General features: G+C 51.1%; 91 protein-coding genes across 91 annotated transcripts; 52 read left to right on the forward strand and 39 right to left on the reverse strand.

Moving 5' to 3' along the window:
• Positions 1-4,427: 4,427 nt before the first annotated feature.
• Positions 4,428-4,652, forward strand: A1O5_02191 (uncharacterized protein; the record flags this gene model as incomplete). The annotated part of the gene is made up of 1 exon (XM_007742807.1): positions 4,428-4,652. The coding sequence occupies one exon, from the start codon at positions 4,428-4,430 to the stop codon at positions 4,650-4,652; it is 225 nt and encodes a 74-aa protein (XP_007740997.1).
• A 441-nt stretch (positions 4,653-5,093) lies between these two features.
• On the reverse strand, positions 5,094-5,435 carry A1O5_02192 (uncharacterized protein; the record flags this gene model as incomplete). Its single annotated transcript, XM_007742808.1, has 1 exon — positions 5,094-5,435. A coding segment is annotated over one exon (342 nt), but the record flags the coding sequence as incomplete, so codon positions are not given.
• Positions 5,436-7,366: 1,931 nt separating this feature from the next.
• On the reverse strand, positions 7,367-7,600 carry A1O5_02193 (homogentisate 1,2-dioxygenase; the record flags this gene model as incomplete). The annotated part of the gene is made up of 1 exon (XM_007742809.1): positions 7,367-7,600. A coding segment is annotated over one exon (234 nt), but the record flags the coding sequence as incomplete, so codon positions are not given.
• Positions 7,601-7,648: 48 nt separating this feature from the next.
• On the reverse strand, positions 7,649-8,048 carry A1O5_02194 (homogentisate 1,2-dioxygenase; the record flags this gene model as incomplete). The annotated part of the gene is made up of 2 exons (XM_007742810.1): positions 7,649-7,927; positions 7,979-8,048. Coding segments are annotated over 2 exons (347 nt in total), but the record flags the coding sequence as incomplete, so codon positions are not given.
• A 409-nt stretch (positions 8,049-8,457) lies between these two features.
• A1O5_02195 (fumarylacetoacetase) lies at positions 8,458-9,831 on the forward strand (the record flags this gene model as incomplete). The annotated part of the gene is made up of 2 exons (XM_007742811.1): positions 8,458-9,409; positions 9,473-9,831. 2 exons carry the CDS (start codon positions 8,458-8,460, stop codon positions 9,829-9,831), a joined length of 1,311 nt encoding a protein of 436 aa, XP_007741001.1.
• Positions 9,832-10,202: 371 nt separating this feature from the next.
• Positions 10,203-12,022, reverse strand: A1O5_02196 (phenylacetate 2-hydroxylase; the record flags this gene model as incomplete). Its single annotated transcript, XM_007742812.1, has 4 exons — positions 10,203-10,586; positions 10,651-10,973; positions 11,035-11,674; positions 11,744-12,022. 4 exons carry the CDS (start codon positions 12,020-12,022, stop codon positions 10,203-10,205), a joined length of 1,626 nt encoding a protein of 541 aa, XP_007741002.1.
• Positions 12,023-12,617: 595 nt separating this feature from the next.
• On the forward strand, positions 12,618-13,482 carry A1O5_02197 (uncharacterized protein; the record flags this gene model as incomplete). The annotated part of the gene is made up of 2 exons (XM_007742813.1): positions 12,618-13,052; positions 13,111-13,482. The coding sequence occupies 2 exons, from the start codon at positions 12,618-12,620 to the stop codon at positions 13,480-13,482; spliced, it is 807 nt and encodes a 268-aa protein (XP_007741003.1).
• Positions 13,483-15,945: 2,463 nt separating this feature from the next.
• Positions 15,946-17,616, reverse strand: A1O5_02198 (uncharacterized protein; the record flags this gene model as incomplete). Its single annotated transcript, XM_007742814.1, has 1 exon — positions 15,946-17,616. The coding sequence occupies one exon, from the start codon at positions 17,614-17,616 to the stop codon at positions 15,946-15,948; it is 1,671 nt and encodes a 556-aa protein (XP_007741004.1).
• An 896-nt stretch (positions 17,617-18,512) lies between these two features.
• Positions 18,513-20,489, forward strand: A1O5_02199 (uncharacterized protein; the record flags this gene model as incomplete). The annotated part of the gene is made up of 1 exon (XM_007742815.1): positions 18,513-20,489. One exon carries the CDS (start codon positions 18,513-18,515, stop codon positions 20,487-20,489), a length of 1,977 nt encoding a protein of 658 aa, XP_007741005.1.
• Positions 20,490-21,806: 1,317 nt separating this feature from the next.
• Positions 21,807-23,545, forward strand: A1O5_02200 (uncharacterized protein; the record flags this gene model as incomplete). Its single annotated transcript, XM_007742816.1, has 4 exons — positions 21,807-22,006; positions 22,081-22,605; positions 22,686-23,242; positions 23,310-23,545. The coding sequence occupies 4 exons, from the start codon at positions 21,807-21,809 to the stop codon at positions 23,543-23,545; spliced, it is 1,518 nt and encodes a 505-aa protein (XP_007741006.1).
• A 330-nt stretch (positions 23,546-23,875) lies between these two features.
• On the reverse strand, positions 23,876-25,256 carry A1O5_02201 (uncharacterized protein; the record flags this gene model as incomplete). Its single annotated transcript, XM_007742817.1, has 3 exons — positions 23,876-24,270; positions 24,326-24,626; positions 24,684-25,256. 3 exons carry the CDS (start codon positions 25,254-25,256, stop codon positions 23,876-23,878), a joined length of 1,269 nt encoding a protein of 422 aa, XP_007741007.1.
• A 457-nt stretch (positions 25,257-25,713) lies between these two features.
• Positions 25,714-26,556, reverse strand: A1O5_02202 (uncharacterized protein; the record flags this gene model as incomplete). Its single annotated transcript, XM_007742818.1, has 1 exon — positions 25,714-26,556. The coding sequence occupies one exon, from the start codon at positions 26,554-26,556 to the stop codon at positions 25,714-25,716; it is 843 nt and encodes a 280-aa protein (XP_007741008.1).
• Positions 26,557-27,811: 1,255 nt separating this feature from the next.
• A1O5_02203 (uncharacterized protein) lies at positions 27,812-29,599 on the reverse strand (the record flags this gene model as incomplete). The annotated part of the gene is made up of 3 exons (XM_007742819.1): positions 27,812-28,226; positions 28,301-29,409; positions 29,465-29,599. The coding sequence occupies 3 exons, from the start codon at positions 29,597-29,599 to the stop codon at positions 27,812-27,814; spliced, it is 1,659 nt and encodes a 552-aa protein (XP_007741009.1).
• A 342-nt stretch (positions 29,600-29,941) lies between these two features.
• On the forward strand, positions 29,942-30,996 carry A1O5_02204 (uncharacterized protein; the record flags this gene model as incomplete). Its single annotated transcript, XM_007742820.1, has 4 exons — positions 29,942-30,053; positions 30,104-30,182; positions 30,239-30,669; positions 30,737-30,996. 4 exons carry the CDS (start codon positions 29,942-29,944, stop codon positions 30,994-30,996), a joined length of 882 nt encoding a protein of 293 aa, XP_007741010.1.
• Positions 30,997-31,199: 203 nt separating this feature from the next.
• Positions 31,200-32,379, reverse strand: A1O5_02205 (uncharacterized protein; the record flags this gene model as incomplete). Its single annotated transcript, XM_007742821.1, has 3 exons — positions 31,200-31,276; positions 31,439-31,642; positions 31,707-32,379. The coding sequence occupies 3 exons, from the start codon at positions 32,377-32,379 to the stop codon at positions 31,200-31,202; spliced, it is 954 nt and encodes a 317-aa protein (XP_007741011.1).
• A 140-nt stretch (positions 32,380-32,519) lies between these two features.
• Positions 32,520-34,180, reverse strand: A1O5_02206 (uncharacterized protein; the record flags this gene model as incomplete). Its single annotated transcript, XM_007742822.1, has 2 exons — positions 32,520-33,968; positions 33,992-34,180. The coding sequence occupies 2 exons, from the start codon at positions 34,178-34,180 to the stop codon at positions 32,520-32,522; spliced, it is 1,638 nt and encodes a 545-aa protein (XP_007741012.1).
• Positions 34,181-34,854: 674 nt separating this feature from the next.
• On the forward strand, positions 34,855-36,234 carry A1O5_02207 (uncharacterized protein; the record flags this gene model as incomplete). Its single annotated transcript, XM_007742823.1, has 9 exons — positions 34,855-34,921; positions 34,978-35,022; positions 35,109-35,181; positions 35,249-35,469; positions 35,524-35,602; positions 35,652-35,700; positions 35,756-35,837; positions 35,900-36,010; positions 36,065-36,234. 9 exons carry the CDS (start codon positions 34,855-34,857, stop codon positions 36,232-36,234), a joined length of 897 nt encoding a protein of 298 aa, XP_007741013.1.
• An 894-nt stretch (positions 36,235-37,128) lies between these two features.
• On the forward strand, positions 37,129-38,989 carry A1O5_02208 (uncharacterized protein; the record flags this gene model as incomplete). Its single annotated transcript, XM_007742824.1, has 4 exons — positions 37,129-37,199; positions 37,246-37,422; positions 37,475-38,454; positions 38,523-38,989. The coding sequence occupies 4 exons, from the start codon at positions 37,129-37,131 to the stop codon at positions 38,987-38,989; spliced, it is 1,695 nt and encodes a 564-aa protein (XP_007741014.1).
• Positions 38,990-39,900: 911 nt separating this feature from the next.
• A1O5_02209 (uncharacterized protein) lies at positions 39,901-41,805 on the forward strand (the record flags this gene model as incomplete). Its single annotated transcript, XM_007742825.1, has 6 exons — positions 39,901-39,996; positions 40,064-40,291; positions 40,346-40,439; positions 40,490-40,609; positions 40,687-40,992; positions 41,123-41,805. The coding sequence occupies 6 exons, from the start codon at positions 39,901-39,903 to the stop codon at positions 41,803-41,805; spliced, it is 1,527 nt and encodes a 508-aa protein (XP_007741015.1).
• Positions 41,806-42,822: 1,017 nt separating this feature from the next.
• On the forward strand, positions 42,823-43,778 carry A1O5_02210 (uncharacterized protein; the record flags this gene model as incomplete). The annotated part of the gene is made up of 2 exons (XM_007742826.1): positions 42,823-42,877; positions 42,913-43,778. 2 exons carry the CDS (start codon positions 42,823-42,825, stop codon positions 43,776-43,778), a joined length of 921 nt encoding a protein of 306 aa, XP_007741016.1.
• A 415-nt stretch (positions 43,779-44,193) lies between these two features.
• Positions 44,194-46,183, reverse strand: A1O5_02211 (uncharacterized protein; the record flags this gene model as incomplete). Its single annotated transcript, XM_007742827.1, has 3 exons — positions 44,194-44,627; positions 44,689-45,723; positions 45,781-46,183. 3 exons carry the CDS (start codon positions 46,181-46,183, stop codon positions 44,194-44,196), a joined length of 1,872 nt encoding a protein of 623 aa, XP_007741017.1.
• Positions 46,184-46,942: 759 nt separating this feature from the next.
• Positions 46,943-48,491, reverse strand: A1O5_02212 (uncharacterized protein; the record flags this gene model as incomplete). Its single annotated transcript, XM_007742828.1, has 2 exons — positions 46,943-47,877; positions 47,999-48,491. 2 exons carry the CDS (start codon positions 48,489-48,491, stop codon positions 46,943-46,945), a joined length of 1,428 nt encoding a protein of 475 aa, XP_007741018.1.
• A 1,166-nt stretch (positions 48,492-49,657) lies between these two features.
• Positions 49,658-51,211, reverse strand: A1O5_02213 (uncharacterized protein; the record flags this gene model as incomplete). The annotated part of the gene is made up of 3 exons (XM_007742829.1): positions 49,658-50,659; positions 50,709-51,096; positions 51,147-51,211. 3 exons carry the CDS (start codon positions 51,209-51,211, stop codon positions 49,658-49,660), a joined length of 1,455 nt encoding a protein of 484 aa, XP_007741019.1.
• A 1,737-nt stretch (positions 51,212-52,948) lies between these two features.
• On the forward strand, positions 52,949-54,369 carry A1O5_02214 (uncharacterized protein; the record flags this gene model as incomplete). Its single annotated transcript, XM_007742830.1, has 3 exons — positions 52,949-53,380; positions 53,431-53,784; positions 53,839-54,369. The coding sequence occupies 3 exons, from the start codon at positions 52,949-52,951 to the stop codon at positions 54,367-54,369; spliced, it is 1,317 nt and encodes a 438-aa protein (XP_007741020.1).
• A 2,673-nt stretch (positions 54,370-57,042) lies between these two features.
• Positions 57,043-58,681, forward strand: A1O5_02215 (carboxypeptidase D; the record flags this gene model as incomplete). The annotated part of the gene is made up of 2 exons (XM_007742831.1): positions 57,043-57,171; positions 57,227-58,681. The coding sequence occupies 2 exons, from the start codon at positions 57,043-57,045 to the stop codon at positions 58,679-58,681; spliced, it is 1,584 nt and encodes a 527-aa protein (XP_007741021.1).
• Positions 58,682-61,450: 2,769 nt separating this feature from the next.
• Positions 61,451-63,151, reverse strand: A1O5_02216 (uncharacterized protein; the record flags this gene model as incomplete). The annotated part of the gene is made up of 4 exons (XM_007742832.1): positions 61,451-62,439; positions 62,483-62,548; positions 62,595-62,700; positions 62,744-63,151. The coding sequence occupies 4 exons, from the start codon at positions 63,149-63,151 to the stop codon at positions 61,451-61,453; spliced, it is 1,569 nt and encodes a 522-aa protein (XP_007741022.1).
• A 792-nt stretch (positions 63,152-63,943) lies between these two features.
• On the forward strand, positions 63,944-64,841 carry A1O5_02217 (uncharacterized protein; the record flags this gene model as incomplete). The annotated part of the gene is made up of 2 exons (XM_007742833.1): positions 63,944-64,388; positions 64,441-64,841. The coding sequence occupies 2 exons, from the start codon at positions 63,944-63,946 to the stop codon at positions 64,839-64,841; spliced, it is 846 nt and encodes a 281-aa protein (XP_007741023.1).
• A 505-nt stretch (positions 64,842-65,346) lies between these two features.
• A1O5_02218 (uncharacterized protein) lies at positions 65,347-66,333 on the forward strand (the record flags this gene model as incomplete). The annotated part of the gene is made up of 1 exon (XM_007742834.1): positions 65,347-66,333. The coding sequence occupies one exon, from the start codon at positions 65,347-65,349 to the stop codon at positions 66,331-66,333; it is 987 nt and encodes a 328-aa protein (XP_007741024.1).
• A 724-nt stretch (positions 66,334-67,057) lies between these two features.
• A1O5_02219 (uncharacterized protein) lies at positions 67,058-69,335 on the reverse strand (the record flags this gene model as incomplete). Its single annotated transcript, XM_007742835.1, has 2 exons — positions 67,058-68,776; positions 68,835-69,335. The coding sequence occupies 2 exons, from the start codon at positions 69,333-69,335 to the stop codon at positions 67,058-67,060; spliced, it is 2,220 nt and encodes a 739-aa protein (XP_007741025.1).
• A 788-nt stretch (positions 69,336-70,123) lies between these two features.
• On the reverse strand, positions 70,124-70,813 carry A1O5_02220 (ubiquitin C; the record flags this gene model as incomplete). Its single annotated transcript, XM_007742836.1, has 1 exon — positions 70,124-70,813. One exon carries the CDS (start codon positions 70,811-70,813, stop codon positions 70,124-70,126), a length of 690 nt encoding a protein of 229 aa, XP_007741026.1.
• A 1,699-nt stretch (positions 70,814-72,512) lies between these two features.
• On the forward strand, positions 72,513-74,348 carry A1O5_02221 (uncharacterized protein; the record flags this gene model as incomplete). The annotated part of the gene is made up of 1 exon (XM_007742837.1): positions 72,513-74,348. One exon carries the CDS (start codon positions 72,513-72,515, stop codon positions 74,346-74,348), a length of 1,836 nt encoding a protein of 611 aa, XP_007741027.1.
• Positions 74,349-75,315: 967 nt separating this feature from the next.
• A1O5_02222 (uncharacterized protein) lies at positions 75,316-76,848 on the forward strand (the record flags this gene model as incomplete). The annotated part of the gene is made up of 3 exons (XM_007742838.1): positions 75,316-75,423; positions 75,485-76,121; positions 76,178-76,848. 3 exons carry the CDS (start codon positions 75,316-75,318, stop codon positions 76,846-76,848), a joined length of 1,416 nt encoding a protein of 471 aa, XP_007741028.1.
• Positions 76,849-78,606: 1,758 nt separating this feature from the next.
• On the forward strand, positions 78,607-79,992 carry A1O5_02223 (uncharacterized protein; the record flags this gene model as incomplete). The annotated part of the gene is made up of 4 exons (XM_007742839.1): positions 78,607-79,033; positions 79,172-79,267; positions 79,361-79,732; positions 79,817-79,992. 4 exons carry the CDS (start codon positions 78,607-78,609, stop codon positions 79,990-79,992), a joined length of 1,071 nt encoding a protein of 356 aa, XP_007741029.1.
• A 59-nt stretch (positions 79,993-80,051) lies between these two features.
• A1O5_02224 (uncharacterized protein) lies at positions 80,052-82,298 on the reverse strand (the record flags this gene model as incomplete). The annotated part of the gene is made up of 2 exons (XM_007742840.1): positions 80,052-80,736; positions 80,794-82,298. 2 exons carry the CDS (start codon positions 82,296-82,298, stop codon positions 80,052-80,054), a joined length of 2,190 nt encoding a protein of 729 aa, XP_007741030.1.
• Positions 82,299-83,411: 1,113 nt separating this feature from the next.
• A1O5_02225 (uncharacterized protein) lies at positions 83,412-85,612 on the forward strand (the record flags this gene model as incomplete). The annotated part of the gene is made up of 7 exons (XM_007742841.1): positions 83,412-83,817; positions 83,892-84,095; positions 84,155-84,412; positions 84,485-84,628; positions 84,724-84,891; positions 85,170-85,357; positions 85,418-85,612. 7 exons carry the CDS (start codon positions 83,412-83,414, stop codon positions 85,610-85,612), a joined length of 1,563 nt encoding a protein of 520 aa, XP_007741031.1.
• A 1,721-nt stretch (positions 85,613-87,333) lies between these two features.
• On the forward strand, positions 87,334-88,359 carry A1O5_02226 (uncharacterized protein; the record flags this gene model as incomplete). The annotated part of the gene is made up of 1 exon (XM_007742842.1): positions 87,334-88,359. The coding sequence occupies one exon, from the start codon at positions 87,334-87,336 to the stop codon at positions 88,357-88,359; it is 1,026 nt and encodes a 341-aa protein (XP_007741032.1).
• Positions 88,360-89,836: 1,477 nt separating this feature from the next.
• A1O5_02227 (uncharacterized protein) lies at positions 89,837-90,670 on the reverse strand (the record flags this gene model as incomplete). Its single annotated transcript, XM_007742843.1, has 1 exon — positions 89,837-90,670. The coding sequence occupies one exon, from the start codon at positions 90,668-90,670 to the stop codon at positions 89,837-89,839; it is 834 nt and encodes a 277-aa protein (XP_007741033.1).
• A 1,173-nt stretch (positions 90,671-91,843) lies between these two features.
• A1O5_02228 (dipeptidyl aminopeptidase) lies at positions 91,844-94,089 on the forward strand (the record flags this gene model as incomplete). The annotated part of the gene is made up of 5 exons (XM_007742844.1): positions 91,844-91,891; positions 91,941-92,179; positions 92,226-93,693; positions 93,740-93,945; positions 93,999-94,089. 5 exons carry the CDS (start codon positions 91,844-91,846, stop codon positions 94,087-94,089), a joined length of 2,052 nt encoding a protein of 683 aa, XP_007741034.1.
• A 1,350-nt stretch (positions 94,090-95,439) lies between these two features.
• On the forward strand, positions 95,440-97,010 carry A1O5_02229 (uncharacterized protein; the record flags this gene model as incomplete). Its single annotated transcript, XM_007742845.1, has 3 exons — positions 95,440-96,271; positions 96,361-96,442; positions 96,527-97,010. 3 exons carry the CDS (start codon positions 95,440-95,442, stop codon positions 97,008-97,010), a joined length of 1,398 nt encoding a protein of 465 aa, XP_007741035.1.
• Positions 97,011-97,401: 391 nt separating this feature from the next.
• A1O5_02230 (uncharacterized protein) lies at positions 97,402-98,056 on the forward strand (the record flags this gene model as incomplete). The annotated part of the gene is made up of 2 exons (XM_007742846.1): positions 97,402-97,794; positions 97,853-98,056. 2 exons carry the CDS (start codon positions 97,402-97,404, stop codon positions 98,054-98,056), a joined length of 597 nt encoding a protein of 198 aa, XP_007741036.1.
• An 81-nt stretch (positions 98,057-98,137) lies between these two features.
• On the forward strand, positions 98,138-99,292 carry A1O5_02231 (uncharacterized protein; the record flags this gene model as incomplete). The annotated part of the gene is made up of 1 exon (XM_007742847.1): positions 98,138-99,292. The coding sequence occupies one exon, from the start codon at positions 98,138-98,140 to the stop codon at positions 99,290-99,292; it is 1,155 nt and encodes a 384-aa protein (XP_007741037.1).
• A 1,861-nt stretch (positions 99,293-101,153) lies between these two features.
• A1O5_02232 (uncharacterized protein) lies at positions 101,154-101,465 on the forward strand (the record flags this gene model as incomplete). The annotated part of the gene is made up of 1 exon (XM_007742848.1): positions 101,154-101,465. A coding segment is annotated over one exon (312 nt), but the record flags the coding sequence as incomplete, so codon positions are not given.
• Positions 101,466-102,783: 1,318 nt separating this feature from the next.
• A1O5_02233 (uncharacterized protein) lies at positions 102,784-104,343 on the reverse strand (the record flags this gene model as incomplete). The annotated part of the gene is made up of 1 exon (XM_007742849.1): positions 102,784-104,343. The coding sequence occupies one exon, from the start codon at positions 104,341-104,343 to the stop codon at positions 102,784-102,786; it is 1,560 nt and encodes a 519-aa protein (XP_007741039.1).
• Positions 104,344-107,676: 3,333 nt separating this feature from the next.
• A1O5_02234 (uncharacterized protein) lies at positions 107,677-109,554 on the reverse strand (the record flags this gene model as incomplete). The annotated part of the gene is made up of 1 exon (XM_007742850.1): positions 107,677-109,554. One exon carries the CDS (start codon positions 109,552-109,554, stop codon positions 107,677-107,679), a length of 1,878 nt encoding a protein of 625 aa, XP_007741040.1.
• Positions 109,555-110,844: 1,290 nt separating this feature from the next.
• Positions 110,845-111,810, forward strand: A1O5_02235 (uncharacterized protein; the record flags this gene model as incomplete). The annotated part of the gene is made up of 1 exon (XM_007742851.1): positions 110,845-111,810. The coding sequence occupies one exon, from the start codon at positions 110,845-110,847 to the stop codon at positions 111,808-111,810; it is 966 nt and encodes a 321-aa protein (XP_007741041.1).
• Positions 111,811-113,646: 1,836 nt separating this feature from the next.
• Positions 113,647-114,525, reverse strand: A1O5_02236 (uncharacterized protein; the record flags this gene model as incomplete). Its single annotated transcript, XM_007742852.1, has 3 exons — positions 113,647-113,902; positions 113,956-114,207; positions 114,296-114,525. 3 exons carry the CDS (start codon positions 114,523-114,525, stop codon positions 113,647-113,649), a joined length of 738 nt encoding a protein of 245 aa, XP_007741042.1.
• Positions 114,526-116,831: 2,306 nt separating this feature from the next.
• On the forward strand, positions 116,832-117,339 carry A1O5_02237 (uncharacterized protein; the record flags this gene model as incomplete). Its single annotated transcript, XM_007742853.1, has 2 exons — positions 116,832-116,855; positions 116,905-117,339. The coding sequence occupies 2 exons, from the start codon at positions 116,832-116,834 to the stop codon at positions 117,337-117,339; spliced, it is 459 nt and encodes a 152-aa protein (XP_007741043.1).
• A 3,169-nt stretch (positions 117,340-120,508) lies between these two features.
• On the forward strand, positions 120,509-121,017 carry A1O5_02238 (uncharacterized protein; the record flags this gene model as incomplete). Its single annotated transcript, XM_007742854.1, has 2 exons — positions 120,509-120,708; positions 120,774-121,017. The coding sequence occupies 2 exons, from the start codon at positions 120,509-120,511 to the stop codon at positions 121,015-121,017; spliced, it is 444 nt and encodes a 147-aa protein (XP_007741044.1).
• A 130-nt stretch (positions 121,018-121,147) lies between these two features.
• A1O5_02239 (uncharacterized protein) lies at positions 121,148-123,431 on the reverse strand (the record flags this gene model as incomplete). Its single annotated transcript, XM_007742855.1, has 3 exons — positions 121,148-121,956; positions 122,013-122,296; positions 122,353-123,431. The coding sequence occupies 3 exons, from the start codon at positions 123,429-123,431 to the stop codon at positions 121,148-121,150; spliced, it is 2,172 nt and encodes a 723-aa protein (XP_007741045.1).
• A 1,179-nt stretch (positions 123,432-124,610) lies between these two features.
• Positions 124,611-126,199, reverse strand: A1O5_02240 (serine/threonine-protein kinase PRP4; the record flags this gene model as incomplete). Its single annotated transcript, XM_007742856.1, has 2 exons — positions 124,611-126,097; positions 126,151-126,199. 2 exons carry the CDS (start codon positions 126,197-126,199, stop codon positions 124,611-124,613), a joined length of 1,536 nt encoding a protein of 511 aa, XP_007741046.1.
• Positions 126,200-127,462: 1,263 nt separating this feature from the next.
• On the forward strand, positions 127,463-129,031 carry A1O5_02241 (acetyl-CoA acyltransferase; the record flags this gene model as incomplete). Its single annotated transcript, XM_007742857.1, has 6 exons — positions 127,463-127,651; positions 127,702-127,975; positions 128,053-128,334; positions 128,405-128,687; positions 128,768-128,775; positions 128,889-129,031. The coding sequence occupies 6 exons, from the start codon at positions 127,463-127,465 to the stop codon at positions 129,029-129,031; spliced, it is 1,179 nt and encodes a 392-aa protein (XP_007741047.1).
• A 311-nt stretch (positions 129,032-129,342) lies between these two features.
• Positions 129,343-131,284, reverse strand: A1O5_02242 (uncharacterized protein; the record flags this gene model as incomplete). The annotated part of the gene is made up of 7 exons (XM_007742858.1): positions 129,343-129,590; positions 129,648-130,065; positions 130,127-130,402; positions 130,461-130,580; positions 130,639-130,962; positions 131,017-131,121; positions 131,177-131,284. The coding sequence occupies 7 exons, from the start codon at positions 131,282-131,284 to the stop codon at positions 129,343-129,345; spliced, it is 1,599 nt and encodes a 532-aa protein (XP_007741048.1).
• A 791-nt stretch (positions 131,285-132,075) lies between these two features.
• Positions 132,076-134,028, forward strand: A1O5_02243 (uncharacterized protein; the record flags this gene model as incomplete). Its single annotated transcript, XM_007742859.1, has 4 exons — positions 132,076-132,486; positions 132,542-132,733; positions 132,787-133,463; positions 133,524-134,028. 4 exons carry the CDS (start codon positions 132,076-132,078, stop codon positions 134,026-134,028), a joined length of 1,785 nt encoding a protein of 594 aa, XP_007741049.1.
• An 802-nt stretch (positions 134,029-134,830) lies between these two features.
• On the forward strand, positions 134,831-136,799 carry A1O5_02244 (uncharacterized protein; the record flags this gene model as incomplete). The annotated part of the gene is made up of 6 exons (XM_007742860.1): positions 134,831-134,932; positions 134,993-135,296; positions 135,358-135,875; positions 135,935-136,352; positions 136,411-136,509; positions 136,582-136,799. The coding sequence occupies 6 exons, from the start codon at positions 134,831-134,833 to the stop codon at positions 136,797-136,799; spliced, it is 1,659 nt and encodes a 552-aa protein (XP_007741050.1).
• A 925-nt stretch (positions 136,800-137,724) lies between these two features.
• On the forward strand, positions 137,725-139,633 carry A1O5_02245 (uncharacterized protein; the record flags this gene model as incomplete). Its single annotated transcript, XM_007742861.1, has 4 exons — positions 137,725-137,893; positions 137,952-138,457; positions 138,514-138,768; positions 138,824-139,633. The coding sequence occupies 4 exons, from the start codon at positions 137,725-137,727 to the stop codon at positions 139,631-139,633; spliced, it is 1,740 nt and encodes a 579-aa protein (XP_007741051.1).
• Positions 139,634-140,544: 911 nt separating this feature from the next.
• Positions 140,545-142,275, reverse strand: A1O5_02246 (uncharacterized protein; the record flags this gene model as incomplete). Its single annotated transcript, XM_007742862.1, has 2 exons — positions 140,545-141,299; positions 141,351-142,275. 2 exons carry the CDS (start codon positions 142,273-142,275, stop codon positions 140,545-140,547), a joined length of 1,680 nt encoding a protein of 559 aa, XP_007741052.1.
• Positions 142,276-144,012: 1,737 nt separating this feature from the next.
• Positions 144,013-145,846, forward strand: A1O5_02247 (uncharacterized protein; the record flags this gene model as incomplete). The annotated part of the gene is made up of 3 exons (XM_007742863.1): positions 144,013-144,306; positions 144,376-144,719; positions 144,775-145,846. 3 exons carry the CDS (start codon positions 144,013-144,015, stop codon positions 145,844-145,846), a joined length of 1,710 nt encoding a protein of 569 aa, XP_007741053.1.
• A 1,178-nt stretch (positions 145,847-147,024) lies between these two features.
• A1O5_02248 (uncharacterized protein) lies at positions 147,025-149,462 on the forward strand (the record flags this gene model as incomplete). Its single annotated transcript, XM_007742864.1, has 3 exons — positions 147,025-147,362; positions 147,424-147,589; positions 147,645-149,462. 3 exons carry the CDS (start codon positions 147,025-147,027, stop codon positions 149,460-149,462), a joined length of 2,322 nt encoding a protein of 773 aa, XP_007741054.1.
• Positions 149,463-149,691: 229 nt separating this feature from the next.
• On the reverse strand, positions 149,692-152,934 carry A1O5_02249 (uncharacterized protein; the record flags this gene model as incomplete). The annotated part of the gene is made up of 4 exons (XM_007742865.1): positions 149,692-150,246; positions 150,307-150,510; positions 150,591-152,579; positions 152,632-152,934. 4 exons carry the CDS (start codon positions 152,932-152,934, stop codon positions 149,692-149,694), a joined length of 3,051 nt encoding a protein of 1,016 aa, XP_007741055.1.
• A 794-nt stretch (positions 152,935-153,728) lies between these two features.
• A1O5_02250 (uncharacterized protein) lies at positions 153,729-155,700 on the forward strand (the record flags this gene model as incomplete). The annotated part of the gene is made up of 4 exons (XM_007742866.1): positions 153,729-153,870; positions 153,931-154,052; positions 154,151-155,227; positions 155,362-155,700. 4 exons carry the CDS (start codon positions 153,729-153,731, stop codon positions 155,698-155,700), a joined length of 1,680 nt encoding a protein of 559 aa, XP_007741056.1.
• A 977-nt stretch (positions 155,701-156,677) lies between these two features.
• Positions 156,678-159,265, forward strand: A1O5_02251 (uncharacterized protein; the record flags this gene model as incomplete). Its single annotated transcript, XM_007742867.1, has 2 exons — positions 156,678-157,090; positions 157,141-159,265. 2 exons carry the CDS (start codon positions 156,678-156,680, stop codon positions 159,263-159,265), a joined length of 2,538 nt encoding a protein of 845 aa, XP_007741057.1.
• A 678-nt stretch (positions 159,266-159,943) lies between these two features.
• A1O5_02252 (uncharacterized protein) lies at positions 159,944-160,649 on the forward strand (the record flags this gene model as incomplete). Its single annotated transcript, XM_007742868.1, has 2 exons — positions 159,944-160,076; positions 160,138-160,649. 2 exons carry the CDS (start codon positions 159,944-159,946, stop codon positions 160,647-160,649), a joined length of 645 nt encoding a protein of 214 aa, XP_007741058.1.
• A 1,397-nt stretch (positions 160,650-162,046) lies between these two features.
• A1O5_02253 (uncharacterized protein) lies at positions 162,047-162,631 on the forward strand (the record flags this gene model as incomplete). The annotated part of the gene is made up of 1 exon (XM_007742869.1): positions 162,047-162,631. One exon carries the CDS (start codon positions 162,047-162,049, stop codon positions 162,629-162,631), a length of 585 nt encoding a protein of 194 aa, XP_007741059.1.
• A 460-nt stretch (positions 162,632-163,091) lies between these two features.
• On the reverse strand, positions 163,092-166,008 carry A1O5_02254 (uncharacterized protein; the record flags this gene model as incomplete). The annotated part of the gene is made up of 3 exons (XM_007742870.1): positions 163,092-165,130; positions 165,178-165,557; positions 165,605-166,008. 3 exons carry the CDS (start codon positions 166,006-166,008, stop codon positions 163,092-163,094), a joined length of 2,823 nt encoding a protein of 940 aa, XP_007741060.1.
• A 373-nt stretch (positions 166,009-166,381) lies between these two features.
• A1O5_02255 (uncharacterized protein) lies at positions 166,382-167,785 on the forward strand (the record flags this gene model as incomplete). Its single annotated transcript, XM_007742871.1, has 3 exons — positions 166,382-166,722; positions 166,770-166,941; positions 166,991-167,785. The coding sequence occupies 3 exons, from the start codon at positions 166,382-166,384 to the stop codon at positions 167,783-167,785; spliced, it is 1,308 nt and encodes a 435-aa protein (XP_007741061.1).
• An 842-nt stretch (positions 167,786-168,627) lies between these two features.
• A1O5_02256 (uncharacterized protein) lies at positions 168,628-169,587 on the forward strand (the record flags this gene model as incomplete). Its single annotated transcript, XM_007742872.1, has 1 exon — positions 168,628-169,587. One exon carries the CDS (start codon positions 168,628-168,630, stop codon positions 169,585-169,587), a length of 960 nt encoding a protein of 319 aa, XP_007741062.1.
• A 1,320-nt stretch (positions 169,588-170,907) lies between these two features.
• Positions 170,908-173,552, forward strand: A1O5_02257 (uncharacterized protein; the record flags this gene model as incomplete). Its single annotated transcript, XM_007742873.1, has 4 exons — positions 170,908-171,438; positions 171,496-171,643; positions 171,716-172,067; positions 172,130-173,552. 4 exons carry the CDS (start codon positions 170,908-170,910, stop codon positions 173,550-173,552), a joined length of 2,454 nt encoding a protein of 817 aa, XP_007741063.1.
• An 873-nt stretch (positions 173,553-174,425) lies between these two features.
• A1O5_02258 (uncharacterized protein) lies at positions 174,426-175,982 on the reverse strand (the record flags this gene model as incomplete). Its single annotated transcript, XM_007742874.1, has 5 exons — positions 174,426-174,946; positions 175,072-175,140; positions 175,217-175,500; positions 175,563-175,632; positions 175,811-175,982. 5 exons carry the CDS (start codon positions 175,980-175,982, stop codon positions 174,426-174,428), a joined length of 1,116 nt encoding a protein of 371 aa, XP_007741064.1.
• A 375-nt stretch (positions 175,983-176,357) lies between these two features.
• On the reverse strand, positions 176,358-179,549 carry A1O5_02259 (PLK protein kinase; the record flags this gene model as incomplete). The annotated part of the gene is made up of 1 exon (XM_007742875.1): positions 176,358-179,549. One exon carries the CDS (start codon positions 179,547-179,549, stop codon positions 176,358-176,360), a length of 3,192 nt encoding a protein of 1,063 aa, XP_007741065.1.
• Positions 179,550-180,056: 507 nt separating this feature from the next.
• On the forward strand, positions 180,057-180,990 carry A1O5_02260 (uncharacterized protein; the record flags this gene model as incomplete). Its single annotated transcript, XM_007742876.1, has 2 exons — positions 180,057-180,116; positions 180,169-180,990. The coding sequence occupies 2 exons, from the start codon at positions 180,057-180,059 to the stop codon at positions 180,988-180,990; spliced, it is 882 nt and encodes a 293-aa protein (XP_007741066.1).
• A 152-nt stretch (positions 180,991-181,142) lies between these two features.
• Positions 181,143-181,946, forward strand: A1O5_02261 (uncharacterized protein; the record flags this gene model as incomplete). The annotated part of the gene is made up of 3 exons (XM_007742877.1): positions 181,143-181,239; positions 181,288-181,519; positions 181,583-181,946. 3 exons carry the CDS (start codon positions 181,143-181,145, stop codon positions 181,944-181,946), a joined length of 693 nt encoding a protein of 230 aa, XP_007741067.1.
• A 726-nt stretch (positions 181,947-182,672) lies between these two features.
• Positions 182,673-182,954, forward strand: A1O5_02262 (uncharacterized protein; the record flags this gene model as incomplete). Its single annotated transcript, XM_007742878.1, has 1 exon — positions 182,673-182,954. One exon carries the CDS (start codon positions 182,673-182,675, stop codon positions 182,952-182,954), a length of 282 nt encoding a protein of 93 aa, XP_007741068.1.
• A 1,153-nt stretch (positions 182,955-184,107) lies between these two features.
• A1O5_02263 (myosin-1) lies at positions 184,108-188,013 on the forward strand (the record flags this gene model as incomplete). The annotated part of the gene is made up of 3 exons (XM_007742879.1): positions 184,108-184,116; positions 184,172-187,511; positions 187,571-188,013. 3 exons carry the CDS (start codon positions 184,108-184,110, stop codon positions 188,011-188,013), a joined length of 3,792 nt encoding a protein of 1,263 aa, XP_007741069.1.
• An 876-nt stretch (positions 188,014-188,889) lies between these two features.
• Positions 188,890-190,410, forward strand: A1O5_02264 (uncharacterized protein; the record flags this gene model as incomplete). Its single annotated transcript, XM_007742880.1, has 4 exons — positions 188,890-189,271; positions 189,483-189,616; positions 189,731-189,762; positions 189,909-190,410. The coding sequence occupies 4 exons, from the start codon at positions 188,890-188,892 to the stop codon at positions 190,408-190,410; spliced, it is 1,050 nt and encodes a 349-aa protein (XP_007741070.1).
• Positions 190,411-191,124: 714 nt separating this feature from the next.
• A1O5_02265 (uncharacterized protein) lies at positions 191,125-193,450 on the reverse strand (the record flags this gene model as incomplete). Its single annotated transcript, XM_007742881.1, has 2 exons — positions 191,125-193,367; positions 193,432-193,450. The coding sequence occupies 2 exons, from the start codon at positions 193,448-193,450 to the stop codon at positions 191,125-191,127; spliced, it is 2,262 nt and encodes a 753-aa protein (XP_007741071.1).
• A 1,110-nt stretch (positions 193,451-194,560) lies between these two features.
• Positions 194,561-195,557, forward strand: A1O5_02266 (uncharacterized protein; the record flags this gene model as incomplete). The annotated part of the gene is made up of 2 exons (XM_007742882.1): positions 194,561-195,272; positions 195,385-195,557. 2 exons carry the CDS (start codon positions 194,561-194,563, stop codon positions 195,555-195,557), a joined length of 885 nt encoding a protein of 294 aa, XP_007741072.1.
• A 799-nt stretch (positions 195,558-196,356) lies between these two features.
• On the reverse strand, positions 196,357-199,323 carry A1O5_02267 (uncharacterized protein; the record flags this gene model as incomplete). Its single annotated transcript, XM_007742883.1, has 1 exon — positions 196,357-199,323. One exon carries the CDS (start codon positions 199,321-199,323, stop codon positions 196,357-196,359), a length of 2,967 nt encoding a protein of 988 aa, XP_007741073.1.
• Positions 199,324-201,551: 2,228 nt separating this feature from the next.
• On the forward strand, positions 201,552-203,225 carry A1O5_02268 (tubulin alpha-2 chain; the record flags this gene model as incomplete). The annotated part of the gene is made up of 5 exons (XM_007742884.1): positions 201,552-201,563; positions 201,712-201,770; positions 201,833-202,140; positions 202,199-202,897; positions 202,951-203,225. The coding sequence occupies 5 exons, from the start codon at positions 201,552-201,554 to the stop codon at positions 203,223-203,225; spliced, it is 1,353 nt and encodes a 450-aa protein (XP_007741074.1).
• A 625-nt stretch (positions 203,226-203,850) lies between these two features.
• A1O5_02269 (uncharacterized protein) lies at positions 203,851-205,533 on the forward strand (the record flags this gene model as incomplete). The annotated part of the gene is made up of 1 exon (XM_007742885.1): positions 203,851-205,533. The coding sequence occupies one exon, from the start codon at positions 203,851-203,853 to the stop codon at positions 205,531-205,533; it is 1,683 nt and encodes a 560-aa protein (XP_007741075.1).
• Positions 205,534-206,832: 1,299 nt separating this feature from the next.
• On the reverse strand, positions 206,833-208,140 carry A1O5_02270 (cystathionine gamma-lyase; the record flags this gene model as incomplete). Its single annotated transcript, XM_007742886.1, has 1 exon — positions 206,833-208,140. One exon carries the CDS (start codon positions 208,138-208,140, stop codon positions 206,833-206,835), a length of 1,308 nt encoding a protein of 435 aa, XP_007741076.1.
• Positions 208,141-208,966: 826 nt separating this feature from the next.
• On the reverse strand, positions 208,967-209,879 carry A1O5_02271 (DNA-directed RNA polymerase III subunit RPC8; the record flags this gene model as incomplete). The annotated part of the gene is made up of 7 exons (XM_007742887.1): positions 208,967-209,011; positions 209,060-209,252; positions 209,306-209,369; positions 209,421-209,507; positions 209,560-209,656; positions 209,706-209,810; positions 209,868-209,879. The coding sequence occupies 7 exons, from the start codon at positions 209,877-209,879 to the stop codon at positions 208,967-208,969; spliced, it is 603 nt and encodes a 200-aa protein (XP_007741077.1).
• A 304-nt stretch (positions 209,880-210,183) lies between these two features.
• Positions 210,184-210,666, reverse strand: A1O5_02272 (uncharacterized protein; the record flags this gene model as incomplete). Its single annotated transcript, XM_007742888.1, has 1 exon — positions 210,184-210,666. The coding sequence occupies one exon, from the start codon at positions 210,664-210,666 to the stop codon at positions 210,184-210,186; it is 483 nt and encodes a 160-aa protein (XP_007741078.1).
• A 2,244-nt stretch (positions 210,667-212,910) lies between these two features.
• Positions 212,911-214,434, forward strand: A1O5_02273 (uncharacterized protein; the record flags this gene model as incomplete). Its single annotated transcript, XM_007742889.1, has 1 exon — positions 212,911-214,434. The coding sequence occupies one exon, from the start codon at positions 212,911-212,913 to the stop codon at positions 214,432-214,434; it is 1,524 nt and encodes a 507-aa protein (XP_007741079.1).
• Positions 214,435-214,496: 62 nt separating this feature from the next.
• A1O5_02274 (uncharacterized protein) lies at positions 214,497-215,984 on the reverse strand (the record flags this gene model as incomplete). Its single annotated transcript, XM_007742890.1, has 1 exon — positions 214,497-215,984. One exon carries the CDS (start codon positions 215,982-215,984, stop codon positions 214,497-214,499), a length of 1,488 nt encoding a protein of 495 aa, XP_007741080.1.
• A 1,733-nt stretch (positions 215,985-217,717) lies between these two features.
• On the reverse strand, positions 217,718-218,311 carry A1O5_02275 (uncharacterized protein; the record flags this gene model as incomplete). Its single annotated transcript, XM_007742891.1, has 1 exon — positions 217,718-218,311. A coding segment is annotated over one exon (594 nt), but the record flags the coding sequence as incomplete, so codon positions are not given.
• Positions 218,312-220,064: 1,753 nt separating this feature from the next.
• On the forward strand, positions 220,065-220,838 carry A1O5_02276 (uncharacterized protein; the record flags this gene model as incomplete). The annotated part of the gene is made up of 1 exon (XM_007742892.1): positions 220,065-220,838. The coding sequence occupies one exon, from the start codon at positions 220,065-220,067 to the stop codon at positions 220,836-220,838; it is 774 nt and encodes a 257-aa protein (XP_007741082.1).
• Positions 220,839-222,307: 1,469 nt separating this feature from the next.
• On the forward strand, positions 222,308-222,484 carry A1O5_02277 (uncharacterized protein; the record flags this gene model as incomplete). Its single annotated transcript, XM_007742893.1, has 1 exon — positions 222,308-222,484. The coding sequence occupies one exon, from the start codon at positions 222,308-222,310 to the stop codon at positions 222,482-222,484; it is 177 nt and encodes a 58-aa protein (XP_007741083.1).
• Positions 222,485-224,510: 2,026 nt separating this feature from the next.
• On the reverse strand, positions 224,511-229,046 carry A1O5_02278 (uncharacterized protein; the record flags this gene model as incomplete). Its single annotated transcript, XM_007742894.1, has 1 exon — positions 224,511-229,046. The coding sequence occupies one exon, from the start codon at positions 229,044-229,046 to the stop codon at positions 224,511-224,513; it is 4,536 nt and encodes a 1,511-aa protein (XP_007741084.1).
• A 689-nt stretch (positions 229,047-229,735) lies between these two features.
• A1O5_02279 (uncharacterized protein) lies at positions 229,736-231,239 on the reverse strand (the record flags this gene model as incomplete). Its single annotated transcript, XM_007742895.1, has 2 exons — positions 229,736-231,127; positions 231,207-231,239. 2 exons carry the CDS (start codon positions 231,237-231,239, stop codon positions 229,736-229,738), a joined length of 1,425 nt encoding a protein of 474 aa, XP_007741085.1.
• A 4,038-nt stretch (positions 231,240-235,277) lies between these two features.
• A1O5_02280 (uncharacterized protein) lies at positions 235,278-236,053 on the forward strand (the record flags this gene model as incomplete). Its single annotated transcript, XM_007742896.1, has 2 exons — positions 235,278-235,491; positions 235,551-236,053. 2 exons carry the CDS (start codon positions 235,278-235,280, stop codon positions 236,051-236,053), a joined length of 717 nt encoding a protein of 238 aa, XP_007741086.1.
• Positions 236,054-241,172: 5,119 nt separating this feature from the next.
• A1O5_02281 (uncharacterized protein) lies at positions 241,173-242,591 on the reverse strand (the record flags this gene model as incomplete). Its single annotated transcript, XM_007742897.1, has 1 exon — positions 241,173-242,591. One exon carries the CDS (start codon positions 242,589-242,591, stop codon positions 241,173-241,175), a length of 1,419 nt encoding a protein of 472 aa, XP_007741087.1.
• Between the last annotated feature and the right edge of the window lie 1,202 nt (positions 242,592-243,793).

A 243,793-nucleotide genomic window follows, 5' to 3' on the forward strand; every position in this document is an offset into this window, starting at 1 on the left:
GCGATTTCTTACGGAGCTTCGACTATTATTTCGTTCTTAAGTCGGCGTACTAAGACGTACGTCTACGCGAATATATAGTTCGACTAGACGAGCGATTCTTTTCGCTCCGTTATATATAGTTACGTACTTAGTACTCTACGGATTCATACTCGAAGTAAATATCGTTATCTTTATACTATACTCGTTATTCCTCGATATTTTTCATAAAATAAGTACTTAAGAAGAACTCTTATCGCGTATCTCTACGAGAGTTTCCGAATACGATATAAGCGTAGTGAGTAAATTCGAATCTTATTATATTACTACGTTTAATACGTTTCGCGATCTCGATTTAATAGTATCGATTAGTCTAAGCTACGTATACTTCTAAGAATAATACGTTATATTATAAGTTCTTAATTATTTTTAGTCGTAATTCTATATTAAGATTTATACGAAACTACTTCTTAATATTCTTATTAAACTTAAACGAAATAATTCGTAAGCTAATATAAACGAGTTTAGTAACGTATTAATGAACGTTCTAATTATTCTAAATTATTACGTTCTATTTATCTCTTAGACGTAATTATTTATTAGCGCTCTTAAAGATTCGTCGAAGTTAGTCGTAATAGATATTAAAGATAGTTAAGAAGTATCGATAAATTTTAAAGAGACGATATATCTTTTTCGTAAGATAAGAGAATAACTATACGATCTTTTCTCGTTTATCGGCTTATTATCTACGAACGTTATAAAAGTTAACTTAGTTTACGAGATTACGTAAGTAATCGTTAAGCTTACCGTTCGAGAGGTCTTCGTCGTACGATTTCGGCTTCTTTAGTTTAGATTCGTCGCCGCGGTGTACGCGTTAACCGACGTTATTCTATATTATTACGAAGTTTTCTAAAGCTATAGCTAAATAATTTATTTACGATTAACTATTAATCTAAGTCTAAGCTAAAGTTTATAGGATAGTAGTTTAGTTAGATTAAGTAGATTAAATATTATTACTTATAATTATAAATAGTTATAATCGTTCGTAACTATTCGAAGTATTTAATGATAAATAATTCTTTATATAAATATCTATTTCTTAATATTTTTCTTTTCTTATCTTAAATCTCGATCTTCGAACGCTAAGTATCGTAACGTTTCGTAAGTTTTCGTAAAAATTTTAGTTATCGTAACTATATATAGTTATCTTATTTCTCGGTCTATAGCGTTATCGTTTCTAATTAATCGACGATGTATCGGGTAATTCGTAACTAGATTCGATAGATATAAGCTTTTTTCTTTTTAGTTAGTCTCCGTTCTAATATATAGTTTCTTAATAATTAAAGTCGATTTTTTAACTTTTTTATTACTACTAAGTAAGCTTTTTATATATTTTTAATACGTTATAAGAGCTTACGAAGACGAAAGTTCTTCTCGAATTAATAGTAATCATCGATAATAACGTATCGAGAAGAAAAAAGAAATAGTTTCGAAGAACGACGATACTTCTATCTTCTCTTTAACTTAAGTTCTCGTACTATAGAGTTAAGAATCGTAAGAGTTCGTAATCTCGACTTTTTAAAGTTATAAAACGAAGTACTTCGCTTCTATAGAGTGTCGTTTAAAGAATTATAAATAGCGTAGCCTTAAGGCGGTTACCTCGAGGCTTCGCCGTCGTTCCCTTAAGTCCGTAACTAGTTGTAAGATTACGTACTAATGGAATAAGCGTTGCTACTGAACTGGGACGAGGCTACTAGCCATGGGCATCAACTCGTACGGCGGTGGGCATAGCCTCTTCCTAACACGCACCCTCAACCAAAGGGAGTTCTCTCTGTTGGTAACTTGATTGATTGATTGATTGTCCATTCTATAAATGATAGCCCCCCGAGAACTATGTAAGAAGAACCCTAGTCTAGTGTCGACGCCCCAGCCAATCATAAAGCTACCCACCACTTGAAACTTCTCCCATTACACTACTAACTGTGAAATGAAGTGTAAAAGTGTATTCGACTATTCTCAATCTATCTGGTCGGGGAGGCTGCTTTTATAGCTATAATTACTAGCGTCTTGGCGTATTTCACACCGCGATGACTATCACGTATCAGCTGAACTTGAGGCTATTCGCGTCAGGCGAAACCACCACGCTACTGATAGAGTCGGAATGACCTTCAAGTGGATACTGACTCTTCACCCTTCTATAAATGAGGAACCGGTTAAAAATTCTTCTAACGGGTCATCAGCACGGACATAAGCGTGTGCCTGGCCCAGCACTGCATTCGTCATGGCCATTGGACCAGGCTAATAAATTCCTTGCTGAATTAATACCTCTCCTTATTGAGGACATCTCATCCCTCAAGGAACACCGCAACCCTGTCCAGAACAATATTGCCTTCGTGTTCGAACCACTTTTGGATCATGAGACCCCAATTCTTACTAGGTGACACAGAGCATGAATAACGCCGAGCCGTCGAATGAATGTATGCACCGTAAACTGTGAGTGTCGACACTGTGCAGGTCCTTCGGCTTGGTTGCTTGACAACGGCAGAGGATCGGGACGAATTATGTTGCCAGGCCAAGTTTCAGTACTCGCGCGGCTATGCTGTGATAGGTCGGCGGTTGCACCTAGCTGTTTGCGCTTTCACTTTACCCAAAAAGGCACGGCTGAGTTTGAGATTTCGGAGCCATTGCTTTCCTGCGCGCTTCTAGGTTTCAGGAATAGTTTCACTGAGTGACCGATGTTCAAACCAGTCTGATTCGTATCGCATTGCGCCGGAACTTGCTAACATTCCAACATGGGATAATTCACCAGATTACGCTGCCGAGGTATGCAAATCACTTGGATTTCTTTTAAAGCTAAACTCAGTGAGCTTCTTGTGAACATTCTCATCCTCGTTCTCATTCTCAACCATTCATTATCGACCTGAGCGAGTATCCGAAGGAAACTGTCACTATACTCTCAGCGAGGCCGAGACGCCGATGGGCACCTGGCAACCACATTCAGGGGTTGATCACATCATCCCACATGTTGCTCGAAGCTGAAAGCTAACAAGACACTAGAACTCAACCCGAGAAGACGAAACCAACACCTCCACAAAATTCACCGAACATGGGAAGTCTTGCATCATGAGCGAACCAATACAGCAGAATCGTAGATACGATTCCATGGATTGCTCACACCTGGGGCCAGACGAGGTCCAAAAATCTCTACAGGAACTGTTCTGGGTTCTTGCAAACGCTCAAGACGATCAAATAAGCGACCTGTTCCTGAATATTCGCAATGGAGCGTCATTCAAGGAGATTCAATCGCATATTAGTGAAATCTGTGGAAGCATTACCAGTCCTAAGAGCAAGAATCAATGATAGCAGCAGAGATGAAGGCGCTCCCTTGCCTGGCGCTGTATCAAGGCTGAAGAGCAACATCCACCATTGGCAGTTCAAATGCAAAGTCCTTCATCCAAATCTCCATATCATCCGTACGTTTAACGACCAGTCCGGACGGGATACGCCGCAGACAAATCGATGTCAAATCCGCTTCTCGAATGATTTCTTCGGTGAACGTCTGACACGGGGTTCGTTGCTGGAGATGTGGTGCTTTTCTTTTAAGTATCTTCATGCACCTGGTTCCAGAGTACAATAGCTTTCTGCATTCACTGTCTTTCATGGTGTTTGCTCCCACAATCTCCTGCGATTCTGGTGTCCAAACTGCGGCCGCATGTGCTTCAATCGTGGATTGCGCAGCACAATACGTACTGTCCTCTAGATATTGTACATCTCGTTGGTATTTCCAGTAGTCTTCTTTTGCGAAGAAAGCGAAGCCCATGGGAGCCTATCTCATAAGTAGAGGTGCAGAAGTGCTCAAAGTAGCGGAAAGAGAACGGCCGAATCCTGGTGTGGAAAATGTTTGTCCAAGGTAGTCTGCAGTATTGCTCTCTCGCATAAATCCGACTGCAAGTCGAACATAGCATTATCCTCACGGCTTCCCAAATGTGTTCAATGACAGCCGCGCTCCCGGTTTTCGTAAGTGGCGGCCTTGCATATGAACCTTATGCCTGTTGTTCGTCTAGGAATACGCAGTCACATCCGAATTGTTAAGAGCGTGGTGATTAGCTGTATGTCTGAAAGATATCGTAATTTTGCACTCGCGCTTCATGGTTCTTGAAGTGCATTCTGTCCACGAAGGACGACGGCAGAAGCTTGACATTCAGAGTCCGGGCACGGGATATCATCATTTTCCTTTAAATTGTTTCAGTCGAGCTCGCCACCAGGCACTGATATCCTGAAATATTAAAGCCGCGTGGGCAAAAGCGAGTCTTGTCCTCTTTAACCCAACCCGCGTTCTGCAAGACCTCCAGCGACCCGAAAACAATCATGTATCCAACCAGGTTGAACTGATCCAGACTAATGTTCCTGCCACTGAAGTTCCCTTAGCCACGCCCGTGACTGCTGAAAAAATGGCCTTCTTGCGAGAAAAGCTGGAGGAAGAAACACAGTCTCTTGGGCAAGACTGCAAATTTCGTCTCCAAAAAGCATTCAACGCCGCAGAAAGACTATTTGCAATATTGGGCGAAGAGAACCGATTGCTGTTTGAGCAGAATAATGAGAAAGTCTCTCGAACGTCCATCAAATGCACGGTGGTCGGCAATGCCAAGATCATGAGTTACGACGACATAAGTTGAAGCACAACGGAGGCGTGAAGGCAGAGAAATAGCATCGCAGAAGCAGCCGCTGTGTAGTTGTCAAAGTCATCTATCAAAGAGATCAATTGCAAGAACGGAGACAGTAGTCACGGAGATGGACAAGGGACAGCGGGAAATTGAGGCTTTGGGATTGACGAATTTCTGTTCTATCTTACATTTTCCACGATGATTGACTCGTCTATTTGTCTTTAGGATTATCAGAGTAGACAGGTGTAGCTACAATACTATAATGAGAAATTCCCTATATTCTCACAGTCCGCGTCTGGTGCTTCACCAGTTGAATCGCTTGGTCAACGCAATTGTACGCTTTGCCCATAATGAAAGAATGTCTTCCTGCCACGTTCATAGAGACACATGTTCCGTTGAGAGTAAGTTAGTAACTACGTACTAAGAACCAGGCGGGCTATTCTCGAAAAGTTCGAGCCATTCCTCAGAAGCCACACGATCATGGTGGTCGTGGTCAAGCACTCTTTGGCGGATCTCCACAACATGTCTCAACATTTCCAAGGCTGTAGAATGCTGGCCGATCCTCCAGAAGATAATGGCCAGATTGTGCTGCGACGCCAATCGCGAGGGATGATCCTCAGCCAGCGTCTGCCCTTCAATCCGCACCACCTCCTCCAACAGTGTCACCGCCTTCTTCACCTGTCTATTCGCCTGATTTGCGATTGCCAGCGCGTGCTGCGAGGCCAGTCGCGAGGGATGATCCTCCGCCAGGGTCTGCCTGCTAATCCCCACCACCTCCTTTAGCAGTGTCACCGCTGGATTGCGATCAATGACAAGTTTACGCCGGATACCCACCAGTTATGCCGTCTAATCTTTGGATGCTGGTTCGTTAGCTGCCTTCCCTCCGTCACCTTCTTCGCACGCCTCCCCTTTTAGACCGACCCCTATGAACGCTGCACAATCTGGGCAAGTGAGTACGGCCACGAGAAGGTGGTGCAGACACTCCTCGATCGTGGAGCGGATTTCAATGCTCAAGGAGGGCTCTATGGCAATGCGCTCCAAGCAGCATCAGAGGGTGGTCACGAGAAGGTGGTGCAGCTGCTGCGTGACAAGAAGTTGTGAAATTAATTGTCTTAGTAAGTTCTACTACACCCTTGAAACACGAGAAGTCTCTGTAGTATTGATTTATAATGAAGGCTTCAAACTTTACTAGCCACACCCTCTCCTACATATAATAACGGCAAAGGACCAAGATCACGTGCAGGTTCCTTCTCGAGTCGACAAGGAGATAGGGTGTACCAATGCACGTGCTTGAGGCGAGTGAGAATCCTATGGCGGTTTTGGGGGCGTTTGCGACTGCCCTGTTACTACAGCTTTGCGTACTACCATACCTGGGCTGGTCCTCGGCTGTTTGTCGGTCAGGGACCGAAGTACCTGATAGCGGGTACTCGGTGGCACGAGATATTAACACTGGCCCTAGACGGCGGGGGCGATGGTTGAGAGATGTAACTAATCTTTAATTGGGAAACGCGCAGAGCGTAAAAGGCAAGTTGCGCCAGTGTCACTATGGTTGACCGAGATTCCATTATTCACGAGGTAGAAAAACAAATTTCGCTGGGGCATCGGGAAGACACTGAACGCACTATGGAAATGCTGTGGTCAAATTCTCCTTTGCATACAGTAACCGTTCTCCTTACAGCGAAAACGATCCCTAAAGAGGGCCCATTCCGGCTCTACCATGATCTGTGGTTCTAGCTTACCTCGTCGGACATAAATGTTTCTCGAGGGCCCCCTTTTAGGCTCTCACATTCCATTCACTTCCAGAGAAAACGGTACCGTATTGTACTTACGGACTTACTATTGGCTCCCAAATCGATAACCCTTTTGAGAGAAGGTAATGGCCTATTTCTGGTCCCCTCCGAAAGAGAGGATATCAGGGCCACGATAAATCTTTGATACCAGCGGGCGATCGCCGCCGTCGATGCGAAAGATATCTCCTAGGCTTACGTCGCACATAAGAGATGATGTCTTTAGTATCCGTAGCTCATCCGACTCTGTAAGCTTTTAAAAAGCGAGATAAAAGAGAAGAAAGTGTTAAAAAAAAGACTGATGAGCGAAGAGCGAACGAGAATTTCGAAAAACGTAAACGTAGTCTCCTTAAAAAATATAATGAGACTATTAAATTATATAACGTAGATCTATATATCGTTATTCGCCGGAAGAAAAAGTATACCGTATATTCGAGTTATTTCGTTTTCACTTAGTCTTCTTATTAAGAAGATATAGTGAGCTTTTACTCTTTATATTTTACGTTCTAATTAAATATATTGTAACAAGGCAAGGTGGCTGTGCTGTGATGGGCTGTGCTGGGCTGGTAGAGCGGTGACAGGGTGAAAAAGTTGTCTAGTCACATGTCAAACCTAAATGGGCTGGCAGAGAGGGAGTGCGGAACAGTTTACAATGCTGGCAGTGTGCCATTCATTACAGTTTGAGCAGAGTATCATGAATTCTATGGTTTTTGACGCCGTCTACCTAATTCCTGAGAGTGTTTTGTCAGTCCTGTCCTGTTCCTCGATGCTGCCGCTGTGCTAGGTGTTCGTAGCCCTAGCCGCTGCCCCTCTGGGTGGTGTTGGTGGTGTTGTTGTCAGTATCAACCAGAAACGCGTTCTCGATTCCCGATCTGCTGGACAGGCCTCTGTGCGTTGTTGCACATGCACGCCGAACCCTGAAGTGCTCTGTTACAGTACAAGCTCCTCTCTGGAGGCCGTGTCAAACGCTGCAGGTTCTGGCCCATGACTGCTCAAACAATTGTTCAGGCTGGCTATATAAGAACTCTGGATCAGACCCTTGAACTCGCTCATACAGTTGCGATGATAGAACGGGGGATGACAGGCGTCTTCGGCCACGAGCCAACGAGTCGGGAAAATGAGAAAGTCCGCGACGGTGGTCCCGGGATGGGTATTGGACGTCGCGGTTAAGATAAGTCCAAGTTCCAGAAGCTGGAAGTGCCCATTATGGGTCTCCAGTGCGAAGCCCCTGATCCAGTCAACATCCGTGCAAACGTCGAAAGGATTCCATCGGAGCTGACCGAAATGTAAATCAATGTTGTTTCCATGCTGTTGTCACAGGGCACAGCATCGAACGTGGCGTGAGATGCTGATGGAATAATGCAATAAACCCATGTCTGTTGATTCTCCCATCGTGGTGCGGCGAGTGATGTTCCTAAGCCCTTCTCAGCATATAAACCGTGGGGACTTTTTTGAGGTATGTTTTGTCCGATGAGCAACGCTCTTGGGATTGCCTCCGTTCTGGCCCAGAGAGTCAGCATTATTACATTCATTATCCCGGTTTGACACCACCCATCTACATTGGCAAGGAAACCAGTCTGAACGGATATATCTCTGGTATCTCGAAATTTGTGAAAGGCGTCATGATTCCCGATCAAGAGCCATCAGCAACGATGCTCGTGTGCCTTGGTCCAAAGTCAGAAGAAGGAAGATCCGGTTTTTTTTTTCGCTTTTGACCGAGCACACCACGAAAAGTCCACCCAGACCATCAGCCGGACTTGATATTGCGTCAATATTACTCATCCCCGAAGGCATTTAGCAAGATATGCGCTTTGGTTGGCCTGCTTTCGTCTAATTTCACCGGAACAAAGAGGTCGCAAAGAGCATCCGCCGGAAAACCCGGGTCTGGATTTCTTGATCGACTAATAGCACTTTTCTGAGTCGAAAGTCGCAACATCGTTAGATAGGATGGATGCAAGCTCGGCATTGCATCTTAAGAGTCAGTGTATATCAATACGAGTGTTCAGATATAGCATTCAACAACAAGAGTCATGGCGAATCATGACAGCTGGCTGGATATTCCCAAGGGTTCGCACTTTTCGCGGGCAAACATACCGTTCGGAATCATTACAACTTCATCTTCAGTCGAGAAGCACGCGGCAATCGCTATCGGAGACCATGTCCTGGACTTGCATGAGTTTGCGCGCCACCAGGGCTTCATGGAACTTCAAGACTTCCCTGCTACTCATATTGCAACCTTCTCGCAGCCCAGCCTGAACGATTTTGCCGCACTTGGTCAGGATGTCCACACCAAAGTGCGTAGGTACTTGCAAAATGTCTTTGCAAAGGAAACCCCCTTCCCTGGTGTTCTAAGAGACAATACCGAAACCCAACGCGCGAGTCTCTTTTGGAGAGATCAAGTCACACTACACCTACCCATGAAGATTGGAGGGTACACCGATTTCTTTGCCGGCAAGAACCACGCATACAACTGTGGGTGCATATTCAGGGACCCCAACAAGGCCCTGCAACCCAACTATCTCCATTTGCCTGTGGCCTACAACTCACGAGCCTCATCAGTCGTGCTTTCGGATACAGGTATACATCGGCCCCTGGGACAATTCTTGGACAACCCGTCTGCAACCGAGTCAAGCTTTGGACTCTGTCGTCGGCTTGACATTGAGCTCGAGTTGGGTGCGCTACTATGCAAGGGAAACCAGCTTGGGGAGCCCATCGACGTAAATGAGGCAGAAAAACACATCTTTGGCCTTGTTCTACTGAATGACTGGTCCGCTCGGGACATACAAGCCTGGGAGGCAGTTCCCTTGGGCCCTTTTAACGCCAAAACTTTCGCAACCACCATCAGTGCTTGGGTTGTGCTGAAAGACGCCCTGGACACGTTTCGTACTCCCGGAATGTTGAATGAGACGAAGCTGCACCCCTATCTGCGGGAAGCGCTCAAGGAGAATGTTTACGACATGAATTTAGAAGTTGAGTTGACAAGTAGGTCGAACCCCGTGCCCGGCCTTTTTGGTGGATTCAAATACTGACAAGCACTCCCTCAAGCAACTAATGGTGAAACGGCAACTTTATCACGCACAAATGGTCGCAATCTCGTGTACTCTTTCGCGCAGATGATTGCTCACCACACAATAGGAGGCTGCCCTCTGGAAGTGGGTGATCTCATCGGGTCAGGGACAATCAGCGGCGCAGAGCCCGGAACTCTAGGCTCCTTGCTCGAGGCTTCCCATGGAGGGAAATTGAGTTATGATGTATCTCCCACGATTAAGCGTACTTTCTTGGAGGATGGCGATCGTGTCACCATTCGAGGCTGGTGTGGGGGTGACCATTCGGAGATGGTAGGGTTTGGTGAGTGCTCAGGAACTATTCTACCAGCGCCCAAGCCGTTATGGTTGGACACCTGACAGACAGAATTTCAACCTAGAGCTCGCATCCTTAGTTATCATAAACGAGCTGAGAGTGCTAACGCATAAGCCAAAGAAATAACAGAGAGGTGTGATTATTGTCTCTTGCCCGCCCACCCGCCCCAATGTAGAGGAACCAAGGCTTGATGCCACCGGGTCAACCGGGATGCTTGCGGGTCTAGAAGCCTGAAGCGACGTCTGTGACGGACCTAATTGCCTAGGGTAATCCAGTTCAATCTTGGAAAAATGGAGCCTGTCTAAATCTAGAGAATATGTCCAGATATTCTGGCTGATCGAGTCTGAGCTATCACTTCCGACAGAGAACGCAGCATGTACAAACGCCTCAAAATAATATTCGACAGACTAATAAACTATCCATCGATGTGCTTTGTCGCGTTCTCGGTTTCCTCGAACCACTTCTCAAGACACGCGTCGTCTCGCACGCGAAACCCGATCTTAAATGCCTTTGGCTCAATGGACAGTCCCGATGGGTTGGCGTTGCACTCGAGGGGACCCGTCAAGATCGGTCTTTGGCCTGGGTCGGTGGCAGGCAGCACTTCGAATGCAAGAAGCATGCGTATAAATGTGACATACATCTCCCTGTACGCCAAATGCGATCCTGTACACATGCGCGAGCCCGCTCCGAAGGCAAAGTGTTCCGTCCCTGACCCTTCTGCAATGTCCAGGAATCGCTCGGGGCTGAATTCTTGGGGACACTTGAAACGATCAGGATCAAAGTCCGCCGCCCAAGCGTTCTTATTGACACAAATACATGTCAGCACACCATGAGAATTCTAGTAGCATTTTGATCACACGTACCATAAGGAATGTAGTACCAGCAGGAATGATCGCACCTTGCCACACGACGTCTTTGATGCTTAGGCGGGGCAGAGACATGGGGATGACGGTCCAAAAGCGGAGCACCTCTTTGCAAAAGGCTTTCACATACTCGCATTTTTCGTCCTCGAGGCACTTTGCCCAGGCCTTTCCTTGTCCATATACCTTGTGAACGTCGTCGAGGAGTCTTTTCTGAAGCAAGGCACCTTGGGGGCCTGAAAGAATGGCAATACCGAGTAAAAGACAAGCGGGCGTGGTGTCGAGGCCCCCTGCGATCATCGTCACACAGAGCGATTTTATTTCTGCTGTATCACATATATTAGCAGATGTATGAGATGAGAAACCTTGTGGCAACAGATTACTTACCATGGGTGAGCTTGCATTCGGGATCTTGCAGGACTTTGCCTGTGATACAGGAAACATGATGTCCCATTGCAATCCTGTCCTTGAGCTTCTGCAACAAGTATTCGAGATACACATCCCGCCGGCGCCGAAGATCTGATGCTTCGTTGGTTCTTCTGGAAAAAAACCTCAACAACGGTACAAAGTCCTGCCAGTTGTTGCTTGTGCTCCGGAGGGTGCTAATTCCGCGTTCCACAGTGATGATCTCTCGCAAGAGCTCGTTGTCAACGGAGCCATCGATGCGAAATCCATAGCCAAGAGTCAAGCTGAGGTTGAGAGCAAGTCGTTGAAACAACGGATAAGGGTCGAGATCCACCTGGGCTTCAGTGTTACCTAGTTGCTGCACCAGTTCTTTGATACTGACACAGGATTCCAAGTCAACAAGAGGCATGTAGCCGACAACAGACGGCCGATTCAATGCAGCCGCAGCAACTTTCCGTCGTCGCTTACAAGACTCGTCCCATGGGGAGGTTCCGATGGTGAAGCCTTGCGAAGATGAAAGAACGTTATGAAATGTGTGCAATGTAGGCCGAGATATCAGACTAGATTGGTTGTTGATCCAGAGTTGCTTGATCGACTCGAAGCTGTTTGCAACAACGAATCGCTGAGACTAGATTAATCACCGGCGCGATGTTCACCGTATGAGAGGACTTGCCTTATTTCCCAATCTGACCTGGAATACGGGCCCATACTTCTTTGACAACTCTGCTAAACGTCGTGGCTGCTCCGTACCTAGCTGGAGGAGGTTCCCCACTATTGGGAGGCCTGGAACAGAAGGAAGATGGTGAATAAAAGGTACATCTGTCCGATCAGACAGCCAGAGAACAAAAACAATAAGTGCGCCGCAAATGAACACCCAACTTGAGAATGTGGTCAAGCGGTCGGCTAATGGAAGCATCGCTCGGAATTTGCCTGCTGTCACCGGGAGCACCTCTGGAATCTTGTCATTCATAACTGGTAGAAATAAGCAACCTTGGCTCGTTACTCTTCCATAGGATATTGGCACCGCGAGGCTTTTGAAGAATCAAAGTTCAAGCACTGGACTGCACACCGGCAGGTCCGATAAAAGGATCTTGCGGACCAAACTGAACTATTTCGTGAAGCACCAGTGGATTGCCCTCGCATACACGGGATATCCGGCGGCATTGCCCCAAGGAATGCCAGTCAGGTGGTCCGGCAAGTCGTACCCTTGGGTCCGAACCTTTTCCGTTTGCTCCCATTAGTTCGCCCGTCTTTTCATAATCCAGGAATTATAAACCAACACCCTCGGTTATTATACACAGTGGTGGTTTCGGATAATTGGTCCGACTTGATCGATTGACTGACACCGAGAACCAATTAAGTTACGGGAATACAGTTATTCCGCTCCGGTATGAGGAGAAGTAAGTAACTAGCGAGCTAAGTACTGGGATTCTTTGCCCATCGTATATTTTACGCAAGTACCCCTTCATCGACTCTGGAAGCCTTCAATTCCGAAACAACTAACCGCACGTCTTAGGCGGAGTTGACCTATCTGATCCAAAGACTTTCCTAATGTGATTGTAACCATGTCAAACCCTTCGATCATCTTTATCCCTGGCTCTTACGTTCTATTGCCGGTCTATCAACCACTCTTTGATGCCGTCTCTGAGGCAGGCTACGAGATCAAAGGCATCCATCCGCCTACCGTCGGACTAAGCAGCCGACAAGGCAGAGAGAGCCCGGCACCTTCCATGTACGACGATGCGGCGGTGATTGCACAGGCAGCTGAGAAACTTGCCGACCAGGGCAAAGACGTGATTCTTATGGGCCACTCGTATGCTGGTATCCCGATGTCCCAAAGCACAAAGGGACTGGGAAAGGAGGAGAGGAGGGCGCAAGGAAAACCCGGAGGGATCGTCCAGCTCGCTTTCATATCCTGCCTTGTCCCTGCAATTGGAAGCTCTGCTGCTTCTCTATTGGGTAGGTTCCCGAACGAGAAAAGGCCCTTGGTGTCCATTGACGTGAGTGTTTTAGCCAATCGATGCCTGCCCCTCGTCTATGTCTGACCATGATCCCTAGGAAGATGGGTGGATGTTAATGGAGGATCCAGAGGCGACCGCTAGAATGATTTGTCAAGAGCTGCCTCCTAAGGAGGGCGAGGCTATTGTCACAGGCTTTGCAAAGCATTCTGCGCAGAGTTTCGGCAACCAGCTAACACACGCTGGATACAAGGACATTCCAGTCTCATACTTATTGTGTGAGGAAGACTTGGCGGGCCCTCCTGATTTTCAAAGAGAAATGATCGCTATGATTGCTGAAGCGAGTGGTCGGAAGGTTGATGTCACAAGTATCAAGGCGGGCCATTGCCCCAATTTGACCGCAAAGGATGAGACAATCGAATGGGTTCTGAATGTTGTTAGGAAGGCAGAAGAGAGCCGGCCAACTGTTTAAATACTAGCAGCTCTTTGCCGTAACAGATCGGGCAGGGAGACTCGGCTGTGGGCAGCGTGTCACCGAAGTCGAGGAGGACTTCGCTAGATGGGCGGGTAATACTGTAATTATTGCGCCAGAGGCAGGATGGGAGGTGTAACCGATTGCTAAGGGGGCTTAATTTAGCCTTGATTGTGTTGCTCAGGGACCTCTCAGTGGTGGTGTTGCCGTTTCTGCAAAGGATTTAAGCGGATTCGCTGTTGTACAAAATCTCTGGTTCGGTCGCTGTACAGACTCATTCCTAGTTCAGATTTTTGCTCAACGCCAAAGCTTGCTAAACCGTACCTTATAAAGAGCCAGAGAAACAGTGTTAGCATTCTTCATATGCAAGGTCATGCTAGATTTTCCAATGCGGCTTGTTGCAGCATGTTGGTTTAATAGTTTCTCGGCTTCGTCGGTATTAGTGGTAATAGGGCTGATCAGGGCTGATGCAGTAGCTTGGCACGAAATCATGTGACAGGCACCAGGTGCAGGTTTGCGAGGGCTTGGCACCCGAGATCCCGAGCTGCACGTCACTACCCCAGTACTGGGTACCTCGTATTGCTCGTACCAAGCCAAGGCAAGCCAAAGGTTGTACCCAGTACTGAGTACCAGGTTCTCGGTAGTGATTAGTTAACGGATCCCCAGCGGCTTCGTTTACAGACCTCCCCAAGGATGGCCTGAAGTTCTTATCGCATAATAAATAACTCTGCAACATCTCCACACTCAGTTCTAAGCCGACTTTAATGTTTATTCAGATCTAGACCTCATAGGATACTGCGTAATAAGCACAAAGGCGCGTATTTCGATTGATCTTCGCCTGGAACCCTGTGTCTAATGCCTGAAACCTGGTGAAGGGCTTTGCTGCGTAAGCGCCATATTTAACTCCATCCCCAAACTTTGTGCGCTGATGCTCCAAAGAGATTTTGCGAAGCGGGTGAAGAGATCCCACAATAAGGTGAGATCGGGATGTAAAACTTGCCAGGTCCGGCGCGTGAAATGGTGCGTTCCTTCTTAAAGTCCATTCCTCTGTAGTAAAACCCTCTTCTCAATCGGCTCTACTGATGCCGGCGCTCGCTGACGGACCCTCTCAGTGTTGAACGAAAACCACAGTTTCGACGCTGTGTTTCTGCGGCAAGAATCTGTGGCGGCTATGCAGATGACCCCAAACCTTGGATATTCGATCCATTGGTCGACCGTGCCAATCGTTACTGTGAAGATGAAATTTCGATTATTCAATTAGAAGGACCTGTGTCTAAGATTCCACCATTCACCAGCATGCTGGTTCCTCCATCCAAGACTCGGGAAGATCAAAATGCCCTGCAATACTGGCTGGCCATGACCAAAGATTAACCTGAGGGCGCAGGTAGTCCTGTTCACCCCGCCTTTGGGACTTACATTCCACAAGCAGCTTGGCACCATGATGCAGTTAGACACGGTCTGCTCTCTGCTGCGACAATTGCATACGTGCTTGAAGCCCGAGCTAAAAATATGAGCCCCGAAACTTAGTCAGTCTTGTCGAAACGGTCTATTGAAGACTGCATTACAGGGCTACCGCGTAAGGATGATTTGGATGTTACGCCAATGGCAGAAGTATGATCATTTTCAACAAGAACGGTTTGAAGCCAGCCCGATCGGCATCGGCCAGACGCCATTTTCTCTGGGCGCACAGTACCTACGGCAGTGGAGACGCGATTGTGCTGACTTCAGCCTGCCGTTGCTCATGACACAGCTGGCTCTTGGTCTCAAAACGACGCTGCTGTACGGAACCTACGGAGATTATCAAAAGATGCGTGACACCGCTATTGCTTGCCATATTCCAGTGGACTTAACTTGTTTCGACTGACTCGCTACTCTCAACCATATATCTAGATTCTTAACACAAAGAATGTAGCCGATGCCCCTGTACTCTTTGTCAGCTTGGCTGATCAAAGTACTTACTCTCAAAAGATTACTCGCGAACTCCTTATACAGTTTCATCCTAAAAGGTGAGCGAAGGCCGGTCGAACTTGAGATTGGACTGGGCCTTTAGCGGAGCCTCACTGAGCTCAGAAGACCCTTTGCGTGAAGAATTCTTCAGTGCCAAGCAGACGTGAGCGGAAAACTGCCATTTAAGGTAAGGTTTTGTCCAATATGGCCTCGATGGGATTCAAGCCGTCTGCCGCGTGTGAGTCGGGTGGCTTCAGGCTCGTTTCTACAAGTATACCAGCACGAGATACTTCATCACACAGACTGACACAGCAAGCAATTGGACCTCCACAAGCGAATAAATCCAACCCGAGTTGTGGAACTGGTATGAATCCTTTCCAATAGTTGTCTTGGACAAACCAGAGCCCGAACAGACAATCAGAGCCATACATTGGAACAACGGTAGCTGCACAGGATTCGATCAAGCATTCCACAAGAAAGTCCTCCGTATCTTTCTAGCTCCTAAGCGACAAACGCTCAAAGCTCAGAATGTGTCTTGATGTGCATAATTCGCATCACATTATGCCTCGCCCAAAAACTTCTGTACTTCTTTCCATAGACATAAACCAAAGGTGTTGTTGCTACCAGGCCCAGAGTCACCCCACCAAAGACAAAGAAGACATAAGCAGGGCCTCTTGTCGCCGTCCAGCTATTTACGAAGTAGCTAAAGCCATAGAAGAGGAAGTTTTTGAAAATAATCGCACTGACAAAGATCTCGCTGCTCATGTCCCGAAAAGCGTCCAAGGCATACCCCGCGGTGCCAATCGCGACAGCGACAATGCCGAAAATGGTGATTCCGTGCAGCACCGCCGTGGCATAATAGCTTGCCTGCTGTTGACAAAGGACACCGAAGCCCATCAACCCTGCGCCGGCGGCCAAGCCGCCTATAGTAGGGAGTAAGCGGAACTCCGGTTCGTAGATGCCGCCGTTTTTTGCGGAACACCACTTGGCCGTTGGATTGGCAATCGTGCCAAAGACGAGAAGACCAATGAGACCTCCAGTGAAAGGGCCCAGGAAGAGATATCCGACACCTGCGGCAGACAAGGAATACGGCGGAGAAGTGAATATCTGAGCAAGAACATACGCCTGTGCGACATAGGTTGCAACAACGTAGCCAGATATGACTACTACCCAGAGAACGAAAAGATTGGTGCAGACAGCAAAGGGAGCAATGACCAATTGAAGAAAATTATCGTCGCAATATTTTCCCGTGAAGACGGCGAGCTCTTGAAGGAAGGTCTTTTCTTGGCCAGGTCCATTGCTGGAAAAGACTCCTGTTGTCGTTCCCAACTTGTGGATCTCCTGGGATTCAATGTGAGACGCATGTCGCTTTTCGATTTCTGCAAGTTCTTCGAGGTTGTCACTGGCTAGCTCGTCGATGTCCAACCGGTGGTCGCGTCTAAATTGAGTCTCGGGGACGAACAAGAAGAGGAGGATGAATTGCAATCCTGTGAATAAGATACAGAGGTGAAAGAGGTATCGCCAGCCGAGATTCTCCGTAATCGGTCCGCAGATAGTAGGTGAGAAGTTTCCCGCGCTGGCCAGGAGGAATTGCACCGCCGACATGTAGCTCCCTCGTTCATGAACACAGTACAAATCGCCGACCATGGACACAACCAGACTCTCGTAAGCTGCAACAGAGAGTCCTTGAATGATTCGTGCCGCTAAAAGGGTTTCGTAGGAGGAAGAAACTGAACCGACAATCGACCCGACGATCCCAAAGAGCGCAGAACCCAGGAACACCGGACGTTTGCCCCATTTGCGAGAGCAAGCAGAGACAAGTGGTGCGGTTGCGCCGGCAACAAGCAGCATATAACCAGATATCAGGGTGATATCGCCAATCGGGCGATTAAATTCCACAGCGAGCACGACAAGGCCTGTGTTAAGTAGCGGACTAAATGTTGCTGCATATAGGCAGGTTCCGAAACAGACGATGACCAAGGCTCGGAGCTTTTTGAGAGGGCTCCAATTAAGCGGATCGTTGGGATCATCAGAAGGTTGTGGGACGAGAACAATGTGCTCGTCTTTGCCCTTTCCTCTTTTCAGGTGGGAGGTGACCGTTTCTGAGTGTGCAATTTGTTCATTAAGGATGACAGAAGCCGGCACATGTGGAAGTTTCGTGTCTTCAAGAATACCTAGGAAGCCCATTGTCGTTGTCTTCAAATATAGAACACGGTGGTTGTATTCAGTACCAATTTCTGCCTAATGGAGGCTCGAGGGAGGAATTCAAAGTATTTAAAAAGAGTTGCAATCAAATCCAGGAAAAGTGGGGTGGCGAAGGATAAGGAAGAAGTCGTCGCATTCGCGAGCTTCTCGCCACTACCAATTGAATCAAGTGGGAGTTCTCTTAAGTTTGCTAACTAGCAACCCACATACTCTATCGAGGATAGTTCGGCGGGTTGAGCGCATTCAACAACTACTAGCTACCACTCAAATTCCGACCCACCAATGGACAAAAGGAAGCTGTTCTTAAGTACTGATTGCCGAGAAGACCACTTCCCGACTCGTTATGTTGTTGTAACTGTAAGTTGCTATGTGGGTTACAGCGGAGGCGCAACTCTCCACTTCAGGAAGATTTTCTTGAGCAGAGCGAGGATAAGCAAATGCATCGGTCCGACAAGTTGGAGCACCGCGGAACGGATCAAATACCAATCATATTCGAATTGGGAAGGTTGAGGCCTCACTATCTGGTGGAAAGCACGTTTCACTGATACATCCAAACGTTACGGTAAATGCCGGATATAGTAGTTGCGGGGTGTTAAACAGTTGGTAAGGGTAGACCGACTCTCAACCTTGAGAGCAAATTCGAATTGTAAGCTTGAGCAGATGAGGGTGCATGGATTCACCCTGATACAATAGGCAACTGTAAAGAGGGTTGTTGATAAATAATCTCTCCCTTCCGCACCTACAGCGGGACAGCAACTACAATACATCCGCCTTTGCTCTTAGAGACTTTGGGGGGGTTTTTTTTTGAGTGAAGACTTTCCTCCATTTACTTGCTGGAGGCTGTGAAAACCCGGTCAGATATTTCTATCCCTTTCAATATGGACCATCCCACTCAGCTTCCAACTAGTGAAGTTGATGTAGTCATTGTGGGAGCTGGGCCCGCAGGACTCATGTCAAATCTTTGGCTGTCCACTTTCAAAGGCCTCAGCGTCCGCATCATCGACAAGCGGACGGCGACAGTTTACGCAGGGCAGGCTGACGGACTTGTTGGAAGAACACAGGAAGTGTTCAATTCGTTCGGATTCGAAGAGCGAGTGTTGAAAATCGCACAGCCCATGGCCGAGTTTTCCTTTTGGGAGCCCGATCGTAATGGTCAGATATTTCGAAGTTCTCGTACGGCTGACGGTCCGCCAAATATGTCACGCTTTCAAGGAGCAGTCTTACATCAAGGATATATCGAAAGGTTTTTGAAAGATGCCATAAAAGAGCGTGAAGGTCCGGATGTGGAGTATGGGATGCAACCAGATTTACTCCAAGTCGACGAGTCTATGGTCGAGGGTGATGATAGCCATCCCATCACTCTTCGAATTCGCCATCTTTCTGAGCAAGAGTCAGCTCCGTCGCAGTTCGGTCATACTATAGCCAATGGCTTATTTCGTTCCACCAATTTCTCTACTTCAGAAGAAGAGGATCAAGCGATAAATACGATCGCGAAAGCTGGAACTCAGGAGATTATCAAATGCAAATATCTCCTTGGTTGCGATGGTGCACACTCCTGGATTCGACGTCAGATTGGAGTTAACATGGAAGGGGACCAAACAGACTTTATATGGGGAGTCCTTGATATTCACCCCCTGACAGACTTCCCAGACATTCGAAGCAGATGCTCCATCCACTCGGCACGGAGTGGAAGCTTAATGGTGGTTCCCAGAGAAAACGAGCTTGTTCGTCTATATATTCAACTCGAAGATCTCGAACGCAATATGGACGGAAGAATTGACAGAAGCAAGATCACCCCCGAGGATATATTAAGAGCGGCGCAGAAAATCATAACTCCATACACGTTACAGTACGATTATTGTGACTGGTTCACTGCCTACCAGATTGGGCAACGAGTCAGTACTCGGTATACAAAATTCGACCGCGTCTTTATCCTGGGAGATGCCTGCCACACTCACTCCCCGAAAGCAGGTCAAGGAATGAATGTTTCGCTTATGGATGCATACAATCTAGGGTGGAAAATCGCTCAGGTCCTACAACACAAAGCACCTAGGTCAATCTTAGCAACTTACGAGGCTGAGAGACGACCAGTGGCCCAAGAGCTCATCGAGTTCGACCGTAAATGGTCCAGTCTCTTCAGCGGCAAGCTTGAACCAAATGACAATCAAGCGGAAGACGGCCTCCTTGAGGAATTTAAGCAAACCTTCGAGGATGCTAAGTTATTTGTGGCCGGAATCACCGTCACCTATGCGCCATCAGTTTTGGTGGACAAAACCAGTCATCAAAAGAATGATCATTCCACTAAGGTACTATCGAAAACGGACCTTGCGAAGGGCATACATTTAGGAATGCGAATTCCTTCTTACCGCGTTCTGAACCAGGCCGATGCTCGTTCATGGCATCTCCAGGATCGACTTCCGTCCAACGGCCAGTGGCGCTTACTAATTTTCGCGGGCAGCATGATCGATCTAGCTCAACGAGAACGAGTTTTGGCCTTCGCAGACTATTTATTGTCGCCTTTATCTATTTTGAACACCTATGCGTCTGAAGATATCCCTTTGTTCGATATTATCACCGTTCATTCTGGCCCCCGGACTGAAGTTGAACTATCACACTTTCCTCCGCCCCTGAGAAAAATGTCGGAATACAACAACGTATTTGTAGACGACCATTCCTACTTGGAGCCCTTCGGTGATGCTTACAAAAACTATGGAGTGGATTCGATCAGAGGATGTGTTGTTTTGATAAGACCCGACCAATACGTCTCATGGATAGGAGACCTTGAGGACACTGACAAACTGGAAACTTTTTGTCGAGGTTGTCTACGTCGTTTGCCATCTTCTTCTTCACTCTAAGATGGTCCATCAGCAGACCATATTCATGGCGGCTTTTCGTATCTAGTTTACTGTGACACCTCTAGGTATGTGTCAGAAAGGGTGGTTACTAGCTCCCGTAGTCTAGTCATATGCCTTGAGTCTTCGGAACACCTCCCCCGTCTATCCCTTGCCTTGGTCGCATAAAAGCCTGTTCGTAACACCAAGGTGGTGTTAGGAGGATCTTCAACGTTGTACTAGGTCGCCTTTTTCGCATTGTAACTATATCTAGAGAGGTTTTCTTCACGTATTCGCCCATGATAGAGAGTTGATTAGACGCCACACAGACGATACGTCCGTACTTATTGTGCAATTCCACAACGTCGTCATATATGCCCCTTTAGATACCGATTACTATGTTACAGACCCGAGAACTTGGCCAGGAAGAATCCCGGAAATCATGATAAAGGATGAAAGAAAACACGATAAGTAACCAAGGCCCGAGTAAGACAGGGAGAAGATTGTCGACTGCCCAAATGGTGATTGACTGGTGGCTCACAAGAGGCCAGCTAGCATAAATTTGGTTTGAAACTCTCGAAGAGCCATCATTGGGAGTGGGATCAAGTCTTCTAGCAAAATGCTGCCCACGTCCAGCCCAGGAGTAGGAATCGAAGGGAAACGTTCGAAGAATCTCCAGCGTTGAGAGATGCCTAAACCATCCGGCGTGTCGGGCGCTTCATGGGGAAGCGGACCTGGAAAATTCAGAGTTGTAAGCAGAGAACCAAAATGTGGAGATTGGTGAGAGAGAGTGGACCTGATAATGCTCTTACATAAAGAGGAGCTTGGTCATTCGCAGCCCCCGCCGAAGATTTCAAGTTTCAACCCCACAATTTCCGCGTTCTACAAGACACAAGGATTCCCGGAGCCGAGAACACGACAAAATCACCACTCGTGTCTAGGAGACGGAAGATGGAAAATCCGAAATATGCCTTTCATAACCCTGTACACAGTCTGATCGTGCCATGAATGCCCAAAACACCCAAAATCATGACAGATTCCCTGAGAGATGGATGTGGGGTGGTTTGATGTACTCTGCATTGGATTCATTGTCACAAAGGCCAGTCGACTGACTGAAAACCAACTCCACTTCCAACATTGATCTCTGCCCTAGGTGGGGGGTCAATGCAATATTTTCTGTCAACGGACACTCACAAAGACTCGATACTGGTTAACGCAAAAACCACCGTGGGCTATATGAAGTATCCCACTAGCATATCCTCCTCAATCTTACCGTCTCAGCCTTGCAACTCGGAGAGAAAATTAAGACGAACCATCGATCAATATCATCCAATAGTCGCCATGAACGTAACAGGAACGCTGATTCTCGGCTTTGTGGTCTTTTTTGTCGCACAGAGCTGGTTTCGCTCATTCCGCAAAAACGCATCATACAAGTTACCTCCGGTCGTCCCAGGGATCCCCATTTTTGGCAATACATTCCAGATACCTGCACTCCAGCAGGGGCCATGGGCTAAAAAGCTGGCAGATAAATATGGGGAGATGTAAGCAAGCAGCCTTGTCTCGGGCACAGGATTTTCGAGACGGGAAACAAAACTCACATCACTTGGACTGTTAGGTTCACCTGCCAATTCGGATCTCAGACTTGGGTATTCTTGAATTCGTCTCGGGTGGTTAATGACCTCATGGAGCGACGAGCGGCAATTTACTCGTCACGGCCGCCATTTCCCATGACACAAGGAATCATGTCGGGGAATTCCAGAATCGTGCTCATGCCCTACAATGAGGAATGGCGGACACTGCGTAAGATTATGCATCAAATCCTGACCTCTACAAAACTTTATATGCCGTTTGAAGACCTGGAGTCCAAGCAGCTGCTCTGGGACTATCTGGAAAAGCCGGACCGATGGTGGTCTGCTAACGGTCGATATGCGAACTCTGTCATTATGAGCGTTATTTTTGGGAGGAGATCTCTTCTCGACGATCCCGACGTCGTCGAGCTCTTTGAAACTTTGGAACTTTTTCTAGAAAACCAACAGCCCGGCGTCAATATCGTGGATGCGTTTCCCGTCCTAGATCGCTTGCCAAAGCGACTCCAATGGTGGAGACCTCGCGGTGAGAGAATCTTCGAAAAGACAAAGAAGTAAGTAGCCAAGCTCAGGCCCGAGGCTTCAACCAACGATAAAATATAGTCAGATTATTTGCTGACGAGCCTTTCGGTAGAGTCTATGCTAGAGAGGAAGAGAGACTCAGACGCAAGATGAAGGAAGGAAACCAAAAAGAATGTTTTGGCACCGCTTTCCTTCAGACGAAAGAGGTGGCTGGAATGAGCGAGACGCAGCGATTGTTCGTCTTTGGTACTTTGATGGAAGCTGGCAGTGACACTTCGAGAGTCACACTGGGTCAGATCATCGCAGGAGCAGCCACGTATCCCGACTGGGTAGAACGGGCCAGGGTACAATTAGACGCTGTCTGCGGGCATCACGCTGAGCGACTTCCTCAATGGGAGGACCGCGACCAGCTCCGTTACATCACCGCCGTGGTGAAGGAGGGTTTCCGCTGGCGCCCGAACATCGCCGAGATTGGAGCACCGACGATGCTCATCAAGGACGATGAGTATGAGGGATATAGGTTCCCAGCTGGAACAGTCTTCACTTGGAATGCATGGGCTATAGCACTTAGCCCGGACGAGTATGAAGACCCTGAGCGATTCTGGCCGGACCGGTTTCTAAATGACGATTTGGCTAGCCCTCTCAAAGGGCATTGGGCATTTGGACCTGGTGAGTTTGTCTTTACCACTCTAGAGCTTTTGTAGCCAGCATTTTGACTGACTAACCCCGTTTTTAGGCCGCAGAGTTTGTGCTGGATGGAAAGTCGGCGAGATGAACGTGTGGATCGCAATCGCCCGTCTGCTCTATTGCTTCGATTTTACCCAGGTTCCGGAGAAGCCAATTGATACCATGACCATACCACAGCTCACGAAACATACCGCACCTTTTGACGTCAAGGTTTCGTTGCGAAGCGAAGCTCATGCTGCTCTGATAAGACGTGATTGTGAAGAAGTGACCAGGATTCAGTACTAGAAATATCGGATTATCGTGTTCATGGAACAGGTTCATCATAGCATCGTCAACTGTCATTTTTGAGTTTTATTCCTATATCAAGGAAACACGAGGAGAGTCAGATGATGAAATTTCTCTCATCCACGCGCAGGCGTTCCAGGTCTTCATAAAAGAGACTTCAGACGGGGATGCTGCTTGGACATATTTGGCACAATGAATCTAAGCAGTCGCCGTCATACATCGCTGATGACCATGGCAAAAAACACCAACCCTCTTGCGTGGAACAGGTATGTATTTTAATGAGCTTCTCAATAAGAAACACAACATCTGTTGACAGGATTGGGCTAAATATCAGTCGGTAACGCCTGCAACCGCAATTGGTGTGACCTGTCCATTTGTGCCATCGGCAGAGGCATTCTGATAGTGCTGGGTAAAGTCGTATTTGATGACATTGATCGCAGACATCATTTCCTTCGCAAATACCTTGTCTGTCTCTGATCGCTTTGCGAGCTTTAGGAATTCGTTCGTCTCCATCACTGTGCCCGGATCCGAGTCGAACATTAGTCTGATATTGCTGCTCGAGATCGGATCTATAACCTCAGAATACTTCTGTCGTCGAACCTGCGAATATATATCGAGGATGCTGTCGTCTGCTTTTCCATGGTAGATGCCAACAAGGCAGTCAGATAGCCCTCCAACGTCGACAATGCCACCAGTCAAACCGAGACCTCCAAATGGGTTGCATACTGTCAATATAATAAGCACAACATTTCGGACACTTCAGAGCGGGAAATAACATACGATGAGCCGCATCGGCAGATAGAAGAAAACGCCCAACCCTCATGGCATGTGCTAGCCGCTGGTGCACCCGATAGGGGCTGAAGTTGACAATTTTGTACTGTTCTGGAGTCGGGTGTCCTGGAATCATTTCTTGCCATTTTGCTGGCTGTCTCGCTAGCAGCTCCTCTCGAGTAGCCACCTTCTCGCCATAAGTAACGCGCCACAACCCATCCGTTGATATGCGCGAGGCCATGTACCAATGAGTCGGGTCAATGATGAAATTGGCATCATCGTAGCCGAATTTGTGGAAATCATAGTATACCTGCCTCTCAGGGTCAAAAAGATCTTTTTGTCAGTGGAAAGCTCTTTTCACACTTACGTTTGTAGCAACAATTTGCTGGTCCCAAGTCTTACCCGGAAACTCCGAATCCCCAAATAGCGAACGTCGGATTTGGCTATTTGCGCCGTCACATCCCACGATATATGGCGCCGAGAACCTCTTCGTGCCCGACGGTGTATCAACATCCACCCACGCATTGTTTTCATCTTGCCCTATGGCAATGACCCTGTGATCCCAGCAGATAGTCACGTTCGGCTGCTGGACTAGGCGTTCGTAGAGTATCTGGCCCAGTTGGTTGAGTGGAAGGCAGATCATACGGTCCGGATCGTCTTCCTGGACGCGATGATCGAGTCCAGCTAGGAACGTGCCATCAAGTTTGCGCCAGCAGACAACGTTTGGGTGGAATCCTCGTTCGCGGATCGCGTCCAGCACGCCCGATCGTCGTAGCTCATAGACTGCTGGTGGGCCATAGTGAGTGGCTCGTGGTTGCTCATCTAAGCTGGTTGACTTCTCCAGAACTTGGACTGGTATCCCGGCTTGCGAAAGCAACAAAGACAACAACAATCCAGCAGGTCCTGCTCCAACGACTATGATCCATGGTATCGAAGACATGATGGATGAGTTTGGCAATTACCGACGATGGCCCGATGGTATATTTTTCACTAAGGCAAGGGGAACAAGTTTTCAGCTCTACCAGCGGGCGCGGATTTTTATCCAGGAGCAATTTCTCGGCTCGATATACTTTCGAATTGACAACTTGCCGATCACCACACCCTGCAGGGCCATAAAAAATGATTTCTGAGTGCCTTAGGAGCCTAGATCGCGTGTAGCAGTCCCGTTTGCATGGCCTCACCTAGTAATGGAACCGCGAATTCTACCCACATTCCAACCTCCACAATTTCCCTTTCAGGAACGCCACACCGAGGCAAAGCCTCAGCGAAAGTCTGATGCGTGAAGGAGAGCCAGAATCGCGATGCATCGAGTCTTGAGGAGACTGTCACAAAGGCTGCTTATTATTTGTGTTTTCAAGAGGAGAGCGTGGATTTTAAAAAGTCCTGTACAGCTGATATTATTTTATCTGAGAAAGGAATGCGAGCACTGCCTTCTGGCATGCTTCAGGCATTTCCACGTAGATCTCGTGACCCTTTCCACTTATGACTTCGAGTTGAGCTTGTTCAACGGATTGCTTGATTCCTCGTTGTTCTTCTAACTTGGTTGCCGCGCTATTTGCTGGAGCAAGAATGAGCATCGGGACCTTGATCTGTGAAAGGACTCCCCTCGAGTCCAGAGAAGATAAAAATTTGGCGTAACCGGCCAGCCCCTCAGCCGATGATACTCCAACCTGATCTATCCACCAGTCCACATAGTTTTTATCTTGGATTGAAACCGTACCTGGCACTTTGGACAATGCCTCTGCCCAGCCCCTCGAGCCGAGCTCACGGCAAGCCGTCGGCCAGTCTTTGTGGCCAAATGCAAATAACGATAGAGCCTGCGGGGGCAGAAACGTCGGAGAGGAGCAAATGATCAGAGATTTGACTCGTTCAGCATGCTTGCATGCGAAGAATTCACCGACCATGCCGCTGGTTGATTCTCCGAGGAAGTGAACCTGACGAATCCCAAGTTGGTCCAGTGTGTCCACTATCTCCTCACAGATCGTGTCAATAGAGTAATCGTAGGTCCGTTCATCTGGTGTACTAGAGTGTCCATGGCCACGAGCGTCACGTCTGATAACCCGATATTTTCTTGCAAGAACAGGCACCCAATGGTACCAGAAGGCGGCATGCCGAGCAAATCCGTGCTGGATTAGAATGGTTTCGCATGGCAGCCACGGGTCCGTGAAGTTGTCAATGATGAGATGAGTGGTTTGGCCATTTGGATGTGTTATAATCTTTCCAGGAATCGCCGCCTGCATGGTTGAGCTGCCGTCAAATTTTAAGGGGGACAACGGATGATGACGGGGTTAAAAGTCTGGGGCTGGCATGTGGAGAAGAGAAGATCCCCATTCTTGACACCCAGTCCATACTGGGAGCCTTGTCGTAGTGAGACACGCCTGTACTATCATGTAGTCCGTACTAGCTTCTTTTCTTGTCAGCATGAAAGAGCACCCCACAACCTCGTCCGATGCAGAGTGTCCCGACCTGACCGTCAATACCTCTGAACGGTTTCCATCATGGTTTACCAGTCTTTGCCTCTCTTCCTGGAGAAAGGTACATGGTTGGCGTTAATTCCTGGCCACACGCTGATCTGGCTTCAATTGTGAGAATATTAAGAAATACACATTTTCCTCATGTCAATAAGCTGTAGCAATCGCTAAGGTAGAACAGACTTCTTGTGTTCTCAAGAGCTGGCAATGGCAAGGTTCAAGCCAAGCCAAGGCTTACGTGGGCAACGTATCACTTTGCTTTGCGTCAAAACCGATATTGTTGGATTTGATGGTCAGTCTCATCACATCGCGGTTACGGGTGAAAGTTCAAGATCCAGGCGAGTGTTGACGTGGCAACCCATATTTGGCGTCCTTTCTGTCCGCCAGCTGACTCTCCCAATTTCCGTCACCTATCACCTCCACCCGCAAGAGCCCCTTTTTAACGAGACCATGGTCGTCAGAGACAGTTCCCTGCTAATGTAGCTCTCACCAGACTTTGTAGCTATGTAGAAAACCTTTGTCTTTCTGACCACTCGGCTGCTGCCTGCGTTGGAAGCTGACGAGGCTGCAGGCGGAAGGGGTCGTATCTAAGGCGGGCCCATGTCTGCCTCTTTTACCACTTTCCAATGATGACTTGATTAAGGCTAATGTATCATTCTCTCTCGTGACTTAGGACATGGATCAATGGCAACTACTGCGATTGTCCGGGGGTGTTGACGTCCTACTAGTAAAGGAATGGATTTCTCGAAGACAACAGAGACGTCTACCCAGCTCGTTTCCGTTACTTAACCTAGATAGGCTTGACAAATCCTGGCTGTAATATATCGGTCCATGGGTGAAAATGACCTTCAGCTCACGTCCTGGTCTGCCTCAATTTTTCCACGAGACCTTGCAACTACTGCAAACTGAATCGAGCAACAGAAGTGGGATGACTGTTGATTTAAGTGGCAATAAACAATGCATGAGATTTATTGTAGATGTGATATCAACGTCCTGCACGACTAAGTGAATGTCAGCCACATTTTCATCTTGCTTTTGGGCGACAAAATTTAATGCCCTCTCTTTCTGCTGCCTCGAACGACTTGCGTATGGTGGTTGCATGATTGGGTGACCTAACCGAAATGTCTGCTTTGAATGGTTTGGGGACACTGAGAAATCCTCTTATCATGGTCGTTTCAGGCTCGATGGGCTCCCCGTCCGCTCCCGTAGGTTTTCTAATATCAAACCCCCACAATGTCCGGACAACATTGATGAAGAGCGACTTCTCGGCCACATGGACTCCAGGGCAAACCCGACGACCAGCGCCATATGTAAAATGATCTCGCTCAAAAGGATCGTTTGCATTGATGTATTCTGCCGCCGATAGTGGTTTGTCGAGGTATCGTAAGGGCTCAAAGATTTCCGGGTCCTTGTAAAGCTCAGGATTCATATGGATGGCCCTAGGAAGAGGTAGTCAGTAAGTTGAACATACGTCCGGCGGGAGGGGGAAAGCGGGGGCCTTCATGTCACCCACCACCAATTTAGCATCACGACTGAGTTCTTAGGGATGAAGTAACCCTCGTACCAGTCATCCTCGCTGGTGTAGTGAGGCATTCCGAACTTGTTGACTGGCCTCCATCGAAGAGTTTCCTTGACCAATGCCCGGGTATAAGGAAGGCTGAGCTCGTCATCCCATGTCGGCATCCTGAGACCATCACTGCCAATAATTCGGTCGATCTCTTCCTGTGCCCTTCTCATTGCCTCTGGAAAGAGGATCATGGCAAGGACGAAATTGTTCAAAGTCGTGCTGGTGGTCTCTGATCCTGCTTCAACAAGCCCACCGCACATGTACGCTGCCTGCATATCATCAATACCATGTTTACGAGGATCACTCAGATAGTAGTCCTTGCAAAAGCATTCAGCTGCAGTGCCTTCATCGACAGATTTCTTGAGCGTCTGCCAAAGGTCCATGTACACCTTACTATCATGCGCAAAGACCTTCTCAGCTTGTGACCTCCAGTTACCGAAGAGCCATTGAGGCAGGTGGGCCAAGGAAGGGAAGCTATCCACAGCATGCGCTCCGGGGGCTGTCATCTCGGTCAGATTGTCGAGCACGGTATAAATCTCCTTTACCAGAGGATGTTCCCAGGTTGGAAGCCGATACCCATATGTAAGCAGCATAATTACAGAGGAGCTATACCGGCGATTGTGCTCGTAGAATCTTGCTGGTGTCTCGAGGAAATCGGACAAAAGTTGCTTCGACTCGAAATCCTGAATTGGCTGATACTTGACGGCGCTCGTAGCATTGAGCAACGCATGGCTCGATTTACGTAAATTTCGCCATCCAGAGCCATACGCCATGAACAACTGGCGTTTCCCTCCACTCGCAACATCTTGAGCAAAGGGTGCCGGCGAACGCGACGAATAGATATTCGATTTCTTGTCGAGGCAATCTTTGACGGCTTTGGGCGATGACAACCAAATGTAGTCGGTGCCTCCTATCTTGGTGTAGAAGATATCCCCAAACTGCTGATGCCACTGCCTTGCCTTGTGTCTAACGAGCTCCGAGTCTGCGAGGTCTAGAAGATTGCCGATGAATGGATATCCTTTGGGACCGGGTGGTAGGTGCTTTCTTCGACTGTCCTAAGGTTCACAGTCAGCCAGGAACAAATTTGGTGCGAGCCATGGCTCAAAGCACCTTCCATGTGGTGGGTGTGTTGTAGAGATACAGTCCGAGCAGACCTAGCGGAAAAAGCAGCAGTGAGAGCAAAGCCAGCTTGTAACATGATGCAGCGAGCTTGCTCAGCTGGACGAGAGAGGGTTGCGAGGTCATGTTTTGTTCATTCGACACATCCAATACAACAAGCAATTCTGTAGCTTATGATAATGACCTTTCCAGGCGCCGTAGTTATTGTGGTAATACCAAATGATTCTTCATCTCCCTAATGAGTATTTCCAGGTTCGAGCTGACCTAACAAGGGAAATGTGGAGGTGGCTGTCTTTCTCAGGTAGAGATCCTGAAAACCACAATTTCTACTTGCGGACCACCCCACCACTTTCTCAGAGGCACGCACTCATGAGACACATGGGATGACGGCTAATAGGGTGGAGGTGTGTCCTCTCAAATACGACCAGAAGAAGCCGACGTGGTTGAGTATACTCCTCCGCAGTAGCCATGACGACTTACCAAGTTGACCAGGAGCAATTGAAATCGTTGAAAGGCAAGACTATTCTGATAACAGGATGTGCTTCTGGAATTGGACGAGCAACAGCTGAGTTGGCGCACCGTGAGTTGTCTCTGATAGAGCCTCTGCCAAGTTACTGATGAGGAATCAAGGCAATGGTGCGAACCTGATCCTGGCCGATTGGAGTGAAGCCCCGTTGAGGGATCTTGCGGAAAAGCTAAATCACAACTCGTGAGCTCACTGCACAACGTATTGTCAAGTGAATGGGCTGACCTTTGTATCGTCAGCAATGTCATCTTCCAGAAAACGAATGTTGCACACTGGGACGATTTGATTCGGGTCTACCAACTTGGGTGGGAGAAGTTTGGAGCGATTGATGCTGTTATATCCAATGCGGGGGTCAACTCTGGCGAAGTCCACCTTCAACACGAAATCGATCCTATGACAAATTTGTTACGAGCTCCACCGCTGGATACTCTGGAAATCAATCTGATAGCTCACATTTACATGACCAAATGTGCAGCTTATTACTTCGGAAAGCAGGCAGGAAAGAAGTGCCAGATCGTCCTCACATCTTCCGCGGCAGCGTTCCTTGATACACCGCCTCTCTATTTGTATTCGACTGCCAAAGCCGGTGTGTTGGGCCTAATGCGCTCCCTGCGAACAGACTTGCCAAAATCCAACATCACCATCAATACTGTTGCTCCGTGGTTCACAGGTAAAGACACAGGCGCCCTGTCTCTCCCCAGGTGAAATTGAAATTGACACTAATCGGTTGATGACAGCCACCCCAATGGTTCCCAAGGCGCTCACTGATCTGTGGGAGAACCTGCCGGCCAACACCCCAGCTGGGATCGCGATTGCGCTGCTACTACCAATCATCCAACCTGAAATCAATGGCAAAACTTTTTTTGTTGCCGGCAACGAGATTGTGGAGCTCGAAGACTCTCTGGCTAAGAGTCAACCTCAATGGATGGGCGAAGAGCTCAGCAGAAATGTCGACGAGGGCCAGAGGCGGCTTCTGAACGCAGATCCTTTCGAATAAAACTCCCAGTTCTTCACAATCACAAGCATGGCGCATTCGCCGCACTCGCGCCGAGTTGCGGGGGGATGAAACTCTCCCCAGAGCCGTGCTTCCTAAGAAGAGGAAGAAGTCGCATTTTCGATCCTGTCTCTGTTGGTCGTTATACTATTCACGGGAGGCTACAACGGAGATGCCGATCCGAAGAGAGACACGTTTTGTGCCTCCTAGCTATGCACCCGCAATCTCGAAGCCTCGTAGGCTTTGGCAAGCTCTTGTAATACAAAGCCAATCCGTGGAGTGACTGAAGAGGCACGTCAGCTTCATGCGACCAATAATAGCGATAGGTATGGTGGATATCAGTGAGCTATGGTCAAGCTCGGAATCAGCCATGCTGAAGGGCTGAAAACAGCAACAAGCCAACAGCGCGAACAGGATAGGTTGGATATTATGGCATAAATCTTACCTCCCCAGACCCACGTATCGGTGAAAAATGGAGCCCAAAACCTTGTGACAGCTGCTGCTAAAGACTCGGTACTTGTAAATCGGATTTGAGCTTCTGTCATGAGGCGATGTACCATTTTTATAGTTTGTCTCTCCGAGTCATTGACAAAATCGTGGGAGAGCTCCGCTTGTTCAATTGCGTGGATCCAGCGTGTGACAAACAGAGCTGGGTATATTTTAGATTGCAGCTCGAGCTGGATTCCCTGTCCTGGGGTGGGAAAAAGACTCACCTGTGTCCCAACCCGCGATGGCATGATCCACCCACCACGTCAGTGCGGCGGTTTTGAGCGTCAACAACACTCCCGCCCGAGCAGGGACAAAAAGGCCTTCAACCGATCTTGCCACAGCCTTTGTGATTGATTCACTGCGAGGTTGGTCGATGGATAAGTATTTCGAGATGGCATCCACGATCTCACCACGTGTTTCCCTTAGCAGGATAAACCGGTCCAGAGTTGCAGTGAGCATACAAGCGCGACTGTACGCAACCCGGAGAACGGCCATGCAGTTAAAAAGCATGGGCCCGTCGTCGTCACTCCAAGTAACCTCATTAGCATTCTTTGCGCTCATGAGGAGATCTCTGCACCTATTCAGAGCGGCTTCGGTCTCCATGATATCTCCGGGGCCAGACAATATGGTATGGTTCCCATGATCTCCAGGCAATATTCCAAGGTTTTTAGCCGAGGAGATATACCAAATCTGCGTCGCAACTGCGTACATAGCAACAGCAGTTGCGAATGGGGACCATTTCCATGAGGTCTCTGGAATCTCTCTCGCAGTTTGGTCGTACATGAGCTTAGACATCGCCTCTCCCAGACTCAACGGTGTTCCTCGAGGTTGATTGTGATTCAGGAGAAGCCATTGCCTCTCTGAAGGCGCATCCCAGAGGTCTTGATCACCAGGCATTTCCAGAGTCGCAATTTGTGCAGCTGAAAATGCGGGGCAAAAACCGTAAGCGGTACTGAGCATATGGGATAAGATGATGATGCCGTAGAAGATCCTGATGCAATCGGTCAAAAAAGACCCTTAAATTTAGGCAAGAGAAACTAAACCTCTTGGATGACTCTCTTACGATCCAATCCTCCCATTTCGTGTCGTTGACACTCCGACGAACGCTCAGGGAAGTCAAGGCCAAGTGACAGTCCTGCGAAATGTTTAGTACAGACTATGTTTTTCACAGGGATCCTCACCGTCCATTGGGCCGACAATAATCCAAAAGCTCTCTTGATCAAGCCTGCGTTGCCATTCAGGGTGCCAAATACAGCAAGGAGAAATCGGGCTTGCATCATCCAGAGGGGCAGAGACTTTGGCTGAGACATCTCCTCGGATTGTGGGTTGAATGCTTCAATAACCACCAAAGACTCATTTATGGCCAGCCAAGCCGACATACTTCGATCGAACGCCTGTGACGCCTTGCGGTACATACTGATGGCTAATTTCCTTTCTAATCGGTACAATGCTCCAATCGCGCACATGATCAGAATCAGTGGACTTGATGTTTCCTCCACTGTTAGCGATGAAACATGAAGAATGGGCAGATGTATATGAAAGGCGTCAACATAGCTGCGCAAGCATTTTTCCAATGCCAACGCCTCTGGATGTTCATACTCCCACAACTCGTCTTGGCTCAACCTGGTTGTCAGATCCTTGTAAAGTGCCGTTCTTGTCTCTTCAGTGATTCTGAAGTGGGTTCTTTTGACCTGTTCAGGCTTTGTCACCTCTAGAAGACTAGATAGCGAGGATGTTGTCGAGGTAGGTGATGGGTCGGACAACTTAGTTGGATCCTCGACCAAATTTGATTTTAATGGCAAGTTATGAGCTTGCGAATGTGTCTGAGGCATCGTCGTCCCTAATGCTGACATTTTTGGTAGTGAAGTGTGCGAACCGAACAGTGCAATGTTACCAGCTAGGTCCTGACTGTGATAGACAAAATCTGTACGCTGCGACACCGAATTTCCTAGTTGGGGCAAATTTGAGACAGTCTCGAGATGTCCGAGCTCATTTTGAAGGCCTAAAAAGTCTGAAGCGTCATACGGAAGACCTAGGAACGGCTCAAAAAAATCGAGGTTCGCAAAAGTGATGTCTTGCGATAAGAGAGCTGTGTTGGCTGCAGGTTGATTTAGTGATCCTCCCTGCATAGGTGAGTTTCCCGGTTGCCGAACAGAAGGGGAGTTGTTTTGCTGGTTGTTGACGATCGCCGATACATCAGACAAAGCAGGTACATTAGTGTTTTCGCAGATTCCTTGATGACCCGAACAGAGTTCCTTGACGGAGTTACCGTCTGCGTCTGCCGTAGACGCTGCAAGAGCGAAGTGAGAGTGTTGGTTGCTGGCAGAAGAATATAAGTCGGCGGAGAAAAGCAGGGTGTCAGAAGATGGGGTGACATGTTCCAAACTGTCCTCATCTAGCAGGTTGTTGGATTCTGGTGATCTCGCCTCCATGGAGACCGGCACTGTGTCCTCTGGATCAGCTCCCTCCGAGTCATCATCCCTGGCCTGTTTGTTCTTTCCACCGTTACGTTTCGCGGCATGTACCGAGGTATACTCTGAGGAATGCAAAGTCCTCTCATGGCGAACAACAAGGTCTCTCCGGGAATAGCGCTTATGACAGTATCTGCAATGATATGGCTTCTCTCGGGTGTGAGCACGTTCGTGACGAAGACGGTGCTCACTTCGCTTGAAGGTCTTAGAGCATACTTTGCAGGCATGTTGTCGATCAGCCGAAGGTTGCTCATCAAATACGATAGTCCCTACCCTCCCCCCAGTCACTGGCGACATCTTTCTATCCGCCGTAATGTCAGTGGTCCCAGGAAGGCGAGCTTTGGTATCTGGGTGTGAAGAAGGGAAGATGTCGTGAAGATCATCGCAGTTGCATATGATGTAGGCTCCAGGGTCTGGCAGGTTTGGCCATTCTAACTCTGAACAACAATTGGTTGTGCAGATGGGACATGGACCTGGGGGCGATTACTGAGTGCCGAGAAAATGCTCTCTACCCCGCGCTCTTCGCTAAGTAGACAAGCAAATGAGATTTCCCTACAGTGTGATGGGTCAGGTTGGAAGTCTATTACTCTGTTCTGGGGTCACGGATGGAAGGGGGAGAAGAGCGCCGTGGCCGGGCTCCACCGATGGCTCCAGAATCGGCTTCTCTAGTCTAGCCAGGCTCAATGCCATGATTATTACTCCCGGTGAAGCTCATAAAAAAAAAAGTTTGGTATCCCTTAACCCCCACAATTTCCTTATTAGGAAATATGGGAGGGAAGTCCAGCCATCGCAGCCTTCTAGGAAGATTCAACAGGGCTGGATATTCGGGGCTTTAGAAGTGTCACACCAACATAGCTTCACTTGAAATTTAGCCTTTCACAATCAAGTATTGTTAGAGGCCATGGCAAAGATCGAGGTTCGACTTGATGTATTGGCAAAGTTGAAGGGGAAAACCGTCTTGATTACAGGTATTGGAACAGTGCGTAGTCTCCAGCGCGGATGAGGACTGATCTTCGCGGTCTAGGCGGATCAAATGGCATAGGAAGGCAGACCGTTTTGATGCTTCATGGTTCGATGATGGCCACCATCACCACCACTACCACCTATAATACGGCATGAATCAAGATCAGCATCGACTGACAGTTATACGGACAGGTCTCGGGGCAAATGTTGTCGTTGGAGATCTAGATGTCGCGAGGGGTGAATCCTTGGTCAAAGAGATCGGCGGGTGAGCCCTTGCTGGATGCATCCGGGCAATAGCCACATGAAGAGTCCGTGGCTGACGCGAGACCTAGGAACGGTATTTTTCAAAAGACTGATATCACCAACTGGGAGTCGCTTAGAGACCTTTTCGAGGCCGCAAAGTCAAATTACGGCTCAATTGATGTTGTCATGGCCAATGCTGGCGCGCCGGAAAGGCCCCCTTTCCTCTTCGACGAGTCTTTTGATGGGAATGGACTGTTGAAGGAGCCCGACCTCAGCATCATTGACGTCAATCTGAACGGAGTCATGAGAAGTACCTCATGCAGTAGATTCCTACCTGAGAGTAGAGCTGATCCAATTCCCGTAGCCGCCAAACTTGCCCTGCACTACTTTGCAAGAAACCCCCCTCCCGGAGGTGTGTTGGTTATTACTGGGTCTGCAGCATCGTACGTACGCCTCTGTGTCCACGAAGGATATACCCTGAACCAAACAAAGCTATTTCGCCTCGCCGCCTATCGTACGGTATTGTGCGGCAAAGCATGCGGTAAGGCCTCTATGTCTGAACCTTTCAACTCTTGTTGATTACCTCTCAAATGTAGCTGCTAGGTCTGATGCGCTCCACTGCGGCGATGACGAAGCTAGCGAACGTGCGGGTAAATCTGGTTGCCCCATGGATGACCGGTACGACATCTCTCTGTTAGATGAGCATGCCAGTGAGAGAGAGGACTGACCCCGGGACGAAGAAACCGAGTTTAGCTCAGAAGCAAGCGATATATGGGGCTCCATGCCCATAAACACGGCTCGAGAAGTCGCTGAGGCACTTTGTGTGGCTGCTGCGGACGACACTCTTCATGGTAAGCTTTCTATTACTCCATTCCTCATGCATTCATCGTGGCTCATACGACCAGGACGGGCTCTTTATGTCGCTAAGGAAATTGTCGATTTTGAGCTACCATTGTATAAGACCCAGGAGGACTGGATGACCCTGAAGCAGGCTGCGTGGTTTGAGCAAGGCAGAGAACGACTCGCACTTGGCATGAAGCTTCCGGGGGCCCATTATCTCAAGGATGCTGTGTAGGTCTAATTAACTGATAGAGGCGAGGAAATGGACGTTTAGAGCGGATTATCCTGACACGCCGACTTACTTGGCTAACCTGGCCCTTCATTCATCATGTGGAAATGGATTTCCTGATGAACCCTTCTGACATCGAAACAGAATCAAGAAAGACCCTCTTCGTTGGAAGCTACTTCGAAGGAGAAGCCGGAGCATGGTTCCGACCCTTGGTTGAAGGACAAACGCCCCAAGCTGGGGGTCACGGGCCTGCTCTGCCCACTAGCCCCCGCAAAGCTACCCCCTGCTCGCCTCCGGGTTATCCCTATCGAACTTTTTCTAGGCGGGGTTAGAGTACTGCCTAGGCACCAAAGGGGGTTGGCAGAGCACGCTATTAGCCAACTGAGTTTAGCGCCTCCCGCAAAAGTTTGGCAGCAATGGCTCGACTTGCCCGACTTCAACTGATTGCCTCATTTTCAACAACTCTGTTCTTCTTCCTCCTGAAATTTTCATGCATCGGCGTTGCCTTTGAGGACCCACGAGCTGTCGCATATGCAATCATGTCACAAGGAGAGATGGTTCCGCGCCGAGTCCAATTTTCTAGCTGCGATGAATGTCGCAGGGCGAGGGTTGCCTGTGATGCGGGTAGAGCCCGCCGGAACCGAGAGGACCACCATGAGCTTCTATCCTGCACGAGGTGCCTCAATCGGCAGCTCCCGTGTACTTTTGAGGTTTGCATGGTCCCTTGACTGCATTGGCCGCCTATGCATTGCTGACCGCAGCCTTATTTCCCAACAGTGGATGAAACCAAGTACAGGCAGCTCTGCAACTCACCGCAAAAGCCTGGAGGGAAGGCCCAAAAGGAGGCGTTCGAAGATACCGGCTCAAGAAACAGCTGTTTATGAAGAGAGCAACAGCGACATGACTGGCGACTCGCTCCCCAGTCTTGTTCAACAAAATTCCGAGAGTGCGACAACTGAACCGTCGAGAAGGTATGCTCTCAAACCACTACATCAAGTGCGTTCCTAAGGACTCAAGGACAAGCTACGAATGGGGCTGGTCGTCGGATCAACTATCACAGCCTTTACTCATACAACCTCATTTGACCCCTGAACCCATCAGCCCTGTTGAAAGCCAGTGGCTCCATACCATATACGAAGGGGCTTTTGAAACTATATTCGGTTCTTGGATGGGCCGCTACAGCAATCCTTTCGCGTACGTGTGACGCCATCGGTTAACAACCTCGGGGAATCGCTGACGACACTAGTTTTGGCGAACAGAGCCTATCGGATGTGATTAGTATACGCCGAGTTTGCAGCCAACTCGACCGACACATTGACGAAGAAGATGCTGTATCAGGCACAATATCCGAAGCTGGAGCTTCACCCGATCTGGCCAGACACGAGAAAGACGCACAGCTCAATCAGTTCCTTGACCATGCCATCCAATCTTTCGCCGCTCGCTGGCTACCTCTAACCCACCAAGTAATTTTGACAGGACTATCCCAGGCCAACGTCGTCTGTCGTCTTTGGCGGCGCGCTCATACAGACATGCTCAAAGTCATCAACAGGCCGTCCTATCGGTCCATGCTGACTTTACTTTTGTTTGCTCTGACGCCCATCCCAGTAGGCATTTCCGAAGACGAAGAACTCGAGGGAGTATCAGGACAAGTCTGTGTTCACGCTGCACTGCAGCAGATTCAAACGCTCCGTGCCCGTCAAAAGAGCCTTCAATTTAATGGGACACGCGTCAACCTCACCAACTCGAACCGCCCTATTGGAGCAAGTCCCGCCTCACTTGCCACCGCCAATTTCATTATCGCCGAGAGCACTGCTTATTGGGCTGCTCTTACATTCGACACATCGGCCTCCCTGACCTTGAATTGCCGGCCATTACTTTCTTCTGGACTTTTTGGGTTCGAATCTGAGCCATCATGGCGCATGGTACGGACTTGCATCGGGATTTTCCGCGAAACGACGAGAGACTGGAGCAATGCCGACGTCGACCTGACAGATGAGAAAGCAAACCAAGTTATAGCGGCTGGGGCAGCATGGAAGTTGTTGGTCTGGAAGCTAACTGCGAACCTGAAAGAATCTCTGAGAGACGGCCATGATGAGGCAGAGGTTCTTAGGGCATTCAACTCCGTGTCCAACACTATCGATCAGTTTAACATCACCTACCGTGATTTGCTTATCGCGTGTCAGAGGCGAATACAGTTCTTCAACCAAGAAACGAGACTCCGCTGGTGTAAGCGCTCCTCCCTCTTCTTCTCTATACCCGAGATCCCATGAAATCGTTCCTTAACCTGCCTATAGATGAACTCATGCTGCACTATAATCTTGCAATTCTGATGGTCACTGATATCGCGACTGCGACTCTACGCGAGGATCTCCTCTCCCTTTTCTCTGCGAAAAGAGTTGATGCAGAGACCTGGGTCATGAATTGCCTTGTCTTCGGCTTAAACAACAAATATACCTTGAAACTTCAGCCCGAGCCAGCTCTCTCTGATCCGGAGATCGCACCTAGTCAATCAGCAAGCTTGACCGTCCCATTGATTGCGATTGACCCATATCCCCACCACGTCGTCGCGGCAGTGAAGCTCATGCAACACGCCATAGACAGGGACTTTGGAGCGGACAAGATTAGCGCAGACGCTTACAATAACCTGCGTTCAACTCTCAAGCAAACATTGGAACAACTACCACAAGTTTCCAAATCGGTGCAGACAACCAGAGCTGAGTTTGAGAGAGCTGAATTTCCACCCCAGTCACTATATCCATGAAACCGGAAGCGGTCGCGTGAGGGATGCTTTCAATAACCGCTGAATCGCCTCGTCAAATTTCCGGACAAGTCACAACGATCGATTGGAGATGGATGCACTTTCCCCCCTCGATGATTGGTGAAGTCACACCACTCTCACGCTCATTGCCCTCAACTCCGTCTTGCTGCGACTGGTACAGGCTGACACGGGTCTAGAGTCTAGGCTTGCTCTGTTCAATTCAGAATGGGCGAGTGGGTCGATTGGGTGCTGTACTGACCACACATTGGCGTGGGCAAAGGGTCTGGAATTCTGGAATGTTTTCCTTGCTGGATCCAACCAGTAAATGTTCGCTGCACTATCATTTATCCGACTACGAAGCCATTTCCCCCAGCCTTTTCTCCTCCACATCTTGGTGTTCAGGGGGGCAAGGCAAAAATTGAAACCTCTGCAGTCCGTTGAGGAGCAGAAGGACCGGCTCTTTGTGATGTTGCATCCGGATCCGAGAACGACGGTTTCGGTAGCTTATTCCTGGATCCCGGACAAACAAGGCCACGTTGAGGTGCCAAATGTCGGGCGCTGGCCAATGAGACTCCATCGTCAGCAAAGGGGCTTCGGATCCGGAATCTGGGGTCCATTTTCCGCCACTGAGTGCTCTCTGCCAAGAGATTCGCTCCCTGGTAGGGTTACCTCCCCAGGCAAATCCCCCCCTACAAACACGCGGAGAAACGTGGAGTTGGCAGGGATCTTCGCTTCCGGCAGACTGGGCACATGTCAGAGGCTAACAGTCCACACCTGATTTGGCCAGCGTTGACGTATCTATATAGTTGATGCATTTTCCTCGAGATCAACACTTTCCCTGCCAGTCCTGCCCGTCAACACTCATCCAAGCTCTCTCAGGCTGCAACAGAATCCATAGCCCAAATATATCGATCATGGTTGAAACTCTCTCATCAACGCCCCCGAAAGGGGGTGAAGAGCATGTGGAGAAGCCATCCCTCAACGAGAAGGCCGCAGTTTATGAACATGCAGTATGTGACTGTAGACCTGGAATATGGGTTTGCTGCCGTTCTTTCTGACAGATTGTTGCTATTACAGAAATCCAAGCACCATGACCCCAACTGGACGGGCGAAGGGTTGGACACCTCGCATGTTGACCCCAAAAAGGTCCTGCGCAAAATGGATTTGCGCCTGATCCCCATGCTTGCAATCCTATACCTGCTCTCTTTCCTCGACCGAGGCAATATTGGCAACGCGAAAATCCAGGGCATGGAAACTGACTTGGATCTTTCTGGAAACGAATACAATATCTGCGCAACTGTTTTTGTAAGTTTCATCTCTGTTATGGTTGAATCACAAGTTAACGTCAATCGTCGCTAGTTCTTCACCTACTGTGCTTTTGAGATACCCTCGAACTTGTTATTGAAGCGTCTCAGGCCTTCCGTATGGTTACCATCTATCATGGTAGCATGGGGTATGTTTTTGGAGTATCGGCAGACGCAGATTGGAGCTGACGATAGTTAGGCACGGTCATGACCTTGATGGGTCTCGTGCAAAGTTACCACGGCCTTCTCATTGCTCGTATCTTCCTCGGTGTCACTGAAGCAGGACTTTACCCTGGTGTTGCCTACTATTTGACAATGTGTGAGTAACCATTTCAACTGTCGGTCCCTTGCCATGATTTTTTGGTTCCCTCCGAAGCTAACGTTGCCTTCGTCCAGGGTACTGCACCGAAGATCTTGCTTTCCGCCAGAGTCTCTTCTTCAGCGCTGCAAGCGTGGCCGGTGCCTTTTCAGGTTTACTTGCGTACGCCATCGCGAAGATGGACGGAGTCGCCGGACAAGCAGGCTGGAGATGGATATTCATCCTAGAGGGCATTGTGACTGTTGTCGTTGCCTGCGTTGCTTTCTTTCTCTTGTACGACTTCCCAGACACCGCAAGCTTCTTGAGTCCTGAGGAGAAGGCCTGGGTAGTTCACCGGCTGAAATACCAAGGAAGCAAGAAGAGCGGAAGAGTGGTTGCTGAGAGTGACCACTTTGACTGGAAATTTGTTGGCAAAGGCAAGTCCTTCCCCGTACATTTTGATTTTTTCTCAGTCACATGGAACCCATCGGTCGGGTTACCTTTTATCGTAAAATCCGGCTAACCATCCCAAAGCGCTCACTGATTGGCAACTATACCTGTCACTTTTTATGTACTGGGGAATCGTTTGTCCGCTTTACGGAATATCGTTCTTCCTTCCGACCATCATCAAGGAACTCGGCTACAAATCGACAACGGCACAGCTTCTGACAATTCCGATCTATATCTCAGCCGCAATCCTGGCCGTTATCGTCGGGTGGGCATCCGACAGAGCAACCAAGCGAGGCGCCTCACGCTGGCCCTATATTTTCCTCCCCATGTGCGCCATTCTGGTCGGTTTCATCATCGCCATTGCTGGCTCTGCCGCGGGAGATATCCCTGGCGTGGTGTATGCTGGTGTATTTATCGCCACATGCGGAATCTACCCTGCTTTCCCGGGCAACGTCACTTGGATCGCAAACAACCTGGCAGGGAGCTACAAACGAAGTGCTGGAATGGCTCTTCAAATCGGTCTCGGCAACCTCGGAGGAGCCATGGCAAGTAATTTCTATCGCAGCGTGGACGCACCGAAGTATTTGCTTGGCCACGGCCTGGAAATCATGTTTGTCGTCTTGGGTCTGGCGGCCGTCATCACACTGAGGATCTCATATGGAATGATCAACAAGAAGAGGGAGCGCAGTGGAGCAGCCGAAGGTTACACGGACGAACAGCTTGCAGATCTCGGCGACAAGAGCCCGTCGTTCAGATACACACTTTAAAGAGATTTGGAGACATGCGAAGCTGCAGATCATCGGATGATAGGTACAGATGGGACGCGTCTGTACAGAGCTCGCTCTCAATCGAGCCTATTTTCCCAGAGCGCGCTCTTCTGTTATTCTCAGGATTTTCTCGTTCATTTTGGGGAAAAGATTGTTATATGATCGAAAGTTTGTGGAAGGCAACTACTGATCAGCGGACGCCGTCTTTTTCACGTTGGAAGACGACCTTAATGTGGCCTGCGACGAGCATTTGGAAACGGCGAAGTTTTGCTTCATGAAATCGTAGAAAAAGCGTTGAAGAACAGTCAACAATGCAGTTTCCATTGCTGATTTCAAGTAAGTGGAGACTCAATCGCGCAAAGATGGATACATGAATGCTCCCGCTGCTTCGGCAGCCGTTCCCTACCATTCAACGACAATACCCCGGGCTTCGCCATTTGTGACTTCCAAAGCCAAAACGTCGAAGCTGATCAATTAGCTTTCATCTGGGATGTTCAATCAAACTTGGCCCTCAGCCACTCCGACTCGACATTGCCCGCCGTTTTGGCGGTTGGAGAGATCCGTTGCCGTGGCGAATTGCGGCAAAGGCACAAATCGAGTATTCTCCCCTTTTGCGCACAGCCTTGCCAACCACAGGGGTACCGCAAAACTTTAAGCACTTACTAATGGCTCTGTGCAACAGGCTCGGGATGGTGCTTGGCCGTTTTCCTCTAAATCAAGCAGTTTTGCAGATGCTGGTGAAGTAAACCGACACAAGCCCCTACTCCGCAGATCGCCGTGCTGTGGACAGCGTTGTTCTCTCGGCACTTTATCATGGCCAACAACCGCGAATTTCTCCGCCCCCTTTTAGTCTTTACCGAGTTGCGGGGGTACGAGACTTTCTATAACCGATATACCCCAACCCAAGATCTTAACGATTGATCAGATTATTTAAACAGATAGAGGCATAGCAAGAAGCTTAGTTCCTCTCCGGTTCCTTGGACGAAACTGTCAGTGAGGGGTGTCTTCATTGAAAGCATGGCTCAAGTCGATCTCAAGGGAAAAGGGGCGATAGTCACTGGGGGCGGCTCCGGTAAATACCGCTGCCGACTGACTGATGCACTACAGCGACGCTGACCGTCTATGCACCGACAGGCATTTGTTTGTCCTTCGTCCAACACTTGTATCGTGCCGGTTGCAACGTCCTTGTTTGTGATCTTGGTCTCCATCGCGAGGCATTGGCATGGCTTGACACGATTCCAAAGGACATCGCCGATCCGTCGTCCGGGCCACGGGTCGTCTTTTTCAAGACCGATGTGTCGGACTGGAAGCAGTTGGAACAGGCGTTTGAAGGCTATGCCAGGGAGTTTGGGGGCGTGCCGGATGTGCTGTGCCCCGGGGCCGGCGTCTACGAGCCCTCGTTCAACAACTTCTGGAACGACCGCGACGACAGCTACTACAAGATGCTGCGCATCAATCTAGAACACCCGCTCAAGATGTCGCGCATCGCCATCAGGAAATGGGTGCAGCGAGGCCAGCCCGGCATCATCGTGAACGTGTCCAGCACGGGAGCGCAGAAGCCGAGCATGCTTACGCCGTTGTACGGAGCAGCGAAACAGGGCGTTAGCAACTTCACAAGGGGCATGGCGCGGCTGCAGGACATGGAGAACATCCGCGTGGTTGCCGTCGCCCCGGGTCCCACCATGTCGCCTCTAATGTACGATCACCCAGAGGCGATGCGGTTCGTCGACCCCGAGAAGGACAAGTTGTCACACCCGGACGAGATTGGTCGAGGAATGATGGCCGTCGCTTTTGACCGGGAGAGGTTTCCCCCAGGGACCGTTCTCGAAGTCACCCATCCTGATCGTTGGAGGGAGGTCTTTCTGCTGAACGATCCAGGCCCTGGGCCGCACGCATTCACTAGCAGAAAAGAAGAAGGCATGGCAGATGTCTATGCAGCGCTTGACGCTGACAGAAAGAGTGCCGCCCAGTAGAGGACATTGTGGTACGGTATGTAGAGTGCAAGATTTCTCCAAGTTCAAATACCGAGTGGGTAAGTCTAGTCGACCCTTGGGTAGGAAACTTTCCTGCGGGAGCCCAACTAGCTACACTTAGGATGCTGGATGGAAGACTAGAGGAAGATTCATACAGATATAGGACAAGGCGCTGGAACGCAACTCGTATCACTTGTCTCTGAATGGTTCTCGACGACATCTATTGCCTATATATACTGCTTTATCGAATTATAAATCTCCCCTAATACGTTGGCGGAGGTCGATTGAAAAGCGAAGAACCTTTCTATTCCCCATTGACGCTGTTGATTCCCTTGTGAGCAAAAATGGGGGACGGAGATGCAAAAAAGACGCCTTCTTCTCGATGAAAGCTCAGCATCCAATCCCCTGGGCTGGCTTAGTAGTAGAGGAACATTGCCTCGGGATGCTCCAAGAACCAGGTATCATCACCACCTTGCATCTCCCTGGTGGAAAAACCATTGCCTAGGTAGGAGAAGCGGTTGTTGGTGTGGTAGGTGTACTCGTAGTCCTCGAACTTGGGCCGCTCGAGCGCGTGGAACCAATGAATCCGACTTCCCGGATGGATCGCAAGAACGGGCCCGTCCTCTGTCCCGTTCTTGAACCAGGATCGGCATTTCGCCGCCCAGGCTGTCCGGGGCATAAAGTGCTGGATGTGCGTGAGGAAGTCGTCACACGCCGACTGCTTTACGTCGTATGTCCGGATCCCCTCTATCTGGGCCTTAGTCAGTAGCTGCATAATGTACTTAGAGCATTGCTCCGTGATCGTGAAGACACTGCCATGAGAGATAGGAGCGTTCGGACCGAGGAAAACTAGCGATTTTGTTAGCCTTAAGCCTTCTTCTTGCTTTCATTTGGTGATAAAGGTCTTTACCGAAGTAGTTGGGGAACTTTGGAATAGCCATGGAAAGGTATGCGTATGGGATGTTCTTTGACCACACGTCGTTCAGACTTATGCCTTCTCGCCCGATGATGGGAAAACGGGGTTTGAAGGACACATCAAAGCCAGTCGCACAGATGATAGTGTCGAGTTCGATGTGTTCACCACTTGACATGTTTATGCCGTTGCTGTCAACGCTAACTATACTAGCATCGGTGATGACTCGAACGTTCTCCTTTGTGAAGCTCTCTAGGTAGCCCACGCCGGGCGTGATTCGACGGCACCCCACTGGGAAGTCGGGAATGATCTGCTTAGCAAATTTGCGGGCTCCTTCTGGACCAAGCAAAGAGACCATGCTGTTATATGCCATTTTTCGAACTTCGTCTGCTTTCTCGCTCCCGTTCACAAGCATTAGAAACTTACTATTGATCTCTCGTTCGACCTGCTTGCGGAATGCAAGATATGATTCGGGGTTGTTTCGGAAGTGCTCCTTCTGTTCTTCACTGAAACTATCCGGCATTGAACCTCCTCGCAGAGATGGATACCGAGACGCAGCGCCAGGAGTCACCCAGGTGGGCGACCGAATGATGTGGACAAGCTGCTTCACCTTGGGCTGTATCGCAGGCACGATTTGGATCCCAGTCGAGCCGTTTCCGATAACGGCGACCTTTAGATTGTCATAACTCCAATCTGCGGGCCAATTTGCGCTATGAACCAGTTTACCTTGAAAGTCGTGGAGACCAGGAATGGCCGGCCACCTCCAGTTGTTCAAAATGCCGCCAGCGTTAATGAGGTAGTTACACCAGTCGGTGAAGATTGTCTGGTTGGACATGTCTTCGATCTCGACATTCCAGATTGCTTTAGCTTCGTTCCAGGTAGCCCCGATCACACGATGATTCATATGCATATACTTGGCGAGGTCGTATTTGACGACGCAGTGTTCAAGATACTCCCTAATCTCGGCGGAAGGCGAAAACATTTCTGCCCAATTTGGGTTGGGCTCCCAAGCGAACTGATAGTTGTGAGAAGCTATCCAGGAGAGTCAGCCTTCTTGGTTTTGGACAATCGGATACAGCAGCAACTAACGAATGTCACACTTGCAACCAGGATATCGATTCTCGAACCAAGTTCCTCCAATTGCAGGGTTCTTTTCATAGATAATCAATGTCGAGTTCTGCATGTACTTCTGGAATTGGTACGCAAGGTTGATGCCGCTAGCCCCCGCACCGATACACATCACTCGAATTGGGCAAATAGTTCCGAGAGGCTCTTCGTTCACGGTGTAGTTGTCTGATATTGTCAGATGTGGAAGGTTTTCCTCAAAAGCTGACACAGAATCCCGGGCATCAACACAGGTTCCATTGTTGAGATCGTCTGCAAAGGAGTCGCGATCCTTGTCTACACCGTTCGACTTTGTTGTCTTTATTGAGATTTGGTTCGGTGAATATACAGGAACGATCACCTCAGGAGTCTCGACAGATGGCGCCATGGTGAGAATTTCTATAGGGTATCTTTGCGCAACCAGTTCTGAATATCTGTGCGCCGGTGCAGTTGACCCTTTAAAGGCGAGGGAAAGATGTTGTTCTCCAAAAGCATTTCTATCCGACCACCCCCCATGTGGGTCCCATGTCGCTATCATACCACATCCGGCTAAATCAGATGAAGAGCCATCGGCTGTTAAATAGCCACCGGGAAATTTTGTTGAAGCAAGCCGCCAACCTGATCCTCGATCCAGCATATCTGGATGCCGCAGACTCGGGCTGGAGGAACCCATAAGCGACAGAGAGCTGGGCGCAGAGGACCGGGGACTTGGGTGCCAAAGGTAACGCCCCGGCCGTTGGTAGCATGCCTTCGTTGTCTCCAAACACACCAAGAGCGGGGCATCCCTGTTCCAGTAGAGGAAACTGGTAAATCTACTTGGGTATAGACAAGCGCGCGAATCCACTGAAATGAATGGGCGATCTTTAAGAAAGCATCCCATGACTGAAATGAGGTGACTTCTAGACTTCACTTGTGATCCGCCGCCCTGCAAGTTGCAACTGCAACCAGTGCAACACTGAATACAGAGCTCGATGTCGTTTTACTGCTATTGTCAAGTACAGTGGCCTTTGAGCAAGGACCAGTACTTGCTGCAAGTTTCTTTGTCATGCTACCAATTTTCTGGATTCGTCCCAACGCAGATTGATAATTCCTCTGATTCGATCTCTCCGCTGAAATCGCATATCACACGTGAGTATTCCTCTCACACCTAGCGCGGCTGAGCTGAAGTAGGGAATGAAATATCATTCACAGCAAGTCCGAAATCCAAATCGTCGTACGGGTGATCGAACATGTTTTGAAGCTGTAAGCTGAGATCGTTCGTCCATTCTGCTTCCACAAAAATGGAAGGTGGGTTATGAGGAAAAAGTACCGAGAAGAGTTGGGTCGTATCAACTGTTGCATCCGGAAAAAATTCGCGATAATTGATGCCGTCCTCGATGTTTAACTCATTCAACTCCAGTGCCTGCGAAAGCTGGTTGCCCACTGTCTGGGATGCGGCAGCAGATGCGTCCGAGTTGAAACCGCTCAGCAGCCTTTCAAATCCCAATAAAAACATTCTGGCGGAATGCCAGAGCTTCGACATTTCCCTCAGGGCAATGAATAGAATGTCGATTTGCGCGTTCGCGACGTTCTTTAAGGATTCGATCTGACGCGCATGTAGCAGGGCAAGGATTGCGATACTGATGTACCAATTCCCAATGCCTGGAAGGAATGCAATCGATCCCCGAGCCAGGAGGTCTTCAAAGATACGTGCGACGCACGAAGCCGAAAGAACAGCTGCGCCATATGCTTTGGGAAGAGGTTGAGTCGAAGCACTCATGTAGAGAAGGGTGATGGCTGACAAATAAGGCAGATGAAGCTGGTGGACATCCCGGTCAAAGTCGGTAGTTGTCACTGTGCTAAAAGACAACCTTAAGCGTCGAGGCAGGGCATTCACCCATTTAATCAGCCTCTGTGCGAGCTCGAAGGTAGATCCGGTCTCATCATTTCGATTTCTCAAGTGCTTGGATAAATCTCCGATGATCTCGCAGACTCGAACCCAGTGTATAAAGACTTCAGCATTGTCCCGTCGATCATGGGGAAACTCATCCAAGCTCGGAAGTTTGACGTTGGTGTCCTCCGGATGGATGATGCAGGGGCGCCCTTGACACACCGACGTCAAGCGTTCTCTCGACCATGAGGGAATCAGCAGCGGAATTGACGAGAACATCAAGACTTACAAATAATGTCCACCATATGCAACGTCTCAGGGTTGTTGTTTCACCTAGTCTCATCATCTGCCCTGGAGTTGCCTCACGGTGAAGGCCAATCTCCTGGGCGAGACGGATCGCAAGGGATGTCCACCAGTATTGGCTATCCATGCTGACGACACTTGGGGGACCAGCGCTCCACCAGTAGGTGAGGATGATTGAGATAATCCTCGCCAATGGATTTCGCTCCGTGTTGCCATGGAATAATACCTTGAATCTCTCATAATGTACACGAGGGGGCTGATGGCTGAGTCTAGGGGGCCTGATTGTTGTTCCTAAGAGGCCCAGGGCTTGTTGTAGGAGCAAGGACCGTGCAAACGGAGACTGATCATCAATGAGGTCATCGCGATGCACGACCGGACACCACGTGTAGCAGAAAGCTACGAAAGTCTCGGCATAACTCTGACGCAAGATGGGAGACAATTCAGGGATTGGATGACTTGGGGTTATTAACGTGCTGATGACCTGATCAGAGTCATCGCGAGGGGGGTGGTTGAACATGGACATGAACCCAGACTGGCCTAAGTAGCTGCGCTCACGGTGGATTTCAGAGGATGGAGGAGGCCTTGGGGTGTTCTGTCCTGCATCACATGGCCCGCCGGCATTGTCACCTGTTGTGCTCGTGAAGGGTTGGCCTCCTCCAATCTGCACCACAGCATTGTCTCTAGAGACACTTTGAGACGGATTGGATGAGTTATAGCCGTCTTGATGTGACGGGCCTCCTGGAAAGGTGCTGTCAAGATCCAATGGTGGCAGGACCGTTGCGCTGGCATTCTGCCGTTGAGGAGCGCCCCTGCGTCTCGATTGTCGAGCTCTGCAGTTGCCTGAGCGATGTGCTTCGAAGAGCCATCAAACACATCCCACTTACATGCAAGAGGAGTTTGTCGCTCGACAGTTGCTACATTGGCTGTCGGCTGTAGACAAATTAAGGTCACATTTGATCTGGTAGAGGTCACCATTGATTAACTTCATCGCACTCGTATTGGCTCGACGGCGAATTCACCTTCTTCTGATGGCAACGCATACAGACCAGGTTAGCTCTCCTCTTGATCTGGCGGTTCGTTCGTGCGGTTATTTCAGCCATTCTGGGAGCCGATAAGCCTTGGGTAGGGGAGGACGAGGGAGATATTTGCCGGGGGTATAACCGGCAATGGCGTCTTTATATGGTCCATTCGAACTGGACTACCTCCGTGCGGCGACTTTGGCGGCGTTTTCGGTAGCACGGCGATTTTTAGACGAATTCTTCAATTGACCTGCATTGATGAAGACCAACGAGCCCGGGTTGTCGGCAGCTCGGCAGTGAATGTGGCAGTACCGGTCCCGGCTAACCTTCCAACTCAGACGACGAGGTAAGATAGTACGATTTCGGATAATTGATATCGCGGCTCAGCAGATATTCCAGGTCGGTGCGGAGGGTTTTCCGCAAGGCCGTTATGGTTAAATCGATGGGGATCAAGGCTATCAAGTACTACTCGGTATTAAAATAAATGTTCTATACCCACATTACCCACCAGCGTTTGAGAGATTATATCCAGCCAAAGCCGGCGACCATATGCCATTTCGTAAATTAACGAGGTATAAGCGTCAGGGCTCTGACATATCTGGAATGAACTTGATCACCCCTGTCTCTGACGCCGAAATTTTGTTGTGGCGCTTGATGATGCAAATTCTCTCTAGATCTCCGGCCAGACCTCCCTGTATGGACATCGCGTTGTCTTCGTCTGCGCTGAGCGGATGCTCCTTGAAGCGGCCGCCGGAGGGCTTGTAAGCGACGGGGAGTCTTCGTCCAGTCCGTCGGGCCTCGGGATGAGATGAGGGTCGTAGCCAGCCAGAGACCACCCATCCTGCGTGCGGGTCCATGACCGAAAGAATTTCGAACCTCTGCCCGGTAGGGTCTGTATATCTCCAGCCTCCGTCATCTCGTACCGAGAATGGAAGTCGAGTCCATACTTAAGTGCGTACGGAATTGTCAGGGCAAACTCGTCAAGGGGCAGTGGGCGGTAAATCAGCCTCCGAGATTCTGCAAGTCTGATGTAGTCTATCAGACCCTCGACAGTCTTTAATCGTGCATCGACACTGTGCATGTATTGTCTGATCTTGGCTTGGTGAGTCTGCAGTTCTGTATCAAGGAGTGTGATAAACTGGTATTCTGGACTTGCGTTACGAACTTCGGGGTCTTCCTCCAGGTAGAACTTTGAGTTCTTGACGTTGGCGATGAACTGATCTTCCAAGTCGTACTTCCCAGTAGTCTCGTTGTAAACAGTCGACATAGGAACGTATTGCATCAACACAGCTCTTCTCCAGGAATACACGGGGTTCCAGAAATCGAGCATCATCAAAGCATTGAAGACCTTTGGCGATAGCAGCGACGTAGGAGCCTTCCCAGGATTGCTTTTGATGTTCTGCATGATGAGCACACCCTGCGAATCCTCAAACGAAGGTTGGAGAATAGTGAACATCATGTCTTCAAGCTCTTCCCCCTGTACCTGTACGAACAGTGTCTGATCGAATGAGCTGGTCTGTTTTCCGCCTCCTAAAGTTCCTTCGGGCAGATGCAGCCCTTGGTGACCTGCAGGCACTTCGCGGACGTCTTGGATCACCGCTAAGCCCAGATTTTCGGAAGCTTGCATGTAGTCGGTTTTGCTAAACTCAAATTTGGGGATCTCAATGTCTTTCTAGACGCGGTCAGCTACCAGATGAAGAGGAGCAAGATAGATGACTCACAAGCAGGTCTGTTGCAGAATACTGACTAAACATCTCCCTGTTGTAGAAGTGATTTGCTGGTGCACGCCATTTTTGCCCTATCGTTTGTGCCACTGCGATATTGATGGTGGTATTGAGGAGAAGGTGCGCCATCCATCGTCTTACGTTTGATGGATTTGATCGAAGTCGATTTCCAGCGTCGAGAAAGTCTAGGGACTTGCGAGTAGTGTACCATTTGCTTATTCCCTTTTCGACAATAGATTCGAGACTTTCGGCGCTCTTCACGAGAGAAAAGACTGAGCCGGTACCTTGATCTGTGAGATACGGGGCCGTCTTGAACCGGTTTTTAAGTCTTTGTGGCATATTACTGACGAGGCTATGATTATCTGTATGCCAGTGAGGCCACGGTCTAATTCTGGGCTTTAGCATGGAATCTTCGCAAGACGGCAGCAGTCTTACTTGTGGAGCTCTTTCATCACAAGGGCTCCGTTGACATGACCATTGAATGGCCCGAGGTATGACATCTCATCGGTAAACGCATCTACCGACGCACCTTGGTAGATCCATCCGCTGGATCCTGGGGAAGAACTTCCCTCAACAATGCCTCGCTATAGTAAATTATGAAATCAGCCGGCATTCATAGAGTTTGGTGGTTCTTGCCTGGTAAAACCGAAACATCCTAGTGTCCCAGCTTGCTATCTGCAGGAATGCTCTTTTGGAGTCAAGAGCACTCGACCCGACAATACACAAAGTCCAAGAATCAGGGATTCTGTCGTCGAATGGCTTTTCACCTCCAGATGCGGCGAATGCCACGAACCGGAGTGCCTGATTCAGCCAGGTTGCGTTGTCTTGCGTGATGGGAAAGTCTCCCCCATCCGCTACACTGAACACAGACAGTGTATTCCTCGGTGGACTAGCTTGCGAACCCTCTGTTGATCACAGACATTAGAATTTGTTCCACTTGCAGAAGTGCATGTTGAGGAGCTTTATGGAATTACCCCATAGTCCCATCATGAGAGCGTCGAAAGAGAGCACATCACTATTCCGATCTTGTTGAAGCCATTTCCCAAAGAAATCTGTAAAATTTGTGTTCAGAAAAGCCGGATCGGCAAGCCGATCTATATCATCGCCCTCGTGGCGTGTAAATGTGCGATACCACAAGTTGGGTTGAGCCATATTAATGCTGTTAAACCGAGTAAAGCCCTCTTGATAAGAAGCAGACGAGGATCAATTGATGAGGTACAGGGCAAATTGTGTTGCTCACGGGCAATAGACCCTGGCGGGATGTCTCATAAAAGTGAACGGAAGAGTCGGAAGCTCAAAACGCGAGCGCAGTTGAGAAACCAGAACAACTCCTCCAAACCACAATCGTCAACAGCAGCTGTAGCTCAACCTGGCGTGTCAATGGATACGAACGGCGGCCGTGAAGACCGCGCCAAGGCTAGTAGTCTCCGATCAGTGAAGCAGCCTCAGCTTCGTCCTATATTGCATGACGAGTTGATTCCGTGCGTGGTATGCATCGAAGGGTCTGGCCAATGCACCTTGCTGGACATCTCGTCCAGACTCCCTCGGCTCGACCCCATGGTTCCGGAAGTTGCAATGTCATTGCAGCTGAGCACTCTCTACTGGAGTTGTTAGGATGGCCAGGGGAGCGCCCAGTGTTTCCTCCGGCATGAAAGTGGCTCCGCCGTGTTTCTGCCGTCGATAGCTGATCAGCTGCGGTGATGGCTTGCTCGTATACCACAACATTCTTTTTTTTGGTGGCATGGAGAGAACTTGATCGCTGATGGCTAAGAAAATGTTTGAACAAGCTGCAGCTTGCCTACGTCTTGGCTGTGGTCTGGAGCCTCACTTGCGGAGAGGCGGCCTTGGCGGGAGGTATCCCCGGAAGAACTGTGGTCGTCGGGCCGGGATCATGATTGGTGCCTACCAGGAAACTTCTTGGAACTCTGGCGGCCAGCTTCAGCTCATGCTCGGAGTCTACATCGAAATGAGTGCCTTGCACTTTCAGAACCCATCTTGGCGACTTGGCCGTCAGTGTTTCGTTGTGCAACAAGTCATCTGATGGCTGAAATGGCGCAAATACCTCGTGTTCATCCCCTCCTTTGTGCGGCTGAAAGACGCAGAGACTTGCAGGCTTTGAAGGACATTCCCGTTTGAAAACAGAAGGCGAGATTCATTCTGTAGTCCATTTTCACCTCGGGGTCGCCCTGACTCTGTTCACAACCTCTCGTCCCGTCAAACCCAGACCTTCGCGAACCATGGCTGGAATCCATGCTGAAACTCTACCAAGTTTCTCCCCTCCGGGAAATGTCGATGACTTAAGTCCACAAAATCGGACGGGGTGGTCGACTTCGATGTCGGACTGGATAGACCTTGAAATCCAGAGAGGTACAGGTAGTGGAAGCCCCTTGACTCAATTCTTCAATGGCACAGTCACAGCCTACAATCAGAACCAAGCTGGTGCCACAATCACTTGGACTGGCTTTCCAAACAAGGTTCGTCTGTTCTATATCTTGCAGCTGGTTCTTACCATCACAAAGATTGCCATAGCCGAAGGAGATGATGACGTGAGGCGATGGAGAGCAGCGGATGCGACCCGCGATGTACAAGACGAGTACCTAGAGTGGTCTCTTATTCGTAACAATGCCGGCAACATCGTTCGGGTGGTCTTTACTTGCGAAGGCCCAGAAGTACGGTCCCATAGCCATTCTGGCGACACCAGATGTTGACTAATTGGCAGTATTGGAATTTCTTCGTTGCTAAGGAGAGGGATGGTGCGGTCGAGACGATCAAGTCCCTGAATCAGCCGTTGCTTGATGATGTACCCAAGAGTAGCTTCTTTTGGCCCAATCAATCCGACCCCAGCAACGAGTCCAAATGGATCTACAACCCCAGAAATCAGTACAATAACTCAACGGCAAGTGGAACGATTACGCATCTTGTGCAGGGTGCCAATACACTGCGCGCCGAGATCAACATCGCGGCACAAGCAACGATTCTACGCAAGACGGCCTCAGGTAACCCAGTTACAAACTCGGACCGACTCATTCGCTGCTCAGGATTCGGTGACCCTGATCGAAACTCAGATCCCCGTGTGAGTGCTTCGGCAGTAACCTAAGGTGCGTTCTGAACTAACAGCTGTGTTTAGATTGGTTACGGTATCAACCAACTCGCATCTCAGGGCAACGCAGTTTCTCTCAAAGACCCGGTCGCAATATACATAACCGATCTGGATACGGGGACCTTGAAACTGGATCGTTACGGGGACACAAGCCGTCTGGAGGATATTCCCGAGGGGACATTCACGTTTCAAAGGGGAGACATTACCAAGCAGCAGGGGCTTCGTTTGCGTGTACAGATACCGGACGGGGAGAAAGCTCCGGATGGGAGACAGCTCACTGTCAGCGACATTTACGATACTAAGACCCAACGACACATTGACTTTGGAGCTCAAATTGCCGACTACATCAAAGTTGGAGTGCACGGCGTGGTCATCGGGGGAGTCCAGGTCGCACCAAGAGAATTCTGCCCACCGTTCGACACTGCCAATACTTCGTTCATGGATATGGTGCCTCAACTCAAGGCCGCGATCACAAAGCAAGCCTCACCTCACAATCGGGTTACAAACCTTAACATGCCACGGAAGATTGGAACGAAGGCAGATGCTGGGCATAAGTAGCGACTTCGACACTCAACCTTTTGAAACTTTAGGTGATTGATAGTGCTTCACAAAATTTTGACTGACTCTGGCATAAATTGTGCTTTCCCATTCTGAACCTAGCAGTTTTTGTCGCTCAACTATTGGCAGAATCGATGTGACTTGTTGAATCTTCACGACAAGCTCTTACACAGAGGTGGTGCCTTCTTCCACGAGTTCGGTCTCAGACCGTCTCACAATGCAAAATGTACAACCTTGCAGATAAAAGAAACCTTGCCTAGAACGGATATCCGCCCTCCGATTAGTATCTAGCATCATCTATCGAGTTATATACTCTGAATTTACCGCATGACCTTTCCTTCTGTTCAAGAACTTCGGTTCTGTTCGCCAAGCAATGTAGCTGGATGAGGCCAAGCTCAGCTGAACGTTCCGACTCAAGCTTTCAAAGCTACATTTGGCTACTCTCTTCGACACTTGGGTGACTGTAAGCTGTGTACGAGCATTGGCGTTCTGGGCTCGCTGCCGGCTTCCGTAGTGACCAAATGCAATCCGTTATTTATCCTTCCCCAGGCTTTCTCAACTTCCCATGACTACTCAGGTTGGGTTCAAAAGACCAACTCCACGGTCAGCTGAGTTGTAGTGTTTTCGACTTTCGAAACTGCCTTTGGAATCACTCGAATTCGTTCGCCGAGCCGACCCTATAAGAAGTCTAGGGATCGATTCTACTGGTAGGTTGGGATTGTATTCGTGTCGCTTTCTGGCGGGACTCGACAACGGTAAGACGGAGCCTAGGACCAGGCGAATATTTTGGTTGATATGCAGAGTACCGACAAGAGCTGACTTCGGCAAGAAAGTTGTGCGACAATTTCTTTATCTTCAGCTTTGGATTCCCATATTCAGCCCTAGAACTGCGATGGCGTTCACCGGCAACAAACGGGTCCTATATAAGCCTGCCAGCTCAACCAGCAGGCTTGACTTCTGATATTCGTTTCAATCTTCTGCTTGCCCTTCCACAGAGTCATCAAACATGGTAAGTGCAGAAGGTCCTCCGGTCTCGCTGATCGCTGGTCACAGCTCACCCATGAGCAGGCTTTCTTCGAGGAAAATTTCTCCGGACCAGAACATAACTTAACCGTAGAGCATCACGGACAACACACAAACTTCGTAGCTTCTTACGATACGTGGATTGGTCAGTTGTGGCAGCGTGAGTACGTCCATCCGGCAAGTTTGTTTGACGATTGGAGCTTACGAGCACTCTATTACAGATTTAACAACTTCCAAGCTGGTGTAAGATCCGTCCACGTGGGTCACCTCGACCAAGTTACTCATCCAAATGCTGCACTCAACAAATGGGTCTTCATTACCGCTATCATGATTACCAGAAATGAGACCAACCATCATGGTGGCGGTTGGAATCACAAGGCGGACTGCCAGCTAGAAGTCGTAGTTCTCAGCATGCAGGAGGGTGCTTCGGATCCACATGGGCGGCTGACAACGTTGAAAAATCGAGAGATTAACACGAACACCCTCAAAATCGCGAGCGGGAACTGGAACAAGTGGGTGACCGTCAATGGAATCAGGTAGCCGAGCTCTACCTAGCTAGAGAGATCTGGATTCTTAGCTCAGTGCTGGCCGAGCTCACTTCTCGGAGAGAATGGATCCGCGCAGCCAGCCGTGGCGTCAAGTTCGTCCAGCTTTCCAAGAATTACAACGTCCATGATCTTCAAAGAATGATTTCTATTGTGCGTTTACCCTTCTGATATATCTCTATGCTGGATGTAGTTTATGAGCGGCAAGATATATCTGCCTGCTGCATCTTTGTCGCCGGCGATCAAGTCCTTCGGAGATCTTGATGATCAATGCCTCCTCGAAAGAACTCAGTATTCACAGGCTGATAAAGTATGTCAGATGCTTGTTGGTGCATTGAATCAACCGCCACTAATATTTAGCGGTTTGACCGAGTCCTTAATCAAGAATGTCGAGATTTACTTGGTTGACGCAGATAGATTATCGAACAGTTGCCATTTATGTCGCAAAGGCGTCTTCATCACAATGAAACTGTCGACCTTCTATTCAACCTATTAATCCTATTGAGACTTCAGAATACGACAGTAATTCCCCGGCAAGGTACATTTGCAGAAGAGCTTGTGCGATATATCAAGGTTGCAAAGTCATTGTGTTAGACCCAGATTATCTGTTGCAGTGGTCAAGGCCTTGCAAGACACCGCCCCTGACGAGTCACATATGAGCCGCACGCACGTAATACTACCTCGGAGGTAGCGCAAAGTTGTTCAGGTTGGGCGCCTGATCGACATGTTGTGCCACGTCGTTGTTGCATTTAGGTTGTACACAACCACTCCCACCTCATTGATCATCGAAAGTTCGAGGGGCCGTAATGCTACTTATATGATAGCTTTTGCATTGTAGTGGCTACTTACGCCTCCTCATAGGGACCGGCTATCGGCCTGACCTCACATAATTGGGGTGGTATTGGTGAGCCTCGATGGATTGACCCAACTGCTAACTACTAAACGATTACCGAGACGATCTCCTCAAGCCTAATGGCCTCATTCACCATCCTCCTCAAAACCTATCCTCGGTGGCCTATATAAGCATACCTTTTGCAATGGCAAAATTCTTGGAGTTGGGAGGTAATGAACGAGTACAAAGATATGACCGACAATTTGCGCAATAATGCTTGCAGTTCCTACTTTGTTGCTTTTGGGGGCTTCACTCAGCTGGTGCCAATTCCCTCCCAGGCCAGAAAACACAACTATCCTGCAATCGAGATTCGATGAGGGCGTTTACCTCTCTTACAAAGAGGTAAGAATGTCGGAGCTCAATTCCGTTCGAAGATCCGACGTGCTGACATGAACAGCCTCACATCTGCGAGACAACACCCGGAGCCAAGTCGTATTCAGGTTATGTGCACCTCCCGGCAGGTGCTCTCGGTGACTTGGGAGAAAAGCAAGACTATCCAATTAATACCTTCTTCTGGTTCTTCGAGGCACGAAAGAATCCGCAAAATGCACCATTGGCAATCTGGCTCAGCGGAGGCCCGGTGAGCTCTTCGATGTATGGCTTGTTCGTTGAAAATGGTCCATGTCACGTCAATCCAGACTCAAATTCTACCACGTTGAATCCCTGGTCGTGGAACAACGAGGTGAACATGTTATATATCGATCAACCTCTCCAGATCGGTTTCTCCTACGACATTCTCCAAAACATCACATTGGATCTTCCAAGTGGAAACGTCTCACTCCTCAGTGACCAAGGCTCGATTCCAGAACAGAATATGACGACCATGATTGGAACATTCTCCAGCAAAAACAGCAACAACACGGCATTCGGAAGCCCGAGTGGCGCACGAGCTCTATGGCACTTCGCCCAGACATGGTTTCAAGAATTTCCCAGATATCGCCCAAAGGATAATCGAGTTTCTGTTGCCACAGAGTCTTATGGAGGCAGATATGGACCATTGTATGCTGCGTTCTTCGAGGAACAGAACCAGAAGATTCGAAATGGGACATGGACTGCTGGGGATACGTCGTACATTATCAACCTTGACACTCTGCTGATCATCAATGGTTGTATTGAACGGCAGGTCATGTGGCCTTCGTATCCGCACATTGCTTTCAACAACACCTACGGCATCAAGACTGTCAATGAAAGTATCTACAATCGGATGAACGCCGCTTACTATGGCGAGGATGGATGTCGAAACCGCATTAAACGATGTTACAACCTCTCCCGCGAGTATGATCCCACCCAGCGTGCTCTCAACTCCTCTGTCAATGCCATTTGCGCTGAATCAGAAGAGTACTGCACCAATAACCTTCGCGATGCGTGGGTGGAGATCTCGGGGCGGAGTTGGTGGGACTTTGCTACCTTCGACCCAGATCCCTTCCCGCCCAACTTCTACATAGGATACCTGAACCAGCCACATATCCAATCAGCTCTAGGTGTGCCACTGAATTTTACGCCTAGTAATGCTGTTGTGGGAGATGCCCCCGGACTGCCTGCTTATCAACCTGAGACAGCGTATCGCATCTTCCGTCGTGCGGTATTCGATCGCGATATCTCCACAGGGAAGATCAACACCGCCAAAAACGCGACATACAGCATGCCGCCGGACGGCCCAAGTGATACCTGGCATATCAAGAACCAGGATCCGCCCGACCCGAAGTGGGTTTGCTACACCCTGGATATGGAAGAGACATGCACAAAAGAACAGATTGAGAAACTCGTGAGTGGAGTTGAAGATTTCGACGTACAAGACTGGGTCCTGGTGGACAAGAACAACTCAAGTTTGTTTCCGGGAATTGCGACTTGATATCGTTTGCGGCATGTATATTTCACGACACTGCAAATCAATCTAGTAGATATGGCGCCCAAGTATGATTCCATCACTCATCCTTCGACATTATGAGTGTCAGGCAGAGCACCAACTTCCCTCGATTTGGATAGCTGTCACTTCCAAGACAGCACCGAAATTTGTGATCCACATGGTATATATAGCCATGGTAAAAGTGGCAAGAGAGAGCGCCTAGGCAACAGGTTACCCTTTAGATTACTATGGAATGAGGCTCATCGTTTAGGGCGGCAAATATACCGACTTTCGTGGGGTATTGTCTGCACTGCTAGCGTTCCTACATCCAAAATATGCTAATGGTATTGATCTCTCCGATATTTTCTCGAGGAGGACGACGATGCCCTCGTTTGGACCAGGGCATTGGTCGCTTTGCTCTGCGTCATGATCAGACTCAACTTCGGCTCAGATTGGTTATCCGCCATCATCACCTTTGCTCAGTCCTATTTTGGTGCCCGTGATCTCATTAGACACGCTCAATTTACGTGGGTGTATCACTTTGGACCAATGTGGAACCTTACACGGCTATCGACGAAGGACCATTTTGGGGATCTTAAAGGTCCAAATAGTCCACACCTCTTATCTCAATAATTTGACTCCAGGAAGCCCCGCCAAAATCTCCATCGAAGAGAGCTTGAAGTTCAACTTGGGGTCCGAATGAAGGATCCCAGAATGAGGTTCTATCGGACTCAGAACTATGATCTAGATTTACGTAAAATGAATAAGATTGATCTGTCCCTGTCAATATCTGTCTATCTATCCTTACAGCGAGTTCCTTTATTTATGTAGACGTTTGGCCTGTGTCAAGCCAGACCTATCTGAAAACTTTCCTGTCGCCGCCATCCTTGCAAACGTTGTTCTGTTACAGGCTACGCTGTTGATCAAACCGCTGTTGAGACTGTCCTGGTGTCCGATACCTCTCAGAGTGGCCTGTGTAGGCTAGACTGGTGCATTGGATGGCTGCGCCACCTCAACAGGGCCCAAATTGACATTTGCTTCTTTGAGCGTGTATTGATGTCTTATTCAACAGTGAAAGGGCAGTGGGTCTTGTATTATCAACGTAGTAGTATCTCCAGCACCGCCATCTGGATCATGCATGTGCCTCGAATACAGATAGGGCCAGTACCACCGAGATGAGGCGGGAGAAAAGCGATAAAATCAATTAATGCTGCTCAGCTGCAATGGCGACAGACAAAAGTTGTTCGTACCCAAGACACCGAAGGTTTGAAACGCCCCGTGGCCAGTGGCAGTGCTGCAAGCCAGATGCTGTCTGGGATTTAGAATTGGGCGATTGACGATCACTCCATCCACTGGTATTCTGTGGTAGAGCTGCGCTGTCACGTTTTCGCCCTCCCGATGCCCGGTGAGGCTTCGAAACCGGAGAGCATCTGCCGCAAGTAAGAAAAATGGGTGATATATCCAAACAACCTGGCCCGGTTTTATCATGTGGATACTAGACGCTCTCACAGATTTTGCACTGCTTCCTTGGCAGTCCGTATCAGGTCCCCGCCCTATATCTTCTGCGTACTTGCAAGCTAGCTAGTCTTCCTCTCTTCAATCTCGCCGTTTGCCTGTGACTGGTGGTTACTACTCAAGAATCCGAGTTTACAGGTCCAGGGCATGTAGCCACCGATATCCAGTGGGTCGATGGAAGCACTTTGGTGGACTTTCTTCGATCGCTCTGCCCCCCTCTCATGATGGCAGCTTACGGCTCAGTCTAACCACCTCGGCCCTTATTTTACTGCGGCGGTCATGCAAGATGTATGCGGCTTCAGCATTGAAAGGACGACCAGCCTTCACGATTATCTGTACTTGGACAGACTCCGGAAAGGGCTGAAGATATTTTCTTACAAGTGCCACGTACAAACCCTCATCGACAGCCACGACTCAAGCCATGCTAAGCAACCGTAGGTCCAAGAGCTCTTGATGCACTTTGACCTGAGATTGATCATTTTTCCTAGACCCGTTGTCCCTCTCCAAATCCTCAAAGAGACGAAACTCTCCTTGGACCTGCTATTTCCCTTCTGGGATAGCAGGACGGTGGCAATTCTGGCAAATGAGAAGCAGGATTTCCACGAGCATGGGCTTTTTGAGGCCGCTCGAACACTCACCTTGTCGGACTTTGACTATTGGACAGATCATCGTAACCTACAGCAGTTCTGGACATTCTGGATAGCTATGGTCATATTGGTCCTGACAGAGGTAGTGACAGGAACCACTATCATCCAAGCTTGGGCTTCTGTCAAAGCTCTGGGCAAGGAATCTGCCTTGACGATGGCACTTTATTACTATTCAACTAGGACCCACACTCCTGCACATGGGCACACAGCCCCTGGTGTCAGCGAGGTTCGAGTCGTTTCGTCTAGCAATGCAGCTGCGAGGCTCACAGCCCTGGGTGCGCTAAAGACATCTCCGCCGGTCTACGATGCTCAGCTTGCCGTCAACACGAGTTGCCTCACGACCAGCATTCCAGTCGTTCCCCCTTCAGCTCCCATTACCAGCGCATGAAGCTTACCCTCAGCAGCCTAGATATACGTAGCAATGTGCAACTGCAGTCGCATACCTGGATCTAGGTCCCGAGATAGTGGCCCAAGAATTCGGTCATATCACACCAGTCTTCAGGAGAAGCTGGTATAAACTACTAAGCTTTATCGGCACTCAAGATCATCTCGCCAATATCTCAGAGACATCAAGGGAAGTCTCAATGACAGCAAATATAAATTTCTAGTTGCTTCATCCTCCAAATCCTGCAACAGCAACCCCGACGGCTTCGAATATCTCCCGAAAAAGCCCACAGGCACCATCCAGAGACCCAGCCTGCACTATTCTTCTCAAATCTCCTGTCCCATCGCCGTAAACTCCCACCCCAGGGCCGAGTACCGCAACATTAGGCACTTGACTCCATCCTGGTCCGCCGTTCGGGGCTTTCGCAAATGCTGCCCACGCCGACTGCATACTCCGACTCAGTCGCGCCTCACCTTCTGTCGAATTCACTTGCGGATACGTACCAAAAACAATTTCGATCTCGGATCCATGGTACACCTTCAACCCAGGAAGTACTTGCGTGTTTGCAAAGGTTGCATTGAAGAAGTACCGCCACGTCGGGAACCCCACTGCTCTGGAATCATTTGCAACAATGGCCGCAGGACAATGGAACGCGTAATCTGTGAAGAAGTTGGCAATTGAATTGGGATTATCCGGAGGATATGCTGCAAGCACAGTCTGCACTGCTGGTAGTGGCACCCAGGTCTCAACAAACGCAGTCGTGTTCGTTTCCCCAATGGTCAGGACTGTTGCTTCGTTGCCGTTCGTTCCTAGAAGGATCGGGACACTGGCGATCGAGCGGCTGACTCGTGCTGCTTCTGAATACCGTAGCGACGTGACATTGTCGTTGACTGACGGCCACGGCAGCGCCAAACGCTCAATGGTAGATTTGAGGACTGCCGCTGGGAATGAGCGCAGACAGGTGAGGTTGCTTGAGTGAGATGTGGAATTCAAAGCCGCAGCCAGAGTCAGCCAGCTCGTTGGCGCATTTGTCGGGTTAATATTGAAAGATGCCTGACCGGATTGCATGATGGCAGCGCGGAATGGCGGGTTCGTTGGAAATGTCGTTACCAACGCGTCTACAGATCCAGCACCGGCTGATTCGCCGAAAATTGTCACTTTCTCCGGGTTACCATTGAAAGCTGCGATATTACGTTGGACCCAGGCAAGTCCAAAGCCTACTCGGTCAGCGCAAGGAGAGTGTCGGGTGGAAATACCCACGTTGATCAAGGAATCCAAGGTTTCGTTCGCCGACAGGCAGCTCGGGCGCGTTGGGAAAGCCAAACACTTGTAATGTCAGCCAAATTCGAGCCAAAGCTTCGTGTATCCTCACCATTTGTGCGATAATTCAAGCTGACAATGATGACATCCTGGTTTCCTGCAAAAGATGTACCGTCGTACTCGGGAAGTGAGTTGGCACCGTGCTCCTTAGAGCCCCCCTATCGCCGTGAGGTTGGTCCTTCAAGAAAAGATGCGACATACGTAGATCCAAACCATGACCGTCTTGGCCTTTGTCGTCGTCCTCGGCACCCAAACATTGACATTGAGGCAGTCCTCGCTCTCACCTGTAGGAGGTGGAGGAGTATTGCCCAAGTAAATGCTGAGGTTGCGGCTCGCTTCAGGGTAGTTGAATTGCTGAATGCACGCAGGACCAAATTTGGTAGCGTGAAATGGTGATGGCCATGGTGTCGGTGTCGCTGGCGGTGCGAAACGTGTCGGAGAGGCGGCAAAAGGGATTCCCAGGAACTTGTCGACGACGACCGAGTTAGCAAGAGATGTCGCCGTGCCGATCACCACTCCCGAATCGATTGTAGCGGTCGGAGCCGCCAAAGAGATCGGGTTGGCATTGCTGGCGCTGAAGAGAGCAGCAAGGAGAAGGTGGGAGAGCATTGCTGATAAGGCGAGAGGATCGGTAGGAGAAACTGGCATCTAGCCATGACAAGCCTTCCCAGCATCTTCTTTGAGCTCATCTCTTATTTACCGCTGCTCGGGTTCTTCAATTCCAGGTGTGGTTGTTCCATTCTTTCGGCTCGATCAATCTGTACGGCTATATAAACTGCCTGTTTGCGCGACTGCCATGTGCCTCGGACCCCGAACTTGAAGACCACATTGCCGAACGGATGAGGACAAGAATGCGCATCAGGACCTAGCACAAGTCGACTGGCACTCTATCAACAATGACTCGAGGTTTCGGGCTCCTGAAAAGCACAGAGTATACCTAGGTAATCCCCGGTGTCATATCACTGGGTTCGAGTCCCTCCGCTTTGCTGGTACCGAGCCTTGTAACTTTGTTACTATAATTACTTTATTTTATATAAGCCACACTAGCAGTACACTGGTGTAAATTGAGATATAGGTACATACCAATAATAGCCAATATTGGCATTTGGAAGGGGTATTGGGATGGGGTGGGTACGGGGTACTAACGGGTATTTAGTCAAACTCATGCAAAATACCGTCTTAGTACTTTCATGAAATTGCCGAACTGAAAAGTAACAGCGAGTGCCGCTGACATATGCGTGGGAGGCACAGGGGGTGCTAAATTAGGCCCCCTGCGATCGTTTAAGTTAAGCCTGTATATTACGATAGAAAGCCAGTATTGATAAAGATGGATTGACTTGATAATAGTGTCGTCAAATCCGCATCAATTTTTCATCGCCGTCTCTGACCAACTACAACAGCATGGCAACTATACAGAAGAAGACTGTCCTGATCACAGGCTGCAGCGCCGGCGGCATTGGCTGGGCTATGGCCAAGATCTTTCACGAGCGCGGTTTTCACGTCTTTGCTACCGTTCGCGATCGCTCTAAGGCCGCAGATCTCTCGGAGCTAAGCAACGTGGATGTACTCGAACTAGACGTCACCATAGCGGAGACCATCTCGCAGTGTAAGGACACGGTCGCGAAGCGCACGGGCGGAAAGCTCGACATCCTGGTCAACAACGCCGGGGTCGAGTCTGTCTGCCCGCTGCTGGAGGTAGACGTCGTGGAGGCGAAGAGGCAGTACGATGTCAACGTCTGGGGGCCGCTTGCGATGGTCCAGGCGTTTGCTCCCCTGCTTATCGAGGCTAAGGGCGTCGTCTCCAACCACAGCTCCGTTGACGCAGTCCTGTCCATGGTGTGGTCGGGTAAGTTAGCTCACTCTCTGAGCAGTTGGTGAAAGGCTAACCCAGCGGCCAGGCATCTACTCCAGTTCCAAGGCAGCCGAAGCACGTATGTCGGAAATCCTACGGCTCGAGCTGGAGCCGCTGGGGGTGCGCGTTGTAACTGCCATGTGCGGGTCCGCCAACACGCCCATTTTCGACAAGCCCGGCGGTCAGATGAAACTGCCCGAGACTTCGTATTATTACAACGTCCAGGACGCGGCGACTAAGGAGCGAATGGACCACAAGGGTAAGGCCATGAAAGTTGAAGTTCTCGCCGACAAGCTGGTCAAGGAGATTCTTGGCGGGGCCAAGGGGCCGGTCTGGCATGGAGCATTTGCTCCACTTGTGCGATTCGCAACCTGGGCGTTTCCCAGGTGGTATCTCGACAAGTTGGTCAACGCGGAACGGGGCTTGGACCAAGTCAAACGCCGCTAGGGATGAAGCAGGCGAGAAAGAGGACGCGCCGCTGTGACCGTGACTCGATCTCCGGTACGAAGTTGCTGGCTAATAAGGACGCAGAGCAGGCGACGCGTGTATCTGTACCGGGTAATCATACTCAGTGTTATTACATACCTCGTAGACTGTCCAGATGTGTGATTTGAGCGCTAAAAACATAACTGTCAGTCATATCGGCTAATATCATTTAGTACTGGGGATTAGAACTGCCAAGCCCCTAGCTCCATCTTAGAGTCTGTGTGGGGAGTAAAGTCACGTGGCTGTGCTCACACAGCTGCTCTAATTGGCGTCAGACTGCCAACATTGAATCGTCCAAGTCGTCTTCACGTCCAAGCGAACATCGACGCTGGTGACTCTATCTACCTTTACAATGATGATTCATAGATGATGTCCCGCTACGGTAGTGGTGGTGCCCGGTCTGCAGCAGCTTCGGCCTCACTCTTCCGGATTCAATCACCTTAAAACACCAATTTTGTGGAAGAAAATGGCTGCGACCGCCATTGGACCCCTCCGCTATGCAGCAAATGTCGTGGAGATGTACTCGACTAATGTGTTGCGAACCCCTCGGACAACAAGATTATGCCTACGGATGGCGACGCTAGAAAGAGCAAGGACGCGAGGCACAAGCTCACAAAAACCCCGGTACCATTCATCCATGGCAGCAAATGCCACTACAGCATCCTCCGTCTCCGCGTCCGAAGTCACTCACTTCTCCCGCCTCGCATCCTCATGGTGGGACCCTCACGGCCCTTCTCGCCTGCTCCATCTCATGAACCCTCTCCGCCACGAGTTTATCCGCTCGTGTTTGCAAAGGCCATCGTCGAACACGTACCCTCCCGACCCCGAGAACAGGAACGAGAACGAGAGAAGACATTCGTACCTAGACGTCGGCTGCGGCGGCGGTATCTTCGCTTCCTCGGCCGCTCGTCTCCCCACGACCTCGCGCGTAACAGCCATCGATCCCACAGAAAGTGTCATTCAGGTTGCAAAGGAGCATCGGCGCTCTGATCCAGCCCTCGCAGCTCCTGGCAAGCTAGACTATCTTAACTGCGCCATCGAAGACCTTCCCGTACCATCCTCCGACGGAGAAAAATACGATGTATTAACCGTGTTCGAAGTCCTCGAACATATTGACACGCCGTCTACCTTTCTCGAAACCGCAATCCCCCATCTCAAACCCGGCGGATGGCTCATTGGGTCGACAATCTCCCGTTCGCCCATCGCCTACCTCACGACAAAACTCATCGCCGAAGCACCCCTTATAGGTGTAGTTCCGAGGGGCACGCACGACTGGAACAAGTACATCAACCCGCCGGAGCTGAGGGGGTATTTTGAGTCTGGAACAGCGCCAGGACGGTGGGGAGAGTTCATTACGCAGGGAGTGGTCTACATCCCGGCCATCGGATGGCGATTTGTTCAGGGGAGTGAGGAGTTCGGGAACTACTTCTTCGGAGTGCAAAAGCTGGGATGAAAAAGAATGGAAGAGAGATAAATGAAGTGAAGACGTCTTCATTGACATGGGCATATCCGGCATCGATTGAAAGATGCACAATGCATGACGAATCACAGTCGTCTACCCACCCACCTGTATCAACACTACGCACACTCGAATCCATCGATCAATCGGCAGCTCAGAAGAATTTCCATTCACCCCCTCGCTGTCGTATGTATATACCATGTAATCAGCACCACGACCTCAAAATGCCAGCAGGCAAGCAAGCAAGCAAGCAGCAATGACCAAAGAAAAGCGAACCGCACCATACCATACCATACCATACCATACCATACCATACATGTACCACTACTACCAGCACCACTGCGACAACAACTACTTACCACATCTACGCACCACATCTACTCAACTGAATATAGGAACCCCAAGCCAAGGGAGGCAGGGAAGGAAACACGGTCTTAAAACATCTTCACCGCCAGTTTGACATGTGCACCTTTTTAATGAGGGGAAGAGGAAAGAAGAGGGATGTCAAATCCACTGGATCCAATACCATTGTCACATACATAGATTGGGGCCAATCATGGTCTCTCACAAAGAGCAATAGCCCAACATGTTTGACGCGAAAGCCGCCGCATCGAATACCTGTAAGCAGAGTTGAGGCGTATCAGCAAAGTGCTGAACGCAATCCATGTCATTGGGTCCGCACAGCGTAGCACGCCCAGACTTAATGCCTTCCTCGCCTTCACTTCTTCGATTTCCTCTTCCCCTTTCTCTTCCGCGCGGACCCCTTAGCCTTGGCCTTTTCTTCGCCGCCCTCTTCGCCATCGATCTCGGCATCACTATTACTGCCTTCAGTTTCGACGTGCGAGAATGTCGAAGTAGGCGGCACCGACGCCGACGCCGAGGGCACGAGGAGACCTTCGCCGAGCAGTTGGGCCTTACACTCGTCGAGGATCTTCTTCGCTTTCTCCTCGTCCCAGTCGTGGCTCCGGGAGCTGTCGCCGAAGATGTCGTCGTAGATGGATTGGACTTCCTCGGGTTGTTTGCCTTTGGAAGCGGAGGAGGACGTTGGGTGTGCGGTGGTGGTGGTTGTTGTTGCTGGTTGCTGGTTGTAAGAAGATTTTGATGCTTCAAGGCTGCGGCTTGGATTGTTTATCACACCTCTCCGTCCCTTTCCTCCATGCATCGTTCTCTTCGGGGCTGGAGCCGGTCCAGCTTCAATGACCGCGCCCTCCAGATCCTCCTTATCCAGCTCTCCTTTCTCCACCATCTCCTGCAACTTTCGCTGGGCGGAGATCTGCATCATGGCATCACGGTGCTCCTCTCTGAGTCCTTCCATTAACAAGTCCTTTGTAGCATTTTCTTCTTCCAATCTCTGGATCGTCTGCTTTAGCTTTTCCACTTGCGTCTCCTGGGAAGTCTCGTAGTGCTCGATCCTCTTCATGAGAGACTTTGTCAATGCCTTCTCCTCTTGGTATTTTTGGTTGATTGTTCTGGCCATCTCTTCAAACTTTGCACTTCTTTTTTCGAGTCGTGCTTTTTCCTTTTCAAGCTCTGGAACGAGACCCTTGGCGACGAGGTCATGTTCGTTTTCCAGACCAGACAGTCTCTCAGTAGCGAGACGACTTTCCTCCATGGCCCTTTCTGCTTTCTTGGTTGCTTCTGAGGCTTTGTCCACGGCTCTCTGGACAACTTCCTCAAAGTACACCCTCTGACTCTCCAGCTGGCTTGTAAGCAAGTGCGTATACTCCAGGGCGATATTGTCCATTTTAGCAACCTCGAGATCCTCCTCTCCGTGAAGAGCGGTCGGTTCCCGTCGTCTGCCTGGGAGTTCGACTAGCTTCTCGCCCGGTTTGGCTGCATCTTGGATGATTCGATGAACATAGCCGTCGCCAGCGTAGTCCCAGACTCGCTTACTCTCCAGATCCATGCTGAACGTATGCCCACTTTCTTCGAAATGTGCATAGGCATGTTTGCCTTCATACCTGCCGCAACCAATCTTGCCGCATATGAGACACTGCCATAGGCTTGTGTCCACGTGGCAGACTTCACACTCTAGTGGGCCATCGTATGGTTCATATTCCCCTGTAGATGTTTTGCTCTTGAATTTGTGTGAGGCCAATCGCGACGAGAAGTCGTCGTGAGTATACCGACAGACGGGACAACCGCCGCCAGACCATTTCTCCAGGCATGTACAATGAAACACGTGTTGGCAAGGTATAGTCAGAAGGCCAGTGGTTTCGTCCATGCGCTCCAGGCAAACGGGACAGGTGGGTAATTCGACTAGGGACGGGGTCCGAGGTGCCAGTGGTTTCGTAGTCGTAGAGGCTGGAATAAAAGGATCATTCGACATCCGAGGGTAGCTGGTCGTAGGGGAGCTCGGCCCACTGCTCTGGTTCACGGATGACGAAGTCTGGATCAATTCCACCGACTTGAGAAACACCACATGGCAGGTCTCTGGCTGCAGGGTTGTCAGGACACCTTCAGAGACAGCAGAAGTGGCGAGGAGGGGAACTCACCTCCATGCTGTTGAAAACCTTGCCATTCCACTCATGCTGCCACTCTCTTGCCTTCTTGCCGTGTCTAAACTTCATGAGAACCATGTAGCGGTTTGCTCTTGAGGTCCGCACCATCCTGAAATGGCTGACTTCGCTTCTCGTGTCCTCGCCCACCCAGGAGAGAAAGTCAGAAGGCGTCATATAAGATGGAACCGCCAGGATGCACAGTGTTGTACACTCCTCATCTTTGGGAGGAGGATGTGGCTTCCCTGAAGGGGGATTGCGCAGCCCGTCGCTCCAAAAATCACTTGATCTGTAAACCGAGTCTTTATAGAGTCCTGCCGTCTCTTCTGAATCTCTGTAAAGGTGCACAATTCCCCATCCTTCTGCGTTGTCGTGGCTTTCCAAGGGTTCATACCGTCCTTTCATATGGTGGCCCGATATCGCGCTTCCGATTCCTTTTCCAATTATGTTTTCCTTTGCGTCCGGACCCTCCCCATTCCCTCCGGAGTGGGCCGACATATCTGTGGTTTCGAGGATGATAGTGTCTAAACGGTGGTCCGTGGGATCGGAATGGCAGATGTTACAAGGGGTGTGTTCCGACTGCGCTACTTGCGGTGGATGGGCACGGCTGGGGAGGTCGTCTTTCTTGCGGTCGAACAGATGATCTCTCGGCTCTCGTCTTCCTCCAGAGTTTGTAAACGGCCTCAGGGCTCTGAAAAAGGGCGACAGCGTTGGAGGGTAGGAGTGGTCAGTTTGCTTCGCAGGCAGGGACGGATGTGGAAATAATTCTATAGCGACATGAAAGAAGTAATCAGGCATGTCGCGCAAATATAGGAACAAAGACCAAGGTGCAAATAGAGGTGGAAAGATACATGGAGAGAATCAAAGACAGAGGAACCTCAAAAGGCGAGGTCCATCGCGGCGGCGTTCACCTAGGCTTTAGAAGGTTGTTCGGTGGCAAACTGCCGGCCGTCATGTGCAGGCATTTTCTCGAGTCACGAATTCTACGAGGATGCGCACAAGCGGCAGAGATGAACAGGACAAGGTATTGTCACGAAGGAAAGTAGAATCATTGGAAGAAAACGAAACATTGAATGGAGTGAGAAGCAAAATATGTATTCTGCAGCTACTCCTCAGGTGCTTGGCATCGGAGGCCAGCCAGCTTGAAAGCAGCGTTCATCCCAACTGCAGCTCCATAATGAAACTGCTTGCAATACTGTATGCTGTCCACTGTTATGTCATAGAACCGTGTCAAAACGCCGCATGAGTCATTTCTGAGAAATCGCCCCCCCAGCTCGCCTCGTCGCCTACTGGCCGCCCCGCAACCGCAAGACCAAGTGCAGAGTGCTCTCCTTTTGGATGTTGTAGTCAGACAGCGTCCGGCCATCTTCCAACTGCTTGCCCGCAAAGATCAATCTCTGCTGGTCCGGCGGAATCCCCTCTTTGTCCTGGATCTTGCTCTTCACGTTGTCGATTGTGTCCGAGCTCTCTACCTCCAGCGTAATCGTCTTCCCCGTCAAAGTTTTCACAAAGATCTGCATGCCGCCGCGCAGTCTGAGCACTAGATGGAGCGTCGATTCCTTCTGGATGTTGTAGTCGGAGAGAGTTCGGCCATCCTCCAATTGCTTGCCCGCGAAGATCAGACGCTGTTGGTCCGGCGGAATGCCTTCCTTGTCCTGGATCTTGCTCTTGACGTTGTCGATTGTGTCGGACGACTCAACTTCGAGCGTGATCGTCTTTCCCGTCAAGGTTTTGACGAAAATCTGCATGCCGCCACGGAGACGGAGGACGAGGTGCAGGGTCGACTCCTTCTGGATGTTGTAGTCGCTCAGCGTCCGGCCATCCTCGAGCTGTTTGCCGGCGAAAATGAGGCGCTGCTGGTCGGGAGGAATGCCCTCCTTGTCCTGGATCTTGGACTTGACATTGTCGATGGTGTCGCTGGACTCGACCTCAAGAGTGATGGTCTTGCCAGTCAAAGTTTTCACGAAGATCTGCATGACAGAGGGTGGTAGAGATGGCGAGGATGATGTTGTATGATACTGAGATGATGCAAGATTGAGACGGCTGTTGGGCCAAGTGTTTGGGAGGGGGTGTAAGTGATAGGAGAGAAGAGAAGAAGGTGAGCAGAGTGAGAGAAGAGAGGTTTAAGTAGTAGAAAAGAGGCGGCAGGCGCAGGCAGTGACAGAGTGGCAAGCGCGAGTGGGGTGGCCCGCAGTGGCCGGACCAATCAGATGGAGAGCTAGGATCAATAGCATCAACCAGAAGGCAACCGAAGCCTCTCACCTGGACTAGAACCAGTCAAATCGTACTTGTACTGTACTTGTAGTCATTATTATTCATTCACCGAACACCGAACATGTCAGGAATGAGGACAAGAGGGAGATGGTCATATCAGCGCTGCTCGCCGCTTGGTTTTTTCTGTTGCCCACGTGAGCAACTACCATGACCAGACCAGACGGCAAGGAATGCGGATATCTCCTCCCGCTCTCTTATCCCCCACCTTGCTCGTTGCTCACTACAAGTACTCAATCTCTTGCAACCTTAATCTGTCATTGGTACATACGTCGTTATTCCACTAAAGAGGCGGACGAGGCATATCCAAGGCATTCCGCCTAGGTAGGGTGTTTTGGCTTCATGCCTTGACACGTCCCGGTTCGCTGATAAATCACCGAGTCGGTGCAGCCCACAGCGGCCTCGCCTGCGCCCTCAGGTTGTTGCCTCCCCCACAGAGTCAGCCTAGGGGGCTAGGGAGGCCCAATGACGTTGGTGGCCGACGCCCGCAGACACGCCATTCGCGACGTGAGTCAGCACTGGCACGATTGCTGCAACATGGCGTGATGTTCACATCGACCTTTACAATCTCACCTTGTTTGAGGATGCGCTGATGACCCTGGAGGCAAGAGATTAAGGAGGCCCATCATTGCCGGAAACAATTCCCGAACGGAAGAACTTTTTTGCAGTCTGGACTCTCTGAGCTGCAATATCGCACGACTCCCCATTTCTTTGCCTCCTTGCGGTCGAACCATTAATTTTTCATCGTCTTTTGGGTACTTGCTGATGCGCCAGGTTGGAATGCTCGTATGTGTTTGATGCACAATTTCCCGTCAACTCTCCATCTTTCTCTCTATAAATGAGTTTGGTCGCATGTATGGGGTTCTCTTTGGCGCAGCATGGGCCAAATCATAGGTCTAAGGTGGGTAAGACAGCCAAATCGCAAATGGTCTTGTTGCGAAGAATGGTGAGTCTAGGAGAGAGTAAATGAACTCTTCAATTTTGGAATACCTGAGTTGCTCCAACAACAGTCCAGCAGCATCAATGAGGTACAAGGCCCATGTGCGAAACCGCGTGCATGTCGCGGGTGAAGAGCTGGAAGTATCAACTGTAGACAAGAGCACTTTCTTCCATACGAAAGGGATTACAGACTACAGGAGAACAGGTTGCATCGTTGGAAATTTGGTCTCGAGGTTTTCGTAACGACCCGAGAGCCTCCACGATGACTGATACCACCAAAGCTTGGACCCAGCGTATAACAAATTCCATTCTTGCAACATTCCTCGATATTCTAGTCCTCATCGCCGGGTTGCCCGGGTGCTCGGAAAATGTTGTTTACTTTCCTCATGTGTCGTACAATTTGGTCCCATCCCTGCCATCCCCTGGACGAAACTCGAGCGTTCGCAATGTCTGCCGATATTGATCATGTCCCTGACAAGCTCTCCTGACTGCATGATTCAAGCCGAAGACAAAACTTTGAAGATGCTGTTTCCAACTGTTGCCGATGAAGGCAACTCCTTTGACGACTTCTTCGACGAAGAGATGTACAGGCTTGACGGCAGTGATGAGGAAAATAAAGCTCACCCAGACCAAATCGAAACTCTTTTCGCCGACGCCTTTAACCATGACGAATACAGACTTCCATCACTTGATGCCTCAGCGGCGAAGATCGATCACTCACCTCCTCAACCGTGGCGCAAGGGTATCTGGTGTTTGAAGCAAAGACAACAACCTCCAAGGCTTGCGGTGGAGAAGACGCGGCGACAAGAGACAAAGAGGACAGAGCCAATTCAAACAATGAATCCCATGAATCACAACTTCCATCTGGCGCAAGGTCCCGTGTCACCACTGGAGATCAGCTCGCTCAGTCGAACAAAGAGATTCGTCACCTCGCCCGCTGTTGGGGGTTTGGATCCAACGACGTACGTCCGGCCTCCCTTCTCTCGCGAAACCACCTTATCACCGAGCCCGATGTATGCCCAACTCCCTGTATCGCCATGCGCCGGTCATGGCAACATGAGCAACTGGCAGCAGGACTTTCAAAACTTTCACCTGCGCATGCCGTACGAACGTCCGTTGCTGCCTCCATCCATTTCAAACAAGCAGACTGAGCAAAGCCGTTTGGCCCGCGACATGAACGCCGCTATAATGAGCCGGAACCAGGGCATAACCAGTCAAGGACGTGGGTACTTTGACGAGTACAGCTCAAACCACGCAGAGACCAGTGCCATAGATCCCGTGCTGCTTAGCCCCCGGTACGAGACGCCACAACACAACCACCAGGCCTGCGGCGCTGAATCATTCCTTTTGCGCGATAGTCATGCTGCGCATGGCCTAAACGCGTTGCCGTCTCCGATCAGCACAAGCCTGCCGTCATCGGGTAGCTCGACTGAATCCCAGAGCGCCAGGACGCATACCTCCAATACAAACCTTAGCATGCACTCAAAAGCCATCTTTTCGCCCCCCACAGCGACTGCTCATCCTCCGCTGCCGACATTGGCACCGGCAGAGACTTACCCTGCATTGGTTGCTCCCACTCCGAAACGCGTGCCCCATCCGATTCTGCATCAGCCGAACGACAACTCATTGACCGGACTTGGAATCCAGTATCCGGAGCTGGAACAGATGAATCAAGCCGTCCTCTACAAGCCACAGGGATACCTCCCGCAAGCTCCTGCTCCCATTGGCGTTGCATTGCCTTACCCTCCTGCGACAATGGCACCAAACCCAATGTATTCCTATCCGCCTCTCCCACCACCTCCGTCTCATGTCTTTCCGGACCTCTCCCTCTTCACCACGCCTCGGAAACAACGGCGGTCACCTTCCCGATCGCTGTCGCCGTCAGTGTCACCTACCAACATCAGTCCCCGACGCAACCCTGCGCGTTCGCCGACCCGCAGTGTAACCGACTACAGCCAAAGTCGACGGAAGTCGATCCACAAATCAGGGCCTATTAAGGATAGCACTGCACAAGATCCTATGCCAGCGCCACGGACGAGGTCGTCATCTCGACCTCCCCGGACACCAAAGGCTCCCAAGACACCTACCGGCGGAGGAGCGGTGCTTGATTTCGTGAATTTCACGCCCAAGGATTCTGCCAAGTTGTTGAGCGATGTTGCACCAAGCGGGAGTTCCAAGACCAGGGCTCGAAGAGAGCAGGAAGCGAAAGAAAAGAGGAAGAAGCTAAGCGAGGCAGCATTGAAGGCTGTCAAAGTCGCGGGAGGAGATGTGGCTGCGTTTGAGAAGGCGATTTTCACGTAGCAGATGTAATGGGTGCCTACAAACCAAAGGTGCTGTCAGCGCTTCTGTGAGGGTTTGAAGTGTTTTATCCTTTTTGAGAACGAATCTGCCGATTGTCTGCTTAGCGTTGTCCGGATACTTGAATTCATGCTACCAACGAAGATCGCAGGGGGAGGGAGATAGCTGACCGTGGAGCTGGGAATGGGAAAGGTTATACTGTAATACTCGAGGTTGTTGACGGCTTTTGGCAGGGTGACACCATTGGTGCCAGTGATACCGGCAATTTCCAGACCTGGAGATTCGGCAGTGTTTGTACCACACTGAAACTACCACATCGAACTTCTTTTCCAATGCCATAATAATGTGTCATGTCGAGCATGTGTACAGGGTATCTTGTACTCTGCCCGTGTAGTGTACGTGCTCGTGTTCTCAGAACCCTGCCCTCTGCAAGGGTCTTTCCCTTCATGTTTCAAGTTTCAGTCGCGGAGAGAAGTCGCGTTGACAATCTTCACCGATCACTAGTAGCGATGACGCGTCGCGGATTCCATGGGTGTTCGAGGGGAGTCGCTACGGATGGCACAGGGAGGAGACCGAAACACGGCGTTTGATGAAGAGAGGATTTGGTTGAAGTGAAAGAGAAGAGGGAAGATGGAATGAGGACTGCGCGAGGACTGCGCCCACACAGTTAAGATGCGCCAGACGTGCTGCTCTGACTAAGCCGGCACCCAAACACCCTCAAACACCACCAAGCACCACCCACATCTCGCTCCAGGGACAGGGGCCAAAAGGAACCAACCAGCAGCACTAGTCGCTTGCTTCGTCTATTTTCCTTTGTGACAACCCAGAGGGACCCCTGGCAACCCTGGCACTCATCCACTTACGGTCAGACATCTCACATCCAAGGTGCCTGAGGCTGAAAAAGGTGCAGAGACATAACACCTCTCCTTTTCTCATCCCTTTGCCATGTTTACTACCGCCATCCATCATCATGACCGTCATGATGGACAGAGCGAATCGTGCTCTCCATCGATTCGCCTCTTTTCGACTTCCCCCCGATGTTAAAGAGCGTGCTATGAAAGATACCGGCTGGGCCGATGTAGGTGGCATTAGTAAAACCTCAAAAGGGCAACAAAACATCGTTGACACACGAGAGCCAGGGTCTCCGAGGCATTGCAGCAGTATTCGTGGTTTCGTCCCATGTTGTTATATGTTATGCAAGAGCTCTTGTTCCACCCTGTTGTGCCTTTTCCAGCGATGAGCCATATCTTTTTCAACGACCCATTTTTCGCCTCGTGGCCAGCGGCCATTCATGGGTGGCCATCTTTTTCATCCTAATGGGCTTCGTCAACGCCTTGAAGCCCATCCAACTCGCCAGAACCGATCAAGTCGACAAGGCCCTGCAGAAACTCGCCTCGTCATCGTTCAGCAGGATCTTTCGGCTCGTCCTCCCGGCGACCACTGCCACCATTATCTCTTGGTTCCTTTGCAATCTGGACCTGTATTCCATATCGGCACAGAGTAATGCATACTGGTTGTATACGAACACTCCAGAACCCAGTTCCAGTTGGCTCGAAGCACTCTTGGACCTGTTTCACGGCCTGCGAGCGACATGGACCTACGGCGACGAAAACATATATGATCAACCGCAATGGGCTCTTGTGTACCTCCTCCAAGGTAGTGTCATGATCATCAGCGCTTTGTCGCTTGTAGTGACCATGACGCCTACCTGGCGCACCGTCACCTTGATTTTCCTGGCATATTGGTCTCTGAATTGGAGCCGCATGATTGGAGATCGTAAGTTGACCGTTTACTCACCCCCCCCCCAGGGTGCACAGACTAACCGTCAACAGCCTGGGCTGGTCTCTGCTGCTTTGTGGGCATTGCCCTTAGTGAACTCAGCCTCTCGGATATCCCCAAATTTCTAGCTCCTTACTCACCTTACATTTCGCCACCCATCACCTTGGTCTCTCTCGTCTTCATGTCATACCCAGGTTCCTACGCCGAGGCAGCATCCTGGTCCACATGGCTTCGCGACTTCGCGACGCAGTACTTTCCTACCGAAGCCACCGCCGCCATTGAACGGATGTACGGCTCTCTGGGTGGGATTCTTCTTATTGTTGGTATCCTCATATCTCCTCACGCCCGTTGGACGTTGAGCCGCCCACTTCTTCTGTGGCTCGGGAAAATTAGCTTTGCAATCTATCTCATTCACGGCATGTTCTTAAGGACAGTCTTCGCATGGGCGCTACACCTGGGCCATTCGAAGCAGATAATGACCGAACACACTCCAAGTGGCGAAGAGTACAATGTCGAGCGATACCCGTTGCCAGGGTATTTCCAACGCGCTGTTGCGACTGTCATCATGGGTGCTTGTGTCGGTGTGGCAAGTCACTTCTGGAACTTGAAATTGGAGCCGCTGTTCGCAAAAATCACTGCCAGGCTCGAAGGAATTGTCACCGGAAATGTCGAGCCAGAGCCTAAGTCCAATGGGAACACCATTCTCCCGTTGCGCAAGGACTGAACGTCGTGTTAAAGACTAGTGCAAAACCGAGGCTCTATCGGCTGGGGTGCCGCGTTGTCAGACTGACGGGCTTCGTAGGTTTTTTGGATTTGACATTTGGCCCAAAGACCCCCGACTCCGCTTAACCTCGACGGAGAATGCGCCGTGTCCGCGGCTGATGGCGATGACACTTGATGCGCTCAGGAAGATTCAGATCACGGCAAAGATCATGCTGACACCAAGTCGTGTTACAATCACCTGTCCGACGACCTTTACAACCTCACCTGTGGGCGCCAATGACTGTTGCCGAAATACCTTGCTGGTCATGTCGATGATGGATCTAAGGTGTCTGGGGAGATTCGTGTGATACTTTCAATGCTGAAAGGCCAGACAAAAAGTCTCAACAGAAAACGAGAAGGGAAAAAAAGAGGTTGATCCTGAGCTCCAGAATTACGAGCAAAAATATATGTGCCAGGGATACAGGATACAATGCTGTTATCATTTGCAGTCAGATACACCATCTATGTATGGTTTAAACCAACGGGGTATTCGATAGACGCTGGACGGTCTGGCACGGGGTGGGAAAAGCTTTTTCTGGTTTCATTACTGTTGGTTTGGGCATCGTTTTCTACTAGGTCGGTACGAAAAAGTCGGCACATCCAGCTGCACAAGGCTGAAGTACGAAGGCACGGATCCATGGTGTACACCCATCGCCCCGGAACCGATTCTTGATTTGGATTTTTTCATTTCCTCATAGTGCGTTTCGGCGTCCGTTCGTGGGCAGAAGATGAGGAGGCATCACCTATTCACAGTAGTGGTTACTGCTACTCCTACGAGGCTATGCAGGATTTGTTCCTCCCTACATATGTACATGTATACCACCTACACAGCTCCGAACTCGGCTTTGCATGCTACTCGCAATCAGCTGGTCCCCGTGAACTGCCGAGATGGAGAATCAATAGGGTATGTCCAGATCGCTCCGTCCGGTGTGGATGTTGGTATTATAATCTCGGACGAAAGAACAGGTTCGTCCAACGCCCCCACCACCCCCACCGCGCAACCCCCGACTTGTCTCTTTCTACCCGCACTTCAATGTTTACAAGATACGATGTGTTGACCACATTCCCGACGTCACACGGAGCCCCCAATCGGCTATCAACGAGAATTCCGCACACGCCTTGGGGAGCATGGCCATAGCCTTGCCCATACATTCGTGATCCACATAACTAAAGCAAGCTATTGATATTGTTATAGCCATAGCCATAGCCATAGCCGTAGGCGTAGCCGTAACCCGCTCCCAACCACGGCTTAGTGGTCGAGTATCGGACTATTGTATTCATAGCCTGCGTGCCTGGTGCATCCGCGTGGTTTTCGGTTGAGGACGGGCAGGCAAGTGGACGTATGTACTCTCGGGCGGATACGTAGGAGACAAGTCTATCTAACGCGGTCTGGTTTCCTGGATGCGGAAAGGTACATACATACCTACTTGAAACAGACTCGGTATCTACCTCCCCTTGCAGTGCCAGTGCCAGCGCAAGTGGGCTTGACAACAAAACTTCTCTCGTCCTCAACAACATAAACACACACGCCTCCAAAATTGCTCGTGACGAAGCAGAACCGAAAAGAACACTAACCGTCCTTCCTCTTCGGTTCATGTCCCTGGACCCCCTGGATCTCGCAATGCCGGCAACAAAGATATCGGCCCTGTGCAGCAGCCACGCCTCACTCGACGAGGGCGACCGTGTAGGGCCACAATCCTTCAACGGCCCAGCAGCAGCAATGGAACAACAGAGCACCCTTGGAGTCCTGAAGATCCCATCGTACGCCTCGCTCCCGCCCGTCGCTGGGATGCCGCACGGCTGCACATGGGGCCTATGGGACGCGCTCCGCAAAGCCGGCATCAGCGCCACACCCAACGGCGGCGACGGTAATGGCCACAAAAATCAGGAGAAGGAGAAAGACGGCCTCGGTACACTCAACCTCCTGACGCCGGCCGTGATCCTGGCCGCGAAAGCGGAGATCCAGCACGGCATCAGCGTCGCGATAAACTGGTCGCTGGAAAATTGCTCGACGCCGCATTCCGGCCGGCGCCCGCCGCGGCACAAGATCATGACCCTGGCCGAGGCCCAGGGCGGGAGCGAGTGGATTGGCCACGACGACGAGGTGTGGATGAACACGCAGAGCGGGAGTCAGTGGGACGGGTTTCGTAAGTCGTCGGTCATTCATCCATCCATGCGCTGCCCTTTCCTTTCACCCCACCCTGGCTCTTTGTAGTGGAAACGAAAATATAATATTCAAGGTTTGAGATTGCTGCTCACCAAGGATTGCCTCTGGTCAAAAAAAGGACACTGGGCGCACCAGCCGACGGCGTTGTATTACAACGGTGTGACGCACAAGGAGATCACAGACTCGAATGCTCCAGTCAGAAACGGGATCGATGGTAAGTTTGTGGAACCCGCCACAATCTCCCCCGTCTTTCCCCTTCCCTTTCCTCCCTTCCGGCTACCGAACGTCAGGTTGATGGGATCTCAAGAGTGGTCAAGCCGAGGCGGCATCGTCGGCCGGGGCATCCTGCTCGACTACCTTTCCTGGGCTGCACACCAAGGCATTGAATACTCGCCGATCGAGCGCCACGCCATCTCGGAGAAGGACCTCGAGGCCGTCGCGGCGTGGCAGGGTACCAGGCTCCGCCAGGGCGACATCCTGCTGATTCGATCCGGGTTCGTGACCTGGTACAAGGAGGCCAATGCAGAGGAGAGGCGTCGTGGGACGGTGGATGGATCGACCTGGGCTGGTGTCGAGGGCACCAGGGACTCGGTCGAGTGGTTCTGGGATCGCCATTTCGCGGCTGTAGGCGGCGATGCGAACGTGTTCGAGGCGTGGCCGGCCAAGGAGGAACGATGGCGTAAGTTTTTCCCTTCAGACAAGACAGCAATCGGGGGGTGCCGACCGACCAGTACTAACAGAACTCCTTTGCCCTTTTTGGCAGGCCTCCACGACAACCTGATCGCCCTGTTCGGAATGCCGGTCGGGGAAATGTTCGATCTGGACGAGCTTGCAGAGACCTGCAAGAGGCTGAACAAATGGAGTTTCCTCTTCACCAGTGCACCCTTGAATTTTCCGGGCGGCGTGGCAAGTCCTCCAAACGCGATATGCATCCTGTAATAGATCGGCGCCCAAGAAAGCCTGCAACGCTAATACCCTTTGGCTCAACTCTCGAGTTTTTAAAATTCGTACTCCAAGTCGGCCCATGCTCCGTCGTCGAGTATGGTACCCCAGTCTGCTGGATAACTGACCGGCATTGCAAGGTTCGATGCTTCGGGGAAGAGGTATCGGCCCGCCGAGTGGTTCGGCATCGTGTAGATCTGCGCGAGGCTGGGGTCTTGTCCATATTGAGATTTGCCGCTTAGCAATGGTGGCTGCTGCTGCTGCTGGTCCATCATGTGGCTTTGTTGTTGTGCTGCCGTTGGACTTATGCCTTCATTATTGAGTTGTTCGTGGCTCTTCATCTGAACGGGTGATGCGTTGACAGGCTCGTTGGGGAGCAGCTCGTCCCCGTTTCGAATTCTCCGGACGATCTTTGCGAAGAGACGGAAGATCCAGCCGCTGACCGGCCATGTGCTCTGCAACTCGCGCAAGGCGATCATCGCCAGTCTTACCTTGACGACACCAAGCTGTTCCAGGATCGACTGGCCAGAACAGATGTCGACGGCTTGCATCCCCATGGCGGCGAAAAGAGCTGGAACGATGTGAATTGGGCAGTGTAGAATATGAGACTGTGAGAGAAGTTCTTCGACAATGCGGACCATGCGATTCGCTGCATCCATGGCAAGAAAATGCGCAGTCTTCATCGAAGGCGGAGACAGGTTCTGCGGTGAAATGGACCGGTGGGTGACGATCTCAAACCAACTGTCAACGCAGGCATCAGTTTAAGGGTGATAGAACAGTGTCATAAGAAACATTTACCTGTGTGCAATGTGCAGCATGCTTGTCCAAAGGCAGGTACTGGTGTACTCGATCCGCAGTTCGAGCGGGAGCCCCGACTTCCACTGCTCGAGCGCATGAGAGCAAGACTGAAACATGTCGGCATTATCCGAGGTTGTGGCATTGAAAGCGGTAAAGGATCTTTCCACGATGCTCTCAGCAATTGTCGAAAGCTCGACCAATGCAATAACGTAAAGCCCGTCGACGCGTTCAGGAGTGCCAAAGATATCCGGCCTTGAGACTGGAGGTTCGTCGAAATCGGCGATATCAAGGGGTTCCACGTCGCAATCTCTTCGTCGAATATGAACCGGTCGACCAAGTGCCGTGGCAGCATGTTTGTCTTCGGCGAAGAGTGACCACCAGATCTTCTTCCACAGGCATCGATCTTTTTGCTTCATGTCTGAATGTTGTGTTGATCGATGCATGCCCAGCGTCAGTGCCAGGCTAATTGCTATGCCCAGCCAGTGCCATGTGTCCTTTTGGTCGGTTGGTCCGTTCCACCAAAAGCTGATGAGGAAGACAGCTTGGACGATAGTGACCTTGTTCGGTTCATGGTCGTTGTCGTAAAGAGCCTTTGCTCGCTGGAAGAATGTCTTCCGAGCGTGATATCTCGATTCAAACCCAGCATCCAGGAGGACAGACAGCTCGCAATGCCCCGACGCCATGAACAAGACACTCTGTAGTAGGAGATACGATGCTGGGTTTTTGAGATCAACGTATTGAGCAGCAAAGTCTTCGCGATCAATAACAGGATAATGAGGATGGACGTATTCGAAATAGGTCTGGAACAGCTGGTAGCAAGCATGGACGGACGGTATGGTAAAGCATCCTTGATGCTGAAGAAACGACGTCAAGACATTGTCCTCTTCCTCCTCCATAGGACTGGCCGTTCGATTCTTGGGGTTGAATCGGACTACGTAGTGCCTTTTCCGTGTAGACCGAGCAGAATCAGGATTAGTCTGGCGCAACAGATGCGTCAAGTTGAAGGTCTCTCCCATGTACATGACATGGACCACGCCTCCTTTGACATCCGGCAGCATGCCCGCGTTGGTCGCCTTGTCAAGGACTTGAGCATAGAGTGTTTCTTGAGATTCTTGTCCCAAATCAGGTTTGTCAGGGACACACGTCGAGGTGGATGCTGTGCGAGGGCGGCTATCCTGCGGCTTCTTTGGCAGGTTCCTCACACCTTTGAGAGGATCGTAAACATTGCCATGCCCAAAGATGGTCTCCGTTGGGGAGGAGGCTTGTGCAATGCTCGACAGGTCGCGTTGAATAGCAGAAGGAGAGGTCGACACCTTCCTCTTCTTGCCTCTTTTGCTCTCAATGAGCATGCAGCTGCGGCCGGCGACCTCGCAGTTGGAACACGGCGTCCCCTTTGCTGCGGCATTGCATTTCACGCGCCTTGAATGACACCAGGTACAGGCGACGGCCGAGCGCTGTCGAGGTCGGCCTCGCTGCGTCGAGGATGTCTGGTGCGGTTGATCCATTATTGGTGGAGTCATCTTCGGCAGTCTCAAAAGCGGTGGACGAGCGAGAAAAGGTCATAGGCTATGGCCCCGGAAATTGGCCAGATGCAGGTCTTTTTGAATGATTGCGGGCGACAAACGGTCGGGGTAATGCTGCGCGGAATCGACACCGAGAATTCCCTAAGGCTACGGAGTAGACCGAGGGTGGTTTGATGCTCATTCTTCTGTCAAACCCAAGGCGGCGTAGATATCGTGATAGCCCTCGGGAATGGCTGTGTGCAGGACAGCTTGTGTATACCCCTCTCACATGTCAAAGAAAGACATGTCAAACTCATCTCGCTCGTTCTGTCTGCAAATTAATGCCCCATCCCTCTCTTTTCTGGCCACTCTCCGTCTGGGGCCCTTCGCCTCTGCTTATGTGCGTGGCTCTTCAGAAAAACTCACCTCGACTTCTGATTTAGGAGAATCCCCAGCGACCCCGACACCTACCGGCCATGCCGTGTTCCCGCAGAAAACCAACAGCAGGACATTGCTAGCGACATTCCTTCAGGCATTATGTCGGCAATGATTTTCGAGGTGAAAGTTGGAGAAAGATGGAGAGAAGATCGACGGTGACAAAACCCTCCCCTGTAGCTCGCCTGGCGCCTTTGGTGCCAAGGTTCCTGTGCCTCTCCAATAGATGATCCCGGCCAACATATCTCACACATCGCAATGCGCGGAACGCCAGTATTGATCACTTGTAGAGCAATTCCTTGTGGCCCCCTGCGATGACGTATCAAAACAGCCGATACTTCAAGGAAATTTATCCAAAGGCAGCTCGTCCAGAGGAATCTTTGCACAAAACGCCATTCATCTAATGGTGCTTCCCGCACCGAGGGTTTTCGCTGCGACAGGAATGAGGCGAAAGTGTCATCTTCTGGCTGGATAACCGAGTAAGCCCGGTATAGCCTAAGGACCCAGGGGTAGTGGGCGTAATACCTCTAACTGAAAAGTCCTCCACGACAATATTGATGGACGCGTAGGGGCCCGCAGTAATGGAAAGATGTATATCAATACGTGGAGACCCCACAGTCCAGGTGTCGGATCAGCCATCTCCTGCAGACTCGCTTCTCTTCTGTCGGTACCTGCGACAAGATGGCTAGAACATACACCCTCTACAATTTACGGATCATCTTGGTCTTGACCTTGGGAAGTCTCACCTTTGGGTACGGCTTTTCGGTCATCTCCAACACCATAGGGCAGCCTGGGTTCATCCAATACTTCAACCTCAAAGCCAACTCCGACTACACCAACGCAATCACCGGCACCATCAATGGCTTATACTGCGCAGGAGCACTGTTTGGGGCGCTTCATGTGGGCTGGATGTGTGAGGCCCGCGGCAGAAAAGAGACCATGTACTTGGCGTCGGCCGTCAATGTGGTGGGCGGAGCCCTCGAAACCGGTTCCATCGACATGGCCATGTTTCTCGTTTCCCGGTTCATTTCAGGCTGGGGTATAGGCATGATGGTGGTCTTGATCCCCATTTACCAAGCCGAAATCTGTCTGTCCCCCCCCCCCCCCCCTTCTGGACGTCTGGCTGCAATTAGGATCATGTTGGCTAACGATGGATATCAGCGCCCCCCAACGCTCGAGGCTTTCTTGTCGGCCAACACGGAACTTGGATCGTCTTGGGATACGCCATTGCCGGGTGGGTTGGCGCGGGAACGTACTACTCGTCGAATCTGTCCTTCCAGTGGCGATTCCCAATTGCCCTGTCGATTATACCGCCGCTTGCATTAGCGATATGTGCCCCGTGGATTCCAGAATCCCCTCGTTGGCGTAAGTCACATTGTTTGAGCAAAAGTCCGCTCGCTTTCCAAAACACTCACAGTGGTCAGTACTCACCAGAGACCGACGCGAGGAGGCCTGGAAGATTGTCAAACGCTTGCATGGTGGCACCGCCGAAGACGAAGCGAGTCTCCAGTACGCCCGCGAAGAATTCTACCAAATGACTGAACAGGTTCGAGTGGACGCCGCCGCGTGGAAACAGGGAGGGTGGCGCGGTATGTTCACAAACAAGACCTACCGGAAGCGCTTCTGGATGGGCTTCTTCATTCAGTATGCTGCTCAATCGACAGGCGCTCAGGTGATTTACGGTAAGCACACTTGGTACACCGACACACTGCGTCAGCCAGCCCCCAAATTGACTCTTTGTTCGTTTTTATCAGTATATATCGTCTCCTTGTACCAGAATCTTGGACTCACTGGCGGAGTTCCGTTGATTTTGGGGGCAGCGTATGTCACGGTCGCAACCATCTCCAACTTCGTCGGGGCCCTGCTCCTGGATAGAGTAGGACGAAAACCACTTCTGCGTAAGTCAAACTCTCCGTTTCCGTTCGGGCTCCCCTCCTCCTGTGTGACGCCGGGATGAAGAGAGGCTAAAAAGGCGATTGTCGCTTAAATATAGTGGCCGGGCTCACCGGATGCATGCTCTCGGTGTGCCTAGAGACGGCTATGATAGCCGAGTACGCTGGTACCACCAACAAAGCCGGACTTTCGATGGGGGTGTTCTTCTCGTTCTGCTTCATCAGCTTCTATGGAGGCGGCATCGACGTGGTTGGCTATGTTTATTGCTGTAAGTGGTATTCATTTCCGATTTCCCTCACCTTCCATGCATGAACGTGCCGCCTGTCCCCAGCAATAGAAACGTGGTGGAACAGTCCTTGAACGGAGAGGGGCCGTGTCGGTCCTGGCTAGCATACCAACATGCTGGTCCGTCGGGCACCCTCTAAGCCATGTAAGACTGTGCCGGTGCCCGCATGCACCCTTTGTCATTTCTCCACGAGTCGTATCGCAATGCAGAAGTTGCACCCCGGATTGCGCGCTGACATGCATATTTTCGGGTGCATGAAGCGGAGATCTTCCCGACCACAATCCGATCTCAGGGCGTAGCCTGGTCTCTCGCTGGAACATTCCTCTCGACCTTGGTGTACGTCGAGGCTGCGCCGACGGCCTTGGCAAACATCAAGTGGAAGTACTACATCGTTTTCATCTGCCTGACCTTTGTCAACATTTGGATTTTTTACTTTTGGTGTCCCGAGGTAAGAAGGAGCCACTCTTTCACTCCCGGGTCCCGATATCTGCTGATAAATTCCGCCTAGACTCGAGGCAAGTCGCTGGAAGAGATCAATGCCCTGTTCGGCGACGAAGTGGTGGTACATTTTGCGGATGCGACAGAAAAGCAACGGCATGAATTGACCGCCAAGGTATTGGCACAAGACGAAAAGCATGAGTTTGCCTCAGAACGCGGGGAAGGCGTCGAGGGCGCGAGCACAACTACAGCGTTGAAAGTCTAAAATGGAAAAAGGACGGGTGTGGTGGTACAAGTGGCTTTGGGGGGGGGGGGGGGGGGGAGGGAGAGAGGTAAAGAGAGTCCGATGACGATGATGGGATGACGATGATGGAGGAAGGAGATTTCCCGATTAAAGCGGTAGGTATCCGGTAGCCCGGACAACTTGTAAGAGGGAGAGTCTCTCTGCATAGTAGAAGTACGTAGCATCGGGTACTCGTACTCGGTAGGTAGATACCTACAGTAGCACCTCCAGGCATACCGAGTATCACCAGCATCGGATGATGATGAAGCGAGAACGGACAATCGCACTCTTGGAATCTGGATCTCCCCGTTGTGGTGTGTGATTCATGCGTATCTTATCGGGATGTGGTCACGCGTGACGTACAGTACTGTAGCTAAGAGTCCGAAGCACCAGGATGAGCAAGATGAACAAGATGGAGGGACAGGGGGAGCGGAAGCCTGAGGAAGAGCAAGAAGAGGCAGGCGAGGCACCGCGCTACGCTGGGTCACGATGCTGGCAAGGCCGTGGCTGGGGCCGTTGACAAGGGGGAGAGCATGATTTGCTGAGAGCGAGCAGTGCCTTGTGGCTTGCATTAGACTACGGATATTAATATCCTCGCTAAGACAGGCTAACAGACACTAGTGCTTGAGCCCCGATAGCAGCCGCCAACCACAGCACCCATTCTCAAAGTGGATCTTGTATCTCAGCACTGCCATTGGCCTGTATTCCGTAGCCACCCCGGTCTCCACTGCGCAGGTACCTTTAATCCAATTTCCCGGGGGGCTAAACCTGCTATAGCCCAGATTTGCCCTGCCTCTCCTGTACAGGGTCACTGTACAAGGGGCTTGAAGGGGCTAAACTGAGACATTGCGCCATGCAGGTCCCATGGCTGCCCATGTCAATCAAACAAAACTCTATCTGTCGAAAAACAATACTGCCCAAAGAAATGCCCCAGTCACCAGCGCTCGAGGAAGAGGGCATCGTGTCACCAACCCACCCAGGACCCAGGCACTAGTACCGACGGCAACCTCCACCACCCAGGCGTCACCATCAAGGAGTGTCTCATGTAAAAGAACCTACCCAGTACGCCATCACCAACCTCGCCCTTTTTTTTACCTCCCCTCTTCAGCCTGGGTCTGCTCGAGCTGTCCTGCTCCCCTCCTGCTCTCTCCACCCGTCCAGCTACTCTACTGCTACCGAGTACATACTCTCGTTCTCAACCCTACAATCTAAGCTTGGAACTATCCATCATTCTTCAATTCCCTGGATTTTCGTGGTGGAAAGCCCGCCGTCGTTTGCTTGACGAAGTACCCGAGTACCGCACAGTTCGCTTCCATACCTATGCTCTGAGATTGCGGGATCGACTCGACTCTTAATTTAGTAGCTGTACATTTCGCCCCAGGCTGCCACCTACGCCTTGTTTGATCAATTGAACCGCCATTCAAAGGGGAGCCCGACGCCACCAAACTCGATAGCCACAGACCCTGCCGTGGATTCATTATTTTCTCGAGGACATTGTTTATTGTTGTAGCCCGGAGAGACCACCGTCACCCTGAATACCGATACCCCTTTCAACGGCCGACGCCGTTGCTCTTTTTGTTCTGGTTTTTTTTTTTTTTTTTTTTTTCACCTTCTGCATCGGTTCAACTGGTTGAACGCGGATGATTCTTGCGATACAGAAGCAACATCAACATCCAGCATCGCTTCCAACAACGGCAGCAACGATGGCGTCTTCTCCAGTCCCAGACATGTCATCCATGCTTTTGAACCTTCCACCAGAGGTCAGGAATCTCATCTATAAATTCGCCTTCGAACAACCGAAACCGCTGAGGTTGAGGTGTCCCTCTCAACGACGACTCCGCCCATCGCGGCCCGCCAAAGACGACCCTCGTGGATTCTTGGACACCTGCCACCTGATCCGTTCAGAGGCCATCACGCTGTTTTATAGTCTCAATGCGTTGATATTCCGCTTGTCGGCAGACGCTCTGGCTTTCATGTCCGACCCGGATATTCATCCTTTGATCAAATCTTCATTGACACACATAGCGGTCGACTTTGGCGACAGCACCGACGCCGACGCAATCCTCAAGGACCACATTAATCTCGTCGATACCTGTGTCGGCAGTCTACCCAGTCTGAAGGCTCTGGAGACCCGCTTCTACGCCCGAACTTTGGACGCTTGCTCATCTTCGCATTTTCGGACCTTGGCGCTCGCCTTTGACGGTCTCGACGCCGACATGAATGCACCTCCTTCCCCTCGCTCACCTCGGTCGCCCCGGTCACCGCGATCGCCCCGCGGTTCTCCCAGAAGCTCTATCTCTAGCGGCTGCCCCTCGCCTACCTCAACACCGTCAAGCTTGTGCTCGTCTCCCTGTTGGGAGCCGGAACCGGAACCGGAACCAGACATGTCAGCCATTCAAGCTGAAGTCCTGGAACAATACTGTTTCACGTCTTCCGCGGCAATAGCATTCGCCAATGCGAAGCTGAAGTTCTCTGTTGCAGCCTCGTCCGAGAACTACCCCGGCCTCAAGCATGACAAGCTCATCTGCTACAATCTTCGTATCGGTGCGGATGGGATCGCCAATGCCTTGGGCCCTGCCAAGGAGGCTGTCCAGCAGCGAATCAGCCGTGTCGGCATGTTACCCCGACAGCTTAGCGAGATGTATGACACTGCTGCAGATGGCGGGTTCCACCAACGAGTGCGGTCAACAATCGCAAACTGCGCAAGGATCGACATTGGCGTTTCCTGATCGAAGGCGGCTGCATTTGTTGCAAGATTCTCCTTTCACTCTTGCCTTGGTATCGCTGCAAACTTTTCACATATTGCTTGTCGCTCAGCTTTCCAGCATTCATGGCAATTGAAGATTCCAAATTATTGTGCATTTTCAGGATTGGTTGTCATGGCCAGGGTGCCTGAATCTCTTTCATCTGCTTTCCTTGGCGAGGAAGAAAAGGGGCGACGTTAAAGAGGGGACGGTGGAAATTGACTTGACGAATTGGACGGAGATCTTGTGCGGCTTCCCTTTTAATGCTTATTCTTCCACATGCAGATACCCTTGTTCTATGCTCTTACAACCGCATGTAATTATTGCTTATGAGATGACGAAATGAGACATGATTATGAATCCTGAAACTTGGCTTCCTGTTTTCATCATCACCAAGGATGGAGCTTGTCCAGATAAACCCGGAAAAGAATTCCTCACCTGACAAGTTGGTCGAATCATATTCATGCTCCGGCCAATGTTCGTGTCTCCTTCACCGCCACAGATCTGTTACCGAGTTTGCTCTTGTGGTCCTTGACCGAAACGAGGGAAGCAAACACCCGCTGCCTCGAATTTGAAAAGTCTGGTTCGTGTCACCCACAGGCGCCATACGAGACCGGAAAGACGTAAGCTGCGGGATCTGGGGAAAGTACTCCTCAGGACTTGTGGTTTTCTCACGTTGCGGCTCTTCAGCGACCACTGTGGCGGAAGTCCGTCTTCAAAGCTTTTCAGACAAGTACCACCCACAATGGTGTCATGACAGATCCATGCGACATACCCTGAAGGTCTTGATCTAAGGACATAAATGAACGCGGCCGCCGTCTAAGCGTTCGACTTGCCCATCCTCCACATCGACTCCAGCAAAATATCGAATTCAGTGAGCCAAACTAGAAACCTCGGCTTTCCCACCATAGACCGTCTCCTGAAGTCGCAGTAGAAACTTTCGCCGACAACATCAAACTCAACATGTGCGAGACCATCCGAATCCACCATCACTGTCCAAATGCAGGCTGCAAAGGCTCAATGATCACCAAGGACAATCTTTGCAAGCATGCGAAGAAGAACAAGCCATGCAAGAGTCACCGGCATCGCACCGTGGCAGGACAGACCAAAGATTGTGCTTCCCATCGCCGTCAAAAATACGAAGGCCAAAGTGGAAGAGGAAACCCAAGCTGGTGGGATGAAGTTTGAACCAGAAGATGTCTGGAGCGGCCTCGGGGTCAGCAGAAGACTTTGACGTCGATGCGAATGTTGTGCCGCAGGGTTATATTGCGAATTCAGGCTTTGCGAAGGACTTATCACTGCCTGTCGACGATTGAGGCGCACCACGTTTGTCGGGAATTCTGCTCTTTGCCGAATATCGGAAGCTTGGATGCTTGTACCTCAGAAAGGTTCAAGCGGACTAGAGCGGGAGTAAAGAAGCTGCTGCCAGTTTGCAGGCAATTGAAGCCCCAATATAGCGCTTTCACCGCTTGAAGTGCAGAACTTTTCGGAGCCGCGACCAGGCAGCTTCCACCTCTTCCGGAACGTCGACGTGAACAATGAAACCCTTTCCCTTTGGCCCATATCCATCGGTGTCGTCCCGTAACCGGGGGATTTCCCCCATCAATAGGTCGAAGAAACGATGGCTCTCCCAAAGACCGGACGAGTCGATATCTGCTGTCGAGAGACTGTCGTCTGCCCTAATGCGCAGCTTTCCTTTTTCATCAAGAGAGACCATAGGTACGAAGGTGGGACAGGCCAGAAACTCAAGTGTAGGCTCCACATCTTGGTAAGTGCGCTGAAAAGCAGCCAGTGTGCGCAGTGACATTGTAGGATCCTGCACCACGACACAAGACATGGGTAGAGGAACAGAATGCAGCTCGAGAACGCGGCGTGTCTCGATGGCATTGGCTCCGCAATTCGTAGAGTTGGCTTCAATAATGCATTTCATCTGGCCCGACTTGATTCGTTTGACAAGGTTGGGATAGAATTCAGTGAGAATCAGCTCATAGACGGCAGCCTCTGAGAGCCCGTCGATATTGTCTGCCAGGTGACAGTATTCGCTATGATCCTTGATGGCTTCGTAGAGAAATCGGGTCGAATGTCCAATTCCGCCGCAAATGACCAGGGTTTTTGTGAGGTCTGGGCGCGCCTCCAGAGCTGAGAAGACATTGTGGGCAATGGGCAGGATGGCGTTGCCACAGAAGACAACAACATCAACACTAGAACAAGTGTAGAGCGACGAGACCTGCAAGTGGGAGAGATAGCGCGAGAGTGTGTTGATGTCCGCCACGTCTGCTTGAGAGAGAAACACCATGTCGCACAGCCCGCAAGGATCGACCGTAGTGCAGCAAACAATTGTCATGCAACAATACTCGGCGAGGCCCGTTCTCTTGCCTGAAAATACCCATTGGCATGGGAGCGGACGAAAGACTTCAAAGATGGATTACCCATCGCACGTGATTCCCAGGAATGCCAAGACCTTGGCGCGGCGATCATTTCTTCAGTCCATTGCCGCCAGACGCTCCTTCAAGCTTCGCGCATGTCCAGGCAATATTATGGCACCTCTTATCTCAATCTGTTCAAAGAATAGAATTGAATTTCTCTGCGGGACAGGGTCCTCGTCGCAGGGACTTGCACGATGCCAGCTAGGTATCCTTGCTTTATGCCCGTATCTCATAACAGATGCTCCGCCGCTCACCTACAGGTATTGTTACTCGATCCACGCACATTCCGCGTCTTGGCGATGGAGGGACAGACGGGGTTGATGAACACGCAATGTAACACTGTCCTGCACCACCAAGAGACCCGGGTGGAAGCCAAGCCAGTCCGCAAGGCTTGGGGAGTTCTTGGGACCGCCTCAAAGCTTGGTGTTCGTGACAGCCGATGCTTGGTTAGGAAGCTCGTCATTTGCCTCAATCGCAGCCAAGCTCATATTTCCAGAACAGATGCTAACAAGATCTCCATACTGCTGCTCCAACTCATGCATCAGGAAGGTGACAGCTTTAAGCAACTGGTGCTCCAAAGATCCTTCCACCATACAGAATCGCTCTTAATCCCAATTTAGTCACAGGTCAGGTGTTGCCGCCACTGTCAATCGACGTCTCTATGGCATGTTTAATGTAACCATATTCCTTGTTGCGCGACCAGATTTCTCGGTCTCCCTCTGTGACGAGGGCGTCGGCCGTATGCAACATGGCTCAGTGCTCGGGTAGATGCGGTAGGAAACTCTGAGCGGGGGAATGATAAGAACGGATCGATCAGTTGTCAAGCAGTAAGAGAAAAATATCTTATTTAGCCCAACTATCTCGCACCTGAGAGCTGAAGAGCACAACCCCCATTTTCATCAAGGAGGAACTATGGGAAAGTTCAACCTATTGGCCGTGGCAACAGCAATAGTTGTTTTGCCATTTGCTTTATGCATCACACCAGAGTTAGTCCAACTGGGGTGTCCAACCAGCTGAAATTGACTAACACTTCACACAGGCAAATGCTCGCTGCGCCGCGGCGCGGTGAATTGGTTCCAAATCCCTCTGGTGTAGGTGAATTCTGAGGTTGGTAACACAGGACTAATGCTTGTCCGACAGAAAGTAGGTGTATTTAGTGCAACCAGCTACTCATGGGAGACCCACGAGGCAGAGACGGTATGGCAGCTAATGAATCTGACAACTGGAGAAACCTCCCTGTTCTACAAAGGTTCCGACATCTCGGAGATTGTCTGGGTTGGACAGACCGATACAAGCATTCTCTACATTAACGGTACCAACGAAGAAGATAACGGTGGCATCAGCCTGTATGCTGGTGACGTAAATGCCATTGATGAAGCGTGTGTCAATCTTCATGAGAGACCAGAACCAGGTTAACATTCATAGGTATCTGGTCGCATCACTCCCAGCTCCATATTCTGGACTGAAGGCAGTTGCAACCTCCTCCGGGAATGTAAACTTCCTCTTGAATTGTCTAGCATGGCCAAATGGGACAGCTTATAACGAGGCGTTGATTGGGGAACCGCTGAGCACAGCCAGAATCTACACCAGCATCTATGTCCGCCATTGGGACGCTTGGCTTTCTGAAAGGAGATACGCCGTCTTCGCCGGTACTCTGACCGGAGGCGACAGGTACGCTCTGCGTGGAGGCTTGAAGAACCTCGTGACAGGCCTTTCCAACGTTACTCGTGCCGAGAGTCCAGTTCAGCCATTCGGTGATTCTGGCGATTACGATATCACCCCCGACGGATCCATGGTTGCTTTCTTGACCAAAAACATCGATCTGCCCTTGTCAAATTACACATCATCTCAGATTTATCTCGTTCCTCACAATGGCACTTCTCCAGCTGTACCGATAAATGCCTTTTCTGGGGCAACAACCCCCCCAAATAGTAAAGGCGCTTCGGCAAAGCCGCTGTTTTCTCCAGATGGTAGGAAGATTGCATTCTTCCAGATGGATGGCATCTCGTACGAGTCTGACAGGAACAAAATATATGTCGCAAATGTCAATACTAGGAACTTCAACATCACCAACCTAGCAGCGAACTGGGATAGCACTCCTGACCAACTCAGATGGTCTGCTGACGGAGCCTCTCTCTTCGTCGCCGCACCTGACCTGGGTCACGGGCGTTTATTCCAAGTGCCACTTACTACTGGAGCGGGTTTCAAGCCCACCAACATCACAAACGCCGGCGTCGTGGCATCATTCTATGTGTTGCCCAACGGTAATCTGCTGATATCGGATTCCAAGATTTGGTCTTCCCGTGACTTCTACATTATTGGCCCTAAGGGAAGGCTTGTTGCCAATCTCCTCCGGGCGAACCAGGTTGACCCTGAGCTCGCAGGCCTAGGTCCGGAAGATGTGTCCGAATTCTACACCATGGGCAGCTTCACCCGAGTGCAGAGCTGGATAATCTATCCCGAGGGATTCGATCGTACCAAGAAATACCCGTTGGCGTTCATCGTCCACGGTGGCCCCCAAGGTGGACACTATAACTCTTGGAGCACCCGATGGAATTTCAAGGTGTGGGCGGATCAAGGCTATGTTGTTGTGGCACCGAATCCAACCGGAAGCACTGGCTGGGGTATGGCTTTCCAGGATGCCATCCAAGGCAACTGGGGGAGTTACCCGTATGAGGATCTGGTTGCCGTGTGGGACCATGTTAATAGCACATTCGACTATATCGACACCAAGAACGGGATCGAAGCCGGGGCCTCGTATGGCGGCTACATGACAAATTGGATCCAAGGTCATGATCTGGGCAGAAGATTCAAGGCACTTGTCACACATGATGGCATGGTAAACTCGGCTGCTTCCTACTCAACTGAGGAACTTTGGTTTATGCAACACGATGTGGGTTTACCGCCGTCTCCAAAGACTGAGGCTAATTCTCGAACAGATGAACGGCACTCTTTGGACCAACCGACACGAATATGATGAGTGGAATCCAATCAACTACGTCGACAAATGGGCTACGCCACACTTCGTGGTGCACAATGAGCTGGATTATAGATTGCCCATCGCGGAAGGAATCACACTCTTCAACTTGTTGCAAGAGAGAGGTGTCCCGAGCAAGTTTTTGAGCTTCCCGGATGAAAACCATTGGTTAGTGGCCCAATTCTGAGAAATTAGCATGTCTCGCTCACAATTCGCCCAAGGGTCCTCAACAGGGAGAACAGTCTTGTTTGGCACAAGGAGATTTTTGCATGGATCAACCACTATTCAGGCATTAGCAAATCCGCCGAGTGAGTGGCATCACTGAATCGTCCAGCTCAGTGGAGGGCAGGAGGGGCCGATTACTATCAGGTCGTCTCGAGTAGTTCTTGGAGAGCCAATGAATCAACATCAGGAGAATGGAAAAGTATTCAGCATATTAGCAGCCAAGTTCCCGCCACAGACGAACCCTGAAATGGCGTCATTTGGGGATCTTTGCTCTAACAGCCTTTGCTTGCAAGCACAGGAAAGTGGCCACAATGGCCTTGATGGAAAAGCCTTTATTGAGTAGTTCCTGTCGATCTGAAAGAGACAAGCAGAGAGAGTCTTCGAGACTCGCGAAGGGAAGAAGTTCCTCCACCTTAGTCCCGGAATGGCTTAGCGGAAGAGTCATGTGACAACTGCTATTTTATCGCTCTTCGGTTCTTCTCCTTTTTCTCTTTGTTCTCGTCTTCCAGTATTGGCGTTTTCGCAAAATCAATTGACTTGAAGGTATATCGACCATTCACTGGTTTGTCGCCACACTCCTCAGTCCTATGTTCTTGTCACTGTATGACCGATGGCCGGACTTCCTCTTTTTGGAGCTGCATGGCCCACTGGAGACTCGGCCCACCGCAAGAAATGATGATATGCCAATGCTCAACCAAGCCACTTTTCCTTGGGCTATTGGACGCACAATGTCTGGCTCCTTAGATCAGTAGGAACTCGAAAGAAATAAAACTCTTCACCACCATCTTATCTTGATTAGATGAACAGCATTATCAAAAATTCTATGTACATATGTTCGCACCCTGGTCGCTGGGTCACCGACTCCTTCATCCCTTTCTTCTTAAACGCCAAATCCACAGCGGATTCGCATGCTTCAACCAGAAGCTCGACCGCAGAATCTGCTTTCCAAAATCGCTATCACTGTGGGTTGTCCAGCCGTCATGCCCTTCTTGTCTTGAGGAGAGCGCCCCACGGATGGGTGGATGTCTTGGTAAGTTACCTTGGAGCACTCTAATACCCTCTATCGACCAGCTTGATGGAAGGCTTGGATGCTGATCATGCTGTTGTACTGTTTCTATGCCTTGATTGAGTTTACTTGGTTGTATTTGCGCTCAAAGGATGGGTCTGACCGGCGCTCACAAGCTGAAAGCTCCTCTTGCACTCTGTTAAGTTTTTCTTCTTCACTCTTCGGCCATAGCCTACACTACCTTGGTTTTGGTATTCCCCCCTACTTGTTATTCCTCCCGAGGAATCTCTACAATGTCGCTCTCAAGACAGAGCCAAACGTCTGCTCGAGGTACGCCCTCGAACAACTGCACACCCACGGCAAGGAGATAACCGTTGACGAAGAGAAGAACGAAGCTGCTCAAGACACCCTCAGGTCGGAGTCTGGAGAAGATGAGCACCAGAAGATTCCGAATGCCGCATGGGGAAGGCACGGGAAATGTTGGATGTCGACGGGTATCGCCCTCATGTGGACCTTTTTTGAGCCCGACCACGCCACAATCTACAACTATCAAAATTACCCAGCCTCCGACTTTGAATAGAATAGATTGCACTTTTGGGACTCTTGATGACAGTCGGGACAATCATCGGTGCGGTCCTCAAGCCGCCTCTTGCGAAGATATCGGACGTTATCGGACGGGCCAAGACATATATTGGCGTGATTGCTATGTCGTTTCGTACATTCTTTGTGCGTCCGCCAGGGAATTCGGTCAATATATAGGAGGCTACATCATCAATAATGTTGATCAGACTGGGATGCAGATCCTCAACCAGATCATTGTGGCAGACATTACATCTTCCAGATGGCGGGGTCTCGCCAACGGGCTAGTCAGCCTGCCCTTTATGATCATCCCGTGGTGTTCGGCATTTATCGTCGACAGCGTGCTCGCCAACATTGGTTGGCGTTGGGGGATAGGCATGTTCGCCATTATCATGCCGGCCTGCTCTCTCAGCGTCATCGGCCCTCTGGTCTGGTTCCAGCGTCGATTGGAGCGAGCCGGGGGGTGCGTGCGGACGAAGCCTTCAATCCGTGGATTCGGTTCCCAGATCGATTTTAGCGGGATGCTTCTGCTGCCGATAGCGCTTGCCGGAAACGCCAAAAGTCGCTGGAGTACACCGTGGGTTCCGACTTTGATTGCGAAGGAAGTCGCGTGCCTGGCTTTGTTGATATATTACGAGTCTCAAACAGCGACAAAGCCGGCCATGCCACCACGCTTGTTCAAGAGTATGCTTGGGCAACAGTAGTTCGCGAACTTGCGCCACGCGATACCACGTTCCTGGCATGCACGGCGGGATATGTGCAAGTTTTGACAGGTTCGGGCACGGGGTTGCTCATGTACCGTTCGAAACGATACAAGTGGCTGTTGCTGGTTGGGATCGTCATTCGACTTATCGGGTACGTATTCATGATACGCCTTCGAGGTGCAGACAACACTATGGCTGAAATTGTTGCTATGCAAGTCATCTAGGCCGCAGGCAGCGGAGCGGTTGGCACGGTCGTAATTGTCGTCGCACAGATCGTGGTTTCGAGGGCGGGATTGGCGCATTCCACGGCCCTGGAGCTTTTGTGCATCTATCTTGGTAACAGCGCAGGCTCGGCAGTTGCTGGCACTATTTACACCAGCCTCTTCAAGGAGCAGCTACGCCTCTGGATGGGTTTGGGTGCACCACAGGCAGCGATCAACAGTGTATATGACTCTATTACAGCTGTGGTCCCTCGGCCGGGAACAAGCAACAGCAACGCCATCAACCACGCCTATTCCGATATCCTGAGATTCATGACCATCGCAGCCTTGGTCGCATCCGCAATCCCGATGGTGATGATCTGGTTTCTGCCCAACCCTGAACTGAACGACAAACACAACCTGGCTGGTACTTTAGCAGAGACTGGCGAACCAGACACTCAACCTGATCTGGCTGACGAGACTCGGCCGCGCAAGTGGAAGCGAAGAATGCGTTGGTGACGGGACTTGGAGTTTCAGATGGGGAGGCAGAGTCCGTAGTCGTTGCATTTGGCTAGTCCGGCTCATGCTCTGTCGGTTATATTGTTGTGAATCGCAGATATTCCCTGAAGATAAGAAAAGAAACAGAAAAGTGCATATCTCGGGAGGGGGAGAAATAAGCAAATAAATGTCCATAGATTTCTACCTATTTAGTTGGTCACCACTAAGTGTATACCACCCATCAATCAAGTCCTTTTGTTACTACTCCGTAGGCATGTAACTACCGAGCCGTGTAGACACAGGGCGCCTAAATTCTACGATTTTCCTCAGACACCTTGATGTCGAGACTTCACCGATTGCAATCACTCACTCTCCCTTCAATGATAGTTTACAGTAAGTTGATGTTAAGGTAATGGCCGAGGTCGGCCTAGTAGCCTCATTGTTGGGCATCTCAACTTTCGGCATTCAATTGACAAGAACCCTCTACAACTTTGGCTCAACAGCTTCATCTGCCAGAGAGCAGACAGATTACATCGCTCGCCATGTCACACTCTACTCGGACGTACTCGACTTACTCGCTCAACGAATCGACGATGACGAACCAATTCACTCCCGCAAGGCTATAGACCTAGTTTATGACATTTATGATCAGTCCTGTGATCTGTTCAACAATATTAGAGATCTCCTGCCAGATAGGGCCGACAAGATAAGTTTTATGCAGAAGATTAAGTGGAACTTCAAGAAAACGAAGGTCGATCTACTCGTCTCTGAGATTGAGTACCTAAAAAGTACCGTTAATCTCCTGGTCAGCGTAGTACTGTATGCTGGCAGGAAGATACGAACGCGCGACCGCAAAAAAACAGTCGAAGAAAGCAGAAAAGGAGGCAAAGGCCCAATTTGCAAGAGCGCAGAATGCCATTGTGGAGCAAGTTAATGCGACCGCTATAAAAGAAAATCTCCAGGCCAAGATCGAGGAAGATGACCAAAATCCAGTCGAGAAGACAGCCGACACAAATGGCGACTGGAAGTCTGTGGCTGTCATCAAACATGCACCACATATTGCATAATTGATCAACAAAAATGCCATGGTTCGATTCAGGCAGTCGTTGGGACAGGCTAGGAATTTATCAGAGGAGCGAGGCCTAGTGATGTCAAACTCTATCGGCTTGGTGAAAGATCTACTCGACCAATGGACAAACTTAGCAGAAGACCGCACCGCGGCCACCACAGACGAAGCCGAGCCCTCAAAAACGCGAAGAGCAAACCAGCAGACACCGAAGGAAAGCAGTAACACCAAGAACAGGGCTGCAGAAGATGCACAAGACGTCTGGAGAAATAACTACTTTCAGTCACAAAAACGAGTGGGAGAGTTAGAAGCTGAACTGTCAAAGATGAAGACTGCTGAGACGAAGTTGGCATCTGGAAGGCCAGCTCCAGGAGACCATGATGAATATGAGACGAGAGGGTCTCCTCGAAAACCGTCTACTAAGATGTCTGCTACACCTACGAAAGGCTCGAATCGGAAGGATGGCGAGTCACAAGAACAAGGCTTCAGAGGATTACCTGACGGTGGTAATGGCCGCGGCACACGAACCTACCATTGCTCTACTGGTGGAGGACCATTCGGCTTCTCAGATCCAAATGCCGGCCGTTCCAGCAGCGGCTTTATTCCCCTTAAGCCAGAGATAAGAGAGGAGAGTCCACCAAGAACTAGGAACTATCCCGCAGCAACCTCGGCTAAATATCAGATTGGTGATCCGTATTCGGACCCTGAGGCTGATGATTATGAACGTACTTTCCGAGTCACAGGGTTCTATGATGGTTACGATAATCGTCGCTATCTTCGTAGGACAGAATCATTGCCGGAGCTCGGTACGAGACGCTATCATCCCAGCCCGGAGCCCACTAGCAGAGAAGTTCCTGATGGATCGGTGCTGCGCGAGAAGAATGTCGAGCATCCTCCGGCTGACACAAGGAAATCTGCTCGCGCTGCAACTCTGAGGCAAAATTCCATCGCAACGACGCAAAAAACCGAATCAGGTCGATTTGAGGACCGACCTTCACCACAATCACTACGCGATACTCCACCCAGTCGCGCTGCACTCAGTTACTGGCCTATCCATGTAGAATCGCCTCGACATTCTATGCGACCCAAGGAAACACTCGAACGTTCTCGGGCTGACGCAAAGAAATCTTCCCGCAGTGCTGCTTCCATGCAGGATCCTCCTGACTTGGACGCGGTAGTAGACCGGCGCCGACACAAGCAGACAAAGAGATCAGGGCACAGCTCTCACCCGAAATGAGTTTTGAGCTACGAGAACGGCCTGGCGCCGACCGAATGGACGCAATTCGTGCGTTCGTGACCTTTTTAAGACAGCTACATACAAAGTGCATGCAGTGTGAGCAATGCGAGGGATTAATTAGATGCCGCGAAAAGGGAAATACAACGCGCCCGCCCCACGCCTCTAGGGCCGCGTTAAGACACCCCCGTCCTCAAGTACCCTTACACCCGCGCAACTCCCCTCATCCGGCTTCTTTAGCTATGAGCAGCGACGAGCTGGTTAGTGGTAGGGGTACCGAGAACGCAGAAGTACCTCGTGCCTAGACTGGATTCAAAACCAGAGTTGGCCAAAGTCGGTTTTTTCCTGCCCGCGGTGACACTCGTTTTCGGCCACCACTTTATTATCCCTGTCATTATCTTTACCTGTTGTGTAGGTACTGTACCGAGTACGGAGCACGTGTGCCTTCTCTGGATGACGGGGACGGATGCCTCCTGGCTACCACTAGCCCGAGGGCTCGCTGCCTACCTAGGTCGCTATGAAGATATGTTAGTGAGTCGCATTTTACTCGTGCAAGGACCGCCATTGATGAGGATGGAGATGAGGATGAAGAAGACGATGATAGGCGCGCAAATTCGACAGGCTTCTGATCATCCACCCAACCCACTCTGGGCGCTGCATGAAAACCATAGGTACGAGCGTGACGGAAGGACCTATTTTGCGCGTCGCCGTGGCTTTTACCTTTCTCTGCGCCCCCTTCCCGAATTTTAAACTTTTCCTTTCCTCCAGCCTCAGCAACTTGTTTGGTTCCTACCGCTGGAGGTGCGTAATATTAGTTGGGTTGTTGGTTGTCGAATCCAGTCAGGGGGTGGGTGTGCCGTCTCGCCTAACCGCAGGCACAGGGTGAACCTAGCCCGCTAACTAACTACCCAGTACCGACTAGCGCTGATCTGACACCCTGATCCGGGGCCACGAATGGTAGATGGGCGTCCGTGGGCGGTCGGTTCCAGAGATTATATTAAACAACTTCAAAGGGGTGACCCTGATTCTCTTTTCTCCGCGCTGTGTTTTCTTCGTCCCAACGAACTTCGTATGCCGCGCTGGACTGGCCTAGGCTGGACTGGAACTGGGACTGAAACTGGAACTGGAACTGCTTGCTAAGTGACACAACACATTTTTTTCTCTCTGCTTGTTTTGGAGGAAGCAAGTCTGGTGGAAAAAAGGAACCGCCCACCTCCAGAATTCATCCACGTGCGAAATCGTTGCTTTCAGGATCAGGAAAAGAAAAGGAGGGGAAAGGGAAACATGATGGACACCTTGGTGCTCGCCAAAGTCCTTGGATTGGCCTCATCTGGCGTATTTGCAGGTTCTTAGACTCCTCCCCCTCCTCCCTCCTCCCTTCCCCCCTTTCCCATTTCGCCTCTTTTTCTGGGCGTCTGGGTGTACGGAGGTACATTCATTGTTCGTTCGGGCTAGATGAAGGCTGATCCTTCTCGCGTGGTCTCAATTTAGGATACACCTGGGCGCTGTCCCACGCTGCTGTGCCGGCGATACTGTTCGCTCCAGACGCATTGGCCGTTCGAGAATGGCGCTATCAGTACCTCATGGGGTTCCATGTCCGTGATTGATTGTCCCTTGCCCTTGTTACATTGGTTCAATCAGAGTTGAAGGTTTCTCTTCTGACGTGCGGCCTGGCAATATACACAGATCTCTAGGCCCATGTGTGTCATCAATGGCTTGTCCTTTGGGTACCTGGCATATCATGGTAAGGTTCTTTCTCGCCCGCCAGAATCCAGCATGGCCCTCTCTCCCTCTTCCCCTGCTTCAAACCCCCAAGCCCTCGTTTCGCCCTCTGAAATTGCTGATCCGGACGAACCGTTTAATAGCCCCCGAAGGATCCCTTCTTCGCTATCTCTACATCCTGGCTGCAACCGCAAGTGCCTCGGGCGTGCCCTACGCACTCACCTTTCTGCGTCGGACCAATGGTGCTCTGTCCCGAAAGGCGGACCGTCTCGCAGGTCCAGGCGGCGGAGAGATGGCGCTGACTTACGCCTTCAACGAGAAACGGAGCATCGACAGAGATAGGAAGATGAGCACCGAGGAGGCGATCAAGCGGTGGCAATGGCACAACTATGTGAGGACTTGGGTTTTGGTCTTGGGTACGGTCGCTGGGGCACTGGCCGTGGCGATGGACTGATGGGCATCGTTGAGGGAAGAGTTGTTTCTTCAGTGGCCTTGTTAGGATGAGCGTTGACAGTCGGCCCTGTGATTGTATCTTCAAACCGTCCTGGGGGTGAGCGATATCCTGTTTCATTGACACCTCATATATCTGCCGATTAGCGAAGAAGGGTATTGGAGTACTGACAGCGAGATATGAGCGATGAGGAGATAAGTTGTGATGAGCGTTATATGGTCGAGCTTGGACTACCTTGTGGGATCCGAACAGTAGCGGATGGATGTAGCACAGTGACGCTGCAGTGCGACACAAGGATCCACCGCCCGAGTCAGGTCCCTATCCCAGATTCATTTGCTTTTTTATCAAGTCGAAATCTGGCTGTCGCACCTGTGCACGAGAGAAAAGCATCGCCATATCGCCTGACCGAAGTCGTCAGCCCGGTCAGATGCCGCAGTTGAAGGCGTAGCATCATCACGGAGATGGCAAAGTGGAATTAATACAACTTGCTTTGTGCGTCTGGGCAGACTTCAAGTTTCCTGCACCATGAACTTTGACAAATTCCGCAGCGTTCAACCCGTTACAAGACACATCTGGATTGATCTGGTAGAGACAAGCGTGTAACCCTGAAAAATGAAATGATCATGGTTAAATAGATTATCTCCTCTTGTTTCAAACATCAGGTCTTTGGCATAAGTCCTCTTGGGTCCCATTTCCAGTGCCCGTTGCGACTGCAGCACAATTTCGACCCTCTCTCGGGCCGTGATTTCCTACATAACATCCATCCCTGGGAAGCGAGATAGTCTCTGTTTTATATTTTATCGGCAGTAGAGCCTATAGATGCTAAAGATGGTGTATTCCGAGTTGGATGCGCCATGGCGGAGATTTTACATCGCGCAAAAGATCGGTCAGTCGAGAAGGGCTGCCGAGCAGCGGTCCTATCGAATGACTGTGGACAGACTAGCGCAAGAAAGAACACCATGATTACAGAAAGATACTGTAAACGTTGATGCCTTAAGGTCATTTTGGCTGCATGATAATTTCATGACTCGTACCAAGCACGTGGTAGCCGAGATTGAGCCACGGCCGATAGTATGCAAAGGCACCGGTCTTTAATTTAGTCCAGGATCAACATCAATCGTGACCGCAGTGAAAGGACGGGGACCCTTGGGAAGCATAGAATGCATTGGTTGAACACATGAAACCTACATACGGATTTTGGGCATAAGTTTTTGCGGCATCTTTTTGCCGGAAGGTGCTGGTATTGTGCGCGTTCGTGTGAATCCAGAGGAGGTTAAGAGTGTGAATGTCTTGCTATAAAGAAATTTCGTCAAAACCAGACTTAGCTAAACAATGAGGAAACCCATCCAACAAGCTTTCGCCCTGGTGTGGTCACGAACTCGAGAACCTGCACTGTAACATTTCCAGTATAGGCATACCAGTTGCCCACCGCATCAATAGCATTCGCCAGGCCATTAGCAACTGGATTGTTGTCCTTTCTCAATGTGCCAGACACATAATCGAAGCCTGCCCTGTAAAGCTGATTCACACCTTGCTGTGCCGCTCCTGCTGGATTCGTGGCATAAGCTAGATACATTTTGATGAAGTTGGCGTTGGCTGAGTAGTCGAGGTTGGGCTCCGTTAGTATGTCTCCTCCAGGGGTCCAGTATAGGTCACCCTTCAAGAAGTCTGAGTCGACCATGAAGAATGGCGGACCATGCATTACCCTGAGCTTGGAATTGCGCGCGAATCTATCCAAGCCCCATCGACCATCGCCATTTTCGTAAATCACGAGATTGCCATCGTCTTGGAAAGACAGCCTCTTATTGTCCGCCTGAGCCATGTTCGTCATAGAGGCCCACCTGGCATCCGCGCCATTTTTGGCGTATACAACAAGGTTGCCGTCCGTTTGAATGAATATTTTCACTGCTTCTTTGGTGCTGGGAAAGTCGGCAACTGCAGGACCATTCCCTTTCCACGAGGGATTTTCTGAGGTAGCGTAGACGTTCTCCTTCCAGTTTTTGGAGATAATTCTTGCTGTGTCGCCATATCTGATGAAATCGAGAATGATAAGGCCAAGGTGGTTCTTTTCAGGATCCACTTGACTATTGTCGCTAGAGAGATACTGACGAAGCCGCCAATTTACATTGGCGGCATATGCAATTGGAGGATTTTCTCCCTTCTGTACCCCAGTGTCCGCCAGATTGCTGATGTAAAGGATGCCGTCGGAAGATGGCTGGCTCCTTGCATGGTTCATGTTGAGAAGGGCTCTATTCCACCGACTTTCAAATGGGATTCCAGCCTCTGCTGGATTATCCGTTTGTAGCCATGGGGCTGCTGCTTTGTCCCCGGCTGATTTTGAGCCATAAAAGCCCATACAGTCTATCCCGATTTCATCTTTGCCTTCTGAGTCAAAGCGACGAAGGAGGATGGCTTTGCCCCGAGCTGTCTTGAGATTCGGCCACGTCTTTTGCTTATACCAGTCGTTTCTCTCCCATGTATTCCAGACAAAGTCGCGGAGGCTTTGGTCATGAGAGCTTTTGGGATCGTCCCACTTGATGCTCACAAGCACTGTTTCACTCGAGTGAGCACGAAGAAATTCTCTTATTTCTCCGAGCACATCAGACAAATGGCCGGACAATGTGATGTATCCGTGAACCATGGAAAGGCTGGGATCGCCTACCCGCAGGTCAAGGTACCGGACACCGAGCTCTAGCTGACGGGTAACACTGTGAAACTGACAGACGGCCAAGAGTTGCATAAGTTCTGGCGTGTTCTCTTTGGTAGCATGGCTATCATGGGTGCCGGGCAGAGTAAGTCGTGTGATGCTATAGTCATCCGGTATGTACTTCATCCACTCGCTAAACTCCTTTTTAGCCCTATCGTGATCGCCCTTGGGCATTTTGAAAGATATTCGAGAAGAGAGGTTGTTTTTCTGGACGGAAGCGCTCTCAACGATAACACTCCAGCCAGAAGAATGCCTGTCTCAGTTGATGTGCTGATATCTCCCAGAGGGACCAAGAATTATATTCGTCAGGCGAAGGTAGCTGAGACTGCCCATTTCTTGGATGAGAGTCTTGTTTTTGCCTAGATTTGCTTGGTATAGCGCTTGGGTAGCTAAGGCCGCCACAAAATCGTTTATCTGTCGAGCTGACTATCGGAGCCGTTCAAACTAACCGCAAGTATCCAATTTTGGACGGAAATCAGAGATCTAATAGCTAGTGTGATCGAGAAAGACGAAAGGCTGAAGGAGAGGTGCATGAGCTGAATTGCACAAGCGAGAATACGATACGTTGAGTGGTCCATTCCTGGGTCCTTTAAGGGGTCCATCAGGGCCTAGACTTGGATCCGCACTGCTCACCCTACCACTTGGAGGGCAGAAATGCGGCGGACGGGAAGCTCATCTTGAAAGTCCCTACACAATCTGAACGACTGTCTGCACAATACCCGAGAAAGCTGCATTCCAATGTCAATAATAGGCATGAGACTAAATCAAGGTCTACCAAAGACGTTTGAAGCTGAGCTTCATGTGCATTGGCTGTTTCAAGATGCTCGAGATGTGCGGCTTCAGCGACACAAGTTGAGACGAGGTGACCACGGCGCTTTCCATGACAAATGATAAGGCGGACGTGAGAGAGAGATAGCGCCTAGCCGCATGGGAACGAAGACAGGGCGAGCTGAAAAAAAAAAGAGACTCGAGACAAAAACGGGGACCTCGCACAAAGCCTACTTTGTTTTGAGACACAAGTTACTCAAGGGTGTAACGTGAGCTGTGAGCAAACAGTTTGAGCCGTGGCTGAGATGGACTGAGCTCGTTATAAGCTAAGTTAATTCAGCGTGGGCATGCTTGACTGAAGCCTAAGCAACTTTGATCGTACCTGATTTTGTCTTCGAGTAGCGTGAAGAGGGTCTGAATTTGAGCCCAAACTGCTGCTCAACAGAGGTGAGAAAATCCCAAGACTCGCAGGTCCCATTTTCGGCCGGCGAGCCCAACGTAGCCCCTTTTAGCCGTCCAGGGTCAATATCAAGCCGTGTCCTACCATTCACATCATGCCATTTGCTGGCCACCTATTCATCCAGTTTGATCTCTTGCTAGATTTTGTACTGTTTGCAACTTCATGGGAACCGAGACGCTGTAGATGAGACCAGCGTTAATGTCTTGTATCGAACATCGGACCGCAAGATATGTTGTTGTTGGATGGCCGCATTTTTGTATCAAGATCGGTATAAGTAACATTCACTTGTGGCATGAACAATCTGACAGTCACGTATATCAATCAAGGGCGGTGGGATGAGGCGGTAGACCTATTCACGCAGGTGTTGGGGGGCTCGCAAGACCAAGCTCGGGGCGGACCATCCTTCGACGCTGATCAACATGACGAACCTTGTATTCACGTGGAAAGGACAAGGTCACAAGGATGCAGCTATTACCTTGGTGAGTGTGTTCGTGTAGGTGGCAGGATCAAGACTCTGTGAATGCGTGCCTCTGTTTACAATTACTTCTAGAGAAGTCTTGGATGGTCCGTAATTAGAGAACCTAGATATGACCAAAGCAACATGAGCGGAAGCCATTAGAGTGTAGTTCCAAAGATCGTCATCACGTGCCGACTCTACTGATGTTGATACCTGAGATGCGAGACACGAGTGTTCCATGTGGCCAAATGGCATATCAGGGCCGCTGCACGCTCTATGCGAGTCATACGATTTGCAGCAGTCACCTGTAATTATTGATATCTTTCTAACGCTAGTATCAAGCGGTTCTTCCTTTGATATCACATAAATTGTACCCAAAGTTTGCCCTGAGAAAGGGCGATTCGGCCCAGTGACAGTGGGATGGGTTAAGCGCCTCCAAAATGAGTATATATCTTAACCTGTACTGCAGTGTGGCGGCACGGATTTAGGTATTCATAAGTCAAATGAACAGAAACAAGCGTCTCAGATTGTACAAAACTGCATTTTTGGGTATTAGCGCTGGGATGTAGAGAACTGACGTTGAAAATGGTGAGGAGGCTTTCGTTCCCAGGGCCTTTCGCTTATGTACCAAGCATGGATTTTAGTATCATGATAGTATGCTACTATCTCTTGAAACAAGGAATTAATCGGTGCATCCTAGTGCATGCCGCTACCTCCATCGGTATTATTGCAAACTGTGTTTTAGGTGCGTGTCCAGCTACTAAATCTTCAGGTGCAAAATTAACGAACCTTCATGAAATACGTTGATATATTCTCATGGAGCACTGGAACAGCTCTATTGCAGCGTATTTATGGCTCCCAATGCTTTCGGGGCAAGTCTGACTGAACGGCTATCTCTTCACCGTTGGGCCATATCGAATTCGGTGAGGATATCACAATTAGAGGAAACTGGCTGGAGGGCTTGGGGCCCCCGATTTGGACTTATTACCGAATCTAGTTCTTCGAGCGCGATTCCTATTCCATCCGGATAGTCTCATACTGTATTTGTAATGCGAGGTGGATTCCTCGTTTCGATTGATCGCACCACAAAATCGTCGGTCTGGACATTCTCTCAATATCTGTGGTAGAGGTTATACCGGGAGTTGGACCGTAAGAAACAGATTAATTGTTTTGTTTCTTTACTTTTATACACTCATATTTAGTGAGGACTTTCACCAAGAGCACCTGCCATGGCTTGCTCCTAGACTCCGGTGGAGGAAAAGAAAGAGAGAACAAATACGAAAGAAAAAACAAACTTCAACCGTAGCTAGCGCCGGTTGCAGCGCGAGCACCCTGTTTGCTCCTGCTGAGTGAGCTTAGGTATTAGCCGAGCACGTCGTAATAGGTTTGAGGGAGATAGTTTTTTTTTTTTTTTTTTTTTTTTTTTTTTACTAGAAGAGAAAAAGTAAATGTGCGCCAGAAAAAGAAATAGAGAGGGAGCTGGAGGCTTACTTTTTCAAACGAGGACATTCTTCAGATTCAATACTCCCACGCCCCCTTTCTCTCCGAGTCACCGTATTGCCGTTTTGTTTTCTCCTTTTCCTGCAACGAACTGGCTACTGTTCTTTCCTGTTTTAACGTTCCCGACGATAAACAAGAGCCGTTTGACGAAGATGTAGGGGGAATAGGGGGCAGAAGGATGTGGTTTCAACGCGTTAGCCGTCCCCTCTCACTCTCGGACTCGCCGACATCGGGTTTATTTCATGGTCTCTTCCAGTCTTGCAATTGGGCTTTGGACTTGCACTGCTGCGTGTCCGAACTTAGAACCAGTGCTAGATATTGATTATCCTTTATACAGAAACCACGGCCACGGCAATATGACCTCTTGCGGGTTAATATGATCAACAAACCAAAGACCGTTGACCCACAACCTAGTCCTAAGGAGAGGAATGCGGTCGTCTGCGTGCCCACTTGTAACCACTTGCAGTGATACATACTTATCAAGGGGTCGACTTCGAGATCCAGACGACCTGCCTCCTGCAGGCTCACAGCTGGTAAATATCTGCGAGCGTGTGGGATGGCGTGTGGTTGCAACGAAAACCGCCCAGATTTGATCATGGCCTGCGAGCCGAGCGAGGATGAGCGGTCGGCCGGCTTCCACCGCCTCGGCGACTGCCTCAGCCATACTCTCAAATATGTCCCGCAGGCCCGCTGTCTTCATATTGCTAGGCATTGTACCTTCCAGGTATTTCCTAATGTTATCAGCTAATTGACGATACGAACCATGTAGCTGTTTGGCGAATTGACGGAGGATGTCTTGATGCCATTGTGCTCCCTTTCCTGACGACACAAGACATCTCGGCATGAAAATCTTGCATCTTGTCCAGAAATAACCAGTCGTCTTGATTCCTTCTTCGGACAGCACAACATCACTCAGTCGGCAACGTTTCATAAAGGTTAACTTCCTATCGTCTCTTGGCGGATCAAACCCTTGGAAAGACTGTCTTTTGAGAAAGTCAACGACGGTGCATGGGAAATCTTTATTCGTGTCATTGCGAAGAATTTCGCCATTGAGGACGAATAAAGCAAGAATTGCCAGACTCAAACTACGCAACCCGGCCTTGTTGAGGCTCTCGACATCTAACCGTGTTGCGTATCCACAGCAGTTCGCAACGATTGCCAAAGTATCTGACGGTATCTCAGCTGAACGACGAGAGATATCTGCCAAGATTCTTGTAGACATTGCCCGACCGTCGCTATAGTCGCCGACTATCCATCCATACTTCTGTAGCATATTGTATTTCTTTGCTCGTCTCAATACCAATCCGCATCGCCATTTCTCCCTTGTCGAAGTCCAGATTCTTTGGCGGTAACAGGCAATACAGAACAGAGTAACCTGTTGGCGGAAACGAGCAGCGTTGATGGAAAGCTCCCCATTGATATTGCCGAATATCTGTCTCCCATATGCTTTTCTCAATCCAAGCGTGTGGGGAATCAAAAGACGCATGCGGTCCATAGCACAGTATTCCTCCTGAAAAATCCAGCGGCGATCCCACCAAGGATCACACATGATTCTGAAAAGGACATCTAGCATGTCTCGGGCTTGCTCAACGTTGACCTCAGCAGCAAGCTTGGGGCCATGTAATGACCACTGCTGGATAACAAGTTCTCCATTCAGCAGCTCGAGCAAGCAATTGATTTCTCGTTGATACCGCACAGGAGTTGACAACACACCAACAGGATATTGACTGCGGCGGTAAATCATGTCCATAGACTGCATGGCAGCAATTTTTGCCTTTTCGTCTTTCTGATTGATACATTCTTGATCAATCCAAAATGCTGGTATATTGCCAGAGACGGTGTACCTGATTACACGATCAAGAATAACATCTCGTACTTCAGAGATCTTAGGTCTGCCGGAATGTTCTGGCATGATGCGATATCCTCCAGCCGTATCACTTTCATATGGAGACGGTTTCCACGCATACGAGACTGCAGCGAACTTGCCATCATCTTCTGGCAAAGTGACTTTGAATAAGGTTCGATCAGGACTTTTGAGAGCTTGCTGCGTTGGTGCCGACAAACATTGCAACGACCGCACCTGCGTGAAATCTCGTGGACAGTTTGTTTGGTACTTCTGGATTCCGAGCAGCTCACACACCAATGATGTTGGTCGTGAAGCGCGAAGCTCGTCAAGATCGCGACCTATGTCGTCATTCATGTCAGCAGAAAGCGTGATTCCAACCTCAAAACGTTAAGAAGGTTCCGTGTGGACTCGTCAAGTATCGATAGGAAAATCAAAACTGTGCATGCTTATGTTACTTGGAGCTTTCAAGGGCCCAGAAAGCTAAATAGGCGAAGTGGTGCCGCGTATTCATTCAACGGTCAGGTGTGTTGCACGGCTCCCAAGCTCCGAAGGAGACAAAAAGTCGCTCGCCAGCTGGCACCTATGTTGCAATATAAATTTCTTGATGCATTGGAGGGTAGAAATCCACGATGAGGCTATTACAATGAGGCTCGCACACTGGGTCGCCATCAGCGAATCAAGTCTTCATATGCCGGCTTTTGCTTTACCAGGCTTAGCAGACTCTACTAGCGGCTGTTGCCTAGTTTCCAGCCTTGCTGCTCTTCCGAGTTCAAGCTCCGAACTAAAGGTCCTGCAAATCGGAAGATGTTCCCCGAAATGGATGAGGGTAACACATTTCAACCAATATGACCGCCCCTGCCGACTCCGGTTCTCGTCTCGGTGCCAAAATACGAGCCCTTGTACAATCTTCGACAAAGTGCTTCGAAATTGGCTTCGCCCCGACATCCAACAATGGATGCACAGATGAAACATAGTAGAAAGTGGAAAAAGGCGGGGTGCTTGTGGATAGCATGAGAGCGTAGCCGGGGGCCACTGACCATTATTCGAATACGCGTTTGCTCCGCAGACTTACCTCTCTTTTACGAAATACGCCGTACCCGGCTTTGTTATTTTTAGTTCATTTTCGTATCCCTAGCTCAGCCCCGGCTACAGACATACTTTGATCGAGAACAAAATGGACTTCGAAAAAGACACGCGACAACTAGTTGGCAGACTCAAAACCTTCATTCTCGCAGAGCAATGGATAAGGGGACTAAGTTAGACGTGATTATAGTAAGTCCACCAAGAGAGAGGGGGTGCCGATATATAGGTATCTTGCGTCCATATGTTCCGCAGAACCATGAGGAATGGCCCGTTAATACCACGGATATAGGTAGGAGGCTCGATTGCGGGCCTCTGTGCGGGCGTCGCATTGAAAACGCTTCCTCAGATCCGATCGATCACCGTCTTAGAACGAAGCAACTCAGGCCAGTTGCTAGACCAAGGGGCGGGAATTCGAGTCGGCGACGAAGTTTCAGAATTCCTTGAGAAATATGCTGGGGTATTGATGAGCAACTATGGGATTCCTCTCAACTCCTACAACATTCTGGATACCAAGGGTGCAATACTCAGAAAGAGACCGGTTTTTCGCAATTGTGCGACAACATGGATTCAGCTATTCCGCGTCCTGATGTTGGCGTTCAACGAAGAAAGCTGCGAGAAGTCAGCCATCTGCAGATACCGCTATGCAATGTACAAAACATCATTGACCTCGGCGAACAGGGCGAGGTTTGTGTCACAAATGATGAAGGCCAAAGCGAGACACTAGTGGCAGATTTGATCATCGGTGCTGATGGCACTTCATCGACGGTCCATAGCATCGTGCTTCCACAGACGAAGCGAACGTACGCTGGATACGTACTCGTGCGTGGCCTTGTGCCAACTGAAGAGCTTTCGGACGATGCAATCAGAGTCATGGACTTTTCTGCAACATTGTGCTGGAACCGTAACTCTCAAATGCTATCATATACCGTTCCGGCACGCAAAGATGGTCCGCCCAACTCCCACAATTTTCTGAATTGGGGTTGGTACGTGAAGAAGACGGAGGAAGAATTGAATGAACTGATGACGGACGGCGACGGCCAAAGACATCACTACACTCTACCACAAGGAGGCATGCGAGCGCACCTGGCTGACGAGATCAGAATGACGGCGCAAGATGAGCTCTCACCTCAGTTTGCAGAGGCTGTAGAGAAAACTAAGTTGCCGTTCGTTCAAGTCGTCACAGATTCTGGGGCACCAAGTAATGTGTTCTCAGATGGCAAGATCCTTCTCGTCGGGGATGCGGCCGGAGGTCAAAGACCGCATGCAGGTTCAGCTGTCACTATGGCCTGTTTCCACGCACACCTTCTCAGGCTGCTTCTGCAGGGCCTAATGTCCCTTGACGAATGGAGTCGGGAAACACAGTTCGTCTCTTCCGCATTAGTAAAGGCTGGTCAAGAGCTAGGGTCGATTTGCCTCTCGACGGACCTCGACCCAAGCGAGAAGGCGAAGTCATTTCTTGGAGGTTCGTTAGCCGCGCAGAAATTGCTAACTGAGAAGTGGATGCAGTTTTGGAAGGAGAATAAATGAGCATGAATTCTCTTATTGACGGTTGCGATTGGCATTTCGCATATGAAACATGTTGAAAGCAAAGTTGGGCGACTAATGTAGTAGAGATTCAGTGGCTCCTTATAAATATCCTTAGAATAATCTGTAAATAAGCTCATTGCTCCACATATATCTCTGGCTTCGTGAACTATGGGCTCGCTCCCGATATTTTGCCCTGGTGGCTTTGGCTACAAGCAAGCTCATGTCAGGCGTCCGAATCATACAAGATAATGAGAAGGCGAGCTTTGCGGTACCTACAGATATAGTGTAACAAGGCAAACTGGCTGTGCTGTGCTGGGCTGGTAGAGCGGTGGCAGGGAGGAAAAGTTGTCTAGTCACATGTCAAACCTAAATGGGCTGGCAGAGAAGGGGGTGCGGAACAGTTTACAGTGCTGGCAGTGTGCCATTCATTACAGTTTGAGCAGAGTATCATGAATTCTATGGCTTTTTGGCGCCGTCTACCTAATTCCTGAGTGTTTTCATCAGTCCTGTCCTGTTCCTCGATACTGTCGCTGTGCTAGGTGTTCGTAGCCCTAGCCGCTGCCCCTCTGGGTGGTGTTGGTGGTGGAGTCTTGTCAGTATCAACCAGAAACGCGTTCTCGATTCCCGATCTGCTGGACAGGCCTCTGTGCGTTGTTGCACGTGCACGCCGAACCCTGAAGTGCTCTGTTACAATAGTACTGATTCGAAGGGGTGTGTTCGCATCGCCTCTGAGATGTGAAGACAATCATCTGAGCAGCCACATCTGAGAGCAGCCACATTGAGGGATCTGATGAGGAGGAGATAGAGATCATCCGGGGAATTGCCCAAGCACTAGAAGTATCTTCAAGTCACTCTATGTAGCAAAAGCTATTGCTGCGCTCTGCATAGAGCAAAACCGCACCACGATCATCGACTCTACTATCGAAGAACTCCCGGGTCGCAGTCTCAAGTGTACATTTACCATCCATACATCCGGCAACGAGACCTGGTGCGAGGCTGCCATCGGAAGCGAGTATTTTGTCTCTTTCCTTGGTACTCCTATAAGCACAGAGCAGTCCAACATTTCTTCAACGCGGAAAATCGTTGGGAAAAGCGTCGCTCTTCTAACTTTGCGTCACGTATCCCTATCGGACGGGGAAAAGGTCACTTTCAAACTTGCTGCACAGTTTGCTGTCACAGATGCGCTCCGTCCTAAAGCTCCTTGCTCTACCCAAGCAAGGATTAAGAACCTGGATGATCCCAGGTGACAACGCCAGAACTGCTATAGTAGTGGGTATCCCAGCCTTCAATATCATTGCCGGAGTTCTCCCTTCGGAGAAAGCTGATCGGATCCATTGGCTACAAGGCTCTGCCGATAAACGCAATGGGAAGGCGGGAAGAGCAATGGTGGCTATGGCGATGAGTTCTTTGAGCGTCATCTGCTCAAGTCTGATACTGAGGACGGTTGTTTCCTATCATTGGGTCTAAAGAAGCCAGGAAAACAAAGCACAGATAAAGTCTGGCCAGGCTTTTTGGTTCAGTCAACACGGTATGGTAAAGGCAAATCTGCAACAGATTTCGACCGTCAAGCCCATTGCTCAGTATGCAGTTGTCCTTATCTGATGGTAAAGAAAGGAGCTAGAAATATCTCCAACTCCATGCCGACAATGGAGCAAATACCAGGTGGGTATTACCCCTCGCCTGAGCTGTTTTTTTTATTTTCAGTTCCAACGATCGATTGTGACAGCATCATGCTAAGTATCTGCCTGTAAATACTGACCCGCAGATGCTTTTTCCTCAATATTCTTGGAATGCGGCTCCCTTGTAGCTGCATGAAATATTCGGCAAGTCGCTTAATCACGACTGTCCTGCATTTTCTTGGACATGCGCTACCGCGTCTGGCACATTAGATGTAAGTTTTCTACCACTGACTTTGCCCTCCATCATCAAATCCAGGGCTTTTTGCGCCTGGCCCAACCCACCATCAATCCACTGTGGCCTTGTAGGTACAATGATGCCCGTCTGCAGCCCTCTCGGCACCAGTTCGGTGTAGAACCATGCTCTGAATTTTTGGTGCTCCGGCTTGTCAAGTGCTAAGCTGTAAGGCGCGAACCTGAGCTGCACATCAGCGGTAAGGGCTTGTCCGGACTGAGCAGCGAGTAATACGTTCCACCACCAATCGAATGTAAGTATTCGGCGAGCAGATCGGTTACGGGTGGAAGGCCGATGGCATCAAAGATGGCTTCATATGGACCGTGAGATCGAATGTTGCTCAACACATGTTCGCTAGGCTGGGAGTGGTCGACGACGATTGACGGACCTAGAGACTGCACAAAGTCTTTATTCTTCGGCGACGATGTCGTAGTGACCTTGTATCCAGCTGCAGTAGCATAGCTCGTAGCAAGTCCACCGGCCGAGCTAGAACCACCGTATATTAAGATTTTTTTGCCGTTCAACCTTCGCCTTGCTTGTAAGCGATGGACGGTCAAGACCCATGTAGATTGACAGGGCAGCTGCGACAGCAGCAAGATTAAGAATGGATGTTGCACCGCTTTCGAGAGCGACCCCGTCGGCGAGTTTGGAAGTCGAAGTCTGTGATGCGAGAGCGTACTGCTGGTATGCTCCAAAACGAGGATCGGCAGCCTTGGGCCCATCGCGGATAGTCGCGACTCTATCGCCTGGCTTGAAATCGGCCACGTCGGGTCCAACGCTCTCGACTATTCCAGCGAAGGACATACCGAGGATGTTGGGATATGTAATAGGAATAAGAGCCAACCTGAATGGTTAGCTGTGCCCGCTTACTGGAGAAGAGATGATCTCACTTTTGTATTTTCGCCTCAAGTGGAGAGAAGCCAATGACCTTGACTTTGACCAGCAATTCGCCTGGGCCAGGAGTTGGAGTTGGAGCTACGTCAACCACTAGGTTGGCATGCTGCTCTTTTGATCCAGGCTGCTTGGTGGCTCATTTTGTAATTAAGGATATACTGAATGCTCTTTATGAATGGTGCTGCTGTGCTTTTTCGGTTGAAAAGACCCTTCCGCCAGGGTAGAGAGAGAAGTCTTATAGAAAATTAGATGGTCTGTTGTGAGTAGTGCCCTCGTAAGGCAGACCGCCATCGAGGTGCGACTACATCGCAAAACATGTTTAAAGCACGATATATTTGTCATCGCCGGATTCGAAAGTCACCGAGGCCCGAGTGGCGATTGATTGTTTGATAAGTACATCTTCCCAGTATGATAGTAGTTGAAATTCTATGGCGTATTGAGCGAAGGTGTGCATCAAAAGTGTTGGCAGTACGCCAACACTTCCTATATGCAATTAAGAATTTGATGTGACCATTAAGGTGTTATCTCCGGGTAGCGGCCTAAAATGGCCATGCCTAAAGAGGCTAGCCATGAGATACCACTTCTTATTGGCCAGTTCTTGGTCATGTCCCAGCTTCCCTGTGTGAATTTCGAGACCGCTAAGTTCTGCTGATATCATTGTGAAGGCTTGGGTTGTTTTTACGGACCTTCGCAATTGCGCCTTCACCGCTAGATACCCTCGCGTAATAATCGCACTACATTTTTTGATCCACAGATCTCCAACCTTGACCACAGCCAATCTAGCATTCGCTACTCTTAACTACCCGATGAAAATTGACATTGTCATGGCATTCGAGCAAGAGCTACAACACAATACATGCAATGGCCTTTGTTACTGTAAATATAGATGAATGAGATGCATTTTTGTCAAACTGGCGTATCTTGGTGTAGTCCGGGAAGTCCTGTGGCTTCGCGGCAACTGATTCTGCAGCCATTTTCCAACAGTTCCTGCGCAGATTTTACTTTTGGAGAGGCTGAAGCAGAGTGTCAAAGGACAAATACCGGTAGGGATTTCTTGCACTTACCAGTTTTCAGCCTTAAGGAATACAACCTAACTAACGTGCATCCCTACATACCGACGAGTATCTGGGCGAAGAATCCAAGCGAAATACCTCGAGCAAAGACAAGCCCCGCTCAGAAATCTCTATACAATGCGAGCTTTTAGAACCTGAGCAGGACCCTCTTTTGTATCTATATCTACAGCAACAGCTCAGGTCTCTCGTTGCTCTTGTTCCATCGAGCATCCATTACATTAGGGAGTCCAACAAAGGGTCGCATCAGTCATGCAGTTGGCAAATTAACTGATGCATCGCTTGCAATCCGGGCCTAAGTCAACTAAGAAATCGAGACAGCTAATCGAAGAGCAGGAGAGTAAAATCACGAGCCGAGAAATGCCGATTATTGTACTTTGCCCTTTTTAGATCAAGCCAGCGCTTATCTGGGGGTGGCTTAGGCCGCGATGGCCTGGTGGGATTCAGGTGGAGAGTAATAAGTATGGCTCTCCGGCAGAGACAAGAGAGCTTAACAGAGATTTTTGAGCATTGCAAAACCTTTAAAAATCCAAAACCACTCGTAGAGCTCGCTGATAAAAGCCAGTCATCGAGTATAAGTGCATCAGCACCTCCAGTAAAACCAATGTCTCTTCGCGGCCGATTGCCGAGTTCAGTTGTTCAGTAACACCTGAACCACTCTCGAATTTATTGTGTCCAAGCCTGCTATAATTGAACTGAAGGAGCGAGGTGTTGAAGTGGGGCTATGAAAACTCAATGGAAATCGGAACCGAACGTCACTCACTCTGTATAAGGCCGACTTGGACGAGGAGAAATCGGTTTTCATGGTAATTGAAGGCTCTAATTGTATTTTTGATGTCACTAACTGCAGGTGGTCGCATGCGATTACTGCATTGATTTCTAATGCTCGTTAGACTAGGAAAATGCATCCAAGGATATTAGTCAACCAAGGCAAGAACATTGTCGGAGCCTTCAAAGGCCACTAATAGAGACAGATTTATCTGATCTTCTCTTGTCGACGTCGACGAGAGTAAGTGTCTTCCGAGAGGAGATTATCCAAAACCATTCTGATCGAATCGCAGCTACCGGCGGTAGGATTTGCACTATCCACCACTTTGACAGCAAAGCAAAAATCGAACACACCAGATTGGTTAGTGTTCTCGGATCATGCTTTATGCCGGCCATGCTGGGGTCGGCCATTCCCGAGCGCATCTAAGAAGGTGGATTAATCTCATCGAAGACAAGACCTGCGTGCTGGCTTCAACAGGATGGCAATGGAGAATATGCGCTGAACCTCCCGTTCACTCCCAACACCAAGGTCCCTCTGCTCGACCCTGGCAACGGAATCGGGATATTGGTCGCAGCAATCTTGCTTGATCCACAAGAGACCTTGAACAGGCAGATCAATGGTTGGAGTGGCTATTTCCTGGTTAGCCGGCTGTCGGAGGACTTCGAAGCGGCTACTACACAGAAGGTTCAGCTGAACACTCTGCCAATGGATACGTGGGCATCATTAGGTGAATTGAAGGGAAACTTCCAGCTCGTCATTCCTCCAGCATACTATATTTGTGAGCTAGCGGACGCGGTTGATAAGAGATTGAACCTGGTGGCCCAGTCTGGATTACGGAAGCTACTCAGCTGGAAGGACTATGCCGCCGAGCAGTTCAAGGCTTGAAGACAAAAGTCATATGAAAGTAGTGTTTGCTTCTCAGAGTATTCATCTAAAGTATAATTAAGGCTTTGTTCGAGGTTGATATGCCCGTGTGGTTTCCGACATTGCCGGCCCCTTTAACTTCCTCCAAGGTAAAGGGCACCCGCGGAGTGGCTTATGAAAACGTGCTTATCAAGCGGGAAATAGAGACTGAAATCGTACGTATCTTGTTGAAATGGCACGAAATCCAACGACAATCCGAAGTTTGGCAAGACAATTAACGCCAATTACAACAGTAGTATTTCCACAGTTGTGAAAATCGATGAATTTTGAGGGCTCTAATCTCCTTAACGCCACCAGGGCAACTACCTGGCGTATATATCGAGCTACACTGAATAAGGGGTGAGATAGGATACAACATGCTCATCTAGAGGTAGTGGAACCACAGAATAAGTAGATAGGAATGAGCGGATTCAAGCGACATAACCCTCAGCGAAAAGTAGCGGCTAATGAAACCAAAATACTAGCACGATATTTCTTTGAAGCTGAGATGGTGAACACCGGTCGCGCCAGTCGAGCCTGCGATCCATGTAAGGCGAGGCACACTAAGGTAGCGATCCGACCTTTAAATTAGGCTCTTGCTGACGCGCAGTTGTTGAAAGTGTGACGAACGGCGTCCGGTGAGTAGCTTCATTCGGTACCTAAGCACAGGCGCTACTTACATTTCAACAGCAGTGCTCTCGCTGCGAAAGAGCTGGTCGAGAATGCACAGGATACAAGAACGACTTCGATATCAATCTCCGAAATGAGACCCACGTCGTGGCCCGGCGTGTGCGTGCTCGCGAGGTTCACTTTCAGAACCTCCAGAATTCATTGTCCACTCCCTATGAACAACAAGCAGGAGCATTGTTCCCTGAAAACTTTGTTCTGGATCCTCCCGACGCAAGACACTCCAAAGGCTTTCTCATCAGCCTGCTGCCCTTGTTACGAACCGCAAAATCGAACTCTCTCCTTTCGGGTGCTGTTGATGCGGTGGGGTTATGCTTCCTCGCAACAAATATGGTGAACAAATCGATTGCTTTGCGAGCGGCACGGAGTTATCTTCGCTCTTTGATCCGTTTGCAGACGACGCTGTATCACGATGTCGATTGTATTTCCACCGAGACGATGATATCAGTGTATTTAATGGGATTTTACGAGGTATATGTTCCTCAAAGGGCATTGGCCTTCCCTCGATGTTCCTCCGGGCTAAACTCAAGACCTCAGATGATGAAGCCTCCGCAAAAGACCGTTCACCCTTGGTTAGCTCATCTCCAGGGTCTCACCTCAATTATAAAGGCACGTAACAAAAAGGCCGGCCTCTGCTTTCCTGGCATCGGTTTCTTCATTGCGCTAGACGGCGCTCATGATAGATCAGCTTGGGCTATAAATCACAACACCCCTGTCGATGGATGGTTTACTGACAATTCAGATCACAATGGAAGAATTCTTTACAGTGAGTTTGTTACGGAACATGCACTGAAACCTAAGACGGTTGCGAATGGCCAATCTATAAGCGCCTCACTTGACGATCTGATTCTGCGAACACAGCCCATCCTGCAGGTGGCGCCATCATTGTTCGAGAGCTCTCACCCTGGGGCAAAGGAAAATGTCGAACATCTCCTTGCGGCAGCGCGTTCACAACTATCAAGCTTCAGAGATTGGCCATCAAGAATACCTGATTACTGGCAACCCAAAACAATCCATCATCAGATCGAAGAACCTGAAGTTTCTGAGCTGGGGATTTTTCCCGGCAGGGTTGACGTTTATCAAAGCTGTCCGTGGTTCGCATATCTCAACGCAGAAACTGGACTGGCCGGGACATAGTGTATGTAGCTGCTGCGTGGAATACATATCGCACAACACTTTTGTGGCTATGCGACGTGATTGCACAATGTGGTGAATACCTAGAGACTGACACCATGCCATTTCGAGAGACCGAGGAATATCAGGCGCTGCGGACGATGCTAGGAAGACAGGCGAAGACATATGCTCGTCAGTCGCCTACCACATCAACAACGACTGGGTGAACCGCATCGCAACCGCGAGCTTTCGTTCGTCTCCAAAAGCTTTAGGCGGCCTTTTGATGATCTGGCCGCTCTATGGGGGAAGCATTCTGTCAATTGTGCCAGATATATATCGCGCCTGGATGACGCAGAAACTTCGATCAATTGGCATTTCGATGGGACTGGCGCAGGCCATCGTACTCGCCGACACAGTAGATTCGCGGAGAAGCACGGACCCTTTCAAACCGCTTATCATTGCTCAGGGCCATGTATTTATATGGAGCGCGAGCATGTTCTAAAGTGCTTGAAAGGCCCCAGTCTACTTGATAAAGCAATGAAGGATCAGATCGTGCAAAACTATGCCAGAACTAGTAATTACCCCTTTCTTCGACCGCATTCAAGTTCTCGTGCGACCTTAGATGATCCTGGGGGGGGGGTCGGTCAGGAGTGATCACGCAAAGCAGGTGCACGCGTGACCACGTGACAAGCCTCCGTAGGAACTGCGTGATCCTCGTATTAATGAGTTAATGATGCCGACTCCGCCCCCTTTCAGTTCCCAATTTTAATTTAGGGACGGCAGCTAAAATAGGTTACAAAAACCTGCTCACGAATCTTGGAATCTTGCTCTCTCAACCTCATTCATCCCCCTCGACATCCCTGCCCAGCCACATTATAAAAGAGAATGAACAAAAAATCTGCTCAACCTCCTCAGCCCCGACGTACGTTTGACCTCCGACAATGTAACACATCCTGGGCGCCTCCACCATCGCGAGAGGGGCAAATAAGATGAGATCGAAGCTAGGAATGTGCGATATCTTGCTCATGCTGTTACTTTTGTTCTTGAGGAGGCTGGATGCGCAAGTTGGAATTGAATTGGGGCTCTCCAGTCTATGCTTCTTCGTGCTGGATACGGCGGGAGTTTTTGGATTTTTTGATTGATTGGAGATTGTTGAGCAGATATTCCCTTCGTAGACAATTGTAACAGTTTCTCCGCCCACATCGCCCGAGGGGTATATGACCATGCCATTCCCTTTCTTTTTGGGTAGCCATTGTCCGGACATTCTCATCACCATCTTCGCCTGTCATACTGTACAATAACTCATAACACATCACATTCAACCAATTTTGACCTGGGACAGAGCCAAATCATGTGCGGCGACTCCCATCTCCCCCCAGCTCCAGAGTCCGGCGACCTGATCGCCATAATCCACCCGAATCCACAATCATCGTTTCGAGGGAGACTGAGATTGTCAAATCACGCGCCAGGAGCAACCTCAACCACTCTCCAATGTGCGAGCAAGGAGCCAAATGAGTGTGGACTGAATTCGGTCTTGAATGTGAGAATCCAGTACGTATAACGCCGTCGCTCACCTTTGTTACGGCCCCATTCCGGTTCCTGACGACGCCCCATAGCAAATATGGGCAACCACTTTCAAGATCTTCATATTCCGGTGCCGATTCAGATGAGGAGAATGAATTCGACCCCTCAAATCCCGTGCTGTATTCGTTCTTTGTTGGCACAGACGGCGGTTCAAGAACCAGTGATTTGAGGCTCAATCTTAGTGTTGGCGCGGATGGCGTCGTTGGACGGACAGTATCGATTTTTGATGGTCGGAGGAAAAAGGTTCTTGGAGAAGGAGTTATTGGATGGAGCTGAGTTCTAGGGGAAAAAAAACATTGTTATGAATTTGCTGCTTTTGCGCTGCCCACCCCAAGGGGCCATCGGGTGTTCGGTTAATGTGGACATTGATTCTTGGCATCGTGTGTGAGCCGCCGGGTTTCCAGCTCTAAAGTAGATACCCCATCCATCCGCTGTTGTTCATGTATATATCAAACATGTCCAATTCTTCTGTGCTGAAGTTGAACTGATCCCAATTGGTGTTGCCGTAACTCGCAGCGTCATACGCCGCGTTCAAGTTTGAGCCAAATTTGTCGACATTCGACCAAGCTCCTCCTGGAAGCAGAGCCGGTGTAAACGGCCGTGTCGGCTGCAGATTCACAGCATTCCCAGGGTATTCCATCTGCTTTGCGGAAGCGAGGATGGAAGCGGTATCTTGCCGCAGGATGCTGGACGCCCGTTGACGTCGCGACTGGTCATCGTGGCCTTGTTCATCATCCGAGAGCTGTCCTGTTCTATGCATATGCCAGATTTTGAGCTTCATGAATACGAATCCGAAGGCCTCTGCACAGGGATTTGAGCCGCCGGCTGACACTTCACCTAGTCTGTTGAGAATAGCATCCAGGTAGTATCCGGTCTTCAGATCAGGTACAAAGACCGAGCCGAATCTGGAGTCCGGCGAGTTGAATATCCAGTGCAGTTTGACCAATACCACAACGGCGTATGCATTCCAGACAATGTAGAGATTGCTCAGATTTCGAGCACACTCAACCTCAAGTGAGAGGTAGGTGTCCAGCACTTGGTGGCTACTCGCTAGGAGAGTCGATAAAGCCTGGACGTGACCAGAGGTTATGAAGTCGGGCGCTCTGCGTTGCTCTAGCTGAGGCAGTGGTCGGAAATCGTCTACGTTGTGGTCGTAGTGGATCGCGATCTCGTGGATATACAGGTTGAGGCATGCTGATTGGTGACGCACAAGTCCTTTACACAAAATCAGTCCATTTTCTCTGATAAAAACCAAACTCAACGAAGCCTACGTTGATCCACAGCGGCATCGACAGTCTTCTCCCATTGCTGCAATTGTCTTTGAAAACACTTCAACTGATACTGCACTCTCGGCTCCGTAAAGTTGAGATCGGCACCGGGGTCGTCCATGTTGAAAGCTGCTGATACTTCCTCGGCAAGACGGGCTAGTTCCACGGTGGCACACAGCCATCTGTCGCTTGGAGCTGCATGAGGGCTGGTTCTGAGTGTCTCCAGGCATTCTTCAATGCGTGGACTAAACCTTAGGAGGGTCGGAAGTCGAAGGATAGTGGTGACGCTGTGATTTCGGAACAATCAGCCCAATCCTCGTCATAAAGTTAAACAATGACCTACTTTATATTGGCCTGATAACAGGCCAACCATGTGCGACAGAGTTCAACTTCTTCAGCGGGACTTCTTTTTAGCTTTGACCTCTTGCCTATTCCTAATTCCAGAGACATAGAAATCGCTGATTGGATGTTTTGATTAAAGGCAAGATCCCTCGCCGTCCGCGGCCGTACGTAATACTGAGAATTCAGCAGCATCGCCTGAATCATATCCAGTGATTTGTCGCCATGGAAGAGGACACGTTCTGCTATCTGTCGGTTGATCTCAATGGTAAGCGCTGGCTGAGCGGATGGTTGAACTACAGGGCTTGCAACTGCCAAAATGGTTAGAAAGGTGATAGGCCGGGTCCTTCGAAGTTCCTGGAGGTCTGTGTCGGGGGAAAAGACGACGTATGGGCAAGACGAGCACATGTCCTTGGCCCAGTGATTGAACATTGCTGTCGCAGTCTCGATGCTTAGATCACCTCGATCAATGACATCCACGTAGTCGTCCTTGGCAACACCTTCGACATTGACCGGACCGCAACCTCTGCTAAATTCAGGTTGAGTAGGTTGTGGAACTACCCTGTCAATGAGACTTCGCTGATAGGTGTCTAGACTGGTATTGGAGGTGTCATCAGTCTTGGGTGGTTCCGAGCTTCCAGTTGTAGGAGCATCTTTGGGAGGCGATTCATCCTCGGGCCTACTCCCGTCTGTTGACTGTTGTTTGGCTAACAAAGCGTCCGTCAACGCATTGATCTTCTTCTCCAATTCGGCAACCTTGTGGACCGTTTTCTGTCGTTTCCGCGGAGGACCAGGCATTACGCACTGACGATTGACTTTGGCGCATGCTTTACAGGCCTCTTGGCCGTCGACCGGAAGACATCTGATCTTCATGTTTCGGCAGGCGATACACGCACGTGATCTCTTCTGCCGTTTGGGCTTTTCGTTGCCTGAGCCGTCATCTTCTTCCTGGCTTTCTGGAGACTGGCTGTGGCTGTTCGAGTCTTGGAGCTGAGCATCTTGGAGAATGGCCCGTGTTTCGGGGGAATGGTTTTGCTTGAAGGGCAACAGGGTCTCCACAGGAAGTGGTCTCTCTGGCGCCATGATGTGCGAAGGATTTTCGATGCCTGGTCCGGGGAGCGTCATACGAGACCCGCCCAGCACGTTCCCCGTGATGACAAACTCGATTCCTGGCTAGGCAGACATGGTTCGGAAGAGAGTCCAAGCAGCCCTCAATGCACAACTCTCACTTGGACGGCAGACGCAGATAGAAACTTGGGATAGGAGCACAAAGGATATCAATGACAGTAATCGGTACGGCATAATTAGAAATCAGAAGGAGAGAGTTGGCACCTTCGTGGACCGGATAAAGTTTTGGGACTCGCTGTTAAGCAGCCCGCTCGGAGCCGGCGGGACTCTGCGTCCGACGAGGCTGTCAGCCAATCAAAACACCCGGCAGGAATGATGAGTCATTGATCATATGGAGCCTTGTCTTTCCCACGTGACCAAGTACATATATATATATATATACATGTCCACAAAGCCTTCGTCGAGTACATATTGAACTCAGCTTAAAAATAGTGACATCGCGGATATCTTGTCTCCTCGGGACCCTTTGGTACAAGTAGAAGCACAATCTAACTACCGTACAAATAATGGCTGTTTGTGGTGGAAGAAATGTCGAAGCACCAACGTCAAGCCACGGCTGAAGTTAGTGTACTTCCTACAGGCCAGGAACATTGCAGATAAGCTGGCTCAGAGCCCTTCAAACAGCAAGCCGACCAGGAGAGAGCAACCGTTTTATATCCTCCGAGCCGTGCCAATGGCCGATCTGTTGACATGAACAGGCAACCTTACCGCCATACATGAGCAGATGCTCGCTTGAATTGCCCCTGACTGAACCACGGAAAATCATTTCAACATGTTCCCCTTGAAACCTTGGTTCTGCATATAGCACGATATCATTGACGTCGGCCGATGGTCGTCTCATGTGGCTCTCATGTGGCATGAGCGATCCAGCCGCTCCTGGCATGTTCGTTGCATTCGATCGGGCACTCTCTCAGCTTAGGATTTCAGTGCATCGAAGACCATATCAAGGGGTCGTCTCTCATCAGTAGCGAAAAGCCATTCTGCTGCAAATGCCAAACCAGTGGATTCTCCGGATAGTCTTGTCGTGCATGTGCATTATCGTGGCATTTCCGTTGACACCTGGACACGGAATGTCCAAGGTCCTTCTCCTTTGTTCGAGATGTGACTCGTTCTTTGGGGCAATGCCGACGAACCTCATATGCCCTGTCCATCATCACGCCCCCATAGCTTCACTGTTCTGTCGTGGCCACCGCTGGCGATCCATTTGGCGTCGTTGGTGACATCGACACTGAGGACATTGCCCGAATGCCCACTAAGCTGCTTCACAAACGACCAATCATCTGCTGAATAGATGTTGACATTCTTGTCAAACCCACTCGTCACAAAGAATGTGCCGGCTTTTCGAGGACTGTGCTCCTGTCTGACACCACTGCTCTCTACTAGGGATGACTTGTCACCGTCGAGGCCTTTGAACCATCTCAGGTCAGAAACGTTGCCATTGTGAGCACCAATTCCTCCCACATTGCGCACCTGACGAAGATCCCAGCATTTGACCCATCCGTCACCAGAGCCTGAAAGGATGCGATATCCATCGATGCCCCAGTCCAATCCGAAAATCTCACGGATGTGACCTTCCAAGATCATGACCGTGCGTCCTGACCTCAGATCCCAGATTCTCCCTATGCTATCAAATCCCCCGCTTGCCAGCAATGATCCGTCTGTGTTGAAGCTGACAGCAAACACTTGCCTGGAATGTCCCTCTTGCAAAAGGAGTTCTGTTGTCGTTTCCACGTCCCATAACCGCCAGGTTGTGTCAAATGACGCTGATGCAAGATATTTTCCCGAAGGATGGAACTCGACCCTACAAACACGATCGGTATGTCCCTGCAGAGTGCCGATAGGTGTGTCCTTGTTCAGCGACCAGAGATGTATGTCACTTGCCCCGCCTTGCCCGCCAGCACCGCTTGCAAGATTCAGAGAATCTGGAGACACATTGGAATCTTGTAATGTTGCGCCAGGATACCAGGCGATTCCGCCAACAATACCTGTATGGCCTCTGAGGGTCACCTTTTCATCCAGGCTCGGGACATCAAGTAATTTGATGCCACCGCCCCAGTTGCCAGCCGCAATGATTTCGCCATTTGGGGCAAATCGAGTGATGCTGATGGGTCGCTCTCCGGCAATCTGTGTTCCAAACAGTTCAAATCCTTGCAACCTCTCTTTGATTTCCTTGCGGTGCTTGATGTGTGTGCGCAGCGGGATTGTAGAGTCTTCTCTCTGCCTTTGGATGCGCGCCTTTGCCCTTGGGAGTGAGTACCTAGCTATCGCTCTTCTCGCTTCAAGTAATTCAGGTAGACCCTCGGTGTAGAACTCTTCCTCTTGATCAGCGTTTTCTTCTGCTTCATGCATCTGTACGTCGACAACAGCTCCATCTGGACTCCCGGCCTCCTCTTGATCCAACAAGAGCTCCCGCAAGCGATCTCGCCTGTCGGCGCGGTCTTCTCCAAAAAGTGTTATAGGCTGCCCAAGTTCTCGCAAACGTGACCTGACTTTCCCATCATCGGTAGGTACCACCAACATAGCCAATCTTCGTTTCCGGTCGAACTGGGCAAGGATAGCAGATGCTTTTTCGGGTGCGACACCGCCGGCACCAGTAGGAAGGTCATAGTTTCGGTCGACAGCTGGCAGGAGTGTGAGTCAGGATATGCGACAGTGCTAAAGATATAATACTTACGGATGCTTGCTAGATCCATCCCCATCTCGGTATCCTGCGTCTCAGCCATTTCCGTCAGTCTTGCTTCCCTTTCCCTTATGATTCATCGCGAGAGCAGGTTCAGCCTTGGAGGCAAATGTAAATAAAGAGACACAGAATAATATGCTTTGCGGAGGAGTATCTTACCTGACGCTCCTCCTCCACGTACGCCTTTCGCGCTGGGTGCATCATCTTGGTGGCTCAACACTGGCAGATAGAATTCAGATTACAGGCAAATGCGGAGAGTCTTTGGGAGCTACCAATCCTCCCAGAAGCAGTGAGTTTTCTAAAATTGAAGTTGTACCTGGAGGGAACAAAACTGCGCATCAGCTTGCTCAGGCTCAACCCTCTTTGAGAACAGCATGACGCCGCTTTGTTGTCGTGAGATTATGTAATAGCGCCTTCACTACGGCAGATCATTTCAACCCAGATGTGACTTTTCAGGCAGCGAGCCAAGTTGAAACGGGCAAACGGGTACCCAGTAAACTGATTTTTTATCGCACATGCCCTTCATTTACAATAAGTGCATCGTTTACCTTTGAGCGTGGTGGTCCATTGTCATCTATCTCATACTATTGGCTATGTTTGATATCGAGATTACTTCGCCGTTATTGAGCACTTTTGGCCTTCATATCCTGAGTCAAACCGTGCCACTTACTTTCGAATGCAGCTTGCACCACAGGTCAGTCAAGCTAGTGAATGAGTATGCGAACATCGTTGTATTGGATGTCAGAGGAGAAGTTGCAAGTGTAGGCGCTTCTAATGTTGACGCATTGTCCCTGGCACACCCCTATTTGAACCCCACTTCTACAGCCTTGTGTGCAGGCATTTCACTCAGCCTCGAATGTTAGGGGACTTTAAAGAATCGGTGGTATTCACATAAGCCTTTCAATAATACCAGTCCGATTATCCTGGCGCTGTAACGAATGGGCCCCATTAACTCATAGCAGTCAGATCCTCGTCCCACGGCAAATTAGTTGGGTGTTTCCCCCCTTCAATACTTTGTTTACCCCGCGTGGGCTAGCCACATCCGAGGTTCAGCTTTTCAACAACCGATTCGAGCCTAGGAAGTTCAAAAGGCCGCAAATAAACAACTTCTGCTATCAGGTGTGCAAGACGCGTTCCCAATTCGTATTTCCAGCTTGAGGAGCTATCTTTGCGGCACTTGTAATGCCATGGCGTCCCAACGTCTCTCCGCCGTCCTCTCCCATCTACCTCCTACCTCTAGTGCGGTAGACAATATGTATGGATCGAATTGATGTTCATTTGATGTCTCTCAGTCTAATTTCGGGACATGACTAGCGCCCAGCAAACTCCCGACGATGTAGTGATCACTCTCGCGATCAGGACGCCAATGTGCAAAGCCAAGAGAGGTGGTTTCAAGGACACAACCCTCGATGGCCTGGTCTTCAAAATTCTAGAGCAGGTCCGACTAAGGAGCAATGTCGACCCACGTCTCGTCGACGATGTCTGCCTTGGAAATGTAAGGGGACTTTCCGTCACGGCGAATGTCCGGCGATTGATCTCGTACAGGTTCGCGACGGCAAAGCTGCGTATTATGTCCGTGCAGCTTCGCTCGCTGCAGGCTTTCCAAACACATCTGCCGCCTCGAGTGTGGCGCGGTTTTGCTCCTCAGGTTTGACGGCGACGCAATTTATCGCGAATGAGATTAAGACCGGCACCATTGAGATCGGCGTCGCAGTAGGCGCCGAGACGCTGAGCGAAGGGAACGAGCGCCTGAGTCGACCCTTCATCGACGAGATCTTAAACGGTAGCGAGGACGCGAAGGACTGCATGCTACCGATGGGTAAGCACGTCGAAGATATATTCCGAGCGCATACAGGGCTTATTCTGACATTTATAACCTTTCCCCTTTAAAAACAGGTGCAACATCTGAGAACGTAGCCAGGGAATTCAATGTCAGTCGGCAACGGCAAGACGAGTACGCCGTGGAGTCGTACCGGCGCGCTGAGCTCGCGCAGAAGAGCGGCTGGTTCGATGATGAGATTGCCCCCATTACGGTCAAGAAGGATGGCAAAGACATGACTGTCACGCGAGATGAAATACGATGGGGGACGACATACGACGGAATAAAGAACCTTCGCCCTGCCTTTCCAGAGTACGGAAACACGACACATGCCGGCAATGCTAGTCAAGTTACGGACGGTGAGTCGAGAAGGAGAGAAAGCTTCCGAGAGAGGAGGGACGCAGACTGATGCTTCGTACTTGTCTACAGGAGCTGGGGCTTTGCTTCTCATGAAGCGCTCAAAGGCCTTGGAACTAAACCAGCCCATTCTTGCAAAGTATGTTGGCACAGCGCTTGCCGGCCTCCCGCCGCGTATCATGGGCATTGGCCCGGTCTTCGCCATCCCCAAATTGCTTGCCAGGTATAATCTATCCCTTGAAAAGGACGTTGACGTGGTGGAGATCAACGAAGCGTTCGCCTCCATGGCGGTCTACTGCCGCGATTATCTTAACCTCGACTGGACGAAGATGAATCCGAGAGGCGGTGCTATTGCGTGAGTCTCCCCTTCTGTCCAACATGCTCTTTTGTTAGAAGTCTCCATCAATGCTAGTTGAAACTAATGAATTCATGTAGGCTCGGTCGTAAGTACTCCCATAAGCCTGCACCAGTTCGACGAGGGTACTCCTAGAGGCCAGAGTTCCCCTCCATTTCTCCTAATATTGCTTTTTTGATGACTAACAAATATGAAACAAAGATCCCTTTGGGTGCACCGGAATTCGACAGATAGTGACGGGTCTCAGTGAATGCAGAAGGAGAAAACGACGGGTTTTGCTTACGAGTATGTGCCTAGGTACAGGCATGGGCATGGCGGGCCTGTTTGTGAACGAGCAGATTTAGACCTTGGTCACGGGATACATATTCAATTGTGGATCTCAACTCGCTCGATTTCTCACTCTGGGCAATGGCCATGGACGAGAGACTCGTTATGAAAATGGCGTGATCGATTTCCAGAGCAAATCATTGGCATAGAATGGGAAGAATACATTGCAGTCATAGACAAAATATTTTCATTCCCCCACGAGAAGGGCAAGCAGTCAGGTCAACATTCAATGGCATGATCTGTGCCTTTTGAAAAGTGGCGACCTCGATTCTATGAGACTGTGACTCGAGCCGATCTAGCGGGAGGCGTGACTACTTTGAGACCATGTTCACGCACTGTCGGCAGCCTCAACATGGACGACCTCGACACGCTCTGGCTTCTTCTCGCCGTAGACAACTTCCTCGGCCTGTTCTCGGGCAATGATTACGTTGTCACAAACATACGTGGAGAAGTCTCTCGCGGAGATCTTCTTGTCGAACATCTCTTCGATCTCTTCAAGTGTTCTCCCGCGGACCTCTGGCACGAAGAGAAACACGAAGATGATTGCCACGACACAGGTCCCGAACCAGATATAACCTGTGGAGAAAGGGGTCAGTACTGTAGCTCCGAACGGATAGCGTCCAGACCACTCACCATATTTCCCGCCCCAGTTCAGCTCGCTAGGGTTGATGAAGTAAGGTGCCGTAAAAGCGGTAAGCCAGGCAAAGACGAATCCTGCCCCGGTCGAGATGCCAGAAGTATAGGCACGTAGGTTCTGCGCAGGGATTTCCCCAGCAACAAGATAGGTCATGGAGGTGACACCGAAGTTGAACCCCCAGAGGTAAAAGGAGAACAAAAAGATAACAACTTTCCCGTAAGCCGCTGAGTATCGTACACTCGAAGGTGTGGAAACGACACCGAGAAGTAGCATCGAAATCGCGCAGATGCTGGTTCCGATGAGTAACATTGTTCTTCGGCCGACGCGGTCGATGAAGAAGTAGGAAGTAACCTGGCCTAAAACACCCAGGAATTGACACATGATGATCCATCTGAAGGGACTTTCAACGCCAACCTGAAATGCGAGCAATCTCGTCAGAAAAGGTCTGACAAAGCTCACAGGGCTCTAAGCTTACCACGGTGAAAAAGTAAGTCGCAAAAGCCATGACGAACATACCGCCCATGGCAGGATTAATGAGACCGATGCCAACGCTAATGAGGCTGCGTCGAATGTTGCGGCTGCGGAGCATGTCGAAGAGAAGAAACGACGACTGGGTCTCAATCTCGTGCATGGCGTTTAGTTTCATTTCCTCATATTCTTGTCTCAGGGCAAGGTCGTCATATGCGCCATTTCGAATCCAGCTCAGAGATTTGAGAGCCTGTTCGGTCTTTCCATGAAGAAGGAGCCAACGCTGCGGAGCACAAGTTCAGCAACCTTGCATTGCTCGGTATGGGGAAGATGAGACTCACCGGAGATTCGGGGAGGAATGGCAAAGAACTGAAGATGATCGCTGGAATCGCGTATAGTGTGTATAGAGGGATTTGATACGCATGTCTGTTGTGGATCTTCTCTGTCGAATTGGTGATAACCTGACGATCAAGATCCTGTCAGCTTTCGGTCAAACAAAAGGTAAATTCTACAACTCACATAGCCGATGGCAGTTCCCAAAGTGACCCAGCAGGAGCAGAAAGCATATCCGAGACCTCTGAAGTAGGGCGGCGCCATTTCCACGACGTAGAGAAAAGTGAAACTCATCAAAATTCCGTTTGAAAGTCCGGTGATCAACCGAGCGAAGTACAATGCTCCCATGGAAGTGGTGACGATCTGGATTGTAACCCCGACAATCAAGAGTGCACATCCAGACATGAGGGAATGTCGGCGACCGAGGTAGGTACCTATCAGCCCAGTGCAGCAACTCGCAATGAAGGAGCCGAGAAGCATGAAAGAACTGATGATTTGTTGTGGCACAGGCTGAAACAGTTAGTCAAAGGAATCAGGTCCTCAGTGAAGGACAGCCAAACAGACCCTGATGTTCCAGCCCGTTGGGACTCTGGGATCTTCGTAGCCGAACACTTGAAGGAAACCGACCATGGCTTGAAAGCCACCGATTTCGCCATTGTCGAATCCATACTGTAGGCCATTGTTAGTGTCATCTTATCCGTGAGATCCAACATAACATTCTTACCTCGAGAAGAGAAAACCCCACAAGAATAGTGAACCAGATGAACCTGATGTTGGCCCAGACACTGGTGTCTCTTTTCCCCACATGTTGTGTATCAGAAGCAGTAGCCATCGAAGGAGGGTGTAGCGTACAACAGCTCCCGGTTGTGTCTCTTACAAAGGCAATGATTTCAGATCAGGGAAGCCTTGCTGTCCGCAGGGAGAAAAGATGCAAGATGGTCATTCGATGGACATCCAGGTGGCATGATCAATATATGAGAATCCTTGAGGAACGGGAGCATAGTTTTTGAAGTTTGCTTCTTTCCGGGTCTTCGGTGTGCATCTTGGAGAACCGTTCCGAGGCCAGCAGAAGACCTGGGGTCTAGACGAGGCCCATCGTAAGCGCGGGGAAGACTAGGCCCGATTTGAGAGGCACGACATCTCAAAGCTGTCACTGGGATAGCCTAGTGAATACCATTTCAGTGGACATCGGCACCCTGAAAAGGCGCGGATAGGATGTAGGCAGGATGACATTCGTAATAGGTTTTGCGGTGAGAGTTGCAAGGAAGCGAGAAAGACACGCCGAGGATTTCATCGGATCCAAAATCGCCGACGCTAAAGAAGCGAACAAAGCTTCATTCCATTGCGGAACATGCTCAACTTCTCAAACTCCTCGCCACAGACTTTACTCGTTTGGATGATAAGCCGGTCAGGGTAAACACGCTCGGCAAGAGACCAGGGGACATGCGTGGCTCCGCGCTTACCACTTTTGCCATGCAGACAATGAATCAATCCTTGTTGGTCTGGGCCCAAAGATCAAAACCGTTTATTTATTCATTTATGGGGTCGAGGATGTCGCCTTTTTAGTTGCTACCAATACTTCTTGAGCCTGCTCACGCTCAACCACCAGGGAGATAGTTCAAGATGGACACTACTCTTCCCGCGCCCTTCAACCTAAGTCACATTCCCGGCGAGATCGAAACGACCAATAAAACCCTCAAGCTTTGGTACGACACGATCCAAGCAGCACCCGCGGTTGAATACCTGCCTTCTGGCATTTCAAAAGAGACATTCACCGAGATCGTCAAGCGTTTTCAAGATGTACTCGGAGAAGATGCTGTCATATTGGGCGACGAGCTCCGACTGAGCTACGGAGATCCTTTCTCCATGAATGAGGACGAAGCAGAAAGACGTGGAAGCTCCTGTGCAATTCGACCAACAACAGTCGAGCAGATCCAGACCATCGTCAAGATCGCCAATGAATACAAAATTCCACTCTGGACGGTGTCGAGAGGGAAGAATCTCGGCTATGGTGGTCCTGTCGCACGCATTAAGGTACGAAGACGGTGTCGTTAGGAGGAATGAGTCGCTCGAACTGAGATTTTGCTAGGGCTCTGTTATTGTCGATTTACAGAACATGAACAAGGTCCTCGATATCAACGACAAATACTCTTATTATACCGTTGAGCCCGGTGTGAGTTTCTTTCAACTTTATCAGGCAATTAAAGATCAGAAAAAGAACATATGGTGTTCGGTTCCTGCTCTAGGCTGGGGCAGTGTCGTTGGAAATGCACTAGACAGGGTAAGCAGACGTACCAATAACCCTTCCACGAATAACTCTAATTATGATACAAGGGATGGGGATACACTCCACACGGTGACCACTCCAACCAGATTTGCGGAATCGAGGCGGTGTTGGCAGATGGGAATCTTGTCAGAACGGGTATGGGCGCCCTCAAGGACTCAAAATCCTGGCCTCTCTTCCGAGGCGGCTACGGCCCTACTTACGACCAGATGTTCAATCAGTCGAATTTCGGGATCGTGACGAAGTTGACACTTTGGGCTTCTCCCGCGCCGGAAGGTCTAATGCTATGTCACGTTGATGTGCCTGAGGAGCACGACCTGAAAGATCTGGTTGATATCCTACGCGAACTATTGCTCCACGACAAGATCCAGAATCACCCTGTCATTGGAAACATCATTAGGGAGATTTGCAGGAGGGGTCCAAGAAGCCAATGGTATGATGGCCCTGGCTCCATTCCTGACAGCAGGTTGAAAGAGCTTCAGAAGGAGCTTGGAGTCGGATTCTGGGACGCAATCTTCGGTCTCTACGGACCAAAAGAAATAATCGAGCATAATTACAAAGCATGTCAAGAAGCGTTCAAAGCTATCAAGGGCTCCGTCCTCACCGGGACCGCCTACTATCCACAGGGGAAGAAATACTTGGCTGCGGATGACGTTCCCTACGACCTTCAAGCCGGAGTGCCCAGTATGGCACCACTAAGGACGATTGAATACAGAGGGTTGGATGGGTAAGCTGACGAATATCCGCCGAGCTATATTTGGACTTACACTGACCACCTTTCATGCAGAGGACACATCTCATTCTCTCCAGTCCTGCCCAGTGACGGTCAGGATGCTCTGGATTTCTATTACGTTGCCAAAAACAGGTGTGCGCAATATGGTTTCGACTTTGTTGCCGGACTTCATCTCCATCTTCGCCATCTGACACATATAAATATGATCCATTTCGACCGACAATCACAAGAAGACAAGGATGCAGCCAACAACTTGTTTGTCGACCTCGTTCACGATGCAAGAAGAGCTGGATACGGGGAGTACCGCGCACACGTCGAGCATATGGATCTAGTGGCAGAACAGTACGACTTTAACGAATGTGCATTGATGCGGCTAAACGAGAAGATCAAAGATTGTCTCGACCCCAATGGCATATTGAGTCCAGGAAAGCAGGGGATTTGGCCAGCAGTCTATCGCAAGGCCAGGAGCCCAAATCTCTCGAACGGAGAAAAGGGAGACGCTGGTAACACTGCGGTTGAGGGTATTTCGCAACCAGCCGAATTAAGAAGTCATATTTGACGGTAGACAAGACATAGCTTGAAGATACCAATCTGGATAGAGGTGTCAATTTTAAACTCGGAACCCAACACCTACTCTCCTCACGACTGCAGCACATTCCAAGAGATCTAGATCGCGATCCCCGTTGAGCCACCAGGCGATCACGCCCAAGAGACCTATCATTTCATGGCGCGTAGACTTGCCGTCGTGTAAGTAATGAAATGGTGTCCCCTGCCAACCTCGTGCCGTGATGTTACTTTCAAATTCCTTCCTCTTCATCAGAGACCTTGGATTCGTCTGTACGTGTGGTAATGGTAGAATCATCCTGGCTTATCTGACCGTCCCACGTGCTGATATCCGATACCGATAGCACTTTTGATCCGCACAATCGAGGATTCCGGAAAAGTAGGGTAAAAGATACGCAGCCCTGTGGGACATCTTCGTCGGCGAAATGGTTCCGATGGAGCTGGCCGTTGTGGGCATCCTGCGCAAGATGATATCACCAACATATCGGAATTAGAGGTCATTTCAACAATCCAGAGGCTAAGCTCGGATCATGGATTCACCATCGTAACTTGATGGATCCGAAGAGAATTGTTACAGTGATTGGCTCTCGGTCCGGTTCGCAGGTTCTGGAAGATGGGTGTCTTTAGCCAGGACTTCAAGCATGGACCTGTGAAATAAACTATTGACAAACTCGCTTCTGAGATGCCCGTGACAAGGAATGTGATATATGGCTCTCCTGACCAGAAATCATATCATGTGGCTGGCAGACACATCCAGTGACTAGAATCAAGCCGCCATCACAATCATCACCTTCGAGATGGATACCTTGCCTTCGTACTCTCATCTTAGCGGGTCAGCCGCAATCGCGGGTATCCTGACTCATCTCCTGTACTTCATTCGAGGAGAACATCATGTCCATGTATGTCTTTGCCTATTGCTGAGGGCTCGTTTGCTAACCAAGGCTTGTATCTTTTCAAAGGCCCCGAGAATCGTCCAATTTTACACCCTCTCGGCAATTGTTCTCGCTGGATTCACGTACAGAACAGCGGGATATGATATACTGACAAGCCTCATTGCCACCGGCATTATCATAGGGTCATATTTTGCCGGGTTATTGGGCAGCTTATTCACGTACAGAGCATTCTTCCACCGTCTAAGGAAATTCAGCGGGCCATTCCGAGCGCGAGTGTCGAATCTGTATCATGCATCGCTCTTGAAGAACTCAGACAATTACCGCGTCATCACTGAGATGCACGAGAAATATGGACCTGTGGTTCGTACCGGTGAGTCAAGCACAAGCAGGAAAAGGTTCGACTATTCTAAGAAAGATGCGCGACGCAATAGGCCCAGCAAATCTTTCTGTCAATATTCCCGAAGCGGTTCAGATAGTCCTCGGATCTGACTCGAAGTGCTCGAAGACTGCTTGGTATGACGCCTCGCTCCCACTGGTTAACTTACACACGGCCCGCGATAAGAAGATCCACGAGCGTCGGCGCAAAGTCTTTTCAAAAGCCTTCTCTCCCAAGGCTCTCGTCGAGTATGAGTCGCGAGTCTCAATACATTCAGAGCTGTTCTGCCGTGCCATTGCAGAGATGAAAGGCCAACCTTTCGATGCGACCCGCTGGTTCAAATATTTTGCGTTTGATGTCATGGGAGAGGTTGGCCTGAGCGAGAGCTTCCGAATGCTCACCGAGGAAACCAATCGTTGGATCCCAGACCTGTTAGAGGATGGCATGTCTGATATTGCCCAATTACAGCCGATCCCCTGGGCAACGATTCTGCTCCATCGCCTTCCGCTGATCGCACATGGACCCAAGAGGTTCTTGGAGTTTGTAACGGATCAAGCTAAGAGGCGGGCGCAGGTGAGTGCCTTCCGCTGCGTCGCGAAACTCCTGGGTTGAGTACTGACAATGCGCTGTAGAGATCCGATGTCAAACCTGATGTGCTTTCCTACCTTGTCGAGGCGTACGAGCAAAGCGAGAAGAAAGATATAGACTTCCAGTGGTACCGAGGAGATACGCGTCTCGTGATCGTTGGCGGTTCAGATACAACGGCGGCCACCTTGACGTATATCTTCTACCACCTGGCCACCGATCCTTCCCAAATCACCAAGCTTCGGGCTGAACTTAAACCACTGCTGCAAGGAAGATCTGAGCTTGATCCCAAGGACGTCACTGCGGCAAAGCATCTGAATGGTGTCATTCATGAGGCTCTGAGACTGCATCCACCAATCCCTTCAGGTTTTCCCCGCTTGACACCGCCGGAAGGCATCACCATCAATGGCACATATATTCCAGGGAACACCACTGTTGTCCTTCCATTGTGGACAATGTCACGCTGTAGGTCCCTCCCCTTCCTTTGGGTAGGTCAAGTCCGTGCTGAATATCCTCGCGTTAGCCGAAGAATGCTATCCTCGAGCAAATGAGTTCATCCCCGAGCGCTGGTACTCTCAGCCAGAGTTGATTAAACACAATGTTTTTGCGCCTTTTGGCCTAGGTAAGCTCTGGCATGAATCTAACTCCATGAATCCGGTGAATGACCAGAAATCGCTGATAATCGCATTGACAGGGCCATACGGCTGCATTGGAAAGCACCTTGCTATGATGGAAATTCGCAACATGATCGTCCACATTCTCAACAGCTTCGACGTTATCGAGCTTGCTCCCGGGGAAGACGGGTATCGTTTGTTAAACGAATCCAAAGACCATTTTACCATCGGTCTTCAGCCGTTGATGATGGTCTTCGATAAGAAAGATTGGGCCAAGGACCGCACAGATCTTAGCTAGGCGGAGAATCTCCTTGGAAGGCCAGAGATCGAGGTCTACAAGGGCAAGGGCAGTTATTCAAGATATCAATCACCCCGAGCGATACAAGGGAGCCATTTAGCTTATATCATAAATTACGCAGTAAACCGGAGAGAAAGATTCGGATGAAATTTCCCTCTCACGACACTAAACTAGTTCTTCGTTCGCTAGGCACTCTTGGTTCTCTTGGTTCTCTTGGAGATTATTCGTTTTAGTTTGGTTAGTCCAGACCGAGGTGGGAGCTCGGTCCGGGGTGCATTAGTCGCCCGTGGGGGATACAAGAACTCACCTCCCGCCTGCAACTACAAGAACAACGGCTTGTCACTGGCCTCCGTCTTCCCGGCCAGCAGCTCTTGCAATCGTCTGCTGCCAAAATCCTTCGAAAGAACTGACGCCGCGATCTTGCTGCTTACAAGGTTAATGATCCAAATTGTTGACGAAATTTGCATCTCCTCATTCTCGGTGTAATGACAAATCTTGTATCTCCATCTTCTGTGCACGCTGAGCAGCGACAAAGCCCGCAGCAAGATGATACGGCCAGGCCAAAGAAGAGGACGAGACAGAGCTGTGATGCATGCAAGAACAGGAAGACAAAGGTCAGTACTTACCTGTTTCTACTGTCTGAAAAAGACGCCTTTCACTGATATTTGGCCCAGTGTATTCCGCAAGGTTCGACAAAATCCGCAGAAGAAATTCCAAACCGGAACCGACTTTCTGACAATGTTTCTCTCCCGCAGGCCTGGGGCCGTGTAGGTACTGTGCCTCCGTGAATATTCCATGTTCGGCTAGCGTACGCCCTCGAAAAAGACCGTACTATAGGGTATCCGAGGAGGAGTACGAGTCTTGCATGCGCCTTTTGCGCCATTTTGTGCCCACGGGAGATCTCAGTCTTGAAAACGTCAAATCAATGCTGGCCGAGGTAGAACAGAGATCAGAGCCCGAGGCGACCCGCAATACAGTCTTCACAACCAAATCCAACTCCGCGCTGTCGAACAATGAATTAGTGGAAACAGAAGAAAATGTAATACTCCAAGAGGAAAAGGGCTGCATGTACCTTGATCCTCGAGGAAAGTACAGTAAGTCACAGGATAGTGGGCAGAAATTTGTAGGACCGTTCTAAACTCTTCCCTGCAGGATACGTAGATGCGGACTCTTCGCTCAGATTCGATCATGCCGCCCATATAGCTCGACAGCCCAATCGTGCAGAACCTACAAGGCCAAAACATGATGCAAGCGTACTGCATCCTTTCATTACCACCGTCATGCCGCCCTCGCCGGAGACAGTTGGGAGTTTTCGAGCCGTGGAGGACTTGGAAGTCGTGTATCTCCCGAATCGGGAGACTTGTTTGCGATTCATCACAAAGTTCTTTGAGCAGGTGCATGCCATTTACTGGGTATACTCGCCTGAACAGTTCTACATGCTTCTTGACCAAACACTGGAGACTGGAGGCTCCGAAGCGAGCGCTTCATGGCTTTGTTCGCTGTACTCTATCTTCGCCATTTGCTCGATGCAGCCGACAGGTCAAGAAGATCAAGGGGGTGAGAAATCGTCTGACGATTACCTTCGCATGGCAAGAGAGTATGGAGTCCGAGCTGCCGATGAAGCTGACCTTGGAAGTGTGAAAGCACTGGTTCTTATGGTATTCAAGATCCAGCTCCTTTCCATCCTTGTTAGTGAGTCTGACAATATTGATAGAGTCTCGCCCTCAACGCCTCATTTCACAGTGTGATGGCTTATTGTACTATTGGTTTGACTGTCAGGATCGCATACTCACTTGGTCTCCATCGAAACACGGCCCATAAGTCATTGGACTCCGTGGAGAAAGAACGTGCCCGGCGGCTGTGGTGGACACTCTACCAACTCGACCAAGAGGTCTCGAATCAGCTTGGCCATCCATTCGCGATAGTGGACGAAGCGATTTGCATCCAGACGCCATTTGCCTCTGAACAAGTAAGTCAAAAAGGTTCCAGCACTTCAACCTGCGGAATTTACGCTAAGATGTTAGATTCTTGATCCAGGGCGTAACACTCCACTGGGCTACCAGGCCATCTGCGTGTCGCTAATCAAACTGAAAAAGAAAATAAGCCAGTCACTATACGTAACCCCTGCCCAGACGACACGCAGAGTCCGCTTCCAGCAAGTCACCAGCTGCATCGCATCTCTGTATGATTGGCATGCTTCGGTTCCATCGCATCTCCGTTGGGGCTCGTCGTTAGCGCCATCGCATCTAAGAGCGGTGTCCGTCCTCCATCTACGATACTGGATCACACTTGTTCATGTAACCCGGCCGTTCCTCTTACACTCGGTAACTAGGTCAGCGGAGCTGCGGAACTCGGTCAAGAAGAAGCGATACGACGATTTCAGCAACCTATGCATCGAGGCTGCAGAGAATGCAATCGTCATATTGAAGGCCAGGCACGAGGACCGAAACCTCTCGAGCCTGATGTTGTTTGACAGTGGGTGTATACAGGAGCTCGTCCAGGTTTTCCTACTGGCCGAGGAAAAGGTTGGAAGAGGGACTTACAGAACGAATCTGGAATTCTGCCTCAGGGCGATGCGTGCCATGGAAGCCGTGGGCTGGTGTAAAAGAATACTTCCGGATCTCGAAACATTGCTTAGAGACACTGTCACATTGAACACCGACGAAGATGAGAGCCGCCAATCAAATCCCAAGGCAAACGAGACACAAGGCTTGAGTATTGCTGCGGCAAGAACCCACCACTTCCAAGACTACGGTCTCAGTGGATCCGGCCTATTCGGCGATGCAGCTGCATTTGATGCAGCTGTGAATTCATTTGAAGATTTTGAGCTGTAAGTCGCCCTTTTCAAATTGCGATTTATGCTGTTTCCGATGGACGAAAATCTCCTTTCGTTTTCCGGCTCTAACATGTCGCGAACTACCCTAGCAATATCGACCCGACACAACCGGATCTTATGGATACCCTGAGCTTAGATCTAGGGGCATTCCCTCCGAGTAATTGGAATGCTTTCCCGTTGTGAAGTCTGTATTACATCCAAGGATGAGAGGACCAGAGATCAATGCATGCGATGCAGCGGGGGAATATCAGTGACAGACCACAGTCGGTTGGCCCTGGTAGTGAACCGTTCATCGATTGAGTCCGATATGACCGTAAACAGGTTCAGGCATCCATCTCCCCCCAACGCTTGAGTCTTCATGCCTGTAGGTACTAGACAACAATCAAGAACAGAAGGGACCCTGCCGAGTAGAGGTTCTGGGCGTCAGGTCTAACTAGTCTGATCCTCTGATGTTGCCGTTAACTTTCCTGAATTTCGCCGACCCCAGGAATTGAGAAGCGGGCCAAAGGATTGTTTGGACGGTACGAGGTAGGCGAACTGGGGCAACTCGGGGTTTACTTCAAGAGGGGGTTCATCGGTGATAATGATTCCGACGGGGCGGCGAGGCTGAACCGCCACCGTCGCTACTTATATTTCCGAGCACCGTCTTGGTAACTAACTAGCCAAAATTAGAACGAGTGAGGCTGGCTGCATGAAGGACTACTGCTCATGCAATACTTGTATCTACAATGTCCGTATGGAATATGTCGGCAAACTACTGGACTTGGCCCCACAAATGCTAACAGTTCTGGATCGGTTGTAAAAAGAATACTTTCTTGTGGCAGTACTCCATATTTCGAAGGTCCTTATCTAACCCCCTAAAGTGAAAATAGGGCTATGTGTTTACTCCGTGTTCACACCGGAGAACATTCAATGCCCATTTACGCCGTTCGCGTTCCCATTCGTCTCTCCAGCATCTTTCAGCTGCCACGGGAGAGGCCGGTCTGCTGCTTTCACCGGGCCAAGGTCACCATTTTCACTCCTGCGCGCCTGCCAGGCCTGGATCTCGCTCTGGTCGACCCAGTTCCCGTGCAGACCGAGTTTCAGGGCAAACGGTAGGTGGATGATGGCCACTGGCCCTGCGGCCAAATTCTTCGCGTCGAAGATCACAATGTCGTTCCGGAGGACGTCCAGATGGTTCAGGAGCGCAATTATCCACCCCTCTCCTTCCTCACCTCCTCGCTTCGGGATGTACGTCGGCTCTTGGAATGTGCATGTGGGACCTGCATAGAAAACGTCGCTGAAGGTCTTATCGTCCCACATGAAATGCCCGAGACAGTTGAACAGCCCGCCGACCGGCACGCCGCACAGCTCCGCGTCGTATGGCCGGCTAGGATCGATGATACACTGCCAAAAGTGGTTGTATTTTTTGGTAACCAGGCGGTCGTCGATGCGGGAGAACTCGCCGGGGAGGGTATCAAGCTCTTGAAAGGGTTCCACGTACGAGCCAGTTTTGGCCTTTGGATCGAAGATCCAGCGCGTTGTCTTGTTGACAAGCCTCGGAATCGTCACTGGCTTGTCAACTGGCGGGAAGAAAAAGAAGACGTTGCCGTCGGCGATGGTCAGGTCGAAGACAATGTGGCCGTCCTCGTTCTCGTAACATCCGGCAGTGTGGCCTTGGAATGCTAATGTACATGAGTCAGCCGTAGGGGATCATAGGAGTCTCCGGTACATACCATTTCGGGAACGCAGCCAAATGATATCCTGGGGCTTACCACCACGCCGAGGCACTATGCCATACATCTGATCCTCTTCGGGGTCCCATGCCCAGTGGTTCTCTCCATTCTTCAACCTTTCAGGGTCGCATTTCAACGGTGTCATAGGGAGGACAAGGTAGTTCTCTGAGATGCCGCAGTCGTGAATGATGCCACAAAATGGCGCTTTGTACCAAGCTTCCTCCGTCTTGACTCCGTCGGGCCTGATAGTGTAGACGACTATGTCGCAGGAGCCATCGTTGCCATTTCCACCCGCCTCGTAGCCATAGCAAACCATTTCGCCTGTGACGGGGTCGAATTTCGGGTGAGCTGTGAACGTGGGCGAGAGAACTTGGCCCTCGAAATCATATCTGCCAATCGTATCCAACGTCTCGGGGTTCATAGCGTATGCTGGTCCGTCTTCCTTAGTCGCTAGCAGCATTCCGCGCCAGAAGAATACATTCGTATTCGCGGCGGTGCGAATGACGCCTTTAACCACTTCATTATCGGTGTACGGGTTGCGGTATTTGCCAAAAAGTGCCTTCCTTGCCGCCGTTTCGTACCGGTACCGCTCCGTGTGGACGAAGCGCTGTTTGAAATCCGCGTGCCCATGCGAGATGCGGATAGCCGTCACATTTCCATCGCCGTTGAAGTGGATGTCGTCTTCGTAGATTGGAGGGTAGCGGTGATCTGGCTGTACGCGAAAGAAGGTGCCGTCGATCTCGGGCGGAATGTTTCCCGTGACTTCGAGGTCGAAGACGTCCCCCTCAATGCGAGAGGCCTTGTTGATGCCATGAAAGACATCCGTCGACGGGAATTTGACACGGTTCAAATCGATCTTGACCCCATCTTTGTAAAGGCCCGAAGTGTCATTGATCGCTGCGGCTATGTCAAAGATGTGTGCCATTTCCGCCAAAATCTCCAGTTCTCGTCACACAAGGATGGCGATCTCTCCCAACGACCTCGAGGCACAGACACCAAGAAGAAGACTTTCGGGAAGAAATGTCTGGGACAGGGAGATATCCATTTAAAGAGCATCCATCTGAAAAATGAAGACATCATTGTAAGAAATGCCTGTTCTGATGCAAATTTGTGGAGCTTGCAGTGGCTAGCAGGCTGACTCTCGGATCTATAACCACCGAGGCTGTCGTTGCGAGAACTCACGCCACATTTGATTTTGAGAAATCATTGAAGCCTCTTGCGACTTGACTCCGGCCTTGATCATAGAAATCATTATACTCCGGCAGATGCCATAAAATGTTGGGTTTCGAAGACTCCCACATCCAGACTGCCTGTCAACCAAAAACTGTGGGCCACTAACCTACGAAGCGTGTTAATTAGCCTTCGGTCGAATGAGGGGGTCACCGAACGCGAGAGCTCTGAATTCACAAGTCAAACGTGAATTTGGATTGCACCGGAACAATCTTTACTTATCAAGTTGAAGAAAAGAACTTTATGGAGATACTTGTCGCCACCTTCATATTCTAGGAGATGTTGCAGCGCAATCCCCCTCTACGTGTTGCATCGGCGCGTTAATATCTGAACCTGAAGATAATTATCAAAGGCCACCTCCCCCGCAGACCCGGACACGTGGATTTTTTGCCTGAATAACGAGGAAGCCGACCTTAGCTTGTGTCGTGTACTTGTATGTTCAACCGTACCCCAGGTCTAGGAATACAAGCAGATCGCCGTTTCCTCGAGTCAATATCAGACTGAGTGTGGCAAAAAAGAACACTCAGGTCTCAATCATAACGAACGCCTTCTAGAAAGCAGACACTTCCGCAGATGGCTAGGTGAATGTAGTCTGTGGGGATGCATGGGACTATGGGGGATGCCCTTTCTCGGAACTGGTTAAAAGGCAATGCAATCTACCCGCCCCACTCAGATGAAATTGGAAAAGATCTTGAAATGAGTTTGTTGGCACCGTACAAGTAGATGGGTTTTCAGGGTTGATGCAAGGGTCAGTGTTCCTCATGGCCAATGCTGTACTCCGTACTGAGTACCCAGTACGTAGCGATGACACTTTTCCAGAATGTTTGAGCATTTGAAGACAGAGAATCACGTTGTCCTATCGTGCTGCAGGTCACCTTGGCTTAGGCGGACCGATCGTGTAGGCTGACAAGGGGAAACGAAGACGCACCAGATTCTCGATACCGAGTAGACCTGGCGCAGACACAGATATACGGAGTAGTACGTACACTTTTGGCACGCGTTAAAGAGATGAATCCCCCCTTGATCTCCCTTGCAAGGCTGCAACATTTCTACAGCGCTTTAATTGGTGACGAATTTAGCATTTTGTGGGACGGAAAGCTCTGCCTCCGAGTGGAGACGCTCCGAGCCGCGTTGCCAAGCTTAGCATAGCTTAGCACCGCAGCTGCGCAATGATTGGATGTCTCGGATTCTAGATGGGAATACGAACCTTGTGCGATCCCGTTTCGGAGATATGACGCCATGCCCTCTTAACACCATGGAATGTGCATAAAGTTTGCATTAGCAGCTTGACCCAACATTCTCGTCCCATTCCATAACCACGAAAGCCTTTTATCTCATATCCATATCGATTGCTCACATCGTTCAACTACCCGCGGGACCTGGAAAGAAAAAGAAAAGTGGAAGGGAGAAGAAAAGGGAGAAGAAAGGGAAAATGACTACGTCGTCGACGACCGACACAGGAGCAGAGCAGCAAACAGCGCCCATAGCGAACGACGCAAGCAGCACCTCTCCGCCCTCAGTGGAGCAGGAGACGAAGGACGCAGATGAGAACCCCCTCGAACAAACGACGAGCCGCATCGAAAATTATCCGACTGGCATTAAGCTGAGTTTGATCTTGCTGAGCATTTACTTGTCTGTCTTCTTGGTCGCCCTCGACAGAACAATCATTGCCACCGCGCTGCCCAAAATCACGGACAAATTTCAAAGCTTCGGGGACGTTGGTTGGGTAGGTCGATGATTTTCTTCGCAGATATGGGCGTGGGGAACCAAGAACAGCAGCTAACATCGCAAATAGTACAATGCCGGGTTTTTGTTCCCAGCCACGGCTCTCCAACTCCTGTTTGGTCGGCTATACACCTTCTACTCGCCCAAATGGATCTTCCTCACAGAGGTTTTTGTGTTTGAAATCGGCTCGGCGATATGTGGAGCCGCCCCGAGCTCAGTCGCTTTCATTTGGGGACGGGCGGTTGCTGGTCTCGGTGCCGCAGGACTATTTAACGGGGCGATGATCCTGATGATGTATGCTTCCCCTCTTGAAAAGAGACCTCTCTATATGGGTCTTCTGGGCGCTGTCTTCGGTGTGGCCTCCGTGGCAGGTCCCCTCCTTGGTGGAGTATTCACGACCAAGATCTCTTGGCGGTAAGTTTTCGTTCCGATGATACCTCTGATCGTTCAAGGCTAATACGAGTTAAAGGTGGTGTTTTTACATCAATCTGCCGATTGGTGCGGTAGTGCTCGCATTCCTTTTCTTAGTTATCGAAAACACTCCACCGGCACTTGGCGACCTGCCATTCAAAGAGAAGCTTGACCGAATTGACATCCCTGGCACGCTTGTTTTCATTCCGTGCATTGTTTGCCTGCTCCTGGCCTTGCAATGGGGCGGTCAAAAGTACGATTGGTCCAACGGGCGTATCATCGCGCTCCTCGTCCTCTTTGGCGTCCTCCTTATTATTTTCATCATCATTCAATTCTGGCGGAAGGAGTCCGGCACAATACCGCCCCGAATCGCCAAACAGCGGACAATTGCGACCGGAGGTTTCTATGCCTTCTGTCTCGGGTCGTCGTTCATGATTGCTGTCTATTACTTGTCGATATGGTTCCAGGCAATTAAAGGTGATTCAGCCATCAGGTCCGGATACTCGACGTTGCCCTTCATTCTCGCCCTTGTCGTTGCATCCATTATTTCGGGGGCCTTTGTCTCTAGACTTGGTTACTACAATCCATCAATACTGGCAGGTGGCGTACTGACACCCATTGGTGCCGGCCTCCTTACGCTATTCACCACGCACACGGCGCACCCTATGTGGATCGGCGCTCAGGTACTGTACGGTTTCGGAGTCGGCCTGGGGCTACAACAAACCAATATCGCTGCTCAGGCTGTTCTGGACAAGAAAGATGCCCCAACGGGGGTTTCATTGGTGTTCTTCTGCCAGGGAATAGGTGGCACCATCTCCGTCGCCATTGCCCAAAATGTCCTAGACAACAAGCTCATATCAGGACTGAAGGGCTTCAGCAACATCAGTCCCCATGATATCGCCAATACTGGAGCCACGCAGCTGAGGCAGGCTTTCAGTCCTCAGCAACTACCGGAGGTCTTAAGGGTCTACAACCACGCCTTGGTGATTGTCTTCTATGTTGCCCTTGGGTATTCTTGTGCAGCTATCCTCGGAGGTCTAGGGATGGAGTGGAAGACCTTGAAAAGGGAGAAAGCTAAGAAGGACAAAGAAAGCACAGCGGAAATCAAGGAAGAAGCTAAGACAGAGTGATCATTTACGATTCGCTCACCTTCGACGTCAAATTTTTACTTAGCGGCTTATTGTACAACACTCACATCCTCTCATAAGTAGAAATCCATTCTCAGCATGCTTTTGAACACTTTCAGGGCGCGTCGTGGGAACAAGAGAAGTCCAAGCTATGGAGGGGCAACTAAATTCCTGCTCCAGCGCATACCGCAAGATAATATTTTGCCATCCAGCAGTGTCTCGATCCCCCTCTCCCCTTTCTCCCAGCTCTCATTCCAGCGAATCCGGATAACGAAACTGGAATGTGGGTCAAATGGATGCCCTAGTTCAACATGTCAATTCAATACGGAATTGTAATCTTTTCGTCTGGTCTTTTCAAACGCTAGATGTGATTAGCCAAAAAAAGAAAAGAAAACAAACGCAGGGGATACAAAAGCAAAGGCTCGATTGAATGTAATAGTCTCTACCTGGCCGGCGTGTTCGACAGAGCCGTACCACAGTGCCGTGACAGGATTATGCTGGGCACTTGATCCCTGCGCTTGCTGCAGCTTAAGCCGCCGAGCTCTGTGAGATTGCACGCTCTGGCCGTGGAATATTGCCAAGGTTGGTCCTCGTCAATGGCGCATCTTCACTTCCTCGGATCCGGGTTACTTCCAAGTAGTTTCTGTTCGGGGACGAAATATGTGCAAAGATGATAGATAAAGCATGGTTCTCTATTTGGTATGTGTTCCCCAATAGCTAGATGGAGTTATGATGTGGTGTTCGAATCGAGGTTTGTGTTAGAGACCATGGGCCTGAGGTCCAAGGTCACGTTTTCCCTCAGGTGAGGACCTGAAAGGGGCCTGCCAAGGCTGGCGAGGCTGGTGAGGCTGCCTATTGGAGGCAAGGCTCTGAAGGCTCCACGCTCCGCAGTTGGAGCCGCAGACTGCGCTTAACTGCGCTTTCCATCATCACCTCGAACCTCCGGGCCAGGTTCATTTATTCACTACATCCCAGGCTTTGTCCATTTCATTTGGACTCTTCTCCTTAGCCTATTGACTTCGAATTACTGTCTTATAGGAACCTCCTCTTCAACCCGATGCCGCCTTACTCGATAGTGTCCCTCCAACCCCGACCGATTCTCAACCTCACTTTTTCGTAGATTCGTGATCTCATCTCCTCGATAGCTGCGTCCGTTGATTTCCAGCCGCCGTGCCCTCGACATGGCTGGGACGACTTCTTCGGCCGCGGAGATGATCTCTCAACTTGAAGCGGCGCGTAAACTCGCCCTAGGAGATCCTCAAGTGTACAACCAGGTCCTACCCGGGATCTTGCCCATCGTCGGCCCCTCAGCGCACGTCGAAGTTCGAAGATGGGGTGCGGATTTTCTCGCAGAGGCATTCGCAAGCCCCTCTCTGCCAAATGCACAAAAAGAACAGCTCTCCTCAGACGTGTTGCCCACCCTACGAGCCATGTTGGAAACACCGGGAGAAGATCCTGCGGTGATCAAAAGCGTGATTCAAGCAGCTGCTAGTCTATACCCTCTGGTGTTCAGACGAGTGTACGTGGTCGGACAGATAGTGTCAAGATTAGAAGGGACTATATCTAACAAGAGTGTCTAGAATATCACACCCCACAGAAGCTGCGTTGTGGCAGGAGATGAGTCGGATGAAATTGAACATTCTCCAGCGTATGGACTCTGCTCCCATCGCGGTCAGAATCTGTTGCATCAAATTTGTGCAAAAGGTCGTCCAAGTAGAGACCCCTGGTTTGATCTCAGACCCTCGAGTTAGTCGACCTGCTGTGCCCTTTGCCCTGTCAATTCCATGCTAATGTGATTCAGCGCCCCGAGCAAAATGAGACATCCATCGCCTTGGTTCCGCGAACTCACCCTCTACTGAACCTCCCCAACCTGGAGGCAGAGGCGTCGGGTCTGCTGGACAGACTGTTGGGTGTGTTCCAGGAAAACACCATGGACCCCATTCTTGTCGATGCGACCCTTAACTGCCTGGCGATTCTTATTCGAACGCGCCCTCCTATTTCTACCAAGATCGTCTCCGCTATTCTCAACTTCAACCCACTGAAACAGGCCAATTCTCCCATGACCCCACGACTGATGGTCATTGTAAAGTCAATGGAGAGAACAACAAGGGCTCTGTTACGATGGGCTCTGAGGGCTGTTCCGAACCATCCTTTGGAACAGAAGATCCAGGCGTACCTCATGCGCCTTCAGCAGTCCCGTTCTGCCTTGTTTGCAGAACCCACGGCCCAGAAACGCCCGGCAGAACCCACGGACGGGTTGGATGACGCAAAGAGACAGAGACTCACAGCAGGAATTCGCAAGTTTCCGCCAATGCCGCCACCGCCGAACACCTATGCCCACCTATTTACGCTCACTGAAGATCCCAGTCTTCAGCAGTTTGACGTTACCCTTCTCCCTGCCGACATTGTCAGCACCGTAACCGCGGTTTTCTTGCAACATGTGGACTCAAATTCTCTGGATGGAGCCATCGACGCAATCCGATCCAGATACACTCACTTACAGAAAGTCAATCAACCCACTCCCGTTCCTGAGGTGCCCATGCTTGGCCCCACAGGGATCGACGACGAGGACGATTACGAACCTGAGTTTGCTCCTGGCCTAGAGGCAATGGTTGAGTCAACTACAGAGAGAGCCTTGGAAGAGCTTGCGCAACCCGCTATCGGGTTGGGTCCGTTCGAGCTACCAAAGCCCCCACCGTTGACTGGGGCAGAAGTTGCGACGTTATCGGATCAAACCGTCGGACATGTCTTTCAACTCGTTGCTTCTCTTGAGGCAGCAGGGCACTCTCATACGAAACAACAATTAGGTCTGAATCGAATCGCCGCCAGCAGTAATGACCGAGACTCCTGGGCAACAATCCTCATGCGCTTGGCCACCAGAGCGCCGACAGGACTCGATGATCTCTCCAAGACACTAAATGAAGGTGATGAGGATTCCGCCAGGCAGCTCATTAAATCAGAAAACACCGAAGAAATACCAAATGTCGCAAACCGCATCCGCCAGACCCTGTTCATGTACGTCCTTGAAGACTTCCGACCGCGCCTTAACATGGCGATCTCCTGGTTGACGGAAGAATGGTACGCCGACAAAATTACCGCAAAGACACACCCAGAGCTCAGCCATCTACCAAACTACACCCGATGGGCGAATCGTTTCATTGATCGCCTTCTACCCTACCTCGACGCCCGGGATAAAAACCTTTTGATTCGCTTCCTTTCTGAAATGCCCAGCATTGATCGCGAAATCTTGAGTCGGGTAAAGAGCTTGGCGAGAGATCCAGAAAGGATTAGCATGTGTATTCTTGCAATGCAATATCTCTTGCTGATGAGACCACCAGCCAGGGAGATGGTGTTGGATACAATCGAAGTCATCTGGAGGGAGGGAGATGATCAAGCTAGAGGAGCGACCAGTAAGGTGCTGGCAAAATGGAGGCCGGGATTCCTGGAACAGGCCGTGAAGGAGGAGGAAGTGGAAACCAAGACGAATGTTAAACAGGAGATGAAGACGAACGGGGCCACGACTCATCTCCCTGCTGGGCCAGACGTTGCTGCGGATGCATCGGATTCGATAAGCATGGATCCCAGAAAGAGGAAAGCACTTGCAGCTGCAAATGGATGATAGAAATGCAGATACAAGTCCGAGCGGTTGACTTGAACTGTACCAACGTATCAAGGAAACGATGTGAATGGGCAATCATGTTTACAGAAGATGAGGGGTGGAAAAGCGACATCGGCCGGCGAAGATATTCTCTTTGAATTGCTCAGACACTCAGGATCCAACGTCATCTATGCCATCATGTCACTATAATATATACGGCCCATTCACACATGCAGCGCCTTCTGAGTCTTCATGTGGTCACGTTGAACTCGTCGATAACACTCCTCGGCCTCTTATACTCGCCCACTCCCATCCCATTCACCTTCCCCTTCTCCCTAACTTCCTCCCATCTACACTTTAGGCCAAAGAACTCGGGTCCACCAACCCGCAGCCCTTCTGCGCTCCCGGTCCACAGTGGAGAGGCGGGCATTCCTATCACGCGGACTTTCAGACCGTAGCGCAATTCGGGAGAGCCGAGAGCCTCGCCGTCGCTACCGAGGATCGAGATCAGATCGGGGACTGTGCATATGATCTCCTCTTCGAGCTCATCGTCGTCCGCAGAGGACGACGATGGGATTGGAAACTGCGAAATGAAACCTGCAGAGAGGTATTCGTTCTGGAAAGGGATGGTAAGGTAGCGGCTTTCACGGTTCTCGCGAGTGGATGATGGGCTCAGGGTGTCATCTTGCTCCTCGGCGGATAAAGGGCCGATTATGCATCGACCGACTGTGTAACCGCGAGAAATGTCACGAGTTACGTCGACGATTTTGCCAATGTAAAGCTCCTTGACCGGGGTGATGCTCGACTATACATTTATTTCAGTCAACAGCTTCCGGAAAGTCATCAGGAGGGTTGGAAAGCTCACAATGGCCTCGATAAAATCAATTTTGGATTCCCTGGCTAGGTGGACGGCGCGCCCCAGATACCATGCTTGAGAGACAGTGTTGGGCACGGCGTAGTCTTTGATGACCTTGCCAGATAGAGGTCTTCCAGCCGCTGCGGTGGAATTGCCCATTTCAATGCACGTCTGGCGTGTCAGCGATTCTACCCGCTTGTTAGATTCGGCGGCCTATCATACATATAGATAGACTGCGAGTCAGCCGTCTGCTGAGAAGTGTGAGGAAGGAGGTGAGAGAGAGAAACCCTTACCAGAACCACAGATGCGTTGCCTTTACAATCAGCAGTAGCAAATGGCAGTACCGGCTGTCCATAGATATAGGGAGTTCCATGCTCAAGTGTTGGATAGGCACGACCCATCAAGTCGCAGTCAACCACCGGTCGATCATAGCGAGCGCTGCTGGGAAATGTCACAAGGCCGTTGCCTCCTCCAATCTCATCTGCCACGATGCCCTGGAAGTCCTTGATGCCCATGATGGTGTTGACGGCGTCTATGGCTGCGAACACGTCGGTGCCAGCACTGATGCGCTCATCACTCACAGAAGGCGCGCCGTATCCAGCACCGAACACACAGGTGTTGTCGTCTTTGAGAGATTCGAGAGGGACGACGCGGATGGTTCCCTGGCCGGCTTTGCGGAGAATACCCAGTGTGTACAGAGCCATGAGATACGACGAGCCACCGCCTCCTGTACCGAGAATCCCTGCGCCCGAAGCGATCAGCTGCACATCGATGGGAGAGATGTACCAGACGCCGTTGTCGACACGGGGACGGTAGTTCGCAATATCGACACCCAGTGTCGGTTTCGCCAGACTGCCCTTCTGCACATTTGTGGTCTCGGCCTTCATCGCCTCTTGCGCCATGTTCATGTCCGCTTCTTGCTCCTGGTCGAGTATACCACTAGAAACGCCATTATGAACGGCTTCGTCTTTGACTCGAAGACTCCCGACTGCTTTCATCACAAACCTCGTGGCTTTGTTGGTGACATATTGTAGTGGGATTTTCTTGATCTCGACGATTTTGACGTCTCTTTCGTCTGCTCCATTCGATATGGCGGCTTCGATTGCCGCCTTCTTGACTGCCTCGATCGCGGCGATCTCATCTCGGCCAGCCAATATCTCAATCACGTCGACTTCCCCTGCCACCTTCGCAATAGCCGCGCCTACCGCGTTCGCGGAGTCGTGATGAGGTGGCCGAAGGCACTCTTCTACTCCATCGAGGTCCTCCGTGAGGATGACTGAACCTCCGCCGACGAGAAGGACAGACACAGGAGCAGAAGAGACTTTCATCTTGTCGATGGCCCGGTCCAGCTGTCGTTTGATGTCGGCCTTCCCTCCAGCAATTAGATGTTCAGGAATGCTCTTGACTTTGTCGTAGTCACCAATGTCTGCTGCCTTTGAAGCCACGACAATATCCGTCGCAGTCATGACACTTCCTCCAAACACCATGGCATCGGTTGTGAGGCGATGAGCGACCGAGTCGGGACCGACAGTGACCCTCCCGTCGTCCTCAGATCTACGCACGCGACTCCCTCCTCCGAGGCCGATAGAGAGCACTTCTGGCATGGAGAAAGCAGTGCGTACACCGCCAACCTCAACGAAGTTGGGCGCCTGGCGAGGAAATCCCGAGGGCAACAGAGAGCAGATGTCAGTCGTCGTCCCTCCGACATCTACCACCACGACTTGCTTGTCGGCCAGTCTTTGGTCACCATGATCCAGCCCCTGGAGAAAGGCGGCTCCCATCAAACTGTTTGTTGGACCACTGGCGAATGTCTTGATGGGCAGTTCCGCCGCCACGGCGGCATCAGTGAGCGTGCCATCGTTCTGGGTCAGGTACAGCGGACATGAGAGTTCAAGTTTGGACATGGCAAGTCTGAAGCCCCGGATCGTCTTGCGAGCGAACCCCAGGATCGCCGCGTTCAGGATTGTGGCATTCTCGCGGGTTAAGAGTCCAGTTCCGCCAATCTGCCCAGAGCAGACGACAGACAGTCCTGGTTCAAACTGTTGCAAAAGATTTCTACATCTCTCTTCATGGAGACCATTCTGATCGAGCGCAGAGAATACTCCGACAACAGCAACGTACTGGACCCCTGCTTCCACAATCGCCGCTGCCGTCGCTTTGATCTGGACAGGGTCGAGAGACGAGATCTCCCGCCCATCAATCTCAAGTCCTCCATCGAGGTAGAAGGCAGGACCCTCGATGATGTTCCTCAATGCATAAGGAAAATCTGCAAAGGGGGGTATCTAGACAATGTGAGCCATGGACCTTCGGGCAGTGGAAACTTTACTGACTTACCTTCCTGGTATAAGGGCCACACAGTCTCACCACGGCAACACGACTAAGTCTCCGGGCATCATTCTCAACAACGGCATTTACAAAGTGTGTCGTCCCGATGGCGACATTCAACACTTTACTTCTGTCGACCTTTGACCGAGCGAGAACCTCTCGAACTGCACTTTGAATCCCCAGAGTCACGTGGGATGTTGTGGAAGTCTTGCAGGTGGCCAGCACGCCACGCGAGTCGGTCTCAAGCGCACTGATATCAAGGATGGCGGCGTCGGTGTTGGTTCCACCGACGTCGACACCAATACGGTACATGCTCGAGTAATCTGCAAGGGCTCGCTTGGGTATCTTCCGCTGCCTAATGGATTAAAGGTAAGATAGGTCTGTCGCAGACCAGCCGTCTTGAATTATTGAGAGATATCTATCTCCCATGTCGACCGGGCAGCCAGCATAGTCACCCTATAAGCTCCTCTAGGATCTGCTCTAGGGAGCAGTGGAACACTTGGGGGAAATTCAGACACCTTTCGAATGCTCGCTACATCTCCACTACATCGGGATGGTGTTGGTAAAATGCGCCAAAGCCCCCAAACGCCAGATGCCGGACGGAGATCTGCGGACGCAAAAGCGTTGTTTCCAGAGCGGAGGAAATATCAAGAATGGGTAAGTGACAGGGCCGGGCCACCGAGGCAGTGGGCTTATCCACAGGCATTTCCATTAGGGAGAGTCTTCATAGGCCATCTTTCCAGTGATCCTATGGATCCGGTTTTAGTGCTCTCATCCTTGGTTCTTGGACCGACAAAAAAACCCAGCAAATCGTCCCTGACCTCTTTCGATTCCTCGTGCATCATTGGTCCTAATGGCACCCTTCAACACCCTTGTGGGAGAAAAGTAGATGATTAAGCACTGATCTACTGGAGGCTAGTGGTGCAAAAAGCGCCCAGCCCCAGGTAACTAATTGACCGTCCAGCGTCGTTATCAGGGCCTGATTAATCAATCCTTACGAGAATGCTCAACGACGGGGAACTCCAGTTTATAACCCCATCCTGCTCTCCACTGATGGCAGACGACGTCTACCTTCTGCAGTCTCCACCGCGGCTCCCGTTGACGACATGGCGGGCTTCAAAGGCTTTCTGAGAAAACTCGAGGTGCCGTATGAAGGCGGGACGGTCCCGAATCGCTGGATCAACAATGATATCAAGCCTATCGAAAAGGGCAGACGAACATGGACGTTCTGGACCTTTCACAACCTCTGTATGTGACAGTCCTTGGGCATTTTCCATTGGAAATGGCTCAGCTAACGCACGCTTACAGGGGTGTTGACCAACACAAATATCTCGACTTACATGACGGGGAGCTCACTGATTGCGCTTGGGTTGAACTGGTGGCAGGCGATCATTGCCATAGTTTTCGGGGCAGTCCTGTCGACGGTCTTTGTAAGTCGTTTGGGCATTTCGCATTCGCCCATGAAAAAGGTCCGGATTATCAAAAGGGTTGAACGGTGCTGACCACTCCGGGATTGGGACCGATACAGATAGTATTGAACAGCATGCCAGGCGCTTTCTATCACCTTGGATTCCCCATCGCGAATCGATACGTTTGGGGCATGTACGGCAGCTCGTTCGTCATCTACAATCGAATCCTCTTGTCGCTGGTGTGGTATGCCGTGCAAGCCTGGATCGGCGGCCAATGTGTCTACGTCTGCCTCGAAGCCATATGGCCGAATCTCGAACAACGCATTCCAAACCACCTTCACGCCACCGGACTAACGTCTGCATCATTCCTCACGTACTGGATCTTCTGCCTTATATCGCTCCCCCTGATCTGGATCCGGCCGCATAAATTGAAGGTGTTTTTCTACGTTGCCGTCGCCTCGATCTTCACTTTTGAGATTGTGCTCTTGATATGGGCGCTGGCCACCATGGATGGATTCGGCGACACGATCACCGGTCACCCACAGACCCAGGACACTTCGACTGGCTGGGCGGTTCTGTACGGCATCATCAGTGCCATAGGAGGGATCGCAGCGGGGATCCTGAACCAGAATGATTACGCGCGTTTCGCTCGTCGACCGAGGGATGCGATATGGGGTCAGATCGCCAGCGCCGCAACGTACTCGATCATCAGCTCTGTTGTCGGGATTCTCGTCACGGCGGCCACGCAAAGGCGGTACGGCGCCGCTCTGTGGAGTCTGCCCGATCTGCTGATTGCCATGATGCACGCCGGGGGATCCAGGTCTCGAGCCGCGGGCTTCTTCGGCGGTGCCGCGCTCGTCATCTCGCAATGGGGCATCAACGTGCCCGGGAACGCCCTGTCCGGTGGCTTCGACTTCGCCGCGACTTTCCCCCGGTACATCAACATCCGCAGAGGAGCGTATATCACCGCGGTCTTGTCCATGGCCGTCAACCCCTGGCAACTGCTCGCCACGGCCTCGACGTTCCTCGCCGTCCTGTCGAGCTACGGGGTCTTCCTGGGTCCGATGATCGGGCTCATGATCTCCTCGTATTACATCGTGCACCGTCAGAAGATCAAGGTGGATGACCTCTACCGAGGGGACAAGACCAGTATCTACTGGTACACATATGGCATCAATTGGCGAGCGCCAGTGGCGGTACGTACCATACCCAGCCTTTTTGTGATATTGATTTCGAGTTGTTACGCACCCAGTCACCAACCTCCTGCTTCGAAGCGAACGTTCAGTCCCCTGGACTTTTCCTTACCTTGGCTAACATAAATTGTGCAAAGTGGGCATGCGGCGTCTTCCCTTCGATGCCGGGCTTCATCTCCAACGTCAACAACAGCATCCACGTCTCCCTCGGCTGGACGCACGCGTACTACATTTCCTTCTTAGTGGGCTTCTCCATCGCGGCCGTCGTCTTCGTCGCGCTGCACCACTTTCTGCCCGTGCCAGTCGTCAAGGACTTCGTTCTCAACCCACAAACCAGCAGACAGGTCATGGCCGAGGCCCAGGCCACGTGGGACGCCACGGAAGACATGATAGCCGCCAGTGATGCTAGTGTGCCCTCGGAAAGCGTGTTGCCCAAGGACGTGCAGGATGTGGAGGGGTTTCCGAAGGATATCTGAATTCTTGAAAGCATTGGATGGGTTGGGACGGGATGGAATGTAGGATTACATGCACGAATTTGACGAATGAAACGAATTGACGATGATGAAGGTAATGATGAGGCTGAATACCCCTTTAGTTTTTCTTATCCGGAACGATTCCTCGCACTTCAACCACGCTCACTGCGCTAGACGTGACGGCTCTACATCCCAAATGCCCGGGTGTCTTTGAGCTGAATCGAAGGGAGACTTCTCGCGGGGGTGAGATCACTGCCAGTCAGACCTTGACAGCGCACGAGATCAGGTGGTTCAAATGCAGAGGCACACGAGCTCAGTAGCAGCTTCCTTGAGTGCCAAATGGGTGAGGCAGAAGCCCTTCTTGGTTCCTTCTATTCCCTCGGTGAGGCTCAGAGCTTCCAGAGTACATTAGAGTCCTTCACCGATCGTGTTCTGCTCCGGGGACTATCGCAATAGATCCTACTCTCCTTAGCCTTCGAGAGATGTGTCTCCTAAGCATGTCACTCGGGAGTCTCTGGCTTGCGACCGTCATCTTCGCCTCTGGATATCATTGTATGACTTTCCCCACGGCACCACAGTCAACGCCAAGGCTCACCAAATGCGGCTCTCAGCGGCTCATACAATGAGCTCCCCCGGGTCCGGCATTGCGGCCATGGTTGGGGCTGGACACGAAGTCCTGGATATCTTCCTCCATTCATATCGGTGTGGGGCTGCATGGTCTGCAGCAGCTTGCTTTGAGGGAGCAGGAGAGAGCCAATCTGGTTCATCTGCATGCATCGCCACGTCACTCAGTGCTAGGGTCTCCTCGAGCCGTCTGCGGCGCTTCGAATTATCTCCCCAGCATGATCGCCCCCGCAATATGCGGCTGAAGTCATGTGTAAGGAATAAGTACGTGCCTTGCAGCCTGTAAACCCGGCGAAATAGTGTTTACTCGATAGCTAGGACTTCTCTAGCAAAGGCCCGAATTTTCATCCAGAACTATGGCGCCGACAAGTGCCTACATAGCAATTCGACTGATTGATCCTCTTTTGCTAGATTGCGTCAAGGCACACGAGCTTCTGAACCGTGTCGACAATCCTGATGAGGGACTCTCCCATTCCGTAGATCGATTGGAGGCTCCATTGATCGGCATCGAGAAGAGTCTAGTGGGCATCTTAGTCCTCCTCCTCAATCGAACTGATCGCCTCCGCCATCCATTTCGAGAAACGAGTCGCGAGGAGAGTTGCTTCAAGGCGGCCCTTCGTGGATGTTCAAATGTCATGGCAACGATCATCTACAATCTGAACCTTCTCGCTGCTAGAAAGTCTCCTATCGTGGCCACCTGGGATGATTCCCAGAGACTTTTGGAAGTCTACCGGAATGCTCTATTGGAACTTTCAGGCATGCTCAGTCCGTAAGTGGTTCGGGGTCTCCTACGTTGAAGTCGGACTAAGCATCAAGAAGAGCCCGGACCGGTCCATCGACATCAGATTTCCTTGAAAGAATCAACACGAACAATAATCAGGCATCAAGGCTAAAACGGATCGTTGACGATCGCCAGAAGCAAGAGCAGCCCAGTAAAGCGAGAGATCAAGGGCAAAAAGACCGTCCGACCGATGTGCAGCCAGAAGCTCAAGCACCCAAAAAAGAGCAAACCAATGGAACAAAGACTACTGCTAATACCGCCGCAACACAAGCTTCGGGACAATCCACTCATGTTGATGCCCCGACTAGCTCAACTCAGTCACACGATGACTGCACAGGGTACAGAAGAGGCTTAAAGGAAGGACGTAGCGGTGTTTGCCATACGCTCAAGAGACTCCATCTTTTTGAAAACGAGGCCCCTAGAGGCAAACGAGCATCATGGTTGCTGAAAGCCATTGATAAAGATGGCAATAAGGACTCCGCCGAGATAGTAGAACTTCTCCTTGAGCTGGGGGCTGATCCCAATCAGTTATCGTCCAACATCGACTGCGAAAAACCTATCTACCTTCCATTGTGCTATGCTGCAAGTACAGGAAATGCGGCCGTCATGGAACTGCTCATCAAAAAGGGTGCAGATATTCGTGCCCGAGACAGCTCCGGCGACACTGTACTTCTACGCGCAGCGAGATATGGAAAGGACGGGTTGGTTAAGTTCCTACTAAACGCGCCACATGATGCCGATATCGAAGTACGAAGGGCGGACACAACTGATCGCAAAGGATTTACTCCGTTGATGATGGCGGTCCATTACGGCCACCCAAGTACGGTGAGGCTGCTGCTCGAAAAAGGAGCAAATCGCGAAGTAGTGGATGAAACTGGGAACCCCCTGCTTCACGTCGCTATTCGAAAAGGTAGACTGGAGATTATCAAGCATCTTGTTGAAAAAGGCGTGCAGGTTGCAACGGTCAATACCAAGTCTCACGATACAGCCCTACATTGCGCAATTCGGAATGGATCCATCGAAGTCGTAAAATACATCCTTGAGAAGGGTCCTGCTTTGATCAACACACCGAACAAGAATGAAACCCCTCTGGCTTTGGCTGCGAGAGAGAAAAAGCTTGATCTGATCGAACCGTTGGTTAAAAGTGGAGCCAGGACGGAGGCAAAGGATCACCATGGTCGCACGCCACTCCATAATGCCGTCCTTGCTAAGGACATAGAGATGTTAAGGAGGCTGGTCAAGGTGGGCGCCAAGGTAGAAACCCACGATACTGCTGGGCGAACCCCACTTCACAGCGCCGTTGTGGCGAAGGACGTTGCCAGTATCAAAGTTTTGTTTGAGCTGGGTGCTAAAATCGACTGCTCTGACAACAAGGGACAAACACCGCTTCACCAGGCCGTCATGAGCGAAGACCTAGAGTCGGTGAAGACTTTACTCACCTTCGGACGCAAGATAGAGATGAAGGATGGCGCTGGTAAATATCCTTTGCAATATGTTATGGAAATGCCCAAGTCAAAAGAAGCCTCGGCTCTGAACCTACTGCGCGAATTTCTAAAGGTCCATGACAGGAAAAAACCGTTTCACAATGGATTCCACGCATTGTCCAAAGCAACCCGTGATGGAAGGCTGGTATTGGTCCAAGAAATCCTCAGAAGCGATCCCGAACTCGTCACCTGGAGACCGTCTGCTGGCAGTGCTTTCCAGCTGGCTCTACACGAAGCGGTCAAAGCGAACAAAATGGAAGTTCTCAAGGAGTTGTGCATTTCAGCAAGAGACCTGTCAGCCATCGACATAAAGGACCATCGAGGTAATACCGCCTTACATCAATCCATCATCAGCGACCGCCCCAGCATGATTCCTCTGTTGATTCGCAATGGCGCTAACAAGGAGCTCCCATCGGGTGCAGCTGATGGATCGTTGCCTCCTCTGCACCTTGCAGCTCGTGAAATGAACTTGAAGGCCATAGAGGTGCTTTTGCGTATGAACGCAGATGGAAAAAGGCGCATACCGGGGGGTCCAATTTGTGACCGGTGTAGTGAGATGAGAGTGCCGCCACATGGGAGGAATGCCAGATGTATCCTCCGCAACTTGGATCCCAGCGTCCGCTTGAAACCCAGTTTCAAGTTGATCGAAGACGCGCTTCTAGCAGTCATCAGAGCGTGACAAAGCCAGCCGGTGCTGGCCAGCGGAACAATACCATCTTGAAGAGCGATCCAGGTTGATCCTTGGTATCAAGTAGCTTGTGAATGGGGCTGGTTTGAAGTTTCCTTATTTGAGAAGAGCGTGGGCAGTACTCGGTAATATTATGTCATCTGCCTGATTTTCGTATGTGGAAAGAAGGTTTTGATGACGTCACTAGCGTCCCGATCAAGGCACTACAAGACACCGCCAAGGTCGCTCACGTGATATAAAATCTATTAGTTTTAGCTAGCCACTGCCAAGCCACTGAAGAATGGCCCTTTACCTGCGAACTACCGGGTATGGTAGACTCCAACGTTCCCAAACACCAGCAGTGAATGGCAATGCCGTAATGTGGACATCCTCCGTGGGTAACCGAGTTTCGCAACATCGACCACGAGACAAGCAGAGCGCTCTGTGATAGCTGGGCAAGGTATGTAACAGCCTCATAGCGGGCAAGCACGAGCGAGACGGACAGGACAGGGCAGACACGTCTCACACGCAAGGCTCACACTATATGGCAAAGGTCGCGTCTTCACAGATACGTTCGACGCGTCACGAAGCGAGCCATCTCACGCCACGTTTCCACGTCGTCAGCGGTACCTGGCAATTTTCCATCCTGCGCCAAAATAGCACCAACCTTCGCCCAAAAGAAATACCACCATGGCAGACTCTACAAACGCAGCAGTTGCACCGCGAGTATGCGTGGTCTGCAATAAGGCTGAGGTTGAATTGTCCACTGGCTCTGGCTTAAAAAGATGTAGCCGCTGTCAGAAAGCGACATACTGCTCCAAAGGTTTGTCTTCGTTTGTGGCAATGGCCGCTCCTTTATGGATCACTTACCGGCCGTTACATAGAGTGCCAGACAGCTCACTGGCCGCAACACAAAACCGTATGTCGATGCCCAGGCACCACACGCACCAACCCTACTACCACGCCTCTTCGCCCTCCTCACCCTCTCCTGTTCAACTACTTCAAGGACTTTGACACTGAGTCCAAGACCTTCGAGATGCTTATTGATGCCTTTCGCCTTCGCTGCGACGACGACTATGCTTGGGGTGCTCATTACCATGGCATCTATGGCCGAAAGCCCCCGCTCCCGGTGTTCCGCGATTTTCTGGCTCGCGCGAAAGCCGCGGGGATGTTGCCACGCTGGTGGGATGAGGAGAAGGAGAAGGAATGTGTGCGAATGGCAATGGAGGATGAACACTTCAACATCAAGTTTGCGGTGGAGAAACATGATATCGTGGAGCACTACGAGGATCGCCTTATGCCGATGACGCTACGCATGGCTGCAGAAAATGTCTATGGTGGCGGATATGGGATGGGGCAGAGACCAATGCCCGAGGACTATGTGTGTCAATGTTGAGGGAATCTCAACGTGCTTTGGGTGTGGCGGGGGGGAGAACAAGTCTCCTTGTGATCGACGGCGTCCCGCAACACGCCGGCTTCGAGCATTGGCACGGGCAGCTGGCAACCTCCTTCGCTACAAGCGGATCATAATTTTACAATTTATGATACTAGAAAAAGTTATTCGAGTTCACCATGGAGGATGGCATGCAGAAAACGAGCAAATTTTGGCCTGTATTGGCTCCTGTGCCGGCACCGGGTCATAGGCTGAATTAGGTTGGAGCAGTATTCATCTATCATGGAGATCATAGGCAGTCGTCTGAGGAAAATTCACCCAGCAAACGGTTCGGGCAGGTGTTCAGAGTACGATGCACTGTCAGTTTGGGAGCGTCAAGGCAGCATCATCCTCCTCCCCAAATGGGTGAATAGACCTTTGGTGCATAATAATATCCGTCTCGTCGAACCCGAGATAGCAAAATATACCTCTGCCGGAGGTACACGGCGGGCGGAATTGAAAAATAGGCGGTACACTCGGGCATCGAAAACAGGGCGGGCTGCATCTATGGCGCCAAAGAGTGCTCGACAGCGGCGAAGCGGCCGCTGCATCCAATACAGTTAACCGTATGGATAGAAGACTGCACACCACCATTTCCAAAGGCAAACGAAATGCTCAATATACTTGAAGGTCTTGCCGTTCCGAGATCCTGCCACGTCGATAGACGAACGGGCCGTCACCAAATAGCTCTAGATCGGTGACGGCAGAGGAATAGGAAAAGCAACTGAGGGGATCGAAGACATCTTTTGTTTACATGCGCGCCTCATGAAGCCGTATGGTGGGTCTGGAAAAACTGTTTTCCTGAAACGATTGGAGAGGGCAGAGAGGGCCATGAATAATAAAGCATTTTGTCCACAATAAGACGGACGCCCTTTGACCATGTCCAGACATGTGCTCCTTTTAGTTTCTCCAAATAGCCAGTCGCGGGTTCCTCGACCTGACCATGACTAATCTTCACAAATTCTCAAAGCGCGCTCGGCAGTATGTCATGACAACGAAAGCAATAGACAAGAAGTGGGCTGGGGGAGGGAAGACACTCGAGAGAGAAGGTGGGTTAAAAGGGCAAGGGGATCTCTCCTCCGTACAATATCTCGGTCTCACCCTCTTCCCCTCATCATCTCATCTTCAATTGCCAGTGTATGCCGGTGCAGCAGCCAGTCTGGCTTTTAGAAACTGGAAAGAACGATTTCGAACGATATTTTGCCGCTTCATATGTCGCTTCGAATTCGAAGTCGAGAGTAACAACCAGAAGATAGAATCAACATCTGAAAATTTCCTGCGGCGGGGTTCGCGTCTCGTGTCGAGGCCACGATTTTGGAGCCTGGCTAAAGGAAGGAGGCACCGGTCAACAAGAACAAAAAATGGCCGATGATACATCATTCCGCGGCGAAACGTCCCTCTCGCGCCTCCTTTCCACCTTGCGCGCAACGCTGCATGAGGAAACATATGTCTTCGCGAGCATTCCGGACACCCACCACCTGCCCGTGCCGGTCGAGGAGATAACTCTGTTCTTCCGTGAGCCGCACCGGGCCAGCGGGAGTGACACTGAACCCTTGTCATCGTCACCCTCATCATCACCCTCATCAGCAGGAGCACCAGCAGCACCAGCACCAGCAAAAGAGGGGCAGGGACAGAGACAGGCAAAAGGCACGGCCATCACGCTCATCCTCCGCCTCGAAACCGCCCAGAAACACGGCATCCAGAACTACACGTACCCGTGCCGGATGATCACGTGCGACGTGCACTCGTCGCTCGAGGCGGTGGGCTTCATGGCCGTGCTGGCGACGAGGCTGGCTGGCCGCGGAATCAGCGTCAATCCCATCAGCGGCTTCTCCCACGATCACCTCTTCGTGCCCGTGGAGCGGGCCGAGGAGGCGGTCGCAGAGCTGCTGCTCGTCAGAGAGGAGGCTGTGAGGGATTTAGAGACTGGATCGAAACGGTCCTGATGGATGGACGGAGCCAGGGACCCAGGGACCCAGAGGCAAAAGGGAGGGATGTGAAACTGTGAAAGGATCTATGTAACACTCATTCGCGTTGGTACAGGACATTCGACAGATGTGGTGTCTTGGGATCAACTCCTGCAATCTCTTAACGCCACAATACAAATTCTTTCGATCCACCGCCAGCAGCAAATTCTAGACCGACAACAAACCATGGTGTAGTGAGCCAGCAATATCAATAACGCATCTAGTGTCAAACTCGATCGTTAGCAAAACATCCCGCAACAATACGCCTTCATTCGCTTGTGAAATGAAGCGTAAAAGTGTATTAAACTATTCTAAACCTATCTGGTTGGGGAGGCTACTTTTATAGCCATAATTACTAGCGTCTTAGCGTATTTCACACGCTCGAGATTTGACAAGGAAAAAAAATGGAGCCCTCTTCGGCAGCACCTCCTCTTAGCTTTCAGATGACTTTGACATCGAAAATTTTCAGATCCTCTGGAACATGGTCACTCCCATCTTCTGCTTTGCCGCGAAACATTGTCTTGACCATCTTTTGCAGGACAGGTCCATATTTAGTGTCTATTGACGCATGCAAATCGTCGAAATCTGTGTATTGCGCCTGGTCATGAGTGATGTAGGAATCACTGAAACCTAGCTTCCGGACTTTTCTATACAAGCCTTTGGTGTCCTTGAAGTCATTCGTGGTGAGAACAAGGTTGAATGTCGTCAATTCTGGAGGAGTCCTCTCGAGAGGTAACTTGGATGACTTAGTTCGGTAGATCTTCCTATTCCCGCTTTTCTGCTGTTGCCTCATAAAGTAAGCTCGTGGGTCGTCGGTGGGAAGCTCGGGTTTCTTCAGAGCGCCCGCTGGTATCTGCGTATCTGAAAGGTTGCTCTGCTCGGCACTCTCGAGAGGAATTTCACCTTCGGGCTGTGGATGGGAGTGTGACAGGTCCTTCAAGGCCTTCAGGTAGCGATTCCGATGTGGATTCGACGTCGATGGTACCGCGGCTCGAGATTTTGAGTTGCCAAATCTCGCATCGTAATCCTCAATGTTTGCATCCTCTACTAATTCCTCCCCGCCAGAAAGCGGTACCGGCCCAGAACTTGACTCAGGCTGCCTTGATCTGCCCACGCCTTCCTGGGGAGAAGTAGAGTTAAGAAGCCCGAAAACCCTTTTCTGATGAGCTATGGCAGCTTTCTTTCTATACTCGAAATCCATAATGTCGTCTAGCTCGGAATTTGGCTGCAGAAGCCCATTTTCTGGTGACCTTTCAAGACCCGCTGTGGTCCTTTCCAATTGAAACTGTAGGTCAGAATGGATATCTTCACTGTCATCTTCACCCGGCTCAGACACTGCGGGAACTCCTCGAAGGCCCCTCTGCAATGACAGCTGGCCATGACCACGACGACTTGAAGGTGGTGTTGGGGATAAGGCTCCAGAAGATTCAGCTTGATCTTGGCGTCTCAGCGGGACTTTAAAGGGTTTTTGGCTTGGTCCCCATCCTCGACGCGTTTGACGGCTGGACGGGGGTGACAACATGCTGTTATGGGACCTCGACCTCAGGTTCGGGACATCAGGAGCGTTCATTGGCGAATTCGGGGCTTGAATATTCGGACTGATGACACTCGCGCTTGAAGCCTGATAAAATCCGGGCTTCAGCGATAGCCATGTCTGCAGATTTGACTTTTGCGCCACGCTGACACTGTTGCTGTCATCTGAGATGCGTAGGCCTACTTGTTCATCTTCTGTGGCCGTTGACGCTTTGAACAGTCGTCTCATGGACAGGCCTGGGTTGGGTGTCAAAGTAAGACTGAGACTCGAACTGCCTGAGGGAGATGCTGAAGGCTTCCGTGAGCCTGTCACTATTGTGCGGATGTTCTTGAACGTCTCGACCTCTTCTTCGTCCGTCAGAGCAGTCGCGTTCATACTAGACGATGACCTGTCTTGGTCTGTGTCCATCCTTTTGGGTTTGACTTGTGCAGTCATTGCAGCAATTGTGAAGGGATTTCTCGTACTTGACGGGTGTGTCAGCATTTCTTCCGCATCGAGTGCGACAGGGATGTTGTCTCGTTGCACTGAACCCTCTTCCAATTCGGCATGGTCCAGGCCTATACGACATTTGTCTTGGGGAGATGTGGGAACCATTGCTCGAGATGGCGTGGTCCAAGCATCTTCTAATACATCAATAGTGTGTTCTCCAACCCCGGAATATGCTCGGGTAAACAAGCATTCCACTAGAGATAGCAACTGATCAGGTCGAGCAAAAAGGACTTCGTCCTTGGTGGGCTCTACGTTGACGTCGTAGCTTCCCGAGGGGCACCGAATCTGCATGAAGAGGAAGGGTCTCGAGACCGAAGACCCCTCAGAGGATGAGAGAGCCTTGTGAAGGTGACGCTTATAAGACTTGGCCACTTCCCGCATCGTGCCTCGATCCGTACTGACGGGACGGCCGTCGATAGAAATGTATTGCCTAGCGTTACGGGCATTGGCAGAACCTGATGCTGTCAGCCATTTTGTGCAGAAAAAAGATGGTCCCACGAACCTGGTGCCGCTGAGAGCAACAGAGCATTGATGCTCCAGCCATTGTCAAGATCGACGTCACAATCTTCCGAAGAGATGTTGTGTGCAGTACATTCAGTCACAATATCCTTCCCCACAATTTTCGTCGCCACTTCTGTAATTGAAGCTATCGAGGCGGGTGCGTAAGTCCAATTGATCTTGTCGTTCTTTCCTTTCAGTATCTTCAACGAGAGACGTACTTCCGGTCTAGCGAAAGCGAAGGAGAATAGGAGAGATCTTATAGCGTGCAAGGTCTTCATGCTTTCCTTCAACGCCGTCTGTTTTCTAACCGGTATTTTCGTGAGGAAATCCTGTACGCGAATCGTCGTCCCGACAGGATGGGAGGCTGAAGAAGAACTGAAACTGTCATGATACATTGAGTGTCAAAAAGAACTGACCGTTGTACCTACCTGAGCATCCCCGAGGCAATATACTTGATGGAGGTCCCTACAACTTCCCCGTCGACTCGGGTAGTGACAATTACTGCCTGGCTTAATTCGACAATGCTCGCCAGTGCTTCACCTCGGAACCCAAGATAGGAGCCGCCAAGTCGATCGAGATCTTCAAGTGACCTGATCTTAGAAGTACAGCCTCGCTTGCAGAGCAGTTGGCGATCTTGGACGTCAATGCCTGTGCCATTGTCCTTTACCTGAATGACATCCAGTGCGTTGTTAGATATTTCGACGCTGATTATTGTTGCTCGGGCGTCTAGAGCGTTATCCACAAGCTCCTTGACGACAGATTTAGCATCGGTTAGAACGAGCGATGAGGTGAGAGCACGGCTTGTGATTTCTGGCAAGGCATCAATTGGCATTTCGCCGCCATGGATGAGAAGATGCAGGAGAAGATGGAGGAGGAGGCGGTGGGCGGTTGAGACACTCGTGAGGACACTTCAACGCGTGCTTGCGCGTGTTTGAGCGCCGAGACGCGTCGGAGCTAATTGGCTAGCGCCTTGGCATGTCGACAAGTCTTTTGAAGTACGTCAACACCCTCGAAAGTCATCTTCTGCTTCTCATTGTACAAAGCTCGAGCTGTCTTCGCCGTGAACCTGCCGAAACTTGCTACCATGGGTTTCGGCAACCCTCTTCCATTCTCAGCTGACCGGCGCTAAGACGAAGCGATGCTACTAGTTTAGCAGACAGTGTACCGCACGAAGCACCAAACACAACCTCCCGTTGGTGTCAGCAATGGACACTCAACAGTTGGCAAAATTCGCGGTGCCAGTGGTTGTGATCCTGGTGGCCTTTCTTTCCTATTCATCTCAGTACCTTTTTTATAGTCTTGAGCCTGGCCCGCTTTCTTTGCAGGACAAGATCATTTTCAACACGTTGGTTGGATGCATATGGATATGTTATGCTCGTGCTTGCACGACGAATCCCGGACGTGTACCCTTTGATTGGAAACCCACTGAGGGTGAAGAAATAGAGTCATGGTCTCCCGGAGACAGAATCTCCTCAAGGCACAGGTATTGCCGTAAATGCGAAGCAATCAAACCTCCCAGGTCACATCATTGCAGAGTATGCAAAAGGTGAGCAGTCCCTCCTGTTCTCGAGATTCATACTAAATATATATCAGATGTATCCCAAAGATGGACCACCATTGCCCCTGGACCGTCAACTGTGTGTCTCACTTCACCTTCCCCCATTTTATGCGTTTTCTGTGGTATGCAGTCTTCGCCATGGGCTATCTTGAATACTTCCTATTCGTGCGAGCTGGTGTCGTCTGGGAGAACCGCAATCTGCCCAGTGTAAGGCCATCCACCCTTGAAACAAGCAGGATCTAACCCAATGCCCAAGTATCTAGGGCCTTCTCCTTCCCAGCTGGTCCATCTTCTCATTTTGATAATTGTCAACACTCTGACTATCTTTCTCGTCTCAATTACCTTCTTTCGTACAATCTGGGATCTCGGGGCCAATGTCACCACTATCGAGAGCTGGGAAATTGAGCGCCACGAACAGCTACTCCGTCGAGCTCGTGCACTCGGAGGATATCTGGACGGTCCAGATGGTATTCGCGTCAAGATTGCGAAACAAGAATTCCCTTACGATATAGGTATTTGGAGCAACATTGTGCAAGGAATGGGGACAGCAAACTTTTTGGCCTGGTTCTGGCCATTCTCTGCGACTCCAACAACGAGCGGGTTAGTCTTCGAAACCAATGGATTTGAGGATCCTGGCACAACATGGCCGCCACCAGATCCTGATCGGATGCCCCGACTTGATCGGTCGCTTGACTCGTCACACGATGTGTTTGTTCATGACCACGGCAGCCTCTCGCCTTATGAGGAGATGGAGGCCTTCAAACAGCGACAGCAGGCTGACTTTGAGCGACGTCCAGATTACTATGGGGTCCAACGACGTAAACCGTTCCACGACCGTTTTGAAAAGGAGAATTTCGTGCCGATCGAAAATGATTATGTCAATCCGGCCGATGATGATTCTGTCAGCGGCGAGGAAGGTTGGCAGGATTCAGGAGGAAACCGACTGAAAGACTACGGCGTCGACGAGGATATCGAGTTCTACGACGAGGACAGTATCCCAATTTCAGAACTGTTGATGCGGCGGAGAGAAGGGCGGGAACTCCAGACCTGATATATGCTGATGCCGACGGTTGGAGGGCCCATGGGTACATAGCAACCCCACGCTCACTCCGACGGAGGCTTTTGACCCGCATTCTCCCAAGAAGCCAAAAGCCGCCTTGTACTCCGGATGGCCACGAGTCTGGAACGGTACAGCAGAGGGTCAAAGTCATCGCCTCCAGTGGAAGGAATCATAACTCAGTCGGCAAATCAATGTGAACAATTGCCACCTCCAAAGAAGGTGTGAGTTGCCGTCAGGCGTGGGGGAACGATCTCTCACCCCACTGCATCAACGGAGATGCACTCGGAAGAACAATGATCCGGGGAAAGAGCATTGAGCTTGTCCTGAGTCCTGCTCTCTACGGCCTCAGCTTCAGAGCTTGCCACATGGCGATCCCATCCCTTAACAGGCTGCACGCGGCGCATGATTGACATGTCTCGGAGGAAACTGCCGCTGATCTTGGGCAGGCGTTGGTACTCGTGTCTCGATTCTACGGGATGCTTTTTATGGTGAGCCCTTTGCGGCCATCGCCGCTCGCCCACGGTTGCAATGGAGTCCCCACCCCACGCCTCCAGATTGTGCGGGGCGTGGAAAAGACGTCTCATACGATTGCGAATTCAGGCTCGAGTTGTCGGCATAATGCCGGGCGAGGTCATTCACTTTATAAACAGTGACGGTCTTTTCGTTTCCACTCGGAGGCTGTTTTTTTGTCCCTTATCGACCACTAGTGAAGGGCAGTCAAACGGGTTGGTCAGGAATCAAAAACTAATCTTGTGCGTCTGGGTTTCCCACTTTCCTCTTGTCTACACAATTTGCCCCAAAGGACAACCAGCGACACAAAAGCAATCTGCAAGATGAACGGCCATCACGCCGCTAGACCCCTGAGACCGGGCATCAACGTGCCCATGGTCACCATATTTGACCCAGAAACCGAAGACGTCGATGTCAACGCGATCGCAAAGCACGCTGTCAGGCTTGCCAAGGCTGGCCTTTCATCCATCACCTGTCAAGGCTCGAACGGAGAAGCAGTACATCTGACCAAGGAGGAGCGGATACTGGTAACGAGCACCACGCGTAAAGCGCTGGATGAAGCTGGGTTTTCAGATATGCCGATTGTGGTTGGCTGTGGAGCTCAATCCGTGCGAGAGACGATCGAGTTTTGCCGAGATGCATACCAGGCCGGCGGAGATTGTGCTTTGGTTCTGCCCCCATCATACTACAAGTCAGCATACAAGCCTGAGTCGTTTGTTGAGTACTTTCACGCCGTTGCGGATGGCTCACCAATTCCCATTGTCATTTACAACTATCCCGGAGCGGTCGCCGGGGTGGATCTAGACTCGGACACCATCATCAAGTTGGCCAAGCATCCCAATATCCGTGGATGCAAGCTTACTTGTGGCAACACTGGCAAATTGAATCGTATTGCTCACGCGGTCAATGCCGCTACACCAACTGATATCGGATCGGGCTGGATGTGTATGGGTGGTTCGGCGGATTTCACTCTCCAAACGCTGATTGCCGGGGGGTCAGGAATTATCACCGGCTTAGGCAACGTGGTCCCTAAGGCTTGTGTCAAGGTTTACAACCTCTATGCCGAGGGCAAGGTGGAGGAAGCTCAGAAGCTACAGGCAGTGGTAGCCCGAGGAGATTGGGGCGTGATTGCTGGTGGAATCACAGGCACCAAAAGTGCGATGCAGTCATATTTTGGATATGGGGGCTACACACGACGGCCACTGCCCAAGCCGACCAAGGAGGAGGTGGCCAAGTGGGAGGAGATGTTGAAGGAAGCTGTCGAGCTCGAGAACTCGCTGTAACAGGTGAAGGCGGCGCTGCTGCTGTGAGACGTACGATAGATGAACTTCACCTTGAGGGAGGCCACATTGCGACGCTACATCTTAGGATCCTTGACTGTGAGGATGAAGATATTGGTTAGAGCTTGACATTCTGGGCCCAGGGGAGATGCGAGACAGCATTGTGTTGAGGTATGTACTTGCAACACTTGGTGAGGGAAGCACAGTGCAACTGCCAGGGTGGCCGGCCAAGGCCGGAATTCCTGTCGCCCAGTATTTACGGCGTGCCTACCAGGTACCAGGCGAGAAGGTACCGAGTACCTCGCACGAGATACTTAGTGAGCTCACCAGGCTAACAGTTCGTTAGTGGCGGGGTCTAATTAGCCAAATTAGTGTCCTGTGCCAACGAGTCCTTTCGTACTACCCAGTACCCAGCTGCTTACCGTAGGCGCCTACCTTTGTACTTGTACATTTGCCGAGTACTAGGGGCTTTAGGTACCTAACAAGTAAGTACAAGTACTTCTAGGCGCCTGGTTCTTTCCTAGAGTCTGAAGCGCACTTGTACCATGTACAGGGAGAGTCCTTTACTTTCTCTCACCCTTCTTCACCAGCTCGGTTTTCAATTTTCACGTTCCACTTCCACTTTCCACTCTTCGTGTTTTCAATCCATCTACCAACTAGATGGCGGGCCTCAATCTCAGCTTTTCCTGTCGGCCCTGTCTTCCTCATCCATGGCGGGGAATGGGCCACTGGGCGTGACGCGGGTCAGACGCATCTCGGGAGTCTGTTGCAAAGGCCAACGCACAACCTACATACGACGCACATGAAGCCGCCTGTGCTCTGGCTGTCGACTAACTAAACTTTGTCTTGCTACCCGATCGCTCAGGCCATTATGCCATCATGCCATCGGCGATATTCTCTCCACGTCCGAGAGATGCACAAGCGAAGCCGGACCACGTTGCCCATGTCCATGTCAGGTCATTTTCCCGGATTTCTCAATAGGCGATCGTCAGCCTCAGCTTTTTCCAGCCAGAGTGACAACGCAGCACCCGCAATCCTTACATATGGCCGTCTCTGACTGGCGTTGTGCACCCGGCAGCCTCTCAGCCTCTGCCTCCCGCTCCCGAATGACTGGCGCTGCGTCGACCGGACGTCTAGTCACTGCAGGTCGCTTTTTGACAAGGCAGACGCGGCGCCCCGCCGCGAAAAAAGCAAGCCGATCGTGACCGCCAGTTTCAACATGGCCCAGCTCACCTCTTCAAACGGTTTTGATCTCAGTTCCATTTTGTTCCTTTCGTTTCTTTTGTTTTACTTTTCCAGCTAGAATTCAAGAAAAATGCCCCAATGGCTAATAATCTAGAAATCGATCACGGCAATCACCAGCACGATTCTGTCACGTCGGTCACTGAGTGTATATTGGGCCTCAGAAAGAAGGTTGACAGCAATGAACTCCCAGGCTTCGCGGAACTGATCGATGACTGGTTTGACCCGAATGTCGAGGTGGATGAGGAGCAATTCATCCGCCGCTTCCTACACACCTTCAAACAGACTGACAAAGATTTCACATACGAGAAAATCGTCGGCGACTACGACGACGAGGTACAGGAAATCTTCAACGACTTTGTCGACGGCAAGATCGACGCCAAGGAAGCCGGCCAGCGATATAGTCAAGCTACCACAGACAAAGGTCCAAGACTCAAAAGGGATATACGCAGAGGAGGTCTTGCCAGTGCTATTCCTGGCGAGCCAAACATCCTTACGGAACCCATCAATCTTCTGAGGGCAGCTCCAACCAGTATCCCTTCTCGCATTCGGGCACTTTTTGCAAAGCTGTTCCCATCTCTGAAAGATCCCAAACGTGCGCTTTATGTTCCGGTAGGCTCCAACGAAACAATCCATCTCTGAAACCACCACTTGCTGAACTATTCAAAGACCTACAAGAACCTCGAGTTTCTCAACCATGGGCGGACGATAGAGAACACTCCAGCATTGACATGTGTGCCTAACACTTCCCAAGATGTCTGCGATATCATCAAGTTTGCAAAGAAGCAGAACATGGGTGTTCGAGCCTCCGGATTTCGTAAGACTGCCAGCACTTCCAAAATGTCGTCTCCCGCCGCAAGTCGTGCGAGTACTTATTAAATTCTCCCAGGTCATTCGTGGTCCCCCGTCTTTGGTCGCTCCAACAAGAAGGGCGGCCAGAATAATGGCGATATTCTGATCTCGACCCTGGGACTGATCGACGCTTCGATACTGCCGAATCTCACATCCCTACCGACTGACATCTTCCAACCGCGTGCAAAGGATCTGAATTCGATAGTTGTCGTCGACCATACCTATGTCAAAGGCGCTCGGCTCACCGGCGGGAAGAAGTATGTTCGGGTCGGAACATCGACGACCAACGAGCAGCTACGTAGATGGTGCATCGAGACCGGCAAAGTCACGATGCCGATGAACATTGTTGAAGTTGAAATCACAATGGGCGGAAGTAATGCCACGATTTGGTTTGTTCGCCTTCCTTCGAGTTTTGATGATGAAGTAGCTGTGTTAACCAATCTATTCGCAGTCATGGCGGTGGAATCCAAAATCCTACCATCTCTGACCTCGTTCGCTGTATGGAATATGTCGACGCCAATGGCATGCTCCGCAAAATTGACATGTCTACGCCCGACATTCTCAGAGCCGCTGCCGGCTGTTTTGGCCTCATAGGCATTGTCACGCATCTGGTCCTCGAGCTTGACCCTTTGTCGTGCGCTCTCATGGAACCCCGTAAAGTTCCCGTCATCGAAGCGATCCCCCCGCCGCCGAGCATGCCAGACTCGGCGATTCCTGCTCCTTTACGGCCGAAGCATCCATTGAGCGCAGAACGAAAAGCCGAGATCCAGCGCGACTTTGAGACCCGCGCCACGACAACCGACTACGCCGAATGGTTCTGGTTCCCTTATTCGAGCGAGGCCTGGGTGAACACCTGGCACAAGACACTCGACACGTCGAATGCGGTAAAATATCCGAGCGATACGAAGACCATCTTGCAAGTTTTCGGCACTTTTGCGGTGCAGATTGCACAAGACGCCACGATCCTCTTGAAATTGACCGAGGCACACCCTGAGACGCAGACGAAATTGCTCACCTGGGTGGCGATGAAGAACTTGGACGACATCGGTCCGAATGGAAAGATCATCAAGACGTGGGTTCCCGATGCACTACACTTCCAGAGGGGTGTCCAGAATCTTAGGGTTAGAGACCTGGAAGTTGAATTCCCGCTTCAACCGAAAGTGAAGTCAGATGCGAACGGACCAGCGGGCGGAGCCGTCAATGGGCACGTCAACGGCGAGGTCAATGGTGCCGCCAATGGCACAGTATCGCCGGCACTAGCCGCAAAACCCAAGGAGATTGACTTGACGCTAGTCCAACAGGCATGGTGGGACGCCATTCTCTCCTGCTACGCTGCCATCAAAACCTGTCCTCAGCGCATGCCTCTAGAGATGCGCATCATGGCTGGATCACAAGTGACCCTGGCACCACAACGAGGTCATACGTTCGGCACCTGCGCGATCGAGATCCTCAGTCTACACAACGTCGCAGATATCTGGCCGGCCTACGCGCAGAAGGTGTTGAACAAGTGGACAAGCTATAAAGACCACGAGGGCAAATTGGTGCCTGTGCGAGCGCACTGGGCGAAAGAGTGGTACGGATACACCGTAGGCGGGCGACGATGGGAGGAGATCTTCAAGGAAGAACAGAGTCAGAACGGGGGTTTCAAGGACGCGATTGCCGAGTGGAGGGCCTCGGTGGGGGAGTTGGCGACGAAGCATGGTTGGAAGACCGAGGACGCGAGGACGAGGTTTGGAAATGAGGTTCTAGACTGGTTGTTCTGGCAGGACGGGACGGCCAAGCAGGCCGCCCCCAATGGCGTGGTTGTTAACGCAGCGAAGGAGAAGAAGCCCGGACTGGGAAAGAGGGTCTTGAAGAGTTGTTTTGGCAAGTGAAGTGAACTGACACGGCGAAAGACAAGGGGGAGGGAGGGAGGATATATTAATGCTTGTCCTCGATTGATTTTATGCAGATGGATGCTCGATACCCCTTACCCATCCATCCATACCCTTGCCACGAGCATCGACACTGTTACCGACACCGATACCAACACCGACAGCCTCACGGCAACCTGTTACGACGTTACGCACGATGCAACTTGTTGTGCTTATATAATATATACTGATGACGACAACCTCATGCTGGCCACGGCCACCACCGACAACGACCGACAATGATGAGTGTAACTAATGAATGGTCCATGATCTGAATGATTCTGACGAAGATATGTTTGTTGATATTTGTGTTGACGGTAGTGTCGCGTACGAATATGAATGAACGGATAGTGGCATTTGCTGTGCTGTGTGAAGTGTAAGTATTGAGTATCGAGTCATGAACATGACATTGCATGTGCTCTATCTATCCATCTATGTATCTATGTATCCATCAACCCATCCAGTAGCGGCGTGAGACTTGCGACCTGTACGGGGGCACCTCTTAACTCTATACCTTGTTTTGCTTCTCACCGACTACTCGGCTACACGCAGGTCAGAGAGGACTGTACGTATGACGATTCGGGGGCTGACGATGGAAGTGATGGTGTGGTACACTTGGTCGCTCGACTCTCGCAGAGCGCAAAGGGTTGCCTCTGAGACGGAGGGGAAAGGAAGGCGTATCGATATCGCACCTTCACTCTGACTTTCCCTCTGTTTCTTCTTCCTCCTCCTCCTCCTCCTCCTCCTCCTCCTCCCCCACGGCCGCGCACACGTCCGCGCTTGAAGAAAGTCTAGGCCTGGATTCTGGCTCAGGCTCAGGCTCACCAGGCGCGATCAATACCCCTTCCGGCGATCGACAAGGTTGAACATCTTCTCGCCCTTCTCCCTGCGGGCCCAGTTGACCATGAAGACGTCATACGCGCGCTGGGAATACTCGGTGCCCAGGCCACTGATGTGGGGGGTGATGATGACGTTCTTTGCGTCCCAGAGCGGGTCGTCCCTGGGGAGGGGTTCTGGGTCCGTGACGTCGAGGGCGGCGCCGAGGAGCACGTCATTGTTCAAGGCGGCCACGAGGGCGGGCTGGTCGAGCAGCGCGCCGCGCGCGACGTTGATCACGAAGCACGAGCGGGATTTCTTGCTCGGCAAAGACGTGCGGCCTAGGATGTCGAACTCGGCCGTCGAAAACATGTGCCGTGTCGAAGGCGTCAGGGGCAGCGCGATGATCAGCGCGTCCAGTCCCGAGGACAGGAACGCGTGCAGAGACGCTTTCGACGTCCCCGAGTACCATGCCCGCGGGATCGTGCCGTCCGGGTCGCCTGTCCCGGGGATGGTGTAGCCGGTGTCGGTTCTTGAGGCTGTTCTCATGGGAGAGCAAGTCGCCCCGTCTGTTGGCCTGGATTGTTCACAACAGGGGAAGGAGGGAAGGAGGGAAGGAGGGAAGGAGGGAAGGGGAAAGAGAAGGGGGAGAGTAATAACTCACCCGGCGTCGAGCGCGGGCTCGCGGTGTAGGCGTGAACATTGGCACCCAGGGCCGAAAAGACGCGGGCGGCTTGAACAGGAACTGGATATCAGCGGAGGGTGCCTTCGCCTTCTCGGCGGGGAGAGAGAGAGAGACAGTTCATTACCTTGACGCCCAATGCTCCCATAGCCAGCAATGCCCACCGTCTTGCCGACCCAGTCGGTGCCGGCGGTCAACATTTTGCGCTCGGTGCCCCAGTGGTGCTGCTTCTGCCACTCGTACTCGGTGGCGTAGTGCCTGCTGGCGATCAGGGTGGTCATGACGATCCACTCGGTGATGGGCGGGCCGTGGATGCCCGACGAGGTGGTGATGGCGATGTCGCTGTGGGTGAAGATCGGGTGCGTGATGTAGTGGTCGACGCCGGCGGAGAAGAGGTGGATGAGCTTGAGGCTGGAGGGGAGTAGTATGTGAGAAGAAGAACAGTGTGTGATGGATGTTTTCGCTCGACGTACTTGGGAGCATCTTCCGGTCGTTCAGGAAGGGCTGAAAGGGTGATGAGGATGGTTGCCGATTGCCACAGTTCTGGTTTCGTCGAACAAAGACCTCAGTCAGTGGACGAACCGTAGGATCGAAGGGGATCATATTTCTTTCCCTTTCGCTCGCTATCTGTCTTCCTCTTCCATCTGGACATGTCATGAAAACCCGCCTCCTGGACATGTAGGATTCAACTCGGCTCAACTCAGCTCAACAACTCACTCACCTTTTGGAACCGACTTGGACGCCTCTCCGCCATGTCTACCCAGCATAACATTCAGCTGGAAATAAGTAATGTCGAAATAGGGGAATCGGCGCTTAATTTCCGCCGTGAGATGTTTGGGTTCTGGCTCATAGAGCACGATAAGGAGGTGTTCCTTGTCGGGTCCGCCTCCCATGTTGCTGGCTGGTTGTGTAACTGATAACAAGGATGGGTATTATTATGTACCTAGAACAGAAGCGATTAAGAAAAAAAAATCTGTGAGATGGCAATGTAAGGTAAAGATGGCAGAAGGTCAATAATCCTATGACGAGACAATTATCGCAACAGACGGCCATTTACCGTTAAAGACGTATCTCCGAAAACGGTCAGTCAGGTCATTAAAGCAGAATCTGCAGCCTTTGGGCCATGCAATAAATGATGTATTCCATATCATCATAAGTCGGATGAATGCTCCTTGCTGATTGTCAATGCTGATTCTTAATGCTCGATGCTCCCTCTCTTAAAAACACCATCGCTTGATGAATCCCAAATCCAAACACCAAAACTCCCGTCAATGCTTGTTTCCAACCTCGGTCATGCCAGGCCCTTCGCCGTCACCACCAAACCTCCCAACCGTCACCCACTGGAGCTTGATCCTCTTGTCATCTCGTCGTTCTTGCAGCCCGCTCCATCCCAGCCTCTCTTCTCCCATCTTACCCAGCCCGCCTTCCTTGATCCAGCATCCGATGACGGCTCGAGCCCAGTACAGTTTCTCCTTGATCTCGTTGGTGCGCACAATCTCCATTTCCGATCGGCGCAGTGCATTGTCCATGATATCTTCCAGTGGCAAGCTCAATTCATCGCGGCGTTCCATTGCTTCCCCGCTTAGTCCGCCGTGGCTTGCCAGCCCAATGGCGTCAGTTGGCATGAGATACACGCAATTGACTCGGTACTGGCCATCCTCGTCATCTTTCTCCGCAATCGGCCCATGGATGGTGATCTTGGTGTGGTCTGGGAAGTTGAACTGCAACCCGCCGTCTGCGAATCTCCAGACACCAACATTTCCCACTCGTTGATAGAAATGCACAAAATGCTCGCCCTTACTCGCTGCCTTTGCATTGGTCGAGTCGTCATGCCTTCCCTGTTTGTTCATATATTTCCCAAATTTGTCCAAAAGTGCGACTTCCTTCATCCGCTCCGCCTCACTGCCCTCCAAGCGGACCTGTATGGCATGGGCCGCAGCGACTTGATTGGGATGAGATTCCAGATCGAGCTGAAATTTTTGGGCAGGGACGTCAAGGCGCTTCATCCCCCTTTCATAGTCACTTTGTTCATAGAACTCAACATCCGCGGCATCAGGACCCTGGGGTACGAATTGATGTTCGAGACCCTTGGCGCGCCTGATTGTGTGACTGCTCGCGTGGCGCACCACCACACAGCTACTTGGCAAGGAGTTGTCTTCGGATGATTTCAGAATCATGCCAACCGTGCCATTGGAGAGGATATAGGCTATTCCATGCCGGGTGGAATAGTCTACCCATTTGTCAACCCGAGGGTATGTGGAACGAGTCCGCACTGCTCTGGTGCCGTATGCTGACCTTGGACGTCTTCCTGCCTCATCAAACCTTCGAGGATCGAGAGCCTTGTGTAGGTCCTGCAGAGAGCCGAGAACATGAGAATTGGAAGACTGGGGGACCAACATAGCCCGGTCTGTCCTCGCGATAATTCTAGGTTGATGTCTGGGTAAGGACGTTGGGCGGGCGGACTCTGCTCTTGACTCCGCCCGTTGTCTCTGTTCGGCGTTGGCAGGTCGCTGCTTCTCTGCCATCCCCAACACTGCTTGCCTATCGTTTCCACTGGTAGGTTGTAGCACGTGAGGAGGTATGTCGTCCACTGATACTTCCGAGGTAGGAGAGGAAGACTTTGGGCGGGCAGTTGCACTGTCTGCTCCTCCGACGGATCGCGGGATGTTTCTCGTTGGCTGGCTTTCAGGGTTCGGGGTGGCTGTCGGGATCCCGCTTTTGATTCTTCGACCCTCCTGTCCGGTCCGGCTTGATTCTTGTCTGCTAATCTCATTGATCCCATCAGGCGCAGTCGTCGATCTCGGCAGTGTCCTAGATATCTGGGAAACGGCATCACGCACGGTCGTGCTTCTTGTTGTACGGATGGTGGCAGCTCTTATAGGCCGTTCTCTCAAAAGTGGTTGAGGAGGAGGCTCGACAACTTCCTGCTGTTTTGGCCTGGGAATGTCTTCTTGACCAACGGGCCCTCGTCGGACTGATCCCGAAGGGAGTGCTTGTTGCCTTTGTTGGGCTGCAAAGCTTTGAAACGGTCTAGACGCGGAACTTGCCGGCGGCAAAGGAGCCTTCGGTGCCATCACTGGCAATACCTCTGTCTCCGCCTTGGTGATTTTTGAAGAGACAAAGAGTGGTTCTGGTTGTTCCGGAATAGGCTTTCGACTCCGTACGCGTGTAGATAGCAGTGGATGCTTCTGCCGTGCTGTCCATTCAACGTGTGCATCAGAGAATTGCTTGTAGAGAGTCCCTGGTGGTAAGGGAACAACTGGTGCACACCCTTCTCTATTTTCAGCTTCAATTTCGACCAGTGTCGAGATGTTTAGACCAGTTCCAACTCCAGCCCGGGGACGGCCATCGGAGCCGATACCAATACCACATTCGCGGCATATTCTGCTGTGACTGATTCCGTAGCCTGATTGTACTTTGTCTCCACGTGGGTCAGCATTTTCCAGCCATGTTGGATTCGCTCTGAGACAAGAAGTCTCCAATTCGTCGGCGACCGCTCCCATGGTGAAGAAGTCATGTTCAACAAGCTCGTCCATCTCTGGTCTCTCAACAGAGTTGAGGTTTAGACATGAAGCCACAAAATCCTTTGCCTGTTGAGGAATATAATTCTTGCTATCAATCCTCCACTCATATTCTAGCGTCCTCAGTTTCGTGTAAATCTCCTGTTGAGTCTTTGACTGGAAGGGAGGAGTGCCCATGAGCATGGCATAGCATATCACCCCAACAGCCCAGGTGTCAACCTTGTTGTCGTGGCCACGGTTGCTTGATTTGCTCAAAATCTCAGGGGCGATGTAATTTGGCGTCCCACACAGTGTTGTCCGACGATCATGCTCATCTGCCATGACCGCAGCCAATCCAAAGTCTCCAATCTTGATATTCATTCGTGCGTCCAGGAAAATATTGCCCATCTTCAGATCTCGATGAATGACGGATCGCTTGTGCATGTATTTGACTCCTCCGCAGATTTGAATCATGAAACGACGAACTTCAGGCAGACTGAGACAGGAACGGGTTTTGACCATTTCCGTCAGACTCCCATTGGGGCACATCTGAAGAACGACGTAGGTGTATTCGTCGATGGTAAAGGCACGAAGGAATTCGACAATATTTGGATGATGCATTTTGGCATGGATCTGAAGCTCGGTTCGAAACTTTTCCATCATCTTCTTCTGTTCAACCTTTGCCTTGACGACTTTGAGAGCAAATACTTCGAATGTTGTTTTTGACTTCCCCTCGAAACAAACTGCAAATCCTCCTTTGCCTAGCTTCTTTCCCATCAGATATGTTTCTGGCGACGGTCCCGGTTCTGTGATTGAGGGCGGAGGTCTCCATCTGTCGTCGATGCGATCGGGGTTGGTAAGTTTGACGTCGGGCTTTGGTTTCGAGTCTCCTTTGGGCTTCCTTGTGGCTTTGGGAGGCGCCATCGGGATATTTGCTGATCGCGGCGAGAGAACCTCCATGTCAGATTGACGGTCTTTACAGACACTGGGTGTAGTATCGCAGCCGCCGAAGGTTCAACGAGACGAAGATAGCTGCCGTTGCAGCTTGAACCATGGAGGCAAATCAGCTGGAGTGGCAGCCAGTTCATTGACGACGAAAAGGGATAGGAAATAAACATTGACTAACCACAAATGGCAAAGATTAGCTATTGCTTGGCGTGTTTGTCACCGATGCGGAAATTTCATTATCCGGCGAGGGGTCGTCCAGGTCTCCAAAGATCCCGAATACTAGCTCATTGGGGCTCAATGCGTACGGCCCCGAGCCACGGCCAAACGAGCCCGATCAAAAAGTCGCTCGGATTTGAGGCTCACCAATTACTCCTCTCGATGGCTCATTGATTTTTTAACTATATCTGGCCATTTGAGAGTGTTTCGAGATGATTCAATATAACGGAAGACTGAGTAATGTGTGACTGTCGTTGATGGCGTCTGCTGAATGCCTATCGCTTCACCGGAATCTGTATCAACATGTCGCTTGCTCTCAAGTTCACCTCTCTCGCTATTCGTACTCTCTCTAAACCAATAGCTGTAAGTTGACACAGAAGTCTTTACCCTGTCGAATCTTCTCTGACTCTCGAAGAATTTCATCAAGAAACAAGCGCGCGAACATGAAGGCTTCCGCCGGACCTGCATCTCTTTCGCCCAGACTCTCCACAGAATTGACATGCGATGGCGGATAGGTCTCCTGCAAGATGCTGCGGCTCTGGAAAGACAGGTCGCGAAAGAACAGGCGGCAGAGGCTGCTAAAAGGCATAAACATACCAACGTCCCTACAGTGAAGACAGAAGCACAGATGAAAGCTGAAGAGGAAGCTTCCGCAAGAGGCGCCAAAGAAGTACCGGAACCTCCAAAGCCACGCGCAAAACCCAAGATCAGACCTTTGTCCGAAGCGAAAGCAATCGAGTCGGGCGCCAACTTTATAAGCGAGGCCTTTCTGTTCAGTGTTGCGGCTGGCCTCATACTTTTCGAGTCGTGGCGGTCTGGCAGGAAAGAGAGCCAACGGAGGGATGACGTCGCTGAGAGGCTGAACGACTTGGAGGAGTCTGAAAAGGCTGCCCGAAAAGCATTGGTCGAGCTGGAGAGGGAAGTCCTCCGCCTGCGGGCACAAGAGAAGAACGGAAAGCCAACTGCTACAATAAGACTACTGCCGAAGGAGATATATGAGGAAGACAAAGGAGACGAGAGGGAAGCGAAACCAGCCGGCTGGTTGTCACGCATCAGATCCTTTGTATCCTTCAACAAGGATGACAAGGAGGCAAAGGAAGCTCTAGCAGAGGGCGAGCCGGGGCCTGCTGAAAAGATCCTTGTGCAGTCTGATAAGGCTTTAGAGGAGAAACATAAGCAACAAAAGGCCCTCGAAGCTGCACAAAAGGCGGTCGCTGAGCAGAACCCCAAACAGTGAGAGGCTGAAAGGAGATAGTAATAAGGATGCCGACACGGTACCCGCCTCCTTGGCACCAGGATGATGTTGACCAGAACTCTCGACTCAACATTTGTACAGTTACCTTGATACAGAGATACCCCCAGTTGAAAAAAAAAAAAAAAGTGTCCAATATGATCCACGCGAAGTTTTCCGTCTTGCTTCGTTCTCGACCAGAATGGCGCACGTTGGGACTTGCCCTGGTCGCCTCAACGACCTACGACTTCCAAGGTCATCAGTGAGGTTCCCGAAACAAGAGCAAGCTGACGGCTTTACCAGAAGACGAAGCGTGTGACTGCGATCTTGTCATGCCACTCGCGGCGTACAAGCGGCCGGCCACGCTCAATGTCCTCTTGCTCTGGTCCACCGATCCCATGGCCTCTGTCGAAGCACGAATACGCTCATTCCTGCTGGAAACGAAGCAGGGGACCGATCGTTATGTTATTGCGGTGGTTAACAACAAGGGGGGCTCCCTGCACGCCTTTCAAATATTCTCGTCTCTGCAAAGCCTGTAAAATGCTTGCCCCCCTCTGAGAGCTCTTTCATCGTCCCAGGAACTCTGACGGACCACCAGGATGCTGGATGTTTCGCCCGCTCCCATTCTCATTGCACTGTCGATCGAAAGCGTTTTGCCTACGATTGAACGCTACATTCAAGAGCTGCACAAGAATTTCGAGATCAAGTTACCGCCGCTCCCGATGCCTACGACTTTGGTGGCGCATGCCTGTACCACTGCACCCATTCGGCCTCTCTCGCCGCACGATGCCAATATCTTGACTGACCTTTGTCATTCCATCCGAGAGTTGGAAGAAGCTACAAGAACAAGCAGCGGAAGGGAGCAATTGGCGGAGTATCTGGGACCGGCTGTCACCAAGAACATTGTCGATTTCTGGGAAGATGAATGGATCGGATCGTTTGATCACGTGTTGAACTGCTAACCTGGACGCTCGATATAACGTGCGTTCAGCATGGGGACACTAGTTAGGAACCTATTAGAAGCCTCCGTTCTCGTCTGATGCTGAAAGCCGTCGAGCCCGCTACAGCTTGTTCTCGGCGTGAAGGACATGAGGGCCGTTCGCAGATAGATTCAGCTGGTCCTTGTGTGACATCTCCTTCGCCTGCTTTGAGGTCTACCAAAGGCGGCCGGATACACAAGAATTTTGGCCGCGAGCTCACCGTTGCAGGGCAATGTACTTCTTGCTATGTGACATAGCGACCAATGAGAGGAAGAATCGGGCGACTACTGATGGGCAACCGTGTGTTGGATGAGGATAGGCACGTTGATGCCGGCCTCCTACATGGGCAGCTACTTCCAGTTACTTCCGAGAGCGTTCTTGTGATGCTGTACTCCTCGATGGCACGTAGATGTTGCGACTCAGAGGAGGAGGGAAGGGACTCACCTCATTTCCATTGGGTCATCAGAGCTGCATGGTTGCTCATTGTCCCAGCACGACTCGGTGAATGCTTTATCTACCACCCTCATCCCGTTACCTTCCGCAAAATCCAAGATGAAGTATATGAACTGATCATCTCCAACAGTCAACATTCCAGCATACTTCTCACTTAAAACTACCAACCGTCTGAAAGGCCAACAAAAACCCTGCCACACCATGTTGCTTTCAAGGCTATTTTCGTTGCTCCTCCCAGCAATCTCTGTCCTGGCAATGCCGGCCAACAAAGCCAACGACATGACACACACCCAATCTAAGCGTCTATTCGCCGCCGAGTGTATTGAAGGAGCAAAGGGCGAGGAAGTCATTGAGGTGTACTCAGCATACGTCAGCGCCGCCGACTCAGCAAAGGTTATGGAGGAAGCGGAAGCACAGGATTTGACCAAGCGTCTGTTTGTTGCCGCGTACATTGAAGGAGCTCTGGGGGAGGAGGCCGTCGAGGCGTACCCGGCCTATGTCAATGTGGCTGACTCGAAGAAGGTGTTGGGAGAGTAATAGCAACTCATGGACAAATAAGGGGGAGGAAGCGAACAGTGATTCTCAGATGTCAAGAGATCGACAATATGCTCACCAAGACTGAACACAGCCGCTGTCCGGGATGGTGAAACAGTATCTGGGGAAGCGCATCACAGCGAAATACAAGTGTGACCTGGCGCAAGAGTGGATTAAAGGTGCCGGCTGGCATGAGATATGTAGCAAAACATTTCCTCGGTCTCGTTACCCTGCATACGCATGGAACCGATATGCGGGATGCAGGGTAAGCTCGCAAATCCCGCATGATCTCTGTTCACCTCGTCTTGGAAAAATACGGACAAGCCTCAGGATCCGGGCCTTTGATTGAGGAATGTGAGGTTGAATGTGTGGTGATGCATTGTTCCCGTCGTCAAGTAGGATGTTGAAGGGGGGGGCGAACTGACGTCGCAAGAGGCTCAAACCTCTTGACTTGGCATTTGCCCACCTATGTTGGTATCTTTTACCCCAGTACTCGGTAGGTACAGATATTGTGCATCTCGTGGGAGACCTGGAGATACACAGTGAGGTCGATCTGGAGTCTGCAATCAGTGGCGTTTGGAGTGGCCGCCAAGAAGATGACGGATCATCACCACTGATTGCGTGTCGGGCGCGTCACAGCCACAGCGGAGCGTGCAAGAGTGTGGCAATGGAGATTGGAGCATATGAGTGCCTGTCCCGGGAGTTGCAGCCTGTGTGTTAGTACGTACTTGGTAGGTAGACAAGCTGCCGGTTGGAAGGGAATTCATTGTGACTGACCAGACTGACTAACCGCAGCTTCCGCTATAGCGCTGTTGGTATGTCATAGTCACTCACTCCGGCGCCTGTCGCCTGTCGCCTTGTCGCCTGTCGCACGCCGCACGTCGTAGGCAATCGACAAAGCACCACTGCCACCAGCACCGCCGCACTCAGACTCGTTGCCAATCTCATTCTCATTCTCATTCTCATTCTCAGCGTGACAAGGACAAGGCCACCGAGGCTTTTCCAATTGTCCTTCTTCCGTGATTCTTCGCTTTCAATACTTCTTACTACCCTTCTGGTATTCAGTACATGTCCCTCAGGCACTCCTGCTATCCCATCTCATTCCCGCCAATCTCCCCTCCCCGCGCGCATGTCCTAAACAATCAGAACCTCCACCATGGTCAGTGTCCGCGCCATAAATCGCTTTGATGCAAACGCACTCACTTACTCTCGACTACTAGGGTCAAACAAAGCGCCGCGAAGGCAAGACCTCTCGCGCCCCTAAATCTTCTCTTTTCGGTGGCGGCAAGTCGACACACGCGGATGCCGGGCAGCCCCAGATCAAAAAGGCAACCTTTGAGATCACAAAAAAGAAGGAAGTGGGCGTTTCAGATCTCACGCTGTTGAGCAAAGTTTCCAATGAGGCCATCAACGACAACCTCAAGAAGCGCTTTGAGCATGGCGAGATCTACACCTATATCGGCCATGTGCTGGTCTCGGTCAACCCTTTCCGTGACTTGGGAATCTACACAGAGCAGGTCGTCCAAAGTTACCGAGGGCGAAACCGTCTCGAGGTCCCACCCCACGTGTTTGCCGTCGCAGAGTCAGCCTACTACAACATGAAGGCCTACAAAGACAACCAATGTGTCATTATCTCGGGCGAGTCGGGCGCAGGCAAGACGGAAGCTGCCAAACGCTTGATGCAGTACATCGCCAGCGTCTCTGGCGGAAGCGATTCCAGAATTCAGAGAACCAAAGACATGGTCCTGGCTACCAATCCGCTCCTCGAGTCCTTCGGCAACGCCAAAACACTGCGAAATAACAATTCCTCTCGCTTTGGAAAATACCTCGAGCTTGAGTTTAACGAACAGGGTGAGCCTGTGGGGGCCAAAATCACAAACTATCTGCTGGAAAAGAGCCGGGTGGTGGGACAGATCACGAACGAGAGAAATTTCCACATTTTCTATCAATTCACAAAAGCCGCCCCGAAAGAGTATAGAGATGCCTTCGGTGTTCAGCAACCTCAGTCGTACGTATATACGAGCAGGTCGAAATGTTTCGATGTACCCGGAATAGACGATGCGAGCGACTTCCGGGAAACCCTCAACGCCATGCAGATTATTGGTCTGTCCAAGGCTGAGCAGGACAATATCTTCCGTCTTCTGGCAGCCATTTTGTGGATTGGAAACATCACGTTCAGGGACAATGATCAAGGAGGCGTCAATATTGCAGACGAATCCGTGGTGGACTTTGTCGCCTACCTCCTAGAAGTCGAGTCTGCTCATGTGCACAAGGCCATGACGGTCAGAATCGTCGAAACAGCCCGTGGTGGCGGACGCCGAGGGTCCATCTACGAATCACCCTTGAACCCAGTCCAGGCTAATGCGGTTCGAGACGCTCTTGCCAAAGCCATATACTTCAATCTGTTTGATTGGATTGTGGCGCGTACCAATGTTTCACTGAGATCCCAGGGCACAGTGAAGAACACGATTGGCATCCTCGACATCTACGGATTCGAGATCTTTGAGAAGAACTCGTTCGAGCAGCTGTGTATCAACTACGTCAACGAGAAGCTGCAGCAAATCTTCATTCAATTGACATTGAAAGCCGAGCAGGAAGAGTATGCCCGTGAACAGATCCAGTGGACTCCCATCAAGTATTTCGACAACAAGGTCGTCTGCTCTTTGATCGAGGACAAGCGGCCACCCGGTGTTTTCGCTGCTCTCAACGACGCTTGCGCAACAGCTCACGCAGATTCCGGAGCGGCCGATCAAACCTTTGTTGGCCGACTGAATTTCCTTTCCAGCAACCCCAACTTTGAGAGCAGACAGGGTCAATTTATCATCAAGCATTATGCCGGTGATGTGAGCTATCAAGTTGTGGGAATGACGGACAAGAACAAGGATCAGCTGCTGAAAGATCTGCTAAATCTGGTCAGCGAAAGCTCAAATGGATTTGTCCATGAGCTATTCCCAAATCAAGTCGATCAGGATGACAAGCGACGACCTCCAACTGCTGGGGACAAGATTAAAATATCCGCGAATGAACTGGTTGATACCCTCATGCAAGCCCAGCCGTCTTACATCCGAACTATCAAACCCAACGAGAACAAGTCGCCCAAAGAATACAACGAGCCTAATGTGCTCCACCAGATCAAATACCTGGGTCTGCAAGAAAACGTTCGCATCCGGCGAGCTGGTTTCGCCTATCGTCAAACGTTTGATAAATTTGTGGAAAGATTCGCCTTACTGTCGCCTAAACTGTCATACGCCGGAGAATACACCTATAGAGGAGATGTTAGGACTGCGTCGGAAATTATCTTCAAAGATACAAGCATTCCAAAAGAGGAATATCAGATGGGTGTAACCAAAGCATTCATCAAGACTCCCGAGACATTGTTCGGACTAGAGCATATGAGAGACCGCTATTGGCACAACATGGCAGTCCGCATTCAAAGAGCTTGGAGAAACTATCTGCGCTACCGGGCTGAAGCTGCCACCAGGATTCAAAGGTTCTGGCGCAAATCCAAGGTTGGCGTTAAAGAGGTTGAATTCCGAGATCAAGGACACAAACTCCTGGCTGGTCGGAAGGAACGTCGCAGATACAGCCTGCTTGGTTCAAGACGTTTCTTTGGCGATTACCTCGGTCTCAATATGCCGGGGGGTCAGGGCCGTGTGCTGAGGGATGCAATCCATCTCAATCCTCAGGAGCGCTGTGTGTTCTCGGCGCGTTGCGAGCTGTTAGTCACAAAATTCGGACGATCCTCGCAGCGGATGCCCAGGATTCTTGTCCTGACCCCCAAATCGGTTTACATCATTGTGCAGGCCGTTGTGAACCACCAACTTCAAATCTCTGCTGAGCGGACAATCCCTATCGGCGCGGTGAAATACATCTCGTGCTCGAACCTGCGGGATGACTGGTTTGCACTGGGCATCGGGTCTGCTCAGGAGCCAGATCCTCTCCTCAACTGCGTTTTCAAGACTGAATTCTTCCTGCAATTCAAAACGGTCGCGGTCGGCGGAATGAACCTCAAAATTGGAGCCCAGATTGAGTACAACAAGAAACCAGGCAAACCTGTTGTGGTCAAAGTCCAAAAAGATCCAGCAATCGCTCGGGACGACGTGTACAAGTCAGGAACGATCCACGTTCCGCAAGGAGAATCTCCAAACTCAGTTTCGAGACCGACTCCGCGAGCCAAAGCAATTGCCAGGCCTATCACCACTGGTAAGTTGCTCAGACCGGGGGGACCAGGAGGGCAGCCAGCGAAGACGGGCGCTAGACGACCTGTACCCGCAGCCAGACCAGCAGCGCAAACTCATCGTCCCGTTCCAACGCCAGCTGCTGCTCATGCCCTTCCTCAGCATGCCAACGGTCCTTTCTCGCACGCTCGAAACGATTCGGGATCATCATGGGGCCGGACCGCCCCTCCACCGCCCCCGCCCCCTCCCCCGGCTGCAGCTCCCGCCCCAGTGCCATCCACACCTCAAGCTAAAGTTAAGTACGACTTCAACTCACCCAATGCGAATGAACTGTCCATCAGGGCAGGAGAGATTGTGGAAATTGTGCAGAAAGAGAACAACGGTAAGCACGCTTGGAATTCTCCATTGCTCTTGAAATTGGAACTAACGTGGACTGCTTAGGCTGGTGGCTCTGCAAGAACCCTCAAACCAACACGCAAGGTTGGACACCGTCGGCCTATGTAGAGGAGATTGAGCAGGCGCGCCCCGCACCTCCGCCGCCTCCGCCGCCCCCAGCTGCACACCATCGCCCGGTCCCTACGCCATCAGTTGTGGTCAACGGAGGCCCGAAGCCTGGGACGCCGCCGGTTGGTGGCAGAGCGAAACCGACACCTCCCGCACCACCGGCCAAGCGACCAGTTCCCGGAGCCAGAAAACCTGACGCCTCCCCAGCCAGGGATAGTGCAGTGGGTTTGGGTACGAACAGCGGGACCAATTCAGGGCGGGCCACACCGAGTAGCATGGGAGGCGGTAGTCTAGCTGGTGGATTGGCTGAGGCATTGAGGGCCAGGCAAAGTGCGATGAGCGGGAGAGACAAGGACCGCAACGAAGACGACGACTGGTAGACGAGTTGCCGGAGAAATTGTTGGACGTGTGACATGAATGAAAAGTATGTGATTCCGGGCTGATTGTGATGTCGGCCATTTAGAAGAGCGAGTGCGTAGGAGATGACATTGTTGACCCTCGTCCCGAAAGTGCAGGTTGTCGTTATCGCAAGCGTGCCGTCCTTGGAAGAGTATGAGACATGAAATGATCAAGATCAAACCAAGTTCCATGCCATCATCTTCTACTTTGGTACTCCTCATGTGATATAATACTCCTACAAATCATCAGCTAACCAGCTAACCAACTACCCAAGGTACACATGGTCAAATACCGGGCATATGCCCGCTCTCACTGATCCAGCGGACCCTCATACATTCTTGTACATAGCCTATATATAGGCCGATCGGCTAAATTTCGACCACCTGCATTCCCAATTCGCGAATTTCCACGGCTGAATTGGGAGAGACCGACGCGATTGCAGAATCCCCCTCCTCCCCTCCCCCAATACATCCGGCGGATGTTCTGGACCAACTGGGATCATGTTATGTTGGTATCTGCTGCGTTGCTGACGAAGTATGTATATACCTTTGTAGGAAGACCTGAGAAAGGGTAGAACAAGGGCAAGTATTCGATCCATCTACCGTCTGTTAAACATCTACATACATCCATACTTACATACACCCCTTTTTCTGATCTTTTGGCTGTCCATACTGGGAACTACGTACTGCATTCATACTGTCGTTGCAAAATTCATCAGCTAAAAGAAGAGCCTAGCGCAAGGTCGTCATCTCCTCTTCTTACACTATACCCAACACCCTCTCAAAGAATCTTGCACGAGTTTCTTGCGGGGCCTAACCAGCAGCAGCAGCGAGAGCAACCGTCAACCACCAACCACCATGTCATCCCAGCCTCACAAGGTCCTAACCCCGTCGCAAGTCTCGCATTTCATGGAGCACGGCTACGTGGTGATCCGGGGATGTTTCAGCCGCGCCGCCTCTGACGAATGGACGCGTGACGTGTGGACGCGGTTAGGGATGAATCCAAACGACAAGACGACGTGGACGCGCGAGCGGACAAACATGCCGGAGCACCGACGACTGAAGGTGGCCGAGTTCGCGCCCAGGGCGTGGGACGCCATCTGCGACCTGGTCGGCGGCGAGGAGCGCGTTACCGACAAGAGCAAGACCTGGAGCGACTCGTTCATTGTCAACTTGGGCACGCCCGAGGGCGAGGGCAGGGAGTATGCTCCCAAGGAGCTCGAGGGGTGGCATGTCGATGGTGAGTGAGTCTCGGTACAAAGTATCAAGTACAATTCTTCATGGTTTGCCTGGACTACTGTCGCCAGCATGAAGCCTACACAGGTGCTAGGGCAGGCACAAGTTTGGTGTTCCATCAGCTGTGGCAAGGCGTTCGTCGAGGGGGAGAGACAGAGAGCAAAGAGCCATTCATTCCTGACCGGCTCTGACAAAACACGGCGACGTATACATAGGTGACTTCTTCATCCACTTTCTCGACTCTCCGGAACAGGCCTTGCTGGTCATCCCTTTGTTCACCGACATCCTGCCCGACGGCGGCGGTACATGGATCTGCTCCGAAGGACCTGCGAGAATCGGCAAGTGGCTGGTATGTACTGTTAGGTCCCCTTTTACCCCAGGAAGAAAAAGGGGCAGGAATGAGAACAGAGAACGGAAACACATGCGGAGTATTACCAGGCTCACTGATATCGTATACGTACAGTATGACCATCCCCAGGGCGTCACACCGCACATGTAAGTCCCCGACCGTTCCCCAGCTAAACCCTTCCCCCAATATCATATGCAATTCAAAAGAATGCCTACCCTTAGCCAAACAAAACCTCTCTATATATTTACCCCACCAGCTCACAGGTGGGGTGGGAAACCAAAAAAAAAAACAGGATGCCAGTCGACTCGCCGACGGACTCGGACCCGGGTCTCAAGTTCTTCAACGACATAGTCCAAAAGTGCGCGGCGGCGTCGTTCCACGAAATGACGGGCAACGTGGGGGACGTGATCCTGCTGCATCCCTTGATGCTGCACTCCGCGTCCAAGAACGGCCGGCGGCTGGCGCGCATCATCACCAACCCGCCCGTGAGCCTGAAGGAGCCGTTCGACTTTGACCGCGATGCCGATGCGGCCGGCGCGGGGTGTTCGCTGGTCGAGCTCAAGACGATCCGCGACCTAGGCGGCCAGGAAAAGCTGCGCGGGTGGAAGATACAGGGGGAGAGAAAGGCCGTGGTGCCCGAGAGGTTGCGCGTGCAGGCCAGGTGGATGGAAGAGGAGAACCGGCGGCTGAGGGAGAGGGGCGTCGAATATCAAGACCGCACCCAGACCGAGGAGATGGTCCTGGAGCAGGCGAAGGGGCTGAAGCCAAAGATGGAGAGCGTCGCAGTGGCTTGAAGCTGGAAGCCCCATGGTCGGACAGGCAGCGGAAAGGAAAGAGATTTTCCACCAGCCAAGAGGGGGGGATTCTTGATAAAAGATGCCAAATCCTGAGGAGGCCGTCGATGAGGATGAAGATGGCAGGTCGTAGGGCTGATCCGCAGGAGACAGACCGCAGCTCCTGTCACGATGGATTGCTACCTGAGCCTGCTCAGTCGGACACTTGCAACGAGATGAAGCGGGATCGCATGATCGCAAACTGATATCTAGTTTCGCCTTTCCATTCCATCCTATCTGGATGATCTTCCAGGGCTGATTTTTCTGTTTCAGTGTGGGAAGCATCAAGCCACCACGCCCCCAATGCCATATCTACCAGAGTCTCTCAGTCTCTACCATAGTTATCAATCATCGATCCCCCATTCCAATCTCTCAGAGTTCAGAGGTCCAAATGACCTAAAATATCTCCAGTCCTCGAAACCAGACTTCAAGATATTGTTTCCTTGTCGATGGCGGTAATGATTGGAAACCCTAAGAGCACTAGATGTTCGACGTTGGCGTGGAGTGGTGGCATGATGGATTTTAGTACAAAGCGTAATATCCTCACTGCAAGAGTAATGAGTTTGGCTGCGTGTAGGCGCAGATATCTGGAGGTGTCTTTCCGTGAATGTTGAGCGCTGGACTGGATGAAGAAGCGCATGTTCAGTCATTGACTGAGCCAGACTAAGTTCTGCTCTACCACGCATTGGCCGTCCCATTTGTAGGCCAGTCTGTCCAGGTACCGTTGGAGCCAGGCCCATGTCTACCATGCGCCGCGGCAACAAACGGGAAGCCACCATCCTGCCCACGATCAAGCAAGATGGAATTATTGGGCAATATGATGACATCCTCAACATAAGCAAGTACGATCTGCAATCTCGAGGCATCGCGAACAGTCCCATCCCACATTTCGCGACAAAGGGGAATATTCCATTCGTTGACGCAAGGGATGGGGTCTCTGAAGATGCAGCTGCAGTAATAGTCGCACCACGTCACACCCTGATTTTGCACGGTGGAAGTTCGCATAACGGTCATGTTGTAACCACAAAAGTAGCCCAAATCCAATTGCTGGCAGAAGCTAGGCCCGTCCGCTACATTGCCGCAGTTGAGAGCGAACCTGCTGGACTGACTGGGGACACCACTTGGAGGAGCAACCGCGGTAGAGCCTGGAATCTTAATTCCAGTTACCGCTATTTCCTTGTGCACTGAACGCTTGCTATCGTCAATTGAGGTCCCCTGCTCGGATCGTCTGCGTCCACCAGCTTCACGAGCGAGCGGATTCGAGCACCGACAGCTGTGAGTGCATTCAGGAATATCAGCGCCATTGTGAGTGAGAGTTCGTAGGGTAGTGTGCTCCAGAGGCACACAGGAATAGCCTCCATCTCGGCAGTGGAGAGTGAGAGATTCGTTGTGTCTGCCTTGTGACCAACAGGTCATACCGAAAAGATCAAGATTATTGGTCGCGGGGATAGTTGTGATATCGTTTGCTCTAGGCTCCAGGTTGATTCTTGTCTTCGAAGGCAATGACAAAGCAGACGCACGCTTTCCTGGCGTCGCCGGACAAACACATCCTGCTTGACACTCTTGAATGACCTCCATATGCTGTAAGACCCAAACTGGCCCAGGCCCACAATCATAGCCATGCTTCTTGCAGTAGTCGGTCAAAGAGACATCAAATGACCAGGTGCCTTTGGTAATCCCGTTGTTCGAACTGCAGCCAAGGACAAGATCTTGAATGGTCACTCCGCTGGGTGTCGGGGAAGGCCGGATTAAATCGTGCTCTGTGCCTTCACGCTTCCAAGTTGACGACGGGCAGCCACAAGCGACATCACATTTCTTCATGTCCTTCGTGCCGGGCTGCCGTGTTAATGTGAAGATTGCCCGTGCAGGGTCGCTAACGCATGAGTATCCATGGTGCGCGCAGAACATGGTCAAGTTCTTGTCATATAGTAAGCCGCCAGTGAAAGGAGACACTTCTCTAGAGTGAGACTTGCAGATCATCTGCTGCGGGTCGGCTGATGCTGCAATAGAATCTCTCGCAACTAGCTTGCGGAAGTCCAATGTACCGTTGGGGTAGATATGTGCGTCGTTGACATCTCCCAGAAGAGTGCCATTGGCCAGATAGACCTGCTTTCCTTTAAGCAGGCAGGTAGTGAGAAGCGCCGCATTTGGAAAGCATTGAATCCTCGGTTTTGTGTTGAAGCACCAACAATTCTCCTCGCACCAGTGTTCACCGGTGCTTTTGCGATTCAGAGCACCGTTCGAAGTGCAGTAATACTGGTACGACGTACCACACCAGGCAGTGTGCTCGCGGTCCTGGCATAGCAACGCGTAATCATGGCGTTTGGCAATTTCTTTGGTGGGCGCCAAGTCTAGAGAGCTATTTTCGACGACTTTGGTGGGCGTAAAATCTAGAGAGCCATCTTCGAGCACTCGGGCGTCCGAGAGGTAACCAAGAAAAGTGCCATTGTTCGTGTCAACGACCATGTTGTCCTTGACGGCACAATTGAGCATGTTGACATACTTATAGCACGGCTTTGGGGAGATGGAGAAACAGATGCAGTACTGGTCGCAAGCCTTCTCTGCCTGCTTCTTGTGGTTCACCCGACCATGTGAATCGCAGTAATAGTCATGTACCGATTGCTGACATAATCCCGTGAGGGTACGGTCGACACAGACTAAGGCGTAGTCATGGCTGAGTTCCGTGTCACGCTTGACAGCCGACCCGGAGGGGACGATGTCGTGTGAAGGACGAAGGGCAACCTCGTGGGAAGCAGCGACAGTAGGAGCATGATGACCACGGTGAGAGGTGGGCGTATGAGACCAGTGGCTGACGACAGAGGTGTGACCTTTGGTGCGTTGAAGAGGACCAGCATTGAGGAGACCAGCGAGGAAGCAAAGAATGACCGTGAAATAGAGTGCGGTGGCTTGAGGCCAGCCTGCAAACAGCGTCGCGTTAGCTATTTCCATCATGTCCTGGCCGTGTACTGATCACGGACATACCTTTCATCTTGACCTGCATGACGGCCATCAAGTAGTTGCTGGGAGCCCCTGACCTCAGAGAACTGAAGGAATTCAAAGAGCACGGGTGGTGCAGATCAAGAGATGTTGATGACTGGTGCGAAAGAACGACTTGGTGAAGAAGAAGCGACTGATGGAGAGGACTGTGAAGGACAAGGTGAAAGGAAGGAGACAAGGAAAGAGTTGTGGTCGCAGGCAGATGGCGCATTTTGTGCGGTAGAAGTGAGAGAGCCGTCACTTGGCGAAGGAGTCACTGGCGTGATACTCTCTTCCTCTGTCTTCACCAGTCTGTCACCTTTGGGTCTGGCAGCGACATCAAGCTGAAGAAATCCAGAACTCATCCAAACTCATCTGGGCAAACCAAGTCCCTCAATCTCATTGCACTTACCGCCTTTCACTATAGGGAGTGTCTCACTTGCCTCTGTCCCTGGCGAAGAGCCCCCCTAGCCTCTAACACACTGAAGGCGATAGTATCATGTCGGGCGCCCTTTGGCTCCATAGGGTGAGCCGTATCTTCATTGTCTGCCAGCGCACTCTCATGTCGCTCGTTAACTTCACGCTCTTCCTCTAATAGGCTCTCTTCCCCAAGGCTCATCATGTTGGATGTGTTGCCAGCGGCACCACCATCTCTCAGATGCCGTTTATGATATGTACCATCAGCGCATGATCAATGGGACTTCCACCCGAGTACAATCATCCACCAGCCTAGCCCGCAATTCTGCTCACTTCGAGGCCGGCTGCCAGCACTGCAGCGTCGCTGACGTCTTCCCCTCCATTGAGCCAAACTCTGCATGGCTGCAGCCTTGCCCTAGAAGACAAGGGCAGTCTGCCTACCGCAGCGAGGTGTGGAGAGTACTAACCCGGTGAGAGACCTAAAAGGCCCCGGTTGATGACCGGACTCTTTCCGACCAGGGGCCCTGAAAGTAGCGTGGCAAGGCAAGTTAGATAATCCATCTCTGGGTTGTATAGTTTGGTCAGCATGCCCAAGGCTATATATTTGCGTCCCAAGTCCTCACCTCTGAGCCCGCTTTCAAGGAGCATTCTTCAACCTTCGGACCAAACCTCGGATTTCGGCACTAGTATCCTAAATCTATCAGCACCTCTAAGAGCAATGGGCGACGCTGCTGCTTCCCCTTTCCCATCTCCCTTCAAGGGCTGGCACAATGATACTTACCAAAGGATTGATCCTTCACGTCCCGAGCTTTCACTTGAAGGGAAGACGGCAATCGTGACGGGAGGCGCTGGTGCAATCGGCTCTGCTATCGTCAACGCTTTCGCAAAGGCGGGTATCAGTCTCGTCGGCATCGTGGGACGCACACAGGAGACCCTGGATGCGACCAAGGCCAAATTTGAGTCCCAGTATCCAAATACCAAGATTGTTGCCGCGACCGCAGACACAGCTTCTCTCTCAAGCGTCGAAGCTGCATTCAAACTCATCCAACAACAAGCCAAAAACCCCATCGACATCTTCGTCCACAACGCCGGCCATCTCGCCGAACCGGCAACAATAATTTCCTCCGATCCGAAGGAATGGTGGACATCATTCGAAGTCAACATCCTCGGGGCATTCCACTCTGTTCGAGCCTTCATCCCTGTGGGATCTCCAACAGCGACAATCATCAACGTCTCTACGGCTGGAACCCACGTACCTGCGGCCATCGTCGCCGATTTGTCAGCGTACACCGCCTCGAAACTGGGAGCGCTTAAGGTCTTCGAATTCGTCCAGAGCGAGCACCCGGACCTGCATGTTGTCAACATTCAGCCGGGCATCATTTTGAGCGATATCAATGTCAAGCATGGGGCCATGACACCCATGGATACGCGTAAGTCACTCAACCCCGTGGTTTTGCTGCATACACGGGCCCAAATTTTGAACTCAGCCCCGCTCGAACACGTCTGATATCCACATTGCTGACTTTAACTCGGTAATACTAGCGGACCTGCCGGGTTCATTCACAGTCTGGGCATGCAGCCCTGAAGCCAAGTTCCTAAAGAACAAGTTCGTCTGGGCGAACTGGGACGTGGACGAAATGAAGGCCAAAGCTGGCGAAATCGAAAATTCGCCCGCTTTCACAATGGGACTGCTGGGGTGGCCCGTGTTGTCTTGAGCGGCCACACCTATGACCGGACGCATTACGTAACATTGCTCCCTTTGAACGGGCAGTCGGGGCTGCCGCAGCGCATGAAGAATAATAGGCGAGAAAGGCTGGCTGTAGAGCTGAAGACGTTGCCAGATGTTTTTCCAAATCCCGAAATGGGGGGCCTCTAAAGCTTGTCTATGTTTACTCTATCATCATACATAAGACGTCGAAAGAAGGGAAGCTAATTAGGACCCGCCGACGGAGGAGCGAATCAAACCAAGCCCACTAGCCGGATCCAGGCACCAAGGAGACGGCCTGTACGCGCTGTTTTAGTCAGACAGGATCGCGTGGTCGATACTTGATATTGCCAACGGTCTAAAAATTCGTCCGAGAGGGAATCGAGTTTCCTAATAGTGGCGAATGATTGGAAACATCTCGTTCATTTAGCTATCTTGATTTCGACCGAGATTTGGGAATCAAGAAACAGGAGCATTGTCGCGGCCTTTTGAATTTGTCAGTGGCCAAAATTTCGTCCGTTCATAAGCTCTATCTCTATCGTCATCACCGGGTAGTCGAAGCAGACCACCTCATAACGTGTCTATATAGTTTTCATAGGGGAGAAAGAAAAGCAATTACAATCTCGAATCGAGTCTCGCTCGGGCTCGACGGCACATGCAAAGCCGGCCCGGTTTGCGCCTCCGTCTCCCAAGGTGTTAACTTTTGATTCCAATAAAGTAACCATTTTGACACCCAAAAATCCAAGATATATATGCCAGATGGCTCCAATTCCCCCCCCCCCCAAAAAGCCAAATAAGCCTGTAACTTCTTAATGCTGGTGGCTGGACGAACTCTCTCCCAGCCTTTTCATTTCAAAATCCTCTGCTCTGCTGCTCACTGGGACCATGGATGGGAATGGCTCGTTTTCGTTGGAGCACGAGCTAGTAATAGAGTCCACGCGGACTGCCTGTGAGCTGACTTTGCCAGATCTCGCATCCAGAGGACCAGCGGATGGCATGGGTGGAGCTTGGCCCTCCTCTGCGAGGGAGTCGCGTGGAAGATCAATGCTTCTGCCCGTGCGATTAAAGCGACTCAAGAAGCGATTGCGATGTGTCTCGGTACTGCTGATCGAGGATCGATGGTGGCCGCCCACGGATGCCCTGGAATTACCGCCAAAGCTTTGAGTGGTCGAACGCCGTAGAATCCCGCTCATCATGTGACCGTCCCGAGAAGTCGATCTTCCGTTGCTTTCTCGATCTTGGGACTCTGAAATCCTTCGTTCTTCGTCTATCCGGTTGGATTCTCGAATCACCTCTTCGAATTGCGGGGGACTTCGGTCTTCGTAGACGTCGGAGAGTTGCTCTCCTGAGCTGACGTCTTTCATACCGAGCGAAAAATCCACTCTCTTGGCCATGGCCGACAAGGACTCGCCCCTAGGTCGTCCTAGCTGACCTGTACTAGGCCGTCGTCGCATGATGGAAGGGTATTGAAGCGGAGGGGCTGCAACTGCTGGTGTTTGATGGATTGGATCGCCGGTGATAGTCCCCGAACTGTGACCAGGGTGCATATCATGGTCACTTCCGCCGATGAGAGGTGGAGCGCCAGGAGGCAATTGCATGAAATACGGCACGTCTGGTCTCCAACCAGCTTGGTTACGACGAGGTCCTTCAATTCCGATCTCCTGCATTGCAACCATCAGAGCGCAGATGAATTTGTTGCGTCGCTGAAGACGAAGTAGCTCATTTTGCCAGTTTGATTTATAAAAGAACACAACGTTCAGAGTGAGAGAATACGCTTCGGTGACATCTCTAAGTTCAGTCAAGATATTGCCCTGGTACTCACGCTTCTCTGACCGAACAAATTCGAGGAGTGAATTCCGCAAGGCCTCGATCTGGTCCAGAGTGGTACCAAACCTAATGACGATAGGAACAGCCTCAGCAAGACCTCCAGAGCGCCGCATGTTCAGGATGAATAACGTGTTAAGATATGAGTTCGGGGCTTGGACAATGTGACCCTCCATTTTCTTGAATTCTGTGTACAACAACGAGATCTCTTTGACGAAGTAATCATCTCCTTTGAGCGATGACCCGGTGTTGCCGTAGATCGAAACTCGGTCTCCAACATCAAACGGATGCTTCACAAAGACAAAGATGCAGGACTGCAGGAATTCTTGGGCTGTGGCGGAGAACAGCCAGGAAAGAGCGAGTACGGCCGAACCGGCAGAAGTAAGGACTCCAGCTGCCGAAGTGGAAATGAGAGAAATGAGGACCAAGAGTGTGACGACGCCGACGATGAAAAACAGAACATCGTCAAGCTTGCTGACGACGGAGTCGAGATCCTTGAGAGAAGCAGTGATTGACTTCCGTTCCCTTCCGATCTCGACGCAGACAGCTTCGAGTTCTTCCATGGAGATATCCCCGTTCATGTCTTTGTCGAACATGCTGAAAGCAGCTTCCGCTTCGTCGTCATTGTCAAAAGCCGCCTTAAGGTCTTCTGAAGACACGGTTTCGAAGCCCTCTCGCACAAACGTTCGGTACAGGCGTCGAGCCAGAACCTGCGACCCACTGGTGCTGTGGAGGAGAGTCAAGACAACCTGGGAAGGGTGACCACTCTTGGCAACCTTTTTCCCAGTAAAATCACCCGCGACTGTACCAGCCACATCACCTACTTTGGCAAATGCCTTGGTGAGAGCTTCCTGAGCTTGCACGGCATACATAGCCGGTGTTTTTGTCCCGGACCCAGGCTCCAAGTGTTTCTCCTCGAATTCTGCGTCTTCCATGGCGATCTTGGCCTTGGAAAAGATATATAGTTTCGTCAAACTGCCGATCTGGAACTTGTTGATTTCGATGCGGTCGGCGTAGGTTCGCAAGTGGAAAGAAATTGCGATCAACTGAATTATGATCTTCTCGATGAAATTCAAGGTGGCACCAACAAATACGGAGATGATGACCTTGTTGAGAACCTTTTCCCAATGCTTGGTTTGTTTGGAGCCATTCACATGGTGGTTAGTCATGGTGGGCAAGAAAGATATCTCAACACCGAGCCACCAGAAGAAGATTGTCGCTGGGAGTTCAAGGGCTTTGCCTAGATCTCGCCACTTTTTGGCATTGTTGGTAAACAGGCTCGAGATCAGACCGAGAGGATAGGGGATCATCATGGCAACGATGCGGCCGGCCCAGAGAGTCAACCAGATGATTTCAAGCCACACACCGAACCAGATCAAGTCGACACCACCAACACTTGCATGCTCGGCCGCAGGCAGGAAAGCTCCGACAAGAATGGGGATCAGGAGGAGGGCAAAGACCGGGACGATGTAGGTGAAGTAGCGAATGACGAAGCTAGAATGATGGATGTACTTGAAGAATTTGGCAATCTTAGTGCTGGGGTTTTCAGGTGGCTTGTAAATGGCGGCCCGTTCGTGGATAGGGTTGGTAGCCGTATCAAACTCATCGAGGGGTTCGGGTGCTCTTGATCGGGATCGATGAAGCTGTGTCGAGTTCCGGCCGCCTTCTGATTGCCGTTCTTCTATCGACGTGAGCCGTTCAGCTCTCTGCACGGCGAGTTCATCCTCAAGACGATGAGCCTCCTCCCGTGCCTTGCTAGGGGTCCGCGGGTCATCAAAGCGTGCACTTGTATCCCGACGCTGTGTTTCCACCTTCAATCGGTCGTGTAATTGTTTGCTGTCAACCGAATCTTCCTGTCTGTCATTTTCAACAGCCGTGCTATCGTCATCGGAGGGTCTCTGGCTAGAAGGCTTGAACTCGAATCGAGGCAGTTCTTCAGCCGGGGTGGTCATGTTGGATCGAGTCGAGGTGGATTGGGACAGGGAAGGAGAAGAGCCGGAATGCCAACTTTGGATAATCCTCCTCTTCACCCTCAAATATCATACATCAGGAGCCAGCCAGCGGCTCTGCAAACATGTAGCGAGCGTGTGGGTGTATATGACGCAAAGAAATGCGTTATCGATGCCGGGTACATAAATGCTGTCTCACACGGGCGTGAAATGTGAAAACTGGGGAAATGATCTGTCTGAGGAGTAATATCAAAGAGGGGCAATGTCCGTCTATAATGTCTAAACGAAGGTGTATAAGAAGAGCGATAGCAGAAATTGCATCCGTGACGGAGGCCGACCTGCTGGAAGGGCTCCCCCTCTTTCCCTTTATGCATGGTGCTGCAGGTCGACTTGGTACGTGTACCATTATTTCTCCTTGTACCTTACATACCTGGGTATGGCCCAGAAAATAAGCAACAGGCACGATGGGATAGATACCGCGAAAACAGGGTCGACTGACAGGGATAGGCAGCCTTGGCTCTTCGGGACAGGCTTCTGGTGGGTTGGGAGAACGCCCCAAGGACTCCACCCGCGCCATCCGGTGGGGCCTACTACGAATAGAGAAATAGGTGGATGCCCCCCTAGGCATACGGGCGGCTTGGGCGATGCCAATCGTGCCGCCTAATCCAGATTTTCATAGGCTGTTGACCCCTGGAAAAGCCGCCCACGAGAAATGTTGGTGCTGGCTCCCTCGCTGGGAATTTTCTGACAGGCGGGTTGAGTCCCATCCCTGTTGCATCGTTCTTAGCCGTCGCCCATGTTTCACAAAAACCCACCCGTCGATCAGCCAAATCGCGATGTCATCTCTGGACATTCTCACTCAATGATCGAGATCGAGATCAAGTATTTCGGGCAAGTGCAGACCTGAGCGACCGAAGGATCCAGTTCTTGTGCCGTGCATAACTGCTCCCCGTAGTGCCGGCGGTAGTTCTGCTATGCCAACGTTTTCCGAAAGAAACAGTGTCGCCCTGATGAACTGTTGGCTTGTTGTGGGTTGGGGTCGTTCTCTTTCCAAGCCAGGCCAGGTCCCCCAGCAAGATTGACTTCGGCTATTGAGCGCGATAATCAATAACCTTGCAACTCCCCTCTCATTCAAATGTTCAGTCAGCCGCACCGAGACCAGCTATCTTCAGCTCGCTTAGAATTAAAGACTCAGCTCTGCAATCATAGAATGCCTTGTTCAATGAAGGCCATGCATAAAATGCCTGGTTCTATATTTGAACCAAGTGGTTTAGCATTTTGTGGCGCCTTTGAGGAGGATGTGCCGAGCTCTGACCAAAATTTTATCTGGGCCTCTTATCAGTGTGAGGCGTCAACGCCGTTGCACCGCCAGCGATTGTCATTAAGCCTTGTTTCATCTTTGACATGTGCCTGTTCTCAAGAGGCTTTGATTTGCTGAGCTCTTATCAATGCAACGGTTGCCGTTATAATCGGCTGCTCTGAAACAATGTGAACAGCCAGCCCTGTTGAACTACTCCCTGAGCGCTAGCTAATGGAGGAACGAAATGACATCTCCACGAGGCGGGACAAAGGAGGGAGAACAAAGCAGATTGATCGCCAACAAGTATCTCATAGATCCGCGGGATTCAGATCATGAGGCCGTTGAATTCAAAATGCAGCCGAGGCTCAGTAAAAACTCACCGTTCCTGGAGATCATAGATAGGCTCTTCACCGACCAGACCGACCAAGACCGACCTACCTGTTCGGAGCAGCAGATGGACTCTGTCTCAGTCATGTGTTTGTGCGTCAATCCTAGCTCACCGTAGTCTGGCCGTACGAGGAATCCTTCATCAGCAACATGGGCCAGACTTCCTGAAATGGTAGCTGTAAGATCATGGACTAAAGCCATAGCATACGAGTACCGTACCTGGAGGCAAGGAGCACAGAAGACACTCGAGGCAGAGGAGGAGCGGCAACATCTGCAGGTACCGAGCAATAATGTGGACAGAAAAGTGAATGTGCACGCAGTTTGTGGTTCTTGGCTTGTTTATCCCCGTTCCGTCTTGCCCAATAGGACGCGCCAATCGTAAATTGATACACACCACTTGACCATCTGCGCATTTTAGGCTTCATCCTCTCCCTGACCTCTTCCTCATCCTGTGCATCGAAACCCGTCGCACAGTATCAGCATTGGATAGCCTCGCGTCCTCTTTGCCCTTGTCTCTGTATCACGCTCACAGAACCTCCACAGAATGCACGGGGAGGTAAGTTGTCTGCTTTTGTTTTTTGTGTACCCCTCAATTGTTCCGTGCCCACAACCAGCTGCACCACCACAGCCACCTCTACACAGCCATCTATCGAATCCATCATAGCTCTCTCCTGCGACGAAGCACATACTGATCTTCTCGATAGGTTTGCCACCTGCATATTGGGCAGGCTGGTACTCAGCTTGGCAATGCCGCATGGGAATTGTACGAACCAAACCTGCGCCCACCGCTACTTTGAAATCACCATCGCTAATCTCCTCATCCAGGTATCTTCTCGAACACGGCTTGAAGGCTGATGGTCGACCTGACCCCGATGCCAACGTTGGTGATGCTGGAGCCTTCGAAACCTTCTTTACCGAGACCAACAACAACAAACACGTCCCTCGGTCCATCTTCGTCGATCTCGATCCGTCCCCCATCGATGAAATCCGAACCGGTAAATACAGACAACTCTTCCACCCGGAACTCTTGATCAGTGGTAAAGAAGATGCCGCAAACAACTATGCTCGAGGTCACTATACTATCGGCAAAGAACTCGTGGATGATGTTTTGGATAAGATCCGTCGTGTCGCAGGTGAGGAATGACACGGTCTACTCTGGGGAGATGCAGAGGAATTCTAACCGTTCGCAAGACAACTGTTCATCCCTCCAAGGCTTCTTGATCTTCCACTCATTTGGGGGTGGTACGGGATCCGGCTTTGGCGCCCTTCTCCTCGAACGGCTCTCGGTCGACTATGGCAAGAAGTGCAAGTTGGAATTCGCCGTGTATCCGGCTCCCCAGGTCTCGTCTTCTGTCGTCGAACCTTACAACGCCGTTCTGTCCACGCACAGTACCATTGAGCACGCTGATTGCACATTCTTGGTGGATAATGAAGCCGTGTACGATATCTGCCGCCGCAACCTGGATATTCCTCGACCCGACTATGAGCATCTAAACCGCCTCATTGCACAAGTCGTCTCCTCCGTCACTTCGAGTCTACGCTTTGACGGTGCTCTGAACGTCGACCTGAATGAATTCCAGACCAACTTGGTGCCGTATCCTCGCATCCACTACCCGCTCATCAGCTATGCTCCAGTCGTTTCCACCAAGCGTTCCTCCCACGAGAGCTTCAAGGTCCACGACCTGACGCTGCAGTGCTTTGAACCAAACAACCAGATGGTCGTTTGCGATCCTCGCAACGGAAAATACATGGCTGTTGCGTTGCTCTATCGGGGTGATGTTGTCCCGCGCGATGCCAATGCCGCCATTGCTTCCCTCAAGGCCAAATCAAGCTTCCACTTGGTTGATTGGTGCCCTACCGGGTTCAAAGTTGGCATCAACTATCAACCTCGTAAGTCTGCCGTCGTAGTTTATTTGGCCCATCTCGCTAACACCTAACTTTAGCCATGCCTGTCCCCGGTGGCGAGCTCGCCAAAGTCGACCGATCCGTCAGCATGCTATCCAACACCACCGCCATCGCCGAGGCCTGGAGCCGGCTTGATCACAAATTCGACCTCATGTACTCGAAGCGAGCGTTCGTGCACTGGTATGTCGGCGAAGGAATGGAAGAAGGCGAGTTCTCCGAAGCCCGGGAGGATCTAGCGGCATTGGAAAAAGACTATGAGGAGGTTGCCAGCGACAGTCTGGAGGCTGAAGACGAGCCAGGCGCTGAGTATTGAGTGATTCAACCGACACAAGTGATACGACCACGACATGAAGTCGGCGGAACGTCCTCATTTGCGACCACACAAATACGAGCAATCAGCAGATCACAGAGCTCCAAGTTCGAAGTATGATGACACCCTATGCTCTTTGGACTAGAGAAGCGGAATGTTGACGATTGTGCGCGGAGTGGACGAGACCCACGATATGAAATCATGAGACGAGTCACGGCAGCGGGGATGTCGATAGCACAGATTGAAATTATTGATTGGTACCATGAGATGTTGGAGTTCTCGAGAAGTGGAGACGCTGTTCATAAGACTGCGACTTCATGGTGGCCCTTTAGGTAGCGAATTAAAATCATCTTGCAATAATCTGCGCAGAGGGCTGAGCATTCCCCTCCCCCCCCCAACAGCCTCGTTCGACGAGCCTTGCAGATTTCATGCACGTGACTCGATTGGAGGTACCTCAGGACACCTCCACGTTCAGTTTGTGAACAATCCTCTCGTCCCACGGGCCTGGCTTTTCAGATACTGAGATCCCATTGAGAGTCTATTGCAGAGTCTCGTATATACATGATGGCCTCTACATAATGGCCTTCCTCATTTCTTTCACGACATGATCACCATGTTCGGGTCCACCATGTCCCTCGTGAACCACCCTCCTTCGCAACAACGACCAGCCCTCTATCGTTCTCTGTCACATACCAACGCCTCCCAGCAGGATGCTGCCTCGTCTAGCCAACCCCCAGCCGCAGGGCCGAACTCTCGACCTACGCGACCGTCCCATGTCAGATCAAGATCCTATCTCTCGCCTGCGGACCCTAAACCACGCAACGCAATCACCCTCCCCGCTGCAACCAGCGCGTTCGAGAAGACAGCATCGCGCCTACACCTGCCAGGGTCCTCACATCGACATCACAATCATAAAGACAAAGACCACCATTCCAGTGGCCATCAGCACTCACAGTCGCACTCGCACGTATCGCACCACAGCAATGATTCCACGCATAGTCTCCCTTTCAGACGCCACCGCCCAACCCAGTCCGAAGCACATGCTCCCCGTCGCTTCGCTTCAAAGGAGGCTCTCTCCACCCTCCCGCATCTAGTTGCAGGGCTCAACGCCGAACGGGAGCGGCGCACACATGTAGGCAATATACCCAATCCAATAAATCCGACAAATCGCAGCGCTGGCGGCAGCAATGGTACTAATCATGGGGCTATGCATCCCTTTGGTCCTTCTGCCGCCCTGTCTAGCGACTTCCAAGCAGGCGGCCGCTACGATTACGATGCTTCTGGATTTCCTGAACTTCGCCGGCGTGCGACATCAGACCCTGCCTCTCCGGACAAACTCCCCCGCCCCGCTCCAGCGCATCCCCTCCGCCCCAAGACCTCTTTCGAAGAAGCCCTCGATCGTGGTGATGCTGCCCGTGTCGCCCGACGCATACACGTCAAAGTCGAAGATCTCCAGCGCCGAGACCAGGAACTCCGGTTGGGTGAAGAAGAGCTCCGCTCGCGCGTTGCAGAGATAACATCCACCGGGGTGGAGATAACTCGTCGATTAGACTATGGATACTACAACTTGCTTGAGAAAGTCGGAAACCTCGTCAGCATGATTGGGAGTTTCCAGTCTCTAGCACGACAGAGTGGGACGTTGATTGGGAATTTTGAGCGCGAAAGCAAGAGGGTAGATGAAGATACACGTCGACGCGTGAAGACTTTACAAGGGGGATTCGAGACGAGGCAAATTAAAGCTAGGCAACTGGCAGAGCGTGGAGAGAAGGCGAGCAGGAGGGCGAGAGAATTATCCGCGCGACTGGAGAAAGCCCGCGCGAAAGTGGAAGAATGGGAAAACCGGGAAGAGAAGTTCCGCAAGGCGTGGGACCGCGTATGGGGGATCGTCTGGTGGACAAGCATTGCGGTCATTGTCATTGTGGTAGCGGTGGTGCTTGGCAAGGAATGGTATTTCCATGGAGACCCCGTGAAGGCCGGGTTGAGACAGCACGGAGAGGGTAACTGGAATCGGAGCTTGAGACTGGGCGGGACAGCAGGGGGCCAGGAGAACGAGAGACGCCTTCGACTCGGGAGCCACGACGGCGGTGGCAGTGGGGAGAAGAATGAGACAGACCCCAAAGAAGAACAGACGCTAAATGTGCCGGACGACGTGAGGCAGATTCTCCTAGGCATCGCCGAGAGGAACCGCATCAGGAAAAATGCCTTTCCAGAGGTCCCCAGCATGGGCTATGGATCCCCTCGCTTGACCACAGGTCCGGAGGAGGAGCAGTGTCATGAGGATCCGAGACTAACCAGGCTCGACGAGTTGTGATCTCAGCTTCCAACCGACCAGTCCCAGCTCCAGCTGCAACTTCCTCCCCGAGGGTACATTATTGCGTACTCCTGTAGGGCGGTACAGGGGGGTATAGGTTGGGATGGGGCAACAGAGCACAGCACGGATGTGAGTGAATGGGATGGGATTCCACAGGTCTCAATCTCAGTCTCGGTCTGGAGCTGCCAGGGCAGGATCTCAACTTCTGAAATGAAGAGGGCAAAAAGCGATGACGAACCCTCGCGTACACCCCGTTAATACACCTGTATCTGCTTCTTGATGTTATTTTGTTGGATGTTTGAAAAAAAGATACCCCCCATTCCGTTTGGTTACTCTCGGCGAACAAGCGTTTGATATCTGAAAAGAAGATATATATACCCTTTTATTTCTTGCCTCCTCCATATGTGTCAGAGCATCAAGGACTGTGGAAATTCACATGCCCAACCCCTTCTTTCACAGGCCTCCAGGTCTTAGGTATGTTCGTGGTTGTTAACTTGGCCCTGACTGAGCCTCTGGTAGTCGATCCACAAGTGCCATCGTCTGAATTTCTGACAATATGTAGGGACTATGATCGTGATTTACGCTGGAAAAATCCCTCCCCCCTTCCTTTCCCAGAAAGGTAGAGCCGCTTGAAGCATCAGTGTCATTGGGACGCTGTGTCTATGTAGTGTAATGTGGGGAAAACGACCGAGACCTCCCCCTACGTATGTAACATACAAGCAAGAGACCCCTGTGTCCTCGGCAGGGAGATCACCACGGTTCAAAGCCCGTTTTCCCGTCTAGGAACGCCAACTGGTTTTGATCCAAGCGGCTGGAGTGTATCCAACTATATCCGCCGGAGATATTTCTCGCCGGGGAACGAACATTTCGCCTTTGCGCCGTGTTCGATGCAAATAGTTTATCTGATGAATTAAACCGTCCGAGAAATTGGAGGGACATGAGCTCATCTTGTTGAGAGATGACAGAGGTGTCCGCGACGGGAGTGGGTAGTGCAACCGTGAAGGCAATGGCGATAGATGAATGTCGCCCACGCCTCACCCCTAAATAAAAAAAAATCCTGAGCAGAAGACCGAGTATGAGCGATAGGACGCCACAAATAGGTAAACAGTCGCTGGGAGATGCGACTTGACGCGGTCCTCAACACAGTTGTGCAAGTTCCTGGGAGCAAGGCTGCCCCAGCGTTAGCCCAGCAACAGTTGGACATGAACATGGGGAGTAACAAACAGGGCGCAACAGAGTCTCAGAGATCCAGTGGAACAGCGTTTCCGGACGGATAAGTCATGATCACGCCATAGAAAGTCATCTGCTTATTCCATTGACACCATTGGAGATCTTAGGTCCGATGACGGCTTTCTCTAATGCCTGCAAGACGTCCTTCTTGAGGTCGTCAGCATCCTCAACGCCACAGCTCAGTCTGACAAGATCGTCAAACACGCCAATGGCCTCACGTTGCTCCTTGGGGATGCCCGCATGGGTCATAGCACTAGGAACCTCGCAGAGACTTTCGACGCCTCCCAGGCTCTCGGCTAGGGTGAAGATTCGTGTTTGTTGACAGAATCTTTCTGCAGCAGCGTGCCCACCTTTGAGTCGGAAACTGAGCATCCCACCACCCATGCCGTCGCGATGCTGCTTGATGGCGATCGCTCTCTGCTTGTGAGAATCCAACCCAGGATAGTTCACGGCAATCACATGTGGCGATGCCTCCAGCGCTCGAGCAACAGCTAGTGCGTTCGTACTTGCCTCTCTTGCGCGTAGATGCAGGGTCTTGAGTCCTCGGTGGGCGAGCCAGCAATCGAATGGCGAAGGCACGGCTCCGATGGCATTTTGGAGAAATGTCAATCGCCCTTTGAGTTCGTCCGAGTTGAATGCCGCAACGCCCATAACAACATCTGAGTGTCCGTTGATGTATTTTGTCACAGAGTGCACCACAATGTCGGCTCCGTGATCTAGCGGATTTTGCACGTATGGCGACAAGAATGTATTGTCCACCACGACCAGAATGCCGTGTCTGTGGGCAACTGAAGCAACGTTCCTGATGTCGACCAGGCTCAGGGTGGGGTTTGAAGGACTCTCGATCCAGATCAGCTTTGTTTGCTCCCTGATCAACTCTTCGACGTCCAGTTCGATGGAGGGAGAGAATGTAACCTCGACTCCGTGTGCCAGCGCCACTTTTGTGAAATATCGATGGGTGCCACCGTAGACATCCGAGACAGATATGACATGTGAGCCCGAAGCGAGCGACTGTAGAATTGTAGCTGTTGTAGCTGAGCCCGAGGCAAATGCCAGAGCGAATCTCGCGTGCTCGAGTGCGGCCACAGCCTCTTCGAAATTGTCCCGGTTCGGGTTGGCGCTGCGACTGTACTCATACAGTCCAATGGGCTTGCCCACAGCCGTTTGTGCGAAGGTGGTAGACAGCGAGAGAGGCTCGATGACGGCGCCTGTGGAAGGGTCTATGGGTGCCCCAGCATGCACGGCAAGGGTGCCAAAATTGTAGACGGGGGAAGGGGCTCGAGCAGGCGTGACAATGCCGCCATCTTCGTTGGTCAAGATGCGCTCGTTGGGTCTAAGAGGACGAGGCGAGAGAGGGACGTGGACGGGAATAGTCATGACGGCTAGGGAGATTTGATGCTCTCTGCTCAGTTACAAGACAACGGTAAAGACGAAAGTGGTGTGTTGTTTGGGAGGCGGCGGGATCTTTCTGCGGGGTTCAACGAAAACGGGCTGGCGGTGAGAAGACGAATAGGAACGAGAACAGGAACAGAGAAGAGGGAGAGGTTATGTATTCGGACAGCACTGGATCATCTTGTTTGTAAGAAGAGCCATATTGTGGGGGTCAGTGACCCTAATTAGTATTATTTATCTTGATGGAATTCTCTCGTTGGGACGGCCAGTCATCTACAATATCATCAATCAAAAAACCGATGGGCAAGAGATGACGTGCTTTTTTGAGGGGAGGGGGGGGGGGTTTCCAGGAACTACGAGCGAGACCAGCTTGCCAGGCACCATCCAGGCACCACCCGGGCAGTTCTGAAAGACTAAGGGACCCCTACTTGTGCGCTCCGAGGCTCCTCCGCCTGTGCCTGCCAAAGGGCGTGACGAGTGATGACAAACTCATTCCAGGGGCAACACGCGTTGTAACACCAGACCTTGCACCAAGTCGCCGCTTACACGCGGCTTGCGTCGCCAGGTGATCGCAGGTCTGCTTGACAACTACAGACACCGGCTGCTCCTGTCTTCGCCGATAGGCCAAATCCGTAAGAGCGGTAAGGACATTGAGAGACCCATCAGCTCGTCGGGCACGCTTGGCGGTTGAGTCTGGTTAGCCAAATAAATCGGCCACCAAAAGTCCTCAGAAAGTGTCGATGAGAAGCATAGCCTTGTCCAACAAGCATAGGCATGCGCACAACCACGTTTGATCGGTTGCAGCTTCGTGTCACCACCAGTCAACACCACCCAACCCAGGCTCGCCCATTGATGCCTGAATCAGTTAGAGAAGCTCTCTCCGCCCATGATCTGGACCACTTACCTCGATAGAGTAGGGCACTCTATGCTCTATCACCGTCTCTGGCTCAGGCTCGCCCGGTTTCCGAATCTTGGGAGGTGACGGTGCTTGGTCATTCCACTTTTCGGCCTCGACTCGCACGTTGACTATGGTGCCTTCATCCAAGTAGATGGGGTCGCCTTCTGTCTCCCAGACCCAAGTCTTCTCGGCCTCGTTGCTTTGACGGCTCAGTATGAAGTTCGGACTTGTTGGCGCCTTGGTTCGACTCACTAGACACAACCCTCGAAAAGCATGGTCGGCGGGACAAAAATGTCGTCGAAGAATCGTGTTGTAACTAGAAGTTATGGTTTAGCTCGCTCGTTGAGAAGTGAGGTTTATGACTTACTTCGAATGCCTTCAGGTGTACATTTCTGGATGACGCCGGTAATGATCTCGCCTTTGAAGGGTCGAAATACAATCATTCGGAACTGGACTTAATGTTCCATCAGCTCAGAAGGCACCACTAAGGCGAAATCCTCGTGTACCATTCACATTGGCATTTCCCGTGCCATGACCGATCAGGCCATCAGAAGCTTTCAGCAGATCATACATGCAAATGCACAGCCCGACCTTTTGCACAATCTATCACTTTGGTCAGAAATTGAAGCCCGAGTGTGTCGGAGGGGCAGACTTTGTTTGAATATTTCTCGTTGATGCGATCTTCAAGGTCTTGTCGGGTAATTTGATTGTTCACAAATCCATGCGGCGGTATCTGGACCAGATCGTCGAAGGTGGTCTGCTAAATTAGTATTCCCTATGACCCGGACCCGACGGAGCAGTGAAGTAACCGTACGAGGATGAACATATTGCTACGTTATGCGCAGAAGGTTACGTGATGACGACTCGGACGGGACGAGATGTAGCATATTCTGGATCTGGAGTGTGAGATCGTGTACTGGGAAGCCGTCACAAATACGGACACAGTGAGTCGCAAGGGAAAAACTTTCTCTCCATTGAAGAGGCTTTGAGGGAGAACTCAACGTGGCGCCGCTTTGGGAAGGTCTTGGCGGCTGCTCCTCCTCGATAACGAATATCATTTCTTCGACGACTTCCAAACTTGGTTTTGCAAGTCCTACATAGCATACCAGTCCCCCAATGACCCCGGCGTCCTACGCTTTATATCCCACTGTCCGCAGAAAGGCCTTGCGCTTCGCAATGTCCGCGTCTCCTTCGATGCCTTTGGGACTGAAGCCATCCACAACGCCCAGGATTCCCCGTCCCTGCTGTGTCTGTGCCACAATGACCTCCACGGGATTAGCCGTCGCGCAGTAGATGCGGCAAACTTCAGGAACGGCGCGGATGGCGCCGAGGATGTTGAGAGGATACATATCGCGTAGGAAGATGATGAAGCTATGGCCGGCCCCGATGGACATGGCGTTTTTCTGGGCCAAGGCGACGAGCTCCGGGTCGGTTCCTGAATAGCGGATTAAACAGACGTCCGACGCTTCGCAGAAGGCGAGGCCGAATTTGGCGCCCGGGACAGCATTGAATATAGCTTCATGAAGGTCTTCCACCGTCTTGATGAAATGAGAGTGGCCGAGGATCAGATTCAGGCCTTGGGGATTATCGACGAGGACGGTTTTGAGTTCCATGTCTTCCTGCTGTGTTTTGCTCTTGGGAAATTGATCACTCTGGTGTCCGTATTAGCTCTGAAGGGTGTGTTGATCGGCCTTATTAACCTGACTGGTATCCAAGTCAACTCGATCAGGTGATGTTCAACTCTCACCTGTTTTATGTCATGCCGCCATAGGCTCCGATCCATTCAGCACTCGGCACCTTCTTCGAATCCACGGTCGCGTGACGGACCGTCTCTGATGTAGGAGGTCTTTGCATGGCATGAACACGGTTGTGAGCACATTGTTACCTTCCTCCGTCTCCATCCCGTTCGATCATACATACTGCAGTCTAGGTCCTTGGAAATGAGGATGTTGTCCTTGGTCTGGTTCCACGGTAGTCTCATATGGAAATACATTGGCCATCAAAGCAGCAATCCTGAGATATCAGCCTGTGACTTATTACTCCATGGTCTGTGAAGGGGATGTAATTTCCTCCAGAAATTGTGTTCTGTCCCGGGAGCAACGGTGGGAAGCGGAAGGTGAGCTGGGGGCAAGCAGAGCGGCGAGCAAGGTACAATCTCGCTCGCAATTCCAACACTGGAAAATGCAGTTTCTACGGGACATACGCAAGGAATCTTCGAAGAAGATCACTAGATCCCAGCGAGATTCCCGTACACCGAACGAAGCCCCAACGCAAATCAAGATGACAGTTCAGGTTGAATGCAGTCCACTCAAGGCTTCAAGATGGCCCTCGACCAAGAAAAGGACGCTCATGCTCAACCCATGGTTAGGTCTCTCGCCTTCCTATGAATGGTATTTGTACGCCATGTGCGTGTCTTGATCCTATTAATCATGCCGAGCCACGATAGACGAGTCTCCATCACATGAAATATTAAACTCGTCAATGCCGCAAAGTATGAGCTTTGTTGTAGCCAAATACGACAGGTTGAGAGTCTCAACCATACTCGGTACTCGACCACCATCATTTTGAAGGCTTTTGCGCTCCTCTGCGCTCACGGTGTGGCAGAGTTTTCGATCATTCAACAAGTCGCAAGTTCTGATGCAAACATCCCTCACAGATTCTTCCATGTCATCGTCCCATTTGAAAGCATTATATCGGTCGCCAGCACCAGGAGAGATGCGTGCTACGATACTTTGCCGTCGTGCCCCGAGCTTCTCCATGGAGTCGATGAGATTTCCAACGACGTTGCGAACGAGGGGCTTCCAATCCGCGTGGGAAAGGCCGAGTATCCGCGTACATGGGTCATACAACAAGATTGCTGGACAGTCCGCGCCTTGCACAGCGAGAACACGACCCAGGGACCGAGTTGCGATCGCGTCGTATGCGACAGGCTGATGAGTCTGCGTGACCGGCAACAAGGTTTGTGATGTCGGGTGCGTGACCCATCCCAATCTTCCTGCTTGATGGCTTCGCCAGAATGAGGCCTGGCACCGTTAGGAGGAAGCACATTTCCGGGCTCGAAACCAACATTATGAGCGCGCTTCTGAAGGTTTGCACGGGAATGCCTTGGAACATGCCTGGAATCCGAAGTTGCTGGTCGGTGGAATGAGAAGTGTTTGTTGTAGGACCCGACCCTTTCCGCGGTGAAAGCACCTCCAATCTCTTTCCATTGCTCGAAGACAGGGCATATTGGGTGCTGATAAAGAGTATCTTGATGTTGCGGGCGCAATGTCATCAACATTATCAGTCGATGGTGAACTCAACGAAGGACGATGGGAGGCGGTTCTAGCTAGATCCAACCAAGAAATACTCCCCTGCGATTGTCTTTATGCAGTTGCGAGAGGCATATCCTCAAGGAGGGGGGGGGCAACACATCATGGACAAGGCTTGACAAGGCTAATACGGACTCCCGAAGTGGCTATGGCTCAGCCAGCCCAGACGAATTCATGCACCGCCACATGCGGCCAGACCCAAGCGTGCGTGGCGTACCGAGAGGATCATTCGTATTCTCTAGCATTGTAGAGTTAGAGAAAATACGGATTTACCACCGGTTGGAGTTATCCTGAGAAAGTGAATTTGCGGTACCACACTATTCCGGAGCAGGAGAGGGAATTCACCGATTGCGTCGCAGCCTTGCGGCGGTCGCAGGACCAACCAAAAATTTAACCGGCGGACACCCGCTCGCCTTGCCAACCGCGCAATCATTTCCAGACTTTGCTGCTTGGATATGTACAGGCGTTCTTGACTTGTATCGTGTATCTGCATGGGTTAACAAGTATCTCAGCGGTGAGACCCCCGCTCGTTGTTGCACCTTCTGGATGTCGAGCCAGCCCTTCACCTTCCCTCCTCCGCCTCCGCCTCCCAAGCGAACCGAAGGCGCGTCCCAGCCAACCCAAGCCTTTCAGAACAGCAGGGGGTCGTTTAGAGGGGCTCATTCTTACAGAGGAAATACAAGAGGCGGTCGTGGAGGACATGGAAGTTATCGTCCGGGACCCACTACCTCATCCGCGGTGTACGGCCAGAGTGTGTCCCATAAACCCTTAAACAACGGTCCACAACGGGGTGGTTTTCTCAACCCGCCACAGAAGCGGGATCACAACACTGCATTCCACCCGGGCCACCAACATCGTCCGCGTCCTACAGCTGCGCCCGCGGTACCTAGCTTCAATGCCACAATCGAACACCTTCTGGCCCGCAGGCCGTCTAGTGAACAAACTAGCCAGAACTCACCGGAACCAAAGAAAGTAGAGCCCAAGAAACACAACCTCCTTGGATTGACTCCCGCAAAATTTGACCAAGATTCGGATCCAGAAGACGACGAAGATGAAGAACAGCGCCTGGCGAACAAGACGACGCCAGGCGTGGGTAGTTATATGTTCGAATATAACGGCCATCCTCTCGCTCTCCGGACTCGAGAGGAGATATTAAGTTGGCTTGCAGAAAGAAAACGGCGATTCCCTACACAAGCGAGGATAGAGGCGGCAAAGAAGGAGGCCGAAGAGAAGAAGAGAAAATGGGAGGAAGAGCAGAAGGCGAAACGGGAGGCCAGAAAAGAGGCTCTAGCCAAAAGAGACCAAGAAAGAGCTGAAAAACAAAAGGCAATTAGAAAAGCGAAACAAGCACGCGAGCAGGAGCGGAGGCTTGACAGGGACGACAAGACCGAAAATATGGATGCTACCGCTCGAGCAAAATTAAAGGCCGATAAGCTACGAAAAAGAGCTCTGAAGGCGCAGCAGGAACTAGAGAAGGCGGAGGAAGCATTGCGGCTTGCTGAGACGAAAGAGAATACTTCGGTATCTCTGAGCGGCGCCACGGGACCCAGTCCATCTCCTACCACAGAAGCCGCCGACGTCTCGTCCAACTCGGATCTCACAGACTCAGAAGCGACCTCGTCCTCTGGCTCATCCATAACTTCTGGCTCAGACTCCGGCACAGATTCGGATGCTAGCTCGGATTCCGATTCTAGCCCAGAAATCACGAGCAGTAAACAGGTGTCTCGTGCTCATCCCTCTCTTCGACCAGGGCCGCGAACGGCAAGAGGGCGAATGCCTCAGCCCTGCAAACACTTTGTTAAGTACAAAACTTGCAAATGGGGTTCAAGCTGCCGCTATTCGCATGATTTGCCTCGAAAGAACGGGAGAAGCGATACAGGAGCACGCATGAGCCAGGGCGAGAATTTGACAACTACCACTGCTGGCAACGTGCGGAGAAAAGGACTGTGGCAAGTCATGGTCGAGAAGGAAAGAGAAGAGAGTAGGAAACGCCTGCTAGCTGCCATCATTACGCTGGGCGAGAGAGGACTGCTAGAAAATCCATTACAGAAGGCGGATGATACTGGATAAGTGTGCCAACATTGTCATTCCGCGTCTATAATACTATACATAATTCTAACAGAGCGAAGTGTTCACGCACTCACCAGCGTCTCGGAAATTTCCTTCCGGTTATATATCTCCCCTGAATTCTCCCGCTCATAGTCTCTGCAAAGCACACTCACCAAGAATTCTCTCCCTTCTGTCCCTTCCCGAATCCCAGGCCTGCCGCCGCGTCCACCACCCGCCAGAGGGAAACAATGCATTTGGCCTTCCCAGACCAACCATCTCCCCGACACGCCGAGCCTCTGGCATTTGCGCATGAATTCCAACCCGTCAGGAGCTAGCACGTCGTGCGTGCCCAGGACGCCGTGCACGTGTACGTTTCTAGCCCGCAGCGCGTGGAAGGCTGTGTCGGCGTTGAGGAGAGGCGAGACGCTGGGGTCGGATAGTGGGATGGGTTCAGGATTGTGTGAAGAGGAGGACCGTTGTTGGTCTTGGTCCTTCCTTGCCTTCCGGTTCGCATTGCCATCGTCGTTGTCGTTACTGTTACTGGTGGTCCCGGCGGTCCCGGCCCAGACCTCTGCGACTTGTCTCGCCATCTGCGCTGTAAGGACGCGGTCGAACTTGTCTGCTTTGCGGATTTCCGGGTTGCTGTGCGTCAGGTCCGTCGGACCCGAGATGTTGATCAAGGATGTGAGCGGGAAGTTATCATTCGTCCTCGTTCTTTGTGTCTCTTTGGGTCCATCGTCGTCAGCAGCAGCTGGCGAGTGGGCTCCGGAAGGGGCGTCCTGCTTCTTCTGCTGTTGCTGCTGTGGTTGTGGTAGTGCCAGTTCATGGTAATTCTGCACGGCCCAGAATCCCAGACTCAGTACGACGTTGCCACCGCTGCTGTCGCCCATCAAGCTCAGCGTGTGCCCATTTTCCGATGCCGCGTCCATCACCTTCCCCAGCCACTTCCTTAGAATCTCCAGACTGTCACTCGCCGGACTGTTCGGTGCCAACGGGTAACTCACGAGAACCAGTTCGATCTCTGCGCCTGGCTCGGCATCCTGATCCAGGCCGTTCGCGTGTTGGCCCCTGCCGGCCAATGGTCTGCTGCAGTAATGGCTCGCGAGGTCCTGCGAGAGGTACGTCAGGAAGCGCCAGTGCTCAGGCGCGGGAGGAGATTGAAACCCCCCGCCGCAGAAGTAGTAGACGCGGTGTTTGCGCCGGACGCCTGGATGATGACCCGTAGTCCGCCCTGTGCCAGCGCCAGCGCCAACGCCATCTTTCACCAACTCATCCGTGGGATTACCATCCTTGGCCTTTTGGACGTTCCCTCTCCCCTCTCCCTTCCTCTTCCCCGGAGCTGGGTGGAAACAATACATCCATACGCCTTCACACATCGTCTCTTGGATCACTACGTCCCGCTTCCTCGGCGAAACAAGACGCGGCGAGCCCGCCGGCTGCGCGCGATTGCTGGGCCGAACGAGACGGGGGCGAAGCGGTTTGATCACAGCGCGCAGGACGCGGTAGAGGAGCGAGAGGTCAGAGCGGGTGGTTATTTCCATCCCCGTTTCCGGTTCCAGTTCCAGTTCCATGCTGGACCGTGATCCTTGCGGCCTCGATTGGGCTTCGGGGGCTGGTGATGGTGATTTCCAAAGTGAGGCTTTGTCACTGATCTCCTGCCTCCCCCACAACGTGGTGAGTTTGCTCCGTAGTGCGTAGTTATATATGCATCGACCGCCATGTTGGCACGCGGAGGATACCAAATCCAGATCTCGGGGCGGAGGAAGAAAGTCGGCGACGTCACGATCCATTCACGGACTCGCACGGACAGACAGTGAAACCTGCCTCGCTACCACTCTTACCTGCATGTACACCGAGTATTTTGAATACTCGTATGGAGGGGAATTACTCCTGTCCTCTAGAGCCTCTCGTGGATGCAATTGAGCCGCACTCCCCTTCCTTCCATCCATCCCATTCCGTCTCATCCGCTCAACTAAGCAACCGACAAATTGACGAACCGACACAAGGCTGAGAAGTCAATCAGCTTTAGCCACAGAAAAACTACGAGCCGCTAATTACGCCACTTTCGTGAGAAGCGAGCGTACCTTGAGCCAGCATTAGTGAGTTGATCAACTGCCAGATCCGCCTCCCCCTCCTGCCGAGATCTTTAAATGCCTAATAAAACTAATAAGACGGGCCAGAAACTATTAACCACGTTCACTACAGGCAATTACGGTGTACAAGAACTCACTCCAGACCATGACTGGACCAGCTTTCCAAACAACGATGGATATCCACATATGGCGTATAATGCCACGCTGTCGGCCGCTGTGTTATATTATTGCTGTTCAAATGCCCGAGGTAGACAGACCTGCACATTGGCGAAAAAGGAAATCCCTGTTACATCTTTTGACAGTCTTTTCCGTTCTTTAGCCACATGGCCCCTCTCAGACATTCGGAACTGGGGCCTGGACCAGAATCTCCCTCTAGTCCATCCATTCTCTCGCTCTGCACCCAAGTCCTCTTTGGATTTAAAAACCACGCTTATCTGCGGGCGTCATTCGTCTCGGTCTGGCTCTCATTGCGGCCAATGACAGGCATCCCAATCGAAGCCTCCGAAATCCACTCCCAAGTTTTCAGCGACTCTTGGCAGATCCATATGTCCAGACTGCGGAGGTAGGTCGGCACCGTGTAAAACAAACCTTGAAAGGTTGAGAGGTTTTTGCGGAAGGGACGCATATGATAAGCATGGCATCGTGCTTTCAACGTACGGGTTTTCTGTCGATAAACCTGGGACCGGGGTAGACCAGAAAGGATCGGACATTGGTGGGACTCGAGGTACCGCCGACCAAGTTGCATTGCTTCCAGCTGGATTCGGGAAATAACCAGACGCACTAGAAGCCCCAAAAATCGGCTTCAAATTGCCATATGTCGCTTCCGGTGAGACAGCTTGATCTCCGGAGTTCATCTTGTTTAGTTCGTCCTTGCTTTGTGGCGCTTGAGCAAGAGGAGCATATAACGGAGGTTGTGGTTGGGTGATCTTTTCTGGCCTTGGTGTATCCACGAGAGGATCTGCCCTAGAGGGTCGAGACGAACCTCTACGACAGTTGGCCTTGGAGGCAAGCCGAGGGATACGTCTAGGAGGTAATTTAGGCAGATCCGATCGTTCCCAGGGAAGGGATTGCTCTTTAGATAGCGGAGTGGACGACGAAGATGCGTCTGGTTCGGAAGAATCAAGGCTTGCAAGAACCTTCCTTGATGCTCGCTTCATGCGAAGATCGCGTCGACGTCGCCTCGATACGTCAGTTTCATCCAAAGACCCACGACAGCGACAGTAAGCTGTGTTGTTCATGTTCACTCCACATTTGTAACAGAAACGCGATCCACACGAGCAATTCATGTTGCTGCAGCCGTCAATTCTCTCGACCAGATTCTTGCAGCCAGGACATTGCTTCCATTGCTTGCTTCTAGCAAGTTGACGATCTCTCACGTCCATTAAATCCTCAAGACCCTTGCAGGTGGTTCCATCACCCCCCACATGGCCGTCGCGTCCTTGTTTGCATTCGGCACAGGTTTGGACACCACATTTGCTGCACAAAACAAACTTTTCCGTGGTGTTCTGGATCTGGGTCAAGGGAATGTGACGACTGCAGAATTTGTTTGAACAGTAGACCGGGTTGGGGGTTGAGTATTCTTCCTGCACATCAAGATAGCGAGAGAGAACTTCTTGGTCAAGATACTGCTGAAGTGGGCCCACATCTACGGGCTGCCAACCACCGCAGCATTTTGGAGGCCACGACATTTTGTTGGCGATACCAACGCTGACAAGATGATTCAGACAAGGCCGGCAGTAGCAATGGCCACAACTTAGGGAGATGGGGTCCTCCAGTGGATCGAGACACGCTCGGCAGGTTACGATATCGCTACTACCAGACAAATCGGTGCGAAACCCAGGCGAGGTAGACTCCAGAGGGCGCTTTCGGCCGGCGATGGTCTGTGGATCCCTGAGTACAAGGCTAGGATAGGCGGGATAGGACACGGAACCATCAAATGGCCTGGTCATCCATTGATGATCCCCTGAGAAGCTGTCTGAAGGCTCTTTTGTTAGAGCCGCATGTTCAGTAGTACCTCCGGAATCGTCGGAGACAGGGCCAGGGACGAGATCCATGGGATCCACTTGACGCGGCTGGCTCATCATTTCGTTGCTTGAGCCTGCCGTTTGTTCAAGAACTTCAACATTGGACAGAGTAAAAGTGTCCGATTCTCCGTACCAGAATCTGAGAAAATCAAGGAGATCTCCCTGGGTAGATGAATTATTCTGCCCTACCCTGCGCAAAGTGACGGTCGGTAGGGTTGAGACAAGGCTGTTTGAGACCGGCCCAACCGCAGGGTAGACACAGTTCACACGACGCCCTGAGCTAATCTGACTCCCTGCTCCTCGTCTTCTTGCATTGTTCACCATTCTCCAAACTGTAGGTAGCGGAGGAAGGAAATGGGAGGTTGGGGATGTTCGGGCGTCGGGGGGGACCAGAGTGGCACACTTCATGTTGCAGCCACCTAAGGAACAAGTCCGGAGACACCTAGGAAGATGTCGAGGAGATTTCTTTGAGCTGCGCCAATGTGTTTTGAAGCTTAACGGTATTCAGCCTTGTGACGCTGGAGAAGACAACATCAGTTGCAACAATGTGTGGATGAGAGATCTGTTTGTCGTAAGCAAGGAAGGAAAATAGATAGTCTACAGCAACAGTGACAGAGATGAAGAGGCAGTCAAATATGTCCAGGTAACAGGTGGGAGGACGAGGCGAGCAAGGAAGGACGAGGACATGTTGGACAAGTTACTGCAATGACCGTCGAGCGGTGATTGACGTCGATAGGCGGGGAAGCAGCAAGCTGGTAGGCAGTGCTGCTGTCACTTGCTGTCACTTGTTGTCACTTGTGCTACCTTGGCAGCTCCGAGTCGTCAGTTCACGAGGCAGAAGGCAGCCATCTGTCTGCTCTGCAACATGCGCTCAATCCCGGACTCCTTCTCGGTCCTAGCCAGCCATTAACCTCACTGTCTTGAACAAGATTGTCTAAGCATTCTCCACCCAATCGTCTCCCAAAAGTGGGCAAGATGCACGCAGGCAGATGAAAAAGCGAGCACGAAGAAAGAGGGGGGCACAAATTGAAGCTGCCAGTGAGACAAGAGCTTGCCCTTTCGTCTGGGAAGGATGCGCAACAACAAAGATGGTGGTGACAGCTGGTTTTGAGGTGAAGCAGATTGTATCCCTTCTCGTTCCCCGGCGAGGATTCGGCATGACTTTTGCCCGATGGGGTTTGTGAGAATTCGTCACAATACACGACAGGTGTATAGAGAAGAGGAGGAACGGGCCAAGAAGAAAGGACTTGATTCATCATGGAAGCCTTTGTGGCATCGCTGCGGACGCTTTTGGAGGAACATCGTTCCACTGACTCCTGGGGGATGTTTGTGATCATTGTTCGCCACGTAGACAGCATGTTTTCCCGTTTGCTGCTGTATGATATCGCCATCATCATCGTTGCTGCTTCTCTATTCTGCTCTCCATTTTCCAGACTCTACGAAGACCTGCTCAAGTGCTGATGGTGCTTCACTAGTGCTTCAATCACTACCTCGACATATTGCTTAATCACCATCTATTCCTAGCTCAACCACAATGACTTCCGCACCGAGAAACATATCCAACCGTCCAGCACTACCGGTCTATCATGCCGAATGCGATGCCCCCAGCTTTCCCACCAAAACTCAGGCATATTCTGAGAGTGAAAGTCCTGACGCTCTCACTCCGATTTCGTCCACCAGTGGCCAACCTGCCACTCCGGCTGACAGCGAAACCAGCGGGTCTGCAATCAGCGAAGTCACCGCCAAACTGCACCCTGACCTTGACCGGAAGCTGGAAGCCCTCGTCTTTGCGGAGGAAATAGTACCTCCTCGTGGACAGTCTGCGGATGATCTTCCCACCGAAGTGCCTGCCCCGACTTCGAGAGATCCGTTCGGATTCGTGTGTGCCTTTGGGTTCACGGGATCATTCGACGAGCCACCGGCCGTTCCCAGGACGAAAGGTGCCTTCCTCACTGCAATCAGAGGCGAGATTGAGGGAATCGGCATGATCCAGAGAGGGCTTCAGTCGTACCAGAACGCCATCAATTCCCGAAAATACCATACCTTCAGCCCCAGATTTCTCATCGATCAGAATACTGCCACTGTGATTACACTCGACCAGTTGGATCAAATAACGACCCACTTGAAGAAACTCGAGGAGGAAGTTCAAGAGATGGAGAATGAAGAGGAGGTCCGGGAGGAACTTATGGAGGCGTTCAGGCAAGCGCAACCTTGGGTGATGCGTACACGGGCCATCCTACGACATTGCCATGTTTTCTACAAGATCAATTTCGTCCTGGCCACTGGGACGCAGAACACACAGCATTGAAGAGGTGGACATGTTTGAGAACAACAGCCATGGCACCTTGGCAAGCAATGAGCGCATGCAAATATGATACAGCACAAGGGTGTAAAAGGCTCTGTCTCGAGGATGGCTCGTTGAAGTGACAAGAGGAACACCTGCAGTTGCCTTGGTTGGGAAAATGATGGAATCTGTCTTCGTTTTCGTGTTTCACCTCGTTTCTTCCGTAGAAACCACCGGCTCACTTGGCCACCGTCTCTGAATTCCCTTATCTTCTCTTCCATCCTCGATCTAAATCATGTCTTGCCGTAGCCGGAGGTTCATTGGCTGCGGCGACCGTTCTCTGTTCACGGACACCGTTACTCAGCAGGTATGCAGAGCCCAACGATAAGCCGACATGCCGCAGACACCGCAGTGGTGCTGGAAACGAGCCAAACACCTCAACCGAGCCAACAGCTTACCCAATGGGCTGATAAGCGGTCTGCTCCCTCGGACCCAGCTATGCCAGCACCCAATCGTGTCTGTCTCTTATCACGGTCTTGCAGAGGTCAAAGAGGTCCAGACTTACCAAGACTGACGCAGCCGGTCTTCTGGGCCTCCGTTTTTACCGACCAAGAAGAGCCCCATAAAAGGATGCACTGGCTTCTGCCATCGGACTTGGTCAGGGTTCAACGGGTGGCGCTGGCTAAGGAAAGGCCGATCTTCAATCACCCCCTGCTGCCTCACGGCCCTGACATCCAGGCTTCGGGAGATGCTGCTAACTATCTTAGGCCCCAACTCCAGGCATCGAGGGGTAAGCAGGGGGGGGAGGAAATGAGGGGCAGCCAGGGGGGAAAAATCCCATAAACAATAGTGACAACAATGAAACAAGTCTGAACTGGCGAGCTGGCAACTGACCATCCGCTGCTGATCGACGGCGGTCTTCAGGCCTTTCTGCAACTTCACATGCCATTCGCTCGCGAACCTCAGTCTCAGCATCTTCGATTCTTCACCGCCTGAAGCTCGACCGTGGGTCGAGTTCGCGCACACGCGAACTTGACCCCTCCATCGTCTCAAAGCTAACGGCACCGACTGCGGCGACATGCGGCGCCTTGCTCGATCCAGCGGGCCGTCACCAACGGTCACGCGTTTTCATTTGGCATCAGGATCAATCGGTGAGGACCATGCTTGCCCTGATTGGGTCTTTCACACACGACGTGGCCTTCAATTCTTTCGCTTTCAGGCGTGGGGCTAGCCTGAATCAAATTGTGCAATCCACCCTGCTCCCAATCGAGAGTTTAGCAGAAGGGTGACTTTCTGAAGGAAATGAGGGGTGGAGGGGCAACACGATGGCCAGGGTGAGTGGTTATATAAACAACGCCGTCCATGGTGGCACGGCTTTCTTCTTTCTCTTCCTCTTCAAGCTTCTCAAAGCCCAAGTCTTGTACCAGTCCCTCTTCCAGGCAAATCATACTTGACCCTCCCAACTATATCCTCCACCCCACAACACATTCGCCATGGCCGACGAAGCTACCAAGGCACACCTCCGCACCAAGTTCGACAAGCTCACCGCTGACGACTTCAAGGAGGTTGCTGGCAACAAGGAGGCCCTCGCCACCAAGGTCGCCGAGAAATACGGCATCTCCAAGGAGGAGGCCACCAAGCAAGTTGAGGAGGGTTTCGCCGGCAAATAAGTAGCCAAACACCTTTGGCCCAGCGGTTCAACCCTCGAAGCTCTTCCCCTCCAGTCAATTTATCCAACCCTTCTCCGCCAATCGAGACAGCAGTCGCATCACCTCCAAAGGGGGAAGATGGAAAGAAGAAGAGTTTTGGAAATGTTACATACCGTGCCCACACGCAGTTGGATGGGTTCTTCATAGCGCAAGGAGTCACAAAAAGCCTGCCAACGATTCATCATGCCTCGACAAGCTCAAAGAGTTGATAGAACAAAGGGAACAATGCATATTTCCATAAGGACATTCCGCAGCACTTCGTATTGATCTCCTGGCTTTCTGCTTCCGTTTGTCAAACTCTGTGCTATCTCGAACCGAGCTTACGTGCCAGTGGCACGCTGTGTTACCCACATGACTGACTGCCAAAGCGAGCCCAACGTGCTTTTTCCCTTTTGTTGTGCCCCTTTTTGTTTCAGCCTCACGCGCCATATATGTCGCAGCCTGCCTAACCCGGCAACGTAGTTATGTACAAGGGGCCCCCAGGGGATAGGCAGCGTCGTCCCTGGACCTTGATCCGTTCCTGTTTCACACAACTCTGCCGTGCCGTGTCTATCCGTCCCTCTGATGTGCTGTCATCCCCTTACCATACTGTTACCTTATCCCGCCAGTCGACAAGTCGAACCTCCAACGCCCAACGCCCGATGCCCAATGCCTATAAACATTGCTCTTTTCCACGGAGAACTCGGCCCATGGGGCAGGCGCCTTTGAGACTCGCCTCGCCTCGCCTCGACTCGCGGGACATCCTCGATGATGCAATTCTTCACGTCTCTCGAATTCCCTCAGCGCCCAACCAATGCCTGATGCTTAAGCCAACAATGCCCTGACACGTAACAATAACTTCACGCCTTCCTTCCTTCCTTCCTTCCTTCCCTCTTTAGTGGGGGGGGTTTTTTTTTCCCGCTCTTCTTCTTTCCTTTCTATTTGCTTCCACGTATGTATCCCCGGTCCACCCCCTTCAACTAATTATGTAAATAAACTCTTCTTATAGGGGAAGGAAAAAGGGAAGGAAGGACGCTATGCAAAGGAATTTTGCATGTACGAGGGACCTGCCTCTGGTATCCGTATCTATCCCTCTCCATACCTGCTGGCAGCTACATGCACACTACCGAATGCCCTTGGCACAGCACAGCCATGCGATTTGTGGAGGGGGAAGGAGGATGAAACGGGGGGAGGGGGAGGGAATTGCCAGCACATCTGCGACGATGTCCTACACCCTAGACTCATGTCCATGTACGTGTGTCTAAGGCCAGGACTGGGACCGGGATCGGGCCCCGTGTTTAGGACCAGGCCGATCGAGTCTCGTCGTCGTTACTCGTACGGGTAGGGTAGGTATGTAGGTAGAGTATCTAGGTGCACAGGTACCTACCCGTAGTGTACCCTGTCTCCCCGGGGGTCGCGATGGGCAACATGGGTACGAGTAAAAGCGAACAAGGCGTGCCAACACAGTAATAGATAGGTTATGAACCTTCGTACGGGGTAATAGGTAGTACTCGCAGCCGCCGGTAAAGGCGACGGAATCCATGGACCATGTACTTTGTACCTTTAGTTGGCGGCCCCTTTCCCGACAATGTTTTGAACTTTGAACTCACCGTTCATTTTTGTGTAACTGTAAAATACTCAAGTCAGATACTAGATATACTAGGGACATAATTCTTGTACGGCTCTGAAGACGCCACGCCAGCCTGGGTCCATTTCGCCCCCCTTCCAGCATAGAAATCCGGGCAAGGTGTTGTTCGTTCTTGCAACCAACGACAGGTAAGGACACGGCTGAGATGCAACCTCCGACCTGGGCAAAGATGACATCCGACCGGGCTTTGCCTGACTCACGCGCGGTGTGATGGTCCCCGTCGTCTATGTACGAGCATACTGATGCAGCCCCCAACCAAGACCGAACTCATTTCCTGTCCAATGCTTCGTCGCATGCATACCAGTCAGAGAGAGAGAGAGAGAGAGAGCTCCCATCCTCCCCTTGTCAACACTCGTCATTTCAAACCTCTTCCTCATCATCCAATCCATCCCCCAACAACTCATCATCCTCCACAACCTGGGAATAATCTTGTCCTCTTCTTGCAAACGCATCTCTCGAGCGATAGGGGGCTCCATACCCAGCATCCGTTCCTCTTCCCGCACCAAACCTCCCTCCTGAAGCACCACCACTCCCAAGAGGCATATATCCTTTTGCACTCCTCCATAAACTCATCACGAGTAAGGGCGTTGCCTTCGCTACCGCAACCACACCACTCACCACCGCCACAGGGATCTTGATCCACAACGGATCACCGCTCGCTCCGGAAGAAGTCCCGGTGGCGCCCATGCTTTCTCCCAGCCGAATCTGTCCAAACGAGCCAAATCCGCTCCTCCATTGCGTATACACCCAATAGCCAATGCCGAGGGCGACCGTAATAGGGATCACAATCGCAAAGAATAATGCCACGCCTGAAATGCCGTGCTTCTTCTTATATTCCTTTTCATGGCCTGGACAAGGTCTCGACTCCAGCTTATCCAATTCCCTCCCCCCCTGGCACGTCGTCAGTGGTATCCTCCTATAACCCGTGGGATACCAGAACTCGAGCTGATTTGGATTATCTCGACAGTTCTGTTCGTGATCGGCTGGCTGCAGTCCCGGAACCAATTGACACGTTCCATCGGCTTGCGCCTGGTAGTTGTAATCACACTCAAAGTCCTGGCGCGTGCAAGAACAGTTTCTCGCAATGTTGTGCACGTGACTGATGACCTTGCCGTTGTAGCATTTGGCGTCAACACGTTTGCGGTGATATTGAGCTACGTGGCCGAACAAGCAGTTTGAATCTTGCATGGGATGCTTTGGTTCCCAGAGCGCGTAGTCACCTTTCTCGGGGTTCTTCTCGTCGAGATCGCATTTGATTTGGCGTTCTTCGAGGCCGGAAAAGTCCAGGTGCACAGTGAAGATGCCACGTTTGGCGGTAGTTCCCAATTCACGACCCCACAGAAGGAAGTTGCGAGAGTTGTCCGATGGTACGGTGGTAATGGCGTCGATCTGCATTTCCACATCCGGGGAGAACACGAACTCTCGCCAAGTCTTGCCTTCGTCAAGGGTGTAGAAGAGAGATTTGGTGGGTTGGGACTCCTTGACAATCACGATGATGCTGCCTTGGTCGCCGTATTCCCACATGTAGCTGCCCTTCTTGACGGATTGCCAAGTGATACCAGCGTCGCGAGTAATGAAGGTGTCTGTGGCTTCATCGTCTTTCCGGGCGAGGTATTCACCAACGTTCCCCACGGCCATCATTAATCCAACCGCGCTAGGGCTGGAGAATGTGGCTGACTTATCGGCCCGTTCGGTATAGCTGTGAATGTGCAGGGAGCATTTTTCGGTCGCCTTGTTCGCCTCTTCCACACAAGGGTAGTTATTTCCCAAGGCATCCTCCTTCGGTGGTGGGAAATACGCCCATTGTGCACCGTCGTTGTGGGTAATCATCGACTTGAGCTTCTTCCTCTCCCCGTTGTTCGTCTCGTCGATATTAGACACGACGTTGACCATGGCAACTCCTTCGAGACCCTGCATTTTCTCGAAATCGACATAGCCTTCGGTGTCCCGATTCACACCGCCCAGAGTGAAGACATACGATGTTCCGTTGCTGTTCGACTTAATGATCGCACCGTACTCGTGATCTTGAACAGCGTTTACGGTGACATGAAGGAACACAGCGTGAGTAGAGCTGTCCAAAACCGTGTAGGCTTGTTGATGCTTCACTTGAAAGTTTCGAGGAAATTCTGCAGGCGCAAACGTTCGTCCATCCACACTCGCATCCACCTTCAAGCTCTGCCTGTCTTCAGTCTTTGCCGCAACGATGATGAACTCTGACATGGTCGCAAAGTCTAAAATGTCCGGGAAATGCACTTTCGACTCGGCAAAAAAGTTGTCGCTGGATAAGAGCATGAGGTTCTTGTCTGGATTTTCGTCTTGATACTGTTCACAGTATATCAACTGGTTACCACGGCCTTGACTTTCTCGTGTGATAAATTCGCATTTTCTTGCATAACGAACCAGTGTGTCCCAATGGTCGCCACGGTCTCTGGACAGCCAAATGTTTGTGTGGTCGTCGTTTCCAACGGAACCAGACCAGAGTAGCCAGTCCTTGTATTCGGAGTGGAATCGCAAAGTTGGTAGCCGTAGGGTGCTCGGTCGTTCTGGAGCCGTGAACTTATCGAACCTATCCCCTCGATCAATGGTGTAGTGGACGGTTTTTGAGCCTGTCAGGAAAAAGACTGAATCGTGATGGTGAGGGTTAGGCGCAATGGCGGTGATCGGCTCTCCCTTGAGAATTCGTTCCCAAGTTTTGCCATGATCCCGTGATAAGAAGATATCTTGCTCGCTCGTGCGCATGACGATGGTCTCGTCATTTCCCTTAGAAGTACCACTTCCTCCAAGATAGTACCATTCGGAGAAGCGATCAGCGTTGAAGTTGGTCTTCTCAACAGTGATCCGGCCCGAAGCAGGCGTCTTCACCGAGTCCGAACATGGCCTTTCGATCTCCTTGTCGAGTTCTTCACCACCCTTGCGCAGACATTCATTGCCCGGAATCATTCGCCATCCGGACGGGCCCTTGAAGGTGTCTTTCTCATTCTTACATGCGCCCTCTGGGACAGCAATCGGCTGTGCAGGATTGCATTTAGTGCGATCGTCGGGGTCTCTGACAAAGTTGTAGTCACACTCAAAGTCAGCCATCGTGCAGACGCACGGTTCGAACTCCGGTACAGGGTCTTTGAATTCCTCATCGATGAAGCAGTCAGCATCAGCCTTGCGTCTCCTGTAGAATTGCTTGTGTCCCATGAGACAGCTCGGTTTGCCGTCCTTGTCGACGCGAGCGGGCCAACGCTCGAAGTCGTCCTTGCCGCAAGCTCGTTCATGCAGACCCTCAAAGTCGATTTTGAACATAACCCACTCGGTCTTGGAACCTGTCCCTTTGGCACCCATCATGAGGAACTTGAGGGTAGTCGAGTCTGGAACGGTGGTGAGGAACCTCGCTCGGACTTTCTCTCCAAGATCTGCCTTCTTCCAGGTCTTTCCATGGTCGATCGAATATCTTATGTGACCGGTGGAATCCTCATCGTCAACAGCGACAATAACTGCTCCCTGATTGCCAAACTCGTACAAATAAGCACCATCAAGGCCCTCATACCATGTGACACCGGCATTGTCCGAGACATACAGATCGCCGTCTTCGTAATCCTTCAAGAACTTTCCAGTATTGCCAATTCCCATGACAATGCCGGGGGCCGGACTGGAGAAGATCCTTCCTGTTTGCCTTGCGTCGGTCACCGAATGGAGATGCAGCCTCTTGTCCCCGACTTTGAGATCCTGAAACGTTCTTCCATCATCGAAACTGATCTGAGATATAACCTCTTTTCTAGGAATAGTCGAGCCCTCGACATCCTTCCAATTGTCGACAACATTCACCAAGACGATCCCCTGGATCGCCTGGACTTTCTCAAAGTCGACGTTGCCAAAGATGTTGCGATTGGTATGGTCAATGTTGCGCGTGAAATAAGTGCCGTTCGAGTTCGACGTGAAGAGGTAACCCATAGGATTGGTAGGCCGTGATCCGAGTACGTCAACCTGTAAGCTGTAATTGGTGCTTTCCAGGATGGTATAGGCATCTTCATCGATCCGATGCTGTCCGAACTCTGCTCGGTGCCATTGTGATGCGTCTTTTGTCACATACAACGCCAACTCATCTGTGCCCTCAGACTTTGCGGCTGCAACCAAGAATCCTTTGACCGCAGCCATGCTAATGATCCCAGTCACGGCCCGGCCATCATCAAGTGCAGGCTCGACCTGATCCCGATCGAAAAAGTCGTCGGACACGAGCAGTCGATTGTCCTTGGGCCAAGGGGAGTATAGCCCTTCCACGATGCAGAATATCCGATCTCTTATTTCAGGAGCAATCTCTTCTCCAAAGTCGGGGGTGCTGACAGCCCACTGGCATCCTCGCGTCATATCACCTAGTCTGTTTGTTGTCTTGAAGTCATCGTCAGTATAAAACGCCCGCTCGATGCAGGCCAGGCCGACACAGTGCTCGGCGTTCCATATTACTCGTTTGGGGTCCCGGCCATGGAAGCTCAATGGGGCGTTGCGGAATCTGGCAAGACCATCACCATCGGAAGAGAACTTCCTCCATGTTTCACCCGCATCTGTTGTCACCCAATGATCGGAGTCTAGGCCAATGATATATGCGCGCTGATTGTCATAGGGATGTCGATATACATCCAAGGCATTTCCTGACTGTCCTTGGTCGTTGATTTCCTTCCAGGTCTCGCCCGCATCGGCACTGCGCCAGACGATACCGGTCTCTCCATCATATCCAATTACAACATCTGAATCGTCGAAATAGAAGACGTTTTCTAGAGGATTATCGAATGTTGTGGAGGAGATGGTTGGGCCGTCTTTCTTTGCTTGCGTAGGCTGCGGAGAGGAGGCGAGTAGTAAGAGGAGGGCGACCGACGAGACGACAGCGCGACGACAGTAGGATCTTATTATCATCTTTGATTACCGCATCGAGCGGATCGTAAGGACCGAACTACAGTCAGAAAAAATAATCGCAAAGGGCTCGAAAACGAAGAAAAGTGATATGGACACAGTTGTCGGATTGGAGATGCAAATGGCGTTGCCTGCGATCAACAATTCTGTGAGGCTCGTGGCTCACCTTGCAAGATTATGGCCTCTGGCCGGATGGGGGTAAGCGTCACCACCTTAAAACGCGGCCTCAGCGGGAGCTGGCTCGCTGCGGACTCGCTGGGAGCTCCTAAGTTAACTGCGCCAGAGGCCAGCGGCAGAAGGTTGACCCCGGAACAGCTCCCGTCGGTCACCCCTTACGAAGATAGTGATCCCAGCAATGCTGTGAAGAAGAGGGTATTATTGATCATTTTCGTTAAGCGGGTTTGCCTTCATATCCCTTTCCTTGGATTGTGACTTTTATCAATCCCATCAAGCTCCCAGAGAGGATGCCCACCCACCCCCTTTGCAAATGCAGCCAGGTCGTAGTTTGCTTCCTCCATTTTTCCCTTGCCCATGTTCCGAGTCCGCTCCCTGGCTTCAAAGCGATATCTCCCGGCCTGAACGCCTACGCTCAAAAACGGCATTGACATATGTATCTGGATATCCTATGCTGTCGCTTTATCCAAACAAAATAAAAAGTCGATTAGTAACTCTCAACCGTCAGTTGGCCAAAATCATTTGAGCCGTAGTTTTCGGAGAAATCGTTTCATTTTGGATTCTTCGGCGGGCAGTGTATCCCATATGGACACTGCGTTTCCATCCGCGGGCGCGTCAGGCCGCTCCAATGGTGGTTTGTGGATCTTCTTTTGACGGTCTCGTTGTGATTGTTGTTCTTCCGGTGAGCGGAGATCTGGTCTCGTCAAGGTCATATGCAGCGTCATCTCCCGATCTGTAGGGATGCCACGGGCATATGTTTCGGGCTGTCTTCGGATTGAAAATGGTCTTAGACCTTTGGCCCCATCGACACTGTTCCCGTGTGATTGTCGGTGCATGTGGAAAACCGCTTCTTCAGGGGTTCGAGGGTCAAATATCGTATCCGGTTCGTCGCCATCGTCACCATCATCCCCCGATAGCGATGGTGTGTCGTCATGGAAGAAAGTTCGATTAAATTCAGGCCTCGGTTGTGGGCTTGTCATCGGTCTGTTGTGGTTCCACTGTTCTCGCTCTTCTACGGAAGGAAATCCAAACTCGATGGCCTCATCGAACTTTTGTGGGGAGGCAAGATAGAGCCTGAGCTTCATTCGAGCCGCAGGGTCTTGGTAATGCGTTGCTCGAGGATCGATAGATGATATTGACGCTTGAGACCGCAGGTGTTTCAGAGAAAACGAAGAGGAACGGGTGTGAGGAGGTCGCAAGGGTAATGCCGGCGTCGGAGGCGCTTCTATAGGAGGACGGGATGATGATGTCGAGCTGCGGCCACGGCGTATAGAAAGGCTCGAGAGAGAAGGGTTTCGCCGTGAGCGACGCTGGACTGGTGCCGACACCGACATTGTGCGGCGGTTTGTTTCTGCAATCGCTGCATGGTAGTCGTCCAACTTGAGATCGAGATCTCCTTCATCCTCCAACCATCGAAAACCCTCTATTGAGTAGTCGCCCATGTCGATAGCAGAGTCAACCCGGAGTTCGTCTTTGAGTTCTTCGCAGTCCACAATGGAGACGCCGTCATCCGAGGCTCGGCGTTCAAACAATGCAAAATGACCAGGATGCGAACTGCGGCGGCGGAGTGTTTCGTCTGCCGAGTCGAGGATGATGGTGTTTTTCTCTTGGGAGTAGAATGAGCACTCTTCCCTCGAGAATAACTTTTTCTGGACGGCAGGGGGCAAGGAAGCGAACCAAGCGACAGTGTTTGGAGTGATGTCCGCTGCCGAGCAGCGTCTCCTCTGTAGTCTTTTACCGTTGAAGAACTGGCCGGTCTGTATGATTCCGTGGGTCAGGATGGTGAAAGTGTCGGAAGGTTGAGTCGTGAAGCCGGCATTGTTTGTGGGATGAATCGACAATTGGGAAGGGGGACGTGAGAGGTGTCTGCCATCTTCAGCCAACCTGAGACGTTCTAAGCTACTAAAATACTGGTGCAACACATATGTTAGCCGTGGACCTGCAGCCTAAGCGATCGAATGAGGCTATCATCTTGTCTAACGGTCACACAAGACAAGCCCCAAAGGTGGTGGAGGAAGCCATTGGGATTCTGCGTCGTGTTGGTGGTCCCTGCTTCGAGGACGGAGGATCGTGCCGCGCCCAGGATGCCCAGGGCTCCCCATTTAGGCTAGGGGCAGCATGCCTAAACCCCAAGCATCTCAAGCCCAGAGCTGTTGGCGGCCGGCGGTGATGATGGCGCGGATTCGGCCTCAGTGGTGCGGTGGATGCAGGATGATCTGACTGGGAATGACGTGGGACGGCTCAGGCGAACACGGGCGTTTTGGACGGAGATGGCAGTGATGTGCATCCTTCTGCTGGTCTCCCTTACCCCCCCTTCGAAGATCATGGCGAAGATCCTGTTTCACTCCAGCGAGGCGATCACTAGGCTGTCGGCAGAGGTGGTGTTGAATTTCGCCAGAAGCGGGTGCATCTCGAGCGAAATGAGGGAAAGAGAGATGGGGTAGAGACTAATAGCAAACTCACTTTTCGAACCACGACGGGAGGTAGAGTGTCAAAAGCCACATCACTGGGAAACGAAGGGCGTCGAGAGCGCCGCATATTGGAACAAGTCTGGGTGGGAGGGTTTGGACTAGCAGTGGTGGCAGTTGTGGTGGTGTAATAATTGCTCCGCTTTGGCATTGGGATTCCGCCGCATATTCTTGCCGTGTCCTCTCAACGCGTCTCACCCAGAAGAACAAACTTCTGGAGTCGGTGGCCGTCGATCGGTATGTAGGTAGCTTGGTAGGTCACTTTTTTGGCTTCAAGAGAGCTGAACCGTTCCTGAAAGTGCCCCGATGATCGACCCTGATAGCTGCCTGTACCGTCGTGCACACACTGGCTAGTCTCTCGCTTGGGGCATAAGGGGATGCTTAAGCGGACAGGCGGAAAAAGGACATATACCTATGGGGACTTGGGATAAAATTACACGAAGCTGTGTGTGTTTGGAGGGAAAGAATGTGAACTATTATAATAGTAACAACAACAGAGGCCGAAGTGAAAGTCCCAGGAAGTCTGTAAGGGGTGAGATGATGAGGCGCTGTCATCTGGCCTGGATATATGTCACCGATATGTCACTTGAAGAAATGAGCATTTTCTTGAGCCGTGCTGTGCGTGGCCCTGGAAGCCCTGGGCTGAGATTAAAATCGACTCCGTGCATGGGCAAGGAAACCCTGCCCACTGACTGCCCACGATGCAAATGCAAATACGGCCTAGATACAAAGCCCTGCGACGTCTGGAACCATCGTGGCGCTCCTGCTTGCTCGTCTAGACCTGTACTGGCCCTCGCCGGCCCTCCATCTCTCCTCATCCATCTTGCTGCTCTTGCCGATTTTGACGCATGGACCTCACGCCGTCAGCTGCTTTTGAAACGTCCAATCCACACAAAACTCTTCTGTTGGCGCACTATCTTCCGCGAGGCGTCCTCGTGGTTCTTTTTAAGCGACACCGAGTTCATGCCGCCATGCGAAACCTCTATTGACCAGACGTGAGCTGCCGACCGAACCCGCTAGATGCAGCAACGAACTGCTTCAAATGGTGTGGAATTCCCCATCCGCCTCAGGTATAAGTCCGGAATATTGTGCCACCAATTTATCTGGCCAGCTCCCACCCTGTCTGTCGCTTCATACTTTTGTACAAAAGGACTTCGAGGCATGAACATGACGCTAATGGAAGGGGGGGGAATGTGGCACCCCACCAAAGAGAACTCGAAGAAAAAGACACGGTCCACTTCAGACAAAACAAATCTGTCAGTCTGCCAGCCGACATGTCATATTTTTTTTTTCGGCGAGAGCCCCTCGCTTAGATTTCAGATTCGCTGCATTTGATGCTCTCCATTTCTTGCGATCCAGCATTTTTTGACTTCGTCCGGCTGGAGGGCTAAGAGATTTGGAGCGTGATGTCTGGCGCCTTAAGTCGCGTGGCCAACAGGGATCAGAGAATGACATCCTGCCCATCAGCTCCATTCAATGCACAGAACACAACTTGTGGCTGCAGAAAAGTCTCAGAGGTCAGGAGATCGGAACGCCAACAAGCGAAAGAGGCGCACGGAGGAGCGTAAGTTATCTTGATGTGGTTGAACACGATGCTGTCAAGCTGCAGCCACGTCAGTTCGAAATTCAAGGTACTGCTTCTTCCGAACTGCTGCAGTAACCACGCTCGAGAGCGGGGCGGTTGTGCAAACCGTCTGGAAGGAAAGGCGAGGACAAGCTCTTCGTGAACCATTCCGTGTCCCGGCAGCTAGAAATTGCTTCTCGGACCGACACGGGAAAACAAGTGAACCGGCGCCTTGAACACCTGTCCACTGATGTTTAACTGTGCCACCCTTTGTTTGGCTTCATTCGAGCAGTGGGGTGCACCTCTTTGGGAGTGTCTTAGAGCGACCTGCTATACTAGAGTATGTTCGATGCTCTCGTGGGATGCACAGGCCCTTTCCATCCCCACCATCTATATCTGAGGTCAGCTGGGAGCAACAGGCATCCAGAAGGAACCACCAGAACCGAACGCTGACGATAATTATGTCTATGTGGTCAATGGAACATGCGTTCTGTCAAGTAGTTGAGATCAACAAAGTCAGGTCGCCTTTACCCGTACCCGGCTCGGCAGGTACCGAGTACTTTCAGCTCGCAAAGAGCTAGACGGCAACCGGGAACCACAAGTGCAGGCTAACGACGGTGGGATTGGTCCTTGTTGTCGAAAGATGCAGCCATGTTGTTAGCATTGAAGACGAACAGGGTTGTGGCTCAGCACGGCGCGAAGAGGCGTGCAGCATCGCGATTTGTTCTGAGGTCGTCCAGGAAGCAATGCCTGTAAGCTGGTGGTGTGACCGGTACCGGGTACATATAAGGAATACCAAGCAGATGAAATGCTGACAAGACACCGGAGTTCGGTCCCAATTTCTCCCTGTTTCTGGGCATCTTGGGTGGACAGCCTTGGTAATTTGCGGGATATTTCCCTGGCAAGGACCAATCCGGGGCTTTACTCGTGTCTCCTTTTTTTTCTTTTCTTTTTTGTTTACCAGTTAGAGGGGTGTCCTGGCAAATTACCGGGTAGATAGCAGAAGACCAGTCCCTGCGAGTTGGACAAGCCCGAGGGAAGGGAGTGGGGGGCTGACTAGGGGTTGGCGGTATCGGACCCTGTCGAGACTTGCAAGGTAGACGAAGCGAAGGAGGACCTTTAGAAGGTTGGGTTGTAGCAAGTAAATAACACGTTGAATTAAGTATTGATAGCGACAAAAGGGCCTTCTATTCTTACAGACTGCAAGATTCGCCAATGCAGCTCGCAAGTGAGGTCTTGGTGAGGGTCCAACGAGAAGAACAAGCAGTCCGGAGGGAATCTGCAGGTCTCTGAAAGGCCGCCAACCACGACGCAGTGCCTGGAACAAGGTCCCATTGATCCGCTGATGGTGTCGAATGCGGGGAGGCAAGTCGACAGCCAAGCGGTGATGTTGTTGGTGGTTGCCGCTGGTGATGTTAACGAGTGGCGGTGGCTGCCGTGGTTAATGAGGGCGACGCTCAAATCAAGGCTGAAGAAATAAGTAGGGGGCCACACCGGGGTGACGGGCTTGGATGGGCCACTCGGGCGCCTCTATTCCGCAACCCGTTAGGCTTCCCTGACGTGCTCGTGCTGCTGAGAGCTGCTAGAACCGCTAAGCTCCTAGCCCAGGCGCCAAGTGGCCGAGACAGGCTTGCGATGGTGTGTGGTTGTCGCGGCAGGTTCCATTAGCACCATTAGCACCATGAGCAACCATTGGCATCATTGGCATCGCAACCCTCAGCCAACGCGACGGCGCGGTTGAAGAAACCACCCCCGTGTCATTGTCTCAAACAAGCAGTCAATCAACATCTGCGCTTTTTTGCCTGCGCCCTCCTGATTTTTACTTTCGTCGTCTACTGACACACCATCCTTCCTCCTCAGCTGAAAAGTCCTTCCTCTGCTTATATCTTCGGCATCGCTCTTGCGTTGATATCTGTAGGACTTATCTCCACCGAGTCCTCTTCCTTGTACCCAGCACCAACGCTTACGGGCATCGCGCTTCATCCCTCGGCCACGCCTTCCTCTTGCCTCAATCTCCCTACGCTAAAGATGCGTTTCGCACACGCCTTGGTCGCTGCGCTCTGCGCAGTCGTTGCGTCGGCCCAGCAGAACAATGCCATCAGCATTCCTGGTGGTCAGGGCACTTTGGACGTGACGGCAGGCCAGCCCCTTACTATTGAATGGACAAATCCTTCAAGCGGCACCGTTACCATCAAGCTGCAGCAAACCCCCATCACCCCTGATTCCGGTGTGGTCCTGGCGTGTATGTGAAGACCCTAACTATCCTTCCGTTCAGAAATAAATGTACTCACCTAAATGTAGCTGGTGTCCCTGCCTCCGCCCTAACGGCAACCCTCCAAATCCCACCCCCCGAGGATGTCAACTCCCACGTATACACCATTGAAATCATCGATGATACGAACCCCAGTAACATCAACTTCTCTCCCAATTTCGGCATTCAAGGCGCGACGGGGACGGCCACTGGAGTTGCAACTGGTACCGTGACCTCCACCGCCTCTGCCAGCACTTCCGATAGTACCTCTGGCAGCAGTACCGATACCTCATCTGGCACGAGCACGGATACTTCAACAATCACTTCAACTGACAGCTCTAGCAGCTCTGCTACGACCGCAAGCAGCAGCGACAGCAGTAGTAGTGAGAGCTCAGCAACCACCAGCAGCTCCCAGGAGACGACCGCATCAACAACCTCTGCGTTGCCAACTGAGACCACATCAGCTCCAAACCCCAACAGCAACGGAGCTGGCAGTCTAAAGGTTCAGGGAAGCCTTTTCGCTCTGGCCGCCGGGTTGATCGCAGTCTTGTAAAGTGTGTCCGGAGACGAAGTTCAAACACAGAATCCGATTCTCTTGTACAATCTTGGCATCCACTCCTCCTGCATATGGGTATGTGTATACCTCGGCAGCAGTCTGTGTTTATAACATCCTGGCTCGAACTCGGGCTTTGAATTTTGTCCTGTACCACTTTATTCACTCTGACAAAAAGGAGGTTCTATCAGCGGATATCGAATGGCACATGATTGCTGAGCGTGGACGCGATGGGTGACAGTACAGTCTTGTGGAGCATAATGGAGCATATAGGTGGATTTCCGGGCATGGCGCTTGTTTGATCAAAAGAGATGCGGAAGCTGGGTCCTGGATAATACATGTTGTGCTTTGAATAGCATAAAAAGGGATAATAAAATGTGTCAGCTGAAAGAGTGTTGGGTCTTCTTTCCATTTTCCATTGCGCGTGCTAATCTCAGGACAACGGCATTCGCAGAGACAAGGAAATAGAATCAGTGGGCAACCATTACTCAGAAAAGGCACAGATTCCTCACACAGACACAAACACAGATCAGACATCAGCAAGCAAACAAAAACACATTGAGCCGGTGACGGTTGTCGACGCTTGGGCGACGCTCGGGCACTGCATTCCATGCGGGAAAAGAGCAGACTATCAAGGCGGGCACCGGCAGAAGGGAGCAGAGGGCCAATCGGTCGCTTGCGCAGGCGGATGGAGCATGAGTCTGACCTTCCTGCTCAACCTGCTCAACCTGCTCAACATTTTGCTGGTGCTCCGGTCTTATCGGATGGTGGTAAGACGGCTGGAAGCCTACGCCGTTGAGCACCACTTACAGTCAAAACAAAGAAGGAGAAGAAAGGTTAATCCTGGTTCAGGTCGCGAGAACCCTAGGACTTTTCAAACATGCGTATGGGAGGGGAAAAACTTGAGCCCATTGAGCCTCTCACCCTCTTTTTCTTTTTTGTTTACTATAACGGAACGGAAGCAACTCTGTCGACCTGTTTTTGCACGTGCGATACCCAGGGCTGCAGTTCACATCAGCAACGTTCTTGCAGCACCGGCAGAGCGACGTGCATTATCAATTATCACTCCCGCCCCAGTATAAACCAATCAAGCTCGCAAAGAATTCCACGTCGTCTTTGTTTTCACCGCCATCTCTTTGTCTGAGACGATAATGCGAGCAAATCTTGTCTTGTTTGTCGTCTCGCCTGGCCTGCCTGCCTCCGCCGAGACACATCCTCCATGTTGTTGAAATTTTTATCTCTCGCTGCTGCGGCGCAATCAATCGTAGGGGGGCTACATAGATCACTCGATTCAGTAAGTTTTATCAATCGAAAACTGGATACTGGATAGCGAAGAGGAGAGAAGAAGAGAAAAACGAGAGGAGAGGAGAGTATTCGGGTTGACTCTCGCCCTGCATCCACCCATTTCCACCTGCTCTTGTCCTCGTTCCCGCCCCCGTTGTTCTGTTCTGCGCTGCGATGTGGCGCAAAAAGTCTGGACGTTGTTGTTTCCTGCAACACACTCACTCTATGGCAGGAAGAAATGGAGTACTCCGTGCATAGGAGACCGAATTCCGCGCCGTGCATGCCATGCCACGCCATAGCTACGCCGCGCAATGATATGGCTACATATGTGGGAACTTGGCATGGCTTGGTCTATCACATCCTCTGTCTGCTTGTTAGGCGCCAGATGTCCCTTCGCTATCACTGTCACAATCACTGCGTATCCGGCTATCAGCTATCAGCTATCTGCTACATATCAGCTATGTACGAGCTCTCGGCTGAGCGGCCTTGCGCATCCAGCCAGCCTTGAGCATCCTGTAATGTATGTAACCTTGCCTATCTCGCCAGCTATCCACCTGCCCGTTCTCAGCTAACTTCCTCACTTCTCACAAACGGCCACGCATCGATCCACTCGACACAGTAGCTGTCCCGGTAGCTAGTCAGTCAGTCAGGCAGGCAGGCAGGTAGTTCATTCAGTTGGTTAGCTAACTAGCTAGTTGATGTGCACACGACGCGCGCGTCCAGCACCAGCACCAGCACCAGCACCAGCACCAGCATCAGTACCAGCATCAGACACCGTCAAACCATCCAAAGGCTACAAGCTACGTACTAGGTTCGTTCGTTGCAAAGGCCCCGCCCTGAGCGCCCTCCCTTGCTGGCATGTGTATGTGTGTGTCTGTATGTACTCCCGCGCTTGTAGGAATGGACTTGTTAGGGAATGAATGGAGGAGGAGGACGACAGCTAACCCCTCGCTGGCCCCGATTGGACTCGGCTTGGCCTCGACCTTTGCCCCTCGACTCGCCCTCAACTCGCCCGACGAAAAGCCGTCCGTCACAGCAACGCTAGGACACTATAGTTCGCGGTCGACGTCGACGTCGATGTAGTCGTGTAATCGCCCCCCAGTCGGCGCGGCTACATACATACTCCGTTCACACACATCTTGTAGGCACGGAGCACGGAGTCCATACATCGGGTACGTGTTCAGTCGGATTTCGGCTGGCCACTGGGCTCGCTACCCACGGTACGTAGTTCAAGTAGGTAGCGAGGTAGGCAACCCCCAAGCCGGATTCAAGTGGCACAGTTTGCACGGTCAGTCACAGATTATGTACCTTAAGAGTGCTTTATAACGTCAAAGCGGCCGCTATATCGAATATAATTGACAGTATAGGATGAGTGACAGAGGGCCACTATCCCTGAAGGTAAACAATCTACCGTGAATGGAAGGGCATCTTTGGTCGAACACTGAATCACTCTAGACCGTGCCACTTATTTTTGAATCCAGCTTGTCTCTAAATGCAGCCCTAAGTACTACGAAACTCATCTGTCTGGTTCTGGTTCTGGTGCCGGTTTCGGTTGCGGCGACCGGATGGATGGCGCACTTGACTACGAGTTCCTCCAGAGTTGTAACATGGCGAGATGGTTGTTGTTGTATGTGGTCCAGCCAACCAGCCAGCCTTCTCCATGGCTGTGAGCGAGCCTGCTTTGGCGCCCCAAGACCGAAGCTCAAAGACTCTGCGGTGATGGGCGTTCTGGGTACTCGGCCGGTACCGCATCGTTGGAAGGTAAGTAGGAGTAATCGCCCTGGCTCGTGGTCAACTGCCCTCCACAAAGTCAGTGGTATAGGGAACGGATCCTCCCCATTGATCAAGTCTCGATTTTAGTTCGCTATCTCGATATACTTTCCTGCCTTGATATGTCCCCTCCCTTCTTACCCCCGAGGAGACGTTGTGTGGCATTTGAACATCCTTGGCTCATATATGTAGGGAGATAGTGGGAACAAAGAAGCCCAAAGAAAGCCTGCGTGTCACTTGTGCGGACTTCCCGATCACGACTTCATTAGATGCCGTGGTAATGGACGATCATGAGCATTTTTTCCCTCCTTCTGTCAAAAGTTCTCGAGCCATGAGCCATCGCATCATGTCTGTGGGCTGGAGTTACTCGCAGGTAAGACATACTCCGGCGGGGGGACGGGGGAGTGTGGTGAGACAAGCCTCAACCTTCGAGGGAGGGACAAGTCGAAAAGTTAATGGAAAGGTTTCTCAAAAGATTTTCTTGGATAGGGAATTGCAGGATCCTCGGCAGAGGCCGTGGCGACTGCAATGGCGGTGGTGGTGCCATACTTCGCCATCACGATGTGTTGCATGAGGTGCTTGTGGTAAGTTTTCAAGGCCTCAGTCACCTAGTCAGTTAGTCGCTCGCTCGCCAATGAGACTCGACGGCGAGAGCGTCAATAGGCTGGCTTGATGGCTGGGCCGGGGTGTTGGGGGGTGAGGGTCGATCCAACATGTGAAGGTCCGCTTGGTTGCGAGGAAAGAAGACATTGAATGACAAGACGTGGGGCAAAACCCAAAAACACTACACGGAAGGTGACACCACCGTCAATCAGCCTCAACTCCTCAAGTTCGGGCTTTTGATATCCTTGCACGCTTTTGGACCCTGGCACGTCTTCCTCCTCGTCGTCCTGATCCTCCTCCAGGTCCTCTCCTGAATGTTGCGTGCCTGTTGATCTCATTACGTATCAAGTTTCTCGACTCCAACCGCCGACTGCCCCCGATCTGCGTCTTGGGTTGTTCTTGGTCCAGACTCCTGCCTAAATGGGCATCTCTAGACCTTTGACTTTTGATGTCTCCATATGCCCCATGTAAACCCTGTAACCTGTAGGCTTCTGCGCTTTGACCAGTACGGGCTTGTCTCCTGCTCATTGGACGCTTCGGATACAGTAGCGCCGACGCCATCGTCCCAGTTTTTGCGGGGAAAAGGGTGACAAGACATGCGCCATGCTCACTAGGGTTGGTCACAGAGATGACGGTGGCCGGGGGGGAGAAGGGGATGGTGGCGTTTGCAACACGAAGCAAAAGATAAGGAGACCGCTAGGAGCCACATGAACTTAGGTAGGTACTCGTCAGTATTGAGTAGCTCAATACCCCGGGGTATTTGTGGAGGGAGATCAATGATCGCTCTGCCATTCCATTCGATACAGACTTTTGGCGGCACTTCATGCGTCTTCTTGTTTGTGCTATCAAAGTGGAATGTTCATCATCCCCCGTATGAATGCAAGAAGCATTTTGAATGCTTGATCGTCTGGGGAACCCGAGGCCCGAACATCCTCCACACCACACAGCCTGCCGGCGAGCACTGCGAAGCACGCACGCGAGCTTCCATCTTCACATGCGACAACACCACCACCTTCTGCGGTTTCTTCCGATATCGTAACACCCTTCTGCCGGGCTGCTCATGTCCTCTCGGTTTCACGCTCTCTTCTATTGGTAGCGCTAACCTGTCGAGCCGTCTATATCTTTCGCCAAATCCTTATCCCATCCTCCCAGCCTTGTCCGATTTCATCCGATCCAAATCCCGGTCAAACCGGCTTCTTGTATACAAGGCTGCGCGTATCTCCAGATTGCTGCAGTCACCTGACTCATATAGGCCATTCCAGATTTCATGTTGATTCTTGGCCCAAGTTCCGGTCCTGTAGACCTCATCATATAGGACTCGGTTTTGTCCCAACTTGGTACCGTAATTACACTCGTAATGTTGCAAAAATCCCAAAGAGAAAAAGAAAAGAAAAACACCACGCTATGCTGATGGGAAAATCATGGCGGAATGTTGTCCCGTCCAAACCGGTCGTGAAACATGTCATCGTCGGTTCCAGCCCACATTCCATACCACATGGGCGATATCTCTGAAAGTGTTAACGGCATACATTGCCTGCCCGAAAAGGGTATGGTTCATGGCTACCTCGTCCTCGTTCTCGTCGTATGGCATAAACATCCCAGAATCGGTGCGTCTCATGGTTGGGTGGCCGTCATTTCCGTCATCCTCTTCGTCATAAGGGGACCGTTCGTCTCCGAATGAAGATTGAGGCTGCCACGGTTCATCAACGACTTCCGGATCGTCATCAATGAGGAAATTCTGATTCGGCCGGGGAGGTCGCAACGTCTCTTGGGATGGTGAGGGTGAGAGCTTTCGTCCACTAGGCCAGAATCCATTCGGGGGATTAGGTGTCTCATGAGGTTCGGGGGTATCAGTCCTGTATTTTAACGTAGTGGATGGCAACGGCACAATGGTCTTGGACTCGTTGCTGAAACTGCCACGAGGCGTTGTTCGACCACTGCCACGACCCAATCTTTGTGCTGGGGCCATCATCAAACCACAGTCATCGTCCTCGTCATCCTCGAGAATTACGTCTTCATCATCATCATCATCATCATCGGGTTTTTCATCCTCCTCGGAGTCAATGGCTTGCACTTGTCTGACCTCTTCGTCGAAAAGAACGTGTTTGCACTCTGACGGAGTCGGCACGTCAAAGGCGAAAGAGGATCGTGGCCCACTGAAACCAGGTGTCTCGTGTTCGGCAGGAGTGTTGACCACTGAACTGTCATATCGCGGCAGAACAAATTCGGAGTTGCCTCGTCTTAGGATGGGACGCCCGCTAGCCGGACTAGACTGCTGTATCCGGATGATATCTCCCGCCCGCTGTAGAAGAGAATGCTGTGACCTCGACCGTTCCAGGATGACTGCCGATGCCGACTTCTTCTTCAGGATGGGTTTCTTAGAGATGAAAGAAGATGAATGGGATAATCGGCTGGGTGGAGGAGAGGTGTTTGTCAATGATTGAGAGACGCTCCCGTTTGTCTGGAGCGGGCCGTATAGCCAAGTCACGTCACAGTCCTTGAGCCAATTGAGAGTCTCAGGCGAAACTGTCTTGAGGTGGTTTTTGGCCTTTGTCCAGGACCTCCAAGAAGCATTCTCTAGCCGAGTCCCGTTGGTAAGACTGCCCCGCCTGTGGATCACGTAGCTCCATGACTTCCAGATCTCTTCTTCTTTCCATTCATGTGAGAGGTAGTCCACGTGTCTCGTGGGTTCCGCTTCTATTGCCTGGTCGTCCTGAGTCTTTCTCCCCGTGAGCGAGCTGTCGTCCGTCGGCGGACTCGGTATTTGAGTCGTTAAATCATCATGTTGTTCGACTGACACAGCACCGTCCTGATTTGGCTTGCTGGCCAGATCAGAAGCCTCGAAAGCAGGGAATGCCATGTCCTCGTCCTCGTCCGTCATGTCCCTGTGATCCAGGGACAAGCAACTAGCCGGCGTTGAGGCATAGGAGTCCCGTCTCGAGGAATAGGTCAATTGGGGGGAAGAGGGTGCGGTCGAAGGGCCGGAATCAGGATATACTTTGTCATAGTCGTGGCGAGAGTAGGGAGAGGATTGGGAGTGGGGTTGACCGAAGGATATTGAAGGGTCTAGAGAGGATAGATCAGGGTATGAGCTATTAGAGCGTATTGGGCTCGACGAGAAATGCGAGGCTCCGGCAAGAGGAGCCTGTAGAATGGTCGTCATGAGCGGCACCTCATGAGCCTTCTGATCAGGCGTTTCTGGCGTCAAGTAGAATGGTCTGGGAGGGAAAATGCAAGAGAAGGTAGATAAGCGTCGCAGATCAGGTCGGTATAGATTCAGAATTGAAGACCGAAGGAGGCGAGATTTCTAGGCCAATTCGTCCCCGGTTTCCTTGTCTGTAGAGTATGGCGTGCTTATGTGCTGTGGGCTGGTCCTTAAACAGATGGGATTGCTTCGACAATATTTCGGTTGCTCAGGCCAAAGTGTGATGGGCAGCCTAGTATAGATCCAAAATATGACAGCAATGGAAGATGAATGGTAGCAGGATAGACCGTCCGGGGAGCCCGCTAGACCGGGCGATGCGTTGCTTAGAATGATCTGCAAGGACGCAGAGAGGGTTGAGAGAAGAAAAGAGATCGAGGATCAAGCGGCGCGGACGTGCATGTTGGACGTTTGGAAGCGAGAGTAGAAAAGAGGCGTTGAAGATATGTGGAAGAGAGGTGTGGAGTTTCCAGGTTGTAGCGAGATGTATGTCACGGCTGTGTGGATGGATGGAAAAAAAAATGAGTGAATGAAAACTGTGGGTGCGCTGTAGGTCGAGTGGGGGATTCGACCTGGAGGAGGGACCGGGAGGGACGTATGCGAGTCTCGAAGGATTCGATCAGAGAGGAGGGGTTAGCGACTACCCTTAGCGGCGCTATGCCAAGGGGGGTGTCCTTCCTTAGGTACCACCAAGGGCCTAGCAACCCTAGTTGCTTAGGGGCGAGGTGGGAGGCAACAAAGACGATAATAACTGTGAAAGCACCCGTCGAGCCCGCATCGAACAGTGGAGACAGTTGCCAAAGAGCCAACCACCCACCGCCCGGCCACGAGAGCGGGAGAGAGGACGACCGTGCAGTTGACTCCTTCCAAGCACAAACTGG

Source organism: Cladophialophora psammophila (genome assembly GCF_000585535.1).
Source record: "Cladophialophora psammophila CBS 110553 chromosome Unknown aczJe-supercont1.3, whole genome shotgun sequence".
Taxonomy (NCBI): Eukaryota; Fungi; Ascomycota; class Eurotiomycetes; order Chaetothyriales; family Herpotrichiellaceae; genus Cladophialophora; species Cladophialophora psammophila.